A 288,358-nucleotide genomic window follows, 5' to 3' on the forward strand; every position below is an offset into this window, starting at 1 on the left:
AGCCACAAGTGGCTGGACAGTCTCTCTTAAGCTTGATCGTCCCTGATATGCAGATGCTGCTTGTGTTCACAGCTGGTCAAGTGAAAATTATGGGAACTGCTTTACCTCTGGGTCACTGAAACTAGTGATGACTAAGTTCAAAAAGACATGCGCAATAACTCATGGATCTTTGTGGAAACATCCCAGCCCCTTGACACGACACTGCTGGCAGATGAATAAACAGAATTCCTTCTTCTTCTTCCCTACACCGTGAAATTCAATTTTCTTTTTAAATCAGTGTTTCTATGCTAACAGGATTTTAAAGTCTGTAAAGCAGTAATAAATATGTTTTCTGAATTAGTCACACCACAGAAAAATGTAGCATCAACCACCTATCCAAAGATAAGTGATTTAAATATATATATATGTCAAATGTATAAAATTAGAGTCAGCAGTGTTTTCTGCTCTTATGCCAGGGTCTGATTGCTGACTGACAACCCTCACACCACATGAAATAACTGGACAAACAGAGTTGAGTTTGTTTTAACTGAACCAAACAGCATGAAAGTGAAATCCCAAACACACAACCGCAGACACAAACTTTATTTGTCACTTTACAGCTGTGGAGTAAGTGACCTACAATGTTAAGCTAAGCACACATGGCGGCTTACACTCATAGCCAGGCATGTGCTGCCAATGATGCAGTGCCAGATGTCTGCGGGACAGGAAGATGAAGGCTGGTTTAGCCAGCATTTCCCAGTCCTAGTCAATGCCCTACCCCTGCCCTGCCTGTTTTAAGTGTTTTCCTGCTCCAACACACAGGATGCAAATAAATGGGCCAGCTCATTAAGTCTTTATCAATCTCTGAGGAAGTCTGATTATGACCCATTCATTTAAATCTGGTGTGTTTGGGTAGGGATAACATGCAGGGCAGGAGAGCTGAGGAGCAGGATGTGGAGATGTTGGGTTAAGCCAGCTATCTCCACAGTAAGGGAAGCCACCAGCTGTGAAATGTTCACTGCAGAGGAAGGTGTTTATGCTGACCCTTGGCTCCTCATCAGCAAAGTTTTTTTTTTCACAAAAGCAACTCACTGAGCATAGCTCTGGTTTCCTGAGCTTGTGTATTAATTCTTGCAGTGCAGCTCTTTAACTTGGCTCCTCTTCCCTCACTTCTAGATTTATATTGATGTATTTTTGTAAGCTAGCTAAATGTCAGATGCATGGCTAATATACTGAATGGTTTGCTAGTTATATCTATCTATTTATTCATTCATTTGTTTGTTTGTTAATTGTTCGTTTCTAATATATCAAAATGTGTTTCAAAGGAAAACTGCGAGTTTGTGTTACACAGATTTCTGAGCCATAAATTTGAACAAGAATACAACTTGGAAACTAATTATAATACATTCAAATACACTCAGCAGTGTGTTTATCTTACAGAGTCACGTGACGCAGGCTTTATGAGTTCCTCTATTGATCATAAGGATGTATTTTTATCTTAAAACTCAACAATAAAAATGTTCTTCCTAACTTGCGATGAACAGATATATGTTTATTTATCTGGAGTACAAATGAACTGAGATATGATTTTAGTGGCTGTTTAGAGGCTTTGAGCATAGAAACACTATCCTGGATTCAGAATTTAGGGTCTGTGCATACAAACGACACCTTCAGAGTAAGCAAGATTGCAATATAGAGTCCAAACAAACCGAAGCATGATGTCAACTTTGCATACTCTACATCTGTTGTTAAGATAATTGCATTGTAATGTAGTAATTACCAACTAATCCCCTGCCCAGTGACTGACTGCTCAACAGTGAATGTGCCCGAGTCAGCAGGATGGCATCTTTGACCATGGAGAGGAGCCAGATGACTTAAGCCTGCAGCAACTCTTCATATTGTTCCGTCTGTCACACAACAAAAGAATCAGTGCCTCTGCTGCAAAACACAGCCACGAGCAGCACTGAGCTACAGACATTCGGGGCAGGTCACAGGGCTGCTGCCGTGCATGTTGGTCGGTCACGCAAATGTGTTTTGGTCATATTCTGCTCGGATTTGTTTGCGTTGAGTTCCATCTTGAATAATGACAAGCAACAAGGAGGCCAGTCTGTGTGATACCACGAAGGCAGCTGCCTCAGAGGTGAGGTGTGTGATACCAGCTCTTATCTCATTTTTTGGTTGTACTGAGGCTTGTGTTAATTGGATTTGGTGAAGAGACTTACTGTATTGTCACAGCTAGAGGACTCTCAAAGTGGGGAAACAGGGTCCAGACAGGAAGAGGAGAAGAAACTGATGCTGAATGCCTGGCAAAGCATGGTGAGGCCACTAGAAAAAAAAACAACAGTTTCCATAAAACCGTTTATCAATGTTGATAAAATACTGTTTCTCAGAGGCATATGAGAAGTTAAAAGATTGCACCTGGCTTGGTTCGTTTGAAAATGAGGAATTTAATAGTCCCAGTTCCAACTTTATAACCATTAAATTTTGTGGTGACTTTTTATACATCCCCTTTTGCTCCCCAGTAAAGTTCCTCACTTGCAGCTGCAATGATTGGGTCCTGGTCTCAATTTGCAATTATTCTATATTTACAAGTTTACAGTTATTATGTAGGTTCTTTACCCATAAGGCTGATATAGCTTTAAGGCAGGTGTTAAACATGATTGAAATGTTGATTTACTCTGGTAGGAAATTGTAGCACCAGGAAGACTTTTCACCATTTGTGTTATATACATTGGTAGAAGCTACTGGAATAGGCCATTGTGGTTAACATGACTATGCTTAAGTGTTACAGAATTTCACAAACTGATGAAAGTTGTTTTTGCCTCTTGCAGCAACACAGTCTGTGTGAGGGCTCCACAGCTCCTGGACCGCCACAGTCTTTCCTGGCTAAGCAGAGGCAGTCCACCAAGGCCAGGAGAACACTCTCCACCCGGACGGAGCCCAGGTATGAGCCTTAATGTGCGGGAACAGCTCGACCCTGTCATAAGCAGAATGAACATCAAGACTGCAGAGGACGATGTGGATTCACAAGTCAGTGAACTTGGTTTTCACTGTTCCGTTTTTGGCTGGCTGCTATCTCCCCCTGCTGGTGAATGTTGATAATCATTGAACATGTGGGGCTTTAATACACAAAAGGCAGAGCGTCAGGAATTACTGTTGTATCTGCGCTGTAACGGCATGCCTGTTTATAATCTACGGATTATATTTGCATTCTTTTGTGTAAGTGAGTATATATGCAGGAAACATTCCATTTTAATCAGAAAAGCTGCTCTTTTACAACTGATCATTCATTTTATTCAATGTATATTTAAATGACACAGTTATAAATACACAAGATAATAGATTCGAAATCACTCCTATTACGGGATTTTTTTTTTTTTTGATAATCATGACCAATAAAGCGAACAAGGACAACTGTTTCCCGTACATTTTGTTGTTTTTTTCTATGCAACATTTTTGTGCAAACTTTGGTTAATATCAAAAGAAAATACTGGCCTTAGTAATACATTTTTACAACTAAAATTTAAACTCAGATTGATAGACTGGTGAGTAATTTGTGAGCTACCCAGATACAGCATGCAAATTAGTAGACTTAACTTTTGTACATCTTGTTTTAAAACCACAGCCAGTGTCCATTTGCTTCAAGTGTCCATGCTAAGCTACACTAAACAGCAAGGGGTGTAATCACTGTGGGGAATGTACAGAGATCAAATTAAAATTTTCTGTCACACACAATAAAGAAATGAAAAAAAACACATGGATTTTCCAAAATGTCAGAATATTCCTTTAAACTTACTAGTGGCGACCACAGACACAAAAGTTCCTCCCCCTTCCCCTCTTTCAGCCTCCAACAGATGTTTGCATGACAAAATCAGGGACTGACAAACATTTTAAATCAATTTATAAAAACTGTGTGGTGTATTGGTCTGCTGAGTTTAGAAAAGAAGTCCAGTTTCAGTGACTCATTTCACTCGTGAAATCATCCCTTGAATCGAAACATATAGTTTCACACAGTTAAAAGGTCACGAGAACATCCCAAGCTGCTCTCCACCTAAGACCCTGTGAACTCTGACCCCATGCTCACACTGCGAAAACGCTGCTGCTCGTTGTAAGATGGCACACCGAGGAGGGGTACTTTGCCTACACCACAGGGCGGTTTGGGGATGGAGGGTAAAGCCCTTTGGTGACTGATAGCTGGCTGGGAGCTGCAGTGCTCCAGACTGGAGTGGGCAGCAGGGTGAAACAGGAAAGCAGAGAGGTGACGGGAGGTGATGGGGATCGCAGAGGCTGGTCGAGTCGATGACTCTCTGGAGGACTGAGGTGGGGGACGGAGCAGTGAAACTGGAGCTCTGGAGGTCTCCCCCCTCTCTGCTTTCACCCCTTCCTCTTTCATCTGCCCTTCTTCACTTCTCCTCCGTTCCTCTTCATTCACCTCCCTCTTCTCAATGGCAGGAGGGTTTCCTCCTCGCCTGTCCTGCTCCTCTCCAAACTGAATCTCCAGCAGAGGTGTTTTAGCGCTCTTCTCCTCCCTGAAGCTGCACACGGTGCTCTGGGTATCCTGGCCTAACCCTGAAGGCAAAGACCCCCCTTTACCTATTTTACAACTGTCCTCCTCCTCATCATCGCTGGTGCATCGGTCAATACTGGGGGAGTGGTATAGTCTCTGCAGATGTGCTGAAGTGCGACGAAGAGCCCCTCCCATGAGACCAGATGGGGATGGGGCTGCATTGAGGAGGCGGTTGAAGAGGGCCATGTTGGGATGGCGAGTGCCTGACTCCTCCATATTCTCAGCAATGTCCTCTAGAGGTTGGAAGTGCATCTCCTCCTTTGGGATCCTGTCAAGTGATTTTAGAGTAATTTATATCTTATGCGCATAAAAATACCTCACTTTACTTTTGTTGTGTTTTGACATTTTTCTCCTCAAAATTTGTACTTCTTCTCAGACTTAGATCAAGAATACTTTCATTTTCACCACCATATGAGGGGATTCCTGTTAAAGGTGTCATAGTCATAAGTGGAGTGCAAGGTGAAATAGAGGGTAAAACAGAGAAACTCACGCCATGTCAAAAGTGGACCCCTGAAAAGAGGGTTTACGGAGAACAAAGAGAGTGGCTGCTGTGTAGGGGGGCCGAGGATTAGAATCATTCCAATAACGGTCCCTCTCTATCATTGGCAGATCTCCGTACATCTCATCCACCGCCATCATAGACACCTGCAGAATGACATGCAAACAGATAAAGTATCCACAGGCATGAAAAGGCAATTTAACCTGCTTGCTTCAAGTTCTAACAGAGTACAAAGTCTCATTTTGGAATGTGACATGGAGGTAAGGTTAAAATGGGAGAACCCAGTTAAACAGTGTTATTCCGTGCCTAAGACACTCAGGAGTGACAAAACTGGAAAAAAAAGCATGAAGAAACCTGGAAGTTTCTGTCAATCAGCCAGTTGGTCTCAAAATCGTCATCATCCTCTCCAAACGGGTTGATCAGCTGCTCTGCAACCTTCAGGACGAACAGCAGAAAATAAAACAATCTAGATGTTCTTTTCACGTATCAAAACAGGATTTGTAGAACCCTCATGCTGACCTTCAGCCAGCCAGCGTAAAAGAAGAACTGCAGCAAGGTGAAGATTGGCACGTAGAGGTCCAGGTCGTGACCAGGATAACCCTGACTGGGGTCCAAGAACTGACGACCAATCAGACACACCAGGAAAAAACTGTACACCGCCAAAGTCACCACCTGAGGGACGGTTATATTCAACTGGTCACATGTCACGGTTAACTTTTGAACATAACAACTAGAATTTTCTCATTTTGCACAGCCATTTACTGTAGGTCATTAACAATGTCATTTAAATCATGTGTTTTAACTGGAAGCTTATGTTGAAATGTGGTTTTATTTATTCAGAAAGTCACAAAAAAAAAAGACAAAAGACTCCAGTGAAGCACAGGAAACATCAGCAGCACTCCACTTGTCCCCTAAAGTCTTCATAAGCAGTTAATAAACATGGTAAAAAATTGGTAAAAAAAAAAGTTGTGCAACTTTGACCAATGAGAGTGCAAACTGCAAATGAGTCTTTTCAGGGACTTATAAGTGTGTTTGATGTGGACTTTGGGTTTTGTAGCTGTGCACACGTTTTTCACAGGCACAAAAAGTTGCATGAAACACTGAAGGAAGTAGGGAAACCCTGTACAGTATCATGTACAGTATCATGTTCCATGCATCATTTTTAATATAAAGGTTGGACAGTTGTATTTTGAGAGACACAGCTCTGTAAATAAAACCTCCGTCAAGTTTTGTGATTTTAGCTGCAACAGTCAGAAATAAAATCCCCAAAAGAAAGCAGTAGCAGTGTAAAAGTCAGCACTTACCTGAGTGTACACCAGGGGCACACTGATCATGTCGTAATGAAAGAGCATGCTGCACTTCCCTCTGAATGAGTTCAGCTCCTGTTCACACACAAACACTTGTTGACTTGTTGTCTCTCTCAATCTGAATCTTTGTTAAAACAAGAACTTAAGTTCCACATATTCAGCTGGCCTGTGTGAGACTCTGTGTGTGTGTGTGTGTGTGTGTGTGTATGCAATGCCGAACCTCCAGCAGTAGCTTGAGAGTGTGATCATCTTTGATTCTGCCCTCACAGCGAGCCACAGCAGCCAGATTAGTGAACCACACACAAGGGATCCAGTATTTGTTATAAGGAGAGTGGAGACCCTCGAACTTCTTTCGTTCCTCTCTGGTCATGAATCCTGCACAAATGGAATCCCAAAAGGGGAAGAATTCAGGATAAATGTCAATGTGCTCTTCATTTTAAAACAGCTGCGACATGTTTGCTTCAGAAAACTGTGAGGAGAGGATTGAAACAACAGTATCTTATGATCGTGATAAGGGCTCAAAATAGCTTCTTCTTTTCTTTTTTTTTTTTTTTTTTAAATTGCCGGTGAATTTCAAGAAGTGCCTGTCCTTGTCATTTATTTTGTGCTCACTGGCCAAAGGAGACTGATGTGTGTGTCTCCATCTCCAGCGCTCCAGATCAGTTTGAGAATTACATTCTGTGAAAGGTGCAATGGATGCTGTGTGTTTTGGCTAATCAAACCCTGCCATTCCCATCCCCACCCCAGTCCCTCTCACCAGCCTCTACCACGTGGTCCATGGTGGGGAAACGTTTGAATACGGCAGTGCTGACGGAGCGGAGGATGAGCAGGGCTGACAGACTGGCGTAGCGCATCATGGTGCGTCTCAGCAGGCGGCCTCGTTCATCGTTCCCCTGGAGGCCCCCTGATAGGACACACATGAGCCTGTCAGGGAGTGGGATGCTGGTGTACTGGTTCCACCAGCGGTTCACCACCAGGGTCACATAGAAACCTGCAAACAGCAGCAGAGACACAGGTTACACCTGCTAAATGGTAGGTTTCTGAAAACTCACTGTGCATTAGGGTGAGGGGTGTCCATCATATTGACTGTCAGAGATTAGATCACCTTAACTTATCACCTACTCTATGTGAGCATAAGAAGTAAAGAAAGAAAAAAAAAATACTAAATTAACTCACAGTACAGGTGTGGTTCAATGCACTGTAAAGAACAGGTTGGCATCTATTTTTCAGGGATCCTACGTTAAATTATATATTAATAAGATTTCAAGCAGTTTATTGCAAATTCATATTTAGTTCAACACCGTCTATCTTCACTTAATAAATTTACAAAAGTCAGATAATCTGTATAAACTAAACGTTGATGCGATGACACGTGAATCGCTTCATTACTGACTTTATTGCTCTTTTTTACAACTCATGATGATAAGAAGTAAGAATTGTGATCTTTTAAGGTGTCCTTGAGCAATAGCTCTCCAGGCTTTCTGAAGGTCTTTCAAAGTTTTTTGGGACTTTAGCTGCTTCTTCATCAATTTAAAGTCTAGTTTTTGTACCTGACCAATTTCAGAGGAATGTGTTTATTTGTTTGTTAAGCCACTTAACACTGACTTTTTAATAAACCTAACTCGAGGGATTAACCAGTGTTGTGTCTACACACAACAGACAACTTAACAGAGAACTCATTTCAAATTGTATCTTTAGGCACTTTGTTACTAGCAGCCTGTCACAGACACACAATTTGTTCCCATATCTTTAGTTGCATCTCTGAGAAATTATAACACAGATAGAAAATATTGTTTTTGCAGCAACAAGGTGATTCCCAAAAAGCGTTTAGTTGAAAACTTCTCAGCATGGTGTGCAGTGTCATTAAAAAAAATTGAGGAAACTGGACGAGTGGAGGACAAAAGAAGAAGTGTCAGGCCTAAATAACAATCTGCAGCAGATGAACAGTATCTGAAGGCGATGTCCTTAAGAAAGAGGAAAATATCAAAGACCTGACACAGATCTGAGGGATGCATCTGGACCTTCAGCTGATCCATCTACTGTTGGCCCAAGCCTCATCAGAAATGGGCTCCATGGAAGGGTGGCTGTCAAGAAGCCATTCTTCAGGAAGGGAAACAGGGAGAAAAGGCTGAGCTATGCCAAATGACACCAGAAGTGGACTGAAAATCAGTGGCAGCAGGTCTGATGGAGGGATGAATCCTCCCCAGAGCCCGGACCTCAACATTACTGAAGCAGTGTGGGATTATCTTGACAGAGAACGGAACAAAAGGCAGCCGACATCCAAAGAGGAGCTTTGGGATGTCCTTCAAGAAGCCTGGAGAACTATTCCTGAAGACTACTTAAAGGGATAGTTCGCCTCTTTTGACATGAAGCTGTATGACATCCCATATTAGCAATATCATTTATGAACATTTTCTTACCCCCCGCTGCGTCCTGTGAGCCGAGTTCCAGCTGAGTTTTGGCGTTGACAAAGGTAGTCCGGCTAGTTTGCTAGGGTCCCGAAAATAAAACGTCTTGGCGCTATTTCTCTCTTCCTTCGTATCACTACGGGCTGTGTTAACTGTGCAGACCGAAGTGCAGACCGAGCAGTCCCCTGCTTCCGAGCAGTAAACACCGTAATAGGTGCGGCTATCGCTTGGTGGCTGTACGCATTGATATCAAGGAAGGCAAAAATAGCGCCAAGCGAAGTGAGGTCTGACTTATTCTGGAGGGAGGATTTTGTGATGCAAATGTATTACTCTTTTGAACGCATATTGTTTTGAGAAGCAAGACGCCTTATTTTCGGGACCCTAGCAAACTAGCCGAACTACCTTCGTCAACGCCAAAACTCTACAGCTTCATGTCAAAAGAGGCGAACTATCCCTTTAAATAAATGACAGAAAGCTTGTCTAAGACAGTTCAGGCTGTTGAGGAAAAACAGGAGCCCAAACCAAATATGACCTTATTTGATGAATTTCCAATTCTGTTTGCAGTTTCAACAAATTGCAGCACCTTTCACTGTTTTCCTTCTAATGTCTAAAAAAATGAGAGGTGGCTGGAGACTTTTGCAAAGTATTGTACGTGTGATGGTTTTAGGTTTGTAGAAGCTAATTGGATTGCACATAAATCAAGGTATGAAGTGACAGAAAAATTATATTTCATAAGTGACAGAGTTATAGTGACTTTATCAGGACTTTATGATACACTACATTAATTCATGCACTCAAGCATTACTTCAGAATATCATCTATCACCCTAATTAACTGTCATTTCCATAATCAGCTGCTTTATAAACATATCAAAGTCTGATTTACTGGAAACATACAGAACTTTGCTCAAAGTCGTGCTATGTTGAGAACTACACCCATCTTCACATCAGGAAATGCTAAAATAAAAAGAGCCAAACATGAGAATGGACCCGGTGTGGCAGCTCTCTGCTGGACAGGCTCCTGAAAGTTAATCAGTAAGCTTACCCAGCACAAAGGACATGGGGATGAGACTGGCGTAGTGGTTGCAATAAATTGCCAGCTTTTCAAAATATCTCTTCTGGTCATCATACAGGACAAATCTAAAGAGTTCAAACAATCAAGAATATTGAATTAAGCTACTGATTGCACCAAAGGAGCGATAAACGTCTAAAGCAGCCATATCCGTCTCACCTGTAAGTGATGCTGATGGCGGTATACATGGCAAAGAAAGCCAGAAACTCTTTGTATAGCACCTTGTAGATGCTGCCTTTCCAGGCTAAAAGCAGCTTGGAGAAGCCGCAGAATCGGGCATTTGCAACTCTGGCTGTGTAGGTGACAGTCATGAGTGACCGGGGCTTTACAGGTCTTCTCTATAAAAGAGCTCTGTAGGAGGAAATATGGATTGCTTTATCAAGCCACTTTTAACCGTTTTAAGTGTTTAAGAAGTCATGAGCAGACGTCATTATGTTGTAAAATGTCAAACTTTTCAAGCTGAACAACTCCCAGGTCACCTTAAAGTCTTACCTACACGTTCTAGTTGAAGTATTTCCGATTCCGTTATGGCAAGGAGCTTCATGCTAAATCCATGCTCTTACCTTTTGAGGTGGTTTGTCCAACTGAGCTGCTCAGCGCATCTCCGTGCGTAATTGGCACCACTGGAGAAGTGAGCTCATGTTTTCTCTTCGAGGTGTCGTCGTCACTATCCCTCGCTCTGTACTCACCAGTGTTTTTCCCTCAACCAGTCCGTAACCCTGATATCCTCTGGCGTCAGCTCCGTTAACTCGCGTTGGCTGCATGGCAGTAATCATCCATGCCTCCTCGGTGCGTCCAGTGGTCAGTGCGCCCCCGGGGTAAATCCCCAAAACGAGGGGGAGGAGAAGCTCGTTAGCGCGGCCCCCGACCGGGAGAGCCGGCCTCGGTGATGGACCACAAGCGACAGGCCGCAGCGCCGGGGCACAAGGAGCGCACAGGCCCGCACAGTACAGCAGGGAATTATGAAACAGGAGCAAGTGGACCATGGCAAACTTTCGTGTTGAGGGAAATGAAAACAGCAAGCAATTTCTCACTTACAGCTCCAAAAACACAACTTGTTGCAACTTAAATTGGAAACAAAACATCTAACAATGTTCCAGCCCAACGGAACAAAGTGTATCTTACATCAGATCACATGCTTTTTTCCCCTCAACATGTGATCAGCACTGGCGATACTTAATATTTAATGTAAAGTATATTTTGTGTCTATTTCTTCATGCTAATTTCAGCAGGAAGCTTGTTTGTGCTCCTGAAATGGCTCAACTGAGGCATCTTACTGTCGGATGCAATCTGCGGGCAGGTCAGATTGGTGTTTCTCTGCCTGCATGAAAAGTTGATTCAATCCACTCCAATTAACAGAATGATTAACCTTAAAAAACACAGTAGGTAGAGCAAAACAAAGACCACGTGGGCTGTTAGCTGAGGCAAGTTTGTTTTAATTAACACTCGCAATATAATTTAAAGAAAATCTATAGAAAACAGATTTGTGTTGACTCAAAAGCATTCAGTGACAAAGAAGGGACATTATGCTTTCTCATGAGGATGTATTGGCCTGTCATCTACCTGCATGTTTCTGTTGGGGAAGCTTCAACCAAACCAGACTCCTGTACTCAATCAGAGTAGGGATAATCACCATTCATTTGCTTTACATTTCATTTAAGTATACAATGAACTAAATAAGGCTACCACTTCTCTTAATAGTGTTCCATAACGGATGCCAGTAAACAAAGTAGACAGAGGATGTTTGACAGAAAGGAGGGATGGATGAGTTTTTGCTCTGATTGAGAGCTTGTACTGTGAGCTCAGCGTTGTCGGGCAGCGCTTTCCCTTCCATTCTTTCAAACATTTCACATATGCCTCATAAAACGGATACTGCCTCCAACCACATAACCCCCTGAAGCAACAACAGTGGTCTAAAATGTTTAACGGAGGCTATGAAACCCAAACATAGCCACATGTGCATATAAAGCTCCCAATTTAACTGAATTTAAAATCTCAGCGACACTGTTATTTAACTGCATTTACACGACCACAGTGAGGTCTAATCATCTGACAAATGGTAGAAGATGCAGTTAAAACTGCTTCAGTTTTATTTGCTGTAATAACAAGGATGGTTTTGGTAAAAACTGCTGACGACCACATTTCTCTTCATAGGTTTTTGTACGTTCTCTTTGTGAAACTGTTTTGTAAATTTTACAGATAGAGCCACCAAAAAAAAAGAAGAAATCACACAGAATAAACAAAGGAGTTAACAACAACCATCTGAACGCGGTTTTATCCTGTAAATGTACAGCACCGTCACTGGAAACACGTGTTTCACAACTGAGGCGGGACACTCCTCGGGATAGAGGAGTTTTTTTTTTTTTTTCTTTTCTGTTAAACGCATTAAGACTAGAACAACTGCCACTGAGGATATGAAGACGAGAGAAGGAGAAGTGAGAGTAAGGCTACACACATAAACACTGTCTTATCTCACAACACAGCGGGTTTTGTTGGTGTGTCTGGGTTCCCCTTCAGCGTGGGTGTGTGTGTCTTGGTGTAATGGTGCTCTGCTTCAGAGGACTGAGTGGATCATCTTGTGGCCGTTGCCGGAGGGTTTGAGGCTTGTTGGAGGAGGAGCTCAGAGGAGGCGAGTTCAGACTGCTGAGGGGTCGTCTGTGTAGGGGTGGGAGATCAGGGAGAGGTCCTGCAGGGGAGGGGATCACTTGTTTGGGGGTTTGTAGGGTTCCAGAAGTTGCTTAGAGAACGTGTTGACCTTGTCGGAGCCTCGAACTTCATGGGGCAGCAGCGGTAACTTGACTATGTGGAAATCTTCATAAAGGTCCTCCATCTGTTGAAAAAAAAAGAAAAAGAAAAAAAACAATTAATGAATATATTTGACACTTAACTGCAAATATTTCAAATATTTGGTAAAAAGGAGGTCCCTGAGACGTACCTGATCTAAATATTTGGACTGAATTTTATGGCGGGCTTCACACATTTTACACGGCCTCTCTCCGTCGGGGAAAACAAGCTGGTTGACAATGATGTTGTGCGTGTCGATGCGGCACTTGGCCAGTTCCTGGATCAGTCGCTCGGTCTCATAGAGCGACAGGAACTCAGCGATACACACACAGATGAAGGTGGTCTGTTCCTAATGCCCGAATGAAAAGCAGAAAAAGGATGAACAGTTACACAACAAACACAGAAGCCCTCAGTATGTCGGACTAAACACCCATTTTATTCATCTTAAATATTCTTAAGTGTACAGTTGGTGAATTTCAACAGTCCAAGAAAACACCAGATTAATCCAAAACAACCTGCCACGACACTTAAAGCAGTCTTATAAAACAGGCCAGCTGTTTAAGTTTGGTAGGTGGGATATTATTGACTAAAAAATGAACAGTGTACAAAAATTTCAAACTTACGTTTAGACTTTGCTTGTAAAAATACTGCAAGTCTCACCCTGCTGTGCAAACTGAGTTGTCTCTTTCCCCCTTGTGTTGATTCATAAACGCAAAATTCAACCCATCCTATTTTCTGTTATGCAAGGAAGAGTCAGATAACTTTAACTATCATTCAATGCAGCTCGGGTGTCGCTTCGCAACAAGAAGGCGTCAGCTTTGAACCTCAGATAGGGCATTTCTGAGCAGAGTCTGCATGTTTTCCAAATACCCGTGTGGGTTTTAGTACTCCAGCTTCCTCGCTGTCCTAAAATCATGCATTTGTCAATGGGTAATGCTAAATTGGCTGTAATTGCGAATGTGCATTGTTGTTCGTCTCTGCATTAGTCTGCCCAGTCCAGGAGGAACGCCACCCATCGCCCTATGACAGCCGGGATAGGTTTTCATCATCCACTGTGCTCTCTGTCACCAGGCTTTCCATCACCTTTATCTAATCTAAGTTTTGATCCCTTCATTTCAGAGTTTGTTGGTTAAAAAACTGTCACCATCCAACGATCACCTCGATGAGCAAACTCATAGTAATCTGAGTGATGAGTAGAAACAGGCATATATTCACACCAGACATTATGCTCTGCGAACATGTCTTTCTGTTAACAAAAGGGGAGCTTTGCTCTCCGTTGTAGATCATGAAGCCCCCACCCAGGGGAAAATTAATGCGTACACCCTGGTGGTGTGATCCACATCAGATCGATAGCAGTGACTACTGCAGAGTCATTAGAAGCAGTACAGTGGGCTAACCACAACTGTGATGTGTGCGTTACTTACAGGGTCTTTAAACTGCTCGCTGACTGAGCGAATGACTGGCAGGGTTTCCTCAAGCTTGGAGGCCAGTTGGTCTGCGTTCATGTCGCCCAGACCAAGCATGTTACACATCTAGACACAGCAAAAGGAGAAATAAAAAACACAAAACTTTAGTTAATAATCTATGTAGAATCTAATCAGAATGGAGGGGAAAAAAAACAAAAGATCCCTCCTCACCTGAGAGATGAAGGGGCTGATCTGATTCTTGATCTGCATGAGGCGGCCCAGACCTCGCTCCACGATGGTGGGGAAGTTGAGCAGACGCAGCGTGTGGCCAGTGGGAGCAGTATCAAAGACCACCACCGAGAAGTTCATTCCTTTAACTAACCTGAGATGCAGATAGACGACATCGGTAAGTACAACACTCACCACCCTTTCTTGATAAGCCGATTATCAACATTAGAAAAAAAACGTGTCTGCTTTCCAGCAGCCATACTTTCATTAATTTATTTGTTTGTTTGTTTTTTACCTCATGACCTCTGCGTAGCTCATGGCCTCATCAATACCAGGGAAAGCGCTCATGGCCTCCTGCATCATCTTCTTGCCCATGCTGAGCATGTTGTCCTCCTCGAAAAACTCATCAGGCAGCTCCGCCACGCCCAGGCTCGGGTCAATCTCCTGTATTCACACATACAGGAGAGTCACACATTAAAAAAAATTTAAAAATTTAAAAAAAAAAAAAAAAAAAAAAAAAAAAAAAAAAAAAAAAAATCACTTACAAATGTTCTGCTCATGTTTTTCTGCCCCCAAGTGATTGACTTTTGCAACAGAGCGAGGCTTGTGATGAAACATAAAACCACCTATCCTCATGATTCTGATGAGATGAGGATATAATGCTCCTAATCTTCTAAAAAACAGGATGAATAAACTTCTTTATCTGTTTTAATAGCTGTATTTATGAAACTCTGCAAAAAGGAAAACACGAATAAGATAAGGACAATCAAGAACAACTAATAAAGGTTGATTTCCATACAGATGTTTGATCTTGCGACTATCTGCATAATTTTAAATCGCATGACTGAGATGACCTCTGAGTTGCTTCATGGGAATTCTGCCCTATTTCAGACCCTCATTCAACTCTACTTACTTACTTACTCCCTTCCTTCCTTCCTTCCTTCCTTCCTTCGCATGTCTCATAAGTGCTCCCAGTGTGCAAAGGGATTACTTGATGTGGCCTGACTTACCATTGCAAAGAGATTGTCATAACCCTTGACCTTAGTAGGCACCTTTGAGAACTTCTGGTCAAAAGCATCAGAGATGTTATGAGCAGGGTCTGTGGAGATGATTAGGACACTCTCCCTGACAGCAGCCAGCTGGACGGCCAAACTACAGCTGAATAGGAAAACACAGGGAGCAGATGGGTTCATACAGCCACCAAACAGGACAGGGTTTTTAAGTGCTGGACTGGAGCACTTTATTTCAGCAACTTCAAGTCTACAATTTTTTATTCAGATTTTGAGAGGATCACCTTGCTCCAGGTGCTTTGATGGGACTTTACTAAATTTACATTCAAATTACAGCCATCAAAGTTATTAAAGAAAAAGTGGTGCCCACAATGAGAGTTGTGAAAGTGACTTTTAAGATATCAACATATCAAGTTGTTCAATCATAAACCATCCTTATTAACCCCACGAGTGTAAAAAACAAACAGGTTGAGACACAAACTATCCAAAAATAAGGAAGAACGCTTCTCTATGTTCTGATATATTAGCATGAACATATTTTCTCTAACTGTGTCATGCTATTTTCATACTTTAAAAAAGGTGTGTCCTCTTACATGCAAGTTTGTCGGCTAACACCAGCTAGTAAAGTGTTTACCTCTACATCATAGAGTTGTCTATTAGCTAAACTAACAATATTCGCCCAGCACAATGAAGAAAGTTTTCCCGTTGAATTGCAGAAGAGATGCGAGGACAAACAAGTTTATCAAAGCGGTACAGAGACTCGTGAATCCATGTGTCAGATGGCTAATGTTAGCTGCTGACTGTGCTAGACAGCGTTCAACGACCCGGCAAACTGACACAGACGCTACTTTATTGGACATACAATACAGTAAGGATCATTTGAGATGGACATCTTAAGCAGAAAATTAACATCCGTTAAATTCTCGTTGTGTCAAAGTGAAATACGTTATTTATTTACCGACAATATCCGCGTCAACTTGTGTGAACAGTTAGCCTAACATAGCCATCTTAGCTAGCGACCTAGTCCCGAGTACATATCAACGTTTCCTTCTACTCACCTACACGTCGTTTTACCGACACCTCCTTTTCCACCAACAAAAATCCATTTCAGAGATTTTTGCTCGATAATATTCTTCAGAGTTGGTTCTAACGGCTCCACGTCAGGCGCATCTTCAAATTCGTCTTCCAATGAAGCGGCCATCTTGTCTGTGTACAGTCAACGTACAGCGCGTGGGATGTACCCAGACCGCTGCATTCACCGCTCCTCGGAGATTTGGCTTACAAAGTGTACATCATGTTTGTGCGATGCGATGCTTTTTTTCTGCGAAAACCGATTTAAAAAAAATAAAAAAAATAATTTTATATGCCGGATTTGATTCTGCTGGAATACTGTGTAATAGTTATTCTCACACTATTATTTGTACCTGTTATGATGCATTATCACGGCAACGGGAACGTTTTTTGTACGTGGGAGCAGCTAATAGAAAGCAAAGTGCCTGGAATAAAATCCCAAAATCCAGACGAGATGAAGAGGAGATCAAGGATGTGAAGCAGGGACAAAAAAAGAGAGAGGAGGAAGAAGATAGACGATCTTTGGTGCATAAAATGGATGTGGATAATGAAGATGCATCAGGACTGTCAGAAAGGCAGTGTTATACTTTTCAGTAGGCAATTTTATTTATAGAGCACAATTCGTACACAAGGCAATTCAAAGTGCTTCACAGCTACATAAAATCACAAGAAGGCGATAAAATCATTAAAAAAAAATAATAATAATAATACTAAAAATTTAAAAAAAATTAAAAACCCATTAAAAATAATCATTAATTAATTAATTTAAAAGTGAAGAGTGCAGATAATATACTTCCAGGTGTCATATGCACAGCTAAATAGAACTGTTTTCAGCCTGGATTTAAACATTGTCAGAGTTGAGGCCTGTCTCACATCTTCTGGAAGACTGTTCCAGATTTTAGGAGCATAAAACTGAAACGCAGCCTCACCTTGTTTAGTCCTGACTCTGGGCATCAGCAGGAGACCCCTCCCTGAGGTTCTCAGAGCCCGAGTTGGTTCATATGGCTCTAACATGTCAGGGATGTAGTTTGGCGCTTGACCATGAAGAGACTTGTACACAAGCAGAGCTGTTTTAAAGTCTATTCTCTGAGCGACAGGAAGCCAGTGCAGAGACCTGAGCACTGGACTAAGTAGTAGCAGGAACAACACTTTTCTAATATGTGCAGACGGAGAAGAAACAGTGAATGAGGAAGGAGGTGCCTCTGTTAATGACAGATGGTTTCATCTTAATTATGTCACTCAGAAGGAGAGTCTCTTTACCCCCAGATGTTGAACTGTTGGCTATGAGTTTCTGTCCATATTGTCAACTGAAAAAAAACCTGTTACCTGCCACTGCAGTGTGTGACATGATTGGTTAAATTGTTGCCAAGCTACAAAAACAACACCTAAATCTGTGCATGGCAATCTCTGAAGATTTGTATCACACCTCTCTCTGCTATACTTTAACTTTCTAAAGGTTTTGCCAACTGAGTGGACGCATATTTTCGAAGGTACAGCACAAATAAGTCCTATCATATGATTAATCAAATACAAGAAAAACAAATACAGCATGAAATTTCATAGTTTTTTACTGAAAAAAAACAAAACATTTATTAAAAAGATAATAACAATTGCCAATAACTTTATTTATTCATTTATTAAAAAGAAAATGACAATTGACAATAACCTTATTTATTCATTTATTAAAAAGATAATAATAATTGCCAATAACTTTATTTATCAATTGATTAAAAAGATAATTACAATTGCCAATAACTAACAAACAAAAGTTAAACAACTACAATTCACTGTCTTTTCTAAAATTGTACAAGCGAGAAAGCACTGGAAAATAAGGAGACACACATTTCAGAATGGAACCAGTCTGTTATGTAGGCTATATTTAATCTAAGAGTGTAATTTGCAAAAGATTTATATTTACTGAAAGAAAGAATTATATATTTGCTGGACTTACACATGAGTCATTACTCTTAAAGATATATTTTTATCTTCTCTTTGCTGCTACACAGAAAGCTGTAAGTCACACTTTAATTACACCTGTGCTAAAAGCAAAAAAAACAGCAAAGCAAACAAACAAAACACTCTCTGAAACACAACAGCTTTACAAGATTAAAAAAAATGTCCCATTTTTATGAATGCAGCACAAGACACGTGATGGGGCCTGACGGTAACGACGGTTACCTGATGAAATTAAATACGTGGCCAATGCGCTATTATAACACTGTATGAGTCATCAAACTGAAGGCTTGTTGTTGGACCCAAAGGTTTCCATTAAGAGTGATTCGTCACAAATAAGAGAACTTAGAAGTGCTTTAAAGCCAGCAACATCAGGGATCCTGCTCTACTTTTATGGGAGAATACCTTTCTAAACTAAAACAACTGAACTGAAATAAAAAAAAAAACAACAACAAATCAGTTATTACACAGTTATCAGTCAGAAATACATATGCAGTATGCATGTAGAAGAAAATAGCTGCAGATACAGAGTGAAAATGGGCTCTAATGAGAAAACATTCATATACATGAGCACATACATGATGTGATCACAGGATAAGGCACTCGTCTCCATGAGCACCTGTTCTTCGCTTTTCTTGTCTTCACCTCAGTACTACCATCAGACCTTTCACGTTTAATCCACCTGGATCCATCCCTTCTATCTCTGATTTCCACACAGTACCAAGCCAGAATCTTTATCAGTGTTGTCTGAGATCTCACACACTCCATCCCACTGGGAAAGGAGCAGCTTTTCTCTCCATCTGGTCTCTTACAATCAGTCTGTCGCAGCCAACGTGGCCAGAAAGTTGGGCCCAGATCAACCCACCAGTGGTGTAATTCACATGTTGTTGAGCGCACCAACCAGCCTCTGATTGAACTGGCTACATCTGAGGGAAGAGAGTCGAGGTCCAGCTGAGCAGCCTCCTTCTCCAGTTTCTGACGATGGACCGCTGCAGCCTCTCTCAGCTCTGGAGAAGCACTCAGGTTAAGCTTTCCTCCCTTGGAGGCTTTGGTTGGCTGATCTATGGACATCCAAAATGGATCGAAGGAGGATCCCAGACGACGCAGAAGGCGAGAAAGCCTGCAATGTTTGGGCTTGGGCATGTAGTGATAGTCTTCAGCGTTTGTCAGAATGGCGTAAGGACGGATCGGCTGCGAGAAAGATGGCAGACTAGCTCTCAGCTGAAGAAATGGTGAATCCCAGTCCATGTCCTCTTGTTCTTTAACAACAGTCATATTTGTAAGCTGATTTTGATTGGAAAGGTTAGAAGTAAAGGCAGATCCATGCAGCAGGACAGATACAGATGTCCAAAAAAGACAGATGCCAAAATGAAGGAGTATCCACATGGTCTTCAGGTCCTGAGGGTGGCATATAGGAATGGAAGTTTGTCTCTTTGTCTCTGTTTTTCCCTGTTAAGATTATGGCATCTCCTGGGACTCTGTGTACCAGACACCAGACATCCTTGAGTTGTTAAGCAATAACACTCTCAAGTTTTGAATCTTATCACAGAGAAAACACTGAACTGGAGTTCCCACCTCTCAATTAAGCCGCCAATGTTTAGACTAACTCACCAAAGCAAAAATAAATGACTTATCTGCCTTGATTTGGTTAAACTCAATAAGTTATCTCAATCTATTCAACAAGGTTTTTGTGTATTCATTTCCAGCAAATTTTGTTGTTTAACTGTAGCTCTTGTACTGCGCTGGAAGCCAATTAAAATGATCCTGGTCTATCTCTATTTATCAAGTGTTGTCGATAATGTCAATGCAGGAAAACATTTTCAAAAAGAACACAAGGACCCTGTTTGGGGCGCAGTGCCCCATTTATTCTCATTAACACACAATCAGCTTTCTGGGTCAAAGGCACATGATGGTGTTATATCAAATATATTTTCCACAACATTATTTGCTACCACTGTCTGTAAACACAAAGTTCTTTGTTCACATTAATATCATAATAATACATCTTAAATAAAGTTACATGAAGTTGTTTATATGTACATAAAGACAAAAAACAGCAGAAGTAAGAGTTAAAACAGCATCTACTTTATGATGTGAGTTGATTTGGCAGCAGTTCTGTGGAGTCTGGTGTTGATTTGTGTGTGTGCTCAGAGAACCCGACTTGGCACAGTGTACATCTGGTGTTTATTTCTATTTCATATCGCCCTGCACCCATTCCTGTCGTCCGCTCCTGCACTCAAAGAGAAAAAAGCTGGTCACGCGATGTGTCCTGCTGCCGGGTAGACTGTGGCGGAGGTCTGGGAGTGGAGGATGGCACTTTATGAACAGACTGGCTGCTGTTGTCTGCAGCCTTCGCCCGATCCTCCAGGAACTTATCAAACTCTGAAAAGGACATGTGCAGTTATAAATACACCTTCATGCACAACAAGGGAAATATTCTGAAATGTTATCTTTACAGGTCATTTTGTAAGAGAAAATATACCTTCACTAGAGACTCCCTCGCAAACTGAAGACTGCTCTTCCTGCTTTAAAAAAAAAAACAAAACCCACAAACAGTAAAGGTTTTTTTTTTTTCTACTGTCATCATATCTGGTGTTCATGCTCTCTCTTACCAGGTCACAAGATAACCATCTATCGACGTCATTCTGCACAGAGTTTTTTTCCAGTGTCATCTACAAAGGAACATAATCAAAAGAGAAACAGGATGACTCTGAGTTTCATTCATTTACATCACAATCACACAAATATTCATCTGAACTTAACTCGTGTGTGTGTGTGTGTGTGTGTGTGTGTGTGTTACTGTGATATACACACCCCTCCTGTGACCTGCAGCCTTGAGTCCAGAGCTCCCGCGAGGCCTTCCACCGCTCCAGGGTCCTCATATCTGACGCTGGATGCACATATGCACGCATAACATCAGTTTCACAAGCAAACTGAAATCAGTATTAGTCTTAAAAAAGTGAAAAGCTGTATATCTCATGTCTGAGCTTATTTTACCACATTCAAAAGCATTATCCATCCATTGTTGTGTCAAAATGTAAATAAATTATGTAAACTATTTGAATTTTAAAGCTCATGAAAAAGGCTTGTTTTTGTTTTTACAGCAGTCGAGTCGACAAAGTGGGAAAGGGCATCGTTAAAAGCTCTGCATTAATTATGATGTCTCTTTTAGACCCCAGAGAAAAACTCTCTTTCTAAAATTCAAAACTTAACCTCATGGCAAAAGTAAGCCCTGTTTTACAAAACAGAATGAAGTTAGATATGTTTTTACTACTAAAAACAGGATATTTCTGAGATAAAAATGTAGGCGGCCATGATCTGTCAAGTAAATCCCATCGCCTTATTTCAAATAAAAGAAGGATAACAGTATGATGAAGGTATGTGTGCCACCAGTCGGCTCTGCTCACTTTTTCCTCTGCTCAGCCAAGGAGCTGCCTCTGGTTTGGGCAAACATGTCAAACTCCTCCTCCTCTTCTGCCAAACAAAATTTCATATTTCACTGACAGTGGTTAGCTGGATGCTGTTGGAATTTTGGGCAAAAGCAGGTCAACAGAGCATTTACTTCAACCAGCGTTTTTTCCCCCCTGGATCACATAAGTCAACATGACATTTCTTATGATATAGCCCCTGCATTTCAAAACATTCCCTGCACATGTGATGTTCAGCCACAGCATCCACCAGAAATAAGTCAAACTGTAAAAATAACAAGATGGAATTTACAAGAGATTATACAAATGGATTTTGTAAGAGCAGCAGAGAGTTGTACCAAGTTTACTCACTGTGATTGGCTGGTTGCTGGTGATTGGTCCAGGTGCTCACTGTTGGTTGGCTGGAAGTCGTAATGACAGCTGGCTGTTTGTTGGTCGAAGGTTCGGGTCTCAGGTCGATGAGGCTTGGACTTGTGGCAGAGCTCTGCAGTGCAGAAGGTGTGACATTCAACTACCGAGTGAGCACTCACTTACTGTATATGTCATAAATGATGAAGAAAAATCTTCAAAACCACTTTTTTACCTGTCGTGCATTTGTAACCTGAGCCTTGTTCAGCCTGTCAAACCTAAAAGATAATTGTACGCCGTTAAGCACAATATGTTTGCGCCGACTTTCAAGAGTATAAACAGCAAAGCATGGTTGCAACCCACCTCTCATAGCGGATGAAGGCGTTGTTGAGGTCATCATTTACAATGAGCAGCTCTTCGATAAATCCTTCATCCTGCAGCTGTGGGATGAGCTCCACCACACGGGTTTGCATGTTTTTACACACAGCAAACAGCTGCTGCTTGGGCAGACCAGCAGAGAGATTAATTCATTCTCACTACAAATCAAATAAAATAATTAATCTTTGATACTAAATACGGTTCAATTATTTCATGCTTTTTTTTTTTTTTTTTTTTTTTTTTTAAATCAAACTGTTCCTACATTTCTCAGAATTTCCACAGACAACATGAGAATAAACGTAAGCCTCTTTCCCACTGCCTGGTACAGATTGACATTGCTCACTGTTTTGTGGTTTTCCTTAAAGTTTAGCTCCACATCATTGAGGTTGAAATGAAAAAAAAACTGCACGATTGATCTGATAGGATCAAGTGAGGGCGTACCAACAAGGCTTCTGCAGCAGCACTAAGCTCCTACACACACTGACACCATGCAGAGGAAAAAGGGCATTACATAAGACCAAAGGCAACGGTTATGTAGCAATGATGACGGCGATAAAGTGAATAGAAACAAGTGCCTCTGGATTTTTTACTACACATAAGATTTGTTAACAATGAAAGATGCACATCTTTGATTTTTCCAAGTATGACAGTAAAAGAATGCAGCATCAGAATAATATGCAAACTAACAACAAAATAGGAGGAACTGTCGATATGTTGAATATTTTGTAGCCATGGATAAGACAGGACCGTGTCCAAAAATCAGCCTTTGGTTTTGTTCTTATTTCCTAAAACCTATGAGATGGACTCTAGTGAGCCTTAAATTGAGACATTTTGCTTCATCTCTGTCAGCTGCTGAGTTGTGTAACTGTAATTTTGCAGAACTGTCAGGAAGTAGTGTTCAAGCCGTGGATACCATCCCATTTCCAAAAAAAGTTGAGAAGTTTTCTAAAATACAACAAAAACATAAACCTGTAATTTATCAACTCATTGTAACCCTAATCTAACAGACACAAATACAATGAACATGATGTTTTTGGTAGCGGGCAGATCATCCTTCTACAGCAGGTTTTGGCTTGGAATAATGTTTGGGTGTGTACGTGTCACAGGAGCATCCACTTGAATGCCAAGATTCAAGCTTTCTCAGCAGAACATTGCATTTTACCAAAAGCAAAGTAATTCACTTCACTTGGAAGTAGTTTTTCATGTTGTGGCTGATCGTTGAATAAAAGATGAATATACACACAGACTTTGGACAATATCAGCGATAATTGTGACATGAACACAAACACGCACCTGTAGCAGCTCTATATCATCAGTCTGGCTCTGTCCAGGTTTTAGTTCATTTAGCATTTCAGACATTACTGTGACATTTCCCTTCACCAGCCCCAGCTCACTTCGCAGCTTCTGTTCCTGGAATAAAATAAAAAAATAATTATTCTAAGAGTGGCTCTGACTATTTCCCAGGGGTCGTCTTTGCTGCGGAGACCAAGCATGTAGTTGATGTGAGCTTTCATAAAAGTCTGTGGCTTCTTTTGACAATTTATTCTAAGCTTCTTGCAGTACAGAGGAAAACAATTAAAAATATTCTACTTTTCAGATAACAAAGTATAGTAAACACGGTCAAAGACTAGTGCGCTCCTTAGGCTCTGAAGCACCAATCAAAACAAAACTGAAGCCAGTAACTGTACACCAATCTGTAACCAATCAGATACCAGAGCAGTTCTAACTGTCTCCAATTTAACCAATCAAAGTCAAATTGTGCCTTATCATTATCAAGGAACCTTAATACATTGTCCAAATGGCTCTTGTAATAATTAGAATGATAAAAAGATTTTTCAGATATTTTGGAGTATTAAGCATCCAACCCATTGTCATTGGATTTAACTGTCAAATCCAGGAATGGTTAAACACTACCCTTTGTTTTGGGCGAGCCTTAAAGGCCTGCTAACAGAGTAGCTACTCTCCAACTTGACTACTTATGGCAGTCTACAAACTCCTAAGTGGTTTTGTAGATGCATGTCCGCTGTAGCTGTCTCCTGCAACTCGAGCTCTGAACATGGTTCTGCGACTCACCCGTGATGGAACTCCATGAACGCATGTCTATATGTTTCAGTTTTTTGTTGCCACTTGGGAGCAGAATCAGAAATATGTGGAGCAATCTGAGGAATGGGCTACTCTTGCCTGTGTTTTTTGGAAAAGACAAAAGTCGAAGTGGTGAAAGGGTGGTGCTGCTAGGTTTTTGGAGGACAACACTTCTGTTCATTTGCTTTGAGCAAAAAAAAAAAAATACCACAAATGTGAGAAAAGATGGGGAGCAACCATAACTATGTAGGCAACTCATGACTGTGCTGTGGTTGGGCCTTTTGCCCCAGTTCCATAGAACAGAGTCAGGGAGACAAAGAATTTCTTTGTAGTGGAGTGAAACTGAGGGCTAAAATATTAATCTTATGCTGAAGTACCTTGTTACTGGCTGAGCTGTTGCAAAAGTAGACTGAAATAGGGCGTTTAATGTTAGTGATGTGCAAAAAAAAAAAACATTTTCTTTTTCACGACAGTCGTGTCATCTGCCGTTTTAGTTCTTTAAGAAAAAAAAAGAAAAAGAGACGGGGACTAATGACTATAAAATAAATATAGTGTTTTAATGTGAAGAGAATATTTGTGATATTTTAATATAGGTTTCACTCTGCAATTATCCCTACATGCATCACCTGTGAGGAGTCTTTATCAGTTCATCAAGTTATTGACTAACAGGTGTTTTTCAGGCATTTTTATGTAGAGATACCTGCTCTGCAGACATTGAGACTGGTCCATCACTGGGCTGGACTGGGGGTGAGGTAATCTGGCTGGAGACACTGGCAGGAGCTTGTGGTTGTGACTGATCTGTGGGAGCAGTGGCAGGGGTCACCCCAGGAGTCTCATCTTCTGGGATACTCTGAAAGATTTGTCAGAAAGATTCAAATATAGATAGATGTTGATACAATGCGTTTGTTTGTGTGTCATACTTCCAATTAACAGCCAGTCTCACCCTATTTGGAGTGTGGATCGGGGACAGTGCATCTAGGTCTGTCATGGGGAATTCCAGACCTCGCCTCCTCAGGTCATCATACACGTATACCACCCCCGCCAGGGAGGGAGAGCTACGAAATGCATCAGCCCATGACTGGAAATGAATGGGAGAACATGTGACTAATTATAAAGAGATGACTAGCTTCTGAATCTGCATTCAGTGACAGATTTCACAAGACAAAAGAAAGAGTTAATCAAAAAACGACTATTCTCACCCTATTTTGACTCTATCTAATGTCATCATTCCTTCTAACAAACAGTAACAGACAAGTTGCTTTGACTATGTGACATAAGAATGCACATTACAAAGTACATTCAAGATAACACTGTTGTACATGTCCATAGACATAACAGAGTGGAAGTTAAGTAGACCCTATGAGCCATGGGACTTCAAAACACCCTCAGACTGTCTCATAACAATGTTCACGACCCTGTCAAACTGCTAAATAAGGTCATCAATAAGAAAGATATCATACTAGAACTGAAACTATCAATTGTAGTTTCACCATAAAGAGATTCAGAATAATTGTGAATGTGCCAGTATGTCACATTTTAAAATATCTTAGCTCTTGCAGTTGGCGCACACATACCTGAATGAGGCTGAGAACACGGTCATGGAGGACATTGGGAGGGTTGTATTTGGGCAGAATAGAACGGACCAAAACTCCTTCTACAAACTCCTGCGTGGCCACCAAAACCTGGAAGCGATGGCCGCAATTCTTCACGCAGGCCTCAAGAACCTATGTGAGCGAAATGCAATACTATAAATACAAAAACTGTGATTCCAAACACAAAAATGATAAAGATTTTAACATTTTTCTCTCAGGTCCAGTGAAAATTTGAACATTTACTCAAGTAAACACACAAGCCATCTCTTCTTGGTAGGCAGGCAACCATGATAAGGCTAATTCTGGCCTTTAAACAACTCTCTTACACCTGATATAACATGACAACATATCAACTAAAAAAAACAAAAAAAACATACAATCATCACTCACAGTGAGAGCCAACATAATCTCTCTGAAGTTATTGTTTCCTACTATCCTCTTCTTGATAGCTTTGACTCCATCTTTTGGCCTGAAAGAAAACAACTCTGCATCAGATGATGTTTGCTTAGTCATCCCTTTAAATATTCTAAAACAAAAAATACTATAAAGATGACAAAAAATAAAGAAGAAGCCATTATAGTTCACAAATCAAGTCAGTGATCAGTTTTTACATCTCACTTCCACAACCACATTCAGACCTATAATAAAATGACTCATTACGTCACTGCGCCTCATTATAAAATTCTCAAAGTAGGTCATTTGGATGCAGTCAGCGGCACAGCTGTGTAGAGAGAAACAATTTAACAATAAAAGAGGCAACACAGTAAAAAAAACAACACGAAATAAAACATGTAGACTTTTACAAGAATTATTAAATTATTAAGCAGGATGATCTTCGTCTCTGTGGATCTGTGTCTCCACTGATGAGAAACTCAGGCTAACTAAACTCAACACATGACATCGTCCCTACCCGTCGTCCGTCTCGTTGATGATGTCACAGATCTCCATGTTTAGACCCCAGTCCTCTGACGGTAGGGAGCCGCTGGTTGCTCGCTCTGCAAACAGAGGGGCAATCCAGAGGGGGAATTAATGCTGTATTAAAGGAGTAACAATAATATGGGAATGCATGAATGTCACATCAATTATACTCTCCTTCAATATCATAACAGAATCCAGCAAGACAACTGGAGACAACACAAGAACTTTGTACCTGTGATTATAAATATTTTAGGTTTAGTTTCTCCTTCAACTCCCTTCCTCACGACACTTAGGCCTCAATCCTATGAAGAAATTGAGGGCCTATCTAGAACATCTAGGTTCTAGGAAACTCTATCTAGGTTTTACAGTGAGGCAAGACAGGCAAAATGATAATTTTGTAATATTTTATACATTTAAAAATGGTGGATAAAGAAGTGAATTTGGGGAAATTCTCTTTGTGAACTATGTGCACTGAAGTTTCACTGTCAATTTGGACTTAGAGCTCTGTTAAATGAACCCAGGGGAATACAATTTGCATAACAGCCATGCATTCAGTGCATCGCAGCATTGCAGTGAAAATAAAGGGTCCCACCCAGTTTCAACCTGTCAGAGCAGCACATACATATTATCAAATATAAAAGTGACTAGTAACCACTAAATATATTTAGAAATAATAATGTTGTGAATTGGCCCTGTATTAATAAAACTGATTTGAATTTAATTGAAAATAGGCTTCCACCTTTTCCTTGAAACTATTAAGCAATCAAGGCCAGCTTTTTGCACTCCAACCTTCACAGGCTCCTCATAAGTCTCTAATCTCCTTCATTCCTTTGCACAAGCCACACTTCACCGAGCCCTCACCCTTGCCTTTCTCAACTCCTTTCCCCTCCCCTCCACTCCCCTCCCCTTCCCCAGCTCCCTCCTTCATGTGACTGTCAGCTGCTCTGCTCTCTGTTCTCATTTGCCTCATAAGTAGCTGACATCTATGTGTGAGAAAGTGAACGGACGAGATAAGAAGAAGCGAGGGGCTCAGATGGGTGAGAAGTCACCACGCATGCCTGCACAGATGCGTAGTCTGCCCAGGCATCAGCAGCTGGCCTGCAGCTTTTAGAGAATAGGAAGGATTCACAGTTTTTTAGCAACTTGGTAAAAGAAAAAGGGGAAGTCGGCAGCCATTTAGAAGAAACTCTGCTGCTTTACAAACCTGTGCGCCATGAAAAGATTTGCTGAGACACCAGCCACACTTCTGTGAAACTGTCATTTGATGAAAACACACCAGTACCTGAGGAAGTGAGAGGAAACACCAAGCGGCTCCCTAATTCGCCAAATGCTTTGTCGTTTAACTTAATCGACCAATCACATGCTAGTATTACGACTGAGTCCCACCTCCGCATGCGTCATCGCCTTTTAACACATTTGTATATTTTTGACAATTTCGGAGTTTTTCTTGCAATACTTGACTATGAGAACCGTCAACAACTTGTTTTACCCCGTCTCCTTGGCAGTGTGGTTTTAAAAATAATATCACACATGTTGGTGAGGGAGTAAATTGTCCAAATGACAACAAGCAAAGCTGTTAACATTTCAAAACCCAATTTGACTTACCGATTCTCTGGCCGACGGGCGTTGAAAATGGGTTTCCGATGAGGAACTCCATTTTCTCCCCTAAAGAAAACATTCTCGAAAGTGATAGCTGTTTACACTCAGACTGAAACAGCTCCGGGACCGTGGGGCTCCGGACCACTGTATTTCCTTTTGCTTTCAGTGTCAAGCCGCTGTTTTCAGAGGCACACCAGCTCCGTGAGGGGTCACGTGAAAACGCACAGAGCCAGGAAGCAGCAGACATCAACACACAGACACACAACCGCTGCTTTAATCACATTTTCAGCTGTTTTATCTATCCACAAACTCTTTCCTGTATTGATTTTATATCATTTAAAAAGCTCTTTTCACCTTCCAATGATCAAAATAAAACAACATGTTGACTCAGATTGCAGAGTGATTTTTACAGGCCTACAGTTGGCATTAGCCCCTGGGAGAGGTATTAAAGACTTCTGGTAGTTTGGATAAGTGAAAGCCCCACTGCCAGAACAGAAAAGGAAAAATAGTCTTGCATTCGATGTACACGAGTATAAGCATATATTCTGCATTTAACAGGGGCTACAAAGTCATTTTTAACTGTACAGTGTTTGACAGTTAACTGAGGGGGAACCACCGTGTGGTGTTCATCAGAGGTTTTATTTATCTAATTTTATGATTATTCTCATTTTCTGATCCTGAAAACCTCAGAATTGATTGAGGGTGTACTTTCTTTTCCACACTTTTCACATTTTTTTCACACGACTGCAATCTGAGAGAACTTCTATTCTGTTCTGTAATACCTAAAAGCAATGTGTTTATAGCTCTGTTCAGCTTTATTGACCCTCAGTGTTTTCCTCCTGAACATTGTTGTGTAAGGAAACTGAGAGACACTTTTCATATTCTTTGCATGTGTAGTATCTTCTTTAGCCAGCAGGGGTTGCAAGGAAAGCCATTTCAGAACATATCAGTGTCATGATGTTCAGTATTTCTGTTGATATCATGATCAAACTTTAATACTTACAGTGGCTAGATTTAGGCTATATCGACTAATAATAGTAGATCCAAGATTAATATTGCATCTACAATAATTGGCAACCCGAATAAAACCACATCAGTCAAAACAATCTAATCTAGCTGTACTTTCTGTATACACATACCTGTAGTGTTATGGCACACAGGTCATGTGGGTCACAGATGGGAACTGGACCGACCAGTTTTACAAAGCTGAAATCAAACACGTGGGATATGGGTATCCACATATTATGTTTCTTTGACTAATGTGACATCTAATGCCTTGCCACAGAATACAAACGCAAGACGGCTAACTTGCATTCTTCTTTTGCAAGACTGAAGTAGAGAAAGGTAAAACCTGTCCTCTTAGTTCTTGTACACAAAGCTATCCCTGATAGCAGACCTAATACGGGCTACTTTTGGAACTTTTGGCTCAGTTCTGGCACTTGCGTTTTGTGGACCAGATGTGACTAAATGTTCGTTAGCTGGGCCTGACTTGGGTTATATTATGTTGTGGATGCGCCAGATGTGGCCCAAATGTCATAAACATGCTTTGACGTGTGTAATGGAAAGTATTGCAAGGGCCAGGTGTGACCCAAAGAAAATGCAGACGTAGGCCATGTTTGGTGGATACTCATCCTGAGTCTACGGTCTCATTTAAGGACAAAGAAAGCTGCAGATGTGGGCCATGTTTGGGCCAAACATTTTTTGCAATCTTGGATCAGGATTTATTGACTTGTCGGAATAAAACAAATAGAAACCTATGAACAAGATATTTCGTTTTACTGCATTCAGTGTCACGCTACCGTCTACGGTATGTAGAAACTGATTATATTTGTATTGTCTTACCTAATAGGAGCTAGAATATGGTTTCTAGAAAAGAAGAAATTTCATGATATGTGCAGTCTCATGATGGATCATTGGCATGAACAGTATCTGTTTTAAAGGAAACTGTATTCCAAAGATTCTAGTAAATATTTAACAGTCGTTTATCTATGACTCATTCAGACATTTGGCTTTCAAAACCTCCTGTGGTATGGAAGTATTTGGAAACTCCCACATGAAATTACATGCATTTTTTTCATGTAACCGTTACTTTGTTTTCTTCTATTTTAACAGAATTTCTCTACGGTATGAAATAAAATTCGCATTTCGATTGGATTTTTTCCCTCTGACCACATTCGGTAAGGTTTTCTCTTTGTTTCTGTTTCCTAAATTTACTCTGTAGTCATACATCAGAGTTTGATGATGTAGATAAGATTATATGGAAAAGAGGATATCTATTGTTTAAATATGACAACCAACTCTGGAGCCACAGATAGATGGGTGACACTGGTATATTTTTCAAAGATTTAAATTGTATTTACAAAATGGTGAGACTTTCACATCAACAGCACCCCCTAGTGTCCAAAATGCAGCCTACGTTACAACAGAAATGAAATGTAAATAAGCATAAATAAAGGCTTTTAAAGGCGGGGTAGGGGATCTTTTTCTGGAACATTTATTTACATATTGCTTGAAATACTCTTCACACCCCCATTGCAACCAATTAATTAAAAGTTTTGACACAAATATGAAAAATTTTAGTAGCCTCTAGAACGTACAATCTAGGAAAAACACTATCCAATCATTGTGAACGGACCGTTCACAATGATTGGATTCTGATGCCGTCTATCAAACTGCAATCTGCTCCCCCTCCCCCTCCCCCTCCTTCTCCCTGTGCGCGTACCCTGCTCCGTGAATGTCCAGAAGCTTGGCAGGAAGCTAAACTAGAGCCAGCTTGGCTAGCACCTAGCATTATTAAACGTATAGTTAGCATAAACTAAATACTAAATACGGCAACGATCGATGCTTGCTGTCAGAACAGCGCTCGTGCACCTTCGTGCTCGTGCGCGTTCATGTACTCTAGAGGCGTGCCTTCGGGGGAAAAGTGAAGAAAAGGGTTGGGACTTTTTACCGGTGTATTTTCAAAATGCAGCTTCGCTGGACTCAAAATCCAGGATCTCCTACCCTACCTTTAAGTAAATGTGTTGTTAGGTAATATTTTAAACATTTTAAAAGCCACTGAATTAGATCAATCTTGTCATTTCATATTTGAATCATGGTCTTTTCACTTTTTTTTTCTTAGAATAAACCCACTTATGCAACTAATGATAATAGCGCCTGCATTGCTTCCATATTTACTCAGTAGTTTGTTGTGTGAAAATTCAGAAAATACTGTCAAATGATTACCCGAAGCTCTAAGAGACAAGTCGGGAAAGATATTCATAAAAAACACATCTGGAAATATCAAATGTTACTTTAAAAAAATATATATTTGAACAGTTATCAAACAAGTAGACATCCAGTTTTGCACTAACTGTTTCAGCTTCGAAGTATGTCCTGCTGGTTAATGTAGTTTGGTTTTTATCTACATGACAAACAGAACTGGAGTAAAAAAAATACAGCTGTTTAATTTCCATTAAGTTGGTGTAGTGTGGTGTTTCAAGTATGATAAGAAAACACGTCTTAAAAACGTACTTTAAATGTGTATTTCCATCGCTGCACCCTAAATAACCATTTATTGCTCCTGACACGTGATACAGACATGACAGGCATGCACATTGGGTGTTTTACGGTTTCACTGTGCTGATAAAAGTCATTCATCAGAAAAGTACCTTTGCTATCCAGACATGCGACTAATTGTTGTCAAATTCTCTCAATCCTTTCAAAAACGTTCATAACATCAAGGCAGCCTTTATGGCCGCTGTGCTTGATGTATTCTTGTGTTTGTGCTTTGTCACCACAAGGTGGAGGCATTGAATCTATACAGTATCTGGGATATTATCTGTTGAGGACTCATTTCTGTTGTTCAGGAACCCTACATAGAAAAGAACTGATTTTGTTTCTGACCACACACATCTGTAGATAAAAAGCTTTGCCGTTTTCTCTTAAACATGTATGATATTGTGTGTTTCTGCTTTATCATTGGTTCAGACAGACAACATCTGACAGGTGCAGCAACTCGAGACAGTGTGTGCTAACAAACAAGAGGGAGTGAAGATGAAAGTCAGCTTTGTCATCTGAGCGCCTTGATTTTCAGGTCCACAGATGCCTTTAGGCAGTCCCTCTTCACAACCCTTTTAGCAAAAGAAAAACCAAAAGCATTCCCAATCTCTTACGTGAAACTCTACACCCTTAAAGAGGCTCATTTCTGCACAAATTATTACATCTTCCTTACCATCTAAGGAGATCTGAGTCTGCAGACGCACAAACCAATCAGAGATATACCACCGTCAGAGAAACAGAAAGCCAGTGTCTCATCCTCCTTCTCCATATTGAACAACATGGGATAATGTAACTTAAACCCTTACACTTAACTACTAATAATGAAATATGAGGTATGAATGGGCTTTGCGTCCTGCTGCAGGAATACACGAAGGGGTGTATTATAAGCATGTCCATTCATATATTGGACAAAAAGCCATTTGAGCTGATTAAATAGGGGAAATATTTCAATTTTCTAGATGTTTCCAGCGGGTTATAACTCACTACTACATCTGAGGGGGAACTTGAGGGTAAAAAATAAAATCACACACGAACTGTCACGCAATAAACGGCTTCAACCATCCATGATTTCATGCGATCGAGCTTCGGAAAGGTTTGAATATATATGTATGAATGCACTTGCAAGTGAATGTGTGTGGCTGCAATGGTTGTAAACTGATCCCTCCTACTCTCCCTGGTCCACTGTGCAGGGGAGGGGCGAGGAGGAGGAGGACGAGGAAGAGGAGGAGGAGGAGGAGGAGGAGGGAACCGAAGCAGGAAGGAAGGCAGGCAGAGAGGGAAGGGAGGGAGGCTGTGAATGCTAACGAGCTCCGTCGTAATCATATAGCTCCGTTTGTAGGATTTGACGAAACATCTTGCAATGGAGAGGAACGACGACCACTATTAAAACCCTACTATGCGCCAGTGCCGCGTTCGCCCTGTGAGCGTGCAGCAGCCTCACCGTCTTTGGCACGTTTGATCAGCAAAAACCGTCTTTTTCCGCTGAGTGAAATGTATCGCGCCTGCCCGGGATTCACATTCTGACAATGGAGATTGAAAATATCGTGGCCAACACGGTTCTCCTGAAGGCGAGGGAAGGTAAGTTGATCTGATTTAACGAAAGAAAAAATAATTAAACCGCATCTCTCCCCCCCCCCCCCCCCACACACACACACCACCACCACACCTCACCGACATGGCTACAGACGAGGCAGAGCTTTCGGCTGTCCTCCTTGGGATTTCTGCTCCCTCTGCCCCCCCCCCCATCACTGCGCAGTGCTCTTGTCTCCAGGCGAACGCCAAAACAACCTTTTAGATGAAATCTCCTGCTCGGGCAATAAGGATACACCTATTCGCCAGACAGGTTAACAAAAGGCCCAGAAGGCTGGAGATGAACAACGCAGGGAGTGTTTGCAGCATCGCTCTCAGATGGCAGCGTTGCATTGGAGGCTGTCGAGCAAATTTTTTCACACAAGCGCCACTGGTTTAGAGGATATTTACGATGACATAACGGATATTAAACGGTGCTCACATTAAACTGCCTAGAAATACAGCTGCACAGGGGCGTGGGGTGATGCGCCTCAGTGCCTCCTCACCTGTCATTGTAGTTGAAAGCCTAATTATGAGGGGGAAAGTGCACGTGAATTGTTTGACGCAGAAGTATTCCGCGCTGCATTGTTGTTTTGGATGTTGATTAGGAGGGAGGAATACTGTTAAAGTAAGGGGCTTCCGTGCGTCGGATGGGTACCCCGGCGCCCTTGGTGGTACAGCCCCGACTGTGTACGCTGCTCAGGGGGCCGGTGATCCCGCAGCAGCTCACCTGGAGGCGAGGAGCCATCCGTTTACCAGGAGGCGGCAGAGCAGAGAGGCTACCGTTGTAGTCTCTAAGTGGGCGCAGGGTGGGTGTTCTGTGCCGTCAGCTAAGAAAGGGGGAGAAATATGCATTTAATCCCACAATGATTCTTCATCTGTCCCAAATGGCTCTGTGATCGAGAATATTTTGCAAGTTGATTCATTTTACCCGCCTGCAAAGTGTCTCACGGCCTGGGTCGCGGCGCAGTGTGCAGAGGCCTTCCCCTGCTTATGCTTCACATTATAATAAAGTGCGCTTCATTTCAAGACCAAAACAAATGCTGTGAAATGGGTTACTCGCGGCAGCATGGAAGTAATTTCATGGGGACATCAGGTTTTCTTTACATCCAGCTTGGCGTTGTCATCAGGTTATTGTGCAAAGGCTCAAAACCTGCCACATCAAAAGATCTTTGATGCTCCAAAAGGCCCCTGGTGATAGATGTGAGTGTATACAGGGATTGGAAGAATCCACCACCTCTGACAAGACAGATATGTACTTAACAATTTTTTTGTGGTGCACAATCATATTCTCAACCCTCTTAGACAAGCTTTCTGTCATTTATTTATTTAAGTAGTCTTCAGGAATAGTTCTCCAGGCTTCTTGAAGGACATCTCAAAGCTTTTCTTTGGATGCCGGCTGCTTTTTGTTTAATTCTCTGTCAAGATGATCCCACACTGCTTCAATAATGTTGAGGTCCGGGCTCTGGGGAGGATTCATCCCTCCATCAGACCTGTTGCCACTGATTTTCACTCCACTTCTTGTGTCATTTGGCACTTTCAGCCTTTTCTCTCCATTTCCCTTCCTAAAGAATTGCTTCTTGACAGCCACCCTTCCATGGAGACCATTTCTGATGAGGCTTCAGTGAACAGTAGATGGATTAACTTCTTTTGTTCTCCACTTTTTAATTTTCCTCAAAATTTTTTTTTAAGGACACACAGCACACCATGCTGAGATATGCCAAATTGACAGCTAATAGCTCTTTGAGAATCACCATGTTGGTGCAAAAATGCCATTTTATGTCTGTCAGACTGTGTTTTCTTTGATATTTTTCATAGATTTGACCAATACGAAAATGAATTGTATCTCCTTGTAACAGGCTACTACTAGCAAAGCATAGATCCAATTTAAAATCCAATATATAGTATATATATATTTTTTAAAGTAGTCTGTTATGTGTAGTCAGGAAAGTGGTTCATCCCTTGTGTTAGGTTCCTTTTTTTTTTTGTATTATGATTCATGGGTGAGTGTTCAGTTCTCCACAAACCAAAAAAAAAAAGGAATTCCCCTGAAAATGGTCTGGTGCAAGGAGTGGACTGAAAATGAGTGAAGAAGCAGTCAATGCCCAACGAAAAATGACCTGGAAAGTATTGCTCAGGACACTTTAATAGATTACAATAAACTCCTTGAAAGTAAAATTAATGAGGGGTGGTTCAAGACTTTTGCACAGTACAGTTTATTCAGTGCAGTCAATGTTTTACAGCCCTCTCTGCTACATTTACTATTTACTGTGTCAATTATTACCTGGAGCACATAATGAGTCCCATTTTACACCTTTTAAGTTGCACAGGGTACTAATCTCATTTTAAATCTACTTACCGGAGGTGGATGTTCTCAGATGTCAAAAGGTTTGTTACATTGTTACTTGTTAACTGCTGCAGTGTTACCAGCTACAGAGCAAATTTGACACTTTAGTTCCACATTCAGACGTAAAACTGATATTGTGGATGCACAGTCTTTGTGACAGTCTCCTTGGTCTCCCTCATGCTTTGCAGCATATAGCAGAAATGGCTTTTTCAGCTGCAGATGCTGGATCCAAGCTACTGAATCAGCAGCAGTTTTCCCTGCTGATGTGTCCTTAAGCAAATCAGGTTTTCTGTAATTCCCAGAGCTCTTTGTTTAGGAGAGAGGAAATTGGACTGTTAGTCCTAAGATGTGCACACAAACACATGGGTTTTATTGATGGTTTCCACCTCAGAATCGACACGGTACGTCTGTTAGTGCCGAGAAAAGTGTTTGAGTCACCTGCTCGTGTGGAACTGGGTGGCCGGAGTCAGGAGCTGGGTGTGCCCAGTCTGCCACAGCTGAATTTACACGTCAAAGGAAGTGGTTAGAGATGACACTGCTCTCGGTGTTACCACTCTGTGCCTATGGGATCTTCACACTTGAGTTTGTTATAAATTAGGAATTGGGAAGAGAGCTACAGTTACAGTATTTAGATGAAGACTGCCAAGAATGCAGTACTTTGCAGTTGCGTGATATGACAATCTTCCAGTTTTGCAGGAAGTCGAATGTTTGGAAATTCTGTTTCTTAGGATCATGTTGACATGTATGCTCTCAGTTCTGTGGATCTTAAAACTCAGCATTCAGGAGTAATTTTCAGCCTTCCTGTGACTTCAGGAAGATGTTGTTCAGTATGATATCAGTGGGATCTCATCGCAAACTATATCACTCTGTGAACCACCTATAAGCAGTATTTACTCATAAACAATCGAATACGATATATATGACGGGTGAACTCTTTATTTAAAAGCACTTGATCTTTTGAACTGGCGTTGGTTTAATAAATCCTCCTGCAGACTCTGCTGTCGACAACACTGTGGCACCTGAGTTGGCAGAGTATCTTTTGTTATGGTGGAGCAGATGGTCGTGTAAAGTCTGGTGAAGGAAAAACATATATATATATATATATATATATTATGTTTACTCTTAAGCAGTAAAATACTATACCCAAGGTACTTTGAACTGCCTTAAAGAACCACCTGGAGGGGCATTTTTTTAAACCAGTCTCATATTAATCAATCGTTTCTATGAAATGAGGAACCCATGTGTAGTTTTCTTTCGGTTTGGAACTTATAAAGCCAGCTTGAAATTTTTATGCAAAGTAAACAGATGCTAATCTCAATACCAACAAAGAAACAAACTTTGTATGTACTAATAGACATGAGAAATTGACTAAATAACATGTCTTACAATTTAGGCTTTCTCGAGAGTGTATATTTGATCTCGTCATAAACTACAGAAGCTTATTTTTTGGCTGTGTGCGTTACACCACTGTCTTTTGAATCAAGAATTAAAGCCAATGTAAAGCTTAGGATTGTATGTGGTGTAATTTGAGGAACCTGATCTGAGGCATCATGGCAAAGCTTTAAAAAAAAAAAAAAAAAGGGTGATATATACTGACAGCTGGGTGTCTTAGCCTTTTTCATAAACTAACTACTTTTCCTAGCATGCCTGTTGTCGAGCTGGTGTTTACATGTTACTCTTGGCTGTGAGTTTTAAATATAGTAGCTGTAAAAGTGCAGTTGTGATGGCATGGTTGGAGAAAGAACGAGCTGTCCCTTGTTGAGAAAAGTTAGTTGCACCCCTGGAGTTTAAAGACGAGAAGACACCCCTGTTGACTCAAATGCATTCTGCTCCACTATGGTTTCCATCATTTACCGTAATCATCTGGTTTTAGGCTACATTTTTGGGTTTTTGTGTGTGTTGGCACCCAGACCTGTTGACAGCTCATGATTTTAAGCTAAAGAAAATGGTCACCGTTTGTATCTGAATGTACAGTACTGTGCAGAAGTCTTGATAGACACCCGTCATTACCTTGTATTTTGCCACGGAAGTGGGAAATAGATGCAGTGATTAGCTGAAATGTGTAAACATAAATGGAAATGCAGTATATAAGGCACAAACAGGTTGTATAATTCTAACAGGCTCCAAAGTCAATATTCAGTCTGAGCACCTTTATTCTTCAACGCAGCCTGAACCGTCTTAAGAAAGCTTTCTTGTAATTTCTTTAAATAGTCTTCAGGAATAGTTCTCAAGGCTTCTTGAGGGACGTTTCAAAGCTCCTCTTTGGATGTTGGCTGCCTTTTGTTCTGTTCTGTCAAGATGATCCCACACTGCTTCAATAATGTTGAGGTCCGGGCTCTGGGGAGGATTCATCCCTCCATAAGACCTGTTGCCACTGATTTTCAGTCCACTTCTTGTTTCATTTGGCACAGCTCAGCCTTTTCTCCCTGTTTCCCTTCCTTGAGAAGGGCTTCTTGACAGCCACCCTTCCATGGAGCCCATTTCTGATGAGGCTTGGGCCAACAGTAGATGGATCAGCTGAAGGTCCAGATGCATCTCTCAGGTTCTGTGTCAGGTCTTTGCTGGATTTTTTTTCCTCTTCCTTAAGGACATTATTTTCAGATACTGTTCTTCTGCTGTAGCTATCCTCTTTTGTCCTCAGCTTTTGTCCTCAGCTGTTTTTCCAATATTTAACATTGACCTATTTCAGTTTTGACTCACGTTGGTAAGTATATATACTAATATACTTCTTTTTTTCTTTTTCTTTTTTTAATGGGTAAACATGTAGAAAAAGGTGCTTGGTAGTATAGAAACTGTGTCCGTGCATACAGTATTTGAGTAGAGATAGAGATGCAGAATCAACCAGTGTCTTAACTTAACGTTTCTACGTAGCCTGAAAAATACATTGGTGGAAAATGAATAAACGGTGACCCCACAATTTTCCTTTTAATATAACATAATGTTAGTTTATAAACGTATAAAAGATGTCGGCTTATTTTGAAATATACAATACTTTAATTCTGTAAATTAAAACACCAAAAATCAAGTTCTGGTTGGAATCTACTGGTCATTATACAATGTGAATTTTGTGCTTTTAGTAATTAGAAATTAGCTTCGCTGGTACACCATAGGCCTCAAAAGTGCTGCAGGGTGAAGGGAGAAAATTTGATTCAGACATGATTAAAATGGCCAACTGCTCAGCATGATAACTTAAACTGTCATTTGTCACTGACTTTGCTTTTAAAAGATTCAAGCTTTAGAAATGTGTAGGTGCTAAGAGGTAATGAAATTGTCCAAAGGGCAGGAAGAAATTGGATGTCATGAAGCAGAGATTTATGACTCTTTCATACAAACATGAATACTTTACTGACATGATTACGTGTTAACAATGCATCACAACCCAGCACTTTTAAAGTGTGTGTGTGTGTGTGTGTGTGTATGTGTATGTGTGTATATATATATATATATATATATATACATATATATATCTCCTATTGCGGAGTGTCTGAATGAGACGGGTTTAATTTTTGTACCTTCTGAAATGAAATGAAATGAAGGACTAGTTTCTCAGCCCAAATTCTTTCTTCCTCTCTGTTTAGCTCATAAGAAACGAGGGAATGTGGTCAAATTGCACACATTCCTCCTATAAACAAAGAAACTTTAATCCTCTAATCCTTCTACAAATTTCATCCTTACATAATCAAAGCTCTGATGTTTACGGAAGAACAGTTCAGGTTTAAGCGGACACACCTCTGCTGTTGGTGTCACTAACCTGTGTTCTCTCTTTCTACTCCACCAGCTGTAAAATTGTAGGCTGCCGGGTCTTTCAGAGCACTTGTGAGTGTTCCTCTGTGACGTTAGCCAGCGTAGCTTTATTGGTTTTGTGGTCGTAGCTGGGCAAACACTTGTTGTCATCACTCTGGGGTGTTTCCTCCAGCTGAGGCTCGTAAAACACATCGCTTTGTGACTGTCCCTTGATGTGGGACTCATTTTACGTTTATTACACCCACAAATGGGCTGTGCGGAGACCGAGATGCAGTGTGTCGTGTACTCGGCTCTGCTGCATGGCAATAGCAGCAACACATAGCTGGGCGGCTACCGGGATGTTCATTAGCACAGTTTCTTGGCAAGCTGATTAAGCATGAAGAGACACTTTTTTTTTATTTTTTATTATTATTTTTTTTTTTTTTTAAGCGCCTCAAGAATACTATAAGGATATTATACAAACTCTCATATTAAATGTTAAATAAGTGTTTTTCCCATGAGAAGCCAGCTGTCAATCTGCTTTTAACAATGTATATGTATAGAGTTCAAAGAAAAATTCAGTTTCTCTTATAAAGAGGTCTTGTGGGAAGTTTATTAAATGTCAAGTTTGCCTTTGAAAACATTCCCAGAGCGAGAATTTTGGCATCTACCCTTGATAAATTATGTCAGCTCTGCCCTCGATATGACCCAATGTCTTATCAAAGATAATTGTCAAGGTGTAATAAGTGCTGCGTGTTCCACACTCAAGGCTCAGTGCCGGAGAGGCTGCTTTCGTGTGTTTCTCCTCTTACAGCTTTGCCAGGAAGGTAACCGGTGTGCCCTTCATCTGCAAGGCGGTTGTAGATAACGTATAGTTGGTCAGCCGCTCGGTTTGCCCTCTTAGACACACAGCGTGTCACACAGGGAGTCACACAGCGTCTTGCTCAAGTTTAGTCTCGCCATGTTCCCGCTCCGGCCTTCCCTCCCCCATCTCCCCCAAGACACAGTGAAAACAAGGGTCAGTTTTCAAAGTATGTCTCGGCTCTATTTGATGGAATATCTTCAGCACAGAGAGATGGGGCAGAGAAAGGAAAGGTCTTGCAAAACACCACAGCACGCCGCTGGAATGAGCAAGAGCGCATGTTTGAGTCCAGTGTGTGTGTGTGTGTGTTTTGCTCATGCGAAAAACTGCATGTCCGACCTCATGTGAGACCCACTGCCTCATTCATTTGTTGTCATGTCCTGGTTTTCACTCAGATGTTGAAATGTTGTTCACAGTTTGGCACGTGACGCGCGCTCTCTCCCTCGGCCATATGGCGGGAGAGGAAAGTCTGGCTATAAAGAATTAATGAAGGCATAACGGGAGGAAAAACGTTTTTATACGGGGAAGGGCAGCAAGAGAGAGGTGAGGATTAGATGAGAGCAAAGCTGTTTCTCTTTTCCTCGCTCAGCAGATGTCTTTCAGTTCAAGTATACAAACGGATTACTTTATGCAAACGCAGTGCCTTTACTGCGAGGAGGTAATGCCGAAACTCACGACTGATGTTTTCCTTATCAGGAGCAACACCGGCCGTTCAGTTATCATGGCCGGGCTCCATTGTGCCTACGCGTGTCTCCATGCTCATATTATAATAGGCTTAATACTGTGAGTGAGCTTCTCTAATTTTCTGCCGTTTCAGTCATGTTTTTTTGGATAATAGTGCCACCATGTGATCCAAACCTAACTGTATTGATGCCACAAGGTGGGGGGCCACATCAGAGGAGGGATGGGATGGCACCAAATAGTCAAGGTATGATTATGTTGGAAAAAAACCATCTTGGTAAACGTTATTATCAGTGTTTTGAAAGTTAGAAAAATTGTTGTTAGTGTGTAAATGTAGAGTTACACAATGGCATGTTTGGAATATCCGTTGGTCTTGTTTTATTTTTCGAACTTTCATGCACAGAACTTTGAAACCGTCTTTTATGGCAGGATTGAAGGAATTAAACTCTTTATAGCCCGAAGCATATTGCGTGAAGATGTAAAAACTTGCCGCTTGCTGCCATGGTCGGTCTGTCGCTGAGACGAGTCGGATTTTCTGGCCTTGTGGCTGTTATTCACAGTGTCAGCGTGTGACGTGTTTCATCAGATGGATGAGCAGCTTCTCCCATATGGTGACTGGAAACAGAGACGAGTTGTGAAGACGGCAGCGCTGCACAGCTCTGTTCATAATAATGTCTTCTTACAGCTTTTTTCTTTCATTTTTTTTACCTAATGACAAGTTAAGTTATGCTTATAAAGGCAGTGTGTATTCTCATAACACCTTCTTTTCTCAGTGGCAGCATTATATTTCATTGTCTAATTTTGCTGAACAGCTAAAAAAGTAATTTGAAGCTTTGATGACGCCTTGAAATTGACGTCAACATTTGTTTTTCAGCACGCTTGACACCCGATATCATCTGTACACGAGTATCTGACTTAACAGTAACAGATTTTGTGGGTGCTGTGAATTGTTTCATGGAAAATACATTATTTCCTTTGTCGTTTAATCTAATTCTGTCTTCTGAATGAATCAGTCATTTACCAAACAACAAAGTGTGTTTGGTTGAGCTGGACATGCTGTTTTTTCGTGCATTTAAAACTTAAAAACACAATAAAATAATCTGTATTTTTATTTTTTTTCCTACACAAATGTAACACACTGAATTTGACAAGTAAATTTACTTTAGAGTAAATGCTGAAAATGTCTCTGCACAGGTGTGGTTTCACCTCTTTCCAGGCTTTGATTTAAAAGGTCTGAAAGAGGTTAGTCACGTTACTGCCGTCGGCCCACCTTGTATTTCAACTTTAACTTTAGGATGACAAATAAGCTGTGAACTCTGTTTAAACTCCTTTTGGTAAATTGTTTTTATTGAAACAAATCTGCTTCCAGTTAAGATGAAAGGGAGCGAGGGTGAAGAGATTTAAGCATGTTATGAATGGTGTTTGACTGTATTTTTCCTGCACGTACACCACGGGCATTTGAAAACAGCCACTGATCTTGGGGTAGGAGACAAAGCAGAGACGGAGGAGAGCATGGACGTACGTTTGCTAATGGAGTCATAACTCAGTTCAGACAGTGAGAGACAAACAAACAAGGGCTTCATGAAAATGCACTCTGTAAGCACTCTGGCTCTTTGTGTTTCTCGTGCTTTCATTTTTGAATCCACACAACCGGTCAGACTTGAATGTAAAGGAAATACAAAGGAAAGCACACTGATAATCCCTCTCTACCATAAATAGTACAGCAAATTAGATTGCAGTGATAGTTAAATTGTTGTCTTGTGACATTCAAGCATTTAAAAAAAAAAAAAAAAAAAAAAGTTTTCCATCAGATGCGCTTATGTCCTCTGAAAACACAACGCGCTGTTTGCTTTTGTCAACAAGGTGGCTTTAAATACGCCGAGGATTAAGTTGGTTCATCTATTCATCTGTTGCCTTCTTTGTGGCATTCTGCTTTTGTTGGATAGTCAACAGTGGTGAGTGACAGGAAACATGGGAAATGGCAAAGGAGGGGAGGTGGGATGAGAGGCAATTGTGGCCATTCTAATTGAAACCAGAGACTTGGTGACATGTTGCACATCTTATTTCTGTGTGACCGGCACGACCCTGCTGTCTGTAAATCTTTCAAGGAAAGGAATGTGCATCCTTGTTGTCGTCAGCGTGTCTCGTCGCAGCAGCTTTTGAATCTCATCAGACCTGCTCGTGTGGCTGCTTGTCCCAAGATCTTAAACGTGATGATCTCAGAGCTGGCTTCAGCTCGGCTATGAATGAGCGAAACTGCTCTGAAGTCAGTGTTTATGGAGGGCCCCGTTCTCTTGGAGGGGTGAACCAAAGTTAAATAAATACTTGCTCCGTCCTGTCTGCATTAAGGGGCCTGCACACATGGCTTTGACGTCAGAGTGACATTAAACAGGGTGGAGTGGCCCAGCTGGCTTTGACAGGCATATATGCACATGCATACCGACTCTTCAACAGCTTGCTATTAAAATCTCTGTCTTTTCTCATCTGTATCTTTGCTTATTTTGTCATTTTCTTCAGTTTGCTCCCGTCTTCTCTTTTCTTCTATCTGACCTTGTATGAAATAAAAGCAGCGTCACTTCCAGGCTTCACTCGCACGAAAAAAGGGTTTCATGATGTGTCACTTCTTGAAAAGCTGGTTTATGGCCAAGTGTATCCACTGATTGCTTCTCCAAAATAACCAGCCAGGTGTTGTCATGTGTCAGCACATACAATGGCACAACATTTTTGTGTGTGCTTGCATGTCTACATTTACACGTGTGCTTAACAACAGGTCTTTCAGCATACCTGTCCCTAACAACATGAGAGCAGCGGGATCTTAAAAGCTTGTTTAACACGACACCAACATGTACTTGTTCTTATCGTTTCTATCAAGTACTTTTAAAGTTGTTACACATTTAAGAATGTGTAAATTTTAACTTTTTTTTTTTTTTTTTTTTTTCCATGCACGAATGGATTCTTCCAGCCTATTGTTTGGTCGGTGCTGCATATCAGACAAACAGCCTCAGAGTTACTGGCCTCTCCTTAATTGTGTAGGTTAGAATAAGCCCACAACCTTACCGTGCCATTTGGTTTTTGCAAATGAATTCACGGCGTTAATGCCAACGGATGCTTGTCAAATCGCAGTTGGTTCAATATAAGTAGGCAATCGCCTGGAGATAAACAACTGGTGGCACCAATTCTCCACTCGGGTGTCATTAAACTATTGCAAAGGTATCAAGATGACGTCATTAAAAAAGCAGCAGCTAAAGCTCGAATGTTGGAAAATGAAGTGTAAATATTGATTTTAAAAAGTGACATTTCTGGTCTTTTGATCCAGCCGTTTTTCTACATGTGACTTTAGACGATTAAAGCGATGGAAGATGATCATGGTCAGCTGGAATAATCGGCCCATCAGGTAATTGTGGGATTGAGTGCCGACATGCAATGTTAGTGTTGACTTTGAGTGCATTGATGAAACGAAAAAGCATATTTGGTTTAAAAATTATGAATTGCGTGGCAGAAAATGGATGTTTTTGTCGAGGCGAGAATGTGCGTGCTGTACAAAAATATGCTTGTGTATGTCAGTAAGATGTTGCTTTGCAGGTGTTTGACCATCATGACCCCCTGTACATATCGTGTTGTAGCTGTCACATTTCACTGGCGGGACAGCTGTGGTCTCTTGAACCAGAGGGCAGAGGATTTCCCTCACTGTTGTCATCAAGCTGTCAGGCTACAAGGTTTACCTCAGCTCGGGCTTGTGTCAACTCAGTTTTTTCAAGTAATGAAAAAAAAAACGATACGTGTGCTCAAAAATGATTTCTATCCGCTGACTCTGAAGCCTGATATCTGTCTCTGCTTTTTGTTTTTCCATTCTATCGCTTTTTAAAATTCTTTAGTTTCTATAAATGCAGTTTGCCTTAAAAAAAAAAAAGAATAAAACCCAGGAGGGGAAGATATATGGCATTTATTTGTATTTTTTTATTTCTCTGAGAAAAAAACCCAAAATGCTTCATACTGATGAGCTTTTTTGAGATTTATATTGAAACTGAGTGCTTCATTTACATGGATATAGATATATTTCCGAAACTATGTTACATTTCATTAGATACAATGATTGTGCATTTTAAGGCGAGCTCACAATTGATGCTTCTAGCATTTTAAATAGAAAGTTATGTCTTTTTTGTGTTACACAGTGCTGGCGTTGAACTACATTTCTTTAACTAGTTTTAAAAAGGGACTTATATTCTTCAATATAAGGTAACATGGAGAATTTGTTTGGCGTTCGTATTTGATGCCAACCCAAGATCAAAAAGGAAGAAAATGACACTTTCTTCGGTGTTCCTATGCTGACTGTTAATATTTGTTGACATTATGCTTATATTTGGCACCATCTAGCTATGCTTTTTAAACCTTTAAGTTAAAAGCCACCAATTATTGTTCTTTTACACAAACAGCATTTAGTGAGTCTGAATTGGATTGCAGTGAGTTTAAGCACTTGGTTTGGTTTGTTTGTCCTTGTGTGAACAAAGTGAAGGCACCAGAACAACTGAACCAAGACTTTTCAGTGTAAGTGGTCTGAAGTGGTTTATTTTTGGTGTGACATGATCTGACCTCGATGGGACTTTGAGTTAAAAGGCTTATTCAGTTTGACATGTTGTTGTCAACGTTGGCACCTTTGACATCCGAAGACGACACACTTTGGATGTTCATACTGGCCAAACATATGAGGCTCACTGCTGTATCAATATGTGTAGTTGATTAGAGAGACAGTGGTATGCACACAGTCATAAGTTGGCTCTGGAACTACTTCATCTACCAGCTCAGAGGACATCAACGTAGTCTCCACTCCCATTCCACCTCCATACCTTACAAACAGGACGATACTGCATAAGGAAGGCCAACTGTCCCCACTTTGACTGGGCGGTGTGAAAACGGGCCCCTGTTCTTTTGGTGGCTTTAAAGAGAACAGTATAAAGTCTTTCTTACACTGGTAAAAGAAAAAACCTCACTGACATCTGGATTTCGAGTGCTTTGGAAAGTGTTTACTTGACTTTCAGTTCCATGTCAAATGACTTCTACAATAGTCACGGGTATTTATTTGCTCTGGCTCTGATCGGCATTGATAATTTTCATTGAGGGTGCTGCGGTGCGGGCTAAAAGAGCGGGCACAGCTCAGTCTTTCTTTGCTGAAACACACATTGACTGATCTTAATGTCTCACATGGAGGTCTGATACTGAGAGCAATGACTTTCTGGACAAAAAGATCAACCTTTACTTGACTGTTACACAGTTGGCAGCTCACTTTCAGTCATTGTGTGGGCTGATGTCTGCGGTCAATTCAAAAATAATAAACTAGTCTTATTATCTCAGAAACTCTTGCTTACAACATGCTTGTTTCCTGAGAGTTTGTGGTAGTTTCTGGATTTGTTCTGAGTACACTGTAGCCCCCAGAACACTGAGAGTAAACATGTTACTACTGGCAGTTGGAATTGATTTTTATCAACTTCTTTTTATGGTGGTAGCTGTGTTTGAAAAGCCCTTTTAAGCACTTTGCTCTTGTTGTAAAAACGGCATAATTGAAACCAGAAGTGCAGTTATGCCCTGTCAAAGTCGGAACAAACTTAAAGTAGACCATGTCGGTCTAATATTGATGAAAATTCAGCAACTGTATTGCTAATTTTTCACCTGAGTTTTGTTCAAAGATAGATTTTGATGTACTGTGGTGAGATAAGCTCATACTTCTCATACTAAAACATTTGCTCACAGAACAGTGGGCCCGAGGAAAGAAATCTGATGTTGGATCTGTCTCAGGGAAAAAAACACACCATGTTGATGATTATGTAAATAAACTGTTGGTGTGAAAACGCCCTGATGACTAATACATTTCAGTTCTAAGATGGTCTACTGGAAGAAGTTTAAGTTTTGATTGACTGCTGACAAAATGATGTATCTAATTGTGAGGAGGGAAAAAGATATACAGATGAGTGTAGGATTTTTCCAATCTTTTTATTTGCTCATTTTGATGTCACAGACAGTACAATTCAGATGGAAATTGAGGGGAGATGAAGGATTTAACAGGGGTGACAATGGCGATGAGGTGCGATCCTATTTACCCATCAGAATACCCCACAAATGATTGTGTTCAGATTTGGTGAAAGTATTAATTTTTCACGTCAAGAGAGACTTTTTGTCTGATCCAGAGTCAGATTGTCCAATCAATTAAATTAGACCACCATTGATTTTTGGGCATTATAGAAATGTTGAGCAAAGGTTTTGTGTGTGTGTGTTTTTGTTTTTTACAGGTTGAAATATTCATCATTGGATTCCAATCGATATCCCACAGATACAACAACAACAACAACAACAACAACAACCTCTCACATATTTAAGTCAGTCTTTCATAAAACTGACAGTTTTGAAAGTCATGATGAGAACCCTGTAAGAATACAAACGTTTTTCAGGTTCAGAATACCTCAACGCACCCCTGCTCAGGTTTAATCTTTCCACTCACATACACCTGTGGCTGCACACACACAAATGCTGCTGTTAGAATGAGCGATTCAGTAAAATACAGGGAGTGACCCAGGTCCTCTGGAAAGTTATTTATCTCTAACGCGAGGGTGACTGCCCAACACACCAATCTGTGTGTGAGAGATAATCTGTTAACGATAGGTTAAAGCAATGTTTGGCTAATGTTTGACTAAGCTTCACTTTGTGTGTGTGTGTGAGGCGAGATGTGTGCCCCATGATCTTTGAAGCTGTCAGCATTCTTCATCACATGCTCTGTCATAATGCATGGAGGCGACTGGTGAGATGAACCAGCTGTCCCTGCTTCTGGCCACACCAAGGTCAATGTGCTTGAAGACACACATTCAAAAGCGCTCACTCACACACACACTTGACTAAATGCCTTCTTACTCTTGCAGTGACAGTTGTTGGATGTTGCAGTGATTTGCTTCAAGCTCTGACAGAAAACTCTTCTCGTCTCTCAGGTGGAGGAGGAAAGAGGAACGGCCGCAGCAAGAAATGGAAGGAGATGCTAAAACTCCCGCACATCAGCCAGTGTGAGGAGCTTCGCCGCATTATTGGTACGAAAAAAGGAGTGCGTGTGTTTGTGTGGGCGTGAAGCAAAAAGATAGCTTGCCATGCTGTGTCGTTGGGGTGGATCCGACTGTGGGAGGAAGTTCAGATTGGACTTCCTTCCTGTTTCTACCCGTCTCCACCCGCAGTTACAGGCAGGGGACAGGAAACGGCATGCGTGTGTGTGCGTGTTTGTGACTTGGACAGGGAAACGGTTTGTGCTGTTGTTTTTTAAAATCAAAGTCTCTTTTAACATCACACGTGTGTATATATATGTTCACACATCAAATCCAAATGTGCCCCCCCCCACTGCTTCCTTCCTGTTCTCAACATCCAGGTTCAACTTGAAAGTGGAGGCAGGACTTTTTCTTTGTGGCCCAGACAAGCGCCCTGCTCCTGGGCTACATAAGCTTCTCACCCACCACGGTTCCCCGAATGCCACAGCACAAGTGTGTGTGTTTGTATGTGTCATAAGTGCGTCAGAGCTATCTCTGCCAGATATTGTAGTGCTGCCCTCCCCCACATACTCGCATACCCTCCCTCTTTATCTCCATGCATCCCCCATCCACTATCTGTATCTCCTTCTCCTTCCCTCCTTTAGCCACTTCAGAGAGTGGCAGAAGAGAGGAGAGTTATGGAAAACACCAAAACAGAGAGAGGCTTTTTTACGTCGAAAGGAGAGCTCTTTTAAGGACGAGAGGATAAGAGGGCGGCTAAGTTAAAGGGATCTAGATGCACTTACTCCCCTCAGTAATATCTCTTACTCAGCACTGATTGTTCCTTGTCATCATGTCTTCACATCCCAAATCATCACTGAGATCGAATTGTCCCAAACATGAATTTATCTGTCATCAGCAGTGATGAATTATCTGCTTACGTACATCACATGAATGTCACCCTAACGACTTACTGAGCATATTTATTTCCATTCGAACTCCAACTGTGGTAAGTATTCGAAAAATGGGTTATAGGTGCCCGTGTGTGCACACACCAGCTGTTGAGGTTTACATACGTGTGTATTACATAGATGTCATTGCATAATTTCCCTATCACATAGAGTGCAAGATCAAAATAATCCTCCCCGTGTAACTGAACGCACAACCGGGGAGCTGTGTGCATGTACGCACACACACACACACACACACACACACACACACACACACACACGTGCTCAGAAGGATACAATATAGCAAGTGATAGCAGGGACTTTGTTGTGTCTTGATAATGTCAGGCGTTTGACCTTAGCCTTGACAAGTGAGCAGTGGTTCTAGGAAGCCCAGATTACATTATGTGGGCTGCAGCCACTTTGTCTGCCAACCTCAGACCTCTCCATCTCTCTTTCTTCCACTCCTTTCCGTCCTTCCGTCCCTTTTCTCTCCTTTAGTACCCAGTCAGTACATATAACACATGTACTCATTACTTTTCATCACTGTAGGCACGTTAGCTCGTTTAACCTGCTACGATGGAGTCTGAAAGCCCTTGTTGCGTAGCAGCAGTGGGACCTGGCCGACGAACGGCTCGACACACGCACACAAACGCAGTCGTGCACTCGTGTTACCATCGCACGCTCACATTTGTTCACATTTAGCTGGCAACTCGCTGTCTAACTGATCAGTCTGTCTTGGTCTAAATTGGAGTTTTAATTAAGTTGTAATTGCAGCTTACTCCACTGGCACAGACACTCACCAGCCCGTGCTATTTCAGCTTCACAATGCTTCCTTCTCATTTTCCTGGCTCCATTTTTCCCGGACAGTTTGCCGTCTTGCGCTCTCTCTCTTTCTTTCCCCTTTTCTCTAACACAGTTGTTCTTATTCAGGACCCGGGAGAGGTTTCCCTTACGCTTGGAGGAAATGTCTCATTGGGGGGATGCTGGCCTGTGTTCTAATAGTCAGATAATTTAGTCTGGAATCGGTGCAGAAGCACACTAACCAACAGGCAGGCCCAAGAAACTGTGGTTTCTCTTTCGCTCTCTGTACACCTGGAAAGCTGTGTTGCGAGATGTAGGTGGTGCACAATGAGACCACTGTTTAGATACTTGGAAATCACAATGCTCAGATATATTTGAGGTTTAGCATTATTTCAGTTTTAACTAGAGAAGTTATTCACCTGCCATTAATAGGTTGAAAAAGCTGTCCTGTCCTCGTGCTGTTGGTCATCTTGAATCTATCCATCACTCTTTCAGGAAGTTGCCATGTTTTTTTATTTATTTTTTATTTATTTATTTTTTTTGTAATCACTTGATTCAATTGATTATAGAGAAAATTATAAAAACATAGATACTGAAATTATTTATGTGTCCTCGGGTGGGACTATTGCCAAGCCATACCTTTCCATTTACGATAAAAATGGGAACAAACAAGATGTATGACTTTACAATTTTAATATTCCCTAAAGGGAAATGGCTTATTAGAGTTGTTGAATACCAAAAAGCACATACAGCCTAGAGTAATGGCTGCAGGTATGTTTTGTCATGGCAGTGTGATCAGGTTGGTCAGCTTGTTGTGAATGAAACACAACAAATGAATATCCAAACAATCAAATATTCATGTCAAGAACTAGTAATTACCAAGTCGTGAGAGGTCAAGAAGTGCAAATTTTAGTTTTAGTTTGAAATAAATTGTTCCTTTCTAATTTAAAAAAAAAATGTTTAAGTCCCACTCCAGCAGTTTTTCATTGACAAAAAAACTAAGCTTTTTGTTCTCCAGAAATGGTCAGGCCAGGCGTGACTACAACTTGTTCCTCATTCAGTAGATATGGTTAAAGGAATATGAAAATAATATCAGCCTCACAACAGATGACAGTGGCTGCCTTGTCTCTGCTATGCTATGCAATGAACAGCTCTAATATCGGCATCATTTATCTATACATTTTCTAACCAGATTCTCAAGAAACAGAAGAGCTGATTCAATTCAATTCAATTCATTTTTATTTATATAGCGCCAAATACAACAAATGTCATCTCAAGGCACTTAGATAGTAAGTCCAATTCAAGCCAATTGGAATTCAATTAATTAATAATAATCATAATTCATAAAATAATCCAATTCGTTCATATAGAGCCAATTCAAAAACAATTTCCTAGCTAAGAAAACCAACAGATTGCACTGAAAACTTTTTGTTTTTCGGTCCAATCTCCCGGCCTGAGCGGCGTGCCTGAGGCGACTGTGGAGAGAAACGACTCCCTTTTAACAGGAAGAAACCTCTGGCAGAACCAGACTCAGGAAGGGTGGCCATCCGCCTCGACCAGCTGGGGTTTGAGAAGACAGAAAAAGGGGGGGGAGGGGGGCAGGGGGCCACCGCGACGGCGGCACTGTAACACCATTCAAAGGATATCTGTTGGAACATTATACAACCCTAAAAAGCTGGGACACTATGTAAAATGTAAATGAAAAGAGAAGGCAACAATCTCATAAACCAATATTTTATTCACAATAGAATATAGAAAATGCATCAGATATTGAAAAATAGAAATTTGGATAGAAGTTATTGTTCACTAGATGGTTTCTGCAGCACATCTGCTTTGTGAATGGTTCACATGCATTTACTGTGAGCAAGTATAAGAAGTGAACCGTCTGTCTAACACCACAAACCCATAAAACGAGTCACATGGTTTCACAGATTCTCTATTGTTCAGTGCTTTCATGAAATGTTTTTTTGAGGTTATATTTCTGTATATCATTTTATTTTGCTCTGACGTAGAGGGACTTTCTGGGGGAATGGTGACAAATTGATTTGGTTCTGCACATCTCGTACACCATTTTTCTTGCATTGCGGCATTGCAGTTGGAGAAAGCGCTGTTTGTTCAAATAAACTCCTCCAAAGGTTTTCGGTGTTTGGGCTTTCCCCACTTCTGCACGCCCATGAACACAGCTAATGGGGAAACACTAAATCGGGCCTCCAGAAACTTACAAAGATTAAGGCAAGTGCAATCGGTTAAAGGTCTTTGAAGGACTTTTTCTTTCCTTAGAGACAGGGTGAGAAGCTCGGTCATCTGGGAGGGGCTCGGAGTAGAACCGCTGCTCCTCCGCATCGAGAGGAGTCAGATGAGGTGGCTCGGGCATCTGGTTAGGATGCCTCCTGGACGCCTCCCCGGTGAGGTGTTCCGGGCTCGTCCCACTGGGAGGAGTCCCCGGGGAAGACCCAGGACACGTTGGAGAGACTATGTTTCTCGGCTGGCCTGGGAACGCCTCGGGGTCCCCCCAGAAGAGCTGGAGGAAGTGGCCGGGAACAGGGACGTCTGGGTCTCTCTGCTCAAGCTGCTGCCCCCGCGACCCGATCCCCGGACCAGCGGAAGATAATGGATGGATGGAAGGACTTTTTCTTTTCAGAGGACATACACAGCAGCCACTCTGCTGGAAGAGATGTTTCAAAAATCCCATGCAGTATGTCTGTCTGCGACCCTCAAAGTGAAAAGTTAGATTTTGTGAGGTTATAACTGATGAGTTTGAATGAGAAGCGCTGAGCACCAAAGCAGAGGGGAATGCTGGGTAATAAACAGTGCAGCTGGGAGGACTGTTGTGAGGATTTGATTTACTGCTAGAGGTTGTCCTGTCGCTGTCACCACTCAGAAATTTTCATCCCCAGCATCCTTCCTCCTCCTCCTCCTCTCTCCACAAGTGTGCATGTATGTGTGTGTGTGGCCTATTTTTGTTTATATGTTTGTCTTGTGTGTGTGTGTGTGTGTGTACGTCTGTCGTTGCTGTCGAGCCGTGATGGAAAGTGTCCTGGGTCTTCTTCCTCATTTGGTGAAAGAGGAAATATGAGTCAAATCGACACCATTAGCGCTAATAAGATGGGACCAGCTGCACAGGAAAAACATGCTGACACGCTTACAGAAAACATGGATACAGTCTGCTTCTTTCGTTATTAGCTTTTGGGATTCTTGACGTGATCTTTTATTTTCTAGGATTGTACAGCATCTCTTTAGATTGAAAATATGTTTAGTTTATTAATACTGTACTAGATGGTTAATGCTGGTGTGGAAGTTCATCACTTTGAGATAAAAACAACAAACTAGAGCAGCCTTTCTCACTGGAGCGTGGCAGGCTCTACATCTGTCTCACAGAATTGAAAATGGTTAAAGCAAAACTTAAGCTGCCTTCCAAACTGAGTGTGCTAGTCAAGCAGCTAAAGCTTCTTCATCAGATCAAGCAGTCCTGCAGAATGGATCAATAATGCTGGTGTTCATGTGCAAAGTGGGCCATACTGCAGCTGCATTCTCAGTTTTACTTATGTCTAACAGCCTTGATTGATTTATTTAGTTGTTCATTAAAGTGAAGTTTAACCCACTAAATTTGAAGAATTAATGAATTTCCAATTAAAGCAATGTTTTAAAAAAGTTGGTCTAGTTGAGGGAGGCAAAAAAGGTCAGATTTTTAAAGTTGTGCTCTGAGAGAACTTTTTGTTATGATTTGGTTCTTTGTGAATAAACTGAATTAGATTCAATGGGGTTTAATTGAGCAAGGCCTTCCTTTTCCCCAACATTGTACATATTTGAACTTCTTTTTCTCGAACCAGCAGACATAAAAAGCCACGCTTAACTTGGCCAGAGCCCCTCAGCTCTGCTGGCTGCTGTGTTAAAGTACATTCTAAATGAATCTCACAAATAGTCCCAAATTAAATGGAATGAAATCATTCAAATTATTAAGGTTCTCCTGTTTAGCTCAAACTTCCTCACATCAGCCCTAGTGGGATTTTGATAAGCTACCTGATTCCTTTACAGTTTATTTTTAGTTTTGCACACTGCAAACTTTCAGAACATCTCTGATTGGTGAGCAGATCAGATGAATGTGTCTCATTCTTTCACACAGTTGGTTAGATGATGTCAGATTTAGTTGTTTGTTCACACTTAATGCAACCCTGAAGCCCATCCCTTGTGTGAATGGTTCCGTAATGTGACTGAAACAGTCTATCAAAGGGTTACATTTAGCTTTTATACTTGAGTATGTGCCGTCTCACGCTTACTTGATATTTCGGTCTTATCCCTCAGGTTAAGAACCAGCGGTTGTTGTAATGTCGAAGTATGTGGTGTTACATTTCTTCCTCTGTTCACTCTGTCTTTCTCACTTGTCTCTTCCTCTCAGAGAGGGACTACACCAGTCTATGTGAGAAGCAGCCCATTGGTCGGCTGTTATTCCGTCAGTACTGTGACACAAGGCCAGAGCTGAAGCGCTGCATCGAGTTCATGGATGTTGTGGTAGGAATTTGAAAATGAGCCTTTTGCCATTACATATTCTGTGATGTCTCCAGCTATCCTTCTTTCTCACAGACCCCTTTCACTTGCCTGGCTCTGCCTCTGTTTCCGTTTTTCTCATATTCTCCATCTGTCGGTGGCGTCTCATGAGACCAGCCTGGATCAGGCCCTGCAGAGCTTGAAATGGGAGAGGAAAGTCGGTGTGAAGTCTTTTTGCCTGCTCTTGGCAGCAGCTTGGGGTGGTGGGTGGGGTGGGCGTAGGGGGGGTGATTAGCGACTCAGACAGGCTGTCAGAGAGTGGACCCCTCCCCTTCCTCAATGCACTCCTCCATGAGGTCAAGCCCACGTCAGAGGCAGGTCCCCAGGGTTAGCAGGCAAACACAGGCCCAAGCTTGTGTCTAGGCCCCTGGTGGTATGCGAGAAAGGAAAACACTGAGGGGGGGGGGGGATCATGCCTGTTTAATGAGAACGTACATTACTGTTTTTCAAGGCAGGCAGAGGGCCACATACGTGCACTCTCTGGAAGCTACACACACACACACACACACACACACACACACACAAAAAAGCTCAAATTTTAAGAAGCAAATGTTAAGCAATCAACATGTGCTGCTACCCCACCCCCCACAAACACTTCATGTCTTGGCTGTGATGCATAGTAGTCCAGCTTGGTCCCATTCCTCACTGCAAAGCTTGTTTTCAAACAAAACACAACTTGAGGCAGTCAAACTCCAGCGCCCCCCCCCAACTAGAGCCATATTTGACCAAAAACACAATCTATGATGGGGTAAAACCTGAGTTGTCATGCTGGTTGGTGACAGAGTGTGAGAGGGAGCATAGTTCCCACTTAGCTCTCTTGATAAAGGTGAGATGTTTGGCATTGCTAACATCTCATATTGGTCCAGCGCTCGTATCTACTTTCAACTTTTTTGTGTCTTTTTTAGCCATCCTGCACCATCTTCCTCTCCACTTATGCCTTCCCCTCTGCCCCTCTTTCTCTCCTTATTTGGAGAGGTTTCAAAGATGGCTGAATGAGTGTGGACTGGGGGGGTTGCTCACACTTGTATTTTTCTCTGACAGGCCATGTACCAGCTAGCTCCCGATGAGAAGAGGAAGGACTGTGGACTGAATGTTTTAGATACATACTTTAATAATGGGGTAAGATGCACAAACACGTTTACTTCATTACTGAGCCGGCTCGTTTGGTAATGAATTGTTTTCATATCGGTTTTAAAAATGATATTCCAGTGTGTAACAGTTAGGACGATCTATTGGCAGAAATGAAAAATAATAGAACCGTTTTTATTCGGGTGGAAAATATTATCCTGAATATTTAATACATTACCAAGGAGCTGATGATGTGTAAGTGACATACAATAAACCTTGTTCCCATTTGCAACCATGACAGGCCCCATTCTGTAAGTTCATGGGATATGTTCCCTAGTTGGGTTACATATGAAACCATCTCAACTTGTGGTTTTAGACTGATGTTGATACGGCGGTGGGGATGCTCAGCTATTAATTTGATTGCTCACATCTCTTCTAACTTGGAGAATACACCATAGAAACTATGGTAAAGTGAATACATAGATATATCTTGGTCAGCCATAATGGCCTGATCAGGTTCTTCCCACATTTCATATCAGCTCTGCTGATATGAGTCAACTACATTTTAGATTATTTTCCAGGTAATTTCAGCCTGAAATGCCATCAATAATACCTACAAGTTGAGACAAACCACAATAAACTCTTGATTTTCACTGCATAGTGAAAGTTCATCAGAACTAACTGTGAAGTGATGTATTTTTAAGCTTTTTATAGTCTGTGTTTACTTTTGTTGTATCTTTGACAAATAGCACAGCCCATTTATAAATGTCAGAGATGTTTCATGTATGATTTAAGGACTGTTTGAACTTTGGACATCATCCCAGGCTCCATAATTGGAGAACTGGATTTATTTCAGTCCCTGATGTGAAACACTGAAGTTCCGTAGTAGAACCGCATCATTTTCTGCGTCCGAGCTTCATCGTCATTTTCAAGGCTTAAAAACATTCATGTTTTCTTTTTCATTTCAGTGAACCTGAAGGCACAATTAGTAATTTACAATTTAGCTGCAAGTGTTTTCATTAAAATAAAGGGAATTTTTTTTCCAGGAACCCTCATATTTATAAGGCTTTTAATACAGAGAAAAAATCATTATGACTTAAGGATTAATTTTTAAAAGTATATTCTAAAATCTGAGAGTTTTCTGGAAAAAAAAATCAAACTGTCCACTCAAGCCCTTTTAAAAAAAGGATTCCCCAGCCTCTGAAGAAGACGGAAACATTAATAAAATCGAATTAAGAGGATACATCTTCTGATTTCATTGTAAATTAGCTATGTTTTTTTCCCTTATGTTGATCTTTTTTTAATTATTATTTTTTTTAATATAGAAAAATACAATCTTTTGACCCACATGTCGCAGGTTAAAGGTTAAAGCATGCATGTGTTGCATCGGGTCTGAATGGGTTAAACGCAGCCTCAGGTCTGAATGGGCTAAGTAGTGTGTACATAATTAGGATTTATGACCATGACATCGTGCACGTTTGTAAAGATCAATGCGTCACACTGCTGGGTCAAACACCCTTTTTTCTTCTTCTTGTGTTTCAATCACGACCACACCAAGAACTAGCCAGACTGTAAATGTTGGCAAATACAAGGAGTTTAGTTTACTGTGTTTCTGTTTCTCTTTAACCCCTCAAGTCGGCAGCTCATCTGCCCAACATACCCCAGGATGTTGTCGCTGGGTGTCGGGAGAGGTTTGAGCGGAGTCCGTGTAAGGAGCTCTTTGATGACTGCACCAAGTAAGTCTTTAAATCTAACCTTCTTCCATTAGCTGTGATCAGCACTCCTACACTAATAAACTTGTTTGACTGAGTCCGGCCATCAGTGTTCAGTCGCACCGTTACTTTCAGAAAGTGTTTGCGTGTGCCCTGCCGCTGCTGACGAAGAGACAGCTGGCACATTGAGGGCTGTATTACACATACACGCACACACGTTGGAGTCGAATGAAAAAGAGCAGTGGGCAGAGAAAGCATCCGGATGGCTGGCATGAAAACAACAGCCACCTCAGTGTTCCTCACACACACATACAGGTTTACAAACACACACTCATGCAGGTGTTACTGCATCCTGCTCTGAGGGCCAGGAGAAGCAAACAGACTGGGGATTATTACCCCCAAATATACTCGTCATTCCACACACGCACGCACGCACGCACACACACACGCATGCACACACGCACGCACGCACACACGCACGCACACACGCACGCACTTGCACATCATCGTAACTGTGTTTTACCCTTACCCCAAGGCATATCGCAGTTTTTAAACGTGCATGTTGTTATGTTACATTTCTTCTTCTTTGTTTTTTTTTTTAGTAACAGTTTGAGCCTTAAATTTATTCTGTTTTGCCCTGTGAGTGGATTGGTTAGATGAAGTTCTGGTCAGATTTTGCCTTTGTCGTCACAACTCAGTGAATCGATAAAAGAGATTCATAATGTTTGTAACATGATACATTTTGTTCATTGCCAGGGCTCTAACATAGAAACCACTCTATACTACATATAGGTTCCCAGCTCACAAACACGGTCGGAAGTGACAAGATTCCGATAAACTTCTGTAATAAATGTAGATTTCTATTGTTTTTAATTCTTGTTTCCTCAATAACTAAAAAATACCATCATGAAAAACAGGTCTTTGACATTGGTGGTGTGCTAGTATTCGTTTTCTGAGGCTCAGTAAGAAAAAATGTCCATTACAAGGCCACTTTACAACCTGTCAAATTTAACAGAAACAAAACCATCTCTAAATGTACCGTGTTGATTTTTATTTATTTATTTATTTATTTATTTATTTTAATTGATTTATATTTTTGGTGTACTCTAGCTACCACTCGTTTCTTGCAAAGGCACATGTTTTATTTACGTCTTATTTACACATTTTATTTACTAAAAACAAGGCTGCATCGGGTTCAGATCTGTAAAGCGATTCATTCTCGTAGGTTGGAAGTAAATCAAACGCTTTGAAATAACTTATTGGATAAACATGAATTTTGACAAATTTCCTCACCGTTTTGTGTTTGTTTGTTTTTCCAGCGTTTGGTAATTCTGTCGTCAGATTAACATGTTTGGGTTGGTTCAACAAAATCTGTTGATTTAAACATATTTGCTAAGCCAGGATCTAAATTTAATTGGATGGGTCGAACAAATCCTTCATTAGTTGATGAATGAACCAGCGTAAGTTTCATGGGGCTTATTGATATTAGTCCTCTATTGGTTCATATAACAAAATTCAGCTTTGTTTGTTTCAAAGCTATATAATCTTGTGAGAATTTGTTCAGTATTTTTTTTTAAAGTTTGTTCAACAAGATTTTTATTTCCAGTTTAGGCTGGAACTAATTACGTTGTTGGCGCCGATTATATAAATAAATCTGTTATCCAATGTGTAAGAAATGGCTAGATCCTGACGTTATTTTTGACAGGAAATCATTAGACATTTCCATGTGATTGATTAAGTCTGATATATTGTTGAGAAACTCAGTGTTTAGACAAAAAATACCTCGCTGCCTTTGGGACTCGCTGGACCCCAGTCCGCCTTTTTCTCCTGGCCCGGATCCACAATATTCTTCTGCTCTTTGTAAAGGACCCCTCTGAATATCAGGCCGAGGTATTTAATAAGCAGGAATACATAGAAATGTTTTTTAAAAGATGTTCCTGTGTTGTGAAAACACACTGCCAGGAGTAACTGTTTTTTGGGGGGATGTTAACCCTCATTTGGGAAACAGAATTTCCGTATTTTTGGTTTGGGGGGATGTGAAAGGGGCATAACGTTGGATCAGTTAAGTCGTTTTACTCGTCCATGGCAACCCTGACATTTTCAGTACATGCTCTGGAGAGGCTGCATGTGAGAATGGAAATGTCCCCAACATCTGCTCTAGATGTTTTGGGGTAAGATTACCCAGCCAGCTACTTTAAATCATGCGAGACCGTGTGCGTATACAGAAGACGATCCTCTGGAGCATTTTTGGCGACCCCTGTTATGCTGATATGAGTCGCTGTTTCATGCTGACCTTTAGGTTGCTTCCTGCTCCCTTGTTTATATTGCGGATACGTCCAAATACATGTGATGTTGATATCTACACAAACAGCCATCACTATAGATAATGTACTGTAAATAAAACACTGCAGTTTCCACTGCATGCTTTTTGAATAATGCGCCCGCCCCCCCCCATGCACTGAACTCTGGAAGAGAGTATTTGTCTAGTTGCTATGTGAAGCACTCTGTAACATTTGTGTAGAAAAGTGCAATATGAGTAGTTTATTTTCAATATTGTTGTGACAACCAGAAACACTTAAAATACTGCGGAGTATTTATAGATGTAAGAACTCCTCTCCATTGAGGAATATCCTACTATGAGGAGCATGTGTGAAGAGCAACTGCAGAGAAACTGGGGACATTAAATCTTTGCACAGATTTTTTATTTATTTATTTATTTTTTTTTAAAGCTCGCTTGATGGTGTTTTTTTCCACCAAATGCTACTCGTGATGGGGAACATGAATGATCACCTGTTTCTGTATCGATAGAATAAACACTCGCTGACATGAACTGGAAAGAATTCCCCCAGACCTCCCATTCTTTTTTTTTCCCACATTAATGGCCAAAGTGACAATTTTTTTATTGTGCCCCCTTCCTTTCGTTCTTTCGTTCTTGTTTCCAGTTAGTGATTACTACGCTGTCACTGAGCTTAACATATCTTAACGTATCTTGGATTGATTTGATGCCAAATTGGCAGCTTTGAATACGTCAGTTCACAGCTGGCATTAGTGGTTCCACAGCCGTGGAATAAACTGGTACATACAAACCATTTGCAAAACCCCACTATGCTGTAGATTTTAACTGGCAGGCAGCAACTCGCCTCATATGCCTCGTCTACCGGAAATTACTACATACTTCCACTTCTTGTAGAGGACGTCAGCTGAGTAGGTGGTCCTCAAATGTGGCCATGGAAAAACTTTCTGTACACACCGTTAAAAGAATGCACCAGTCTGCTGCTCTGGCTGTTACGACCCAGCTTGTTGGGTTGAAGCATAAAACAGAAACCAAACATAATAACACAATTCAAGCCAAAGCAGGAATGGCGATCTCTCTTGGAAGCCACACCAGGCATTCCTAACATCCACATCTTCGCAGGTCCGGCCAGTGAAGACAGTTGGGACGATGAAACCACTCAAAGACTTACACTGTGACTCCAAGGGCAGTGAGGATCCAGGGTGTCGTCATACTTGATTCACAATCAAATCCCAAGTTAAAAATGTTATTTTGGTGTCGCAAAGTTGATTTGTCGTGTGGTGCTATCGGTTTTTGAGTTTGCTGGTGTACAGACTTTCTCTGTGTTGGATATCAAAGGTGAAATTTCAGTATGGTGTGGCAAGATTTTAGAAGGACGCGCAAAGCGAAGATTTAGGCCCGCTTTGGGTTCGACAGTGTTCCAGGAAAGAAAGAGTTATTTGATACAGAAAGATTGCAAAATGAATGTCGAGTACTTTACTGTACCCCATGTTGCCAAACTTTCTGAACTGGCAGGAAAAAATGTAGAACCCTCTCCTGTTTCATAAAGTCCTACACCTGTACCCAGAAGGTTAGGAAGCCTTTCTTTAAAGTATTTATAAAAACTGCTTAAAAGTTACAGACGGTAAGTATACTCGTGTATCTTTGGTAAAGATCCCAGATAAATTATCAATATCATTTTATGACACATTGTTTCTGTATACGATATGTGAAGGAAGGATCCGTTTATATTGAATGTTATAATGAATTAGTGCTCATTTTTTAGTGTGGCAGCAGCGATTTTGTTTTAAATGGATATTTAACACTTTACTTAGTTAATTGATATGGGATTTAACTTTCTTTTTTTTTTTTTTTTTAAATGGAAGGACTTTTATTTCTACAGAGGAATAGCCTAATTAGTTAAACTTTTTAAATATAATTTCAAGCTTCCCTCTGCTTTCTTGAATAAAGACTTTGTTCTGAATCAAGAATCAATTTTGAATTGAATCAAAACCTCAGGAACCAGACTGACACTGAATCCTGTTATTCCTAAATATTCACAGCCCTACTTAGAACTGTCCACTTGTGATTAGATTGTCTGAGCTGTACAGTAGTGCTTGGTATGAACATGGCCACCGACTCACTTTGGATTCCCTTATGAATAGTGGATTCCGAGATAGAAGTTGAGAGAAGTAGGATTCATAGTTGAGAAAACACTCAACTATGTTCTCTGCCTCCACTCTTGTTTTGGCAAAACAGGGAGCTGTTGAAAAGCTGCTGGATTTATAAAATCAATAACCCATATGGTTCGGAAGTGTTACTTAGTCATAGTGGCTGTGAGAAACGGTGCGGCTGCCAGAACTTTTGGCAACGGGTCTGACTTTTTCTCAGGAATGCCCTGGACTTGATGGTTTTAATTTAGGTTATGGTTATTTTGTTGGAGTTGGAAAGATTTGCTTGAGGTTTATGAGGCTGACAAATATTGAGCAATGCAGAGATACACCTGTGCCCTCTCCCTGGCATTTCAGCTCCAGGTCTGTTGGGTCAGTTTCTTTCCTCTCTGCATGCATCTCTAATGTAACACCTCAGAGTAGTGAAAAAGGCAGTGTGGAGGGCAAAGTTGGAAATCCCACACAGAGAAATTAAAGGTATAGAAAACGGGGATTTCTTTTTTTGGGGGGAGGAATGGAAAGAAAGTGTTAAGGAGAGCAAAACAAAACAGCAAAGTGTGCAAACATGGAGGGACACAGGCACGTGTTGCAGCCTCGCACAGCAGTCGAAATGTTTTTGAATAGGAGTCCTGTCCAAGTTTGGTCATCACTCCTTCCTTCCACAAATTTTTTTTCTTATTCCGTTATGTAGTTTAGATTTTCTGTATTATTTATTTTAAAATTCCTATGTGACCCAAACCTTACTCAGACTAAAAGCCTGTAGGAAAGCACAGTACTGCGTGTGGAAATGTGACTTTCGGCAGAGCCCGACTCCCACTAACAGAAAAGTATTAGCTCACTCATGGATATTTTTGTGCTGCAGTGGAACATACTGTTATGTCATACCAAGAGTAGAACGTGGCCCATCAATCCGTGTGTATCAGAGTGATTTGTCTATGGCCTGACTTTACAAAGGTGTCTCTGCTTGAATATTTCTACTGCCAGTTATGTGCAGCACTGACACCCTTCCATGGAGACCATTTCTGATGAGGCTTGGGCCAACAGTAGATGGATCAGCTGAATGTCCAGATGCATCTCTCAGGTCCTGTGTCAGGTCTTTGCTGGATTTTTTTCCTCTTTCTTAAGGACATCACTTTCAGACACTGTTCATCTGCTGTAGATAACTATGCGTCTTTGTTCACTGGTTCATCCCTTGAATTCGAGTAGATGACGCTTCCTGCTGCAACCTTCTTTTGTTTTAAAGCTTTCTTCTCGTCTGATCAATGTGTTCCTGACCTGGTTTATTGACGAATGATTTAGTTTGAGCTTTGACTATTCGAATTCACGAAACACATCGTCTGCATTGACGAAGTGACCAACGGAGGGAAAACCACCCTCACCAACAGACTGATCAAGACCCTGCCCAACTGCCGTGTGGTACATCACAATGACTTCTTCAAGCCCCAAGATCAGATTGAAGTTTGTGAAGATGGCTTTAATCAGTGCAATGTCATTACTGCTCTGGACATGAATGCCATGGCGAGCACAATCTACGCATCCCTGGAGAACCCGGAGAAGTTTCAGGAGTCTCAGAGCGTTAATAAAGCCTTGGATACTGAGATTGTCCCAAAGTCTGACCACAAAGAAGAGGAGACTCATATCTTTGCTGTGCAGGGCTTCCTGCTTTACACCCATTAACCTTTGAGTGACGTTATTAACCAACATTATTTTATTTCCATCCCTCATGAAGATTGCATAAAGAGGGGGTGCTTTAGCAACTCGCGGTATCTGATCCCCCAAGACCTGTTTGATGGCCATGTCTGGTCTTTGTATTAAAAAAACACGAGAACATCGTGCAGCAACTGGGCCCTATTATAACAGAACTTTTCTTTTACACAGCAGAGGGTGCTTCCCTTGTGGAAACTCTCTAACTTTTTGCCAAGAGCAGCCACTCCAGCACTGGTGGTAACCACAGGCAGCATTACTTGTCGTCCTTAGTGATGAAGTAAGAGTAAAATATGGTCAAGAAAAACCTCCTGGCCAGATATGAGCATCACTTTAACATTTGGGTGGCAGAAGAGAAATAACTGCCCTTGACTGTGGTTTCTAGTAATGTGTTGATGGCAGACTGTAGAGATTGTGATCACGCCAGTCAGCAGTAGTTAAAGCTGCATCAGTGGGGTATGTTATTTATTATTCTTTGCTGTGCCTAAGGAGTGAGGAGGCTTAACCCACAGGCGAGTTTTTCCTTTATCAAAAACCTTGAATTAACTGTAAACCTGTCTCTGTATGGTTCAGCTTATGACTGTTTGGTACAGAAGTGTGAAAAGAGGTCATGGTGCGCAAGACAAACATCTGTGGTGAGTGTAGTTGAAAAGGAAGCTAATGTATGAGGCTGACAGTCTCATGTCAGAGCCATGTTCTAACAAGTCTCAGTAGAGTGATAGTTGACATTTGGCCGGGAGACGACGATCCTGAGCCTTCGTGACCTCACAGAGAACTCTTTGAGTCTGTTATTTCAGTCTTTTTGTTTCAGGCAGGAGTGTCACAGACCTTTTTTTTCCTTTTTTTTTTTTTTTTAATGTTTGGGTATAGAATATACTCGGCTAACAACGGTCACGTAGCTGGTATATTGAGATAGGATGTCCTGCTCAATTGTGTTTTGCCCTGTTCAGAGGCATTTTTCATTGAGTTTTTTTTCCAACTTTCCACTCAGAGTGGCTTCGAAGATTAACTTTGACACAGCAAATAATGCACATACTCACACACAAAGTCACAGACGTACGCAAACATGGACACGTGCTTTCCAGGGGATGGTTGGTGAATCAATCTGTGTTAAAAGACTGAAGGAAATGCAGGCTAGTGATATGTGCATTGTTCTGTTCCTTTGACTAAAATGATCACCACCCCTCTTTCTCCTCTTTCTCTTCCCTGCCACCAGAATAGTTCGTGATTATCTGAGTGGAGCTCCATTTTCTTCCTACCAGGAGTCCATGTACTTCTCTCGCTTCCTACAGTGGAAATGGTTGGAAAGGTGGGTAGTCACTGCAGATGATACTCTTTCTACAGCAAGAAACCAGCATTTTTCCTTCAAATGTCCTTTTAGAAAAGAACATTATAAGAAATGAAAAAGCTAATGGGATATACAGCTGAATAGCAGAAGTAGTAATGTTTGCTCTAAAAAAAAAACCAAAGGTGGTGCTGCAAATCAGTGTGTCTGTGCGAGTGGTTAATAATTGATGATGCTTTGCATAATGGTTGGGAAACCAGAGCAGGGTGGAAATGGTAGTCATCAGGCTGGATTAATAATATATTACACCATTACTATGTCTGCAACATCACATGGCCTGTGAGAATGACATCAACTATCTTATATTAAGTCTCTTCTTTATTTTGTCTCCCTTTTTCCCCCCTCTCCATCTTTTTCTTATTCCTCTTTCCATCCCTGCAGGCAACCAGTAACCAAAAATACTTTCAGACATTATAGAGTACTAGGAAAAGGTGGATTTGGCGAGGTGAGTCTGCACGCTATCAAGGAATAAAATTTTGATTAAGCTGTTCAATGTGGCACTGAGTTATGTACCTTTGTGACTGAATTGTTCAAATGTGCTCCTTCAAAATAACTTAACATTCAGCTAATGCAGCAATGTTTCAGTTCCCACCCAAGCCATACTGGGTGGAGAAATCTTTGGTGTGATGCATTAACTTCCACTAGTTAAAGGGACTTTGTGTTTTGTTTTTTTAATATGCGTGTGTGTGTGTAATCACGTCTTCTCCCTGCTTGTTTTCCAGGTTTGTGCCTGCCAAGTACGTGCCACCGGTAAGATGTACGCCTGTAAAAAGCTGGAAAAGAAACGAGTGAAGAAGAGAAAAGGTGAAGCAATGGCACTAAACGAAAAAAGCATTTTAGAAAAAGTTAACAGTAGTTTTGTAGTAAGTACTACCTTTTTCTTATTCAACCTTTCAACAGAATTGTACCTGTTTTGTATGCATGCATGCACTGTGTGTGTGAACGTTGTTGGCTTTGGCTACAGGATCCTGCAAATGAAACCGAATGGTACGTCTCATGCGAGCCACGGTGGAAAGAGACATGCCAGATGAAAATGTAGATGACGAAAAAAGTCTCATATTGTTTGAAGTAAAAATAACTGCAAGTCAAGATGTGCTATAATTTTGACAAGTTTAGCCAGCCTATGTGAATAGACTGAATCAAAGTTGCAAACATTCCCAATTTGAATTAATTTGCAGTATGTTGTCAGCCTTCAGTCATTTGTCAATGTTTCCTCAAAGTTGACTGAAATCTGTTTTTCTGCCACATGATGGTTAATGTTTTTATGTGTTTGGGTTTTAGAGGTGTTTTATACTCAAATATAAAGATTAACAGTGACATATTTGTGTATTTTCAACAGGTTTGGGTCTCAGATTATCAGTAAACATGACACGCATATAAACAGGAACCTTTATACCTACTACTACCAATGAGGAGAGTGCGTGCGTCTGCAAAAAGGCGCTGCACCCAGCATCCTTTGTCAGAGCTCTTTGTCTTTTTTTTTCTGCGACCGCTCTGAGTGCCTAAATTTGAAAATCTCTGAACCTTTCAAAAAGATGCTGGTGTCGTTACGGCTGCTTTTTATCAGGGAACAAGTCATATGGGCAGAAATTGTCCCCCTGGTGATCAGTAGAAGGAATAACTGGTTTTCGCTGTATGACATGTCAGACATGATCAGTGCAGATCGACCAGAAACAAATTCTTACTGGTGATAATATTGATAATGTTATGTCGACATGGCTGAAACAGTCTGTTCAAAAGAAAATGACACAAGTCTGTCCTGTAAGTGATAGTAGAGCACAGAAACAAACAAACTCTGTGGGGCTCATTTTCTCATGCTCTCCACATTGCGCTGCAAATCCTCTGAAAGGACTCTTGGTCCTTTTTGCATTACTCTTATTGAATTTTGAATAGGCCGGGAAAATGCTTGTACTTTTTCACAAGATTATGTCATATGACCGCTCCCTGCGCTACTTAAAACAGTCAAATTGAGTTGTCACAAACTCATTCATTGAGACTTAAAACAAAAAGTACAATGACAAATATCGAAGATGATGCAAGTCGGTGATGCCGGTTTCTCATAAAACTGCAGTCTAAAGTGGAGATGTTGTCGTCACAGAAACTTAAAACAAAGCGCTGCCTCTCTGAGCACCTTTCAGCGTGAAATGCCAAAGCAAGCATGTTGGAGTGCCCTGTCGACGCTTTTCTGTTATGCTGACAGATTTTCAATTAAGAGGTGGTAGGAATGTGGGACAGAGATGTTGTAAAACATGGTCTGTTTATTTTTAGCAATTTCCTCAAATCAGTTATGCTTTACTTTAAGATTATCATTCTACATGCACCTGGTTTAAATAAACCAAAACTCTTAAAAGCATCTTAAGCCCTTTTCACATTCGACATCCGAAACATTAATGGCTTCAATCAATCGTTACTTTTCCATGAATAATTCTCACAGCTTCATTCAGACGTGCCTGCGAATGTCCACGATGTCTGCCACAAAATTGGACAGTGTGTGAAATGTGTTGGAATATAATTGTTATAAAGAGTCACAGTTTTATCACAGCATGTTGTATCATCATAACGATTCATGTCGGCACGCAGAACATGCAGTAGTTGTTTAAAACTGTCAGGGTTACTGTCGTCAGTGTTACAACACAACAGTAACAACATAGCCGTTATTAACTCATGGAGAAACGTAACTTTTTTCACCTGAGGCCTCCTCGCTACAGCTCTTTGTCAGATAAGAAGCTGCAGCACAGAACTCGGTTAATTCTCATAAGGAGGATAAAAACTCATATATAGACAACAAACACGCAGCATTGCATTAAACAAAATGGCGGCCAAACAGAGCTGTTGTGTATATTGATGTTCAGAGAGGGAGCAGAAGCTTCAGCTGCAGCTGAAACACATTTCTACTGTTCATTTGGCTCAGATACTGAGGAAAAACAAAACGATTCAGTGCAGCAGCTAATCAACGTAGATAAAAACCATGCAAGAGATCTCACAGATTCATGAAAGCAGCTGATCAGAAGTCGAATAAGCCTACCGCCACCGTCTTCCAGTTAATGTGTGACTAGCAGTTCACGCTTGTGCCATATTGAAGGTATAAGTTACGAGGTCCAAACTCGTTGGGTTGACAACGTAAAATGTTCTGGAAAAGCAGCAGGGATGTCATTCACACACCAACATGTTCAGGTGCCACCTCATTAAAGGAAAGCAGAGCATGTGAGAAAGGTGCTTTAAATGTTCTTAACATGTGGGTGAAACTGCCAACAAAATCTACATTACTCTAAAGCTGCTTTTGTCCTGGTTGTCTGCATGTGGATATATATATATATATATATATATATATATATATATATATATATATATATATATATTGTGTTTGGTTTGCAAAATAATGCCAAAAAAAATAACAAAAGGGCCGCTTGCTTTTGTGTTTATGTCACACATGTTTGTTTTCAAGAAAAGTATGTGGCATAAATTATACATCACTGGAGCCACTGCTTGCAGAATAAAGTAGCACAGTGTCCTTGCTCTGAGTATGTGTGCCAGCCTGAGGGAGAAAAATAAAAAAATAAAAAATCATTACCTTGCCTCTGCACCGCAGCTCTTAATGGTGGCGTTGCTCTTGGCTGATTTTCCTATGGTGGATTTCTATAAATTGAGATGTAGTCATGAGTAAGCGGAGGCTTTGGGCTGGCACCATGTTGCCAACCTTGAATGCTTTTTAGGGAGTCACCTAGCGTTTCATTTTTTCCATGCTACACCAAAGCAGTGGAGGAGAAATCTGCAACTGACAAGCCATTAACATGTACGCGTTGCACATTTGAACAGTTTCTGACCCTAAAATGAGAAATATTCAAAGTAAGGCTTCAGTAACGATTTGTAATTTGTGAAAGAAAGAAATCAAACGAACGAGTGCATCTGTCAGAGGGGCACATTTTTAAAATGTGAACCACGTTCCCGCTTACTTCTTCCCTGTGTGTACACCTGTACAAAAGCCCAAATGTTCCTGATGCCCGACTTCAGTCCCTCTTCTTTGATAAATTTGTGGGTGTACATTCTTCCTGTGCTTAACTGCTGTGTGTTAGAAAAATAGTGATACCTGTTTCACTTTCCATTTGGTCCAGCAGTACTCACAAACTTATTGCAGGTGTTCAGAGCCTTGCTTTGGCGCAGTATTTAATAAGATCAAATATTCGAAAGGCAAAGTTACGGGCTGCGCGCATTGATGCTCCCTGAAACATGCAGAGAAGCGTCTGGAGGGATGTAAAAGAAAATCTAATTCTCTCCATGTTCTCCACTTGAAGCTAATGGTTGTGTTTTGAGTTGTACTATGTGTTGGATGAGTCGATTTCTGATGCAGCGTGAGCTATGTTGCGTGTCCTTGATTTGAGTGAGTCACGACACAAGCATGTGTATGGGCATGCATGTGCACACAAACACACACAGGCTGGAGTGGGCTTGTTACAGAACCTCAGACTTGCAGCTCTTGTCACCTGGGATTGGCACATGATTCGGTGTGTGTGTGTGTGTGTGTGTGTATATCTGTGTGTTCGTTCTCTGCGCTGCAGGCAGAACTGATGACTCTTCATGTGCCTCTCTACCTACAAGAGCAGCTCTGTTGCCTGGCAACCCTGACCAAACAGCAGTAGCGAGGAGAAGAGTCAAGTGCTCTCTCAAACCGCTCATTTCTCTCTCACGCTATTCTTCTTTACCTTTTAGTGATCAGTGCATACTGTTAGTCCATGCATACCATTAGGTCCCTGTGTGTTTTAAACAGCGAACCATCCGCATACTTGGTGTGTGGGTGTGCGTATGAGACGAGGTGCAGGATGACCCTGCTCTGAAGCCTCCAGCGAGTGAAAATGAGGCAGAGCTAACTTACACTATTGCAGATTTTTCTCATTGTTGTTTTGGATTTTTTTGATACTTGCGCCATTTTTTAAGAATAAGTATTAATACAGCCCCATTTAAAAAAAAAAAAAAAAAAGGGCCCTGGAATGACTCCGTGTTGTGAATTTATTGAACTATAGCTTCAGTGTTTCAAAAGGAAACACTAAATGTTTCATTTTACCACTCGTATTCAATTTAATGCCAACAGCTTGGATTCTGAAAGACATGTAAAGCAGCTGTATATTTTATATGTAAGCTTAAGGTAGGATTTTAGCTGCTTTAACACTCTTGGACCAGCTCAGACTCCGGACTTTAACCTGCTGTAATACCTGCATGTCTTACTGAAAGACACAAGGCCTGTCTTGACAAAAACATTGTCTGGATACAAGCGTTTGTTGATCCAAAACATGCATAAATGATTTAGCGTTAATGGGCCCCTCACAGATGTGAAAATTACTCATGCAACAGACATCACGGATGCTGTTTTTTTTTTTTAAACTGTGCTGATAACAATTTCTCTTCTTTGGTTTAGAGCAGTGATCTCAAACTGATCCATGAAAGGGCCGGTGTGGCTGCAGGATTTTGTTCCAACCTGCAGCAGCACAGTTGACTTGTTTGATTCAATCAACTGAACTGTCTGCACTGAAGGTGTGCTGCTGCAGGGTTGGAACAAAAACCTGCAGCCACACCGGCCCTTTCATGGATCAGTTTGACACCCCTGGTTTAGACGATGTAGCATTTATGATTTTTTTTTTAAAGTTTAGTCTCTCCTAAATAAGCTCAGGCCCAAAGACCGTACTTTCAAATTGTTTTTGTTTTATTTGCATGGTAGAGCTTTATCTTGTATTAAGTGGATGCAGAAACAAACCCTCTACGACGCTGATGAGCTTCAGGTGTTCATAAACCCATGCAGACAGAAACTTGTCTGTTTTCAGTACAGTTCTGCCTGAAGGCCTGAAAATCACAACAACTTGGTGTTGGTTTCCAGCCCTCGTGTACAGATATTTCTGTCCATTCTCTGAATCTTTTAATCTTTCACAGAATGGCGAACCCCTCCCCATTTTTACTACTCCATTTTTTAGACTCCATTTTTCTGAGAATATCCATTCATACTTCTCATCTGTTGCACGTTGATCTGTTTGGTCGTCAGATTTATGAATATTATTTCTTCACAAAATGTTTCATCTTTCCAAGTTGAATTGAGCATATATTTGAATTAGATTAAACTTCTTAGCACATACTTTTTATCTCAACTTGTTTGAAACATGGTTGTTCAAAACGAGTCTGACTTATTGTTTATAATTGTCAAATTGTCTTTCCCTAAAACAATATATCTTTTATGTAAATTATAAAATTATTTATATAATATTAGTGTGTGTGTGTGTGTGTGTGTGTATGTATGTATGTATGTATGTATGTATGTATGTATGTATATATATATATATATATATATATATCCATGATTTTAATTACAATATAGTATTAATTGTCACAAATAATACATCTATTGGCATATTACCTTATTGGCTAGAGACTGTAATCTGATACAGTATTTGATAAATAACATATGAACAGAAATACATTAATACAAGTGCTCTTTTCGTGTGATTGCGAGAATGAAATGCTTTGAGCATCCTTCTGTAGCCAGTCATAATTTTTTATATGATTTAATGAAATCAGCGAGACAAAGAGCACCGCTTATTGGTGCCAACTGGAACTTTGGAAGCATGAATGAAAGTCATTTTGGCTGAGCTCGTGGTGCATCTTTGCGTGTTGAAGTGTAGTATGTATATCCTGTTTGTATGTGTGTGATGTTCACTTAGGCCATAAGAATATTTTCTCTCCGTGTTTGTGGTCTCTCCAACTCCATGCCTCAGGGCAGATGGGATTCCTCCTGATTGCAGCAACATCCTGCTTGCACACAAAAACTTATGCACACACTGTACACTGTGTGTCACTGACCCACGGGGGGTTTAGGAGAGGGGGGTGGGAGGGTGGAGGTTCATTGGCAAGAAGGGACAACCGAGAGATTGATGGTGGGATCAGACTTAGAAGATGGTTTTCCAGATCTGTGATATATTCCTTGGTTTTACTTTGTGTACTTTCTTGACATTCCCTCTGGGATAACTGATGATTTTTTTTTGGGGGGGGGGCATTAAACAAACCAAATGAAGGATTTATGCTCTTCCAGCCGTTGTGTGTCTTACCACTTCTCTTTCCATCTCTTCCTCATCCCTCTTTTTTTTCCTCTTCATGCCCTCTTCCATACAAACTCCGCTCCCCTTGCCTGGTCCCGCACCGATCTTGTTTCCACTTCCCCAAATTCGCCTTTTTCTCCAGGTTAGTCTAGCATATGCCTATGAGACCAAGGATGCGCTGTGCCTGGTGCTGACCATAATGAATGGGGGAGACTTAAAGTTCCACATCTACAACATGGGGAACTCAGGCTTTGACGAGCAAAGGGCCATCTTCTACGCTGCAGAACTCTGCTGTGGCCTCGAAGACCTGCACCGTGAGAGAATAGTCTATAGGTAAGCTCACTCGGGGACATAGGACCTATCAGTGTTATTTTGAGGATTTGTGTCTTTGTGGACTCACTTTTATGAGGGTTTGGAGTCCGAGAACCACGTTATGTAAATTGGTTGTAGGACATTAAGTGGTTAGCCAGAAAATCAAGAAAACGCCCTCTGGTATTTAAAGGAGTACTACAGTGATTTTACAGATGAAGGAGTTTACTTCTCTACTGCGTTATGCCTTTGGTTGTTCTTAAAGCAGCACTACTCTACACATGCAGCTCCTTTTCTCCATCATCCACACTTTCTCATCAAACGGCAAAATTCTTTTTGAGAAAACTAGATGCGTTAAAAGGCTTCAAATTGTTGGGCAACCACTCCTTTGATTTTTGATCACTGACTTCTGTATTTTCCTGAGCAGGGCAAAGATAAAGAAACAACAACAGCGCCATCACAACGCAGTGCAGCCCACAGCTCAAATTGTTCCATAGACTAAAGCCGGCAGTAAAACGCAGGCTATAACATGCAGATGCATGCTTTCAAAGCACCAACAGACAGCATACAGAGATCTACCTGTGGTCCTTTAGAGACTCTTCCTGGCTTCTACCGGTTGTTCTCTATCAGACATGGTGGACTCTGGCATAAACAGTAGAAGCAGAAGGAGGAGCCAAAAGAACCTGATCTTGACCTCGTTTGTCAGTCGTGACAAAAATACATTTGTGAGAATACTACATTGTGACCAAATTGACAAATCTCAATAATTAACTGGTAAAGAAACCATAAACTATGTGTCAAACTATTTGTCCCAGCTTTGATGTTTTAAAGAGATGTGTTCAGTAAGAAAAGAGCGGAAAGAATGTCCTTGATGTTGAAGTGTGACTGGATTCATAGGGTAGTGATTTCATTGGTGTATTGGTGTAGCGTACCTGTCAAAATCCGGGGGGGCTCAGAATAATGGTAACATAAACACTGATGATCTCCATGGCTCATGTGCATATAAACATATACTTTGTTCACTGAGTTCTGCATGTGTTACAGTAAACTTCAGAGCTGGCATTATTTTAAAATCATTTCAGCTGACAGTAGTTTAGTTGAGACCCAGCTCTCCGATTTCATAACTATTATACTAAAATATTAACTTTTTGTATCACACTGTTTAAAAAATAATGTATGACTTGTGAGAAGTTTTAAGTGAAATACCAACATGGTTTGTTGATTTGAGATGATGCCAGAAGCTTTCTGTAAAAGGCTGAAACTTCTGCTTTTAGGTTTAAGGTTGCCGTTTGTTTATATCAGTACAGGGCAACACAAATATAGAGCTGGGCAAAGATACTCCACCTAATGCTTCACATGAAAGTTGTAGTAAAACATCAGGGCTGTAAAAGACAACAGAATGACAAAATGTTAAACTTGACCAACATTTATCCATGGTCCTGTAAGTCTTGGCCTCCCTAATGTGAATTTTTTTCTTTGCAGGGATTTAAAACCTGAAAATATCCTTCTGGATGACCGCGGTATGCATTCTCCTTCTTTTTTTTTTTTTTAATAGTCTTATTAAGTGCAGCGGTAGCTAATATGTGGGCTCTTCTTGTTTCTTCATAATCTTATTGATAGAACTTTTAGCTCACAATGTCCTAAACAAACAAGCTGAACAGTGTGTCTCCACATCTTTCACAGACTGAAAGACAGCTTTCCCCTCTTCTGAGTCATACTCCCATGTCATTAATTCTCTCAGATTTGTTATCTTAAAGTAGCGAAATGTCTGCATCTCTCTTCAACCTTATTATTCTTATTCTCTCTTTTTTTTCCCCTTAATTCTTGTATAATTTTGTGCAGTAAGATCATAGTTGGGGCAGCATGTCTTTGAACTTTGTTCTTATGACTTATGGTTTCACTGTTAGTATTATTTCTGTGAAATAAACTTTCTATGGGTCGTTTTTAGGACACATCCGAATTTCAGACTTGGGCCTTGCTGTTCAAATCCCTGAAGGGGGGACGATACGAGGGAGAGTTGGCACTGTTGGATACATGGGTAAGAATCTTGTCCTGTTGGCCCATCAGTGCGGCCTTTCTTCTTCTTTTTTTTTTCTAAAACAACTGCACTTATTCTTTGAACGTCTCTGCACACACCTCTTTGATGACTCCCTCTCAGTTCTCCCCAATGAAGATTTCAGTTTTCTCTGACCTCTCGCTCTTCATTCCCGTCTCAGCTCCCGAGGTGATCCAGAGCGAGAGCTACACCTTCAGCCCGGACTGGTGGGGGCTGGGCTGTCTGATCTTTGAGATGATCCAGGGCCAGTCACCCTTCCGCAAACGCAAGGAGCGAGTCAAGCGGGAGGAGGTGGACCGACGAGTGCGTGAGGACCCGGAGGAGTACTCTGAGAAGTTCTCTGAAGAGGCGAAGGACATCTGCAGACAGGTGAGGATGAAGCAAGATCAGAAGAAAGATTGAAAGGAGCAAAAGAGGTTAATGATTATTGAAGGGAGACTAAAGCGGAATGTTTCAGAGGGGGTGGCTCAAGAAAAAACGTTGTGGATTTTATGTATTGAGCTGAATGTCTTCATGAATTACACAAACAGGTGTGTATTAGTGCAGAAATGGTCTTAAGATCTTAAGATATGAAGCAGGGTAGAACCTCGTGATGCCACCCAGTTGCACTGCGTTATCAGAGACTTTGTAGTTTCTCTCTGGTTTTACTGCGAGAAAACGTGATATAGTTTCCTTTTTTATAGTAATGATATATTCTCTAATCTGATATGTTCTCTGGGTTTAACAACCAAAACTCCTGCAGTGTGTCCCCAACACTTGATCACAATGATGTCAGCATTTATTATGCCTTGTCCATGTCATCTTAGCCGAAATTAAGATGCAAATGTTCAAAAACATTGTTGACACGGCATACTGATAGGTGCAACGATGATGCTTGTGAAACAAACATGCAATATGCATTAGGCTGTATTTGCACCTTGCTTGCTCATAATTCAGATGCAATAATCTACATTCTGCGTTTGCAACCATGTGCTGCTTTCTCGCGTTCATACTTCTGCTAATCCATTCATGGACTCCTTTGGTACTGTGGTGATACTCACCAACTTCTCCAAGGTCCCTTTTATTTCCGCCGTGCAGTAATTTCAGTAAAAGGGAAACTTTTATACGCTGAAAGTTCAAATTTCAGCTTTCATACAGTTGCTGTAAAGCCACTGCCTTCAGTAGTGTAAAGAATTTCAACGCAGCAGCGTAGAAAACGCACAGCCATGCGGGGCCTCAGCAGTGCAGTACCTTTCAGCTCAGTGTAGCTCACTTCTATAAGCTACAGGAAAGGCGTAAAACTCAGTGTGCACTGTGTGAAAAATCATGCAGCTCATTTCTGTTTCCGCTCATGGCGACGCCTGTTCCAATTACAACAGAATTGCCTAATTGCAATCGTTTAAGATGATCTCGATCATTTTTGTACAGTGATCATGATCGTTTTAATTTACCTTTGAATTAACTGCTGGATTAAACTAACAGAAGTGTCATTTTTCCACCACTGTTATTTACCAGAATTTAGGCTTTTTTTATATTTCTTATTGGGGTTTAATAGCACCTGAGTGGTGAATTACCATCCCAAGTTGTTTATGTATAGATGCTCAATATATACTCACTGAAACACTGAAAATAACATTATGGGTTTGGTGGCAAAGCCAAACATCGCAGTACCACTGTGTGCTTATTTTGTTTTTAACTAGAGGGAAAATGAGAGCCCATAAATGTGGAGGTGATTTATTGGTTGCAGCCCAAAAAAAAGTGCTAAATATTACATTATTATAGGATTTATTTTTGTTAATAGAGGTATCGAAATGAACAGTAAAAGAAAACTTGCAAAACACAATCTCTACGCTGTCTGTGTTTGGGTCAGTCCTGTTTACACTGAAAGATGAAACCATCTGATATGAACGTGTGTAGGTGTAATTTCTTTGGACACATGAGCTCTGATCCTAAACTATTTAAACATGTACAAAGATCATAGTTTTAACACTTCAGGGCATCAAAGCAAGCTGTAAACACAAAACTGACACTGATAATAGTTCCCTTTATTTACTCATGAAAAAAAAAAAACCCCAGCAGTCACTTAGAGTTCACTGGTTACCTAAGAACTTTGTTTTCTTTTTCTTATTGTGGTGGAGCAGTTGATGGGTTTATCAGAGCTGTGTTGTGCTAAAAGCAGCTGCCGCCTTCTGTTGCCAGAGTCGATGTTAATTAGAGCAAAGGAAGAGAAATAAAACAGAAAATCAAAAAAACATTTTTTTTAAACCAAAACAGTGAATTAAGAAAGGCTGAAATGCTCCATTTAGCAGATTCACATTAAACACAGCCATTTTAATCTGTTTAATATGGAAGTATTGATTAGTTTAGGAAGTAGCCTGTGCTTTTAAAACTTGCTCGGCTCTTTTACTTCCTCCGTGTGACACAATTTCCAAGAGGGAGCCACTGAGCTTCCCCGTATTGTGATCTGAGCAGGAGGCAGAGGGACAGATTTTTTTTTTTTTTTTTTTTTGTGTGTGGCGCAGTGGAACATTTTGACCCATGGTTCAGTGATTTAAAGACTCCCCAGGGAGAAGAGAAGTGAGGGAAGCAGGGGGAAGAAGGGTTTCGGCAAGAAACCGATGAAAGATAACAAAAGAAGAGGAGAGAATGCAGCAGCGGAGGGGTAGAATAGTCTCTTTTGTGCCAGTGAGATGGCTATTACCACAGCCAAAAATAGACGAGCGATATGAGTGGTTTAGAGCAAAAAAAAAAAAAAAAAAAAAGAAATTCTGCTTTGAAGCCTGGCGTAAAGTTTTGCAAGGAAAAGTGAGACGGCGTCAGTTTGTTGAATGTGAAACCATCAGGATCAGGGTGACAACACAGTTGGTGAGCGTTTGTTGGTAGTCCAATCACAAAACTGCCCACTTTACAATCCTGCCGGAGGTGTGGTGGTAATTCGGAATTCCTGAGAGAGCCATGATAGTGCTGCATCCACCCCTCAGTGTATGGATTTGTATAGTCTTTTAGAATATGTGAGGTTGGATACATGTTGACTTTGTCCATATGTGTGTTGTGTACACACTGAATTAAATGGATTAGTTGTAATATTCTCAGGGTTTATCAGACATTCTAGTTTTTGTTTGATTTATTTATGGAGAAGTCTTTAACAGAGGTTCTGCTCTCTCTCGTGTGAAAATAATCAAGCAATAATTTGTCTGCCTCACCCACTTGAGCTATTCTAACAGAGTTAGGATGTTTAAATCTCTTTTCCTTCCTCCTGCTGCATCTCAGCTCCTCACTAAGGACCCCAAGGAGAGGCTGGGATGTAAGGGTTGTGGGGCCATAGAGGTCAAACGGCACCGGATCTTCAGAAACATCAACTTCAAGCGGCTAGAGGCCAACATGCTGGACCCTCCCTTCACCCCTGATGTAAGTGCTACACCCACACGCATAATAACAGCACATGCACGTCATACAGGCCCGATTCACAGCTTAAAACCATGATGGCCGCAGATCAGTATACAGGAAATACCATTGTCACAAGTAAACAAACACAAGGTTGTTATCATGGTAGCCAGCGGGTCTGGTGTGAAGTGGGTGTGTAATTTCAGGGTCCAGAGTTTAACTTCTCTGTTTTCTGTTGATCATCAGTGCCTACAGTACAATCTTTTATTAGGGAAGAGTGGATTGATTTGGTCGTACATACATATGTTTAAGTGTGAGTTTGTGTTTTGTGTCGTATGCTCTCCTGGCCTGGGACAACGAGTCTGCTCGTGGAGAGAATTGTTGCATTTTCAGTGTCATATTTAGAGTGAGTGAGTGAGTGTGGCCTGAGAGGTTAAATCAATACTTGAAAGCTGATAGTGTTATCTGTGATTCTATTTTTATGCAGTTCAGTTGGACCACACTGAAGAAAAAACAGAGTAGCAATGTAGCAAGACAAAGAGTTCTTGGGTCATGTTATTCAAAATAGTCCAACTTCAAGTGTTAGGTTTAATGCCCCCCCCCAAGCACTTTTCACTGTTCTTCCAACAATTCCCCTCTCATTTACTTGTCTCTTTTTCTTTCTCCATCCTTTTTTCTTCCACCTCTCTTTCAGCCTCGAGCCGTGTACTGTAAAGACGTCCTAGACATTGAGCAGTTCTCCACTGTCAAAGGCGTGAACCTTGACCCCACGGATGATGACTTCTATCACAAGTTTGTCACAGGCAGTGTCCCCATCCCGTGGCAGAACGAGGTACTGCATGCAGAGGCCACTGAGATGATGTCATTGTTAAACCCCACAGTGGATAGATCAAGCACAACTTGTACGAATATCTGACCAAATAGCATGTAGCTGGCTTTAAGAGGAATATATATGGATAAACTTGGGATTTGTTTGAATTGTGGGATTTTCTGAGTGCATGTGTGTGTAGGAGTTTATTTGCATCATGAACGCCTACAAGCTACCTGTACAGAGGGTTGGGACTTATGACTAACAGCTATTCAGTTACTGGTCTTTTGTAAAGTAAATTCTCAAAGTGTTAAGTATCGGGTTTAATTTCTCGATCTTGCCCTCCTGTGCAGATGATTGAGATGGAGTGCTTCAAAGAAATCAACGTCTATGAGACGGATGGGATACTGTGCTCAGACCTGGACGTGAACCGACCCAACCCTCCACCAAAGAGAGGGTTCTTCTACCGCCTGTTCAGAAGAGAGGCAAGTGCTAGCGCTCCTCCAACTGTTCGAGGGGGTGGGGGCTAAGGTACTTCCTCTTTTCCTCCTTTCCTTGCTTCCTTTTGCCCAGGCCTTGTCCAAACTCAGCCTCTGAACTCCTGAAATTCAGAAGTTTAGTACTGCACTAGTCTGAGTTTGTGAGTATTAAGGCCTGTTTTTTCCTCCTTTTCTCTGGGGTTGAACGGTCCCTTTTCCAATACCTCTGCATATTCTTTCTTCAATCTGTGACTTTGTAACATGATGTTTTCCTGTGGGATACCGATTTGCAGATATGGTAAAAAACCGACTTTAAGCTTTGCATGATAACACAGCATGTTTTTCAGAGGTGATAAATGACTCTAAAAACCTGTTTTCTGTTGGAGTCTCTCTGCTATCTTGACTTTTATTCTCTGCTGTGCTTTTCACTGACATTACGGGGAGTATGTCCACCTTCCTTTTTCAAACTCCTGTCTTCTGTTCTTTTATAGCTTCAGTTTGATTTGTAAAGATGCAATTTTATCTATGAATATCAGGTCTCCTTCAAGGCAATTATACATTTTAAGTGATTTGTAAGTAGGTATGTGCATTAACAAAACAGACTGACTCAGAAGTTCTTATTTTATTTGTTATATCATCCGGCTTACGGGAAGGCTGACCAGTTTCATCATATTCGGTAGTTGTTATCGAACCTGTGTCCTTGCCTGAAGTACATGAATAGCAGTGGGGGAAATCTGCTTTGAAAGTACTGAAATACTACTTCTGATGTGATCGAGGTCGGAGATTTTGCAGAACGTGACGTCATCTCACAAATATGAGGTTGTTTGGTTATGAAAGTTTCCCATGTTGGTGACACACACTCATTTTCTGGCTCTTCCCAGGTCTGTTTTAAGAGCGGTTACAGTGACGATGAGATCGAAGGGCCCTCATGACTTTAAACCACTCCCTCCACCTGCACCCCTCCGCCGCAGAGCTTCACCACAAACTCCAACCGAGCGCAAATCTTAAGAACTCAGTGAATGTTGACCTGTATTTATGAGCTGTATTAAAAGTGTATTATAATTAAAGAAAAAAGTATGAGTTTAAAGATTTTGTACATTTGTACTTGAATTTATGTCTAGATGTATATTTTCACTAAAGGTTGTATTGTACAAAAAGCCATAAAAGTACCACTTGAATGCATACATTACATTTTAGTTTCCTTTTTATCTTTTCTTTTGGAACAAGTATGAACGATGTGTATTGGGGAGCACAGTACCAGTAGTCATTTTTAATTGTCTTCAATGTAGCGTAAGACCTTTTTGTTTTTAAACGTGCTGTATGTTAGTTATTCATTCAGCAAATGCGATGCGTTTTTAGCATGTCAGCTCCACCTGATCCCAAACTAACTCTAAGCCTCAAGGCTCAGGTGGATCTGAATGAAGTGTGTAGATTCAAATGATCAGGAGGAAATTAATCCAGTCTGTCCTTCCTGTTGATGCCATGCTTGCTTGAGCTTTTCCCATGTTTTCCAGACCTCCACCCCTCCCTCCCTTTTTAACATTTTTTTATTTTTCAGAAGCTACGCATGTTGGGCTGGATGTCATGTGAAGTAAACGGTCCTCTTGATGCCTGTACTGACTCACTTCAGGCAGACATTCAATGAATTTATTTATGACATTCTTTCAGTCAGCATGGGCAATAGTTAAGCATTCTTTAAATACGAAACCCAAACATTGGGCAGGCCATTTTTCTATTTGAAAAGACCCGATAACTATCATTGCTGAAACTCTCAAAATTCTTTTCTGATCTGCTAAAGGCCATGAGCTTAAATTTAATCAGCTTGACAGTGTGTCCACTGGGAGCTCAACTGTTGTCTGTCACATAGGTCACTCAGGCACAAGATTTTTTTGTGATTTATCTTCCCCCCCTTCTTCTCTTTCTCTGCTTTTGTTGTACTACATTTTACATCCTATTCTGTTGCGGAAATCCTTTCCCTTTTAAACTTCTTAGTAGTCTGCTCTGCCTCTTTTTTTTTTTTTTTTTTTAGTCTGCCAGAAAGCTTCTAGCTCCTTGACTAGAAAATGGACTGGAGCAGTAAAACGGTTTCTGTGCAGCCACAATGAGAAATGAACCCTGATGTGTCCAAGAACACTTAGCTTCTTGCAGAGCGTCAATTGTTACACACTTCTGTTCTATAATAGAAGTGTTTCCTTGCAAGTTGATGAATTATGAACAAATTCATTGTCTGTACATTTCCCATATAATAATCAGGACCCCTTATGTTTACTTTTGGCTTTTGATCTTGAGGCGGTTGCTGTTTACTCCCCCCCACCTTCCACCCCACCTGTTTTTAATGCTGTGAATAATCCATCTTGAGACGTTAGTTTTGTGTGTATGTTTCACTGTAAGCTAATGGAGCTTTGTTCAGTTTAGTGCATTAGAGAGCATTAGCTATACATTTTTTTAGTTTAGTGACATGAAAGATGAATTTATAAATTCAATTTGATCCCGTAACCTCACCTCCATAGAAAGCAGTTTTTGCATTTTGTCAGTGAAGTAGCTCAGAATGATTTTAGGTCTTGAATATTACTCACATTAACTTCCATGACTTCAATACTGCATACATGGTACGCGTATAGTCCCCAGTCTAATGAACCAATGTGGAGAGGTAGCTTGTTCTGAAAGTTTGTCTCATGTTGCACATTCCATTACCAGAATCAGATGTGTGCATCCAGCTGTTGCTGGCTTATTGTCACTTAAGTTTATATGTCTTTGTTTAAAAAAAGAAAAGGAAGTCTTTTTTTAAATTTTTTTTTTTTTTTTTTTGTCTTTTGCTCCCGGGCACATTTTGACGCTAATATCACTTACCTATGTAGATTTGATCCTTTTAGCTCTTTAGCCTCAAAAACCTTGTAAATGATGTATTTCTAACATGTAACTAAGCTCTAACACATATTCACTCATTCTCACAGGGAATCTATACTGTGTCTACCACCCATGCCTCTGTAATTGTTTAGAAGATCTCTTCTCTTATGCCACCCAAATAGCAGTGATTGATTATATTTGGTTTCAGTGCATTATGGTGTTTTGACAATGATTATGGGAAGTGTCTTTGACTTTTTTTTTTTTGCCAATGATACCAAAAGCAACATTCAGTAAATTAAACTTGTTTAGTTATCTGAAGAATTAACTGAAGAAAGACTGGTAGCCTTTATTGTATGTGCCAATAACCAAGGTATATCCTGACATCCCGCTTTTTTTTTTGACCTGTTAAACTTTCCGTCCTCTGAGAGAAATTCCTTCATATAATGGAACCTCAAACAGTTCAACTAATTTGAATGTCCGCACTAAGTGCATTGCAATGCCTGTTTAAAAAAAAAAAAAAAAAAAAAAAATGCATATGTTTTATTACTCAAGCATGTATCAGTTTGTAATACTTCAGGTTCCTTGTATATGTAAATGACCTTCTAGTGCCAATGTGTCTCACTGGTATCTGTGGACAACTCTATGAATGGCAAAGTGACCAGCTGACTTGGCCTGGTTTGGATAACAAGCTTCCTTCTCTCCTTCCTGTCCTTCAAGGAGTTGATGGTGAGTCAAGCCATCTCCCCAAAATTAGGTTAGCACTCACCAGCAGCATCTATAAGTGGGAGATCCTCCGTTCCTAGACGTTAATTCAAAATAGTTTTGGGGTAAAGTGCCAGTGTAAGTCAGGAGGTGCTTCAGAATTTGACTTTTGTTAAAAAGATGACGGTTATAAGTGACATTTTCAAGGAAGTGAGGAATGGCAAACAGATTATTTGAATTCAAACTGGGCCTGGAACTTCATATTTTTTCTTTAATTTGAATCTGTACAGTCATGATGTTCAACCACTGCAGTCATTGTTAATTCTTGTACAAGTTGTATCACTGGTTGTTGTATCATATCTGACATTTGTAATTATGAAATAATACACTGCCATTTGTATAAAAAAAAAAAAAAAAAAATTGTGTCTTGATTTATTTCTATCATGTTGTGGACAAATGGGCAAAATTGGAAGGTGTGAAAGTGGTGCCATGCTGTTATTTATAACTAGTGACATGTTGGATTTTCCTTCAGGCAGGACTAAAGCACCTCGTTGTTATCATAGCTAAATAAGAGATCGTTATAGATGAAAATAATAGATTCCATAATAGACTCCATTCTTCCATCTATCTAATACACTTACAAGCTAGTCAATACAATGTCAACTGAAGGCCAGGTTTTATCAACGTCATTTTCAAACTTAATCGCATTATTAGTTCCCAAACTCGTCGCTGGAGCAGAAATACAGCCACAGAATCAACTGGTCAAGCGATACTATTCTGCGGTCTGGATTTTAGCGGCCCCGTGACTAACAATAACAACAAAAGGGAAAAAAAACGTCATTAGTTATTGGCTCACTATCACGTCAATCAATGTAAACTTACACTCTGATTGGCAGCTGACTTTACACCCCGCCTCTCTCGTTTAGTCGTCACGTATGCCACTTCCTGGTGTGATTGATCGGAGGAACGCAACACTGCATCAAAAATGGCATTTTTCCACACAACATTTGGTCCATATAGGAATAACTCTGAGAAAGAATAAGTGATATCTTTCAAGAAGAGAAGGCGGAGAGCGGGTGGTAGCAGTCGCGAGCAGTGTTAGCACTCTCGTCACGCTACGCACCTCCTGCTCTGTGCGCTAACACTGTGTTAGCTAGTTAGCGCACATAGTAAATATTAGCGAGTCAAGCTAGCTCGTTTATTGTAGATTGATAAAATGGCCACCATGGAGAAACTGATGAAGGCCTTTGAGTCTCTGAAATCATTCCAGCAACAGCAGGGACCACCAACAGCAGAGGAGCTTGTCCAAAGACAGTAAGTTGATTTATTTTTATTTTTTTTTGTCCAGTGGGGATGGGTAGCTAACAGCCATTGGGGTAGACAATTAGCTTAGCTCAATAGTAACGTTTGTGCCTGTCAAGTAGCTAACCAAGGTTTGTTATTATGTAGTTTTAGCATATTTATGCTAATAAGTAACTTGTATAAAAAATTTAGAGAAAAGAACCTTCTAAGTAATTTTAGGTCTACTTGTTGCCAGGGACGGAATCTTTTCTGTTAACATGGCAATCAGACTAGCTGTTCATTGATGCCCACGCACCTGTGAAAGAGTCAACAGCACCAACATGTTTTAAATAATTGCATACGAAATAAAGTATTATAAACTGCATTTGGTAAGAGTCTGACCGCTTCTTCAAGGTGAAACGATGAAAAAGATGAAAGGAACGTTATAGAAGTTGGTGTAGATTGATGCATTGCAACGATGCAAAGACGCCATGGCAGCTCAGATTATCCACAGTCATCATGAAAAGTGGATTTACCCATACATCCCTCATGGTGTAACTGATGTTATGGTCTGCTGATCAATTATTTGGATATCTCTTTTATGAGTAAATGCAGATAAATGGGTCTGTGATAACGTGCTTATCATCTCCACCCATTTACTAAAGAAACCTGAATTAGCTTTAGGTTACAGTGTGGTTCCTTTCATTCATTCTTTTGATTTTTCTGTGATACTGTATGCACCGCATTGAGCTGTGCCATCATTTTCTTACAGGGAGGTGAACTGATTACTTATATTCACTGTTCTATCTATTTGGCTGTTTGTTAATAAGCAAAAGATATCATTTTTTTTCTGTCTTGATACTTCCACAGAAAAAAGGAGCAAGCTACGACAAAGAAGGACAGGGTGACCCACTGCCTGACAATATGTGAAAATATTGTTGCTCAGTCACTGAGGTAGGATTTTATTGTTAAACTTTTAATACCTTTGCTGGGTTTCCACATTTTAATAGGGCCTCTCATTTGAACATGAATATGTTTTGAAATCCAGTATTCACTACTAGTTGGCCAGTATTCACTCAAGATTGTGATGTTATTTACATGGCACTTACATACACATTAAAAATTTGCACTAAATCCTAACTATCTCTGCAACAGAGTATTGCTTTATGTTACTCCTGTTTTAGTTTTAGATACACAGATTAGGGGGACCTTTAAGGCACTCTGCTACATTTAGCCTGTATCTGTCTGGGAAGAGGATGAGTGTTCAAGATCTACCTGCAAGTCAGACTTGAGGACATAGGCTGTGCAGAGAAACTTTCTTTCTACTTGCAAAATTGAAGGGAAGTGTCAAAGAATTGGGATTGGGCCTTAGAGTAAACATCAGAGCTTGATCACCACTGCACAGCCTCTGGTTGCACATTATGACACCCACACAAGATGGTAGCACTCATTTCCAAGGTGTGTTTTTTTTGCAAATTTTTGTGCAATGAGATAAATATATACAAGTTTGTCCTTTCTCTATAAAGTCTGTTTGCACTGTACGTTTCCTACCGTGTTGACATGTTTGGTGGAATAGCCTTAAATACCCTTAATAACCATTTTGTTTTAGGGAGTTCAGGGTAGAAGTTGAGCAGTTCAATAAATACTGATGTAGATATCATGTTGGTGTATATGAGAAATGTCAACATGTTGGCAAGTTTTATATGTTGATGCTCGATATTTGTCTGAGTTTTCTGTTCTTTGGTTCTGAAAATAGAACGTCTCCAGAGTTTCAAAAACTCCTGGGCATTGCCATGGAGATGTTCCTTCTCTGCAGTGATGATAGCGAATCGGATGTCCGGATGGTAGCTGATGAGTGCCTAAACAAAATCATCAAAGTGAGTGTGACCCTGCAAAGCTCTTTTCGTTCTTTACTTTGACTTTTGGTTGGACCACTGACTTATTTTAACTGGTTTGTTTCTTGTAGGCATGTATGTTTAGTTTTATCAAGTTTCCAGTCAGTCACAGTCACTGCACACGCTTTCGTGGCTAACTGGTTCTCACATAAACGGTAAAGTTAGAATTTGCATCTTGTTTTATCATTGCAATTTACTTGGAGTTATTTAACATCTGTTTATGGGGAAACTGAGAAAGAAATCAACTTTTTTTTTTTTTTTTTTTTTTTTTTTTAACTGATAATGTCACGTCAGTTTTTTAATAAAGCCCATATACAAAAGTCCACACTTGAACATATCAGTGCAATGATGACACTGGATTTATGAAAAAGTGCAGTGAGCCCGCATGCTCTTGTGCTCTCATTTGTAGAATCGTCACACCTACACATGGTGATTTGATATTGTTTGTACACTATTCGAATATTGCAACCTTAAAATATCCTGAACACAAATGAAGAAGCAACAAAGACAACGCAGGCAGCTGTCTCTGCAGAGAAAAACTCATTAAGTCTCCTTTTGCTAAGTCTGCCTTAAGGAAAGAGGTACCATTTTTTATTTGTTCTTTAGTTAAATCTTTTAAGCTTACTCCAGAGTGCTCTGATCTGAGTTCAAATGTACTGGTTGAATTAGATTTTTCTGTTTTGTTAAATGTTCAGCTAAATGTTTACTTGTATACCTATATATTTAAAAAAAGAAACATTGGTAATTCTGTCCTTTATCTTTTCAGTGAATATGAATTATAAAAATATGAAGTATAAAAATAATATGAAGAATCATAAAGAATCCCACGACTCTGAACCAAACAAGGCGTATTTAGATCGCACACCAGTGGAATAATAGCTAAAGCTATTAGAAAATGACCATATGTTTTCCAGCCTTGAACTAGGTTTTTACATCCATCCATCCATCCATCCATCCATTATCTTCCGCTGGTCCGGGGATCGGGTCGCGGGGGCAGCAGCTTGAGCAAAGAGACCCAGACGTCCCTGTCCCCGGCCACTTCCTCCAGCTCTTCTGGGGGGACCCCGAGGCGTTCCCAGGCCAGCCGAGAGACATAGTCTCTCCAACGTGTCCTGGGTCTTCCCCGGGGCCTCCTCCCAGTGGGACGGGCCCGGAACACCTCACCGGGGAGGCGTCCAGGAGGCATTCTCACCAGATGCCCGAGCCACCTCATCTGACTCCTCTCGATGCGGAGGAGCAGCGGTTCTACTCCGAGCCCCTCCCGGATGACCGAGCTTCTCACCCTATCTCTAAGGGAGAGCCCAGACACCCTGCGGGGGAAACTCATTTTGGCCGCTTGTATTCGCGATCTCGTTCTTTCGGTCACTACCCACAGCTCGTGACCATAGGTGAGGGTAGGAACATAGATTGACCGGTAAATTGAGAGCTTCGCCTTCTGGCTCAGCTCCTTCTTCACCACGACGGGCCGGTGCAGAGCCCGCATCACTGCAGACGCCGCACCGATCCGTCTGTCAATCTCCTGCTCCATTCGTCCCTCACTCGTGAACAAGACCCCGAGATACTTGAACTCCTCCACTTGGGGAAGGATCTCATTCCCGACCCGAAGAGAGCATTCCACCCTTTTCCGGCCAAAGACCATGGTCTCAGATTTGGAGGTGCTGATGGTCATCCCAGCCGCTTCACACTCGGCTGCGAACCGCTCCAGTGAGAGCTGAAGGTCACGGCCTGACGACGCCAACAGAACCAAATCGTCCGCAAAAAGCAGAGACCCGATTCTGAGGTCGCCAAACCGGACCCCCTCAACGCCCTGGCTGCGCCTAGAAATTCTGTCCATAAAAATTATGAACAGAATCGGTGACAAAGGGCAGCCCTGACGGAGTCCAACCCTCACAGGAAACATGTCCGACTTACTGCCGGCAATGCAGACCAAACTCTGACACCGGTCATACAGAGACCGAACAGCCCATATCAAGGAGTCCGGCACTCCATACTCCCGGAGCACCCCCCACAAGAGTCCCCGAGGGACACGGTTGAACGCCTTCTCCAAGTCCACAAAACACATGTAGACCGGTTGGGCGAACTCCCATGCACCCTCCAGGATCCTGCTGAGGGTATAGAGCTGGTCCACTGTTCCACGGCCAGGACGAAAACCACACTGCACCTCCTGAATCCGAGATTCGACTATCCGGCGGATCCTCCTCTCCAGTACCCCCGAAAAGACCTTACCAGGGAGGCTGAGGAGTGTGATCCCCCAATAGTTGGAACACACCCTCCGGTCCCCCTTTTTTAAAGAGGGGGACCACCACCCCGATCTGCCAGTCCAGAGGCACTGCCCCCGATGTCCACGCGATGCTGCAGAGGCGTGTCAACCAAGACAGCCCTACAACATCCAGAGCCTTGAGGAACTCAGGACGGACCTCATCCACCCCCGGGGCCTTGCCACCGAGGATCGTGGCAATCATTCTCCATGGCCTCCCCGAACTCCTCCCAAGCCCGAGTTTTTGCCTCAGCAACCGCCGAGGCTGCGTTCCGCTTGGCCTGTCGGTACCCATCAGCTGCTTCCAGAGTCCCACTGGCCAAAAAGGCCCGATAGGACTCCTTCTTCAGCTTGACGGCCTCCCTCACCACTGGCGTTCACCAGCGGGTTCGGGGATTGCCGCCACGACAGGCACCGACCACCTTGCGGCCACAGCTCCGGTCGGCCGCCTCAACAACGGAGGCACGGAACATGGCCCATTCGGGCTCAATGTCCCCCACCTCCCCCGGGACATGGTTGAAGCTCTGCCGGAGGTGGGAGTTGAAACTCCTCCTTACAGGGGATTTTACATATTTTATTTATTTATTTTTCAGAAAATAGTTAAATTAATAGACAATCAGTTGGTATATTATCATCAGATGGTAGTAGTTTTTGTTTTTGATGTTTAATCATTCATGCTGCTCCCTGGGATCTTTTGTTTTGAATCTTTAGGCGCTGATGGACTCAAACTTGCCTAGACTGCAGCTGGAGCTGTACAAAGAAATTAAAAAGGTAACAAATTACACATGGGTCTGTAGGAAGAGCTTTTTTTTTTCTTTTTTTTTCCTGTTGTTGTTTTTGCAACAGGACAATTCTCAAAAAGTGCTGACATATTTGAAAATGAATCCCTTAACAGAATGGTGCCTCTAGGAGTCTGAGGGCAGCTTTGTGGAGGTTTGCTGAGCTTGCCCACCTCATCCGACCGCAGAAATGCAGGTAAGAATGCACTGTGAATGTACTGTTGATACCTCATTATGGCCCCCCTTTGCTTAAGCTCATGCAGATGAATTCCCACTGGATACTGCATCTCCTTTGGTTCTTTGCAATATACCCACCATAGTTGATTATTTTCAGTATTGCAGGGTTCATGTCCTCGTGTCCTAGGGGTAACAGCATCACAGTATCACTGTACTACAGCATCTCTTTTCCTTCTTATTTTTGTTTTCGTACTTGACCCTTTATCTGTCTCTTTGTGGTGAAGACCTTATCTGGTCAACCTGCTGCCGTGCCTCACCAGAATCACCAAGCGTCAGGAGGAAACGGTGCAGGAGACACTGGCTGCAGCAATACCCAAGATAATGGCAGCCTTGGGACACTTTGCTAACGATGGCGAAGTCAAGGTATCTACCCCCTTGTATGGAGGAACAGAGTTTTTATTTTTTAATTTTTTTTAATTTTATTTGTTATGTTATAGGAGACATGTTGACGTATATCTGTGAACCCTAGAAGCTTGTTTCATTCTCGTCTCGCCCTCATTTGTTTCTTCCTAGGTGCTGCTGAAGTCATTTGTTGCCAACCTGAAGTCCAGCTCACCAACCATTAGACGTACGGCTGCCAGCTCTGCCGTCAGTGTGTGCCAACACTCCAGACGCACCAGCTACTTCTACACCTGGCTCCTTAATGTGCTGCTGGGTAGGTCACACAATTAACCAAACTCACATATGCAAGTTCATTTCTTTCTGCTCGAAACTTTATAGTGAACCTTATTTCAACTAAGATATGAATGAATTTGGTATTGAACTGGGTACAACTGCAGTCCAATAAGACAAGGAAACCTACAAACCTGCCTTTTTTTTTTTTTCCCCCTAGGTCTGTTGGTTCCAGTAGATGAGGAACACCCCAGCCACCTAATTCTGGGGGTGCTGTTAACTCTTCGTTACCTGATGCCTCTTCTGCAGCAGCAAGTCAACACCACCAGCCTCAAAGGAAGCTTTGGGGTCATGAGAAAGGAGGCTGATGTACAGCCAACCCCTGAACAGCTACTACAGGTGCGAGTGAAAGTGTTTGTATTAGGTGTACTTGATTTTGAGCTTGCAAATGTTTGTACAGTTATTTGCCGGCTAACTCTGTGTCTGTTTAAGGTGTACGAGCTGACCCTACACTACACACAGCACTGGGATCACAATGTGGTTACAGCTGCTCTGGAACTGCTGCAGCAGATATTCAGGACTCCTCCACCAGCGCTTCTGCACATGCTCATCACGGCTGGCAGCATTCCTCATGCCACTGTGTTTCGTCAGGACACTGAGAGCCGTGCACGTTCGGGCAGCATTCTTGAGCTCATTGGTAATTTCATCAATCAATTGGGACAGTGTTTAAAGCTGGTCTTCCCTGTGGTGCTGAGTGATCAGGGCCTTAAAATATTTACATAAGCTGCTTTCGGACTGCAGGAACCTTTGGCAGTTCTTATAACCTTTTTAATCCACGGCGCCGTTTTCTCCCGCATTCGGACATACAGGAACTCGGGACCATCGCCCTCAGTTCCTATAACCCTTTTAGCTCCTTCTCCGAGGTCGGGTCTGTTCTGGGTTCTATAGAACGCATCTGACGGAGGTGTTTGGTGGTCGGTAGCTACGCCCCTTGTCATGGCTGAAATGTTTACTCATACGACACAGACACAACCTGAGCGTGTTTAATAAGTTAAACTTACCCTTCGTCTCCTTTGTCTGTAGCGCTCTGCTCTCCTTCCTTCATGAAACCAAGAAGTATCGCCTGCGCTCGATCCTTCGTCTCCTGACTCTCTCTGTGAGCTCTTCCAGCCTCGATATTAGACACCTGATGTGATCGTCCATGATTAATATCACCATCATGCAGACCATGAACACAGTGGCCTCCCCGCTCTCCATATTAGCTTCTTTGTTGTGGTTTTTGTTCTCTCCTTACTTTTACCAGGTTTTGTTTTGTTGTTGAATGTGGCGCTAAACGGCTAAAGTAACACGTCACTGACACAGACGGCGCATCAGTCCCGACCTGGTCCCGACTCATGTGCGAATGCAGACTGAAACAGCTCCGCTGGGGAAGGACAGTTATCAGAACGGAATTCGACTAGGACAGTTCTGATAACTGCGTTCTTATAACTACTCTGTCCGAAAGCAGCTAATGTCCCAACCACTTGGCACACCAATGTATCAGCCTCAAGTCGTTGCATACTGCATGCATAATGCATACTGATCTTTCCTGGAAATCAAACTGTTTTGGTTCTTCTCTCTAATTTCTGCCGTGGTCAATGTTTGTGGCCTTGCCTTTGCTCTATAACTCACTCCTTATATCACTAATATAGTCTCTCAATAATTGTCTTTGTTTCCTTTAAGTCTTTGTGAGCTTTTGCTGCTTTTCTCCCTCTCACCTCCTGTTTCTGCTTCCTCTTTTCCTGCCATTTGCAGCAGGGGGAGGGTCCTCCTGCAGTCCACTGCTTCTCAGGAAACAGAGAGGTGACTAGTCTATTTATCTCCTGCTAACCTGACCCTCTTTCTGTTGTTTCAGTCATGGTATGGGCAATACCTTCACCCCCACAACAAGGCTTTGGATTTAAAATAGTTTTTGATATGTTTGAAAAATAGATACAGTACATTCTTGCACTTTTTGGAAGAAAATAGCTTCTTTCCAGGTGTTGGTATCCTTTTTTCCCTTGTCTAAGCCTGGTGTTATTGCAGATGTCTCTCGTTGACAATAAATTTGTAATTTCCAGGTAAAATACTTTCTGGGGAGGAGGATGGGTTAGAGGATGACCCTGAGAGGACTGAGGTCACGACTGGAGCCTTCACAGGTGAGACTGACCCAGCAGAATATATAGCAGAACTATAAAGTAGTTGACCGTTTAGTGACAGTGTTGCCATTTTCATATTGTAAGACAAGGTGACAAAGCTAAACTTTGCCTGGCTTGACATTGAATGGACTCTATATAAGGAACTCCCAATTCAACACATTGCTTTCATTGACAGATCAGTTACAGGTCTTCACTGCTTCAAATCAAATACAATGGGTGCTGCTCTCTTGAAATTTGTCCCTCCACGTTTACCCCCGTCTGGGAGAATGCACTATTAAAAACTGAAAAGTAACACACTAACTTCCCTGCATGGGCATGGAGAGGTATAGCCTACCTGGGGCACCTATTCAGTGGCAGTTCCAGTAGATACAGTTGAAAGAAACTTTAAACGATTAAATTGACATCCATAGTCTCAACAACTCTCCACATGATAGCACAAATTAAAAATCTCACAAACTAATGGGCATCAGACTTAACTGTCAGAAGTTTTAGTAACACCAATACGGGTTCATTCTGTACCCTTTGAAGTAGATAATTGTGTCCATGCACTCTGGCTTTGTCCGACAGTGGAACTACTCTGGTTGTGGGAGAGCTGTTCACAGCATCCCACAATCCCACTCTGTTACCTCTAAACAATTTATCCTCATTAACCATACCCAAGCACCTTCAAACTTTTATCTTAATAGCTTTAACCATCGCCAAAGAAACTATTTTACTGAACTCGAAAGACGGAACATAAATCAGTCGCTCAGATTGTTAGCACATCGTGCAGATTTAAAGAAATTTACTTCAAATTTTAAAGTACAAAGTTTCCCACTTTGAAAAAAAACCTGATCTCCATTCTTTTGTTATATCCAGAGCTGATTCCTCTTATCATACAAAGCATATACTTGGAACAAAAATGTGACAAAATAATGTAATTCATATGCCAAGACTGCCCTCCATGATTCGTACATACCACCCGCCCTGTCCCCTTCACTGTACTATTTCTGTTTTTGTCATCCTTTATTTATTTGCAAACAATAAATAACAGTTTAAAAATGTGTAAACATATTTCTTAACAATATTCATTGTTTGTGCAGACGGAGCTTCCACAGCCCAGGTGGACATTATCACCGAGCAGCCACGCTCTTCCCAGCATACTCTGCAGCCCGGAGACTCTGTGGACCTCAGTGCATCCTCTGATCAGGGCGGTGGAGGCGGGACATCTGCATCGGGCACCCCTGAATCACCCAATGACAATGAGGAGGAAATGCTGAGTCGCAGCTCCAGTGGTGGGGCTAACGTTACCCCAGAGACGGCTGACTACACCACACCAGAGAATGCAACTCCTGAGGGAGGTCCACTTGCAGAAGGCGGGACACTCCTGGGCACCAATGATCGCTCACTTCCACCCAGCGACTCCTCCCAGACGACTACAGAGGGACCCGACTCAGCCGTGACCCCCTCAGATGTAGCAGAATTGGTAAGAGTGACTCTGTTTTAAACAAGCTGATTATATGCTAATTTTCCTCTGCGCATACAGTATGTGTGTTTCTGTGTTAAATGTAGAGGACAAGGAGCTTCCCCAGATGATATCAAATTTAATCACCCTTCAATGCTCAAATTAACTCTGAACCCTTAGGTCCCTAATGGCGTTGTTCTCAGTTTATGAATGATGCTACACTTCACAGAGCCAGCAGTTGTAGAATGGACCGAATGTTTTTGTTCTTGCTCTAATTCCCCTTTCCCCTTTTTTATGTTTAAGCCATTTGTTTTAAAGTTGTTGGACCTAAATTTGTTTATATTTGCGAAATCAAACATTATCCCCATGTGATGCTGTACAGCAATAGTTCCGAACCTGGTGTCTCATCTTTGAAGAGGAATAAAATAAATAAAAAGGTAAATAAAATATGATTGAAAGAACACATCTGCAGCAGTACAAACAACTAATTTATCAGTTTCCAATTAAAACGCATGCCTTGAGAACACATCAATTCTTTACAGCAGGGCCATGAATCAAAAACCACTGCAAAGATGCTCTTTATACCCAAACTTAAATAAAAAATTAGCAATCACAATGATTTCCACTTTACTTTTCCTAAATTTGTACACTACATAATCTCACATTTCAACATCCTTCCGGAAGTAATTGAGTTTCGTGTTACTGATGTCGATGCATATTAAAGCTGCAGTCGGCAGGTTTTCAAAATTGCGAGTCTAAAGTCGGAAAATTCGAACTGATACAACTTTCAGGTCCCTCCCCCAACCTCTAACAAGCTCCGAATCGCCCCCCAAACCCCTCCCCCTCTGTGGAAGAGGTTGTGCACGTGAGTTCACACCAGTGTGCGCGCACACAAGCTGGGGCAGACTCACGCTCAGCAGCGTGTGCACAAGCTGTGATTGACAGGTAGGATTCCTCCACCCTAACTTGATTGGTTAAAAACAGCCGGGAGCGCTCGGTTTTTGCAAGCATGATTACAGGCTTTAGAGGGAGCTACAGATTTCGTTATTTTTCCTAAACAGCCTATTTAATATTCTACTTTCAGAATCCCATGACAGTTCAAGCTAATATGACTAAAAAAAAGTTGCCGACCGCAGCTTTAATCAAAGGAACGATGAGCATTTGACCTCTACATTTCCAGCCTGAAAGACATGGAATACCTCAGCTGTGAGCTTTCTCCTTCAAGCTGATTTGGCATCAAGCATTTCCATGAAAAACGCAAACAAAAGGTTTTGGACGGCCTAAGGACACACTGTGTTGCACCCAGACTGGCTTAACATGCAGTTTCAGATTGCTGCTTCCAGGAAAGAAGGTTGGGAATTACTGCTATACAGTATTAAAATCGGATCCAAATTCAGTGCCAATAGAGCGCTTTAGAAAATGTTCTTCATAACTTTAAATAGGAGATGACACAAATCTCTTAAAGTAGTAAGATTCTATTTCTGCTGATTGGCCAGAAAATAAGATTGCATTTTACCTCTCAGCAGGTGTTTAACTTATAGTCTGGCCTATCAGAAAACTTGGGATGGGGAATGATCTTTTTCAGGGATATTACAAGTCGCATTGTAATGTTTTCTGTCATGAGAGTGAAGGATGATTGACTTAATCAACCCGTTTCAGGCATGTTTTTGTGCTCCTCCTTTCAAGCCAGATGGGATCTGTTCATGTGCAAGGCCAATTATCCAGATAGCGTTTTTCACGAGCGTTCCCCCAATGAGGAGAGAGTGTATGCAGCTGCATGTGGTGGCCCACAAAATAAAATGCTGCCCCCAGTGTCTCTGCATCTTTTTTTGTGCAACCACTTCCAACCTCTGGAATTTTCAGGAATATGCTGATTTGTCTGCTTTTACTTTTTCTCAGTGAAGCAACCTTGTGGGCGGTGGTTGGCGCCCTGTTAATTAAGAAGAATTATCCTGAAATAATTCCCATCCATTTTGAAATGGGTGAGATGCAATTCTGATACCTCATCCCAAGTTTTAGTCGTGCGATATGTCTGACAGAGAATATCATAACAAAGACACAAAAGTCAATTTGTAGGAGCAGATTGCCTGAAAGGTGAATGTTGAAGGTGAGTTTTCTTCTTTTATTTTAGAACAAGTCGCAGGCTTCTTTTAAACTATATTAAACACTGAAAGGTGCATTCAGACTACAGAACCAGGGTCTTTTAACAAAGTCCTTTTCTGCCAAAACAGAGTCCCAAGGGAGACATTTCAGCCCTAAAAGGGGCAATAGGAAAGGGGGGTAGTGTTTTTGAGATTATCTCGATCTTTTGAGTTGAGTCCAGCAACACTGAATATTTCTGATTGATCGAGTGTGTTTCCAGAGTTTTATTTCAACCTTTCTGTCTTTATTACCACCAAATTAATATCCACAAGAAGTTGTTGGCTAAAAGCAGACATTTATGTTGGGAGCTCCAGAATGAATGAGGAGACGGAGCTCAGATTGTGGCAAGATGTTGGTTGAATCAGATGAAACTTGAATTTCTGATTGCTTCACAAAAATTATGTTCTGAGGAACAAGTTAAATGCATCCAAAACCTTTAAAAAAAAAATTGGGACCACGACCACTGGTGTGGTAAGCACCTGCACCTCAAAGCAAGAGGGTTCCTGGTTTGAATCTCAGCTGGGGCCTTCCTGCGTGGAGTTAACATGTTCTTCCCGTGTATGCGTGGGTTCTCTCTGGGTACTCCGTCTTCCTCCCACCGTTCAAAAACATGCATGTTGGGTTAATTGGTGACTCTAAATCATCCCTAGGAGTGAGTGTGAGCGTGGATGGTTGTATGTCTCGATTGCGTCTACGTGGCCCTGTGATGGATGGCGATCTGTCCAGGGTACACCCTACTTCTCGCCCAATGACAGCTGGGATAAGCTCCAGCCCGCCCCGTGACCCCGAGTTGAAAACTTTTCTTGTAAGGCTGAAAGTTTAAGTTGCAGATTAACTTTATTTTACGCTTCTCTGGCTGAGAAATAAAACTTTTAGTGAACATGAATAAGTCTGAAACATCTTTAGGATTTGGGAGGTTGTTTTAATTGCACAAGTTTTAGAATTATTTTATTTTTTTAAATAAAGTTAATCTCAAGTCTTAATTGATTAAAGCTCAAGGGCAACCAGCCAACTCTGCTGCACATGTTTACTCTAAGAAATTTGAATGGATTTTAAAGTCTTACACACCGAAGTTAGTCGTCATTGAAGGTACTGTACCTGGGACCATAATTTGCCTCCCACCGATAGTACTGACTTCTACCTCTATGGTTTTGCCCCCCACTCCCCCTCCTTTATCCTTGTCCTCGCTTCGTCACAGTCACATACTCCATTGCCGCGGGTGAATGAGCCGTCCCCACCCTCGCCAACCTCCACTGAGGGTCCAGATGCTACAGAGAGCGACTGCTCTGTCTACACTGCTTCCTCTTCGTCGTCTTCTTTCTCTTTCTCCTCTTCTTCTTCCTCCTTCTTTGCCACTTCCTCCTCTAACACTAGTGACAAGGTCAGCCAACTGGAAGCTTTGAATTGATTGGGAGGTGCTTGCTTGTTGATGTTTGGTTTTCTTCATTCTTTCTTCTTCCCTTGGCTTGTTCGTCTCAGCCCGTGCACACAATTTTCCCGGCTTGTTCTCTCTTTTCCCCTCTTGTTGTCATGGACAATACATTTATGCCTCTTTTTCTTTCTCTCATTCTGAATGACTTGCTGTCAAAAATCAGATGATTTTGAAAGACCTCACATCCCATATGATTGGCTTAAAAGAAGAAGCATAAGGGCTGGGTGTTCCTTATTCTTTTCTTTTAGATTACCTTTTCTCTGCCCTTTGGTGAGGCTGTGACTTGCTTTTGTTTCAACAAACCTGCGAAATGAAGCAATATGTTTTTGAATTTTCTCGAGTGTCCTTAATATGTTTCTGTAATTTAGTAAGACCTTATCACTGCATTAGTTCACTGCAAAAGGGCATCGATATGACCTGAAAGTCACAGTCAGAGTAGCTTAATTTAGTTGAATTAGAAGCTGGCTCTTCCTTTTGGAGTATGGTATCCACAATTGTGTAATTTCTCTAGCCTGTGCTTCCTCCTGTGTGCAGTTGATTTGCTGTAATTTGTGTTGACCCGAGCATGACTCAGTAGGTCTTTTAGTACCAGAATGTGTTTGATTTTCACTGTCATTTTTTTTTTGTGTGTGTTTTTTCCTCCTCAATTCAGTAAATCAAACTCGAGTAGTTGATACTTTTTAGGTATAGCTTGCATGCAGTTGATTTTAAAACCGAGACAAATTCCCACATTTGGTGTGTTTGAAAAATGAAGTTTTATCCCTTTACTGAGAATTTTGTATTTGTGTGTGTTACCAAGGTCCTCGATGGCAGCGAAAGTCAGTACTCTGGGATGCAGATTGGCACACTACAGGATGAAGAAGATGAAGGAGCGGCATCTTCCTCTCAAGAAGAACCCACAGAACCATTCCTGCAGTCGGCACTTGGTACGTTTGTGTACACACAGAGACGGGCTCTGCTAAAAGTTACGACCTTTTTGATAACCGTTTTGTGCTCTGTGCAGCTTTGAGCAAGCCTCATCTCTTCGAGGGCCGCGGCCACAACCGACAGGGTTCAGACAGCAGCGTTGACCGCTTCGTACCAAAGGATGAACCCGCTGAACCCGAACCTGATAATAAGGTAATAAGCCACACCCACACAGAAACATCTTTTCCCATGGAAATGAGGTTTTTTGAAAATCAGAAAAGGATTTCTGAATAAATGAAAATTGTGTGTCTGATTACACCTCCACATGTCTGTTAGCCATCACGGATCAAGGGTCCAATTGGACATTATACAGACCAGAGTTTGGAGCCACTCGTGCACTGTGTACGACTTCTTGCTGCTTCTTTCCTGCTGACGGGACATAAAAATGGTGAGTAGTAACTGCATGAAGAAGATTTGAAGACTATTGGAACCTTTACCTTGTTATGACAAATCTCAAAAAGATAAAATACGAGTTATGTCTTTTTTTTGAGGGGGGGGTTTATCAAGGATACTCTCCTGAAGACATAGCATCTTATTTCAGAGTGGCTTGTGTATGTTTCTGATATTTCTTTGTCATTATTTGCTTTTGTTTCTTTAGGCCTGATCCCCGATAAAGAGGTGCGAGTCAGCGTAAAGGCCTTGGCAGTCAGTTGCGTTGGAGCAGCTGCAGCGCTGCATCCTGAAGCCTTCTTTAATTCTCTCTACCTGGAGCCGCTGGACGGCATTCCAGTTGAAGGTAGGAGGGGGAAAAAAGCTGTTCTTTTTAGATTATGCCTGACACCTGGTAGATAAGTAAATGATTTATAGACCAAATTAAGACTACAGCAGTCCTCACAGTATTGCATCGGTTTAGATAAGTTTAGACCATTAAGACTGTTTAGGCTGCAATAAAGGTGCTTTCATTTTTACCGATGAGATCTCTGCCTGAGTTTAAATGTTTGGGACTTTCTGCGATATCAGACATGAGAAGCCACCAGACTCTTGAATGACTTCATAGACTTGATCATGTTTCAGTGTATAGTCTCTGTGCTATTTGTAGAGGAAATATTTGTACCAACAGAACAGTATTCATGAAGAGACTAGCATCCTCCCTCCATGTCAGCAAATTCATGACTGCGACAACAATGTTAAATTGTATAATTTGGTCATTCACTTATGTGGTCACTACTGCTGTTTAATATTGTGCTTCATCTACTATGATATGTCAAAAAATCTTGCCTGAAGGACTGTACAGGGTTTATTCCAGTGGAACAAAATGCACAACATTTACAACTTGTCTTTGACCATGCTATATTTTTCCCTGCCCTTGCAGAGCAGCAATATATCAGTGATGTTCTGGGTCTCATTGAGCACGGGGACCCCCAGATCAGAGGGGCCACGGCCATCCTCTGTGGAGCCATTATACAGGCTGCCCTTACCAAAACCCGTTACAACATACACACTTGGCTGGCCAGTGTACAGAGTGCAACAGGTTAGTGTTGATGTGTTAACCTTGTTGTTGCTATGCTAAAAGACTGAATGGTGCTCATGACACCCGTCTGCTCTCCAGGTAACCCGGTTTCCCTGGTGGACTTGGTGCCTTTACTCCAGCAAACTCTAAAAGACGAATCCTCGGTCACTTGCAAGATGGCTTGCTCTGCAGTGAGGGTGAGATGGATCTGTGTAAGAGTGCTGCCTTTCTGTGTCACATGCGTGTGTGTTTGTGAATCTGGCTTCTGTTTGTGCATGTTTCAGCACTGCATCATGACGTTGTGCAGCAGTACCCTAAGTGAGCTCGGCCTGCGGGTGGTTATAGACCTCTTTGCTCTGAAGGATTCTTCTTACTGGCTTGTTCGCACTGAGCTCTTGGAAACTCTGTCTGAATTAGACTTTAGGTAAGATTTTTCTTTACCTCTCTGTTTTGTAAATCCTGTATCCTGTGCCTCAACGACAAATGTTTGATATGCACACTCATCACTCAACCTCAAAGAATTGTCATTACATGTGTCATAGCTATAATTACCCATTCAAGATTTCTGCTCTTTTCTGTGTTTTAGATTAGTTAACTTCTTGGAAAGGAGAACTGAGACTTCACACAAGGGAGATCATCACTACACTGGGGTTAGACTAACTTCCTTGTATTCTTTGCTGTGAAAAGTGTCAGTCTTGAGACATGTTTAGACATATACACACATTCAGGTTGTCACATTGCTTCACTATTTATCACCTGACTGTGGTCCTGAATTTTTGCATTCTTCTGTTAAGCGACTGCGGCTGCAAGACAGGGTCCTGAATGATGTGGTCATACGTCTGTTGGGAGACGATGATCCAAGAGTACGCCACGTAGCTGCTTCTGCTGTTAGCAGGTACACCAGTTTGTTTACATGCGTTGGCTATGTCGTGCATCCTTTAAGTATCAGACTGTGCCGTAGACCAGTGGTTCCCAATCTTAGTACCCAAATTAGATTTGCACATGTATAAAATCATAACACGTGTATGAGGATGAAGCGCATCAAACTATGCCGTTAGACACCCATGTATGTTGGTTCTGTGTTTTGTGGAGTTGCAGGAAATAAAATGGTAAAATAGAATAAATTCTTTAACCAACTGATGTCTTTGAAGCATACTTCAAAGACACATTTATCATCTATAGTGAGACTAACAAGTATATGCAAAGTCCTGATCAAACGTGCAGTGTAAAGGCGCCCTCGATGAGCAAACTGGAGGACAGAGTTGGAGTTCTAAACAAGGAGTTTAACATTGTCAACTGCAGATTTAAGTAGTCAGATTGCACTCTGAAGATATTTATGGAGCAGTTTACTCAGCATATGAACACGATTTGAGAGTGAAGTCTTGGTTTGCTGATGTTGACCGATATTATCAGAGTGCTGGACCTCTACATTTCCAGCCTTGAAGACACGAGATGCACTCGTTAACCTTCAAGCTGATTCAGTATCAAAGAAATGTTTCCAGAAGAATGAAAACAAAACAATTTAGAACATTAAGGGGACAAACTGTTGTAGCCAGACTGGTGGACTATACAGTTTGAGGCTATTCTCCCATTCAGCACAATGAAAGAGAAAGACTGGTTTTCAGAAACCTCACAACTGGCATCTCATCGTTAATCTTTGGCTTGGCCGCAAGGAGTGGGGCTCAGAGTTTTTGTTGATACAAGGGGAAAAATGTTGGGAACTTGGGAAAGTTTTGATTTTGGTACCACTTATTAAAACAGATCATTTTCTCTGTTTCACTTTATTACATTTTCTTTTATTGTGCACTAATCCTTTCCCTGTTTCTGTTCCTGCTTTTATTTTAGACTTGTTCCAAAAATGTTCTACGACTGTGACCAAGGCCAGGTGGACCCAGTGGTGGCGATTGCCCGGGACCAGAGTTCAGTCTACCTACAGCTGCTTATGCATGAGACACAACCCCCTTCCATGTTCACAGTCAGCACAATCACAAGGTACGCACACACATATGGTCACATGGCCCTGGTGTCCCATCTAAGATGGTCAAAATTTGATTTTTATGATTAGAACTTCTTAATCATTGGCCTTTTTTAAGCTCCAGATGTCTGTGACCATGTGATTAGAGGAGTTTAGTTACACACAAAGCCCTGCAAGGAATCTTTGTGCATCTCAACACTTTGTCTCTTTGTCAGGACTTACAGAGGCTACAACTTTTCTAACACCGTGTCCGATGTCACACTGGAGAACAACTTGTCCAGAGTTGTTACTGCAGTGTCCCACGCTTTCACATCTTCTACCTCCAGAGCACTAACTGTAAGTTTTTATTGTAACACTTATATTATTTGCCAGCTCTACTCTACAAAATTCTGGTAATTGCGTTTGCGTGACACATTTAAATACTATTCCGTCGTTCTCTTTAGTTTGGCTGTTGTGAGGCCTTGTGCCTCTTGGCTTCAAATTTTCCAGTTGGCACTTGGAGCACAGGCTGGCATTGTGGCTATGTCAGCTCTTGTAGCAACTTTTCATCCCGTTCTAGTCTTAACCGCAGCAGAGGCAGGACCCTCAGGTTTGTAAACCCTTTCTCACCTATAATTTAGTTTTACCAGCTCATTTAATACCACCCGAGTAGTATTCTGATTCAAAATGACATTTACCATGACATTTTTACTCAGTTTGTCACAGTCCAGCAATGCCCCAACCTCTTCAACCACCTCCTCAACTGCACCAGATTCTGAGCGGAGGACTCTGACAGTAGGAATGGCCAACATGGTGCTCTCCTTACTGTCCTCTGCCTGGTTTCCACTAGATCTCTCTGCACATCAAGATGCACTTTTGCTTTCTGGCAACCTGCTTGCTGGTGGGTCATTTTCCCACAGATTTGCCCCCATTTTCTTCTGTGACTTGAACAAACCGAACTTAGCTTTGCATTGAATCAAAATTCAGTGAAAAGAAGTTACTTGTTGTTGAACTTGTATCATAATTGTGTTCCCAGCTGTGGCTCCTAAATGTTTGCGCAACCCTTGGGCTGGAGAGGAGGAAGGTAGCGCTGGGAACACCGGTGGAGGCCCAAATAAAATGGAGGAACCTTGGGCAGCGCTTTCAGAGCGCTCCCTGGTGGCCATGGTGGATCAGTTGTTCTCCCATCTCCTGAAGATCCTCAACATCTGTGCCCATGTGCTGGATGATACACCACCAGGACCAGCAGCCAAGGCTAGTACAGAGTCATTTGTAATAATGAAAGCAGATATTTAAGCCACATTTTACTGGCAATTGGTTTTGCTTTAGACCACATTTAGCATCTACATGAAATTTGTGCTATTAAGTTCAGCTTTTCTACTCTATTCCCTAATTTTTAGGCTGCTCTTCCCTCTCTGAGCAACACCCCCTCTCTCAGTCCTATTCGCAGGAAAGGCAAGGAGAAGGAGGCTTCTGAGCCCAATGCTGCCCCCATGAGCCCAAAGAAAAGCAATGAGGCAAACACAGGTATATTCCAACTTCACTGTCCTCCCACACATACAAAGATCATCTCTGCAAATATTTGCTAACCTTTTTCTTTCCGGGGGGTTTGTGAGCAGGCAGGCCAGCAGACAGCACAGGCTTAACAGCAGTGAACAAATCCTCCACCCTGGGAAGCTTCTATCACCTGCCTCCTTACCTCAAGCTCTATGATGTTCTCAAGGCTACACATGCTAACTACAAGGTCGGAGCACTCGCTGTATCATAGTAAAGCAGTGCTTTACACGTTTGTCTTGCTTGAATAGGCGTGCACAGATGATGTTGGAAGTTATTTTTGTTATCTCGTAGGTGACATTGGATCTACACAGTAGCCAGGAGAAGTTTGGGAGTTTCCTGCGTTCCTCGTTAGATGTCCTGTCTCAGTTGCTGGAGCTGGCCACACTACATGACATTGGGAAGGTGAAGATGATCCTTTCTTTTTCATTTTCCCCGTTTTGATATTTATTGGCTCAGGTGCAGGAGGTTGGTAATGGATGAAGTTATTTTGTTTATTTAATACAAGCTATTGAACAAGATTTTCATTGTAAATAATTTCCTGAAATCAATAGACTGTAAAAATGTTGTATATTTTCTCTTCATCAGTCTGTGGAGGAAATTCTGGGCTACCTGAAGTCCTGCTTTTCCAGAGAACCAACAATGGCTACTGTTTGTGTACAGCAGGTCCGTAATCTGTGCGGTTTCTACCTCTGAATTGTAGCTTTAGATTTTGACACGATCACCATAATTGTGTGTGGCAGTCATTATGGTTGTAGCACTGAGCAGTGTGATACAGCCAGTCAGACTCCACACAGAGTGAGGCTGGTTCCTGCCGACAGGGCCTGTAAAGGCGTTGGTTTCCCTGTGCGATGGTGCCATACATTTATGTTATGAGAAAAAGAGTCGTGTGGTCCTTTCAGGTGACGATCCACTTGCTTTTAATATAAAACTTTCGCTGATTGAGTTATCGAGCAATACAAAGAATTATTTCACTGTTCTCGGTCCAGAGCCAGTTTCAATTTATACATTTCTAGTTGTCAGTTTATATATGTAGTAGATTATGAATATATTCCTGCTCTAAAAGTTGAACAATTAATCCTTAGTTGCTGAAGACCTTGTTTGGGACCAACCTGGCCTCTCAGTATGAAGGCGTTCTGAGTGGACCCAGCCGCTCCCAGGGCAAAGCTCTCCGTCTCGGCTCTTCCAGCCTGCGACCAGGCCTATACCATTACTGCTTTATGGCTCCGTACACACACTTCACCCAGGCTCTTGCGGATGCTAGTCTCCGTAATATGGTGCAGGCTGAACAGGAACAGGACACCTCTGGGTAAGTAACAACCCAGGCCTCACGTAGACATTGAGTAAAATCTGTCACCTTTAAGTTTCCATAGATGTGCACCTGTAGGGTATAACAAACTTTACCCCCCTCCCACTTTTAGATGGTTTGATGTGATGCAGAAAGCGTCCAATCAGCTGAGGTCCAACATTGCAAATGCTACACGGAACAGAGGAGACAAGGTCCACTTAAATTGCACTGCAGCTTCTCTTGTCCTGATGATTTTGTGCCTTGTACATTTCAGAATATATTTTAGATAAAGACTTATGTTGCAAATCTAAGCTGCTGCTGTTCTAAAAATGGTATTTTCCCCTGGCTTGTGTCAGAACGCCATTCACAACCACATTCGCCTGTTTGAGCCACTGGTGATCAAAGCTTTGAAGCAGTACACCACCAGCACCTCTGTGGCCCTGCAGAGACAAGTGCTGGACTTGCTTGCACAGCTGGTGCAGCTCAGAGTCAACTACTGTCTGCTGGACTCCGATCAGGTAAAACGCACATGCAGATGTTTGGATGCATGCATTCAAATTCTATAATTCTGCTTCCTCAGACATTTTGGTATGTTTCAGGTGTTCATTGGATTTGTTCTGAAGCAGTTTGAATTCATTGAAGTGGGACAGTTTAGGTAAGTTTTCTCGTCAGTAAATCCTACAAAACACTTTATGTAGTCTTATAATCCATGTGGTGACATAGATGATTAAAGTTTGCTTTTTACAAATCTGTCCTCTGAACCTAAATGACTGTTGGATTTCCCACACAGAGATTCTGAGGCCATCATTCCAAACATCTTTTTCTTCCTGGTGCTGCTGTCTTATGAACGCTACCACTCCAAGCAGATTATCAGTATCCCCAAAATCATCCAGCTGTGTGATGGCATCATGGCGAGCGGCAGGAAGGCTGTCACACACGGTGAGAGGAGCACTTGGGAAGTAACGCCCCACAACTAAATCATCAACGTTTCTTCCACATCTTAGAGGCTTTTTTTGATCCTTTCGGAACAGTGAAGTAACTTAAAGGCCAACTTTCACTAAAAAACGGTTTTACTCGCTCCTTCTGAAAAAGGGAGGGTCACCCCTAGTTACATACACATACTAGGCTTCCAAGTGTTGCGTCACCTCCACAGGCTGTTTTCCCGAATTTACAGAAACAATGCAGAGCCACGAGCGAATCAGAAAAGCCTGTACATTCTACGTCAAACTGAAAAAAGCCGTTGCCCACTTGGGATTATGCCCGCCCATGGGAAACCCGCCCCCCTCGGACGGGCCCTATAACTAAGCAGAAACCTGTAGTCTGTGGGGCTCCTCATTCCTCCGCATCGAGCCTGTCACTACCACCTTTCCATCGACTACATTTGACACTGAGCATATACAGAATGTTATTTTCAGGAGTTGCTAAAAAAAAAACAAGCAAATAACTAGCTTAACCTTTTCTGGGCTAACCTAATAATAAAATGCTAACGCTGCACACGGAGGCTTCATAGCCACCATGGCAAATTACATAGACCGCGGAACGTGTTTGAACAAGGGGGGGCCACAATCGCAAGAGGGGGTCACCAAAATTTTAGGTCGGACATGATGCATAGCCGAGGCTCTGCACAGTATACACGGACACGCACGTAATGCCATCAGTCATGTCAGCCAGCACAGAACAGCGCACAATAAAATGCACAAGAAAGGTAACTCGGTGGTCGGTGGTAATGCAACTGAAGCTGCTTGCTTGTACCAGTACTAAAGCACTATGAGAAACACTGAACCCAGAGAAGTGTACGTTCTGTGCAAGGTTATTATCGTTAACGAAAACGAACGAAATAACGAAAACTAAAATTAAAAAAACAATTTCGTTAACTGAAATAAATAAAAACGAAAATTAAAAGACAAAAATGATAACTAACTGAAACTATATTGCGTGTTTCGAAAACTAACTAAAACGAACTTAAATTATAGATATAATTTCCTTCGTTTTCGTCTCTGTCATATAAGCCTCTTGGTATGATAAATTTTTTTCTGGCAGTTTAACTCCAGCTGGCAGCAGCAGCACCTTAATGCGCCTCACGGTCCATGACGTCACCCTATTACACAGCGCAACTCATCATGGCTGCAGCTAAAGTAGGGAGAAAACGTCAAAGTCCCATATGCCATATGGGATTTTTTTTTATGACGAGGAGAGAGATAAAAGCAAGTGCTTTGTACTGGAAACAGACAAAATATGTGGCTTACTTCTCAAGGGGGAAAATCCCACAAATCTAAAAGTCCATTTAAGAAGCTTGCATAAAGCGGCTAATCTGGAGTACCTTGACAAGCTAGCATCTGTGAGTAGCCCACCGCCACCCACCCGGAAGAGAAGCAACATTCCGGCCAGGTAGCACGGGGAAGGAGACCACTTTAATGGACTGTTTTCACCGACGACCAAATAGCTGCTGGTTAGTAAATACACCAGATCGTTCACACCTTGTTTGGCTGTTCAGACTGAACATCTTTGTTGGTTTGACTGTGTGGTAACAATATGTGTCTCACAGCGACACACAATGTCCATCTGTAATGCGCTTTATATGTATTCATTAAGGGAGTAGTTCACCTTAAAATAAAAAGTCAGTCATTGTTAACTTACAGTACCCTCATTTTTTAAACTTCTTAAATCTTTTGTTGAATTTTATTATACAATACTCACTTTGACCTTTTTAAATCCTGCACCTGACAAATAACCCAAAGTATGAAAAAACTTAAACTAAAACTAAGCATTTTTGAAAATATAAAAACTAGCAAAACCACACTAAAAACTAATTAAAACTAACTGAATTGGAGGGAAAAAAGTCAAAACTAAATAAAACTAAACTAAAATGAAAAATCCAAAACTATTATAACCTTGGTTCTGTGGTACTTGGTCAGAGGAATGTATGGGAATATGCTTGCTGTTTTATCAGAGCTGGGCGCGCGCGCGCGCGTGTGTGTGAGAGAGAGAGAGAGAGAGAGAATGCGGATGCACATCACGTTGCCAGGATGATTTTATTTTTAAATGTCCAAACAGCCAACAACACTAATAACCCAAGTCCAAAATATGCCAGCACAGAAGTGCGCAAATTGCCAAAACAGTCAACACAGCACAGAAGGCTATAATAGCCTACATAGATGAATCAATGGTCATGACTTTAGCCCACAACATGCCAGCACATAACTGTGCAGAATAAAATGCTCAATCAGCCAACAATACACAACAAAAGCACCTCAGTAAGATGTTAACTCAACTTAAACTCGCTTGTATCAGTACAATGCAGAATAAAAACATTGAACAAAGAAGAGGGACAGGGATGTCTGGGTTTCTCTGCTCAAGCTGCTGCCCCCGCAACCCGATCCCCGGACAAGCGGGGGATGATGGACGGAAGAGTGCACACGGTGGTGCTAATAAAACCATTGACTTACCCTTAAAACTTCCCAAAGGCCTGCCTGCGTCTCTCATCGGGATTGCTTGGTTGATGAGGCGTTGTAAGATCCCTGCAGCACACTCACTTGAACAGTGCCCATGGCTAGCCTCAGCGAGGTTTGGTTCGGTTAGCGTAGTAGTTGAAGAACATTCGTCACTAGCCCCTTTCACACTGAGACCCGCTACCATCGCGGGTCCAAATTGCCACTTCGACCCGCGTCGAGCAATGTGAAAGCTTGGCGTGTTAGGTGACCCGCGTAACTTGATGTAAAACAGAGTGAAACTTGTCCTCACCTGTCGCTGTTGTTCTGAATCAGTTGTTCATCCTGTCTTTTAAACTCCTCACGTCACGCCACGCCCACGTCCGACCCGCGTCAATTGCTTTCACATCAAACTCGGCTCGGCAAAAAGACTAGGGTCCGACGCGGGTCGAAAGGCGAGTTGACACGCCAGCCCGGGTCGTCAGTGTGAAAGGAACAGCGGACACGCTAAAATCGCGAATTAAACGCGGGTTATTCGGCAGTGTGAAAGGGGCTTCTGTTGCTTGGTTGGTCCACAGTTGAAGGCTCAGCTGTCCCATCAGATGATGCTGTGCTTTTTACTTGTTTTGCTTTGAAATATTCAAAAATGGGTTTGTGCCTTTTCATTTTGGTTGTATATTCCACGCCATGAACAATCACTGCAGTCTACCACAATCACTACTTCTGCCGCGCGATTTTCAGTGCTGAGCTGTATAGGCCTACATTTTGCAACATTGACGTGTGAGGTGAAAAATATTGGTTAAGGAAAACACTTGATTAAATTATTACCGCATGGGTTGTGTTTAAGTTTGATCTTCGACAGGAAAAAAAACTTGCAGGCTCTCAGATACACACAGAGCGGGGAGGGGGGGGGGGGTTCATTCATTCATTCATTCATTCATTCATTCATGGGAGGGAGCCAATCAGAGACGCCTCATTATCGCGTCACGGATATGCATGAGAAGGACCGGAAAACCCTGTCGTATCTCATCAAGCCTTTCTTCCTGCCCACAAAAACAGCTTGAAACAAAGCAACCATAACGTTTTTTTAAACAGAACCGACGCCTAATGCATTCAATAACAATGGTGAACACAGCAGTATTAATGAAATGACGATGGAAGTTGGCCTTTAAAAAGTGTTTTTTTAAATTTTTTTATTAAGTTGTCAGGAGGGTTGCCGGCTCTCATTTTTAACATTAAAAAAATCACCTATAAGGCTACATTTTTTCTCCTATTTTTTTTTATAGCCATCCCAGCCTTGCAGCCAATAGTTCATGACCTGTTCGTCTTAAGGGGCTCAAACAAAGCAGATGCAGGCAAAGAGCTGGACACACAGAAAGAAGTGGTGGTCTCCATGCTGCTGAGGCTTGTGCAGTACCATCAGGTTAGACTTCAAATGGTTGCAAAAGACAGCAGGCTAATGTCATCAGTTATTGTAGACACTTACATGTGGTTTTGCATTTTTGCTGTAGGTGTTGGAGATGTTCATCCTTGTGCTGCAGCAGTGTCACAAAGAGAATGAGGACAAGTGGAAAAGACTGTCCAGGCAGATCGCTGATGTCATACTGCCTATGATTGCCAAGCAGCAGGTTGGCAAACACTTGCATATTTATTTGTTTACGATTAGTGATTGCGGGTATCATACATGTAGTAATGTTTTTTTTTTCCTTTTCGTAGATGCATCTGGACTCTCCAGAGGCATTGGGAGTGTTGAACACACTCTTTGAGACTGTGGCGCCTTCCTCCCTCAGACCTGTAGACATGCTGCTCAAGAGTATGTTCACCATCCCAGCCACCATGGTGAGACATCTCCTCTATTATCTGCATACATTTGATGTGCTTATGGTATGTACCTGATCTAACCATCTGTTTTTTTTCAGGAAGTAGTTATATTTTCTTTGATATTTAACATTGGATGAAATGTCCACTCCTCCAGGCATCTGTTGCCACAGTCCAGCTGTGGGTGTCTGGTATCCTGGCAGTGCTCAGGGTATTGGTCTCCCAGTCCACTGAGGATATTGTCCTGTCTCGAGTCCACGAGCTGTCACTCTCCCCACACCTTCTCTCCTGCCACACAATCTGCCGTCTGCATCAGCACAGCCCCTCCCCCAACGATCCTTCTGCTGCCAGCACGACTTCTAACCTGGAAGCTAATGGTGAGGCACAAAAGGCTCCACCGGAGGAAACCTTTGCAAGGTTAGTGAGTGTCTGAGTTTTAGAGTATAAGATATAAAGCATGTTGTGTCTCTTCCCTGTCGTTTTTGCCTCTGCTATTTTGCCCCCACATGTTTTGCTCTGCTTTTCGCATTCATTGGAAATTTTTCTTTCCCAACTTGCCTCTAGATTCGTCCTCCAACTGGTGGGCGTGTTGCTTGATGACATTTCCAGCAGGCGGGTTAAAGTGGACATTACCGAGCAACAGCACACTTTTTACTGCCAGCAGTTGGGCACGCTGCTCATGTGTCTCATACATGTCTTCAAAAGTGGTGAGATTTGGTCGTTCAGTATTCTTGTTGTTGGCACAAATGTGGCTTCTTAAAAGAGGTGGATGTTAGAATTTACCACGAAATTTACAAAATGCACAAAATCCTCTGCGTGTTATCATTTTTCTTCCAGGAATGTTTCGCAGAATCACAGCTGCAGCCAGTCGGCTTTTAAAGGCTGAGAGTGGTGGTGGCCAGACTGGTACTGAGGCCGGTGTCTTCTACCCCCTGGAGAGACTGAACAGCATGGTGCAGTGCCTCGTTACCACGCACCCGTCCCTGGTGCTTCTCTGGTGTCAAGTTCTTCTCATCATCAACTACACCAACTACTCCTGGTGGGCCGAGGTTCACCAGACACCCAGGTAAGAACGGAGGGTCCATTAATTAACTTGTAAATGCACTAAAGGCGTTCAGAGAGCCAGAGGTCAGGCAGTTCTCTATAGTGGAGTGACTGCTTCCCATGTTACCTCCACCCCGTTTTGTAAATGAAATGTTTCTATAGATTTTCAACAAAACAAGTTGTTCTTAATCCCAACTCTTCCATCATGCCATTTCTGTCCTTTCTTTTCCTTTGTGTCAGAGGACACAGCCTCTCATCCACTAAGCTGCTGAGCCCTCACTCGTCAGGGGAAGGCGAAGAAGACAAGCCTGAGTCTCGGTTAGCGATGGTCAACAGAGAGATTGTACGCAGGGGAGCCCTGATCCTCTTTTGTGACTACGTGGTGAGACTACTAAGAATGTTGGACTACGCAGTGCACTGATCCGGCTGCAGTGAATCTTGAATACGCTGAGATGACATTGTTCCAAGCTAGAAAAATAAAACGCCACATTTTTATTTCATACATCTTATTTTTGGTTGTTTTGGGGTAAAAAAAAAAAAAAGTTGAATTAATAAATGTTGACAATCAAGAATTGAATAAGATGGGAAGAACACAAATTAAGGCTTTTACGCCTACAACTTTTTTTTTTTTTAACATACAACAGATTCTAAATGGCAATAAACATTGAACTAGGACATAAACAAATGTTTCAGAAACAATGGTTTTATATTTGTTTACCCCCATAATTTTTTAAAGATTCTTAATTCCTCATCACAGTTGCTCTAACAGATGTTTGTCTTTTTAAATCTCCGTCCTGACCCTTGCTTTTTTAAACATACATTTTCCTAAGTTCATGTCTTTTCTCTAATTTCAAACATCCAGTTACAGTTTGGAAGGAGATAATTTTGTACTGAGCTCAACTAAATCGTAAAGTTTTATAATTTTAGTTCCAGAATCATAGTAACATCTAATGTGTTCTATAACAATGAGGATAAGGGTTTCCAAACTGCGGCACTCTGTAGCGCAGCGCTGAATTCTGCAGTCAGTTTCATAAATTGCTTTACTTGTATATTTTTTTCCTTGCCTTTAGTGTCAGAACCTCCATGATTCAGAGCATCTGACGTGGCTGATTGTCAACCATGTGCGTGACCTTATCAACCTTTCCCATGAGCCTCCAGTGCAGGATTTCATCAGTGCTGTCCACCGCAACTCAGCTGCCAGCGGCCTCTTCATTCAGGCCATACAGTCCCGCTGTGACAACCTCACTACCGTAAGATAACTACCTTAATATCTTTTATCTATAACCCATTCAAATTTGTCCAAAAATGTATATGTTTCTTATCCTCATCCCCATTTCCTCCCATCTTCATGTCTTAATCTTTTCCTAACCCCCTTCCCTCTTTCACTGACAACCTCTCATTTCTCGTTCATGGTTGTATTTTCTACTCTTGTAGCCCACCATGTTAAAGAAGACTTTGCAGTGTTTGGAAGGGATTCACCTGAGTCAGTCTGGATCTCTGCTGATGCTTTATGTGGACAAGCTGCTGAATACACCTTTCAGGGTTCTGGCTCGCATGGTGGACACGCTGGCGTGCCGCAGGGTAGAGATGTTGCTGGCTGAGACACTGCAGGTACAGTTTGATATGCTATCTGAACTTTATTGTGACATGGATGTTTACTTGAAAGATGAACATGTGATAAATGCTGTTTAAGCTCCATGGACACATCCCTGCAATTAGTAGATCTACTCGTATGCAAGCTTTCTGTGAAGCTTGATGAAAAAAACATTGTTATTTAAAAATGCAAATAATGTGCAGTACTGTCATATTGAGTGTTTGTTATATTCTTCTTTTGCCTTTCATCCTTCAGAACAGTATAGCCCAGCTGCCTGTGGAGGAATTGGAGAGAATCCAAGAATACCTACAGACCAGCGGCCTGGCTCAAAGGTAACTTTCTGCGCTGCAGCCATTTTAAGAATGAAAGTAGAATAGGTCGTTTTTGAGTTTCCCATATAATGCAGAGAGACACACTTTTCTTCATGGCCTTATTAGCCCTTCGGAAGGGAATTTGTCATCACATGGTTGCTTGGCATTATTTAATTTATTCCTTTATTCCTCTCTGACAGGCATCAGAGGTTCTACTCCCTGCTGGACAGGTTCAGAGCCACTGTTGCTGACACCAGTAGCCCCACCCCTCCGGTCACATCTCACCCCTTAGATGGGGAGCCACCACCCACACCTGAACTGGTCATTGCAGATAAGGTGAGGCACTGTGCACAGTACGACAAACTTGCACAAAACCTAACAAAGACAACTTTTTGCTCGGCCTTCAATTTTTGGAAAAAGAAATTAAACTTTCTATGATATTTAGGAATGGTATGTGGCTCTGGTCAAGTCTCAGTGCTGTCTTCGTGGAGACGTTTCACTGTTGGAGACAACAGAACTTCTCACCAAACTACCTCATGCTGATCTTTTCAACGTCATGAGCTGCAAGGTAACTCGGATACGAACAGACTGCTTCAGTATCAGCACAAACTTGCCAAATAGATTTTTTTTTACATGCAGCATCTGCAGGGTACGCCTTGGAAGTTAGTTGCTATAGTGCTACATACTATTAGATGTACCAATTATTTGAAAACTTGAATATGTTCCAACATTTGTAACATGCGATCTGTGTTGGTTCTTTCTCAGGATTTTAACCTCAGCCTGTTGTGTCCGTGCCTCAGTATGGGAGTTCAGAGGTTATCACGGGGTCAGGGGTCCCTTTTGTTGGAAACAGCCTTGCAGGTGACCCTTGAGCAACTAGTGGGGGTCACTGAGTCACTTCCTGTCCCACACAAGTCCTTCCTGCCCCCCCCTCAACCTCAGCCCTACTGGAACCAGCTGGGTGATGTGTATGGTGAGAGCAGGGGAGGGGCAACATGGGTCATATTGATAGAGTGCACGATTTCTTGTGTATTGTAATCTGTTTGATATGAACACATAAGCTGTCTTTTTTTCCCTGTTAAACTTTTGTATGTTTCTCTGTTTTCCAGATGAGCCAAGTTTCTACCCCAAGGTTTTGTCACTCTGCAGAGCACTTTCTCAGTATTTGCTGAGTGTGAGCCAGCTGCCTTCATCACTACATATTCCTCCTGACAAAGAGCACCTCATCACCACCTTTACCTGCACTGCCACTGAGGTAAAAGACCAAATTCTAAACATATTGTAGCCTGCTTAAACCATAAGTGATGATCTTACTTACAGATGGATTAAATCAAATTAATCTTTTAAATTGTATTGTAATTTAACTAATTTCAAAATGGCAATCACTGACGCCTCGCCAAACAAGTCAACTGGAAAATTGGAAGTATATGACTGCTTTGCATTTGCAGTTTTTTTTTTTGTTTTTTATGCTTTACCAAATGTTTGACCCATGTGTGTGAAACTCTTTTACCAGGTTGTAGTGTGGCGCCTGCTTCATGACCAGCTGCCGCTGAGTGTGGACCTGCAGTGGGCTCTGTCATGTCTGTGTCTGGCCCTGCAGCAGCCCTGCGTCTGGAACAAGCTCTCCACCCCCGAGTACACCACACACACCTGCTCCCTCATCTACGGCCTACGCCTCATTATTGTTGCAGGTAATGAGGATGACATTTGTGCTATTACTATGGAGCGTGATCATATTCCACAGCTGCTTATAGGCCTAATTTCTTTGCCGATCAAGTTTTTTGCGTTTGCCTTTCAGTGGCTGTGAGTCCTGGTGACCAACTGCTGCATCCAGAGAAGAAAAAGACAAAAGGAGAAAGAGATGCAGAAAGAGACCAAGTGGACTCAGAAAACACCAACAGTGAGAATTTATTTAGAAATGTCATAAAATAGCGGTTATTTTATTGTAATTGTGGAATTGCAATGTTTCTTCACACATGCTTACTGCTTAGCTTTTTGCTATTTATTTTTCTGGTCTTAACTCACAGCTTCGGACAATATAATCTTTTTTTTTTTTTTTTTTTTTTTTTTGTTACAGATATGTGCGAATGGCAAGCGTGTGAAATCTTGGCAGAGATGGTGGAAGGTCTGCAGAGCGTCCTCTCCTTGGGTCACCCAAGAAACAATGCATTTCCTGCTTTTTTCACACCAACCTTGCGCAACATTATCATCAGTCTGTCCCGACTGCCTCTGGTCAACAGCTACACCCGAGTACCTCCCCTGGTCAGTGAAACGGATGGAGCTAACAGTTCCGATACATAAATGTTTTGGCATGTTTATTAAAAGGCTGTGATTACACTTAGGTATGGAAACTGGGCTGGTCCCCTCAGCCAGGAGGAGAGTTCGGCACAACGCTGCCTGAGATCCCTGTGGACTTCCTGCAGGAAAAGGATGTTTTCAGGGAGTTTCTATACCGAATAAACACACTAGGTACAGAGATGCCCGTTTATAAGAATATACTTTGCTGTGTCCATTTGACATGTACATTGTATTCATCACACTGATGCCACATTTGTTAATTTATTAATTGAAATTTAAGCTGATAGTTTATCTTGATTTATTGATTGAAACATTTTCTCACCTGCTTGGACTGCTTGCTCTGTATTTAGGCTGGAGCAGCAGGACACAGTTTGAAGAGACATGGGCCACTCTGCTTGGGGTGCTGGTCACCCAACCCATAACCATAGATCAGGAGGAGGAGACACAACAGGAGGTGTGTACACAGGGAGAACTTCTTGACTAGGGCTGTGAAATTGACTGCCAACAATTGAAACATTCAATTGTACAAATTTGCTCTTTACTCGTGTTTTACGTCCTTGCGTGTCTTTACTATCTCTCTTTTTTTTTGTCTCAAGGAGGACTTGGAGCGTACTCAGTTAAATGTGTTGGCAGTGCAGGCCATCACCAGCCTGGTGCTGAGTGCTATGACCCTGCCCACTGCTGGGAACCCAGCAGTCAGCTGTCTGGAACAGCAGCCTCGGAACAAGAGCCTCAAAGCTTTAGAAACACGGTAGCTATACAGCTTTTATCCATCTACTTTGTGGCAGCCTAAAATAAACACACAATGCATAGAAATTGTGTTTATTTGTGTGTCCAGGTTTGGAAGGAAACTTGCAGTGATAAGGGGTGAGGTTGAGAGAGAAATTCAGGCTCTTGTATCAAAGAGAGACAATGTCCATACTCACCACCCATACCATGCCTGGGACCCTGTGCCCTCGCTGTCAGCAGCTTCTGCAGGTTACAGAAAGACCACTTTCTCTTCTACTCTTGCTCTCATACCTCCTGCTTGTTTGCACTGGTTGAGTTTATACATTTTATCCTTATTTGTTTTAGCAGGCACACTGATCAGCCATGAGAAACTTCTACTTCAGATCAACACAGAGAGGGAGTTGGGCAACATGGATTACAAACTGGGCCAGGTAAGAGAAGCATAAGAAGATGACATGAGGGATGACATGTTGGATGAGATTGTTAATATAAAAAAACCCTGTGGATTTTCTTGGGTTTTATTCATCTCCAGGTTTCCATCCATTCTGTGTGGTTGGGTAACAATATCACTCCTCTGAGGGAGGAAGAATGGGGTGACGATGAAGAAGATGAGACGGACACTCCGGCGCCCACCTCTCCACCTATGTCCCCAATAAACTCCAGGTCAGACAACATACAATTACTCGTATACCAATCAGCCGAAACATTAAAACCACTTTCCTAATATTGTGTCTGCTGGACCAGTTTTGATCCATTGTGACATAAACGCAGGTTGTTTGTTCATTAGCAGTGTTGAGGTCCTCTGTAGCTGTCAGTAACACCCACATTCGTGTTAAAACTCAAAGTTACTTAGCAAAGCTTTGACTTGTAATGAGATGATCGTTAATGTTCACCCCACCTGTTGGTTTTAATGGTGATCTTCATGTCGCCTGCACTAAGATGAGCATGCACACCCTAATCTGTCTGTCTGCTTTCAGGAAGCACCGTGCAGGTGTGGATATCCATTCATGCTCTCAGTTTCTCCTGGAGCTCTACAGCCAATGGTTGATCCCTGGCTCCCCAAGTAACAGGAGAACACCGACCATCCTCATCAGTGAAGTGGTCCGATCGGTGAGCTGTGATCCACACGATCAGCTGTTCAGCCAGACTTCTGTTCATCTGTGTTCTCTGCCATACTTTTAAACTAAACTCTGCCTAGCTTATATACATCTTACAGTATTCTCCATCCATTCTTTGATAAATGTACATTAAGATTTACTCTGGCTTTTCTTTTTTATGAAAAAAAAAGAAAAGATGCTTTAGCAGGTTTAGTCCCAGGTGAAGAGACCTATAACCAATAACTCACTTTCCCTCCTCCCTCTTTTTTTTTTTTTTTTTTTTTTTCTTTGGTCATTCTCTTTAGCTGCTGGCAGTGTCGGACCTGTTCACGGAGAGAAACCAGTTTGACATGATGTTCTCCACCCTAATGGAATTGCAGAAGCTTCACCCGCCAGAGGATGAGATCCTAAATCAGTACCTTGTTCCTGCCATCTGTAAGGCTGCTGCTGTGTTGGGGATGGTGAGTGAAGCTCTGTGTGATGAAACACTGGAGACAACGTTTTAATGTACTATTAAACTGATACTTTTAAATATATATTTCTAGGACAAAGTAATAGCGGAGCCTGTGTGTCGACTGTTGGAGATGACCTTGCGGAGCACCCACCTGCCCAGCCGCATGGGGGCCCTGCATGGGGTGCTATATGTGTTGGAGTGTGACCTGCTGGATGACACGGCCAAACAGCTCATCCCAACTGTCTCGGAGTACCTTCTATCAAACCTTCGGGCTATTGCACAGTGAGAATCACCCTCCTTGCAGTCACTGACCTCAGTTTATCTGCTAATGAGTTGAACTGATTATTAAAGGAGAACTGCGGTATTTTCAACATTAAGCCTCTTTTATGAGTCGTCTGCAATGTTTTAGAACCCCCTCACCACTTTTTTGATGTTTACTGCTGTCTCCGGTATTTGCCTAATTTTGATTCATCTCAACCTGCTTCAGAATGGCAAGTCATATGCATGTCCAAAAAGGTCCGTAAAAGCACCATAAACGCCCATTTTCAAAATCATCAACTCACCGGAGTGGTTACTGGTGTGCACTGGTAATCCATATCAAATTTCGTTGCGAAAAGTTGCTTCTGTCGTGTTTTATTTGGCAGCTCATTCATGCTCGAACTATTTTCTTAGCGGTGGCGGAGTAATATCAACGAACATCCAGTACAAAATGTCAAATAAAACACAACAGAAGCAACTTTTTGCAACGAAATTTGATATGGATTACCAGTGCACACCAGTAACCACTCTGGTGAGTTGATGATTTTGAAAACGGACGTTTATGGTGCTTTTACGGACCTTTTAAGACATGCACATGACTTGCCATTCTGAAGCAGGTTGAGATGAATCAAAATTAGGCAAATACCGGAGACAGCAGTTAACATCAAAAAAGCGGTGAGGGGGGTTCTAAAACATTGCAGACGACTCATAAAAGAGGCTTAATGTTGAAAATACCGCAGTTCTCCTTTAAAGAACCATCGGTTCAATGTGCAATTATTTTTTCCTCTACCTTTGTAAGGGAAGTAGGCATGCATTGCACCTGTTGGCCTCTAGGTGTTGCCCTTGACTTTTTAGACACAATACCACCAGCATTTCTATTTCTTTAACCAAAATCTTTCTATCGTGTTTCTGTTCTGCAGCTGTGTGAACCTGCATAACCAGCAGCATGTGTTAGTAATGTGCGCAGTGGCCTTCTACATGATGGAGAACTACCCTCTGGATGTAGGACCTGAGTTTATGGCTGGAGTTATACAGGTAACCCATATTACATTATTTTTTTTAAATGAGACCAGTCTTCATCAAATATTAATAAAAAAAACCAACGCATAAATAAGAGATGTTAATAGCCTAAAGATGTCTCCTCCTTAATTCTCTCCCTCATGCCTCTGTCCTTCTCCAGTTATGTGGTGTGATGGTTTCAGCCAGTGAGGACTCCACCCCCTCCATCATCTATCACTGCGTGCTGCGTGGACTGGAGCGCCTCCTGCTGTCAGAGCAGTTGTCACGTGTAGATGGAGAAGCGCTGGTCAAACTCAGTGTGGACCGAGTCAACATGCCGTCACCCCACAGAGCCATGGCTGCCCTGGGCCTCATGCTCACCTGCATGTACACTGGTAAGGATGACTTTAACATGATTGCTACCTTTAAATCCACCAGAATGCATTGTGTTAGTGAATGCTGGCTTCATCACTGGTGTGTATAGCATCATGACTTGATCTGAAAAATAACTGCAAAGCTGCTAACGCATCAAGCTAACTGCTTTGCCACAGTAAGGTTGCAACCCATTTCTTCCCAGTTTCAGTCATCCTTTACTGAAAGAGAAAGGGCAACAACGTCACAGCGCGTTGCATTCTGAGTTGTGGTCGTCATCTAGGGAGCTACAGTGATGAGCACCGGTAGTGAATGTTTAAGTAGTGTGAGGAAAAAGTTGTTTAATCTGAAATCAATGTAATGAGGAAATAATGTGAGAGAGTTGAATATTTATTGTGTCAAATTGTCAAGAGAAGCCAGGGAACAATGTTTGGAGAGGATCCATAACAGACTCATGACAAAGAGGAGCGCAGATCCAACCGGCTATATCCGCTAAACACACCCCATGTGTTTTCTTCTCTTGTGTGTGGTGGTAGTGCCTTTAGTTCAGATTGATCTGTTTACTCGCAGTGCAGTTTACAAATGAACGGGTACAGGAGTTACAGATCAGGTCATACTCACAAATGTATGCGGAGTGTAACCTGGTGGGCAAGCTTTCTATGCAATCTTACAGTGTATCATCTGTTTTCAAAATCCAACTGGTTATTCATTTAATTTAGATAGAGAAAAAGATTGGTAGCTCTCAGATCAGCAACTTTGTACAACCAAATTAAAGACCAAAGCAATTCAAGAGAAATACCACTCTCTTTTCTCATGTAATCAGAGAATAAAATTCTGCGTGTCCTCCACATGACAGGAAAAGTGCTGAAAAATGTTTCTGTGGTCCCCACCCCCTGCCATTTGGATCATGTGAAGCACTGTCATGCAACAACAACTTAACATACCTGCGTTTCAGAAGTAAACAAAATACAAATGACAGAATGCAGGGCGAATCAGCTTTGTGCACCTCATCTACCACGGATGAAGCGAGGGCTGAACCCTCCAACATGCGGCATTTAACAGAATACGATTTGGTGTGACATCTCATGCCCTTTATACTGCATGTAAAACCTCACATCTCATCACAAATTATTTGCCACTGATGTATATAAGAATCTAATAAAGATGAGAATTTAAAGGCTTGTAATGCAGCATAGAAACATAATGCTCCAGTCCACGTTTGGCTTTAAATGCAACCTGCAGATTCGTAACACAGATTACTTAAATGATAGGAATGTGTACCAAGAACTAAGTTTTGCAGGGAAAAAAATGATGTATTCATCACAGTAACATATTATAGTGATTTCAGTGTCAGAGCTTTGTACTTTAAAGTAGCACAAGGGAGGGTTAAGCTGAAGAAAGTTTAGCAAAAGGAAATATGGATCCACACAGCGGTGTTGACCCTGAAGAGGTCAAAATGTACATTTACAAGCACATGACAGACCACCACCTTATTATTTAGTATTGTTGACATTTGTTTAATCAGGAAATAAAAACGCTTAAGATTTCAAATATTTTTTTCCAAGAGCATCCATCAAAGAAACCAAGAAAGTACAAGGATCAGGAGAAATGATACTTTCCATCAGAGAGAAGTTCATTTGTAGCATGAGGAAGAACCCAGGAGGGCTTTAGAAGCACTGCTCAGCATGGCCACGTTTCCTGCACGTACACTGCATAAAATACATTGAGTTGATTAGTACGTTTTTTTTAGTTTTTTTTTTTTTAAGCTTTGTAAATACGACAGCATGAAATTTGCACTTTAAGTCCTATGTGAATCCCAAAATCCCTGCAAAACTAGATGACCATTGAGAGGCAATGAAAACACAATAATTAGTATTTTCCCAGCAATTCTACCGTAATGAAACCATAATAAATATTAGTGCATCACCCACGCGTTCCTGAGCTTGTGCATGATAGCATGACACTATAACACGTGCTGCTGACCATATAAGTCACATATTGAACAAATGTCAATTTTGGTTGACATTTGCATGATAACTAACTTTAATACTTGTTTTACTCATGTCTTCTGGTATATTAAAGAAAAGCATAAAAGTCTTTCAAAACTTAATCCTCAAGGTTACGATCAAGACTTCATCATGAATATACTTTTAGCTGCACCTGCTTGCTTCCTGCATGTAATTGAAATGGCATACCTCTGATATACCTTACCTCTAACCCTTACTGGCCCCTACTAACTGTAGCAATTCTTAGTATGTTGCTGTCCATATGTTATGACATAATATTTTGTTTTTGTTCAGAGCTAGTCAGCCAATTCTGAGATTAAACCCAGGCTCTTGTATATGCAAACTGACCTATAACACTCTTTAGCTGTATGTGCAAGCCGAGGCACATTACGCGAGGCTAACCTTAAAATGTATCGCAGCTAAGAAACTTGGAACGTGTTTAATATTTTCAGCACCAGTCACTTATAATGAGCATCAATAATGTCATTTGACTGATGGGAACTCCCAGAAATTCACCAAATATTTGTTTGTGGTCAACAAAATTCTAATCTAAATCATGTGAAAAGTTCCCGACTCCCACTCTAACCTTTACCCCACTGGTTCAACCGGTGCCACCCCCCCCTTTTCGTCTTCTCAGCGGTGCTTGCGTCGGGTTCAGACGTGACAGGGGTTAGAGGTCAGGTTGACTCTGGCTCTGCTGTAGCGGAGGGCGTCACGGCCGGTCATGTTGGTTTCTCCTCAGGCAAGGAGAAAGCCAGCCCTGCCAGCCGTCCAGCCCACTCTGACCCTCAGGCCCCTGACAGCGAGTCGATCATTGTTGCCATGGAGAGGGTCTCTGTGCTCTTCGACAGGTACAGACATCACACATTTCTCCTGACAATCATTTTTCCTCAGCTGTAAGTGAAGGTTTATGTGTGTGTTCTTATCTCTACACTTTCTTCTTTCATCCCTCTCCTTCTCACTACTTTTAGGTTTGTAGTCAAACTGACAAGAGAAACACTTTGACAACTTGTTTTTATTTTGCTTTATCTTGATTTGCCGTTCCTTGGTTTCCGGTTCCCTCAGGATCAGGAAGGGTTTACCCAGCGAGGCTCGGGTCGTATCGAGGATTCTGCCCCAGTTTCTGGATGACTTCTTCCCACCACAGGATGTCATGAACAAAGTCATTGGAGAGTTCCTGTCCAATCAGCAGCCTTACCCACAATTCATGGCCACTGTCGTCTACAAGGTCAGTAGCAGGACACGAGGGCACACTAATCACAAAATAAGATGGAAAAACCTATTACGGTCCTCTGTCCATCAGGCTGTTTTGTTGACAAATTTAATTATTTGAACAAGTACAGCAGTGTAGTCGAAGGTTCACTGGGAGCATTGGGCAGTATTTCAGTTAAATCCACTCCCTCCAAACTTCTTACATTGCATCTATGATTTAACCACCACAGTTTATACCTGTGTTAGCATCAAGCTGGAGCAAAGACACAAGGTTGTGGTTGTTCAATGCATCAGCTTATGCACACTAAAAAAAGATTTGGATTGATAAGTAATGTGTTCCTTCTACTTCCCAGGTTTTCCAGACGCTCCACGCGACAGGCCAGTCGTCAATGGTCCGAGACTGGGTGCTCCTGTCTTTGTCCAACTTCACTCAGAGGACGCCGGTGGCCATGGCGATGTGGAGCCTCTCTTGCTTCTTCGTCTCTGCTTCCACCTCCCAGTGGATTTCAGCACTGTATCCTTACATGATAGAGAGTAGATCTCATGAGTGGGAAAATGATTGAGGTTTTCGTATTTAATAGCGTTGAGGCATGAATTCACAATCAATATTTCGCTGCCGATCAGATTGTTAGGTTTGTTGTCCTCAACTCGCTGTTAACCAGATTGCCGCATGTGATCAGCCGAATGGGCTCAAGTGAAGTTGTGGATGTCAACCTGTTCTGTCTGGTGGCCATGGATTTCTATCGGCACCAGATTGACGAGGAGCTGGACCGTCGGGCTTTCCAGTCAGTCTTTGAAACTGTGGCGTCGCCAGGTAGCCCTTATTACCAGCTACTGGGCTGTCTGCAGTCGATCCACCAGGATAAATCTCTCTAAAGGCAACGCACTGAGGCGGGCACAGAGAGGGGCCGAGGGAGATGAAGTATGGGGAGAAATGTGAATTAATGAGATTTAGTAGGGTATACACCTCCCTGATGAGTTGTGCTGGAGGGAAAAAGAATGTTTATTCATAAAACTACTGTAGCCTCAACCCTCACCCCCCTTTCACCAATATGAAAAAAGTACAACAACCGAACCCAACATGATGAAGTCAGCGTAAAACTAAAGAGACATCCGAGTCCAGGTTCAGAGTGTCTGTTAAATGTCGACAGATGGGAAAAGTGAGCTCCTGCATCTATGTGAAGGACACTGGCTGTAAAACGGGTTCTGCCTGCAACCCTTGTGGACTCTTCTTTAACACACCATGGCACCCTTTCATTAGAAGAACAAGACATAAAGATAATCTAAGACAAATTCACAATATTTGGATTCGTTTATTTTCCTGTGAGGGCTTTTCTCCAGTATTGTGACGTCGGTAAAGTACAATAGACAAAGTATTTACTATATTTAATGGTTTAATGCATCTATTTTTAAGTGAGTTTTGTTAAAGAGTGCTTAATGTCTCATTAGGACGCTGACAATGGGCTGACACAAAAGGGTCAGAAATGCCTGCTTAATGTTGTCAATAACTGGTATACATTTAAGTTCTGTGGTCATTCGGACACGCAATAGTTAGAAAGAAAGTAAATATTTTATGTGTAAGAATGACCACTTATAGCCATAATATTGTCCTTTCTTTTCAAGAGAAGCAGGTGGTTTGTGTTGTTACTGCAGAAGAGTAAACTTAGTTCAACAAACTGACACCACTATTCTGAATATGACATCAAGAGGGCAAAAAAAACACAGGTATATGCTGGGCAGCATGAAAAACAATTACTCTGCAACGTTTCCAAATGTATACCTTATTTTAGCCGTTTAAGAGCCCATACACCCCAACAGTAACCGTGGAAACTGTTGAGCAAGAAAAATACCAAAATTGCAGTTATGTCTCTTTTTCTTTTTAATTCAGTAGCAGAGGGGAAAACACTTCCTCTTATGATTTTATTAAATTGCTTATATTGGTCTAGCCGCTTTTTTTTTTTTTTTTAAATTGCAGTCTTGTACGCTCCTTAATGCACCGGAATGATTCCACCTGTCCGTTTCTTGTACTTTTTACTCTCAGGACGTAAGATGTGACTATATATTAATGTTGTTGTAATAAGACTGAAACTAATTTACGGTCTCACAGTTAGATGGAGCTACCTTTTGAATCTTGTAAAAATAAATAAAAGATGTACAGTTATATGAAAGCCATGCTGCATGATAAAATACGACTTGTGTAAAGGAGCGAGGGCCTGGACAGCGAGATAATGTGATGCCGTTTTCTTTTGTCTTTACACGAATACAAACGGAAGAAAATGAAAAGTTGCAAGCTTTTAGTGTTCGATTAAAGACTTGGAGTAACGAAGCCCAGCACACTTCCAGGCGACTCGGTGTGTACACCTGCCTTAGATGAGACTGAATATGTATGTCCTGTACACTGAAAGCTTGAAAGCATGCTTAGCATTACTGCTATTTTCCTGCATTGTGTTTAATACTGTATTTCCATGGGTATTGTTGCCATGACTGTTGTGTGGAAGAGGTGAAACGCAATCCAAAGGGAGCCTTGTGACCTTAGCGACCAACAGCAGCTTTGACAAATCAACTGAGGAGGAGGAAGTGTAGCGATGCCACGTCACAGCAGGAGTTTTCTGGTTTCTGTTGAGCTTTAAATATTGTTTTGTCTCTGTTTGATATTGGTAAATATATTACATCATTGTCTTTGTGCAGACTATTAAGTACACACACAGCACTTAAAAACTTGAAGTTCTCTCCATGTTGATGTTTAGGCGCTTTGTTGATCCGCAGCGAGTCCTGCATTTCGTAAAAAATTAAACATCACGGTGATTTGTATGCTTAATGTTACCACTTTCCAACCTGATCAGCAGTGACCGGTTTCATGTTAGAATAATGTATTCACACAATAAAGGAGTCCTCAGCAGCTGTTGTATAAATTCCAATGTGAGGCCTCACTGAAGCAGATTAAAGGAGCCTAACCAAGTCCTGTTTCCAGAGTCATTTTCCGTGTGTGGAGCAGTGGAGAAGAAATGCAGAATGACAAAAGTCTATTTTTTTTCTCTCTACTACTTTAAGGATTCAAGAACGTGATGGAGGATGAATCCTTTAACTTATCTGGCAGAGAGCAAGAGGTCCCCTGCAGGGGGTAATACGATTATCCAGAAGTCTTTTTGTGCTTTTGTTAGATGGGCTTGAAGGTTTTGGACAAAAGGTCTTGTTCAACTGATTTAACACACGTCCCTTTAAGGCTTTATTTGATATTTTTTGGTCGAATGAAAAAGCTGAGAGTTGATGTGTCCCATAATTTAAAGGATCTTTGTGATCAGCATGTTAGCTCTTTGCTTTAATGGATTAACTCTTTTCCCCTTTCTGGAATATACAGTTTAGCTACAAGTCAACATTTTTAATTCTCTTTTCAGCAGGAAGTAGAAACAAAGACTGAACGGTGTTATTCCTTTTGCTTGTTCTTCAGACTGGATCAACACTACCCCAGATGAAGCTTTTACTTAGTTATTTTTAAAGTTGCCTGTTAAACTATAAGATTGTGCATTTCTGTTAATTTGATTATTTCAAAGAGATTCATCACTGCATATGGTCTGTAGAAATAAATCATTCCAAGATGTGACACTGTTGTAAATCAATCTTGACAGCTATGATGGCAAACCAGATGAAGGTGTTATATGTTTGCCATTAACAATATTACTGTCATGACTGCTTGCCATCATCAGGATCCGCTGAATGTCTCTAATTCAATCAACCTTTGGGGTTTCAGACTACCAGAGAGCACAAGCTGTTTGTTGCCAGCTGACTCCAGTTAACCAGAGAGGCCACAAACAGTCAAAGGGAGCTGAGCTGAATCTCCATGTGCTCATTTAAAGGTGCAGACTCTAACCGGCCTCCTACACTAGCGACGAGCCACACAGTGTAACCTTTCCTTTTGTCAACCGAGCCGCAATTCCCTTTTATAGAAGACGAGCTATGAAAGTATACTCTTGTTTTACAGCACCCATTAGGATGGCTTGTTTGATTAAAAGGTATTAAGAGGATTACCAGACAGCTGCCATATGGTCAATGAAGCACTGAAATCACGATAGCACTTTAAATTAAGCAACTGTGCATGTTGTAATGGTTAAACTTTACAGCTTTACATTGTGTTATCGGTAAGATTTGCACTGAAACTTTATCCTGTCCCAGAAATGTTTAAGTTTTTTTTTTTTCATTATCACTTCATTATAGCTCAGTTAGGCCAAGCTTTTCATAGCCTTTCAGCTTAAATCAACACCTTTTGATTTAAAGCAAGGCTTTAAATGCTGACACAAATTCACATATTTCCACAGCTCCGTAAACACTATCCAAAACACATGAATATTTTTTGCTTAAGTGCTACAACTTTGATTTTCACATTTTACAATAGTGCTGTTAAATTAATACTACTATATTACTATATATGACACACGAAGCGGGTGAACCTGAAGCACTTTTTTTTACTTTAATATCTTGCTTTATTTAAAGTTATGAGTCCCCCTTTTGCACGCCCTCCTCAGTTGCCCACTCTAAACACACCTCCTCTCCCCCAGTCCTCCTCCTCTTAGGCCACTTCGCCAGATGGTGCAGTCTTTTCTTTTGTTTACCCATCGCCCCTGAGTTTACCTAACTAACCCTAGCGACAAAACTATGGACTCTTCCCGAGCAGCATCACCGCTGGACACCGAGAAGTAAGTCATTTTTTAAATATCCGGCTTAATAAACCCACTGGCCCGAACATCTTTATCGAAACATGAAAAGACCTGCATCTTACTTAGCCATCCCAACTTTTTTTTTTTCTTCACAATTCAGAGGTATTTTAGCCAGCTGTTGCCGTTTCTTGCTGGCTGGTTTCTCACTGTGTGCTGGTTAAAACTCGAGGGCTCTCTGCTTCCAAAAAAACATCCTGCAGTTATAACAACCGGCTGCTCTGACGACTGTTGGCTCGCGTTTTGACACCTGTGTAACGGGCTACCGTTGGTACTTTTATTTGTGATTTCTCAAGCTAACTTTTGTCAATCTATCAGCATAACCGTTGGCTATCTGATTGACAACCAGAAAAGCCAATGACAGGGTATAAAAATCTGTGTACACTGCTGTTGCCACGGTTACAGACCGACATTCCAAAGATGTGGAACTCGAGGGGCGGGACTAAAGCTCAAGCAAGGGTGGGTGCACGGTTGGACGGCAACAAATGGCAAGAAAAACTTTTTGAAACCACAACAAACAATAAATAAAATACTTAAGCTCCTCTGTGTGAAGCTACAGTCACGTCACTGTTAATTTCTCCCACCTGCGACCACTATTCAGCCAGTGCTAACCTCCTTAAGGCGTTCAGCTAAATGAGCTAACGCTACAACGTCAGCTAACATGTTATTAGTTGAAACTACAAATTCTGATTAAATAGTTAAGTCATACAAGTGAAAGTTGTAGGTTATAGCAATAAAAAATAGACAGTTTTGAGGTTAGAGACGCTTTTAAGCCATCACAAAGCTCAGGTGTCACAGGTGCGCTCACCTGCACGCCTCGCTGCACTGTTCTGACTGCAATCTGCACAGGTGTGGCTGAGTCGGCCACCTCCCCTCATCTCCCTGCCTGATAACTGTACACAGCAGAGGCGTTTCTCCACCACATGAAAAGAAAGGCAGCAAATTGAATGTGTGGAATAAGTCATTGATTAGAGCTCAAGGAGAGCAGTTGACGGCAAATAAAAGTAGAAATAAACTCCTGACTGACTGGTCTTTGTTCTTGTGTTCCTCAGGTAATATGCCTGGAAGAGAGAGTGACACCAGGATGGGACCGCTAACAAGCTTGTGTGAAAACTGAGGCCTGGTTCTCACCCATCTGCTGGATTTTGAACTGCTGCTCATCTTTTCGAAGCAGCCTGACAGCAGCGCTGTTAGACGGACATCCAGCATGCCTTTTGTTCTTGCTTAAGCAGAAATCAGGCATTTAACATGAGAAATTAAAAGTTACCCATTTATCAATGGACAAAAGAAGGCTTCCTGGCACAATGTCCAGGCAAATGGATTCATCATCCAAGAGACGCCACTGTGGTGGAAGTGGAATGAACTTCCCTCAACCTCCCCCACCTTCGTCCGCGTCCTCATCCCTCCAGCAAGGTCGTATTCAGGCTGTGGAGGTGGCAAGAGGAAGAACAGGGTATGGTTTTACACTGTCAGGCCAAAGCCCTTGTGTCCTAAGCTGCATCCTGAAAGGAAGCCCCGCAGACTATGTGGGGTTGCGTTCAGGAGACTACATCCTCTCTGTCAATGACATAAATGTCTCCAAGGCATCACACGAAGATGTGGTCAAACTGATTGGGCGTTGCTCTGGCGTTTTGAAACTTGTCATCGCTGAGGGAGAACGTCACAGGCGCCACCACCAACGCTCTGCTGGCAGCCGTCACCACAGCAGCAACACGCTGGCAGCATCTTACCTGGACTCTTGCTCCAGTGATGATGAGCTTGATGGTTTCTACGACAACGGTGTCAACAACAACAATAACGGCAGGTCAAGTTGTGGAGCCCGTGGCGGATGGTACAAACCCAAACTGGACTCAAAGCAGCTGGGCATCAACAGAGCAGAGAAGGTGGTTGCAGAGCTGCAGTCTGGAGGAATCTTCAACATGATCTTTGAGAACTCCAGCCAATCTTCCAGCAGCTCAGACAAAGAAAGGCCCGGGGTTAGCTCCACGTCAAAGCCACGTCCGCTGTCTGATCCAGACTTCCCCCCATATCGTAACTCATCTCGTTCCCAGAGCAACCCCAACCTCCTCTCCGAGGAGGAGATGGCCCAGGTTCTGAATGATGATTCAGTCTTCCTGGAGTCAGACTTTCGCCATCTCAACCTTCACCACCACGAAGAACAAGATGTGGACGTTGGAGAAGGGGGCGATTTTGGCCTAGAGCCCAGCGAGGGCATCCTGAACGTGGGGATGATAGTTGGCTATCTTGGCTCTATCGAGCTGGCCTCCACTGGGAACAACCTTGAGAGCGACAGCCTGCAAGCCATCAGAGGGAGCATGAGGCGTCTGAGGGCGGAGCAAAAGATCCATTCATTGGTCCTCATGAAGGTTCACCTGATTGTTTTATTATTTCACTGCGGATTATAACTTTTTGATATCGTGTTAACTGTTCTTATCATCCAATAAAACAAACGATTTATCTAGACAGTATAGGCGTTACAAAATTTTAAAATGTGATCTTATTTGGCTTGAGACAGACCTATGTTTAAGTATAACCACTTAAACATGGAGCAAGTTGACAGTAACTACTCTGTATCTGCTGTCATGCTGCTGTGATGGCCTCATTAGTTTGTCTTTGAGTAGGTGGTAACATGCGTTAACTATATCCTACCAGGTCATGCATGACAGTGTGCACCTGTGCAGTGACAGAGGTCAGGTCCTGGCCACCTACCCTGCAGAAAAACTAGCTTTCAGCGCCTGTTGTCCTGATGATCGGCGATTCTTCGGACTGGTCACGATGCAAGCCACGGACGACCACGATGATCGTCACTTTGGCAGCGGACGAGATGAAGATGCGGGTTTGAGGACTTCATGTCACGTGTTCATTGTGGATCCAGAACTGTGTCACCACCAGGTAAAAAAAAAAAATGGAGGTGGTCACAAAATACGGTAGTATGGGTTTACTAAAGCCAGTTAAAATTTGATAAGCATCAACAGAATTATAAACACGTATTGTTCTGGTCGTACATGTGTACAAGAGATAGAGATAGCTAGATAGAACTTTAATGATCCCTCGAGAGGTTCCCGCTGGGAAATGAAGGCTCAAGCAGCAGTGCAGCATGAAAAAAAACAATTTCAACAATATCAGCACCATAAAAAAACAAAGACAGTGGAAGCGAACAGTAAATATACATCAGTAATGTATTCGCTATTGCATACATTTTCTTATTTAACAAATTGTCTGGTTGGTCAGCTAACTGTGACACTATTTTACTTTTGTTTTATTATTTGTAAGCATTAGGAATTTCAGACTGAACAAATGTTGAATTAGTTCCCACAAAATAAATCCAGACAACCTTAAACTAGTTTTAAGGTAAAAACTGAAAAAGTTGGACCCTTTGGCCACTAAAAGCTATAACAAAAAACTTTCACTTTAACAAAGTGTCTTTGTAAAAAACAAAATGTATAAATAAATATAACCATATTATTGTAAAACTCACCAGATTTACTTAAAAAGGCAATAATAAAAAGTTGGAAATATTAAGTTCTGTTTATAGAGGAATAACTCTACCTTAAGTGAAGTTGAAGTATTATACCCTACCCTGGCTATGACTTCTGCATCAGTATTGGTATTATCTATGTTATTTATTATTATTGTGTCTTCATAGTACTATTTATTATGGCTGTTGCTGTTGTAAACTTGTATTATTTATCTTTCAGTTTTTACTCTTATTTCCTTTCTTGGATGCTTTGCACCAGATAGATCATACTTTTGTCATATTTCTATATATCTCATGACAGTGAAGTCTAATTCTGATTCTCTGAATCATTTCAGAGATGTAATGTTAGATGTCTGACTGTGACTGTTGTATCCGCAGGTCCATCTGGGGGTGGCCATGAGGTTTGGCTTTGAGTGTACCCCCGACCCAGACACGGGAGGCTGCCTGGAATTCCCCCTAAGTTCTCAGCCTCTCCTTCAGTTTGTTTCTGTCCTCTACCGGGACATGGGGGACAACATTGATGGGGTTCGGGCCCGCGCTTTCCACGACCCAGACAATGACGCACAACAAAACCACAGCACCAGCAGCAACAGCGACAGTGGGATAGGCAACTTTTTACCAGAGGAGAAGAGCAACAGAGTGCTTTTAGTTGACCTTGGAGGTCCTCCCAATCACAACCACATCTCTGGGCCACGCCACTGGGACAGCCCACCTTCGTCCCAGCAGGCCTGGAGCCCCACCTTTGGAGCCGCAGCCTCCCATCCACCTCCTCCTCCTCCTCCTCCTCCTCCTCCAATGCTGAGAAATGGCCACTACCGTCAGGATCCACACCTTGCTGACCTCCCTCACCCTCTCCCCTTGGCTCACCCTGATGTCTCTGGCAGGCATTCACGAGGGGTCCACCCACACCACTACTCATCAGGAAAGCTGGGAGGAGCTGTCGGGGGAGGAGAAAGGAGAGGGGCAGGAGGAGCAGTAGGGCTGGAACCACAGCGGTGGCTGCCAGTCCATGTGCTGAGAGACTGGCGACAGCAGCACCATCACAGCCACCTCCAGGGCCTGAGCAGCGACCAGGAGTCCTACGCCGAATCCACTGACGGATGGTCATCAGCCAATTGCAGCACCCTGCCCCCACCCATGAATAAGATCCCTGCCGACCGCTATCGGGCCCCGCTGGCCCCTGGAGACCACATGCAGCCACCTGGTGGGAGCCAACCTCCTCCTACACATGCCCACACCCACCGGCTGGCTCTGCAGAAAGACGAGTGGGCAAAAAAGCTGTTCGGTTCAGGAGACAGGGAGAAGACTGGAGCACGGAGAGGTGAAAGAGAGAAGAAGCCCGGAGGGAACTCAAAGGAGGGAGAGAAAAAGGTGTGTATTTAATGAAGTTGTCGTTAAAGTATTAGTACAACGCAGGTTTGAGCAGTTTTCATGCCAACTTATTCATTTTTATTCACATTTTCGAACAAACGGTATAATCAACTTCTCTATTAATAGCAGATTCACTGATGTGCTATACTGTGCTGGTTTGTGGACTGAGAAAGTTGTGTTAAAACTGACTGTGAGATGAGAAGCCTCAGCAGCAGGTAGCACCCCCCATCACACATCCCCGTTGTGGAAATTTACTACGACTAGAGTCAGTCCAGGTCTACAGTTTATTGAGACTATAAATCCATGTGTGCTCATCTTGCATTCTCAACCCTCTCTTTCTCAAGGCCTCGCATTTAGCTGACTCGCTCCTTAAATTAAGTGTCTTCTCACTCACATATAAAACTTTTCACTTGTTATTGCCCGTTACCATTCACCCCATCAAGCGGCCCAGCATTACGCTGAATAACGTGAGCAGCCCAGCTGGCTCACACCTCAGGCTTGGTAAAAGAAGATTGATACGTTATTTATCCTCACTGCTCCAGTATCAGATTCATGTATTATGCACTAGCCAGACATCTGCCTTCATCAGAAAACCACCTGTTTCCCACCTTAGTGACACAGTGTTGCAGCGTCCCAGGTTTAGATAAGTTATTGTCATTCGAGTGAAACTATTTAAAGTCTATCTGGCTGCATTATTTTCTGAGAATAAATTTTCATTGAGTCACGGTATAGTAATCACTGGCTGTTTATTGTTGTATGCAGACAAAGAAGGAGATAAATGTGGAGTCTGACTGAATTCTATTTCCATCAACTTGCCTTAACTTTGGGTCAGGGTCCACTGAGATCTTCAGTATGAGTGTTTACATGTTTGTGGGAGACGGCTGCATTATCTCTGTCTGCTGAGGATAGTTTCCTTGATTCCGAGGGAAGCTTCTTCTTGTAAAGCTCTTGGTGGACAGGGTCCCAGGACCCTGTATGGGACAATCAGAGGAAGTGTTTACAATGTCATGGCAAGGCAGAGACTGACGGTGACAGGAAGGTGGAAGTTAACCTTTCTGAACAATGTTTTCTGACTGGACGCACAATTTTGGATGCCGTTGATATCATGGTAAGTCATGATTTCTTGATTCTGCTGCCACAGACTTGCATTAGTTATGATATTTAGCTACTTAATACTTTAGAATTATGTAGATTTATTTGCTGACTTGTTACTTGTTGTATTCGGTGTGTCAAGCCATTGTCCTTAATTGCTTGTATTGTTTGACACATGGTGGCACTGTTTCACTTTTTTCTGTAAACGTCCTGCACCTTCATGACTGTCCATTTGAAACATTATCAGGTTTTTAATTAAGAAAATAAATTAAAATTTGAAAGTTACATATAGATTTTAAGTAAATAAGTCTGGATGGAAGAAATGATGAGGAATCCTCAGTTTATTTGAATTATACTTGTCACAGAGACACGCTGCTGAATCTTGAATAATGTGATCGTTTTGATGGACGAGTGTGGCTCGGGAGGTAAAACAGGTTCACCACTGGTTGGTGGTTTAACCTTTACTTCTCCTACCCACATGATGAAGTGTTAATGGGCATAAGACTTGCAGATTTTCTACCATTGGCCTGTGGGTGTGTGTAAATAGATGAATAAGAGGCCAAGGCCTATCACAATGTGGTCTATTCTCCATTTAACACATTTATTCTTTATCAAACCTGTGCCTGTCCCAAATAGTACTGTGTTTGTGCACGAAACAAGTGTTTTCTGTGTGTTTATGTCTGGTTTTTGACAGCTGTGCTGTCCTAAACAGGAAGGATGCTTTTTTTTTTTTAATGTGACATTGATAGTGTGTGTGTTTGTGTGCGTGAAGGAAAGAGAAACAAGATCAGCTGCAGATGAGAGCTGTGCGTTTTCTACTTAAATTTAGCCTTTTCAAAAATTTTCTCTGACAAAGCTCCTGTGCAGTTACACCCAAAACAACCCCAGCGCCAACACTTTGTCATTTCCTTTTTAACCCAAATCGTAGTTTCTCTGTTTTGTCCTTTTGGCATTACAAGCAAGGCTAGTTTTAAAGACGAGTGTTTGTGTCCACTCATTTAATCGAGTGCTCAAATCTTCGTTATATGATGTGCACACAATAGTCCACACTAACACAGATGCAGGGTTGACTCTGTATCCAGGCAACACCTCTGCCATCGCCTGATGAAATGCAGAGACTGGCTCTTAATCAAGCAGTCAGATTCAACTCGTTTAAGCCTGTCAGCATCATTTAATTGCTTATCACTACCCATCACCTGGGGTGCACTGATGTAAGCCTTCTCCGACAGTATAAGTAGATTAGCCAGATGCTGTTTGTCGGAGGTGAAAGAGACGACAGAATATTTCTGTGTTCTGAAACAGCAATAGTTGTTAGATGGCTTATTTTGGACTTGTGAGCACAACACCACCCTAATTGTCCTCTCGTTGGTTTACAGCACTACTCAATGTGGTTACATCATTCTCAAATGGCTTTGGATAATAAATCCTGATGTTCCCCTGACCAATTTCCCCATGTGCTTATTGTAGCCCGCAGTTTATGGCATCATGTCATGACTGTGTTGTCTGAACTTAATTCCTATTTGTTTGTTTCCACTGCACTGGTTCTACAAACATGAACCAGTGTTGAATAGTCTTAGCGTCATTAAGAAACCTGTTGGATGAAGCACAGGAATGAAACTCCCTAAACAACAGGACATAAACTACTGTATAATCTCAGCATGCTGCTCATTCTTGTACAGCCTTATCATTCCAGGTTTTTGTGTGTCAGAGCGTGCCTCTGTGTTATGTTTGTGGGGCTGACTGAATTACTTAGCTAGCACCGCAGGCAAAAACACAGGACTGTACATGCTTCCATGTATCGTGTGGAATTTAACATTTAAGTGGGGAAAAAAAGGACGCTGTCTAAAAGCACACGCATGTGTTAAAAAAGGAAATCTCACGTCAGAGCTGCACAAATCACACTCCTTTCATGTTGTTCTGAGCATGTTGTGGTTTTATTTATTTCACATTTCGATATAACATTTTCTACCACAAAAGTCAGATTAAACCCGCACTCACACAGGTGCGTAGCATTATTATAAATAGATGCATGTAATATAGGAGTATGCACCTTTAATAGGAATATGCTTGGTTTAGATACATTGGATTTGTACTGTGCAAATAAACAGTAACCTTTTTAATCTTTGAGAAGTTTTTATGCAGACTCATGACTCCATTTCTTGTACAGCTACTTATAAAGATGTGAATTCAGCTCAACTAACAGCTGCGTAAACACTGTCATTTCTTTACACCAGTAATAAAATTAATTACCTGATTAAAAACATGAACTGCTGCTATAATTAGCAGTCTACTAGGTAAATATTTCTCTTTGCAGTTTTTATTTTTTACTGTTTATGCTTTAGATTGTTGTGATTGCTGGACTTAGGGGAATGATGCATCCTGATATCTGACAATGATATATGACCACATTTGTTTCTCTGTAAATTAACATGAACGAACAAGACCTGTGGTGTGGGTCCACACAACTGAACGCTTTGTCGTCTACTGATTGAACTCAGTTTCTGATCGTTTGGGTCAAAAGCCTTGTTTTCTGTTTACTGAGACTGAGTAGATAAGCATTTATTTAGCTTCACGTGAAAAAAACATAAAATGATGGACGAAGTATTCATATCATCGCGCTTTCCCACGCGCACTGATTGGTAACATAGCATTTGAACTGTACACATTGTCTTTGTTTGGCCTCAGGGCGGTCGGTTCCGCGGTTTGACGATGGGATTCCCTCCTCTCCCCCAGCGCTCCTCAGCGAGACGTTCTTTTGGACGCTCCAAGCGCCTCAGCATGGCCCGCTCCCTGGACGACTTGGAGGTGAGGAACATACTGTGTGTTGAGTGTCCTTGTTATTCTCAGGCTCTCTCTGACCACTGTGTTATTGTCACATTTGAGCCACAAGCACGGCATCTGTCTCTAATAATAGCAGCTCATGCACAGCATACATCCTCACGACACGTCAAGCTCACCACTCACATCACCGTGGCAACATACACAAAGTCCTGGACAGTGGCATCCTCCAGATGGGTTTGGATTCATTTGAATGACTCCATACCTTTAAGAGTAGGGAATTACTTGACCTTGATGTTGGCACTAGATTATAAATTAGACACACCTGGATAGTTTCCACTTACCAGGTGCAGTATGGGTACATATTTATAGGAATGATCATTTAGCTCCTTTAGCTGCAAGAGCTAAAAAGTCATTTGAGAGCCATGAGTTTTGCCTATTTAGTTGTACTTTGGTTGTACTCTGGGGTGACTATTCTAGTACTCAGATGGGAATATACAGTATGTTTGCTCGTAGGAGTATTGATTCCAACTATGGGAATTATACACACTACTTTTGGTTTCCAGTATTGACTTTTTGTGAGCTGCTTTTCACTCTCAATGTGTGTGATTAACAAATAGAAAAATAGTTCCGTACGTATGTAATACTGCGTGCTGTTGTCTGTATGTGTGTTTCATGTTTTGTGGGCTGGCTTAGACCAAAGGAGAGTCCTTCTGTCTCAAGCACAATCCATAGCAGTAGTTTTGGTTCTGAGATAGAAATCAGAGGAAAGCTAAATGTTTCCGCTGTTTAACTGTGACTGAGGCACCCTGGGAGCAGATAAGCAGGTCCCACTCTGTTACTTCTGTAGTGATAATTTTGCCTATACATTTTTAGCATTCTTTCTGTATTTGACAGCAAGAGGAGCAACAGGAAGCATTGGGTTTACAGATAAAGGGCTTAAAACGGTTTATAAGTAAAGTTAAAATGGGTGTGTTTCATTTTAATGGGAGGAATCTTAAATGTGAATTAATTACATTTCTTAAAGTGAAAATCATTCTGAACATTAATAGCTGCCCCAGATTAGTTTTCCTATCCATGCATTCAGTTGCTGTTTGGCTTTAATCAAAACTATACTTATTTTCTTTTTGTTACTGTTATCGGTAAGACGATACCCTGAAGCCCTTTCAGTCTTGGGACACTGAGCATTAGTGGTTCTGTCATTCTGTTAAAGTCTGTGAAGCATAAAACTGTAAACTCATTAGTGAAAGGTGTCCTGGGGTTATGCTTCATCAGGATAAAATTGTCAATAATAAGCCCTTGATGAAAATTTCTGGTGAGTTCTTTACAAACAAACTGACAGACTTGTTAGTATAAATAACAAAGTAACTTACTTAGAATTACGTACAACATTAAACTACAAAACTGAGATGCTTGAGCTTTAATGTACCTTCTTCTAATCTACTGTTTTTCAAAAAAAAGTATTGCACTCCTTTATCTGACAGCTTTAGTTAGTTTTTACTTTTAAAAATTAGATTTTGACTGAATTTATTGAGCTTGTTTAAGATTTAATTTAATTGGATTTTTAAGTCCTAGGATCTGAAACTACAGACACACACTGCAGGTGTTAGATATTTCGGTCGCATTTCAGCTATGGGCTGATTTCCCAACCTTTTTAAACTGTGCAACTCACACACACACATTTAGTGCATGTACTGCCCACGACACAGCCGTGGTCTTAGGATGAAGTGAGGATGCAAGGAGTCCCAGTTGTCTCTGTTAAAATGATGTAAAACTATCTCTAAAAAGGAGACAGGTATCGGGGGTGGTCCTCACCTCCATCACCGTGGTTCTGCATAAAATCAGCCTGCTGATAGGTGCGTAGCCCTCAATGCTGCAGTGTTGGCTCTTTGCAAAATTAATCCACAGTGGGTAACTCTGGTACAATCCTGTAAACACTGTTTTGTGAAATGTTTAGCTTCAAAATCCATCAAGTTTAAATCTTATTCTCTGAGCTGGTTGCATTCCCTCCAACACCTGCTTTTTCACATATGAGCTTCGCTCTTTACAACATTAGTTTAGTTCTTTGTCATATTACTATTCATCTGCAGTTTAAATTAGCAGCTTAGATTGTTTTGCAAATTCTGGCGTCCAGAGAAGATATAGCCTATTTCCACGATGAAGGCAGGTCATTTTCCGATGTAAGGCTGAATGGCATGCTTGGCTAGCTCGAGGCTAATGCACTTTAGAAAACCAATTTATAAAATTAGATGTAGAGGTGACTCTTGCTTGCCTTAAATACTTGCTCATTGCATCAAGGAGTTGGGGTTTTAAAATCCTGAACAGAAAAAGGATAAAAAGCTGTTTAAAAGCTCTAACTCAGAAATGTGATACAGTGCAGTTTTTAATGTGCATTTCATGTTTTTCATTTAAACTCCCTGAATCTGCTTTACTTTGAGTTTAAATAAAAATGAGTCACAGTCTGAGTGTAAGCAGCGTGGAATTTCTGCACAGTTGAGTTCTCCACCATTGTGTGAGTTTCACAGGGGTTGGTGTCCCATTGCCAGAGCATCCCATGGCAGGGTTTCTGTCTTCTTTTTTTTCTCCTCCCACCGCCTCTATTCTACCATTTTCTTCCGGTCGTTAGGCCTTTTTCTCTTGCTGCACATGCAGTAATGTGCACAAACAGAGGATGCTTTGTGTTGTGACACGGGGGGAGGAGAGAGGGGTGGGTGTGTGTGTGTGTGTGTGTGTGTGTGTGTGTGTGTGTGTGTGTGTGTGTGTGTTTGTGTGGTGATGGTGGTGGGGGGTAATTGGGTTCTAAGTGTTAGCCTGCACTTCTAATGAGCTCTGATGAGCAACAAGCTGACATTCACCTCATTAGTGAGGCTTTGACACAAAAGCACATACAGCAAATAGACACACATACACGTACACGCGGGACAGATACACACGTGCAATGAACATGCACGCTCCTACACATTTTGCAGCCTTCAGCTCTCAGCCATCTTGTTAGCTGTGCTATTTAAGCTTCTACTGCAGCTTTTCAGATGTCATGCTGTAGTTGAAATTTGGGCTTGAGCACATGTGTGTACATAGAGCTGTATGTATACGTCAGCCAGAGCTTTAGGGTCGCTGCTTATCTCGTGATGGTCGCGATTGTAAAGTTTAGCCATTAGACACTCGCAAAACACAACTCAGCACTCACAACCAACCAGACAATATCTTATGACAGCAGTAAGGGGAAGGAAGCTGGGCTGTACACATCTGCGCCTCCTCCAGTTGTGTGTCTGGATCACGGGCTGTATTCCACCGTTTGATCAACTTTCTTTCCAGTATCATAGCCCAGTGCTGCACATGCATTCACAGAATGGGACACAGATGAATGATACACAGAACTTTGTTTGTAAGTATATTCTTTTTAAAACCAAAGAGCTGTTTAAGAGACCCTCAGCAGGAAAATATGTGCCTTTGCATGCAGCTAACTAAATTAACATCACTGATGCACATACAAACTGCTCTCATGTGGTGCTTTAAGGTTGCTATCAGACTTGTGTTGAATTGGTCCCTCGTGTGTGGGTTATCTACAAAAGTACGACTGGAAAATAGTCACAAGTAATCATGCAGAGGTCAAATGCTCAGATATATAACCAAACAATTCACACAGTAGTCTGATTGTAAGGCTGCTTGCTGCTTTTTCCACAACAAGCTGCAATGTAATGATGGGTTGAAGATGATGAAATTTCTCTCCAGTGGAGCTCAAGTGTTGGCAATATACAGACCAACCCGACAACATGTCTGTGGCACAAAACAAAGTTTTAGGACTATTTAATGTGAAAGGTAATCAGCTTTGGAAGTGTGAAGTTTTTTTCCAGTGGAGGTGTTTTAACTCAGGCATCCAGGAGGCCCTTTTATTCTCTGTGAAATTGCAACAGGTTTGAAGGCATATTGTCAGGAAAGTTAATCTCTTGTGCTGATAAGAATACACTGTTTGAATTTCTGTGAATATTGACTTACGTTTGATTTAATCTTCAACTTCTACTTGTTTTTTTTTAGCCGCCATCTGTTACCCACACTGCTGGACGGGGTTGTAAAGTCTTTAGTAGTATGTAGTTTATCATTGAAAAGATGGTGGACAACAGGAGAACAATCAGCAGTTTGTTAGATTGTACGATGATTATATTGAGTATTTTTTTGTGTTTGGGAGTAGCTCTGCTCTGTGAACAAAACAAGGAAATAGAGTACGGTCTCGGGGGCTTTATGACATTGTGTTGTAGATTTTCGACCACTTTATTACCATTTAATGTTTTTATGAGCAGCAGTTCATAGTTTTATTTAAAGAAATACTTGACAGAGTAATCGCTAAATATTGAAAGATGCAGTTTTAATATGATCTCTATGTACTATAACATTCAGTTATCCTGAAAAAAAAGATTCACATATGCTGAAATACACTTCTTACCTCCAGCAAAGAGAAGTAAATACTGAGCGTCTCATGGTAGTAGCGGCAGAAAGCGATCGTCTTTTGAGTTAAATTGTGTTTTTTGCTTACACAACATCAGCCCCCCTTGTGGTCACTGAATTATTTTAGACATCCAAGCCACACAGGTACTTACGACCTCATCTATAAACATAATAAAAGAAATGTGACCCGTGTGTGTGTGTGCATGCTTGTTTTTGCACATCTGTGTCTGTCTGACATTTCCAGAAGCTAATTGACTTAGAGCCCAAATGTTGGCCTCTCAGTGAAAAAAGCTGCCTGTTTCTAGGGAATGGCTGCAAAGTTTAACTAGACAGGACAACGGACATCATGGCTCTAAACCTAAAACATGTGCCTGAGACTTTCCTTGGTGTGCTGAAGTCACATCACCTTAAAGCAATGTTTTTAACTTTTTCAGTGGACACGTACAGTATGTCTCTGTTGCTCTTACAAAACTGATCTTTTTATGTCTAACATCGGTGACGCAGGGTCGGAGGTTTCCCTCGCAGCAAATTACGTTTAAAACACTGAAGGAGAATTAGTTGTTGTCCAGAGCTCCCACTTATAGTGTCATTGTTGTGGGAAAATAAAACCTAGAATGCCCTTTTTTTGACACAATTCCATTGTGTTCCTGTCGGTTGCCACCGAATGCCTGTTGTCTGAAGGCTATTTATCAGTGCTCTGTGTCATGAGTGGTGCTATCTTCACCCCTGGGCCAAGTTGAGGACAGGCAGGAGGCGGTGTGCATGTAGGAGAGGGTGTCGGGGTGAGTACCTCCACAATGTGTCAAGGCATGTTGAGGAATGCAGCTGCTTCTCTAAAACTAAACCATTGCTACAGAAAGTCCTAACTGTCAGCTTGATGAGTCCTTCACCGTCTTTCAGAAGAAATCAATCTTTCTCCCTGGTTTGCTTATTTAGCTGCCCCTGTGATAATGAATGTCAGTTTATTCTTCAGACATGCATTGGGGCATACTAATCAGATGACAGAAGGGCACTGAGGGTAACACATTCAACTCCGTGCTAATTCTATGTTTGGCTGTGTTCCTTAATGGCAAGGGGTCTCCCCCCGCAACCATGCCTACGCGTTCGTCTCGAGAGTGGGTACGTGTGCGTCTCTCAGCCCACGGCAGTGTGGGAGGAATAGAAATTACACCAGTGTGGGTGCAACGGCATAGACAAGGGAGGGGGAGAGCTGGGAGGCAGGGCAAGGGAGACGATAGAGAGGGAAGAGGAGGAAGAGGAGGAGGAGGGGGATGAGAGAGAGAAACAGAGGGACGGGGAATCGAGCGACAACGACATTCTGTAGCGGTTTGGACGTATGAAAGCCAGCAAGCTTTGCCAGTTGGTCTCTCCACACTCACACATACACACAAACACACACGTTCAACAGCTGATGACAATGTGCGCTGAGGGGAGCTCTCTCATGCAGTGCTGAGGATTACTTGTCTTCATGGAGCAGCAAACTTTGAGTGTGAATTCTGAAAAGACCGCTGATCCAGTGAGTAAACCAGCTGCCTGCGTTTGTCGGGGTAATTTTTTTTTTTTGCATGTGTTGTATGCATCCGTGCGTGTTTGATGCAGCCTACATTTTATCTCTATGATGACTCTTGCCTCTGTAGATAGAGCGTCCAGGCTGTTACACAATCTTAAGCACTTCAGACCAGAGCACTTCCTGCGGGTTAATTTTGAAAACACAAACAGATGCAGTTTGGATTTGAAACCTTATGTATTTCTGGTGGTGATGCTGGTGGTGATTGACCAAAACTCCTGTAAACTCCTCTCTTTTATCTACTGTTGAGGTGCTATTTAAGGTGCTCTTTGTTCGTGCCACTCATTCAGTACATGTTAATTTTGGTTTGGTAATTGAATGAATGCACTGAAACTTTGGTTGTGAGGCCTGCCAGTGGAATGACAGATCAGGTGACCCGTTCAAGCCAATCATTATGCTTTTTGGGCTCTTTATATTCAAACGGACACCTGTTGATTCATTGTTTCAGTCCATTTGATGAGTTCATCTGTAAAGCTAATTTGTTTTGGAACAAATATGATGTTTCAATGTAGAACACTAAGGAATCATCTATTATACTAAATCCATGCTACTGTATGTATTTATTCAGTAGGTCCATGTTTGTATGTGAATGTTTAGTGCGTGTCTGGTCATGTGAAGTTTTGAGCAAGGAGTGTTGACATTGTGGTGTAAAGTAGCCCAGGACATTATTTCACTAAACACACTTGTGAGAAAAGGGCCGCCTGTCAGCCCTTTCAACACACACACACACACACACACACACACACACACACACACACACACACACACACACACACACACACACACACACAGGCACACAGGCATAAAAAAATCATTCATATCCTAAAAATGTGAATAAGAACTAATTCAGATGCCTAAAGATAAGAACCAGCACACACATTTCTTCCCCTGTATGTGTGCGTCTGTTTGTGTATTCTCACACTGAGAAGATGCGTTGTGCGTTGTTCCTCGTGATTTCCCCCAGGAGCAGAGTGTGTTAGGGAAGGAAAATCAGATGATGAGACAGGATCAACACTGCTCCTGTACATGAAACACCTCATGAGGCTAGAAGTCACATTAGACATAGCTGCATTTTCAAATAAACACAAGTGCTTCTTTTTTTATGAATGCCAGATAGTACAATTTACCACATTAGGACAATCCGAATGTGTCATGTGATAAGTCAGTTGTTGAACTGTTTTCCTTGACTTGGATTGTCTTAAAATGTGGCCAAAGTGACAGAAAACACTACAGTTTTGAGGCAAATATTCTAAATGTCTCTGTCTTTTGATGAAGCTCTACTTGTGGCCTCTGTTTTTTTCTTAGTGCTGTTTTCCTGTATGGCATGAGTCATCAGGACTTTAAAGATTTGCCATCTTTGATCATTTTGATGTATTTGTGACGATGCATCTGCCACTTAGCCAGCAACCACTGTGCCTTACAATTTAGAGAGGCAGCATCATGTGAGTCACGTTTATTTGAATACCAAATATAAAAACACATGCCACAGAACAGAGTTTTCAGGGAAATGCAAGACAAATCACTAATAGTATAGATTGCAGCTATAATAGTTCAACATTCACTGATATCACCCAGCCCTGCACAGCATTTCCTTTATTTTTGCCAAGCCAAGAATTTAGGTTTTCTTTTTTTCTAATTTAATTAGATGCTGTCATGTTGTCATTTTAGCTGCGATTTCTAGAAGCGACAATCGTTGACCAAAAAACCCACTTCTCATTATACATTTTGTATTTGTTTTTATATTTGCATTTGCTTTTTCTTGAGATGAGTCATTTGTAGTTCACTACGCAGATACTGTACTTTTTAAGTTAAACTAATTTATGCCAAAACACTTCCAAGTGGTGCTCTGACAGGGGACATCCTCATTAGATGGGTTACTTCAGAAACTTAAAGGGGAACTCCGGGGCATTTGAAGCGCGTTTCCATTGCTAGAGGTTGTCAAATACTGATAGTAGGACACAGAGAGGTGCAAATCTGCGCTCCCTGTGTGGAGATCGCGCTGTTCGCACAGCGTGTCATGCAAGGCTAATACGTGGTGGCTAAGGGGCAACTGCTAACCCTTCCACGTAAAACAACAACTTGCACACAGCAGAAACGTCACACCACTTTATAAACCATCCGACAATAAAGTCACAAGCCTTACCATCAAAACCATATGCATGGTTCTCACATTACTGGCATGGGGACATTACAAAACAACTTTATAAACAGCATGTAACTCACCGGATAGTTGTACGCTCGCGCATGTGAAAGCCCAAAAGAGTCGATGGACGATAATCCCATATACAAAACAATTATTTTCTCTAGAAAAACTGTGTTCAAGTATTTAAAACATTACAACAATATTACTGGGCATGTATTGTTGTAATGTTTTAAATACTTGAACGCAGTTTTTCTAGAGAAAATAATTGTTTTGTATATGGGAGTATCGTCCATCGACTCTTTTGGGCTTTCACATGCGCGAGCCTACAACCAGCCGGTGAGTTACATGCTGTTTATAAAGTTGTTTTGTAACGTCCCCATGCCAGTAATGTGAGAACCATGCATTTGGTTTTGATGGTAAGGCTTGTGACTTTATTGTCGGATGGGTTATAAAGTAGTGACACGTTTCTGCTGTGTGCAAATTGTTATTTTACGTGGAAGGGTTAGCAGTTGCCCCTTAGCCACCACGTATTAGCCTCGCATGACACGCTGTGCGAACGGCGCGATCTCCACACAGGGAGCGCAGATTTGCACCTCTCTGTGTCCTACTATCAGTATTTGCCAACCTCTAGCAATGGAAACGTGCTTCAAATGCCCCGGAGTTCCCCTTTAAGTGGAAACAGCTGTGAGAGCAGTAAGCATCGAAAAGCTCACAGAAGGTGCTGCATCCTCGTTCCATATACACCACACAGATGTTTATGGGTTTAATGAATAATTGATCCTAATTTACATCAGTCTTTTTTTCAGCAGAGCCGTATGTAATGCGATGTTTCGATCGCCAGCCCAAATGTGTTTCTGGTTTAATCTTATATATCTACCGTATCTGGATTGTTTTTAGGAGACGCACAGCCTCTATTTAAACCACATTTAGATGTGATTCAGATCGGATTCCTGCTGATGTGCTCCCGATGATGAATGAAGAAAGCATAGATGGAGGAGTTCCCTTTTTTAAAAATTTGTCTAACAGTCATTAGAGCTTGAGTAAGGCCAACTGGACTTCTTCTTGGATCTTGAAGACGTTTCACCTCTCATCTGAAAAGCATCTTCAGTTCCGAGAGCCTTTCGGATGAGAGGCGAAACGTCTTCAAGTTCCAAGAAGAAGTCCAGTTGGGCTTATTCAAGTTCTTATGATTACCCTGACCTGGATGTCTGAGAATCTTCATCAACACGTTGCCTAACAGTGTAACACCAAACTGAGCTGTTCATTGTTCTTTCTATGTTTATACTGGCAGCAGTTTCCAAACACAGTATTTGCAGTGGGTCTCAAACATGTTTGGGATTTGTTGAAGTGGCTTGTTGGATTCTGAAGCACACGCAGTAAAGTTACAGTTATTATAAACACCTAGATTTTGAGAGCCCATAAGTATTTGCCTCACTTGTTTTTTTCCAACATGTTGGTTGGGTTTTTGATGTTCCCAAATGCCGATATAGTATGTATGTAAGAGTCAGTGGCCTGAACGGAGAACCACAGTTTGCTGACTCTTTGTGGATTCTTAAGAATACGACTTAAGATGATTCAGTTTATTCACACGATTTTTTAAAAATGCATTTTTTTTGGGTGATGGATCGATCTGATGCAGATTGAAGACAATATTGGTTTTAAAATATGCTCTCCTGCTTTTGTTTTTGGATATAAGGTTGTATTTTTGCTTTTAGTAAAACAATTATTCATTCATTTGTCCATTTTCTAATCTCGCTTAATCCAATTCAGGGTCACAGAGGGGCCTCACCCCATCCATGCACACTTACACTCACTCCTACGGTCAATTTAGAATCACCAATTATCCTAACATTCGTGTTTTTGATCGGTTGGACCCGGAGGAAAACAAAGGTCAGGAAGTGAGGCGCTGATGCTAACCACCACACCACTGTGCAGCCCGTAAAGCAATTAATTACTAATAATTGTGTTTTGTTGTGACACACCTTAAAGTGCAGGTGACAAAAGATGAATGAAAAATGATAAAGAACGTTTATTATTTATCACAACCAATGAGATCTGTCAGAAAGAGGATATTGGTTGTGTTTTTTAGTAGATATTATGTGAGCTAAAATGCACAAAAAGTCCAATTCTTCTTTAGAAAACTCAAAGTCATTATTATAGATCTTTGATCAGAGTGAAAAACTAAATAATCACTGACTGATCAGCGGTGCCGAATAGCAGCTCTCCTGAAACATTAAAACTCCATCAGCTGTTCTCCTGCTTTACTCCATCCAGTGTCTAAATGACAACAGCAGAGGGCAATGTTCAGTTTCACTGTGTGGCGGGCAGATAAATGAGAGACAGAGGAGACCGGCTACCCCCCCATAAATGCTGCATTTTCATATGGTTGTCACTTAACTGCTTAAAGGAAAACCACCTGCTGATTTCTCTCCTGTTGCTGTAAATGCTGCCATGTTCTCTCATTTAAGACATTTGCCCTGCATGAATAATAGGTTTGAAATTTTCTCAATATTCTGTTCATCACGATCACGTTTTGAGGTTTTTGTTTCGGTGTAATGAAGGACATTCACTCTTTCAATACAGCACTGTACTTTTTGTTTAAAAAAAAAAAAAAAGACATTATTGACAACAAATAACTACAATTTTAGCATGTTGACATATTCCAAACTGGGACAAAAAGCTGTTGTATGTTCAAAGATTTTTGTCTGGCTCGGATGTGGATGTATATTTAATTTAAAGCAGTGTTGCAGTTATTTACATCAAATACCCAAAAATGTACATTACGCCATTATTAACTTTTCACCTCAATACACTGTGTAAGAGTATGCGCTGATTATGTGTTGATTTGACTTAGAAAAGGCTATGATTTGATACATAGACACGTGCAACAGGAAGACCAGCTTGGCTACATGACCTGATTCAAGCAGAGGAATTCCTCTACGTTCTCTGCTCATCAGGATGTGGTATTAGCCAACTTAAACTTAGTCATATCCCTGTTATCCCGTGCGGCGCCGTGCCTCACCTCTTCTCCTGTGTTGACAGACGTCTTGTGTCACGCATATTTTTTTCATGGCCTGTCAGAGATGACCTGAAATTGCATACTCAGGAGCTAAACAATGTTTTTTTTTTTTTTTATTGCTTTTGATTGTATAAGTTTAAGTGATCAGGTTCCACTGGGCGGCCTCTCTAACACGAGGAGCTGCGCTAATTAGTGCATTGGCAGCGCCAATCAGCCTCAGTGGGGTCACATGGCACTGAAAGGATCGGATAATTGGCTAAATTACAATAAGAATGAGTTGAGCAAGGGTAATTATCCTTGGATATATGGCGGTGAATGAATCGAATCCAACTCAGGCATTCGAGAAAATGGCGAATGAAGAGCAAGATGAAGCTACTTCCCTCTCCATTTCGTTTGTGACGAGCTGCTTATTGCACAAACGCGATGCGCAACGGCACATTCTCCATCGCGTTGTTTGTTTGTTTCTGATGGCGACAACAATTGTAATATCGTCTCTTCCGACTTCCGGTTTATGAGTGCGGGAAAAAATCTCGAGCATGCGCAGAACGCAAAGTCTAATTCACCACGTGCTTCACCCATCTGCAAACACGTTTAATTTTACTTTCAACCGAGTTATCTCGGGGTCTTAATCCCATCGCGAGTAATCCGATCCGGTCCAATTTCTTGTCAGATTAATGCACTTAATAACTCAATCTTATTATAATTTAGCCAAAATTACGAAATTTAGCCGATTCTTTTCAGTGCCATGTAACCCCACTGAGTGTGTGTATAAGTGTGTGTATGGTGATAATGGGGAGCTGAGTGTTGGAGCCATCCCTGATGTTGCTATGATACTGGGACGTGGAGGTTAACATTAACTTTAGCAACAATATGCCGCAGCATTTGGAGTGCTCCAGTCTCATACGGAGCTGAAAAGAAGGCAGAGAAAGTGCCTCATTTCGTGCCAATGGTCTTTAAAAGAACTTATTTTATTTATTCATTTATTTACCTCTTTAGCTGTTTGGTGATGTGGTTCCACATCATACTGGGTCCATCTTCCCTTATCCCTATCCGTTTGATCCTGTAAACGGTGGCAGAAGAGCTGGAGTCTATCCCTGTTGTTATTGTGCTAAAGGCGGGTTACATCCTTGACAGGTTGCCAGGCTAACTCAGAGACAAGCAGCCATCATTCTCACTCTCCCACCTACAGTCAATTTGGAATAACCACAAGATCATGCAAAACTGCACACAGAAAGGCCCCAGCAGACACTTCACACACTTCACACCAGAAACCTTCATTTCGGGAGGCACCACGCAGCCCCATACTCCATCAGAGCCCCTATTTTATGTGCTGCTTATTTACAAAGTCCAGTTCAGACAGTAAAGATGAGTGGAAGCACTCATAATCAGGTGGTTAGAGGTATAAAATAAGGCTACATACATTTTCTTGCACTTTTACAGTGTATAGTTCCAGTCTCATGCTGACACTCCAAATGACTGATGTTTCAGTTAGTTTATGATGTATTATATTTGTAACTGATGCTACACAAACACACACATGCTTCTAGCACAGAGGATTGCTTTAAGCCAGCTACAATCCGCTGGACTCAAACCAGGTTCAACAGCCACTGTCGTTTAGTGGAAGCGTAGCGTGAGTGTATGGTTGAGTCATCGCAGCCTTTCGAGACATGGTGAGGAAGTAAAAGAGAAGGTGTTTTTATTACTATTATATATATATATATTTTTTTTTGTTGCCAAAACAGGAAATTAGGGGGAGGTAGGTGTAGACTTGAAGCCATAAGTGTAAATTCAATCGTGGCCTTTGTGTGTGTGTTGAAGTGTGCTGCTGTGTCCTGTGAAGTGCCTTTGTTTGCTCCTGTTGACCTTTTTAACAAACCTGAATTCATTTCCATTTATCTCCCCTCTTGTCGCTTCATCTCGATGCTTTTCACAGACAGCACAAGGAAGACGTTTCATTTCCTCATTACATGACCAAAAAAAGCGTGCAACACATAGCTGAACATGACCATACCTCAACCCATCCAACTGTGATTTGAACAGGGAGGAATAGGAGAAGGGTAGAGAGGTAAGGCTGTGCTGCAGCATGATTGGCAGACTGACCTTTGTTCCCTCCCCTTCGTGGTAACTGCTGCCCGATGGGGGCGTGTCACTATGGAAACGGAGCTGTGTGTGAGTGTGTCGGTGTGTGTGCCTGCGTGAGAATGGAACTTCCTTGTCAGTCTGTCGGCTCAGTGTGTGGAAGAGAGTGTGCAACAACGAGAGCTATAGAGTGTAGTAAGAGAGAAATGGTAAATCACCGGTAAGATAAACTTTATCTCATAGGTCAAGCTAATCCTGAGGTGGGACGGGGGGGGGGGGGGGGTGTTTAGGCATGGCTCCATCCATGTCAACTGCCTGCATGAATTTCCTGCTTTAGATAGCTCCTGAAGAAGGACTGCGTCAGCGCACATGTGAGTGTTTGTGTGGTTCAGATATGTAGATTCAGCAGTCAGTGGGTTTCCTCCTCTTTGAGAGGAGAGCAGGATGAGCTTGAGGAAGAGGCTCTCCTTCAAGCGGGTCTGGAACTTCAATACAGTGAGTAACACACATACACGTAAACGCTTAACATGTGATATTCATGGAGAAAATAGTCAACTTGTCATCCTTTTTTTCCTGAGTCTTTGAAAGGAGAGAAACTTACTTGCTGTTGGATGCAAATGTTTAAAAAATCTGTGAGGAAAAGTTTTTAATAGAAAAGAAATAAAGGAAATCTAACTTTATTGTTACATATATTGTTTATAATAAGAACTCTGCCGCTCAACTTCTGGGTCTACCCCAGCTTTGGTGTGTCTTATTTACAGAAGGCAAACTCTAAAATAAAGGATGAAACTGAGAGAAAAAAAGAGAAGTGAGACTCTAACTCGCTGCATGCTGGTGTTGTTCCGCTCACTATCAGTGACAAAAGGCAGGGAGAGATGGACAGAAGTTGGGACTATTACCTGCAGCAAAGTGCACGGAGAGAAAAGGGGGATTCCATCGCCTCAGACCTTAGGAGAGGGAAAACAAAGGGATGGGAGATGAATGGAGACAAAATAGTAAGTGTGGGGCTCCCGGTAGACATACGCGCAGCAGGTAGTGGAAGGCTGTGTAAAGGTAAGGTGAGACAGAAGGAGGGAAAGACTAGCAAGGTTTTTAGTGGGCTCCGGGCTGTTTTCTCTTCCTCTCAAAGCCAGATGTGTTTTCAACCAGAGCGGGAGATGTAGAGAAAGAGAAGTCCAAAGAGTCAGAAGTGCAGAAACTGAGACTAATGGAAGCAAAGACAGAAAGAGCTTCTTTTTCTTGGCTCTGTGACTCAGATGATGTGTACAGTTCACCTTAAATGCTCTTCTTGTGTGTGTGTGTGTGTGTGTGTGTGTGTGTGTTAAAGAAAGTGAGAAAGACCATTTTAAGACGACGGAGAGGTGAGCTGAGTCAGTCCTCTTTATTCTTTAGACCAGGGGTCCCCAACCGGGCCGTGAGATTGGGGGGGATGAAAAAAAATAAATAAAATTACATGGAAATCAGGAATTCTTTCATTTCACTCGCTAGATTCTATACTTGGAAACTGCATAGATTGCATTATAGGAGGCCGATTGTGCACGTTTATTTTTTTCAATGATGACTGTCTGTCTGTCATCATATCCTAATTATCCTAATTTGTAAAAGCGTCTGCTAAATGTAATGTAAAAGAAGTGAATGCATAATGCATATAGAAATACCCCCCACCCTCAGTGTCTGTTGAACGTAAAGTACAAAAAAGTAACCCCCCCCCCCCCCCCCCCCCCCCCCGACTGACCGACCGGGCCGCAGGAACAAATTGCAGAACCAAACCGGTCCTTGGTGCTGAAAAGGTTGGGGACCCCTGCTTTAGACATTCGCTTAATTTAGCATATCATCCAGCAGCTGTGAGATTACAGGTGTTTAGACCGAGGTAGTCGATCAGATGCGTTTGTGTCTCGGTCTTGTTTGGAAACTCTGTTTCCGTCACAGTGCTGTGTTTCTGGCAACAAGCCAAGTAAAACAGTCATTTATCACTGGCTGAACCTCTGTGTCACATCTCCTGTGTGGATCTATTGTGGGCAACAAAACATTATCTGAATTCCTCCCTGTCAATGAGGGTGAATATTGATTCCTGAGTGCCATGCAGGGATTTTCAGAATCCATCCCAACTTCCACAGAAAGTCAGAGTCTGCCAATCGAGCTGTGTTTGTTTTAGAATTCATGTGCTCTTTTATATTTAGGAAAAGCTTTTGTTCCCCAGAAAGACATTAAATCTTTCATATGTGCAGCCACATCTTATGTAAAGCAACCTCACTCATGCTCACACATGATCGTTAGGGTGTAACCGGGCATCGGAGTAAAGCTATGCTAAAGCTAAGCAGTTTCACAGTTGCCAGGCCTGGCAGGACGATTCTGGTCGTCTCAATGGCAGCTACTATTCGCCTCATATTCAAAAGTAAACACACAGACACGCTCACATTGAGGCTGTTGGTCCAACAGCTTCCTCCTGCTGGAAGCGTGCGTGTTTGAACGTGTGCAGACGGAAATCTGTGTTGTGATTTCTAAGTCACCTTTTAAGGACAGTGTGCGTGCCATTTGTTCTGTTAAAGGTGTGGTCTTCCCCTAGCGATGCCAGTGTTTACAGGAGCAAGAGCAGACTTACGAGACATGTTAATGTTCCTCCATATTTCAGTCATCTCTCACTCGTATGCCTCAAATGAGGAGAATCTCATTCCTTACCAAAGGTGGCAGTTAAGTAAAGTGATGGAGCCAGGAATAGGTTCCTGTGGTACAAACAGTGTTGTCTTTGTGAGTGCGAGTGCATAAGTTATTCCTCAGAGTTTCTCCAACTGATAGACATTTTTGTTCTCCTTCTAACTGTAAGTGCCCGCTCTGTGTCTCATCCCGTGAAACAGACCGTCTTTTTCCATCGTCCACCTAAACGCACGTACATAAAACCGTGCATGTTCCGGAAACCTGAGATTGTTTGGGGAGACTTTTATGACGTTTAAGTATTAATATTAAGATAACTGTCAGATTAACGGTTGTAAATTGTACTCTGTGTTTAGTCATATTTTACCTCGACGTACAGGCTTTAAAACTGATGACGCAAACTGCCCCTTCACTCACTAGTCACAGCTAATAAAGTATTGGGACCTGTATGCACAGTGACCAACCACTCCCCATATATACACACACGCGCGCACACACGCGCACACACACACACACACACACACACACAAATCCAACATATAAAAACTAAGCGTGTGGCTACAAGGTGCCACTTTATGCTCGTGGAGCTGAAAACAACGGCATACAACTAATAACGAGTTCTAACCTGCAGATAGAAAATTTGTGTTTTTAAGCTGCTAGTCCAACTGGTAACTGTTACTGATCAACAAAGTCAAACGGCAGCACGACACACGTTTCTACGTAGCCGACCTGCATCTTGTGTGTGTGGCGTTCAGCAGATGCTCATGAACCACAAGTTGGAACAATATCAGAAGACTGGAAATAAAAAAATAAAAATGACTGGATGTTTGATTGTGACCCGGCTGTGTTGCCAGTGAGTGTTATGCTGCCATGGGATTCAGCCATCTTATCTTGTGTTGAAGTGTCACAGTGATGCATGTTCATGTTGTGACTCTGGAGCACGCACTGTGTACCAGTATTCAGGGCACATGATGTCTTAGGAGGAAACCCGAACAGATGTACTGTTTTTGTGACTTCCAGGATCTACATCACAGTATATTAATAATTATATAAAAAGCCAGGTACTGAAATTGTTCTACAAAAGCCCTTAGATAAGATTTTACTTAAAAGCCAAACATTTCTTTGTTTTATTTAGTTGACGTCAGTTTTAGGGTTGTTTTATACAGTAATATAATAGTGGTGTGAAAAAGGAAGCACAGCCTCCTTCAGTTCTATGGTTTTATGTAGGACATAATGAAAAAAGATAATTTGGTTAGTAGCAGGTAAATACAACACATGACATATTACACTATGTCATTATTTATTCAACAGAAATGAAAACAAAATGCAGAGAAAGTGTTTGAAAAACAAAGCACACCCATTAGATAGCTTGTAGAATCAATTTTACCAGCAATAATTTGAAATAATAATTCTCTTTATGACGTTATCAGTCTCTCACATGGTTGTGGAGGAAGTTTGGTCGACTCTTCTTTACAACGTTGCTTCAGTTCAACCACGTTCACGTCGCTTGTTTATGTACAGCTCTCAAAGGTTCCCGCCACAGCATTTCAGTCAAGTCGAGGACTTTCTGGACTTTGACTGGACCATTGCAATGTTTTATCCATTCCGATGTAGATTTGCTGCAGTGTTTGAGATCATTGTCTTCATCAACGTGTATGGCCATGTAATGAGTCTTTAATATGCTATAGAAGTGTGAGTAATAACAGCTCTGCTGCAATGTTTCTCCTCAAAACAAGTGTCCTCCTTGCTCCTCTGCTTCTCACCCTCTGAGTCTGCCATGTTGTTTTTCTAGATGGAGGTTGAACCAGGTGCATGTGTAGCTGTATGCTCTGTGTGTGTGGGGCTACAGATGTTTGGGTTTCACACAGTTGGCTGCAGACGGACCCCCGCAAACTGGTGACAATGACAAAAATTTCCATCACACAGGCCTCGCGTCCCTGATGATGTTGAAAACATTTAATTACCTTCAAAGATATACTAAGTTTATCACTTACTGCTTCTGAATTTTTGGCTTTGTTTTAGTTGAATAAACAATGATCAAACATAAGGGTGTAATAGGTTTATCTCAGGTTTTTATTTACCTTATTTTAAGACCTGGTAAGGTAAGATATTATTTCCTGATATGTTGAACTTAAGGGTCCAAAGAGGATGCACTCATTATTTTCACCTGACTGTACCTAAAATTGGTATTTGGTAACATTAATATTTATTTCTTGGCACTAGTTTTCTCTGTATTTCTCTCTATAACTCTGTAAAAAGAAATAAATAGTGCGTTCCTCTCGTTAACTCCATTTAACAGCAGACAACTGCGGTGCTGGCTGTATTTCAAGCGATAACACCTTGTGAATCTTTCATTTAGTGGTTCATACAGTCTGGGTTTGTTTGTCCTTTTTTAGTGTTGCTCTTTTTTAACACTTTTGTAATGTTACAAACTCTCTCCATCTGTCTCCCCTCGTATTTTCAGTGTAATTCTTTTATAGAAGAGAAGAGCTACACACACAAACTTTTAAGAACAAAATCGACTGATGGATTTTTCCTAAGTAATGATATCATTAATGATTATTCTGTTAGTCCTATTGTAAAACTAGTGTCTACAATCAAAATCAGCTCCAGTTTGACAAGCTTAACCACCAAAATGGATTCAAATATTAACACCACCATTGTGTCACAAGGCACTCGCAGACGGTTTGAATAGCCAAAAAAACAATCCATAAACTTACTTGTTTCTTTTTTTTTTTTAATAGATCGATGAAACCCATCGCTGCAGCTCTGTTTGAGTTCAGAAAGTTCAGCACCACACTGTGAGGTTTTGCTTGGAAACTTTTATTCTTTTAACAAAAACCATTTCCTCTACAAATGTGAAACCTAATCGTGATCATCAGTCGGTGGCCTTTCTACTCATCACATCAGTGCATTTACTGTGTGATGGGCACATAAAAGCCCACTTATACCAGTGAAAAATCACCTTGAATGGACAACAGCTTGACTCGAAGGTTATTGCAGATCTGTACTGTCAGCGATGCTGGGGTAATTTGGAGTTTAAGTGAGTTTGCAACCAGTTGATTTAAAAGCACTGCACATGGGTAGTGGAAGACATTTGATTTTCAGTTTCTTTGTTATCGAAACCCTTTCCCAGCTCTTTGTATCACCGTGGATACGGGTCTTGGGGAGTGGAATTTGAGCAGGGAATGTCTGGAAAACCCCAGTTATTCTCTCTTGGCTCTCAGGAATGACCAGGACCTGCCAATGGAGGAGGGGAAACACCACTGGAATGATTAGGGAAAGGCTGAGGGAGGAAGAGAAAAAGAGAGTGATTTTAGGGAAGAGTGGAAGCAGAGACGTCGTAATGAGAGACAGACAGAGGAAGTAAAACTGGGATGATTGAATTGCGGGAAAAAGAACAAACAAAAGAAAGGAGAGCTGAAAATAGGTCATTAAGTGAAGAAAATAAAGCAGTGGGGACTTGGGGCCTCAAGCAGGGGCCAAACCTTTCTACTGCCATGCACGTCTGGAAGTGATCAGAGTAGAGATGAATGTGGATAGAAGCTTCACACAGACCCGCATATAAATGCATAAGAATGCACCCTACACAGAAAACACACATCTCTAACAGATGTTGTCCACATGGATTCATTCTTTAGGCTATCCCAGAAAAAGAAAGACGAGTCTTCCTCACTGACATATGACACACAGATACGTGGGAGCCTGAGATTTGTGTTGTTAAATCTGTGTCAGAAACAGGTAAACAGTTTATCCCCCTGTCATTTTCACTCATCCTTTGTTGTCGTCTGGCTTCAGTAGTCTGCTCCTTCGCACATCAACATCCCTTTCACCCGCTGGTGCCAACCTCTGCTCCTTCAGGGACACTTTGAAATGCCTAATCCCAGTCATCACACTTGGCACGACTGTTTGGATCATGAGAGGAAATGACCAAGATGCACATGAATCAAACCGGCACACGTGTTGCACCAAGGGGTCAAACTTTGATGACTTACTGATTTCCTCCACTTTAAGTCTTCCATGTCATAGAGCCTGTCCAATACTGGACTTTTATGGGTGGATGCCAGTTTTTAGAGAGTAAGAAATTCAAATATCAGTATATGCATTGATATTTTTTCCAGTATATATTCATTGGTATGAATACGTAAAATGCAAACTCCTGTCACTGGTATACTTTACGTGTTGCAAGTCTTCATCTGCACCTGTGTTGTCAGATTTAAGGTCATTATGCTTGTTGCTCAGCATACGGAACAAGGGGAAAACCCACATGATTTCTCAGAAAGCAAGTTGATGCATTTGTAATGAAGCAGCTCTATAGAAACATCCCATCTTCCACAGGACTCCCGTCTGTCTGTGAGTAATGTTGAAATCATTAAAAACCAATTCTAGTTGAATGGAAAATACATTTGCAGCCAGTATGTGTAGCTCCTACACATCCTGCTCTCTGTTATGTGAATGACTATAATGCTGATCATTAGTAGTGTTTGTGGTAAGATTAATGGCATCAAAAGCTCCAGACTGACCGTGTGGTTCAGTGTGGATTTTCACCCACAGAGCTGGTGTTAGTTTGGTATTTTCTGCTGTTTACCTTTGCGTTTTCATCGAATTCTCATTTTCTCATTGGCAAGCAGCCCCGTCTTTGCTGCTGCTCACTCCTCATTTCTCCTTCTGCTCCTGTCTCTTATCTTTTTCTTTCTTTCTTACCCTTGCCTACTCAGCTTTTGCTTTTTTGTCCGAGTCACACAGAGTTGCATTGTTCCAGAGTTAGCTACATTACTGATGTCTGTGGCCAATGATCTCATCCCAGCTCAGCATGTCTGGCGTTAAAAAAAAAAAGGAGTCACTGCTGTGTGTGTTTCTGTTTCTTGTGTTCTGTTTTGAGTTTGTGCAAAGGGAACTATGGATCTGGTGTAAAGTAACTTTGGCCTGAAAATGTGTTTGTAAAACCAGGCTTCAAGTCAGATTTGGTGGTGGTTAATATGTTTCTTTATCGGAACTCTCTATAATTAGTCTTTGCTCTCTGCAAAGTGTTCTGTAAAAAATAAAGTTGTTGGGTTTCAGTGACGAGACGTTTGTCGTGAATTTGCACTACAGAAATAGACTAACTTTAAATTTGAGATAAACAAGCAAACGTCACACTTTCCTGTGAATTGGAGCAGGACTCCTTCCTCACCTTTTCACACACAGATACACACTAAGCCCCACCCCAATGAGGAAGCTTCCTTGCAGAGCAAGCACAGCCAGTTCACAGACGAGTCCACCCACACAGAAGACAATGAGTGTGGGCGCTAACCTTAAGATGTGGAAGTGTGCCTGATAATGGGATCACCTGAAAAAAGTCTGTCTGTGGCTGTCTCCATGTGGCTAAAAGTGCATGCCCAGGCAGCTGCCTCTAGGCACTCACAGACTGTGGGAATCTGTATGAATGTGTTTCATTACAGTGAGAAGGAAGATCCTAATCCATGTCTCTCTGTCTTTTTTCACAGTCTGCTGCAGTCTCTGATGGAGGTGAGTAGAAATGTCTTTACAGCTTTTGTCAATGTGAATACCTGTTCAGTATTTATCTCCTTATCTAACCTCACTGCAGTTACGATCAACTTAGATTGGATTTAAAATGAATGAAATGCTCTCTTTTGAGCATTGTGTTGAGTCAGTCCTTATTAATCTATATCTTAGTGCTTTCTGTAACTTCTCAAACAAACAATATACAGTCAGTCTGGTTTGACCTGCTCAGCTTCAGCCCCACCTCTGCCTGATTAGTTTGAAGTCCCAGATTTGTATTCATATTAATTGTGCACAAGGACATGCAGTGGCAAGTCATGGAAAAGACACACAGTGAAAGGTGTTTTCTTTATGGTGAAAGAAACTGAAAATGCCTTTACTTTCTTTCCCTTTGCTCTACATCTGTAAAGTGTTTTGTGATACAAAGATGGCGTTTCAGTCTAGCTGACGAAGCTGTCTCGGTTTAAAGTTGGAAAGGTACTGGAAAGCGCTTGGCACCTTTGTTTCAGTGGGGATGATTTTGTCTTGCTGTGTCGTTTCAAGATGAACTATTGTGTGTTGCGTAGAATTAGCATGTGCCAACAATGACGTGAAGTGTTCTGATGGTGTTTTAACACCTCAGAAATTTACATGCAACATGAAAAGAGGAAGAGGAGGTGAGAAACGAGGCAAAAAGGAATACAGTTTACCGTGTACGTGTGCAATCAGTGCAAATGTAGAAGTGTTTATGGCCGCTTATTCACACCACGTGTCTCCTGAAGAGGGAATGTGTTGTTTGTGAGTGAAAGATTTCTTTCCCTGAACATGTGACACAAGGAACACGGTGATTAGGGGATTCATTTAGGTTTGGTGCTCCTCCTCTGCAGCAGCTTGTTTGATAAGTCTTACATGCACTGTTCTGGTTTCAGCTGAAAACGCAGCGTGATTCTACATTACAGTACTTCCTTAGTAGTTACATCAATGTGAAGAAAGCATGAGAAATCATTAAGAACAAGGGGGTGATAGTTTGTCTGTTGACTCTCCGTGTTGTTGGTGAGTCATGACACTCATTATTGACTCGGTGAAGGCCAAATCATGAATGTTGTCAGAGTCACTAAAGAAATCCTGCATTACTTTGCAAACATCAACTGAGCACACACATCTGTGAGAAAGTTCCCATACAAGGCTCAATTGTAGAGAGGTTTCAGGTTGTTCTGATATTATAAGAAGAAATTACTGAATTAGTTTGAGTAACAGTTTTAAAGGTTTGAGGCAGCTGCCTGGATGTTTCCACAGAGCTTCAAAACCAATAAATAGCTGATACATTTTTTAAATTAGCAAGACCTTTGGATGGATTTGGCCAATTTTGATTTGATAATTATGATTATAAAATCTCAAAAAGATTTAATATCAAGTGGAGTACAGCTGGTGTAAGACATAGCAAGAGATCCCATGGCTGTTTGATATGAAATGTCTGAAATCTCTTTTTTTAATTGCTTCCTTGCAACATAGGATGGGAAAAAAATAATTCTTTACACAAGTTTCACAAGCTCAGAGGTTTAAGGACATTATTTGTTTTTGTTTCTTTATTTGTGATGTACTTGTTAATCGTTATTACCTTACCTGCATTAAGGCAGCAGTCAGAGCACCGTCTGTTTGAGAAGCAGGGAAGAATTATCATGGGGGAGCCCAGCTAACAGCTACTGAGAGCTGGGACAAAATAAGAGCCATCTAAAGCAACTCAAACCTCAAAAATATCACAGGAGGTCAGTAAACTGAACCTCAAAAATCTGTCGGCCTGATCCTAATGCAACAATGAGACGGTAAAAATGTAAATCTTTGCCAGGAGGGAGAAATCCAACAAGTCTGATTCAGCCTGGACTCAGTTGCTTAATGGTGGGATACATGAGGCAGCTGCAGTGCTACAGCACTGCTAGATTAACCACTGAAACAATAACAACTGGCCAACTAGCTTTTCTTTACCCTTCTCAATCTCTTTCTGTATTCCTAGACAAACATTTGCCCGCTTTTAGAATTAAACTCTATCCACAATTGCCTCAATTTGAGGATTGTTTGTGTCTCTTAAATGGTCTCGCAAATATGATATTTTCCGTTGTTAATCATACAGACGCGCTAAAAGGTTCGTCGTGCACATGCACAAGGTTTCAGTGAGCAGTCGGGTTCAGATGCAACTCGCTTGTAGTTATGATAACGAACCGTCAAATCTAACCTCTGTTGAATTGGAGTTGAACAATGTGGCTGGGAATGTAAACATGGCCTAAGCCACGACAGTGAGCAAGACTGCATAATGCAGGCATCCTTCAGCTTTAGCTCACAGAAGTTAAGAATTACACCGGAGCTTTTCTTGTCATGGCAAGCCAAAATGCCTGCAGTGAAAATGGTTTACTGTGAACCCGTCTCAGATTTTCTTTCCTTTGCTTTGATGTGTCAGAAAAGTCAAAAAGCAGCAGGTTGATGAACTGCACAGTCGCTCTGTTTGTGTAGTTGTATGGGGGCAGCAGGCTTCATTAGTCCCTGTAGTAGCCTTCCTTTAATAAGCCCCTCATCAATACTGCAGTTTATGTGTGCGTTTACCTGATGTGTATGTGCGCTTTAGAGTTTTTAGTTCCCTCCTTCCTCACCTCTTAATTATTCATCATCTTGAGGCCCAGTGTGCTTGTATCATTTACCGAGTTGGAGGTTCAAAGAGGTGTGTGCATGTACGTGCGTGTGCATGTGCGCGTGGTGACCTGACTCTCTGTATGGTTTCTCAGGTTGTCATCCAGGTTGCTAACCACCAGCAGCTTCTCTTCTCCTTATACTCTCCTCTTTTTTTTCCCCTCCACGTTTTCCCCTTCGTCCTCCTGTGAGGTCAGCTGTGCGTGCGCTTATGTGCCCTTTATCGTCTGTTTGTTCATCCGGGTGTGTTTGAGGGTGTGAGGGAGGCTGATAGGGTGATTATGGATGGAGGGGCTTGGTTACCCCTGAGGATTCGTTACCTGCCTCGCTGGCACCACACAGGCTCCTACCAGCTCTACCCAGGTGAGGAGATAGCTGGAGCATTGAATGTTTGCTTTCCAATTGAATAAACTTAGATTCCTGGCACGAAGGAGTAATACAGCTTGTCGACCTCAGGAGACTTTGACGTTGAAGTTTTAGGTTGCTTTACTTTACTGACTGAGGTTTGCTTTAGAGAAACCCCTTATCACAAGAAACTGAACCAACCGACGAGGAAGATTTTAGCGTTATGTGTCTGTGGGAGTATGGTTTGGCATTTGTTTTTGCTGGTCTGAACAGTGTGCCAAAAAAAGTTATGTGGTTTACATTTTCCAGTGCACTGCACAGTTCCTACGCTGTGCCTCATCATTATCTTCACTACAAGAAAAGAGTGATATGGAGTTTAAGCTTAAAAAAAGATTTCAGAGTTTACTTAAAGTAAATCAGTTTGTTTTTTTTGTTTAATTTCTTCATTTTGTCATTCTGTTAATAATTCCCACTTGTTATGCCTCTTGTGAAATGGCCGAGTTTTTAGTAGCTAAAAAGATACTATTTGAAATATAGATTTAGAAATATTATATTAATATATTGAATTATTCAAGTTTGACTAAATAAACATTCGTAGTTCACATTCATAAAGAATTGGATGCTCGAGGTCTCAGTGAATCTGCTTTGTGAGGATTGTACTGGTGTAATTTGATTAAATTTTGCTGGCTTCCAGCAAACAAAGTCATAACTGTCATCAGATTTTGATTCAAGCGTTTCTAAGCACAAGTATTTTGTGTCACTTTTTCAGAACGATGTGAAGAGCACAGACAGAAATGCAAACAAACACATTTAGCGTCATATTCATTTAATTTTGCGGACCACACTGCCTGTATGGGTTTTTTGTTGACTCTGAGCTATATTTGCTTTTGACTGGCATAAAAACACAATGAGCACATTTACATGACACTTGAAATAAACAAATTATCGTATCAGTACAACCAAAACCAAACCAATTCTATTAATGGGCTTAGATGCTGAGCACACGCTCAAGATTTCCATCTTTTTGCATCTTTCATTTGAAATAGAAAAGTATGAGTGTGTATTAATACAACGAAAGTCCCAATAAAGCTGCTCTCATTTCTTCTCAGGAACTGACTGAAAATCAGCCAATTAAGACCACATGTCAACTCTCCAGTTTGCCGCTCTGCTCTAATAAAATCCTGATTTTATACCCAGCACATTTTACAAAATCTCTATTCAAGTAACATAAAGACAGCATTTGTGCAGTGGATGTGGCCGCACTTACATGTAGGAAGGTAGAAGCAGCAGGATGTCTTGAGCGTTTTCTCACACAGTCCACAGCGTTATGGCATCGGACATAGTTCAGTCAATAACTGTATACTGGGGTAAGGACAGTGGTCCAGTTAAATGACCCATCAAGCTGTAACTGTAACTCAACTCAACTGAGTATGTAAACATGCTGAGTGACATAAAGTGGTGTCTGAGGCTACTTCCTTCTTGTTTACAGCCTTTATTACTGTTGTGATCATTGGCTTGTCTTTGATATGCTGGTTGTGTGTTATGAAAGACTCCAGATCGTGTGATTCTTAACAGGATATATGGTTTAGACAATACATGGATATGTTTTTTAACAGAATGCCACTAATGTTAAGTAGAAGCCTCAGGAGTTGCTTAAGTGCAAATGAGTCGAGTAGTTTGACACTGATAAAAACATGCTTGGTGTAAAAATTGGCATTGATATTATGATAATCCTAAGGGTGCCTCAGTTAGGTGATCCAGACTTTTAACTCTCATCTGAAAGGCATCTTCAGTTCTGACTGACAAAAAGGGAGTTTTCAGGCTTAGTAAATTCGTTAGGATGAAACATCCAAAAACAAGCTGAGTGGTATTTCATATGTGGAAGTTTTTCAAGTGCATGTAAACATTTCAGTGTGACCAAAATGACACAGAATCAATAAAGGTGGAAGGGGATATAATGCTTAACTAGACTCAAATGGGCCTTATTTTTGTAAAATCAGCAAAGCATAAGCCCAAATCCACAATAAAGTTCCTCTCATTCACACATTTTCAGATGGTCACACGTCAGATGGTTAAAGTTTTCAGAAATTGTGACTGAAAAATCCGTCCATTAAGACGATGAGTCAACTCTCGGTCGCTTAAAGCGTTTCCAGGCTGTCGCTCTGCTCTAATCTCTAATTTGATTTGATCCCCAAGCTGATTATCTCCGTGTGTTAGCCCAGATTGTGAAGCTCGATTTCATAGGTTTTGGTCAAACTGACATGGTTACATGAATTTCAAAGGTCCAGTTCTGATCTCATTAACACAACAATTTGTTTTTTCTACTCTTCTGTAAATTTTCTAGGACGGCGGTGCTATTAAATGGCCAGGCCGACCTGTGGCCGCAGTTCAGCTCAAATGTGCATGTAACCATACTATGCAGTGAGTAATGCTGAGACCTTTGTATAGGGGAGGCTAAACTACTTCAAAAGCAGTTGGAACAACAGAGGAGAGCCAGCTCCTCGGATTAAGACCCAGTATTCCCTCTTCATGTCAACGATAAGGGACACTCTTTTGTGGATCGTAATTTCCACGTTCTGGACTGCGAAGACAGATGATATCAAGTAAAGGTGTATTTCAACCAAAAGCCCCCAGAACTTAAAGTGAACAAACATCTTTCAAGAAGCTGAAATGTTTTTCAGTGCTGAGACTTCTGCATTACCACCTAAGCCTAAATAACAGGGTAGAGAAGGCAAATAATGTGAGTTGTGGAGTGAAACGTCACTGTACGCTGGAGTAGCAGGTCAGAGCGAAACGAGGGAGTGTGTTTCAGTTGTATTAACTCAAAATCTACACACTTCTGTATGTGCTTTTACTTTTACCTAAGTGGATAACGATTTGAAAGAAAACCGATATTAATGTTTTCTGAGTGCAGCTAGCTCCAGCTCTCTGTCCTCTGTTGGAGTGAGTTTCAGCTGCGTTCACTTTAAATCTGTTAATGATGAAATTCCCACTGTTGTGAGTGCTTTCTTTTGTATCTTAAAACATAACTGGTGAGGAAACGATAAGAGATTCCCTACTGTCATGGTCTGAGCTCTCCTCATTTACTGCAGCATGATTGTCTGGGTTTGAATGTTGTGTTTATCAGCAGCAACAGTTATTCCTGTCGTTTAGCTTTAAGTTAACATATTTCAGAGCTAAAAACAGTCGGGTGGAATTAAAATGCTATGATATACGACCAGTCAGACCCTCTTATCGAAAGTTAGGGGTAATCTCTGAAGTACTACCTCCATTCAGGCCCTTGGTTCCTGCAGTGGAAATGGAGGAGGAGGAGGAAATGACCCATTAATACCCCTGTCTGCGAAAGCATTTCAGGGCTGTTTCAGGTCGGGTACTAGAACCAGATCTAAGTTGGTTCTAGTTAAGAACTGGTTTGGTTCTCCACAACCAGAGCGTCCCCAAATACACAAAAAGTGCTAAAGATAGAAGTGTTGGCCTTGTTTTCTGACCGGTGTTTTTCCAAATGCTAACTTGTATATATGAGGCGATATGAACGGGATTGATACAGTGTTTCAGAGGCATCTATAAACACCAGCTGAAGATATTATAACGCTAATAAATGTTAATAACTGTTAAGTGGTGATTGTGAATGCTGCTCTACATATCGCATTAGGTAACGTTCACAGATGCCTTATATTAAACAACAGAAAAATGAAAGGAACACTGAGCTCAAGTTCTTCCACTGCTGCTTTGACTTTTTCATACATGTTGCAGCTCATTTGAATTGGTCTGCTTGGTGCTCTGCTCTCGGCGTAGCTCTGTTTTGTCTGTGCTTGTTGTTTTAGCAGTCGTGCTGGTTGTAAGTTGGGCTCTGGCTCAAAAACCTCTAATAAAAGACCTTAGTTCCTGAAAAAGGTTCATGTGATCAAAATGCAGGTCATCACTTGTAATGCAACCTTGACTCTCTTCTGCAAACTGTTTCACAACCTTAAGCACCTTGAACTGTCTGACCCAAACATCCTACACATTGGCCAGGTTGGTAAACAACTCACTCATGACTAAAGCCCAAACCACCCACAGGAGGCATAAGGTAGATTAGTGACACACGTGGGACCTCATCAAGTGTGGGTGTCCTAGTAACAGCTTGAAACTCCCCAACAGTAAATTAGAGCTTAAAAGCCTTTCTGATCAGAGTTGAACCAAGAAAACATGTCCAGCTGTGCGTAGGAATGTTATTGATAACATTAAATAGAAGTTTGATTAAAAATAAATTAAATTCATGCAAAGAAGTCACAATGAAATTATCCGTTGATAATCCAGTCTCTAAATTCTGAATCCCACAGGACTTTAGCTGTGGGCAGGATGCTGATCTTTCATTTTATACGCAGCATTTGCGTAGTCCCGGGCACCTGATTAGTGAGGTCCTCCCTCGGGCTGTTCTTGTATTTAGTTTTATCTCAACTTAGCAGCACTTCTTCAGTTCATCAGGCCTGTGGCTTTGTTCAAGTTATTCTCAGCTTTCTCTCCATGCCTCTATCTCGGTCTCCTGATCACAACTAAACATTGGGAAAGGTGATGCACTGCGGTCTAGTGGTGGGAAAAATGAGCAATTCCTAGATACACCAAGACTCTCCTTAGAAAAAAAAAAGATAGATTGATTCATAAAACTCCTAAACTGGATTGTTAAAGCAGTCATTTTCAGTTGAGTTCTCGCAAATGGAATATTTACTTTTAAAGATTCTAAGCTAATATTTTCAATACAGCCAAAAGTTGCACAAAAGTTTTCATTTACATCCAGTAACTTCAGGGATACAGAACATAAGTTTGTTTGAATAATAAATGTTGGTAGAAGTAAATGTTTTCTAATGGTTTTCAGTGGGAGCCAAGTTAGATGATTGATATGATCATATCTCTTTATAACTTGTTTCTTTTCAAGTAAATTGCTCTGATATGGTGCATAACAGTGGAAAACAGTTCTTTGTTTTGGACTTTGGTCGAGTTATTTTGTGCCTGTGAAGGTATTTTACTAAATTGTACATTATTTAGTATGTAATGCTTTTAAAAAAAAAATGTAAAAACATCAGGAGAAAGTGAACAAGAAAGATGCTTTTCATTTACAAAAACCTGTGCTTGTGACAAAAAGCAATAAGCAGGGTTTGTGGGAGGAGGGGGTCTCACTGGAATGGCTTCTTCTCTTGCTTTATTTCTGGCAGGAGACACACTTGTGTCTGGCGAGTCCCAAACCACTTGAGGTGTCGTCAGGTGTTGTCAATGCCCAACAGACAGAGCGCAAAACACGCCAGAATGCAAAGAGATTGTCAGGATCAATTATTATCCACCAGTTTTAACCCTAATAATGCTGCTGTGAATGCACACATGCAGCTTCATATACATTTTAATATGCCGACTATACTTCAATGTGCAATTTATAAAAGAAATGGGACCAAAAACGGCATCGATAATTGTAAAAATCTAAGATGCACGTGGACATCCCAGCCCTTACTAACGCAACAATTTCATTACTTTGTGCATCTTTGTGAACAGAGCTGAACAGCGTGGAGCTGCAGGGCTGCAGCAGTGACAACAGCCTCAACAGTAATGCCAGCCTGCCCAGCGTCCAGAGTCACCGGCGCCACACAGAGAGGAGAGTGGCCAGCTGGGCCGTCAGCTTCGAGAGACTGCTGCAGGACCCCGTGGGGGTTCGCTACTTCTCGGTAGTGTAATAGCACCTGACTGCTATTAGTCACCACATGCTCATGAATCCCTCCTTTTGTTAGAAAACTGTTGATTAACATTTTCTAATGTTGTACACTTCTACTTTATCATTATCATTTGACAGAAATGTAGCTCGGAGCATTGAAATTATCTATTTTAAAGCCTTTTATACCAAGAAATCAAAGAAAGAAACTTCTGCCAAAAGTCAAGTGACATTAAAATTTTTCTCTCTGCAGTCCTTACTTTGTAATTTCTGTAGCAGTTGAGTAAATCTGCCCTGCAGCGTTTTTTTTTCTTTCTTCCAAAATGTATAAGAAGATAAAACAAGTGTCAAACCTCAACGCTGTTGGACTAAAGTGATGACCGAGGTGTTTGACCTTTCCCCATTTTTCCCACATCCCGTTCTTTTCCTGCAGGAGTTCCTAAAGAAAGAGTTCAGCGAGGAGAATATTCTCTTCTGGCAGGCATGTGAATTCTTCAGCCATGTCCCTGAGAATGACAACAAGCAGGTAACGCACAGGGCTCAGCAAGATTTTTTCTGATCAAGCACATGCGTAGATTCAACACCCTCCAGAAATAGAAAGGTAAACGTTCACATGGCAGCCATTCCCTTTTTGATTCCTCCTCTTCTCTTTCTTCAGCTCTCACAGCGTGCCAGGGAAATCTACAACAGCTTCCTGTCCAGCAAAGCTACAACACCAGTCAACATAGACAGTCAAGCTCAGCTTGCTGACGACATCCTCAATGCGCCAAAACCTGACATGTTCAAGGAGCAGCAACTGCAGGTAGCGAATACACCAAGCACCAATGGGCTGTCAGAGGGAAGTGAAAGGACGGTTCCCTAAAAGGACAAACTTATTATGACTCATTAAAACAAACCCCTTTTAAAATTTTACTCCCACACAGTGCTGATACGACATAAGGTCTAAAAGTATGGATGTGAATGGTTTCTTAGAGGGCAAAGTTGCTGAAAAGCTTTATTGATTTCAGCCTCTCAGCTCGGATGTAAAAACTCTGATAATTGTCACAAGGCCAGAAGGATATCCTCATCATCACCCTTTGTATTTTTACACATCCAACACACACACACATAAGGAAAGATACACTCATAACAAACCTATGAGTAACTTTTCCATTACCCTGGGCTCAATAAGATCTTGTGGCACTGGTGACGTAAGAATTATAAGTAGTATCAGACATACAAATGCACATCCATGCACACACAAATCCATAAACATGTCATAGTTTTAATAATTTGACCCTTCTTCGCATTATTAATGTAAAGTCAGAGTAAAGCAGTGATAAATATGTGTTTGCCACATCACAGAAGAATGTGTTATGAACCATTCAGCCAGACAAAAATGATTAAAACAGTCACCAAATAGAAACAAAATACTATTTTAAAAACATGATCAAATGAGCTCCGAGCTCTCTGCTCTGAGATGCGGGAAGTGTATCCACTGAAAAGACCCCGATCAACAGATCTCTGACCAGATAAAATTAAGCTAATCTGGCAAAGACGTAAAGCAGGCAAATAGCTTTAACCAAAACAAACTGCTTTGATGTGGAACGTCAAACACATGCTGTTGATTCAAAGAATACTGTGGTAACTTTCCGGCTGTAGACTGTGTTGACTTCACACTTAAACTGCACAACCTACAGTCACTGACGGGCCGATGCAGCAACATTTGCAGAGTCAAACGTCAGACCAGTATTTTAGTGGCCTAAGCAACTATGTTGCTTGCTTCTAGATTCAAATCTTTTTAGAAATTGATGTTAGTGGACCGTTAAGGTGAAAGAAGTGGAAGTTTAGCGGAAGATGTTATCTTGTGCTCAAATCCGATTGGCTCGGAGAGCAGGGACCTGAAGAGTGAGGCCACACGAGGGGTCTTAGAATTGAGGTTGGACCATCTTGGAACAGTTAGCCCACTAGGATAGTGTAATATAGTCAACCTGTTTATAACATTGCAGTGTTAGGGGTGGAGTTGGCTTGAATTCCTACTCCACTGCGTCATGGAGTCAAGATTTCTGACACCCCCCCCAAAAAAAAAGAAATCCTGAACAGAAAATGTAGTAAAAACTGTTGAACACAGAATCTCCACAAATCAGTGCAACATAGTTATTTTCTAACTCATATAACATGTTCACAAGCAAACCTCTGAATTAGATGTACTTCAGATATGTGATATCTGGAACCCTTATGCATCAGCAAACTGCAGTTTCCTATCTAAGGGAAGATGAAGGGAAGATTTCTGTGTCTTTTCTGTATTCTGCAGCTGCAGCTAAGCATTAGGCCTTGCTAAGCAGTCTGAAGCAGCCAATCATATATACTTTTCTCATAAAGTCAGAGAGTAGACCTGAGCTAGCTTTGCAGTGTTTTTCTTTTCTGAGAAAAAGAAATGTACTTGCAGCTCCAAGGACTTTGGCTTTGCTGGCTTCTTTTGTGTTAATATCCTGCTGCTCTTGTGCGACACCCAGAGGTTATCCAAAGTTATACATCTTCTTTCCAGTATTCCCTGTCTCTCTATAAACCTTTACACACAAGGGAGGTTGTCATGCAGTTTGTCCCTCGAGTCCATTTCTCATGTTAACTCACGTGTCCCCCTTGTGCATCTGTAAACACCAGATTGTCATACAGTTTCTCTGTATTTCCATTTAATTTGATCTAATTTTATTGTTTATATTTGATCTTTTTGACCTTGTTTCCCCTTTCTTTTTTTCAATCATCCATTCCTGCTTACATTTTCTCTTACTGCCTGAGTACTTTTTCTTTCTCTTCGTCCGTTTAGATCTTCAACCTGATGAAGTTCGACAGCTACACGCGGTTCCTCAAGTCTCTGCTGTACCAGGAGTGTATGCTGGCAGAGGTGGAGGGCAGGCCTTTGCCTGATCCTTATCACATCCCCAGCAGCCCCACTTCCAAACACAGCACCACAGGCTCCGACCGCTCCAACCTCTCCACACCTAAAAAGGTAATACAGCACAACATCATGTGCCACAAACGCAGTAGAATAAGGAGATACAGTGAATAAAAAAGAGTCTGATTTGTGTGTGCGCTGGGATTGTTTTCTGTATATGTTTTTTTTTGTATGTTTTTTGTTTCCCTAATCTCCTCTTTATTTATTATATATTTGTTTGTGTCTTGGAGGAGGACAAAAAGAGCAAATCGGGTCGATCTTTAAATGAGGACAGTCGAGATGATTCAGGAGACAGAAGGAAAGGCATGTTCTTCTCGTGGTCTCGCAACAGGAGTTTCGGCAAAGGCCCAAAGAAACGCGAGCTGATCGACTTCAGCATCAGTTAGTAGTTGTTTTGGTTTTTTTTGTTTTTTTTAATTTGGTTTGGTCTGGTAAATAGATCAACTATAACACTGATGTTGTTTGATAACACAGACATTCGATAAAAGTTCATGTGGCTTTGGTGTTCTCAGGCTAATAAATCTTATGATAAAGCAGTTAGGATTTATTGTAAGATGTTGCTGTACTCTTCTTTTAAAAAAAGGGAACATTGAGATTGAAGGGATATATTTATGTTTGGTACAGGCCAGAAATTAGGTCACTCGCATTTTAAAATGCACTTTATTTGTTTCTTTATAGATTCCTCTGGCAGCAATGGTCGTCGGGAGTCCCAGGGTTCACTGTCTTCGGGAGCCAGTCTTGAACTTGGGACGTCAGGATCTGGAAAGAACGAGGTCAGTCTGGGTAGAGACATCATGATTTTATCAGTTTTACTATAACAAACATTTGGTTCATGCTTCAACGTCATTCTCTTCCTCACACTTGATTAACTTTTTCTCCTTTAAAAGCAAAATAAAGACAGGCCCGATGCAACATGCGCAGGCTTCATGTTTTTTCTTTTCACATAATTCTCCAGCAACACCGAAAGTTTTAAAGTCTCCAATGATTTTAATTTCATGTCGATATCTGCTTCAAAGATTTCTAGATTTTAGAATGCTTTTTTATTAAAGGAGCTTTAATTCTGTATGAATGGATTGAATAAACAATTTTACAGTGGCTACTGAAAAGACTTCCATCAAGGGTACATCTGTGCATCCTCGTCTGTACAGTTGTTGCTCTGTAAGCCTTCTTTTTCTTTGTCCCTGCGGATGCATTTAGGGGTCATCCATCTAAATGTTTTGCTGAAATCCATTTCTGGGTCAAAGACAGAAAGACGGATACGAGAGATGAGGAGGAGGCACTAATGATGGAAAATCGGTCCAGTCACATAGTCTTTTTTTGCTTAGGAAGCTTCTTAACTGTGTGAAATGACCTGGAAATGTTTAGGTGGCAGCCATGACATCTGGCTGTATTCTGTAATTGCTAAGGAAAGGAACACCAGTTATTTCTATAGTATCTCATTTATCATTAGAGTATCTGGACCATCCTTGAAGGGAAAACCTTCCTTTTTTTAATAACTAACCCCTTGACGATTAAGTCATAGTGTATATCCTATTATACTGATATGATTTATATGATGAAACCTCAGTGAAAAGTGTGATAAGATTACATTAAACAAAATATCTGAAGAAAATGTTTTTTTTTTTTTTGGTGAAATATTTTTTTAAATGACTCATTGACAACATTTTCCACTGAGGTCGAGGAAAAGTGATTTGACCTGACTATACCTAATGTCTCCGTCTCCGTTTTCTTCTTGTAGGGTGATTCCCGTGGTGCAGTATCAGAGCGAAGAGGAGGCAGCGCCCCCTTGAGGCAGTGTAACATCAACTTGCCGGACGGCTCGTGTAGCTCTGTGCCACTGAGAGCCGGAGTTTCCATCAGAGACCTGCTGCAGGACCTCTGTGAAAAGCTCTGCATCAACCTGGCAGCTATAGACCTATTCCTAGTGGGAGGGGAGAAGGTGTGGCACAATATGTTGTCCTGTGCTTCAAAGCCTTCATACAAATCAAAAATAACGACAACAAATCACACAAGAAAACTAAATGAAGTCTGGATCAGTATTCTTGTCATGTAATTTGTTCCTTTCTTTTTCAGCCACTTGTCTTGGACCAAGACTGTTTGACACTATGTTCTCGGGACCTCAGACTAGAAAAACGCACTCTTTTCAGGTACAATGATATACAAATATGAATTTATTTGTAATTTTGCAATTATGTAATACAAAAAATAGGTGTTCAAATGTAAAGGAGTCATATTATGCCCCTTTTTGCACGAGCTGATGGTTTCCTGAGGTCTTAATGCAGTGTTTGTGACATGCTTTGGTCAAATTAACACAGAGAGATGGTACAGCAGCTCCATTTTCAACCAATAATTTACAACTTGCAGATATTCTCAGGTTGTGCAGTGACCCACTCGACTCAACTCCTCCCCTCTCTGCCTCTTTTTGAGATCTGCTGTTCTTAAGAACCCTTTGAGCAGTTATTACCTCCTATTACTCAGACCATACACCAAACAGATTTTATTCGAAAATACTTACATGTCTCTGGTCTGCAGTTCAGCGATGAACAACTGGTAGGTTAGCCATTTTCATTCAATGACAAATGGGAAATCGTAATTTCCAGTTTTTGAATGGTAGAACAATTAAAGGATGCCAATTAGAAGACAAATAAAACATGAAAGAAAACACTCTCAGATCAGTATTAGCATATTCTGCTCAGTGAACTATGTAGCTAATAATTAGATTTTATGTTCATTTAAAAGCAAAAGTCGGTGTAGAGTCTCAGTCATCCAGGTCACAGTAATTCTAAGAGCTTGAAGAGGGGCAACTGGACTTCTTTGTCCTATTTCTTGAAGAGGTTTCAACTCAGTTTTTACGTCTAGTTTGGAACTGACAAAGCCCTTCAGATGGGAAGTGAAACATCTTCAGAAACCAAGAAAAAGGAGTCCACTTCCCCTTTTTCAAGCTTTTAGGGTTCAAAGCAAAGAGCAAGAGGTTGACCAAATGCAGCATCATCTGAAGTTGGAGTTACTGTAGGTGGAGATAATGGTCTGGATAACTGTTTTTGAGTTGGTAGTAACTTCAGACACCCAGATATATGCTCTCAAGCACAAACCCCTTTAAAAATCAGAACAAAAAGATAAAGCTGAGTGCTGTAGGTCATGGAACTTGGCTCACATAGAGATTGTTGATTCTGCTCTTCTACTTCAGACTTGACCTGGTCCCTATCAACCGTTCAGTGGGCTTGAAAGCTAAACCCACAAAGCCAGTGACTGAAGTCCTCAGACCTGTGGTGGCCAAATATGGCCTGCACCTCTCTGACTTGGTGGCACGCATTGTAAGTCTCTCCTCAGACTGTAAACAGACATGCAGTGCAGGCGATGTCATCAGCCTCTTTTAAAAAGTGTATGTGTGTGTCTGTGTGGTGCAGAGTGGGGAGTCGGAGCCTTTAGATCTAGGTCTGCCTATTTCCAACCTGGACGGGTTGCGGGTGGTATTAGATATAGCAGATAACGCTCCTGGAAAAGGTAAGGAACACACATGCACACAACAATCACTGTGAGCTGTTGTGCTGTTACTGACAGAACCCTCTCCTGTTGTTCATTTTGTGTCTGTATCTCTGCACTGCCCTCAGCTCCCTCTAAGAGTCACCTTGCTGCCTCTACGAGCAGAAACCAATCAACAACAGTAAGATCTCCCCCAGCTTCTTTTGTCCAATTTTCCTCTTGCTCTGGAATGTTTTATAACCCAAGAATGTCTCCACTGCCCGTTTGATGATGTCACGCTACTAAGTGTCTCTCTTGCTGACTTCAATCACCCATGTCTGTTTGCTGTGGATTAAACATGCGCACAGGTGTTTTATGTGTATGTTGTTGGGCCCAGAGCCATGTCACACTGTTAAGGTTTTAATGTTCCATTATTGTGGCCTGCCTGTTGCTGAATGCATCATCAACTTTTCTATCTGGTTTGCTGGTTCCCTTTTCCTCCTTAACAACACCCTCTTGTCAGGCGACGGGATCCCAGACGCACTCGGTTTGCTGGGTTTCAGAGCCCTCTGGGATGTAGCTGGTGGTGGTCGTAGCGTTTTAGCTTGCTGTCCGGGTTTTCTGTCAGCTGTCGGGGTTTAATCTGAGGTTGGTCATGTTCTTGACTGACTCCAGAACCTGTTTGTGAAACAGGTTTTCTTCTTACCTCCCGGGTAGTAGTGCAGCTTTAAGTAGTGGATAGTTCCCCCCCTCTGCTCTTGTGGTGTGAGTGAGCCTACACGTTGATGATGCTTCGCACACAAAATGGACAATGTGACTGTCTGAATGGAACATCCCACCTGTCATTGATCAACTATACATGTTTTACTCAAATTATTTACAAGATATGCCATTGATTCTTTATCATAATTATCAGCCCCAGTCACCAAACCTGTGTCATCCACTCCCTATCAAATGGTTCTTATTTACAATTTGTCACCCTGTTCACCCCCAGTAGTACCGGTTCCCATTTATTGTCATTACCTTTCCCCATACGTGCATCACAAAGATTCATCAGGGCTCTAATGGCCCACTCCGCTCTCCTTGTGGCACCCAGGGGGAGGACAGGCCATCAAGGAAAGCCGGTTCAGCCCACCCCAAAGGGGAAAACGGCAAGGCTGGGCCCAGCCCTGACACAAGCAACCAACCCTTACCCAACCACTCTGTCTCTCTCCATAAGGCTCCGGAGAAAAGAAAGCAGAAAAAGATTAATATAGATGAAGCTGAAGGTAAAGACTGAACAACCTCCCTCTCTCTTGTTTCTGTAGCTGTGTTGCTGTGATCGCACTAACCCTTCTGCCTGTCTGCAAGAGTGCAGAAGCACCGAATGCTTTCAAAGCCAGCTACATGTAGCAAAGTCACCTCTGCTTATACTGAATGTGAATGACTTGTCTAATTGATTAATACACATTGCTGCATGTTTTCTGCATTATCTATGAAACAAACGTGTTTTTGAGATGTTATTCTGGTGGTAGTTAATTTGTATGTGTGTGCATATGCATGTACTTGTTCATTTATTTGTATTTTTTGTGTGCACGCGGTGCTGTGTGTGCCTGCAGAGTTCTTCGACCTCATATCCAAAGCTCAGAGCAACCGAGCCAACGACCAGCGAGGCCTGCTAAACAAAAGCGACCTACAGCTCCCAGACTTTCTACGCCTGTCGCCAGTGGCAGCCAACCAGACGGCGGCTCCTCCCTACGACCCCGAGCCCACTTGCTCCACCCCCAATTCCCGTAACCCCAACAACGGCAGCGTCCCTAGCAGCAATCGTCGGGGCAACAAGGCTAATAGCAACAACCGGGGAAGTGTAGGCAGCACACACTTGCTCAGCGCGAGCCATCAGTCCCAGAGCTTGGACTCTGCATTAGGCACACAGAGTGGAGCAGGAAGGAAAGTCAGACCACCACCTCCATTTCCCGGCACCATCTCCCCCATCCATCCCACCCAATCCACACGACATGCTGTTCTCCAGGACTCAGGCAGGGCAGAATCGGTCCAAATGCTGGAGGAGGACACTTTGTCTGATCTTACTCTTGTGGGAGAGGGCGACATTAACAGCCCCAGCCTCAGCTACGTCACTCCCTCAGCTTTACTGTGCAGAACCCCTCCCCGGCCCCAACAACAAGCACAGGACGGTCGGCCTAGCTCAGGTACTTCCCCCGTGTGAACTCTTGAAACTGAACCTTCACTCCTCCTTCACCTGACTGCAAGCGGGGACTGGAGACCCACTTAAGTCAGTTTGAAGTTACCTTTTGGCCACTCTCCATCTGTGGCACAAAATGCATCTAGATCTCCTCCAATCTTTCCATTGAACAGAGTTATAAAACATCTTTCAGTTTATTGGATATTAATCCCAGATTTGTTTAAAAACACCCAAATCCAATGTAAAGATTAGGGCAAAGACCTCAAACTGTCAGAAATAGAGTTTGTTTCGGCAAACAGCGAGTATGGTAAGTTTGATGGAGTGATGTATGCACTACTTTGCGGCCAGCAATCTACTGTAAGTCAACAACAAACTTTGAGTGAAAAAAGTGAATCACAGACACAAAGAGAGGAAAGATGGATGCATTAGGTTTGGACAGAACTTATTCCTGGAATTTCCCTGTGTGGTGTGTATCTGTGTGAACTTTGGAGCGGACATGCTGTGGATTTTTTTTCTAGAGACATAAACATGATGACGAGCTTGGGATGAATTGGTGACAACCAGTTCCAAATTCCGTCCTTTAGGCCCCTCCATTGTATAGACTCTAACAATGCACTTTAGCCAATTGCAAACAAGACTTTATTCATTTTTAAATATTTTTTATCTTTTCCACTTTAACTCTTCAGAATATCTTTCATGCTACAGGTGGTTGAACTGCCATAGAAGTTACACACCAGGAGGATTAACCAGACCTTGTGGTATTTTCAGTTTATTACATAGTTTTGAGCACAATGCATGTTGACACGGCAGGCCTGACCTCATAAATACAAAGAGAGGCTACACTACCTTGATCATACATTTTTCCTCAGCTGTTCTTTATTGTTTCGAGCTCAGTGCATTCTCTGTTTCCATTATTGTTCTCTTACCTCGGGCGTTTCTCATGTCACTCATAAAAACAAGCTATAGCTCCTGCTCCTGCGAGCAATCTCTCTCTCTCCGACCAAAGGATCCAGAAACACCTGCGCTTACTATGAACAGAGAGTTTACTTTTTCGTCGACATTTCAATTTCAATCAAGAATGCTTTTAGCTGTCTTTCCTGCAGGGTTTCATCTGGAAAAATTGGACAGAATCAAAATGGTCTCGTCTCTAAAGGTTTTACTTTTACTTCATGCTGTACTAAATTACCAACAAGACATTAATTTAACAATCGTTCTGTTCCTTTTTACTCTCAGTTAAAAGTATTAATTTGTATATAGTCTACTATCTGAAACCGCCACGTTGCTCTTGTCATTGTTGAATTGCAATGCAGCGATGTTCTTTCTTAAGTTGTGTCTCAATAGGAACAAGTTCTGCTCTGTTCTGCTGAGTTGACTTTACCATCTGTAAATAGGCCAAATAAATGTTTTAGAGGTTGAACTCTCTCTGTAGCCTCATGTGAGTAGCCTGCTTTCTTTTCTTAGATTTTCAATAGTATCAGATCTGTTCTGTTATGCCCTCAACACTTCTGTCAGGGGGGGCGGCGTTCACTTGAACTCAGACAGCAAAGTTTAAACGACAAAGTATTTATAGGTGTCTTCCAATCCTGATCTGATCATTCTTGTCTCACGGAAAACTGCCTTTGGCATAACCAAGTGGTGGATAGTTATTTCATTTACACAAATATTGTATTGACACCGCTTTGTGCCTCTTATATCGGGACGCTGTAGCCACACAGAACTGGACCACGATTACAGCAGAATTCTTGGTGTCCTTCTTTCACAAGTCAGGACTCTTTGTGGTTGCAGAAATACCACGTAGCATGTCCCTGCTAACGTGTAAAACTAGAACAAAAAAGATGAAAGATTATCATCAGCTTTCCTATATGTGTCGTATCATTTTTGTTTTGTTTTGTAAGAGTATAAAAAAAGACAAACTGAGCTATAATGTCATTTCCTAAAGTTTGCATTTACAAAAAAAACTAAGAATTTGTAAACGTGTAACATACGTCATTCGGATGCTTTTAAATCTTTTAGGCTTTGGGAATCTCTTTAGAGCAGCAGTAAGTGCTGTTAAACAAGCTCGTTGGGTTTTCAGAGCGGGAGGTGGATTCTTTAAATCCAATGCATCCAGCAGTACAGTAAGATGAATATTAATTATAATAATCTATAAATATTTAACATACTGTGGACATTAATGGTTGAATTGGCTCCATCAGCTCCTACACTAAAATGCAGCTTACATGTGAATGTTTAGTGATGATAATTTAATAATAACAGTTCCATTCACAATGCTGAACTGTTACTTTTGATTATGTATTTCATATTGATCGTTTAATACCTCTGTAGAGAATACTGTAGTGCTTAGGTGTAGGATATAAGTACGTCCTGTTCCCTAAAATAGCTAATACTGACTTTATTTTTCAGTTTGAATAATATTTCAGTACCAGCTAAAGAAAGTGCAACAAATTCTTCAGTTTGTGTTTTCTCTGTTTGCGTCTGCTCCACTTTTAACGTCTCCTCCTTTTAATGCAATTGATATTCCTCTCTTCTCTCTGTTGCCTCTTTTCTTTGTGTGTGTGTGTGTGTGTGTGTGTGTGTGTGTTTCTGCAGGACAGATCTTTTGTTTTTGGGCTACAAAGGCCTTTGGGGGGACTGGGCTATTAGCTATGCATGGTTTCCTCTCTGCTCGGTGTCTTGTTAGGGGAGCTTTGTCATGCCTGGCTTTTTGGTCACCCACAAACAAAACAGGGTTCTGTTTCTTCCTCAACTTCGTACACACTCACTTTCACACATGCACGCACAAATTCCCATTTCATACTTACATGCTTGCAGGCTCGTAGAAACACAGACCGTCCATATCTGCGTGTATCATTTGCATCACATGAGGATCTTGTTTTGTTGCAGTTTTCATTGGAATAATACCTCATTGTTGGTTTTGTTTGCGTTTCCTTGGGGACGAACATGTGACAACAGCAACTGATTTTATTTAACCAGTCCATATAATTAAGAAAAACATGCCCACACAGAAACAGACGTTTGTCTGTTGTGATACAAGGGAGAGAAAATAGCGCCAAAACGAGGCTGGAACTCGGCTCACAGGACGCAGCAGGGGGTAAGAGAATGTTCATAAATGATATTGCTAGTATGGGATGTCATGCAGCTTCATGTCAAAAGAGGCGAACTATCCCAAACTAATAAAGCGAGAAGTGGAAGTGATTACCAGACCACTCTGTCATGAAGACCACCAGTAAAATTCAAAGGAAAGGACTAAAATAATTTAAAAAAAAGGATAAATGAGAACAGTAGATGACCAAGATGCTTCCTTTGAAGTAAAAACGTGTATTTCTGAGCCCCTAAAATGAGTTTTATTAAAGTTGTATTTATATAGCAGAAAGTGATTCTAGTTTCTGTGCTATAGGACCCTCCATTTACCTTATTGTTACTTGAATTGTGAAGGAAAATCTTCACAGAAGCTGATACACACTCACCGACCACTTTATTAGGTACAATTGTTCAATTGCTTGCTAACACAAATAGCTTATCAGCCAACCGCATGGCCGCAGCTCAATGCATTTAGGCATGTAGAGGTGGTCAAGACCACTTCCTGAAGTTCAAACCGAGCATCAGAATGGGGAAGAAAGGGGATTTAAGTGACTTTGAACGTGGCATGGTTGTTGGTGCCAGACGGGCTGGTCTGAGTGTTTCAGAAACTGCTGATCTGCTGGCATTTTCACGCACAGCCATCTCTGGGGTTTACAGAGAATGGTCCGAAAACGAGAAAATATCCAGTCAGCGGCAGTTGTGTGAACGAAAATGCCTTGTTGATGTGAGAGGTCAGAGGAGAATGGGCCGACTGGTTCGAGATGATAGAAAGGAAACAGTAACTCAAATAAGCACTTGTTACAACTAAGGAACGCAGAATACCATCTCTGAACACGCAACACGTGGAACCTGGAAGGAGATGGAAGCAGCAGCAGAAGACCACAGCGGCTGCCACTGCTGTCGGCTAACAACAGGAAACTGAACAGGCTCACCAAAGTTAGACGATAGAAGATTGGAAAAAACGTTGCCTGGTCTGATGAGTCTCGATTTCAGTGGCAGTTGAATTAGTGACGTTCGTAAATTAAACTTCCGCTAGTTCTGCTACTGGGCTCCCTAAAGTGAAAGCAAGTTAACTGAAATTGACCTTTTAACGCAAAGTAAAATTTTTAGGCAAGATTAACGTGCGCACGTTACGCACATTCTGTAAATGTGTCGAATTTAATGCGTTAACGTTAAAATATATATGTGTGGATATATTATTAATTAATTAATTTTGACAGCCCTTGTGTGTTTGTATGTATATGTATGTGTATATATATCTCCTTTTATGGCCACTGGTTTCTTGAACATGACAATGAGTTCACTGTAGGCTACTAAAATGGCCTCCACAGTCTCCAGATCTCAATCCAATAGAGCACCTTTGGGATGTGGTGGAACGGGAGATTGGCATCATAGATGTGCAGCTGACAAATCTGCAGCAACTGCGTGATGCTATCATGTCAATATGGACCAGAAATCTCTGAGGAATGGTTTTCTCCAACACCTTGTTGAAAGTATGCCACGAAGAATTAAGGGAATTCGGGAGGCAAAAGGGGGTCCAACCTTTCACGAGCAAGGTGTACCTAATAAAGTGACCGGTGAGTGTATATAAATACATTTTGGCTCTGTGTTTCAATTTACTGCTTCTTGCTGTGCCCGTATCCACTGGCCAACAAAACTAATTGCCTCCCAGTGCATCTGTGCAGTTCAGTTTCTCACCTCAAACGACCTGTGGACAGAGTTTGAGAGACAGTACAGACATTCTTATCATACTGGACTGAAATGTATTTGTCTAGGAGTTGATACTGATGAACTAAAAGTGCTGTAAATACTGAATTGAGACTTGAGACTTGAGACTGAAGTTCTATATGTTTTTGTGTATAGTCCACAGTCATTAAAGGCCCTGCACGTCCACATGGGTGCTTTCAATTATTCTGGCTGATTCGACGTCTGCTCAGGCTTAATTACATGATATCCCTTAATAAGATGTGTGAGTAAATTGGTGAAAGTGTCGTTTGTTTTTAACAGATAAAGAATGAGTGAGGTGTCTGTCAATTATAGTTTGTAAATGCTCACACGGTGCTGAGAAGACATCTAATTAGGAGGGAAGGGAAAATGGTGTCGGATGAGCTAAAGAGACGAGAGTTTTCCACCTCCATCTCTCCTCACGGGCTTCTTTTTGCAAATATATTTATGTTTTTTAAGGTTTTTGAGTCTTTCTGATGTCAATTTGACTTGTTGTACCAGCAAAGCAGCTTTTCCTTCCTTTGAATTTTGTGGAAAAGGCGTATGGTTTATTTCACTGACATCTGGTAAGACATGAACCGAATCAGCTTGTGTCAACAAATGAGGGAATATCTGCCGCCCTTTTTAAGCCAGTAGATGGCAGCAGTCTGCATTAAGATCTGAACATGGTCTCTTTTCAGTCACAGAGAATCTGTGAGAACCATCTAACCTTCTTTCCCATGATGTCATAGCAAACACTGGCATGGGAATATTTGTCACATCCATTTAGTTTCCCCACTGCCCCCCACCTTTTCTGTGCGGATGTGTGTGTGTGTGTGTGTGTCACTGGTACCACTGGTCATGGCTGTCAGTGGGATATTTAACTAAATTTGTCACCATGTGAGTAATTGTAATAGCTTCTCATAATCTTCTTCACATACCCGTAAACATGTTGAGGGATAAAGATATCACCCTGCTTTGGTTTCTAGTTGTTTTCTTATGCATGTGGAGTGGTTGCAGTGCCAGGGAATTCTTTTGCATTTCTCTTGTCTCCTCCGTCTCCCTTTTGTTGGCATCTCTCCTGAAAACAGCCTCTTCTTCTTCAGGTAAAGTCAGAGTTGGGTGGAGAGGGAGGGAAAAAGATGAACGTGGTTTAAAAATGCCAAGCAGACGGACAACATCTTCCAACCCCATCATCCCTCCCTCTCCTCCTCCACCCCCACCACACCCCCCTCTGCGCTCTCGTCGCAAATCCAAGTCTCCTCCGTCCCGCTCCAGCCACAAAACCCCAAAACGGGCCTTGGATTTGGACAGAATCGGAGGCGCCTCGGAGCCTGCACACACCAGGCAAACTCGCAGAGGCTCCAGAGACCTGCGGGGCTCCCAGTTTTCAGAGCTCGATAGGAAGTGGGAGGATGTTGCCTTGGAGCTGCAGTGCCATGGCAGTAGGATGAGGTCAGCCGTGTATCAGACATCAGACCTGCCCTCCATGGTCAAAGCCAAGAGACAGTTGGAGCAGAGTGGCGGCAAAGGACAAATAGATAGGAGTAAATTGAAAGCAACTTTTGTTTAAGGAGCACAGACTGTGACTCTGACCACACCGATGGTCTCTGTTGCAGCTGAAATATGGTCTTGATTTAAAGTCGGGGCAAAGAACCTTGTGTCAACAACTGTGCAGCTACTTTCAGACTCCCCGCCGAGGGTTGCTATTATGAGATGGCAGGATGAGATTAATCAAAAGCTGTGTCCCAATTCTACAACACATCCTCGGCTCTATATTTAAGTTCTGTACACTGAAGTGATAAAGCTCTGCATTTATCTGGCAGCTGTGGTTTTTCCTCACATAATGTGCAATAATCTTATCAAATCTGATGCAGAGTCTCAACCGAAACAGTAGATAGGGAGGGAAGGTTTGCCCCAGCTCTACTTTACATCGTATTAAAGATGTTACAACTGGGTGCGAGAGGTAAACCAAATTTGCAGGTGCAGGTGGTCCCTCTAAAAATAATTGAATAAATAATGTAGATTTTAGTTATGTTTGGGGGCAGTGCTGATGAGGTAGTGACTGATGAGCCCTGTGTGGCGTAAACGGCACAGGAAGTCCATTCACCGACGAACTGAGGGGTGTAAACAAAGCAAATTCAACACAGCCAGGCTTTCTTTCCGTTTCTGGATCGACAATTGATACCTAAACCTCTATTCAGAGATGACAGCTACTATGATGCTGGTTATAATCCTCGTTTGCAAACTCAGGCCTTTCTACACAAAAATACACCAATCATCCGAAAGAAAAGCAGGTTGTGTAAATGGGAGGGTGTGATAAAATGATCAACATCATTACGGGAATTAAAACGCGGGCTATCTACTGTCAGAAACTGCAAACTGTGTAAATACATGCCAACGGTTAAGTCTAAACCACGACAGCTTCACAAACTGAAAGCATCGTTCCCATGGTAATGAGGCGCAAATACAACAGTTTTGCACATTTATCGTAGTCCCTAAAATGATAATCTGCACCACACTGAGTTCTGGTCAAAAGGGATGAGTTTCAGTTCAGATTAAAGTCGATGGTGGACCAACTATTTTATAGATTTCACACTGAAAAAAATGCCCCATATTCAACTTTCTATTGTGGTCAAATTAATGCCAACAACCTTTAAAATGACGGTCCCCTGACGTTTGTTAACCGTTAATTCTGTGCTTTAAATGTTGTTACAGTGTCAGGGGTCAGCGTTCAAAATCCTACCAGACGACTCTGTACATAAACTGCTCCTTAGTGGGTTGAGTTCAGCCTGAATTATGATGAAAATCTTGTCGGGTTAAAAGAGCAACATTCGTGACCCTGAAAACTCTGTGACCCTGATTTTCAGTTCAACACAGCGAGATAATCTTATTTCACTGTACAGCCCTTGGGAGTCATGTCTGTCATTTTACTCTGGGCTGCAGCTACATTTGGTGAAGTAAGAAATAGTTTAGTTGTTTGTTAACTCATCAGTGTTATCAGGTCAACATAAACACACCTTGTTCCTCAGTCGGACTACCAAACCTTGAAGAATTGTTAATATCCTGTTTGGCGGTAAGTGGGCTAAAAGGTTGATTTTGTGATTATTTACAGTTAATTCTTAGTAAAAAATAGTTAATTTACATCTGAATTTTTTACCACAGAATGTCAGAATTACATTTATTACCACTTTATTATAACCAAGCTACCCAGGGAATATTAAAGTTAACTCACTGTTAGCACGCGTTCATTTTTTCCATATATGGTCACTTTCCTCTTAGACAATTTGCATATATGGATGTAGAAAAGGGTGGAATGCTCTCTTCGGGTCGGGAATGAGATCCTTCCCCAAGTGGAGGAGTTCAAGTATCTCGGGGTCTTGTTCACGAGTGAGGGACGAATGGAGCAGGAGATTGACAGACGGATTGGTGCGGCGTCTGCCGTGATGCGGGCTCTGCACCGGCCCGTCGTGGTGAAGAAGGAGCTGAGCCAGAAGGCGAAGCTCTCGATTTACCGGTCAATCTATGTTCCTACCCTCACCTATGGTCACGAGCTGTGGGTAGTGACCGAAAGAACGAGATCGCGAATACAAGCGGCCGAAATGAGTTTCCTCCGCAGGGTGTCTGGGCTCTCCCTTAGAGATAGGGTGAGAAGCTCGGTCATCCGGGAGGGGCTCGGAGTAGAACCGTTGCTCCTCCGCATCGAGAGGAGTCAGATGAGGTGGCTCGGGCATCTGGTGAGAATGCCTCCTGGACGCCTCCCCGGTGAGGTGTTCCGGGCCGTCCCACTGGGAGGAGGCCCCGGGGAAGACCCAGGACACGTTGGAGAGACTATGTCTCTCGGCTGGCCTGGGAACGCCTCGGGGTCCCCCCAGAAGAGCTAGAGGAAGTGGCCGGGGACAGGGACGTCTGGGTCTCTTTGCTCAAGCTGCTGCCCCCGCGACCCGATCCCCGGACCAGCGGAAGATAATGGATGGATGGATGGATGGATGGATGTAAAACTTTCCATATGAAATTACAACATTTAAAGTAACACATGAAAATGTGTCTTTTTGTTTCCCTCTGGCTCCCCTACATTCAGGGGATGTGACATTACAGTCATAAAAAAAAGCCCTGCACATGTACAGCCATACACATGAATTTGTTGACATGTTGAAGAGGCCATAAAGATGCCATCTGTTGTATCTCTGTTGTAGTACAGTTTCACGCCCCGGAAATGTGTTCATAACAAAAATCAATGCAAGTCAGAAGCACAAACTTCTCTAGTGCTTTGCATGAGTTTGAAATAAAAATATTTGCCTAACTTGGGATCAATAAAGTATATCTTATCTTACTGCTGTCTGATCAGTTGACGGTTTGGTGTTAATACTAATTTGGAGGCTACAAAAAAGATTCATAATCAATCATTGAGATCATTGTGACAAAATGCTAACCGTGGGAGCTGGTGAAACAATAACTCCAAAATGAAAATAATGAAAAGGAATATTTCAGTAAAAACTAAAGTCAGTGATTTATGTTTTTCCTCTCATGATTTGTATGAAAGTGGACTTATTTCAATTTCTGCAAAACTGCACCAATTAGCAGGTACAAACATGATTTGCATTGCATGCTCCCTTCTCTTTCACTGTTTGCTGTGCACGCACAGAACAACATTTATACGAGCACTTTGCTCCTATATTTAACATACAGTTGACAATAGAACAATTTATCCAGGGAGATAAAGATTTGATCTAGAAAGTAAGGGAGATTCATAGTTGTACAGTCTGAAGTTCATTCTTATTTCTAATTATGGATCACGGTTTTAAAATGCTGTATTTCCTTTCATACAACTTAGAATTTTTCACTCAGGCTTGAAAAAAGCTCCCCAAAGTAAGACGATCATGATTTTGAAATTTTCGTTGATTAATTTCAATGTAAATAATCGCGATAAATGTTTATTTTCTACATATCACTTTCATAGTATAAGCTTTCTATTTCAACCCACAGACTCTTAACCCCCCATTCAGTCAGCTTAATTAGAGAATTAAAAAATAATGTGAAGAAAACACAATTCTCTTTTTAATGCAGGTAAATGAAGATAATTTAGGCAGACATGATCACAGTTTTCTCAAATTATTTCAGTAAAGTTATTTGTTAAATGTGGCAGTCCTACTCAAGAGCTATAGAAACACATATTACATCTGTTATCATAAACTAAGAGTACTGCACATGGCAAGTCAATTCTGACTCAAGTGTAAAATCTGATTGACCATTTTTCAAATTGGAACCCAAATAAAATGTAAAGACACCCAATGAGAAAGACATTTTAGTTGATCTTCAGTGTACTTTATAAAAGTTTGGTCAAGATCAATGATCCCTGTACGCAGTAAATCTAGATGGATTGTTTTTGTCCTCTTACCTTCTTATTTAATGCACAAATCAATGGTCATGTTTATGTAAATAGGTCATTTCCTGTATAGTAAATCTAGTATAATTGCTAATCCATTGTTGGATTTAAAGTAAATGCACTCCTTTTACATGTCTTAATTGGCCTTTTTTTCCTCTCAGCCTTTACAGATTAAACCTAATGTCCACAGACAGAGTCGAGGCTCCACAGATCAGCATTAAAGCCGCAAGAATCCCTGTCTAACACCCGGCTAAAATAAAGTTGTGAAGTTATGTGCTTTTAATCTAATTAGCTACATTGTAAGCAATAAGCACTTGAAGCTGATTGACAACTGTACTAACTTGGCAGGAGGCTGGTGTCTCTCCTCGCCTCGGTGGTCTGACAGAGAGGGAGAGAAAGTGTCGGCCGGCAGGGCCTGGGCTGTAAATGCTATTTTGAAAAGTGACCCCCCCTCACCCCTTTTTCTTTCACACACACATGCACACACACAGCTGCTCGGAACCATGACAGAAGATGACGGATACAGTTGTCGCAGAGGGGCAAGTCAAGTTTAGAGATGGAAAAAAGGTTAATTCCACACGTTTCCTTCTTATTTTACGCTTCGAAACAAGCTCCCATTCTTCCATGCCAACCAGAGGAACATATTTTGTGATTTATTCTGTCTTAACAAACTTCTTCACAGTGGAAGACTCGATGGGTTGCACTCCAGAAGCCCTCTCCTGTTGCAGGTACGTGTTAATAGTTTTTATTTGTACAGTCACTTCGTGTTATTCCCAAGTCTTGCACATTTTCACACCAACACAGATTCATCTGCACCCCCCAGCACTAATCTCCTTGAATTTTCTGCTGTTTAAATAATCACAAGTCGCCAATTGGTGTCTTGGCTGTGCGCCACAGAGTGCAACATATCCTCATCAACACGTGTGGATGTTGCGCAATACGTCAGCTGAATTGATGGAGTGACCACACGAACTCATGGAATATAACATTTAAAATGGTGCTGGCAAAACAAGATCAAAGAGTCTAGACATTCAAATCTGATGGTTTTTCAGTGTCATTTGGATGTTAAGGTTGATTACTTGAGATCCTTGCAGGCAAAACATAAACAATTGCCACTGCCATTGCCTGACTGTGGGAAAGCCTGGCAGAAAAGTAAGATGTATGTTTTAGAATCTAGTAGAGATTTATTCGAGCTGCTGTATACAAAGAAATGTGCTGCACAAGACTTCTGCTGTGTCCTTGAAGGAGCTGGCAAGAGTCGTGGGAATGGTGAAAGCTATTCTGCACCACCATGAGTGTGTGGCCAAATGTGAGTGTATGTGTGGCGTGACTTTTATTCTCAGCTGTGCCAGTGCATCATTTCATTGTTTCGGGGATTGTTATGACAGCTGTGCCATAGCAGACAGACAGGCACGCAGCAGAAATAATAAAAAGCAACACTTAATTGCCCCAAAAACAGCTAAGTTTGTCATCCTGTAAAGATTTTCTGTCTGCGTTTGCCTCAGATTGCTTGACGTTGCTTGTGTATAAAGAGAAGAAGAAAGGGAAAAGCAGCAATCACAAGGAGAGGCTCAATGTAACACTGGAGGTACGTTCAGATGTAGACCAAACACTCGCTGTTTCTGATCTCTGGTTGTAGATTTATAACAACTCTTCTGTCATTTTTTCTAATTTACATGAACCTTTTAACTGCTGTTCAGTATGCGAATGTAACATGGGTGGATGAGGACAAGATGGGTCAGACTAGATTGTAAAAAATGTATGAGCAAAGTTTTAATGAAAACACAACAAATAGATCAAAGACTTAACTCATATGAAACCATATAGGGGGTGGGCCACAAGTGTGATCCAGTATTCACATCATCAATATCTGTATGCTCTTATTCCTGGAAGCTGTGTCTCTTAATGTCTGTAAACTGAGACCAAAGGAAGCACGGTTCACAAGAGCTTCTGTAACACACATGAGCTGTTTTCTGCAGACAGAAGTCTCACTCTGATATTTGAGATCACTTTGTGCTTTCGTGTCATGTTTCGCTTCGTCCCTTTGTGGCTAGAGAAGTATCCAAATGTGATATCAGAATGTCATCTGGTCAAGTATTCCTGATCTCAGTTTGTATAAACCGTATGTTTGTGTAATGTTGTTTTTCTAGGACATTGTCCCCACAAAAACAATAATAGTATATAATCTGAGGTCTAAGTGTAATTAACTCCCTCCCTCAGGGGATTTGTGGCGTGGAGCCAGGACCCGGGTATGATGGTGTTTCATACACTCTCTCCATCCTCTGTTCGGCACACACGTTGGTCCTCGGCTTCAACAACCGAGACGCACTGCAGGCCTGGGACGCCCGCATCCGCTACAGCCTGGGTGAAGGTCAGTGGTTTGGCCTTGAAAGGATGTGGCAGTCCTGTGTAGTTGCTCCAAGACATGAAGGATTAGTATGTGGGGGATGTGCTTCACACTCAGGTTAATCTTTGTGATATATATCAAAGGAAGAATTGATATGAGAAAGTCAAACAAAGCTGTAATTGTACTTTATTTATACAGCCCTTTACAGACAATCCTTACGGTGTACCAAAGTGCTAAAAACAATAAAAGAATAGTGAAAGCAACAGAATATAACGAAATTGATTAAGATAAAAGTGCCTTCATAGTAGGCCTACTGGGTATTAAAAGTAATCCTAAATAAGTAGGTTTTTAGCCTAGATTTGAAGAGGCCCTGTAAATGTAATATTTGTTAGTTCCAGTGGGAGTTAGTTCCATCACTTCATGTGGTAAGGACATGTTATTAGAGCAGAGTGACAGATTAAGCTAAACAACAACAAAAAAAAATGGGATTGAGACCAACTTTATTGGTAATTAGGTTTTATTAATACACACTTTGTTATTTTTACAAAAAGATGCATAAAGATGGAACTTTGGAGCATGAGTGCAGCGCATGTGATTGGATTCCCAACCACATGTTAACCTGCTTTTGTTTTTTGTCTTGTGTCAAATAAATGGGATCAATGATATCTGCAAGTGGGCTGCACGGTGGTGTGGTGGTCTGGGGCCTTTCTGTGTGAAGTTTGCATGTTCTCCCCGTGTATGCGTGGGTTCTCTCCGGGTACTCCAGCTTCCTCCCACCGTCCAAAAACATGCATGTTAGGTTAATTGATGTCTCTAAAATTGTCCTTAGAAGTGCGTGTGTGTGGTTGTTTGTCTCGTTTGTCTCTGTGTGGCCCTGTGATGGACTGGCAACCTGTCCAGGGTGTACCCTGCCTCTCACCCATTGACCGCTGGGATAGGCTCCAGCGACCCGACCGACGGATTCAGCGGGTATAGAAAATGGATGGATGGATATCTGCGAGTGACAGCTGTTTTATTAATGCAAGGAAAATACGTGCTGTGGGTTTATTATCAATGGCTTAGTTAACCGCAGTTGGCGGTTTTTGGTCTGTGTTAATTTGCAAATTAGCATGCTAATTACGTACATTCAAAGTTTACATTCAGGTTGACATAAAACAACAGATTTCAAGTATTCTAATTGAGGGCAAAGCAGGGGATGAGTTTGAAGGGCCAGAGATCTCAGAACCTCCTGCAGATTTAATTGACTCCCTGTTTATTGCCATTGTTCACTGACTGTGAGGTCTGACACTGTGAGGCAGGGTGTTTTTCAGCCTACTCTGACTTAAGAGAATTTTAAGAGAAAGACAATGAGATGGATTTTCTGTCATCTTTCTGTCAGCACTCTGGCCACTCTCCGTCTACAGACCGCTTCTCTCAGTTCCACAAAATTCTTTCTGTGTTGCGTATACATTTGGAGAGTACATGCAACACATTCCAGTCATAAGTGGATGTTTTATGGAGAGTAGACTTGAGTTAGTGGAAAGTGCAGAGCTGAGGGGAGAATACAAACTATGTGTCATATACAGCTATTTCCAAGCTCAGTTCACACTAAAATCATCTACAATAAAAGAGCTTTTAGAAGAGAGCTGCCAGAGCTGAAGTGTCACTGTGGTTTTATGTTCTTGAAATTAAGAAAATACGATTGTACGATGGTTTTGGGTCATTTTGGAGGGACATCATGCAACATTTGCTGTGGAATACTCCACAAGTTGAAGAACAACCGAACAGACTGAGAATTTGAAATTTGAAATTTTGAACCTTCCAAAATAACGTTGCCCATCTTTTTTTCTTCAACCTGCATTATTCAGAATTTTACTTATTCATGAATAACTCCAGTCTGATTTTGAACTGCTGGCTGCTGGGTGGTATGGTGGTTTGCACTCTCCCCTCACAGCAGGAAGACTTCTGGTTTGAATCTTGGCTGAGGCTTTTAGGTGTGCAGTTTGCATGTTCCCACAGCCCAAAAAGATGCATGTTAGGCTAATTGACGGTTGTGAATGGACCCTGGGTGTGTGAGAGTGAACTTACATGGTTGTCTGTGTCTGTGTTAGCCCTTTGATGGACCGGAGACCTGTCCAGGATGTGCCTTGCCTCTCGCCCATTGGCAGCTGGGTTAGGCTCCAGGCACTCCGTAACCCTGAACAGGATCGAGTGTGTATAGAAAATGAATGAATGGATGGATGCTCTTTACAGCCAAACTGTCAGTTACTCTTAACATTTTGGGGCAGTGCAATCAAATTGGCAGTATTTGTATTTCTAGATATTTTCTGAACAAGCAATTCTTAAATCTCCTCCGAAATGAGACCTGCAAGATTATGTCAGTGGTCCATCCTATTATTTATTCATACTGTGTTTTCCACAGACATTCTGTTTCCTTATTATTATGTGAATCTTGCATAATTATATTCTCCTTGAAATCCACAAATATTTCCTGAAGATTTGTTTGTGCCTCTCATGTAATTATTCCAACACCTACAGTTCCAAATTCCTATTTTTCCAGCTTCTCTGACTAATGAAATCTATTGCTCCACATTCTAACCTCTAAAGCTGCCTGACTGAGAGATTGAGGTATTTAAGTTGTCCTTTAAACAGCTACATGATGGGGGAAAAAAAGTTCCTAAGGAAGCTAAATGTCTGATTTTGAGACATCAAAGAGCTCAGTGCTCAGCACAGAGGTTATCCTTAAGATCTGAGTTTTTGTTACAGCTTAAGCAGCTCAACCCCTTTATGGACACCATACCTGTAAAAAATAATATCACCTTTCTGTTCAAAACTGCAAGATTGGATTTAATGAAAGAGTCTGCCAAGAAAATGTTTTAGAAAATCAAAAGATTTTAATCTTGGTTATGAAAGGTGCACTGAGTTGTGGTGACAGTGAATAACAAAGGATAACAGAAGATCTAAATGTTTAGGTGTAATATTTTCAGTAAAAATCCTACCGAACAACTTTAAGTGTTATTCGAAAGGGGTGTTCTCACTTTCGCAGTTTACCTAAATAGTTTTCTTATATTGGGTTTAATAATTCCAAACGTTAACTCAGAGGTTTTGGTGGCACCCTGAGCTACCTCTATTCATTTTTTTGAACAAAGCAAAATCTAATCAAAGTGCTTTTTATTCACATGGTGTTTTTAGCACTGTTTTACTTGAGCAGTAATTTAACTATTGTTTCATGTTGTTGAAAAACTGCAGGGTTGTTCTGAAAAGGTCTCATTTGCACAAAGTGAGCAGAAAAAATTAAGGCCAGCAAAGCCTGAAGGACTGTTCAATCATCATCACCACAGCCAGTTAGTACATGTGTGGCTAGTCATGCACTTGTTCACTGTGTGCAATATATTCTGTTGATCTGTATTTATGCTCCACCTCATTTGTTATGCTGCTAATTTTCTGTATGATTAATGACTCTTCAGTTGTCTGTAAGTAATTATAACTTGATGAATACACAGTGCTTGCTCTTTTCTAAAGTTTTCATTCCTCTCCTTCAGTCCACAGGTTCAGTGTCGGGGTCGAACCCGGCTCCAAACTAGAGAGCGGCCCCTCCTTCCTCCACCTGTGCAACAACCTGTTGGTCCTAACCAGAGGCCTCCCTCCTGTCGTCATTGGCCACTGGAAGTTGGCGTCTTTGCGTCGATATGGCGCCGTGCCAAATGGCTTTGTGTTTGAGGGGGGAAGTCGCTGTGGACTCTGTAAGTAACTCAGAGAAACTGTTGTAATTAGACTGGACAGCTAGTACAGGGATCGCTTCAAAAATACCATATGAAAAGTGATCGTTTGCTGTTTACTTCATCTCACATCTTTTATTCTGTTTCATTGTTGTTTTGAGTAAATTGTTTCCTATATATACACAATGACTTATTTTCCAAAGGGCTAAAGGTTAAAGATGATCCTACTCCAAACAAAGGTCTTGCAATTATAGCGTCAGCACGTATTGAAAATTTGGATTCCCAAAACTAAATCTTATTTAGGGTCTTTTTCTTCATTCTTCCTGCAAATGGGTTGAAATTCTGTGACAAACTTCATCTTGGACAAACTCCTCTTTGGTGGTCTGTCCATAGAGTTTTAATGACGTGAACATTGGGAGGGGGAGGAGGAGGGGGAGGGGGAGGGGGAGGGGGGGGGGGTGGTGATTGCCATGGCGAAACCTTCCACTTATGCTTCTTGAGGTAGTCATTGGAGACTTTAGTGGCATGTTTAGGCTCATTGACCTGTCGTAGAAACCAACAATCATCTCTTCATTTTATCAGATTTTTATTTAGTTTATATATTTCTTAAATAAACTTTATTTCTTTTTTTATTTTGAGATACAAGATGCACGGGTGCAGAATTAGCTGCTTTTTGATTTAAACTTCTGCTGGTTGAATATTTCTCTATGAAATACTTTATAAAACCCAGAGTATGATTGATCCACCCCCCCGCTTAACTGTCAGAGAGATGTCTTTTTTCCAAAATTCTGCATACAATTCAACTTGATTTTTTGTCATTTATAGACAGAAAGCTGTATTTTAACATCAGTCCACATTCATTAACTTATGATGCTGAATTATGTGATGAGGATGCAGGAAAAGTTTGTCTTTGGATGATGCTTCCATGAAAGTTGTGTTTGTAAGAGTGTTGCTGCACATTTAAACAGCGGTTCTCCACCTGCTTCATCTTCCTGTGAGTGGTTTTCAGGCCAAAATGTGTTTTGATTTATAACAATGAAATGAGCAGTTTTCTTGGTCTTCCAAACCTCGACTTTGTCCTCCGCAAGTCTTTCTTTCTTTCTGCCCTTTATTAGTTAAACTATACACTGATTGAAATGCTAGAAAATGATGTGCTATCTCCTCACAGCTTTTTCCTGCTTTCTGGCCATCATTTGTTTTAATTTCCAGAGTGTGAAGTAGATGCTCATATATGCCCAGTGTTCGACAACGTTTCAGAAGTTTTTATGAAACCTTGAAATCTGCATAAGCTGGCCTTCCTTCGAGATGACTGTGAATAAATTATAAGTGATAGGGAGTCTTAATCTGATTACAGTGAGAGATTGTGATAATTATCTGAGTGCTCAAATATCTTTCATTGTTCAGACCATTGCATATTGCCCCTTTCCCTTTCTCCCACTAAAACTGTAAAACAACAAATTCATATATGCTCACTTTATTATTCACAGGTAATACGACTGCTTTTGCACTCCACTCCCAGAACTTCACTTTGATGCTAGTTTCTCAGAATCAGCTTAGCGTTGTTGTATATGATCAAAAATCAGGAGAAAATCTCTCATTTGAGACATCGAAACGTGTTGCATTATGTATAAGCGGAGCACAGTCAAAAGAAAAAAACTACTGATCTGTATCGTTTCAATCTTTAAAAAAAACATATTCATACTAAAAGAACATTCAGGTTAAGTATATGGCTTTCAAGATTAGGGCACTTAAGTTGATGAATAACTATCATACAAATAATTGCATTTTCTTTCTGTGCTCATTTTTATCCCACTATAAAAGCATAAGCCTCCTAATGATTTAATGATTCACATAACCTTTATCTCCATTTATCGGAAACAAATGCACGATATATCTCTTTGCCTCTTAGGCTCTCTAAACGAAAACTGCACATGACATATTTTCATGTCTACAGCAGAAGACGCGCACAATGAGATGATGTCATTAAAGGAGTGTAAACTCTGTAGGTCAGTCTGTCAAATGGAGGCCAACAATGTGGAAATATGATGTTTCTGTTAGTTTCATCAAGCTGCATTCACACAGGTGATCACAAACACTTATAGAATAGATTAATGGTGACACTGAAAGTAAGTTTACCGAACATGTCAGAGGTATCCTGGAGCTTTTTGATTTTAGAATAATATATCATTTTCCTGGACACATAGCAAGTTATAAAATTGCAGCGGATCAACATTCGTTTGAACTTGAAGATAACTTTTACTTCTACTTTGCTTTGGTTAAAAGCTCAAAATTCACTTTGAAAACTGTAGCTGACACAATTTCTTTGCTTGGTCCCCAGCGGTGACACTATTTCCTTACCTAGAAATTGTAAATGCTGAATATGCTGAGGTTGGAGTTTTTAAAGTCATAAAAGATGGGATGAGTTTAACCCCTGATCACAAGTGACCACTCCCTGTGGTTTGCACCAAAACTCTGTTTTTGGCATTTACAATCCCAACAAGATAATTGTTTAAATTACGCTTCTTTAAAGGGTGTCTCTCGTGTAAATAACTCCTCTTTTTGACATGTCTTTAGCGTTCATAGAGCTGTCACTTCAACACTAACAGAGTCCTTTAAAAATGTGATTTATTGCATGTGTTTATAAAGTAACCTAATCCATGACAGAAATGCATTTCATGTCCACCAAATAATGCAGAGGGTTTGTGCGGTTGGCAGGGTTTAGGTATCCCCTGAGTGTCCAGTTGATGGTGGGCATGGATGTTGAATGTAAAGAATGAGAGGCAGCTTTATGTTTTTGGGTGGGGATGGGACCACGTTTCAAGTACTGAATCATAGAGTTACAAACAGCTGCTGTGTTCTTATTTAGGAACCTAAAAAACACTTTGTTCAACTGCACAATGAAAGCTATCTGCTCATTATCATATTGTTTTATAGATTTAGTTAAGTATCTGAGTTCCTTCATGAACTTTTGCAATGTCTATGTTTTCCTGTGTGTGTGTGCGTGTGTGTGTGTTTCTTTGTGAATACAAGAATAACCATGAGGTTTTCAGGCTCTGGTTTCAATGTTCTCATGAGTGACATCTATAAATATCAGTATGGGACTTTAAGCCTACCACGAAGAGCCTGTTGACTACATATCCAACCACAGAGTTCTCCTTCACCTCGTCTACACATTACCCAGCAGACATAGGGGCAGCAGAGAGAGGCCCTCATGGTGTGGCAGCGAAAACAGAGAGTTTACAGAGGCAGAAAGATGTGGGGGGTCAAATCGGCAAGTGACATTCCTTGCATGAGTGCACGGTAAAGCACGGTGTTAGTTATTTGTATTTGGAGGGTACATGCAACACATTCCAGTCGTAAGTGGATGTTTTATGGAGAGTAGACTTTGAACAAAAATTCTTGTGAATACCTGAATCTATCTAGAATCTGCCAGGGCGCGCTCAGCAGAGGAACAGGGAGTACCGCTACGAGTGTCTCAGCTTTGTTTTGCATCCTTTGCTGAACAAAAGTGGCGACTGAACTCTTCTTTGCGGGCTTTGGAAATCATAAAAAATTTACCTGGTTGAGCTCTGCTGAAAGAAAACCTATTAATCTTACTCTACATGTTCAGTAAGCACAAGCTCCGGAAATAATTTTTGCTCGCTCTTCTTTTAGTCATTTCAAAATGCATTTACCTCTCACCATATATCGCTTGAGAAGGCACACAGTTGTCTGCCACATTACCTTGCTCTTATATTTTCACATAGCTTATCACTCCATCAATGCAATAGATGTTCAAATAATGAGTAACAAAGCAACAAATAATTGGTCATTGTTGTGAATTTTTTTAAATGGTCTCCGAAATATCTCTTTTTACCATCTCTACCGCTTAATTTCCCTTGGGGCATTTTATTCGCTCCAGCAAACCAGTGAACAAGTCTCTCTGTCACCTAACGCTGCGGTATGCAGGACTTTGTGCTGCGGCTGCATTTTGAAAATCCGCTGCCCCCCAGTATGATGCAGTTTCTTGCTGCAGAGTGAAAGTCATTCACCAAAGTGACATGACAAGCTATCTCATTGCTGTGGTGACACGAAAACATAGACATACTCTCCTTGACAGCCAGCCAACCAGTGCTTTGGGATCGTGGGCAGTTTCCCTTTCCTACCGCACACCGTTATCACTAGAGCTGGGGGTCTTCAAGGATACAGTCTGTGCCTTTGTGTGCAGTCACCTGCAAACACTGAGGAAGTGAACTGAGTTAAATCAGCTTCTGTTACATGTTTTAATGAGGCCCCTTTGTTCTGTATTCGACAATATTAACATGACGGATATTTTCTGGTTTATCAGCACCACATGGGTTCATTTCAGCCCTGTAACACACACACTCACACACGGCAGCAAATGATCCTCCGCAGAGTTTGCACAGCCACCAAGCCTTGTGTCCCAGATAAAAGCAATTTGAAGCTCGCATGCTAAGTCAGCAGTGTTTCCATGTCCCTCAGCGGGACATGCCAACACAGACGCCTCCTGTTGTAGTACGTTGCTGCACGTGTGAGTGTGTTTGTCCTGTGTCTTGTATATTTAGTGTTACCAGATCAGAGGGTATCTAAAAGTTAAATACAACTGAGCAGCTCTCCTGCCAGGTGACATTAAAGTGTGAATGACCCACAGAGGTCACACTGCCTGCCTCTCCACCTGTCACTGGATGTGATGAATTAACTCGAGTGGTGAAATATGTTGAACACAAAACAGGCTTTACGAGACACTAACTGTTAATTAGTTTATATTTCAACACATAGAGGCCAGAAGTTGAAGTATATGTGTGCCAGTGGAGGAAAATAATTATGCACATTCATTAGTTAAAGGATTGTACTCAAAAGATTTGAAATACTTTAGTTTGTATTTCGATCTTGTGCTTCTATGTGCTTCCATTTTACAACATTTCAACTGTATGAACATTTTGAAGGTTTTTTTGTGTATACAGAGTGGATCATTTAATATGAAATTAAAATACAAGGTCTTTCAAAGGTTGAACCACTGGTTTCAAACCATTTTGGCCTCTGACATTTTGCAAAAAGCAGTGTGACGCTTATGTCACACATCAGATGTCTATGAATTTCTCAACACTAACGGCAACTTTTCCCTCTTAACTTCTCAGATGGTTTCATTTGAACAAAATTCAAAAGTAGGTAAAACTACTAAGCAGCAGCCACAGCAGTAGCTGATATACTGACGTTTAAGGACTAATAACCCAGTGATGCCCCGTTCAACAAATATTTGCTCCTAACGCTCGTGTACATTTATACAAAGTAGAAAATGTCTAACGGAACTTTTCAATAAAGTATTTTTATTTTTGGTACCTTTTTACTGAAGTAAAAGATCTGAAAGCTTCTTCTACCACTGGCATGGATTCAATATAAAAGTGAAATTGCACAATAGTTTTTCATTGATTTCTTTTTACCCTTTTAAAAAGAGCTTCCATGCAACAAAAGCAGCATATTACTGAGAATAATGAGGCCTTTGTTGGACAGAATAGCAGAACACACAGTTTATTTCATTGCAAAAGATGCCAATCAATTTAATTTTGATGCTAGAGTTTTTTTCTCCCTTTGCTTAAAATGTCATAACATTCATTCTCACATTATATCTGAAAAATGCTCTGAAATGGTACGTTAGGGGAAAAGAACAGAGCACTCTGTGTGCTGAGCTGAGTCACACAAGCTAATCTAAGTTCATTTACAGCTTTGATCATTTATTACATCTTCGAGTGATACTCCAAACTTTTAAAAGCATATTTAGTCAATATTTTTTCACATGTTCAGTGGCTCTGTTACTCTGTGTAATGAGAGAGGTCTCCTGTGTTGATAAATCCGCAGGAATTAACACCTGATTGTCCAGTTCACCTCAGCTGTACTGAACTTATCACTTATCACTCATCGGACCGGCCTTTTGTTTATATTGAGCTATTCAACTGCTTACAACTACCCGATCAATTTCCTCTATATTTAATGATCAGTGATGAATTAAGTAAGAAACTCATTTCAATTATTGAGCTTGAAAAGCTACACAATGTTTTGAAAGCCTTCTCCAATAGCACCGGATGCTTAATTAAAAGTTTAGGAAGTAAAGTGTAAAGTTGTCTGAAGCGGTTGCTTGAAAATACATCTAAAACAAAGACTCACACAACTCAAGACTGACTCAGATGTGTCATGATTCTTAGCTTAATTGATTTTTTTTGTTTGTGTTTTCACTGATGCTTACAACTGTGTGAGCTCCAGTGGATGGGAGAATGGGAGCTTGTAGAAATGTTGTGTAACCTTCACTAGAAAGGCTTGTTATTGACTTAAAGAACAGCCTTGCCTTTTCAAGAGCCCTACTAATAAAAAAAAGAAAAGAAACATTTGTACTAAAACACTAATAACATTAACCATGCTTTTAATGTCACTACTTCTTATACTGCTGCTCCATATAGTTTATCTCTAAACCATTCTCAGCTCAGGCTCGTCCTTTAAGTAATCCATCATGTTGTTTACTCCGTTCATCTCTTTCATTCTGTCTCCTAGGGGCTGGTGTTTTCTATCTGTCCTGCTCAGACGGAGAGCAGATCAGTTTTTTAATTGACTGCATCGTCAGAGGCATCGCGCCCAGCAGGGCCCTGCATGGCCTGCGACCTAACCAGCCAGGTGAGCACGCATATGCTTGTATAAAGACCCAAACTACAAACAGCATCGACTGAAAGTTACCATGAAAATGTACAGAAACATGTGTGCAAACATTTAGGACTTAATATATACATATATTTCTACAGACCATAATGACAGCATTGGAAAAGACAGTCAGTCCCTTTGGTATGTGACTTTGTAACTTCCATCATGGAGGGTTTACTGCCTGTTTAGTGCACATGTTTAGCATTTGTGTCAGGCGCCATGCTAACGGAAACACCACCTGCTTTAAATCCCAAGGGTCAGCCTATAGATTAAAGGTCATGCTTTTGTGTGTGACTCATGTGCTATTGTAATGTGCTGCTTATTTCACAGGCACTTTCCCCTGGAGCTATTTGACAGTTGGAAAGAGAAAGCTTGTCAATGACACATAATAAAGATCTGACAGCTCTGTAACAGCATTTACATAGATTTAGAAATGTGTTGAGGACAAAAGGAACGCTGTTCAGATTGTCAACCCATTCTGATGGCAGAACATCAAATAGTCACAAACATTAAACTATTGTGTTTGTGTCCACAGACATAATTTTTTTTTTTCTTCTACTAGACATATGAATAACAACGTAGAGGAGCACAGTGTCGCCACTTTGCATGCTCAGAGGCAACTGTTGTATCACATTAACGGCTGACAGTCTGTATTTGAGCAGCTGTAACATAGGAAGAGTGGTTGTCTGCTAATTAGAAGGTGGGTATGTTTAGGCATTACAAACTAACTGGTTACATGTAGGCATTTAAATGTAGATCTTTAGACATTAAGGCTAGTGTCCACATAACGCCTTTTACTGAGCGCCAGCACAGCCAATCTTCACAGCCAGTCCTTTTCAGGCCACCAATCACATGGGCAGAAACTCACTTTGTCTGCCTGTCCTGATGACATGTCAGACATAGGTGGTTAAAGTCAATATGTGGAAACTTAATGTTGGTGGTGATAATATCAATAATGTGACGGCGATGAAGCTCAAACGGCTGCAGGCTGTCCCGCAGATGATAACAGATTACACGCTGTGGGGCTGATTGTCTCCCTGAACCCTCTGATAGGAGCCATACTTACACCTAAAGACGCCTGGAACTGGGCTCCCTCTAATGGCATCCCTTGTAAAAGACTGTGGTATTCGATGTACTGTTGTCTCAGACGGATCGTGTCATAAACTACTCCTGCTGTCAGTGTGAGTTGTGATTGATGCTCAGTTGTTGTTATGAGGGCAGGCTTCTGCTGATTGGTGTTCATGGTGGAAAAATGTGTTAAAATAATAGTTGACTGACAAATAGTACAGAAGCCAGAGGTAAGGCTGGTTTATCAATAATAGCAGTTAAAGTGGAGCTGTAGGCTAGGTACTGTTGAGATTTTCTGATGAAATGCCAGCAAGCAGCACCTGGCCAGCACTTATCTGCAAGAGAAAGGCACTATGTTCACACTGGCCCTTAAAATCTACTTAAAATTTAATTTAATTTGATTGTTTAGTGCAGGCAATGATGGTTTACCTATATAGCACCACTGTACAAGAAAAATTATCTCAAATCCATTTAAAGATACAATCCAATTCAGTCAAATTATAATCCAGTTTATTATAATCAAATTGTATGTTAAAATTGATTAAAATTAAACTCCAATTCAATAAAGGTTGGTTAGGTACGGAAACCAAAAGCATTGAATCTTCTCTTGGATTTAATTTCCGGTCCTGAGCATGCACAAGGAGACAGTGGAGAGGAAAACTTCCTTTCAACAGGAAGAGACCTCGAGCAGAACCAGATTTACAAGCATCAGCCATCTGCCTCAAATGGTTAGGGGTAAAACACAATTAGAAACATTGTAATAACTTTTCACTCTTAAATATCCTTTTTATTTTGGATTACTGGAAGTTCCACACAACGTTTCTCTGCTGAATCTGTTTTCAGCGTCTGCAGTGATGGAGAAATACACCCACAGTTTCTTTCGTGCATTATATTTCTAGATTTCTACACAAAGTAGGAAAACTGATAATGTATCAATAACGGTTAAAAAATATAAGTGATTAAGTGAATAAGTGAAGAAAATAAGTGATTTAAGTCTTTCAATATAAAGACCTGCGCTTCAATCAGTTCCGTTCTTTAAAAGTTATGAGACATAGAAAAGCCGGTTTCTGTTTGTGCACACACATATAAGAGTTTCAAACATGTACCTAATTTAAAATCAAGATGGAATTAAAATCTATTACAATTTCCTCAAACCTATAATTATCTCACATTGAACTTTCAGTGGAGACCATTACCCCTGCATTCCAAATGCTAGCCGCCGCTACGATAAAACAACATTTTGCACTTTTTGCAGTGTAATTTATTATTTAGCAGTAAAAAAGTATCAGGCCAGGTTTCTTTAGAATTATTTATATCTTACTTGTCAGGAAGTAAAGCTCCGACTGAAGTTTTATACGGCTGAGACCAAATATCAGCCTGTCTCAAACCCATTAATGGCTAACTTCACTGTCAGATTTTATTAAAAAAATTCTTAGATTTATGCTGAAAAGTAGTCTTAAGATAATTTCCTTCTGTGTGCTCAGGTTAGCCCCCCGAGTTCTCACATAGTTGATGATTATAAATCCCAAATTTAACTACAATGGACAAAAAGAGAGAATTTAACAGTTTCGATGACAAGATCTCAGTGATGGAAAGTTGCATTAAACCACAGGAACACATTTTCAGACTAAACCCTGTGTTGACGATCATTGTTTGACACAGCTTTTGTGTCTATGATGCATTCAATGATGATGGGTAGAGAGACATCGTGTGAGTGTAAACTTTTTGGTAAAGATAAGCCATATAATATGCTTAGAATTCATAACTCTAGTAATTGATTAATCATTCATTTAACTGATGGTTTATTATTATAAGGCTCAAGCAAAGTTCACTATAGGTTTGGATGCAATTTGCAATTGAAACTGCCACATAACATTTTACTCCATTTCCTGTTATTTTACATAGTGATGTTGCAATTTGATAATAAGAAAAGGCAGTCTTTGACAGGATAAAAGAAATCACCTAAAACATTTTATAGAAAAAGATATGAAGGTGGTGAAAGCGACTCACTTTAATGGATAAAAGTTCAACCTCAGCTTCCCTGCTACATTTATTCTAGTGTTAGCCCACCTGGATCAGCCTGCTCGGGGCCCCATGACATTCAGTGCTGTGAAGAAGCTATAATTAGCTTAGACTAGCCAAGTTAGCAAAGGGTAGCTGACACCTCACATAGCGTAGTGAAGAAACTTGGCATCTGCCCATTACCGTTAGCTTCAGTCCAGGGGCAAAGATCCAGGAGTTGGGTTGTTGACACCTATACACACAAACAACCTGACCCACTGCAATGTGAGCTCACCAGCACACACACCAACTCAGCTGCAGCTCCTGCCCCTGTATACTCGCCCGCCTCCACAGCATGTGTATGTCGCAGGCATTAGGAGTGTAATTGGCAGGGTTTTACACTAAACCGATCTTCCAACAGATTGACAAGGCAATTATAACATCCCCGGGGAAATCTTAAATTTACACGCTGGTGTAACATTAGAAGACACACTCATAAGGCTGATTGACTCAGTAAAACCTTTTCTACTTAGCTTTAATGTTTCTGTTGGTTTTAGCAGAAATAAACATTCTAGCAGATTGAAACACAGCGTGTTTTTGTTATTTTCCTTGGTAAATCAAATGAGAATTACCTCATATTGTTTACTATTGTGTCACTTATACAAACTGCACCAAAATACAAGCATTTTATTTAAGTTGAAGCATCATAAAGTCAAGTCAAACCACAAGGCAGCAGGACAGGTCAGCATCCTGAGATGGACTGATGTGGTCTTCAGTTTTTAACCTGATAGAGACGGGAGAGATGACGGTTTGGCTCACTGTCAGTTACATCTTCTTTGCACAACTGAACACTTTTAAATCGCTATTTTTCAAAGGCACACATAAATGTGTCATATGTATTTGTTACTTCTACATTTCAATACAACAAACCATGTTATAATCTTAACTGGACTTCATTTTGTTGCTTAATTATCCTTCGGCTGTTATACAGTAGCCACATCTTAAAATCATCATAAATTGCTGAATTTCTGACTGATTTTCAGATATTTATTTTTGTTGTCAATGTCAGACTTGTACTGATGATACAGCTAACACGTGTTCATGTCAAAATACTTCATTTTTGGATTACTTCTTTTTTTTGTTAATATATCAGGTGAGTTTAAGAGTACGGTTGCTGTAAATGTGTCTCAAATCATTACAAGTCTTACACGATGTTGTCTTTTTGTTGGCTTTTTAAACAGCAGACCTCAACGCTGACCCCGCTTCAGCAGAGGAACGGATCAGCCAGGAAACCTCAGAGCTGGAGAAAAGACTCAGCATGTTGTCTCAATGCAGCCTGGCGAGCAGCACAGGTATCAAACCTCACTTCAGGTTATCATCAACCAACACATCCCTCACGAGCGCTCTGCAGTGCAGTGTAGCGTAGTGCTTCGTCTGGGGGTATTTTCTGATGTCACTATGAATAATGAAACAATTTGTCATCACCGCAGCCCTTTGTCCTCAGAAAAGTTTGATCACTTCCCTGTATTTATGCTGACTCTGGGAACTCTGGGTGTGTGTATTAGAAATTTGAAGCTCACTCTAGTCAAAGTTCCCATGATTAATTTTTGCTGACCGCCTTCTTGGCTCAGTGAGAGTTTAGGAGGAAAAAAAAAATTGAATTCTGCTTTAATGGTGCTGAAAGTGTTGGACTGGAGCAAACGAGAGCAGTTAAATGTCCCCGCAAAAGGACTGATCATAAAAATTGATTGATTGATGTACTATCAAGTAAATGTTCTGTAAACCGTGGTTTCACTGTATGTGACAAATGATCCACTTAATCAAGATGTGTTCCTTTCCCTCTTCAGCCTCCACTTATAGCTGGAGCACATCTGTTGCCGGGGACGACCACAGCATGTCAAGCTCCTCCTCCAGTCAGTCAGATGCAAGCTACGGAAGCAGACGTCCATTTTGGGTGGAATCATCAGCTCGACAGCACCTCTCCAATGAGACAGCATCAAGTTCGTCCACACTGAAGGTTTTGACAAAATCAGACGACCTGCTTTATGCTGCTGTCATGGGAGGCTCCGGGAGCCATATGTCCTCCGCCCAACCCCATCCTCGAGGCCTCCATGACAGCGGACGACAGAGCTCATTAGACAGTGGGATTGGGATAGCGACAGGAAGTCAGTCGTCTTACTCTGGGAGCTATTCCTCGTGTACGGGAAGTCTGGACATGGCCGGTCAAGTAGGAGGAGAGGAATTTGGCTCTATGATCAACCTTCCTGCTCCTGCTCCTCCTCCTTGTTCACCCCCTTCTGCCCCACCCCCAACCCCTCCTTCATCACCTTTTCAACCTAATGTAACCCCAGACCCCAGCTCTGCGAGCACCTCCTCCTGCTCATCCCGATGTGACTCTCAAGCATCTCGTAGGCACAGTGAGGAGTACCAGATTCCCAGCCTGCTCAGACTGTGGTATGACACCCCCAGGAGTCTGATCCATGCCCTGTCACTCAGGGAAGCTTCGGCCCAGGGAGCCCCACCTGAGCTGGCCAAGGACGGCAAGAGCAGCGGAAATGGAGGTGGGGGTCAGGTGAAAATGTTAAGCAAAACTCCTGAAGGACTGATGGCTCAGCATCAGGCAGTGATGCAGCGCTCGCACTCCTGGGGCAGTGTGAGGGCGCCCTCTGTGGACAGTGAGGGGAGGTCCACACCTGGACCCCCATCGACCTCTGGAGACTTTGTTTATGGAGAAGCAGAGGTACTGGCAGTGTCATACTCATTCATTCCTTCATTCTCCAGCTTCAGATTCTCTTTAGGAGCTTTGTTTCTGCTCTAACAGTTCTATTAAGTTATGAAATGAAACAGAGTGTTTAGAAACCATTATGCTAATCACTCCTGGGTTTGCTCCCACTGATGCTAATCTACATAATGTGTCCGCTCGCCTTTTATGCCTACGGCAGTGGTTTTACACTCATGCTAATAATTGGGATCTTACATAAGAGATGTGTTACTGAGCAAGAAACCGCTCTTCAGTAAAACTCTGGTTTGGATGTTGAGGAATAAAAAAAGGAGGAATTATGACAATAAGCCCTTCTGAGACTTTGGCAACTGAGGTCACAGAAATGTTCTAAAGTTAAATTTGAGGTACGTCAGAAAGAAACTGTAGCAAATCTAGAAAAACAAAGAAAGCAAAGATTCTGCTCGTACACTTCTAAAATAATGCGTGAGAGGAACAGAGATGGAAAAGGTGCTTCTTACCAACACTTCTCATTACAATGTAAAACATATTTAGTTATGAGCAAACATCCTACCTTCAAAACCTTACTTAAGTACAGAGGAATTCTAAACAAAATGTTCTTGAGGTATCAAATATAAAATAGATAAATTTCTGTTTTCCTTCTCCCACTAAGGTCACACAATTTGCTCCGATATCTGAAACATGAGCCAAATCAACGCCAACCAAAAAATGCTGAGGAAACACAGCTTTAACCTTTAATTAGTAAAATAAACCATTTTACATGATTTTCTTGATCTAACAACGTATGAAGTAACTATTGCTCTCGTGTGATATTTGAGTACAAGCAGCACATACACACTGAAGAAAAGTCAGCTTATGTCTATCTTCTACCTAAAGCCTCCATTTGGACCACACATCAGGCCTGAATATTTTGAGTGTCCTCCTCTCTTGGCACTTGTTCAATATAAAAAAAATTGGTAAAAGATTATTTCTTTGTTTATATCGTGCATGGTGCAAGGGAAAAAAAACCAAGAGCTACCTGCATCAGTCAGTTTGACACGGGTTGGAACGTTTGTAGTTGTTGCTGATAAAGATGTAGGAATGACACCTAATCAAAATGAATATATAGAATATTATTTTCAAAATGAGGATATTTCAGCATCATAGACCCTGTCCAATGCCCATCAGGATTTTGAGAACAAAAAGATTTTCCTTTGATTCTTTTGAACTTTGATACTACTGGCAAAATGTACGGATTCACGACATTCAAATGATGTTCATTTAGCTTTTTTTTATTTTATAAAAGAATAAACAAAACACAAATGTAACACATTAATATTTTATTCAAAAGCTGAAAATTCTGGCTTTGTTTAAAAAAGAAAAACTAAGGACATATAGAAAGCCATTTTGTGCTGTTTTTTTTTCAGATGAAGTAGAGGGAAATCACAATCACTCGATTGTGAGGGGAAAAGAAATGATGGAAAACTTGTAATTTGCAGTTCTAAACGAATGCCTGCACAAATCTAAATATGCACAGGAGTCTGCAGTTAAAAGAGAGAGCTTGCAAAGCTGAACGAGAGGTTGCACCTGGATGATTTGGGAAATGGAAAATTAAATTACTAGAAACAGGAGTCAATGTTTGTGACCAAACTGTAACAAATTGGCTGAAAGAAACAGCATTTGGAAACAGAAGAAAACAAGGTTGCGGTGGGCTAAAGAGGAGCAGTCATGGGTGATTGGATGAAAGTGATATTCAGGGAAGAATCATCTGCATTTGACAAGGAGAAGATGCTGCACTTCTGTTTGGTAAAAAAATAACCTATAAAGATGACTATCTGAGGAAAACAAATTCCACAATCATTGAAGATATGGGGTTGATGTCTGGTAAAGGACCAGGGGAGATGGCTGCCATTACCTCTACAGTAAATGTACTGGTGGAGTCTGACATTTTGGACACTTTTCTCATTCCATCAATCAAATGGAGGCTTGGAGATGCCGAGGCCATTTCAGGATGATAACACATCTTGCCACATATAGAGTGTTCTTTTCCTTTTCCTCAGGAAAGGCATGTCGACTCAATGACATGGCAAACAGTTCAGATCTCAATAAAAAGGTCCATAGCAAGATTCCATCCTGCACCGGATCTGTCAACTGCTGTACAAGGAGAAAATTCAAACAGAAAAGACAAAGGGGATGCAACAAAATACCCAAGTCCTAACTGTGATCATGTTTCTGTAAAATAGAAAGGCTGAACGAACTTTTTCCAAGTCTGGTGATAAGATCCTTTTTGGTAAGGGGTTGTAGTTGAGAATGAGCTGCATCTATACGTTTTTGTGGTTTCCTGCGCCCACAATATGCTTTCAGTCTGCCATGGGGGCAGGTTAGTCTGGTCCAAATGACTTTGGATGTCATTGATCTGAAAACCACAGGGTGGGGGAAGCATATTGAGGAGACTTAAACACCAGGCGGAGGTGACTGTGAAACAAAGTCAGGTCCTTCTTACTGTGAGGGGAAAATACCGTTCCCTAAAACGCAGAAATGAAAAAAACGTGATCATTGTGGCCGTCCATCACCAGCCTGCCTTAAGCTGGTGGTGTTTTCTCTTTGATATGTTTGTTTGAAACCTGAAAAGCTCTCAGAAGACTTCTCCACACTGTGTCTAATTAATTTTCTGCTGTGTTGTGAAAAGCACTTCCCTCTTGTAGCGGAGAAATTATCATCAGAGCGGAGAGAAAACGGCACGTCTTCTGATTTCTGACAGCTTGTGTGGGAGTGTGTGTGTGTGTTCTGGACGAGTGTGTATGGGGAGAGTGAGAGGGAGCAAAAGGTGCCTGAGAAAGTAAATGAGTACTGATGAAACTCCTCAGAGAGGAGAGCGGCGCTGCGTGAAACACAAATGAGGTTTTTTTAAATTCATTATTCCTCAAGCGTCAGTGGTTCAGTGTGTGGGGGGGAAGCTACACATCCTGACTCCACAAGTAGTGGCCTATTATGTCTGTATGGCAGCTAATGTTACTGAAGCCTCAGCCAGTTGTGTTATGAGCTGCTGTGGGATGGAGAAAACAGCTAAATTGAGTCTCACTGTTGACATTTTTCATGTCTGAGCCAGCCACCCTTTTGTCTCATGTCTGCCACCTCGAAAGATGTCAGCGCTGCCTCTATGCTTGGTCGCACCCTCTTTTCTTCACCTCCTACTCCCACTCTGGTCCTCCTCATCATTACTCCTCATTAATTCATTTTGAAACTTCTCTGTCGACGGGTGTTCTGTCTCCCCTCCTATATCTCATTTTCCACTACCTTATTATGCAGTCGCTTTTCTTTTAGCCAGTAACGGTGTTGAATGTTGCAGTGAAAAACAATTATCCCTGCCTTTACCAGAACTCCTCTTGTCTCCCTACCCAGTGCCATCATGGTTTGCACAACTACATTACACCAGAGCAGCTGTGGTCAGCGAGGAGCAGATGTTTGACTCAAGTAAGATTGTACTTGCAGGAGCTATGAAAATAGTCTCCACATGAATTCATAATTTAGATCCCACGAGAGGTGTGTGTTGGTCTATTCCTTGGCAGAAACATGCATTTCTTTTCTTTCTCCTTATTTTGCTGGAATGTTTTTTTTAAGACTGTAAACTTTAGGCTAAAGGTTTGCGAATGCCAGATATTAATCTTTCAAGCAGGGCTGATTGCTTCGTCGGCCTTTAAACACCACACAAAATTTGAAAACATTGCCTTCCTCATTACAACTTAAAAGTTATTTTCATAAGCAGCAAAACAAACCCATCGGTCATTTCACTTCCATTCTCCCTTTCCATATGTAAGCTTTACACTACGTGCTAATCTAATCTTATAGATAAATTACACTGACTGCAGCAGTTTTTTTTTTTTTTAAACTAAGCTTTAAAGCAACACTATAGATGTTTGTGAACCTTAAAACTATGTTTTTATGACTAGTTTTAAAGTACATTATCTTTTGTTTTGCATATTCCTGGGACTAAAACTGCCGTAGAGCGCCTAGGGGCTGAAATAGCGTAATTCACAACCTTATTTTGCCTGACAGCTACTTCATAGTTTTGGTGCCTTTTGATGACGTCTTTGGGTCCACTTCAACACGACAACAAATGAATGTGTATCAATGTATGTTTGCAGGGCTTCGATGACGATTTGCTTTTATGACAGAGGTGTTACTTCCCACAACTGTAGGGAAAGCCGAAAAGCAAATAAATTTGCCAAATTCTCTCATGTTGTTTTTAATTTTAACCAAATTTCAAATAAATTACATTTTTTTTTATTTTTATTTTTTTTATCTTTCTAGGCTGGCAGCTTTCCAGCAGCAGAGCTGTCGTCCGCCTGTACTGCAGCTTCACCAAGTACGTTACTGAACTGTGTCGTAGAACATAAATCATAATCTGTTCCTGATTTATGATCTACATTTATTTGTTTTCTTCTTCATTACATTTAAAGACAGACGTAGTAAAAAGTTACCACTTCTTAAATGAAGATCCACTTCATTTTCACACCATCAAAAGGCTGTTAACGTGCTCATGCATCGATTTAAAAGAAAGCCACGTGACTTGTGACTGCGTTTGACTGTTGACAGAAATATTCTGAATTAAGAAGTTTCTATTTTCACATTGCTCGAGTAGATTAACTGAATACTTCTACAGGTTTTTACTGAGTCAGTGTCCTCGTGTCATAAAAACAAACATCTGTGAAACAGAGAAACACGAGGACACTGGTGTTGGTGGTAAGCTAAAAGCACTTAGGAGGATGTTGCCTTTTTCTCCACCCTCCACCCCTCCTCCACCTCCTGTCACAGTTAGTATGCACAGGCCAACATCATCATGTGGTAAGAAAATTCATTTTTGGTAAACTGAAATTGTGATTTATTTTAATTTTTTTTAAGTTTTTGTGATAAATGTGGGAAAGAAAATGCTTGTCTCAAGGATTTTTTTATTTTTTATTTTTTTACCCCTTCAGCTATGTTCCAGTCTCCCCGTGAAGCTCGTCCATTTGACTCTGGACCTCATAGGGACCGCACTTCTAATTATGTAAACATCCCCTTTAACCCCCTACCAGCTGCAGAGCTTCTCTACACGCAGCGGCACCTGCAGGAGCACAGCTCAGCTCCCGTGTGCAGTCCACACAGTGCTGTGAGAGGCAGACCCGGTAAGACCACCGCGACATCTCATCTCAGATCACTGTTTGTCTTTTCCTGCGGCTAAACTGAATCTGGCTTCACCTTTAACATCCCGTTTCCCAACCTCAGCCCTGCACTGTGACCACAATAACATGAGGCAGTGTTTCTTAATTGATTGAACAGGGGAAGTAAACAAATGTCAGGCTTAGGAGAAAGAAGCAGAAATATCAAACAGCACTGATCAATTTGGCTAAAATAGCTGTTTTTCTTATGCAGTTGCCAGTATATTTGTTCTTAGTATTCTGCATATTGATGCTTAGAAATGTACCACCTCAAAGTAACCTGCCCGCGTACTTCTATCACAAAGTGCATGAAAATGTTTTTGAATCAACTCAATTCATAAAGGAGGATGATTGAATGTAATAAACAGAGAGAAATGCATTAATGAAAAACAGACAGGAATTGTATCCATTTCTGGCCTAATTCAAGTTGCATAAAAGCAAACATTTTCACAATTAAAATCATGCAATTTAAAGGGATAGTTCGCCTCTTTTGACATGAAGCTGTATGACATCCCATATTAGCAATATCATTTATGAACATTTTCTTTCCCCCCGCTGCGTCCTGTGAGCCGAGTTCCAGCCTCGTTTTGGCGTTGACGAAGGTAGTCCAGCTAGTTTGCTAGGGTCCCGAAAATAAGGCGTCTTGCTTCTCAAAACAATATGCGTTCAAAAGAGTAATACATTTGCATCACAAAATCGTCCCTCTAGAAAAAGTCAGACCTCACAATCGCTTGGCTGTGCAGACCGAAGTGCAGACCGAGCAGTCCCCTGCTTCCGAGCAGTAAACACCGTAACAGGTGCGGCTATCGGCAGGTGGCTGTAAGCATTGATATTTAACTCTGCTCACAGGACGCAGCGGGGGGGTAAGTCAATGTTCATAAATGATATTGCCAATATGGGATGTCATACAGCTTCATATCAAAAGAGGTGAACTATCCCTTTAATACAGTAAACAATCAAAAATGTTAAAGCAATGAAAGTCAAAATGCTTTTTTTGATTTAAAGATTAAAAAAATCTTTACTTACAAGTAATTCAATGTATTTCTAAATCCGAGAACGGTACCAGTGAAAATCTATTAATGTTCAGTTAAACAGGACTACAGTGGCTGAGTGATGCACATCAGGGACTGATGGGTGGCTGCATGTTTTTACTATGTGGACTTTATACAGTATGTGCCAACAGTAAGTTAAAGATGATATGAACAGAAACTTTCTTTTTTGTTTTTAATCACCCCATTTTTCCCCCTAACCAGAAGAAGGCCCCAGCTGCTACGCCCACCTCAACATCGCTGCCATGGAAACGGCTCTGAGAGTGGGGGCGGAGCATGTTCAGGGCAGGGAGGACATTCTGACTCAGCCGGAGAGCAGGCGGCAAGGGCCACCAATCTGACTCTGCGCCACATAACTCCATGACACTTCAGAGCAGTTTCCACTGCAGGTTCTTTCCATCCCTCTGGATAAGCTCAAATGCACTCGGTGGTTGTAAATGCATTGCTGTACTTTAACGCACCCACACTTGTGCCAGGGTGCAGAAATTCCCACGAGCAATCCATTCCACTAAGATAAAGAAAAACATAAATGTGTGGGAGCTCCTTATCCTGCTGCTATCTTGTATTGTTTGTTAACTTTTCACAGATTTGTCCTTAACGGAGTGTTCCAGCATTTCTCTCGATTTTAAACCAGAAGTTTAACTTATTGGCCGCATAAAACTTACAACTGCTGAGGTTTGAAGACAATCTGCCTTTCTTTTGATTCTCTCAAGAGGACTGTGGAGCACTGGAATATAGAGGCCTGGCACCAAATTAATTAATGATATCATAGAACGACGAAAAAAGAAAGAAAGTTTTACTCAGCATCCTGCTATAGTTTGTCAAACTGGAATGGCATTTACCAACTGTCACTATTTGGGGTTGCAGCAGTACACAATCCCACAATGATATGAAGCTCTTTTCATTGCATTCGATGCCGTACAGTCAACTGTTATGAGACCCAATTTGCCAAACTATCATTCCACATCAGAGCAGCAAAGCAGTAAGCAGCTCAGAGTGAGATCCCAGGTGTAAATTACACTAATCCAGCCCCATGTGGCCAAAGCAGGACATACCTGAGTAATCGTTCCGCCAGTAACATTATTCATCACAGCAATCAATGCTTGTGCTGCTGGTCTGTGAGAGGGCAGGAACTGATGAATAGGAAAGCACAGTTTGTGCTTACTATCTGACGCTAAATTAATTCAAGGCTTTCAGCTCCCCACCTAGTGTCTCTGAGGAGGAGGAAACAGCACGATGAAGAGTCAAGAATGGCCCGTTAATGTCACTGTAATTGTAAATATCAACTGCTTTCCTTTAGTCCAAAAATATAAAGATTTATTATTTAACTATATTTTTAAAACACAAATGTATGTATGTTGTTGGCACGTGTCTCCTTTATAAAATTAAAGATTGCCGTCTCATTTTCAGGTCTGGATTTCAATGTTTCCTCTCCTAACCTACATTGTTGCAGCAGACCAAGCCACGTCTGACAAAAGCTCACAAACAGCCTACTTGATTTTCTGATTTATTATTTGCACCAGTAACGACAGGAAGGCGTGGACAAACTGCTGCTCAGCAGCTAATATACATCATTTTGTTAAGAGTGATTGAATCTTCAATCTCAACAATCACATTTTATGCTACAACTTGACATTTCCTCCACATTAGTTGTGCAAATAAAAGCTGCTCTGAACTGACACACTGGTATTTAAACTGTTAGGTCATTACTTTATCTGTACCTTGACTGATTTATTCTGATCAGTTGTTTATGGTGAGGTATACATCCAGCTGATTCATAAAAATGTCATGAATACTTTGTACAAACAACTTCATTAATTCATTGGGTGATTCATACAGTAGAAAAAAGTAAAAAAAAAAAAAAAAAAAAAGACTGTTTATGTTTTCATGTAGTTTCGTGTAACCGTTTGTTCACTCTGCCCTCAGTGATGTGGTGATCACGACCCGAGCCACTCAGAGCTCATTGTGCTGGAGACCCTGACGAGAGATCTTGTTGGACAAGTCCTGCATGTGTTTCTTCATCTGAAATGGAATAATGAAAAGAACACACATGACCATTTAACTCCAAAACTGCTGCTTGTTAATATGAAGCTTGTTTTCTGTCAAACCAAACAGCTCATCCTGACATAAACTATTATAATTGTGAAGTTTACCGATGAAGATATTAGTCGTTTTATCTTGAGTTCCGATTAAACTTTTGTTTTGTTTATGTTTAACAAAGGGATGCTGTAAACTGAAGGAGGCTTGGTTTGATCCTCCTTCTCACTTGATTTGTTATCTCAGTAAACATTTTCCTGACCGGTTTAGCTCTCTTTGGCAAATTCAAATTTTAACAACTAAAAACTGTAGTCCCAAAAGCAGTGGGCGACGTTATGACGACAACGTCCATCTTCTTTATACAGTCCTGTAACACCTTTACTACATCAAGATAGCTGAGTTTATAACTGTATTGTAGCATAGTCCCGTTCCCAAAAAATCTGACACGTGGATTAGAATTTACTTCAAATTCATTGGAAAAACATGAGCATTAATCACGTTGTATCCCACTGCCGATACTGACTGTTTGAAATTAAGTTTTTAAAAATGTATACACGGACTTCCTGTCTGTGAAATTGTGTCGTTAAAGACTTAACATGAATGCCTGAGTCCCCTTTAGTAAATTTTTTAATCACCAGAAAAATGCTATAATTTGTGGAATTATACTGCTGTTGGTACTGCAGAAACATGGGCTTCATCCTTCTTTTAGCAGAAATTCCAGCACAAACTGAGCCATTTATCCCTTCTCACCTTGTAGCCCATCTCCCTGGTCTTCTCAGCGAGTGTGTTGTACTTCTCCTGGTTCTTCTTGATGTGCTCTTTGTCTCCTAAAGACGCCACATGCTGCAGCTTCTGGTGAGACAGCTCCAGCTGCTCTTGGTAGTGGCTGTGCTTCTCCACCTTGGTCTCAAAGTGATGCAGCTCCTCCTAACAAAGAAGAATTAACAAAGAAGGGATGGAAGCAAACAGGGTGGTACAAGTTCAATTTATCTTTAATTGCATGCAAAGCCGCACAGGAGAGCCTCCCTGTCATCCATCTCATCTTGCATCCAGAAAATCTATAAAAGCTGGATTCATTTGCTAATGGGGATCAGGGTGAGAGGAGCAAAATGAGACATGAGACTGCAGAAAATGTTAGAATGAGTTGTACTCCGTCTCTGGGCTCACATACACCAGTAGTATTAGCTACTAAAGTACAAGTACATTGCTGTAGTTAGAGAAAAAGAAAGCAGAATAATCTTTTTAAAAAATGGTCTCAAGGGATGTAAACACTACCTTCAGAGAGTCCAGCTCATCCTTGCTGAGGTTAGTTCTCTTGGCAGCCTCCCACAGCTCAATTACGCGAGGCTCCCGAAACTCTGGAGAGCAGAAAAGAGACAGAAGGATGAGGAAATAACCCAAAGGGACAGTTTGGATCCGCAACAAAAGTGTAGAGGGATAGAGCTTCGAGGACAATCGGTCCGAGCAGATGACATGACAAGCGCAATACGACAGAAGAAAAATGTTTGTATTCAAACTTCAGCCTTTCTGTACCAAGTACCAAACATTTAACAGATTCAGAAGGAGAGAATAAAAAAAAAGGAGACCAAGACTGTTTTGTAGAAAAGAAGGTGGGATGGGAAAAGAGGAGGAAAACGATGGTCGAGTGAAAACAACCTGGAGGGGAAACGACAAAAAGAAAGTAAAAGTCATCCCGAATCAACAGACGCGTCATTGCTTCACCTAAATTCTCCAGCAGACCTCTGAATCCTGCATAAATCACACACGACCAGTGGAGTAAGACCAGAAGTAGTTTTAGTGTTTTAGGACATATTCATGTGTGTTTTTTTGTGCTAAACAGCTGAAGGACAAACTGATTTGTATCAATGGAGCTGCTTTGAATAACCTGCATTACAACTCATTTCCAATTTAGAAACGTATTCAGTTTTAGGCTACGGCTACACGAAAACGAAACGAGGGTTTTTTTGAAAACGGGTACGAAAACGATTTCGACCACACAGGGGAGCTTCTCTGTCCAGATGGAAACGCCACGCTTGCTGAAAACGATGCAGTACACACGAAACACCTCTAGGTGCGCTGTAAGCCACCCCCACCGGTTACACCAGAACAATAGAAGAAGCAATGCGCATGCGTGTACGCCCCTACTTCTACCAGCCCGAAGCTCACTGTTCCTTCAACAACGCCGCTGTAGTTAGCAGTGTCTGCAGCAGTGCTGCTATCAATGTTGTGGTGTCCATGATGATCGCTGTCTGTCCTTGTTGTGTTGTCTTCTTCTTCCGGATTTTGAATGGAAGCCGCTTTTTGTTCTGGTCACTGACGTATGTGTATACGTCACTGCGTTAGCCATGTGGCTGTGACGCAGAAACGTTTTAGCTGTAACAATGGAAACGAAACGACACCGTTTCCAAATCTTCCCACTCTGGAACCCGTTCTCAAAAACTATCGTTTTGGGGTAGTGGGAACGCCGGCTCCGTGTGGCCGCGACAGCCAAACGATAAGAAAAAGTATCGTTTACAGTGAAAAACGTTTTCGTGTAGCCGTAGCCTTAAACTGAAAGCACAAAACACTTGAGTAAAGCTGTTGGCATATCAACACTTACCAACCATCACACTGCAGTGTTACTATGATTACAGATCCCTGTGATTAGGCTGATGGGATAAAGGAGAAGTGACACAGATGTGAAAAGTGACAAGCTGAGCGGCTGTTTCTGTCTCCTCACCGCTGTCTTCAGTGAAGCCCTCGTGGCTGATTTTGCGGAGGCGCTCAAAGCCGTGGTTGAGGTCTCTCATTTTCTCCTTCAGCTCTGTGTGCTTCTGCTGCAGCACGTGCTCTTTGGTGTCACCCTCCAGGGGAGAGATCACGTTCTTATGTATTTCTGTTTAGAGATTAAAATGAGGGGAGGAGGGGACAGGTAGGGGTGGAGGGTTAAATGGGAGTACGGGGATAAATGACAGAGGGAAAAAGGAAACATAAAAGAGATTTAATATTGCCAAGAAATCATTTTGGTCACACATCAAATTTAATCCTCCCGTAGAACTATGAGTTGCTGGTTACTACCACGAGGTTATAAGATTCATGTTTAATTGACTCAACTCACAGACTCCTGACATTTGGGTAAGAAGCAAAAAGGCAAACAAAATGAAAACCGGGGAAATCGGACAGGCCGGGAGTGGTGGTGTTGGTGCTGGTGAGGTGAACAGAGACTCCCCTCAAGGCAACATGTGACTGGCTCAATATTTAAACGCATCTGAAGAGCAGAAAAATACCCCTGGCTTGTTTGGTGGCGATGTGGCGCTCTGAAGTGCTGATGGAAAATGTCTGGCATGAAACAGCAGCCAAGTGTCAGTCCCATCCGAAGGAGACGAGCCCGTCCTCCCCACGTCTGTCTGAAACACTGTGGGGCCTGTCTGCTCCGCTTAAAGCTCACAGCTTGATGTGATGTGGTGAGTACTGACGGAGCGGGGAGCAGTGGGTGGTGGCGTGTGCGGTGCGTGCCTGATGTAAAAGTCTGAACAAATGCACTGAGAACACCTCAGACAGCCAGCCCATAAAAACTAAAAACAACGCATAAGAGTCAGAGTGGGTGAGAAGGTGGAATCTATTTATGTTTTGTCTTTGAAAACTTCGATAATAGCTCAAATATAAAAAAGAAAAAAAACTGACCTTATTTATATGCCTGCATTCTGTAGCAGTGGCTAATAAAAATGTAGCAATAAACAGTAATGAAAGAGCTGGGACGATAGAGAGGGAGTATAAGACACTGCTTAAGACTTATAACACTTATCGAACAAAACCAAGACAAACCACAGACAGCAGAGCAGAGTTTAAAGGCCTGGAAACTATAGAACAATAAAACTAAGCAGAAGTGGTGAGACAAAGGGAGGGAATCGGCTCACCCTCAGTCCTGCTGACGGTATCCATGAGGATGTTATATTCGTGGACCTTGTCCTTGTGGTGCTGGAACTCCCTCTTTAGGTTCAGCAGCTCCTCGTTGGAGAACTTTCCGGAGCTCTCCGCCTGGTGGTGGAAGAGACAGATAAGTTAGCCTAAAAGGCATCAGATTAACACGAATATTTTGCATGGATGACTGGTAATAGCAGTCCAAATATGCTATGTCCAGGGCAACTGCTCGATTAGATGCTTCAAAGGAAGATAGAAAGATTTGTTTTATCCAATTTATCTTCTTGTTTGTGACGATGCCCTCATTTTATCTTGTGTTATAAATAGAGAAGAGTCTCTTTAAAAGCTTAAACTCAGTCCATGTCAGGCTGTGGCATGTTTTGATTTACTCCACAAAGCAGCTCAAATCTCCGAAAAAGATCACCAAACTGAAAAGTGTGGATGAATAAGCACCGATACTGGCAGCTACCAGTGGGATTTATGAGTGATGACAGTCAACAATCTGGCTTCTATTCACTGACTGTCTTCATTAATATCACTTTCTTGATCTGACTGGTTGAAGTTTTCTCTTGACAGTGATAGAGAGACGCTTCATTTGATCATTTGCTGTTTCAAATGAATCTGTTGTGGACAGATTTCTTCCCAGAATATTCAGAGCAACAAACTATTTAATGCTTCATGGTTAGATCAAAACAGATCAAAATAACGGAGTGGTTCAGCTGGTTGGAAAGGGGCATCAAATGTCAACGAGCTACTTTAAAAGTTCAAGCAACTCTCAAACACAACTCAAAGATGGAAGTGTTTCCTTTGCTGCTGTAGAGATGTACAGAAACTGTTTGTAGTTAAATAGTGTGGAGCATTTACCTTAAGACATATCTCATAATACTCAAGCTTCTCTCCTTCTTTTCCCCACCTCCTACTGCCACTAAGTTGCAACCATTATGCAACGATGCTGCAGTGGATGGATCTGTAGATGAATTATGTATCGCACTTTTTTTTTTTCTCTTTAGCAACACAACATTGCAGTAAGTGTGTCCAAAGTAAAAGCTGCATTCAAAGACATTTGGTGAAAATATTGTAGCTGTAACCTTGTGCGCAATCGATCTTTCAGCTGATTTGAGGCTCAGGTCTTCGTTTCATGCGACCACTGTGGCTTTAAAGAGCAAACCAGGAGAATAAGAGCACTAGCACCGAAATCACACTCGCATTTGCTTTCCTCCCTCCTTTGCACACAGAGCCCAAACCTTGTTCCAGAGTTTGTCCAGTCTGGGATCATCAAATATGTCTCCCTCTTTGACGTCGTGGTCTTTCAGCGAGTTGCTCTCCAGCGACCGCGCGTCCCTTTTCCCATCCATCCCGAACTTGGCCAGAATCACTGCAGACAACGATCAGACTCTAAACGAACGCTGTGGTGAATAATCATGACACAAGCCTCTAAGGAGCAGCAACAGAGGAATGTAATTATAATGAGAGAAAGCAAGACGATATAAAGAGTCTACGACACGTATATTCCTTATTTAAACGAGACCCTTAGCCCGTGACAGTAACTCATTAATTCCAAAGAAAGTCACAGCACAGTTTGATGCCACAAGTATCAGAAGTGAGTAGCATCCTTAATGAAGGCCAACAAACTATTGAAACAGACCAACAGTGGGTTATAAAGAAAAATGTGCTTTTTGTCATAAAACATGCATTCATGAATATGAACATAATAATATAGACAATTTGAAGATAATTTGCCCTACCACTCAAGAAACAGAACAATGATTTAAAAAGATATAATACATCCACAACCTGTCAGGGCACAACCATCTGTTTTACAGGACAGTTAACAATAAATGGAGCATACATAGTTGGACTTGGCTCTGAGGAAGGTCTGCTCGTGTTATTCTGCTCTATTAAACTGTTACTGCAGCAGCTGACTCAGCACAGACTCAGCGCTGTTATAACCCATCAGTGGCACATATTAACTCCTGATACTTCAATGGGAGGGTGTCCATTGACATAGAGATGTTTTAACCACCTAATTAAAAGAAAAGAAATGCAAAAAGTTGTTGATAACTCTCTCATGATGATGGGCTTCTACGTTTAATGTTCGATTCTGTTTTTTTTTTCCTTTTGAGCCATAATCTTTGTTCTCTGATTAAACCATTTACAATAAGCAAGACCTCAGAGTGTCTCTTGGTGCAACAAACTGAAAGTTGAAGAAGAAGTTAAATGAAAAGGAAACTGAGGAGAGAGCTATAAATAGTTTTGACATTAGAATGACCCCAGGAGGAGAACAGGATTCAGAGGGGAAAGGTTTACGTGAAGTCCCCCTGAAAAATTAATATCGGCAACAAAAGAGCAGAGAGTGAATCTGCTGCTCTGCCTGGGGCTGCAAGGTCACTCCACCACTGGGGAGTGAGTGCATACAAAGATCCTCCGCGCTAACAAGATGATGCTGTTTGAAGCCTTTCGAAGGCGAGGAAAATTCAAAAGAAATATGTATATATGAATATATGAAGATGTTTTTTCTCTCTGTCAACTTCTCTTCATTTGCTTTTTTTGCTTTCTTTTGTCGATCATACATTCAACCCATTTTCCAAAAAGTTGGGGCGCTGCGTAAAATGTAAAACAGACAATTCATGAAACAATGCGCACATCTCATAACCCACCAGTTTAGTCAAAATAGATCATATAAAACATATCAAATGTTGAAAGGGAGCAATTCTGCCATTTCATGGAAAATAATAGCTCATCTTGAGCAAAGAAATTGGGATCCTTTACCAAATATGTTTTAGAAAACTTTCTCTCAGAAATACATCCATAGCTGTGCTCTCTGACTCTGATAATAATTTACATTCTGTACACTTTAACTAAGTTACAGCCTCTTTAACCTGCTGTCCCACCTGATCTCTTTAAAACAATGGCCTTGAATGGCAATACAAGTGAATTATTACACTTTGCATAATCTACTCTTTCTTAACCATTAATCCGTCAGAGAGGTCCCACAGTACAGCACCAACACGGCAACACAGGGTTAATAAGAAAACCCCACATTTTAAAAGAGAGACATCAGCATCAGTCTCTCATTATCGATACAGATTCAAATCCCTAAAAAGAAAAGAGGAGGGCTTATCGATTTTAACTCATGTGCCTGAGAAGTTCTCCAACACATGTTTAGCTTGGGAACTGCTTGATGTTTTCCGTCATTGTTGCCCCAAGTACTTGTTATGTGAGCTTAACTTTTCTTAAAACTTTCTTAGGTCAGACAGACTCAGGACAAAGCGCAGACAGCCATTCTTGGATGCTCGGACACTTTCTCACCGTTGAAGTTGCGTCTGAGTTGTGCCTCTTTCTCCCCGTTTTCGTCCAGCCCCTCCACCTTCATTTTTTTCCACTGCAGCTCATCTTTCTCCTGGATCTTCAGGTCGCTGTGCAGCTCAGCCTGTCGGACCGGGGACAGCTCCATCTATCAAACCAACAGAAGCAGAATATAATGGGTTAGTTGGACACAACAGTGGAGAAATTTGCAGTGAGTGCTGTTTGCTACTCTTAGTGCCCTATAAAGTCGAGTCTCACTTTAATCTATGTTTTACCTAAATCAATTTCATAACCAGAGACTGTTCTGACCTGCACATCCCATCCTCCATCATACTAAACGATGAGTATCAGCACAGGTGATATAATTTATGTTACCACTCTTTAACAGCTGGATTTGTGAATTGACCACAGATGCAGGTGTCAACGTTTTCTTTTTCGGCCGCTACATTTTTCCCTTTGCTCTATGCTGTAACCTCAATAAAGATGATGACAACGTGCTGCTCCACCTGTTGTAGACTTCAACCAAATTTCTCTCATGTACGTACCCGTCTGGATTTCTCCCACACCTGGTTCAGCTTAGCTATCCTGAACTCCACTATCTGCCCATCACCTCCACTCGGCTTGGCCTCATTTACTTCTCGAGAGTACTTTCCTGCCATAGCACCCATTCCGAGACACAGAGCCGCGACTAAACAATGCAGTCTCATTTTGGAAAATAGCTACAAACCAACACAACAAACGCCTAACATAAAATTAGCTGGCTAAAGTAGTTCAGCCGTACAAAACAACAAACGGTCTGTTGTTGTAGCTCACTGAAGTACCACAAGTCAGGTGCCCAAGTGTGGGCAGACTCTTCCGCTAGACGTGCATTCTGGGATTTGCAGTTTTCTGTCTCAGGCTTCCTTATTGTAAGCGCGCGGAATACGACATTCTTTAAACTACAATTCCTGAGACGCCATTCTTAGCGGTTACCTAGCAACAAAGCGAGCGAATAGAAAGTCTCCACGCGTTTTCCGATGCGGCTCACATCCTCACTTCGCTGATATGGATGTGGTAAATAAGCCTTTAAGTCACCTAATAAACTTTTTAAAAAATGAGTGCGCAAATGTGACATACGCAAGTCAAGATTCTGTACGTCCCTCCTAAACATTGTTGTCTTTTTTAGCTGATTTTAATGCGTTTTATACGGCTTTAAAACTCACAACAAACTTAAGTAAACGTGCACGGTCCTATCTAAAGATGTTTTCTTTTAAGAATATTATTCATTTGTTTGAATAAGCAGATGTTATCATAGATATACATACTACAGCATGTGATTGATTAGATTTCATCTTCTCACTTTTTACTCTATTTATCTATATATTTATTTTTACATAAGTTTGAAATCGGAAACATCTAGAAATCATTTTTGGAATATACTGACTGTCTGAATTTTACACTGACAACCATACACTGGCACGTGATGGGCTTTGCTTCATAAAGTTCTGTTAGTAAAAAATGCCAATGTTTTATTTATCAATCACATTAAAAACAATTTGAGCTAAATCAAAGTGCTGTACATTGACTGTGAAACAAACTTAGAGCGATAAAATAACATGCCACAAAAGCAAAGGAAAGCAAAACAGGTGAAATCTATCTATCTATCTATCTATCTATCTATCTATCTATCTATCTATCTATCTCTCTCTATATATTTAGATGCGCGTTAGGTTGCATCTATATTATGGATGCAAGTTGCAACCTAATATGGATGTTATGGAATGACTGTGCTTTTCCTTGCTTTTCCATTGTAGGTAGTAGCAAATAACGTATACTAACTGATACTTTTTTTTTGTACAACTCAACCGAGTTTCATGCAGAACTGATATTACACAGTGACATAATCAACATCTCTACAGCAGCATACACACTTCCTTGTTCTACAAACTTGTTTTAACATCTGATTTCTCCTTGGATCGCAAATTGTGCTCATGGCTAATTAATGTTTTTTAACTACAAGTATAGATTTACAAATCAATCTTTGTTTTTCTGCTGAACAGAGCTGAGTTATGTAGCTCTCTGCTGCTAATCACGACCAAAAGGTATTCAAACTCTTCTGAACTAAAAGCCTGTCGCACACTCATTCAGTGCAATACCTTCTCGATACTCGCTTGTAAGTCGCTTTGGATAAAAGCTTCTGCTTAATCAATGTAATGTAATAAACATATAATGAGAAGTTGTCTGTCTCATCTGTACTGCCACAGCTTCACACATGCTGTGATGATAAACAGCTGATCCCGTCCACCTCAAAGGGTTACTGTCTGCACTGGAAAACAAAACATTGGCAGAGTCGTTCTGAGTCCAATATCCTGTACTGCACCATATCTTACTTTATAATGGAAAAAACACCATAATTCATCATTATCTTTCCAATTTTCTATCTCTTTCTTTGGGAATTGATTAATACTACAAATAGGAGGTAAGAGACCTACAAAAATTGTACAAAAAACTGAGTATTCTATAATATTTTTAATTATCAGCTTAGATTGCGTCACAGTATGTCATATGTGTCATATGTGTACTATCAATCAAAAGGCTGTCGGAGTGAAGAAACGCAAACACAACATAATCCTCGGCAGGATGTGTTTGAAGAAAATAATGCTGTACACACACCAGTGATTGAAACCACTCATTCAAGACAACCAATGTTATCAAATTTAGTAAAGACAAAATGACAGAAAGATTTTTATTATTGATTTAGTAAACTGGTAATCTTCACAAACCTTTCATACAGCATCCATGCCAATGCATCACAATAACTGAACTAAATTCGGTTAAACTTTATTAAACTGGAAGAAAGAAGGGAGGTAATAAGTATGACAGACAGGCAGATTGAAAGATGTTATATTGTTCTTCTCAACCCTGATGAAATTTTTTGTGAACTTCAATATCAATAGATTTGATATAGCTGAAAATAGTTTGAACTGAAGTGATGGAATGGAGGGAAAAAAACGAATGAATAATGGGCTGTTCGTGAGTAGCATGCAGCAATTCACTCCAATCACTCAACAGAAGACCAAAACAAATCACATAATCTTTCTGAGTGGTTTTAAATTATCAATCTACCATTTATCACACAACTCCTTCAATACATACTTGACAACAGAAATCTCGTTAGAACTGCGATTATGACGAATTTGACCATAACATACATCTTTTAAAGACAAAATTCATTGTCATGCAGCAGTCCATTCAATCATGTGAAGAAAGTTTTGGTTTGGATTTGATGAAATCTGAAGACAAAATGCTGAAACATGATCAGGTTGATAGCTGATGTGAAGACAGCACACTGATAACAGGATTTAGTCAATGTTAAAACTTATGAAATCAGAAGCAGAAGTGTAATGAATATGTTACATCTTATCTTTAGTCTTTGTTAGCCCTCACTTAATATATATGGCCTAATAACCTTTTTACAGACTGCCTACCTTATTTGATGAACAAATTCAATCAAATTTACAATCATCCAGCTGTTATAACTCTTCTTTTAATCCGTTATCACAACAGTTGTTCATTTGTACGAGTATAGTATCTCAAACAGGACCACTTACAATATAAACTGCCCTGATCTTTGTCAGCTCCTATAACTCTCCAATTTCTATCTCAGCCTGTGCTTTTGTTACATCTCTATTTATTGCTTCTTTGTGAAAGAGGTTTGAGCTTTAATGAGCAACCGTGTCCGCCAGAGATCCGCCATCGATGGAGCCGTGCTTAATGAATGTGTCTGTCTGCTTATGAGGACAGCCAGCGAGCATGAAAGGTCAACATTACCTTGTACAAGGCCCTGAGATATTGTCAGGAGACAATGAAGTTTTTTTTTATCTTGGCCCATTACAGCTGTTTCAGCATCCACACATATACAGGTTACTCATATTCATGCAAACGTGCTACAGCATATGTAGGATTTTTTTTTAAATTCTTTAAGATATCTAATCTTATTCATAAATGAACTCATCAACTATTTTCTTTTGTCAGTTAGAATTTAATTAGAATATAATAGATTTTTCAGTTAGCTTCTTAAATTAAATATCTTGTTTAGATTAATCTAATTCAGCTATTATTTGATCTATTCATGAATTTTAAAATACACACACACACACACACACACACACACACACATATATATGTATAGAGAGAGATATTTGAATGTGTAGGATTATAGAGGTTTTTCAAGCTTTTTTTTTTCCTGTGAAAAGGCTTTTTAAAGATTTTTACATGCTGGCTTACATGCAGTGCTACTAAAAAAAACCTTCTAACGTGTTTTGATGAGAAACCATACAAACAGGAGAATTGTTTAAATGTTTGGGCTTTCAGAGGCCCAGTTAATACCTAAAATTAAACAGGAAGGTATACAATTGAAAGAAAGGGGGAAGGAAGTTTAAGCCATTAATCATCATGGGGATTACGAGATCACTTACAAATAAAATGGACAAGCTTGGAGCACTGAAGAGGAAGCAGCAGGAATATTGAGAAGGCAATATTATTTGTTTCACCAAGATGTAGCTGCAGGGACAACTCTACCCGAATTTCAGACTATATGAGAAGACAAAAAGTGCAGACAGAGAGGATTGCAGTGCTTTATCATAACAGATGGATTAATCCTGGACATGTTGCTCTGAACGACCATCTTCGCACCACAGATATAGAACTGTTGGCTGGGAGTTTACATCCATTACATCCATTATCCACTAAAAGAGTTCATGTGTTATACTGGTAACAGGGTATATCTCACCTTTAGCTTCTGCTGATGCTACATGTGACATCATCAGCTCAATTGTAGTCAGATTACACACAACCCATAAATACATTCATTTTGATTTCAGCAGCGTGTCTCCGTCTGCTACTCTTCCAGGTTTCCAAGTGTTTGTCTTCTGATTTTATTTTCATTCAATAATTTTATACTGCAGCAATATAATATCCATCCATCCATTTTCTATACCCGCTGAATCTGTCGGTCGGGTCGCGGGGGGGCTGGAGCCTATCCCAGCGGTCATCGGGCGAGAGGCCGGGTACACCCTGGACAGGCCGCCAGTCCATCACAGGGCCACACAGAGACAAACAACCACACACACACACTCACACTCACTCCTAGGGACAATTTTGGAGACACCAATTAACCTAACATGCATGTTTTTGGACAGTGGGAGGAAGCCGGAGTACCCAGAGAGAACTCACGCTTACACAGGGAGAACATGCAATATAATATAATTTTAACAATTATTATTCATGTAAATGGCTGTCTTTATGACACTAACAAACACTTGTCTCAATACCAAGTCCACTGTTGCAAAACTCCTAACACATTCATCATGTCATATGCATCAATAAGTCTGTGGTGGAGAGTGCAGCAGCCGCATCAGAGCTGGAGACTCAAAGAAACAAACTGATGAAGAAGGCTGGCTCAGTGCTGGGGACTGCTCTGGAGCACATGGACTTGATTGTATATATAAGAATGCTGCACAAATTTTAAGAACATAAAGACCAACACTGATCACCTTCTACACAAAATCATGTTAAAACAACGGAGTCTGAGCTATCATGTAACAGAGAGATACAGGAGGTCCTTCCTGTCAGCAGCATAACAAAACATTACAAAAGCTTATAATGATTGGTAAGAAATATAATTACGATAAATTTCCTTCTATGTACACTTTTGCAGTGGTTATACAGTAAATGCATTCAATCACAATTTCCTCCAAAGTCATGAATACCTTCCTCGGTCAATGTCACCAGCAAAATCCCCCCAACAACAACTAATAATACTGACATACTGACTAATAATACTCTTACTTTTCACCTAATGCCATTACGTAAGTGCATTACAAATTAAAATCGGCTGTATTTTGACAAACAAATAAACATTACACTTGCACTAACACAAATAGTTTTGACTAGTAGAAACTTTAGTAAACTATTTTTTAATTTTTGCTTTGACATGTATATAAAGGCAAAAATACAACAAGGGTAGATTTGCACTTAGTAGTGTAGTAAGTATGTTTATTCTGGAGTATGAAACAGTATGTAACACATCTTAGGGATTTGACATGGAATGACCTTTTCCTTTTAATAACGCAGCATAAAAGAAAAGCGTACTCAGTGCCCCAGTAATATTGCTGGGTGACAGCATTTATCATCTTTACTGGCAGCATGAGTCCCTTTTAGGTGAATTATGTATGAAATGTTTTGGTGTTCACTGAGGTTCACGGATGTGGTCAGCTGTGTACTTTGCAGCAGTAGACATGGTATTAAGACAAGAGTTAAAAACGAAACTGAAATGTGTTTCTCTGTGGTTTTCTACTAGTTGGATTATTTGATAAACAGTATTGAAATCTATGCAGTTCTTTTGTAATGTCAAACATCCAAAGGAAAAGAATATACCAGATGTTGGTTTGATTGCAATAAAGTGTGCACGCCTGATGTGTCTGTTGACCAGAGTCTGCGGTTACAAGTCACAAAGGCGAGAAAGATATTGAGTCGGAGCGAGGATGCACCTCAGCAAGCAGCCAACAGTGACACGGTGACTTTTACATAAACCAAGTTTGATGACGGCATTATTTTGTGTCCCTTTGGCTTTCATTAGGTGGACAGAGGCTGCGGGGAGCTTTAAGAACTACCCCTGCACAAAAGAAAGAAAGAAAGAAAGGAATAAAGAAAGACATGGTAGGTGTTTAATCAGGAGAACTTGTTGTCCTGTGGCTGTTAGGAAAGTCATAATGAAATGAAGGACATATTCAATCACTGACCACGAACAAACACAATCATTAAGACCAAGTGACTGCAATACACCAGCTTAAATTATCTTATTATTTCTGCTAATATACCCACAGGGAACTAAAGGAGCAGACATCCCATTAACGTCTAGCTTGCCTCAAATTAGCTCCTTGATTAAAGAAAAAATTCCCCAAATCTTCCAAAAACTATTTCATTTTACTTTTAACAAAGCAGATTCAGCTTGTTATAGAAATGACAGTTTGTCAGAACTTTTCTGCTTTTAAGTGGTAAAACTGTTTTCAAAGCAATTCATTATTAATAACTGCAGTAAAAGAGCCCCCCAGACAAACCATTTTCAAGTGTAACCTTGAACAAATCAGAAGAGCAATATGGCTTCAAATTTCTTTGTACATGAATGAATTCAAAGGTTGGTTTTTCAAATTGAATGCTCGAACAGTACGTGTATTTGATTTTATGAGTTTCAGCTAAATCTGGACCTTTGAAAATGATAAGGTTTCTATTTTTTCTTATGTGCAGTAAGGAGATTTTCCTTATTTTGCAACATATTTCAGCCTATCAGCGATGGGTTTTGACCTCTGACATTTCTGATGGCATTTTCAGCCTGAAATGACAGCGTGAAATTGAGTTATTTTTTGCCAATTATTCTGTCAATTTCAGAGGAGCTAAAAATGGACATATTCAGTGAAGGATGGTCATACATAACCCGCATGGCTAATTTCAAGAAATGAAATACACCACGCAAGAGATGATAACGCTTGGTTAAACAACAGAAATGTATTATAAAACATAATCTGCATGTATTTACGGATTCTGTTCATCTGACATCACAGTTAAACGTGAATTACAAGCCAGATACAGAGTTTAAAAAAAAGAAAGAAACTGCTTTCAGGCATGGTTAAGTGTGAGGGCACAGTAACTATGATGAGAGCAAAGCAGAAGTAATGCCATGACAGAGTTTGGATAAATCAAAATAGTTGACATGATGCTGCCACTTAGCCTTGCTGCTGCCAATGGGTTTTAGTGGTTGGACTACACACTGCATCTCTATTTTTAATTTTTTTTTTATTTTCAACGTAAAACTTCTCATGTCAGTGGAAGCGTATGCATTCAATAAACACAAAAATAGTTTGCAACCATTCTGTCCATTTAGGAACTCTCAACTCCTCCATCAACAGGCACTCCTCCATTGTGGAAGTGCTTTTTCTTTTTTAGTGCAATGCCGTAATGTCATGTGCACTTTGATCTACTGACAGTTGAAGTGTCACAATCATCACTGGCCACATAAACCTGGGTTGGCCCCTCTTGCTGAAATGGTTCCAGAGAGCACATTGTGTCGAAATCCTATTATTTTTACTCTCCTTTTCTGCTGTAGATGCAAGCCTTTTTTTCCACTGTCAGTTTTCTTTCTTTGATGTAATGGTCACAAACTATTTCTTTCTTGTTCTGTCACCTGAAAAAAAAAAAAAGCCCCATCGAACTTAAAAACCTGACAGCTGCAACTACAAAGACCCTAACCCTCAAATGTACTCATGGCACTTGAAGAGTCAACCTATATGCTCTGAGTAATTCAAAGTCACTGCTCCCTCCTAAAAGGTAGATAATGACCCATTTCCAGGACAACATCTGTCCACAGCTTTGATATCCATCTCTCTGGTTCTCACTGTGTTTTGGGAAATGGTCTGTAGGTCTTTGGTTATGATTTTGTTACTTAGTCATTGAGATATCGAGTTTTCAGTGTTAGTTAGGTTTAATTTGTTGCTGTATTTGGTCTGTTTCATGTCCTGAACTGTTTTATTTCTTTTGGTTTTCTGGTTATCAGTTAGGCTCTGCTCACCTTTTACACCTGGATTCATTGAATAAATTACCGTTATCTGCCTTTTGTAAGTCATCAGCTCTCTCAGAGTAAGTACTCATTGGTTTCCTTTGTTCAGGGACTGATCCTTATTAACCCCATTAGTTTGCTGTCACTCCTTCCCTACATCTACAGTCTTGTGGTTTTTCTTGTTTCGTCATCCCGTTACAGCACCTTTTGTTCATTTCAGAATCAAGTATTGGTTCTGATGTTGCTTGCCTCCTGCTTGCTCAGTATTGCTTTTGGGCCCAACTTTTTTCAGCATCGATTATGAAATGTAGTATATCTGCCTCACAGTGGTGGCTACATTACCATATTACCACAAATTGAGCATACTTCTCTGATGACTAGTAAAAAGTGCAAGTAGTTTTCAAATGAGTCCAGAGTAAGTTACTGCCCTCAGAATTCACGGTGAAGAAGAGCGTGCACTGATGAAATTTGCTCCTTTTCTGATCACACGTAGTATTGAGTCCACCGCAAACACAGAGATTATTACAGAAATGTCTGAAGCTTCATCCAATGTTCTCAATGTGCTGTGAACATTAAATCTCTACATGTAAGTTTAGCTGAATGCACTGCACATACATTATTTTTAAATTACTTAAGTAGTGACTATGTCAGATGAAATCCACACGTCTAAAAATGGGATTTTATTGGAGGACAGCGACAGTCTAGAAATGCTTGAAGCGAATACAAGTTAACAAAATGGGCGAATTTTCAGTCACTATTTCAGATGTGTTTTGTTGTCTGACAAAAGAAATGTGTGACTAAACAGTTTATTGGAAATTGGGCCGTATTAATATACACATACACTTTACTGTTTTTACAAAAATATGCAAAAAGATGGAACTTTGGAGCAAGTATGGAGCATCTTGACACGTTTGAGTGTATTTGAGCATGTGCATGAAAAAGTGATTTGATTCCTGATCGTATCATCAGGTTTTGAGAAGCTTGATTTTGTACAATTTCAGTTAGAATAATATGTTCACATGCATTTTAAAAATGTGTTTTTTGTCAGACTAACACAATAATTCATTATTTTCTAGTGTCATGTAAAAATGCTCACAGGCAGACATACTTTGGTTAATAACTTGATTCTGCGCCTGTAGACTGGAACAAGGGTTGTGGTCCAATCAAATAGCCAAATCAAGCTGTAACTGTTGCTAAACTCTACTGTGTCGGCCACTATTAATATATTATGCAGTTATTCAACTAGAAATGCAGAGAATACAGAGCAATACAATTACACTACTCAATTGTATTTGAGTTTCTGTCCATAAGGTGGATATACATCCAATATTCAATCCTTTTAACTCTGTCATTGCTTTGATAAGTTCCTGAGGGAAATGTCTCACTAATTAGCTGCTGTTCGGTCCCCAAGCAGTTGTTTTGTCCCTTACAAGTGACAGGTAATAGCTTCAACACTTTAAAAATAACAGTTTTCCTGTTCTTCTAAAATGATTTGTGGTTGTATTTGACTGGAACAGATTGTAATCTGTATAGGGGAAGAAAAAAATCAATAGCTATAATAACCAATTCCAACTTCTTTTTACTGAAAGTTCAGCCATTCGGTCCAATTGCAAAAATTTTGCATGTACATAGTTTCAAAGGTGTCAGTGGTGCTTTTCTGTATTGTCTTATTACGCTTATGGTATATAGGGGAATTTTTTTTCTGATTAAAACATCTGTTGCCCTGTGTGTGCATGTTTGTGTGTTTGTATAAAGGGAGAAGGACTGGTAGATTCGATATTCATTAAATGTTCTCAGTCTGCTGACCTTTTCCTTCCTCCCTCCCTGAGTCCATGCTTCATTTGATTCAATAAGAGACGTTAATTTTCAAAGCAAACCCCTCGCTTAGAGATTTATTTCCTGCGGGTACTGCTTTGTATACCGAGAGGAGAGGAGTAACAATACAGATCAGCTGGAAGGAGATGGATAATGGTGATATGGGGAGAGAAAATGAGACAAAAGAGGCAACTAAATGACCTGTTATTTGCAGCAACATATCTTTAAAATGTCATTTTTGAGGGTGGGAAAGAGAAAAATACCAATATTTGTGCACTGACATGCTCCTGGACTGTGTGCAGGTGTAGAGGGTTTTCAATTCCACTGTCTTTAAACAATAAAATGGAAGAGAGTTATAATAAATAAAATTGACTGACAAATGAGGAAGTATGAGAGTACAATATGTATCATCATATTTATGTTCACCTCAGTGGCAAAATGACAAGAACCAGCAGCTGCCAGATTGCTGATTTCTGACATGATGACTTCTGCCCACTTTTCTATTATTTTTTATTTTTTGTTTGGAGATTTCTGTCTAAGTAATAATGAGTAGCTCATACATGCCTTCATCAATTTTTCACGAGAGAAAATCTAATAGAGACCATATAATGTTTTTGTAATTTTGGTGATTGTGAATCTTTTGTAAGTTTTCTGCAAAGGAACTGAGGCTTTGTTCTGTGTATGTTTTAGACATTAACAAAAGGCAGAGATTCCCCTAGGAGGCTGTATTCAGAGCTGACACCACAAAGCAGTAACAGCAGCAGGACTATTGCTCACAAAGAGAATCTTTGTCCACAGAAATCTATTTTGTAAAGCCCCAGGGGATGTTTCCATTGACCAAGGGGTGATTGTCCATTTTCTCTTGTTACCTTGCAGGTTCTACTGCTCGAGTTGAACTGAAAGTATCATTCATTTCTGGTGATCAGTGAGTTATAGTTTGGACAATCTTTTTGGGGTTAAAAAGACTACAGACACAATATTGCATCATAAAGCCTTTGGATACTGTACATTCTGTATATTTTCATGAATTCAACTGAATCCCATGAGTGTAGTTTAATAGTTGAGGTCCCAGAATCCTGGGTGCTTCTTGACAACCTAATACATATACACAACAAAATGAAAAAACAGTGCTTTTAAAGTGTAGCCAAACAAACAATGATAAAGACTTTGAAATTGAAACTTCACCAGGCACAGATTCTCCAGTAATAAATCTAAGTATGCAATTATACGACTGCCTTACAGCTGTTGCTGAGATCGAAATAATATCTATGAGATGTGGTCTCTCGTGATTCTCAACTCCTCTCTTTCTTTTCCCTAACAGTTCATCCAGCCTTCTGCTTCTCTATCATCATTTCGAAAACTAAATCTGCTAAACTATGGCCCTTAATTGATATTGTTTGCAACATTACTGAAAATACAATACATTGCTTAGGGAATCATTGGGGAATTCATTGCAGTTAATGTGGGTGAAGCTGAAGCTGCCCTTGTGTTTTAACTGTCTTTCTGTCCACCTTCTCAACTAGCTCCTCATGCGCAAAAGTTGCCCTAATACTCATATCTCCCGGTTTCTAACGCTTCAAATCACCCCAAACTGACATGTTTTTAAAACTTCTATGTGAGATATTATTGGGGCACAGCAGACAAAAACTGGGGAAAAATTCAGTAAGAAATATATACTTTTTACATGTTGACTGAGTTCAGTGACACATAAGCCTTTTTAGACATGTACTGCTCTCAGAACTCAGATGGCAACTGAATGCATCCGTGTAATGTTTGAATATTCACCTCGGTGGTTTCCGATATTTTTTGCAACAGTATTGAAACTAGGTCTTGTATACAATATACGGACAGCACAATGTGTTGATCTTTTTTTGAAAACATGCAACTGGCATCTATCTGTACATTGACAGCAGCTGTAATTGAATTTATCATTATCATTGTTATTGTAACCTTAATTAGTTAGCTAGCGTTAGCATGCTTGGTTAGTTCCTGGCTTCAGGATGCAATTTGATGGTCTATTTTGACCCTTGTAATGTACGTCTTCTGTGCTCTACTCTGTGTACCATGTGATGGAAATGTAGCGCACTATACTGAGCACAACAAAATTCACTATATAGTGAATTAGAGGAGGATTCAATCACAGCAAGAGTGTTCCATGATGAAACCAAAATATGATTTTTTTTTTCTGCTAACAGATCCTTTCAATGCTAATTACTGGAACATTAAATGGAACATTTCACTCTAATCATCTTTTTAATCTAATTGCTGCATGTGTTTGGGGCTCATATCCACACATGAACTCTTTTATCATTTTCTGTCTTTTGCTCTACTTATCTTGAAGGCATCCACCCAAACTGCACCCTCAAGTACCTCACAAGTGGAGGCTCAGATGTCCCCTACAAGTTGTCCTGTCAGGGTGAGTGCACCAACCTCAGGAACAACGTCAGTGGTGCCAGATTCTGCAATAATATATTAATTCAATAATACTGCACATATCATTTTATATGAATAATATATTCTATATAAAATGAACAATAAATGAATATATTCTATATGAATTCTATTCATCATATTTGCCGCTGCACAATATAAATTGTTACATGAAATGATTGTGACAGATATGTGGATATTCACAGTAATAAGATTTCTGTGACTCCTAAAGGCATGAACATATTTTATTAAAAATGTTTGAGGTGATTGTAGCACTGAATTCAGGGATAATAGTTTTAGCCAAACAGAACTCTAAGGGATGAAACACCAGAGTGATATGAAGCTTCATCACAGCGTTATTTTAAATGATAAACTGGGCCTCTTATGACTCACCTGGAACATTTTTGCACATTTGAATAATTCACGGTGGCTACCTTTAGTGACCAAAATTGGTCTGCAATAACTTTTGCTACAAATTGTAGCTGGCTAAATATTTACTTTTATAAACTACTCAAACGGTGCTTTTGGAATGTAATGTAAACCAGGAAAAATGGCCAAGCAAACTATGAATAATTATAACAATGAATGAATAATTTAACAAGCTCCTCTAAAGCCTGTGCCAAGTGCTTGAGGCACCTGAGATGTATTTTTATTGATACATTCAGCAAACTGGGGTGCTGCGGAAATTCAAAATATTGATTCAGCGTGATGTGCAGTCATAAAGGTTTCAATGAGCCCTTTTTGTGGTATTTGGATTTTTTTTTCCATCTCCAGATAAATGACTAGGCCCCTCGGGGGAAAAAAAAAATATATACGTGGCACCCTCTCTTATTCATTGTTGAGATTTGATCACTGCATATTTCTGCTGCGCACACAGGACCTTTTACGTTTTCCTGTCAGTAAAATCCTCAGGTATCCTCAGATAAACCACAGATCTCATGTGCAGTGGCATATAACTCTATTCATCCAAGTAAAGCATGTGAATGAATGCAGACCATGCACCTAACCTTGGAATTCAAAAGGATGGGAATATGAAACGAAAGCCCCAGGGCCCCAGTCAGCTGCCAGGTTCACGATAAACAAAGGAATAGAGGTGTGAAGTGTTTCTCTGGGCGTTCTGTCACTGGGGAACAAAGACAGTGACATGCAAGGGGAGCATGGAATTTGGAAAATTCAAGAGAACAAAATAGTCATAGATAGCATATCTGTGTATACTATGTTTTACTAACTCTTTGAAGATGTATTCAATAGGGATGATGTTTCATCTGAAACCAATTTCTGGGGAGATTAAGAGGGGGAAGGCGATTTTCTTCTCTTTCTCTGCATTAAACACACATTGCTATTGAGCTGTAATCTAAAAAAAATAAAATAAATGTCCCGGAATAATATAAGGAAGAAGAGAGCAGGAGAAAAGTTGAAAGAAAAGGGAAGGGTAAGACTGGAAGAGAGTTTTGTCTTTTCAGAATTAATCTTGTTTATGCAACATTAATCATATTTAAATAAACAATCAATTTTGAAGTTGAGCTTAGGGCATTCATCTATTGATTCATAAGGTGATGGTAGATCTGCCCCTGGTGAAATTAACTGCTGGATACACCCTTAAGTAACATAAACTACATATTCTTTTTTAAAGAGGTTGAAGATTTTTTTTTTTATAGGTCTCAGACGCCACGTCTGATCACAGACTAGATTTGCAGTGACAAAAACAAGCTAATGTTCCTTGTGAATTGTGTGCCTACATATCATACTACAGTAATGGGAGCCAACAAGCCAATATTCCACCCACGCCTGGCTAAATTAGCATGTTTTCTTGTGAAATGTGCCTGCTGAGTGCAACTTACAGAAATCTGTAGTTTTCTATAATGTGTAGACTTCTGCTAACCCCAGAGCTTTGTACAGCAGACTGTGAATTATGTAAATGCAGAATTGGGTCGTATGTTATCTGAAAAGAATACTGATATTCTGGACTTATCACATGAGATTTTCCTGTCCTCTGTAAATTTTATGAATAAAAAAAAAAAACAGTTAATCCCCTCAACCCTTACAAAACATGTCACTCTAGATACATGCAAATACAGAAATGCAGCACTGTGTGCTGCCGAGAGATGAGTCAGTCAGTCTGGACCTTCTATGCTCTCGTTTTAATAGGTTAATATGATAACTTCTCCTCCAGTCATCTGCTTGGAAACAAAGCATTAATGGGACATCAAATCACAAAATGACATTTATGTTTATGATAGTGGGCAGGCACTCGACTCTCACATCTGCTCTGTATTTATGAACAGGGCAACATTGTGAAATCAACCAAGGACAGACGTCCGGCCCTAATCTAATCATTACAGAATGTGGCACTAAGCCCAAGAGGTATAGTGCACTCAAACAACAAAACAAAATAATAAATAGGATTTTTTTTCCTTTTTTCCCCCCACAAATAGCGCTCTCAAAAAATTCAAGATTTGACATGTACATGTTCATTAGTAATACTGCTAACCTTTAGTTTGAGAAGTTCAATAAGACCCTATGTGCCTTTCAACTTTATAGCACATTGTGATACACAGTGGCCCTCATTTATCAAACTTGCGTAAGACGAAAAATATGCGTGGGTCGTGCGTATGTTCTTTTCTGCGCAAAGGTTGGCATTTATCAAATCCATCGTGAGCGCAGGAAAGATGAAGAGGAAAGATCGCCACGACAGGTCTGAGGCCGTGTACGCACTTTTCCATTTTGACTTGCGGTGATTGCAATAGCATACATAAACAGCAGCGTCACTAGTGCGTGCCTCATGAGTCGCAACAAATCCCTAGGTTAAAATTACAGACTTATCACTTCAAAGAAGGCCCATGTTTTATTTGACTTCAACATAAATATAAATATAAACGCAAATTAAATAAATAAAAAAATTAAACAAGTACAACTCCGTAATTGGAAGAGTGATGGCTCATTATTCAACCTCCTATTTAAAAGGTGTTTCTAGCGGCGCGGTAATGGCGAAACGATGGCAGATCTGGCTTTGTTAGAGGACCTTAACGCGCGTATCAGGCGCGAGAGAGTGTTCCGGGACCGGCAGGATTTCTTTCGGGAAAATGATGAGTGGCTTATGAGCCGTTTTCGTCTCCCTAGGCATCTCCTTATTGAGCTCTGTGGTATCCTAGAGCCACAGTTAAGGCGAGACACCCGGCGGTCCAATGCCATACCTGTGCCTGTACAGGTGCTGTCCACCCTGGTATTCCTGGCCACCAGGTCGTTTCAGAGGGACATAGGGGACAGATCTGGCATTTCTCAGCCATCCATCAGCCGAACCATGCCAGGCGTGTTAAAGGCTATAAATTCCCTGTCTGGCAGGTACATCCAGTTCCCCTACAATGATGCTCAGCAAACAGTGATTAAAATGGCATTTTATGAGATTGCTGAGTTTCCAAACGTGATTGGAGTGATTGATTGTACCCATGTGCGTCTGAAGCCACCATCCGTTGATGATTACGCATACATCAATTGCAAACACTTTCACTCCATCAATGTGCAGATAATTTGCGACGCGAAACTGTCGATTCTAAACCTTGTAGCCCGGTGGCACACATGATTCCTTCATCTTTCAAAACAGCATCGTCGGCACTCGGTTGGAGGGAGGCGCACTGCGCGGTCGGAGCCATCTCATCGGTGAGTTGGGCACAATTACAATTTATTTTCAGACGTTGCACAACCAGCCAGAGGTGGCCAAAGTCGTTGTAGTAAATGCATGGTGTAAGTACAACACATATTACATAGTGGTTACACCAGTTATTCCATTGTAGCCTACCTAATGGGGTGGCTAGACGTTACTGAAAAGATAAAACCTAAAAGGACACCCCCCAAATCCTACATCAGGAGAATCAGGTGCATCGCTCTAACTGTAGCTCACTTACTCAGTGAAGTTACTTATGTTGGAAGGAAACTGAGGTTTTGTTATTTTTACCTTTACGTTGCCCATCTCTGCAAACTAAAACTTCCATGTAATTTCCCTAGGCGATAAAGGTTATCCATTGACCGAGTACCTGATTACCCCTCTGGCGCACCCTCACACCGAACAGGAGAGGCGCTTTAACACTGCGCATACGCGCACTCGTGCCACTGTGGAGAGGTGTATAGGGCTCCTAAAGGGCAGGTGGATCTGTCTCTCGGCTGCGGGGGGAACCCTTCTATATACGCCCGAAAAGGTATGCAATATATTATTGCATGCGGGCTTCTCCATAACATTGCCCAAAAAAATGGAGTGCCATTTCCAGATGTACATCCAGAGGACCCCGTACCCAGAGATCCCTACCACCAGCCTGCACAGCCAAGAGCGCTCAGGAGGAGAGAGGAACTTATTCAGCGATTCTGACTTTTTGTAAGCATTCTGTTATTCAAGGAAAAAAGAAAGAACAACGATTTCTTTCAGCATTTATTCTGTGACTTCAGTGTTTCATTTATGTCTTTCAATGTACTGTCGATAGATTGCATGGTGTGTGTTAAAGCCATCATCCACTTCACGATCTCTGTTTGTCTTTCTAGGACCTCTGTGGTTAACACGGTTGGCCGGTGTGACGCTGCAGACCGGGGGGCAGAGGCAGAGGCTTCGGATGTTGACGGGGCCGCGTATTCGTCGCTCGGGTCAGGTTGCCCGGATGCCACTTCGGATTCATCTGTGAATGAAAAATATTAGTTGGATTAGGAACCTCATTTGTGTTGAAAATTAAAGCAACTGTTTTATTTAAACGTTTTGGGTGTGCAGTCACTCTTACCATTATCGAGCTCTGACATGGGCGCATCAGTGAATAAAAAATAATAGTTTGATTAGGAACCTCATTTGTGTTGAATATTAAAGCAACTGTGTTATTTAAACGTCTTGGGTGTGCAGTCATTCTTACCATTCTTGAGCTCTGACATGGGCGCATCAGTGTCAAGTCCCCCTGGCACGCCCGATGAGGACGTAACTCCGATCAGGCCAGCCACCCTCTCCTCCAAGGCACTCAAATCCAAACCTGGATCGGAGCTCCCCGCCCTGTTTGTGACATGCTGCGTCGGAGAGCTGCGACCTTCTTTATTGTGGCCAATTTCATATCGGACCACTTCTTCCTGATCTTATTGGAGAAAAAGTAAAACATCGTTCAATTTTAGATTTCATTTAATCTGGAGTTTATCACATTTTATTGACCATCACAGTAGGGGAAAATACATACCTCGTCCGGTGTGCGATTTACATCGCCAACGCTGTTGACAGCCGCGGCGATCTCCTTCCAAGTGCGCGTTTTTTGGGTGCTCTTTATGCCAGCTTTCATACTTCCAAACAGCACCAGGCGGTGTTTCTCCACCTGGGCTGTGAGAGTGTCAAGTTCGGCCTCGTTGTAGTTGCGTTTCTTTGCTGCCTTTCGTCTATCCATGTCGCAAATTCTGGAGGTGCGGCCTCTCAGCCCCCTTCTGTAGAAGGCATGATTAGGATAATTACGATGGATTTCAGCCGCCGGATTTATCAACAGCCACTCGGTCTTACGATGGGATTGGTGTGGTACGCATGTTCTGTGAATCTCACTTGAGCCTCTGCGTACGACGAGTTCTCCGCTCATATCTACGATGCTTTCTACGACGGCTTGATAAATGAGGGCCAATGAGTTGAAGAAGAGATGTCGCGGATGCAGGCAAGAACAAAAGAGATATAAAAGGAGGCTTTCCTCCCCTTGATTGCAATGGAATATGTGAGATGATTTTAGAGCCCGATGAAAATGCGGTGGGATTATTGGGAAAGCGATTACTTCATTGAGATGTGGCTGCAGGCAGGGCTGGACTGGCTATCTGGCCGTTCGGGCATATCCCGAACGGCCCTCCCGCGATTTGGGCCCTCCGGGCCCTCCGAGGGCCTTAAATAAAATATACATATATATATATATTATATTTTTTATTGACTGCGACGGCAAAAAAATGACACGTCGGGGCCCATTGGATGTTTCTCCTGACACACAGAGCGCTAGTCCAATGAGAATGCCTAACGTTGTCAAAGACCCGCTCCTCCCTACAGGCCCATTTGACCCAAGTCATCATCATCATCATTATAACCCCAAGTTTAGCTGACTTGGCTATATTCGGCTAAAGCACTGGTGGATAAAGAGGACGCGAAATGGAGAAACAAAAGAGTGGCCATGACAAGCGTAAGGAAAAGAGAAAACAAAAACTAAAAGACGACGCAGTAAAATGCCATGTTTAAAAGCACAAGCTCGAGCTCAGGTTCGGTTAGTGGGGCCGCCGGTACATCAACGAGCGCACAGGTGGTGGAGAATGAACAGGAGGAGGAGGCGGAGGAGATGGTTGTTCCAGCTGGGGAACCAGAGGAGGAGGAGACGGAGATAGGAGACGTGACCCAGCAGGGAGAGATTGAGGTTAGAATTCATCTCAACACACCCGCTAGCTAGCCAATGCAGTGTAGCTATTGGGCGCTTCGGCGTTTCGTTTCCCATTGCCTGAAAGTTTGAAACCGAGACCAAGTTGTCATCCTGACTTCAGCAAATCAGTCACAAACATACCCATTTGGTATATTTTCATGCATTCTCTTGTAATGTTGCGCAAGCATATATAAATCTTCCATTTTGTCTTGAGCTTTCACAAGGTCAATGTGTGTTTAAATTCTGCTAGTGCCCTCTAGAACTACCCTAGCTAGCTAGGAAGATTAGCTATTCACCGCTTCGGCGTTTTTCCCATGTGTTGCCTGAAACTAAAACTGAAGTTGTCGTCCCCACTCTCTCAAATCAGTCAAAAATACCCATTTGATTTATTTTCATACACTTTTCTTGTATTGTTGCGCCCACATAGAAATCTTCCATTTCTCTTGACCAGGCTGTCAGCTGTCACAAGGACGACCTGTGCTGTAATTGCTAGTGCGTGTTAGTTATGGCATCCCCCCTTTCACTTTCTCAAATCCAACACATTTCTTATTTCTACTCTACTGCTTGTCGTGTCTTGTTGTGCAACTATGATTTTAGACAGAATGTATTTTGTATTCTTATCCTTCTGTAATGGCATGCCACGTCATTATCAAGACATCTCGTACTATCTTAAGTCTTTGTATGGTAGAGGGATAGGCAAGAAGCCGACTAGCCGTGGTGTGCTACTGTTTGGGAATCGCTGATAGCTACGCCACAGACCTAGATTGTGAGCTACGCACTCACTCCAATTTATTGCATGACCTGCTGTAAAAACATGGTAGATTAACTTTGTTGTTGGCAATGTGTATCTGATATTTTAATAGTGTCTTTATGAGTTGAATTTTCCTGTGGTGGTCACGGCGGATAGGCTATCCTACCATGCAAACACGTTTTGTTCTGGTGGAAAGCATTAAAGCAATGGATGTTTCAATTTCTTCATGGTTGAGGCAACGCAGTTTGATTTCAAGGCATACAAACATACAATCTTCTTTAGTATATACTTCCAGACATCGTATATGTGTGTGTGTGTGTGTGTATATATATATATATATATATATATATATGCGCTGGGCCCTCAGTGATCAAAAAGTGCCCGGGCCCTTTTCAGATGCCAGTCCAGCCCTGGCTGCAGGAACAACAAACAGCACTTCTCTAACTGCAGAGGTAACAGAAAAGGAGGAAGTAGGAAGCGCTTGTCAACAGATGGTGTCATCCTGGACATGTCACAGCAACATAATTTTGTAGAAATCATAAATATTACAAAAAATAAAGACAGTAAACTTGATTTAAATGGAAAAAAAAGGCTCCTTGGACATTATTTCTAGAATTAACGGTTTGAAATGAATTAACATAAATGATAGAATTATTGCTGTTGCTATCAGCACTTTATTCATAAGAAGGTTGAAAATATTCTTGGAAAACCTTCAGACCCGAGGAATCAAGAGGATTAGCCAAACAGATTGAACTAAACTTAATATATATAAGAAATATCCCCACATACCTTTATCTAATCATCCAGAAAAAATGCTATGTCAACAAAGTTTCTATTGACCTCTGTGCTTAAGGTCAACAGTTGATCTTTTCTGTAAGTAGTAATTAGACCTATGGGATGCACTACAAAGAAAATAGAGAGATATATGCACGTCTTTGAGTATATAGGGGATTTTTAGCCTTAAGCAGTAGATGCAGTAGTGTGTGTAGTGCAGCTTGGGGGCTTGTTGGGGAAAAAAAAGTCAGCTACATAGAAGAATCATGTGGTCTCTTTGACTGCGAGATAGTTCACAGGAGATTTATTGCTTGGTTACTTGACCAAACTAGTGTTTGTGTTTGGCCAAACCTGGATTAAAATGACTGAAATACGAATCCACTCTAATGACAGCATGGGTTACAGCTGTGTTGACCGACAAGACTAAACTAATGTGTATGTGTCTGTGTTTGGATTGTTGTTTGAGGACATCCTCATAAACTAACACTTTACATATACCAGAGGCAATAAGGAGGTGACTTGTAAAAGTCTCATGATTTAGGGGCCTAAAACATCATCACCTTCTACACCTTTAACTGCTGTCACTTTTTCTGTTGTGAGTGTCAACTAAATAGTAAGTTCTTTTAATGTCTCCATGTTTCTCTTTTGATTATATATGCTGGTAACGCAAAATGTAAAAAAAAGTAACAGAAAAAACAATAACAGAAGTCTTCCTGACTTTGATCATTGCTAATGGTCAAGTTATAATACCATTTAATTATGATTGAGCTATAATACTCTGAATTCTTGACCAAAATGTGTTGTGCAATACTCAAATCTTTCCTTCCTTTAAATTCCTTTAAAGACCTGAGTTATTTTTGGTTTTCTTTGATAGAAAATAAAGTATGAGTTGAAAGTCCTTCACTGAAGGTTTATTCACTATATGACATAAAAAGGTTTGCAACTCACACATCAGTTTCTGACTGATAAAGAGTTTTATTTCATCCTGCACCAACACATTGCAAAGCGACAGTATAATACACAGGCAGAGTGACTGGAAAGGGGAGAGGAAAGTCAAGGATGGAATAAAAGAGATATGACATCTGAACACAGGGTGCAAAGTCATTTCATATGTAGAAAAATTGCCTTCTTTACAGAGGATTGGAAACCTTTAAATCTACCTTTTGGTGTTCTGCTCATAAATAATAGATGCTGCGACTCTGTAAAGATGAGAGGATACAAAGAGGATGAACATGTCAACACAAAGAAGATAGAGTAAATAACTAACTGAACTCTCAAGTGACAAAACATTGTCAACAAATTACACGTACAGTATGTATGTGGCTCTTTAACTTTTAGTCTTCCTCTTCTATCCTTTTACTGTTCCTATATAAATGCAATGTAGACTTTTATTATGAATATGCAAGAATTCAATCGGATGTTTTCCTGCCTTTCAGTTTGCACAGTGCTGTACTGTACCATGAGCATATGCTGCCTTGCTGCTTGAGGTAATTCAAATTCCCAATGGGTGATCAAGCAAAAACACAAATCTCAGCAGCCTAATTTTAAAATTAAACAATGGGAGACCTCATTACCATCTTATTAACAAATATGAGCTCCCAATGAACCCATTCTCAATTATTATACCTCGTGTTGCCTCTGAGAAATATTTTTAATGAATTTATTGAGCCATGGTTTGATTAAATGGTTTAATGGTCACATTTGTAATTTACTAATTGCAATAATTAAAATTAGAAGTGTGAGGCTCCAGAAAGTGTCTTCTACTGGCATGCTAAGATTAATTGTACTAAATTCATTACCAAAGGTGCAGGTTTGGTTTCAGATATCTGAATTGTGTGTCATACTGGAGGAGTTTAACTAATAAGATATATATAAATGAGCAGGGTCAACACAATCACCTGCATTTATACACATTTAAATCTATTCAATGATTAATATAATTAGCTTTGCTCCATTAAAAAAAAAGAAGCAATATATGCTATGAAATGCTATGTATACCGCAACAATGTCCTTTAGGGTTAGGAGGGCTTAGATTTATTCCAAGAGGAAAAATCCATGGAGACCGGCAATATTTTCATTTCTTGTCACAATCTGGCACATTACTCACAATGCCTGTTCTTTCGCAGTTTGTCAGTGCTGGTATTAGCTGATGTAGACTTGAGCCACTGGCCTTAAATAAAGATGAGTTTTCAGCTACAAAGTTTCAGTCTGATAAGCTCACTTATTTCTAACTTCATACATTACATCCATCCATCCATCTTTTTCAAACTTGTATTATCCGACCAAACCACAGCTGACTTATCTGACTTGACTAACGGCTATTTAACAGATTTGGCGCCTACTCCCCTTGATCGAAATTAAAGTTAATCAAAAACTCTATGATGACTATGATCTATCTGTCTGACTATGACTATCTGTCTATGATGATGTTTTGGAAGCTCAAAAGACGAAGACATTGCTGCATGTTCTCAAAACAGTTTTAACACCTCGCCTCTCCTCATTAGCTTTCACACAGGTTAGAAAACTGGATGCAATGCAGTTGTCCCTTTTAACATGACATCAACAGTTGGTCTGACTTGAAAGTGCCCCTCCCCCCTTTAATGATCCTTAAAAATTCACTCGCCTTGTGTGAGATGAAAAAGATGACTTGAGGCTCAGCCTGTGGGATAAAACTAAGGGCTCACTAGGACTCACATTATTACATCTCCATTAACATCCATGTGATGTTAATTACATATTTTTTTTATGACTAAGCAGTTTACATTAATTGGGTGCCTCTGCCATGGATTAAATTACATATTTATTGTTTTTACACTGGGAAAATGATAGTGCTCTGCGTTTTGTGGGATTTAGGGGGCATAAAGAAATACGCCTCTACTTCTATGTATTCCCATGATTAAAGTCATAATGAAGCTGGAATTTGAGGATTAATCGGGAAAAATGTCTGAGTGGTGCTTAATTTCTGAATTTGGCCCATGTTTTATGTGAGTACATGTATGTGTCTACAGTATGGTGCCATGTACTCCCATACTGTGGTGGCCAGAAGTCATGAACATGTCATGACATCCTTCTCCCACATAGTCCCCCCTGAAATCACTTATCAGTGATTTAATAAAGAAATAATCTAAAATAAAAGAAAATCATCCCACATAGTTAATTAAGAATTAATTAACGTAATCAACACTAAATTATTCTAATAATTCTACAATATCAATCAACGGGACCCTTTAGAATTCATGAGAAGGAATATATATATGTGTCTACTCGAATCATATTCAATGATTAACTTAAATTACACGATATTGATTTCAACAACACTACAAGTTTTACATTGCCATCACACTTGTCCACTGTTCGCAGTGCATAGGTGCGAAAAACCCACCGGCTGCTACTTTCGTAACTCATGTTCTTATCTTGGGAAAATTCACCTACGGCCCCCCCCACTGGCGACCGACCATTTTACCAAGGTCGCACTCCGAACAGTTGACTGACACAATTGGCAATGCACATATCAGTGATCAGTTCTGATTGATTATACACATAGACTGAATACACCACCTTCAAATCAGTTAATCACCGTTTTGTATCAAGTACAATACATAAAATTATGGATTATCACACAACAATAGTAATAAAATGCAATGTAATGCAGCTCCTCCAGTCCCGTCCCATCTCCTGTACTCTGGGGTCGTCTGCTTCTGGCCGAACATCCGTCCGGCTGGGTCTGGAACTGCTAAGCTAACTCTGGGAGGAGAGGTCGCCAGTACGTCACTCCCAATCAAAGAGATCTTCAGCATCTCTTCTCCCTGTCAGACTAAACTTGGTTCCACCCTCGAGGAAAGAAACTTGTGAACCGTCCGTTGATAACCTTCATTCGTTGACCCGCTCTCCCATGCGTTGGTCCTCAGACCTGGTCTCGCATGGTCATCCGCCTCCTGATTCCTTCCACTGTTTGTTTGAACATCACTTGCAGCAAACACCTTCTCAGAATGGGTATAATGCAACACACCAATAGGGAAACCATCCTCACTATCAACAATATTGCTATTCCCGCCTTAACTGTCATCGCTCCCCCTTCTCCCAAAATCCCAAACAGACCAGTCCACCACCGTTCACCTCCACCAGCATCACACGTCAGCTCCTCTCTCCGTCCTCTGAACTCCTTCACGGCCGTTGTAAACGTTCCATCAGCTGCAGTGTTCCCGGGTGTAAATGTACAACATTTTCCCCAACCATCTGGCCAACACCATTTTCCCTTCTAATATACCTTCTAAAACTTGTCTGTTCTACCAAGCCATCATACTCGTCTCATGTCGTTGTTCTCCAAAGCCTGCAAACCCTTCACTCGTGTAGCTAAGAATTCCCTGTTGGTTGTATTATATGTAATTAGTCCACTCCCCATTTTGTTAAATATGATTCCCTGCAAACCAGCCTCAAATCCAGCTGCAATCTCCCTGCGTGCTTTGAGCTCAAAGGAATCCCTCTCGGCTGTCGTATTGCATCCAAGTAAACGTGCTTATCCCTGATGTAGCCATCACTAGATCTTTTAACTCTCCCTTCTTCCACATCCAATCCTAGCATCTCGTTTACCTTGTCATACACTAACACAACCGATGTATTCATCCTCACCAGTGCCCAAAAACCTATCTCCCTGTTGGGTAGCACATTTAACAAAACATGATCTCCACACATCCAGTAACTCTCAGCCACTGGGTGTGTCTGATCCCCAAAAAGATATAGAGTTAAAATGATCATTTCTATATTTTCACATTTTGATCCAAATAAATAAATCCCAATAAATCTTGTTTTCATTTAACATTAGTACTACCTACGCGAGTTCCAAAAGCATCCAAACTCACCATCGTAATCTACTCTATAATCAGTGGGAGGCCCCTCCTGTGATGTACTCAGATTAAATTCCGCACAACAAGACTCAAATTTGTGGCCCTCCCTTATTTTGAAAATAACTATGTAATTTATTTGGCCCGAACATCAATCTGGACTTAATACCACACATAGGAAACAATAACCGTTTATCCTCCTCCGATGTGAACCTACCTTCTCTGCATTCCCGTTGCTGGACCACCGCACAGTCCCTGAAGGTGTGTGGCTCTGGAACAACAACAGGCAATGCTCCTGGAGCGTCTGCGCATATGAGACACTCCGTCGCTGTCAGTTCCCTCGTAGTGTACCCTGCCCATCTATACCACATATCCTGTGCTGCCTTAACCCATTTTCCACAGTTACACTGTTTTCCCGACTCCACCTGTGCATGTACACTCCATCTGTTCTTGGATTAACATGATTATTCTGTCCTGTAGTGCTAATGGTATCAAGTCCCCCTAGATTTTCCCGTGAAATCTTTTTGTTCTTACCACCATAGTGAACAACTCCTTCTGACCCAATCTGACATGATCTTACCAGATTGCCCCTTTTTCGTGGCGTCCAGAGGCGGTGATTTGGTCGTCTCCTCCAACGGACCCATGATCCACACTTCCTCAAATCGTTTCTTCCATGAACTTAAACTCAAGCTTAGCAGATACCTCTTCACGACTAGCTCTAGTGTGTATTGCTGGCAAAGTTTGTGGCGTGGCATGGTCTGAGTGGGTGTGTATTGTTGCATTATACTCATCCGACCCAGGCTGGCTACTTCCCTGCGGGGTGGCTTCATCACGGGACCCTTCCAGCCTCTCCTGTCCGCGGGATCCCGTCCAACATCTCCAGGCTTCGTTCTCCTGAGCCCATGCTGTCGGCCAACACCCACACCTGGATGCTCACAGTGTCAGAAATCTTAACCTCTTCCTTTTGTTAATCCTTTCCCTCGGACTCAACTCCGTCTGTGTCTTTAGTCCGAACCTTAGTGCAGTGATTCAAATGGTACCATGTGTTGCTACCTTCCACTTGAACTGCTGTTGATGTTGCTCGCACCATTGTGTACGGTCCTTTCCGTCTTGGCACAAGCCACTTCCTCTGGAACACTTCGATGTGCATCTGGTCGCCTGGCACCACTGGCCTCTCAACCAGCTGTTCGAGACTCAAGTCTCTGAACTCCTCCTGTAGATAGATTGTTCTGTGGACTGCAGTTAGTTGCTTCCTGTAAGCTGTCCACTCTGTTTGCACCTGCTCAAGTGGGAACTGCGGTGGCGGCCTGGGTCGACCCGTTAGCATTTTATGCGGTGTTAGTGCGTGACTCTATGAGTCTGCATAGGACATCTCATTAGTGCAAGCGGCAAAGCATCTAGTTAGTTTGGTTGAAGCACAGATTCAATTCAATTTCACTTTCCAGGTTCCATTGATCCTCTCATGCATCCCTTGACTCTGTGAATGATACACGGCCCCACAGCGCTGCTTGATTCGCAGCTGCTGCAGAATGCCTCTTGCACCTTTATAAACAAACACTTAACCATTATTTGAGCTAATCTCTGATGGAAAGACAAACAGATGAATCCATTCCCTTACCAAAAAAATTTACTACTATTTATCCAATATGTATAACCAATATCCTTGTGATGGCGTGACCTCTGGCTCCAGTAACACCATTGGTGCCAAAACAGCAAGCTGGCACTTTGATGCTACTTTCGCTGCTTCATCAGCCGCGATATTACCTTTATCAACCATTTTGTGACCTCTATGATTATTTGACACTGTATCACTGCCAATTTACAATTTTCATGACCGCAATCCGCTCCTTCATTTGGACCTCCTGTCGCGCTGGACTTCCGTCTGACCTCCTGAACCCTCTCTGCTTCACAACTGCTCCAAATGAAGAGAAAATATCATGAGCATATGCAGAAACTGTGTACACATTCGTAACCTTACCTTTCACCAGTCAACATGCTTCCGTTAGTGCCTTCAGTTCAGCCAACTGTGCCGCACATGGCCGTTCACACTTCTCAGCTTTCACCGTCACAAAGTTCTCCACCTTCCTGTTTCACAACTGCAAACCCTGCATGATCACCCAAATGATCTCACAACATGAACCATGCACAACATAAGTGACATCAGCCTGCACAAGTGGAGTTGCTCCTATGTCAGGTCTCAGTTTAATGTATCTCACAGCTTCTGCCCCACGCTCATGTGGTTCTCCTTCAAACTCACGTGGAATGACATCTGCAGATCCCGATGTAGTACACTTCTGTATTCTCACATCTGGACGTGTCAAAAGATGCACAACCTGCAAACATCCTGTCCGAGTCACAACATACCTACTCTGATTTATTAGTTCTGAAATCTTATGGTTTTTATTGGAGACATATAAGAAAAATGGCTTCTCATAGACTAATGTTGCCCGTTTTGGATGACTTTTGCTAATTTCGTTTCAAATTTTCAAAGTTGTGCTTTCAACCTTTGATCTTTGGATTTTCCATGATTCCTTCCAGAGGAAGCGCATTTTATTGCATCATCCTCCCAAAAGAAGATCATACTTGTTGTATTTTAATCTTACTTATTTATTCATTAGATATTTATTTATTTATTTTGGACATGGCGCTTTTCTTACTCCCTCCAAGTGGGATGGAGAGATATCAGTAATTCCCTATGGGCTAACTAGATACTCTAATTCAGACTATCAATGCTAAAATTTAAATTAGAAACTTTGTTCCGTTCAAATTTTTAGAACTTCGTAATAGTGGCACATTTAAATTTTAAATTCAGAAACTTTGTTTTGTTGTGTCCTAGTAACAGTGACCTATTTAAATTCAAGTTTTAGAAACTTAGTAGTCGTGATACATTTAACTTAAAAACTTTGTTTTGTTTTGTAATAATGACACACCTGAGGGCGGTTTTTAAACCCTTTTGAGTACGTCTGATGTAAGTGTACTTCTTACCTCTATATGTCAATGTAAACCAATACTGGGATTCCTCTGCCAGAGGAACGCCTTGGACCTGCCGGGCCACTTGCTCCGCCCCCCAGGGACTGGTCACGGTCCTGCCGAACACTCGGGTTTCTCGGTGCTCTCGGACAGCTGTAAACAAAGTGTCCCCTCTCGCCACAGGCCCAACATGCCCCCGAGGACCTTCGTCCTCCTGGTGCGCCTCTTCTTGACCTTTGACAGGGTCGACGATGGACTTGCCCCTGTGATGGCTGTTCAGTGGCCCCCGCTGTCATGGCCTCATTTCGTACCTCTTGCTTCGCTTGCAGTTCTTCTAACTGCAACCGTGCCAGTTCCCTTTGCAGATCCTTCTCCTGATCCTTCCGTTTCAGTTCTTTTCTGTATTTGTTTACTGCATGCACCACGTGGTCTCGGAATTGTCCATGTGACATTGAATTCAGCCCCACCACATCCTCCAGCCTCCCCTGAACTGGGGCAGGCAGAGCCTCTTTGATGGAAACTCTGAACAATGTCACCCAAGCTGGGCTCTTCTCGATTTCTCCCTCAGACCCTTGTCTCCATTTCTTCAATTGTTGTGCAATGTACACAACCGGACTCTCTGTTCCTGACAGTGGCTCCCCCTTTAATGCTTCGAGGTCCACTCCCACAGGAAACTCAGCTCGTAACGCTCTCCAGAGTGCAGCTCGATATGCATTAAAGTCAGTTCCATCAGCTCGGTGGCTTAACATCCAGTCATCCTCACTGTGTCTCAAAATGCCCTCCATGGTAGAAGTTCCAAAACACAGTGCCCACACTGCCTTAATGTGTCCCACAGACAACAGTTTATGCACAGTCTCTTGTTCAAAAGCTCTTATCCATCTACTTGCACCTCTGTGAATGTCCGGCAATCGAGCAACCAGCCCCCCTAGATCGAGCGTCTGCCACGGCACATACTGTCCCTGCGTCATTTCTATCAAACTCGGTGCTGACGCTGTTGGACTCTTATGTTCTTCAGAAGATGCCTTTTGAACTGGAGATGCCAGTTCGGGTGATTTTTGGTATTGTGGGAGCTGTCCCCTTGCCTGATCTGAATTACAGACGGCGTCTGGCTCAGGAGCTCCATCACTGCTTGATGTAGCTATTTGTAGTTCTGGACGTTCATGAGATATTTTATGATCTTTTATTTCGGAATCTCCTTGTATGTTTGCTGCTCCCGGCAGTGTTGGAAATAGCTCTGCATTTTCAAAGAAATGTAAAACTTTTAATTCAAGCTCTCTTTTTCCCTGTCTCTTTTTGCTTTTGTCCTTTGGTTTGTAAGCTTTAATCCTTTGTTCCATACTCTTACAGGTAGTTACATTGAAAGTGCCACCTTTTGGCCAGGGTGAGACGTTATTTTTTGTTCGTTTTTCCCATTTTAGAGATATCTTTTTAATATCTTTGGAATGTTCAGGATGTTTGGCGCTGATGATTATTGTTGGTGTTATATCCATTGTTTCACCTAGTTAGTTCCCTTCTATCGTCTTTTGACTTTTTCTTTTTATTTACTTATCTATTTTCTAAATTTCCCTTATTTATTATTCGTATTCCCCCTTTTTTTTTTTTTTTTTTTTTTTTTTTTTGAAAGTCAATTTAAATGCACTAATTATTTAACTCTAATCAATGCTAATTTAATGCTCGGCTAAATTCAGCTTAGATGCAGCTAATTACTGGATTGGATGTTGTCAATGCTAATGTTAAGGTTAGCCTACGTTAGCTTTGAAAGCTTATGCTCTAGGTTGTTTTTTTTTTTTTAAATCAAACCAATGTTAATTCAATGTTAGGCTAATTTAGCTTTTTGACTTCCGGTTTGGAGTTCGGTTACTATTATTGCTAATGTTAATGTTTGCCAACCAATGCCAATTGATGTTAGCTTCCTAGCTGTTGCTAATAAATGCTAACCTATTGCTAATTAAGATTTAAACCAATATTTGCCTTATTGCTATTGCTAATCAATGCTAATTGTCTTTCTGATCAATGCTAATTATGGCTAATGAAATGCTAGCAAATGCTACTAATGCTAACCAATGCTAACTATTGCTAATCAATGCTAGCTTCCTTGTTGACCAATGCTAATTGAATGCTAATTATGCTATTCAACGCTAGTGATTGCTAATCAATACTAATTATTGCTAATCAATACTTGCTGTATTGCTAATACTACCCAATGTTAATTTATTACTAATCAAAAGCTCAGTTTGCTTACTCTGTATGAAGTGACTCAGGCTAAAGGCGTTGCCCCAACTTTTGCTCACCTCCGGATGCTTCCGATCCAATCCACACACAATGTTCTCCACCAATCCAGATGATCCAATGTACGTCACAGCTACGTCAATTCTGACCAATGAAATAAAAATATTTTTTGACCAATGAAATCTGAACACACCTCTAACTCTAACTCCAGTGAAACACGTCTGTGACAGTAACTTCTAACCAATGAAATATGAACACACCTCTAAGCCTGCCTCCAATGAACCACGTGAATTTCTAACAAATCAAATATGAACACACCATCACATCTGCTTCCTAGACTGTTATTAACTCCTCCCAAGCATAACAATTGAACCAGACATAACAATTGAACCACACCCCAACTCAAAATGGCGTTTGTCACACTTTGTAACAAGTTAAGAAAAAGGAGGAAATACAAACTTTCAGCTGGACAGAGAAGAAATACAATTTAACACAGAAATAACAGTTGCACTATTCTTCACCTCGAAATGGCATTAGTTAAGAAAGAGGAAGAAATACAATTTAACACGCTGTGGACAGGGAAACTACAAATCAAAAGATACAGAAACAATGCATAAGCGAGAAACTTTCTTTATCAGGAATGTCACATTCACGTCGAACGACGTGATGACTCAATGGCCTACGGACAGAACCTCTTCCTTAGGAATTGCAAAACCCTCATTACTCGACTGATAACAACTCTGCAATTAGCACATTACCTAAAGAAAACTAATAATTATTACAGTACAACCATAAATTGCCCCTGGAAGACACAAGGAAAGAAAATGTGATCACACACGAACATTTGCAGCAGCAGGAAACTCTCAAGGCCAGAGCACGCACCCACACACTAGCCGCGGGAGCGCGCAGCACCCTCTGTCCCCCTGAGAGCCAGAACACACTTCACTCGTCTGTTAAGAATAGAACTTTAGAAACTTAACACCAATCACAGCAGTATTCAATAATAACAAGATGCACTCAACGAAAATATAGAGTCTTAAAGAAAGAAACCCACAGTGTTTAAAAATAACAGCACATTTCGGCACAACACCTTATTTCCCCAAGTTATTAATGCGGCAACTATCACAATTAAGCAGATTATACCAATGAAGCAAATTATGACCATAAAGCCAGTTATAATAATGAAGCAAATCTGAGTGTAAATTAAAATACTACGAATACTCAAAAGTCAAGGGATGATATGAGTCAGAACCTTTTCTCTTTTCTTCTCTTTCTTGATTCACACAAACATCAGATTTCACACACACATTGACAGACAACAGAGACCGGTCCCACACACTCAAGTCAGTCGGTCAAAAGTTTTGTGTCAGTCACCGTTCAAATCTTCACATTTTTAAATTATCAATTTCTTTCATTTAGACTTTTAATTTTTCAGGAGATGTTGGTGTCGGCAATATATGGAATACAAAATGTGTTTTCCCTACAAGCCTTGTGATATGGTCTCTGACCAAAGCAACAGATGCTGACGTGTACTTTACCAGCTTCGCTGTGACCTCTTAATAAAAATCTCCTGTGGCCAATTTCATAAACGAATTTGAATTTTCTCTTAAATGTCTTTATACTGAGGTCTCGGATAACTCCAAAGAGTTCTAGGCAGATATATAAAATGATATGAACATATATACTTAAAATGTGCTCCTCATAGAACTGGATTTTTTCATTTCAGAGTTTTTTTTTGAAAGCCTGATTGATTCAATCGTTGAACTTTAATGTTCGCCAGTCAATCAATTATCAGTATTCGTTTTACTCCTTGACTAGTGAAAATAATTTTCACGTATATTTAATGAGTCTAGTGTACCCCGTACTCCCGTCAGTGTTCCTCCCCCCCATGCATAGAAGGATGGCTGATAGAATGCAAGAGGTACTATTGGCGATTACTCAATAACCTGCCCGCCACTTTACAGCTATTAATTAATCCAGTTTGAATTCATCCGATTCACAATTGGCCGGAGCGCAGCGACTAGTCCTTCTTAATTACCACAAAAATCCAACGACACCATAGCCCGACCAACTGCTCACAGCTGTCTGCTTTACAACTCACATAAGCTGCTGTTCACCCAATTTTATCCAAATTCACACATACGGCACCTCTTGGCCCACAGTTTCCCAAACAATTTCAGCAGCCCCTCTGCGCAGAAGTAAACAATGGAAGGGCTTACCGTGTGCAGGATCCGTCTCTCTCCTGTGTCCTTTTAAATTTGGGGAAGCCGGAAGAAGCCGTCAGCTGTGCTCCACTAACCGAGATCAGCTGCGTAATGGTAGGAACAAAATCCCACCTGCCGGCTTGTAACAGCCGATGTCGGCTGTCGGGGCACAGCGAACACGCTCCGCCGGGATCCAGATGCAAACTCTCACGAATTCGGGGTCACCATTATGTTGTGGAGAAATTAGAGTCGAATCCCGCGTTGGTCAGCCGTCCATTGGGGAGTTTATTGAACAAACCGTCACAGCAAATGTGCATACAGAATGTACAAAATGTCCGACGAGCTCATCTAGTGACACCCTTTTATACCGTTTTATCATAACAAGTGTACGTGGCCCTCTCTGGAGGCGCCTAGCTTTCGCAGTTTATCATAAACACGCTCCTTCTAACTATCAACAATATTCTGAACCAGTCAACAAGGCCCAGGATGTAACTAGGCCAGAAGTCATGAACATGTCATGACATCCTTCTCCCACAGTACCTGCTGTTCTCCTTCTCTAGTTTGCACAGGTAGAACATGGCAACCAGTGTTTTGCCCACCAGCAGGCTGCAGTTACCTGGCTGAGCTGCTTATGCACAAAAACACTCTCAGTCACAAATGTTTTGGCGAGCATGAGAAGTGTGTGTATCTCTATGTGCAGCAAACAATCTGCTTGCACATTAAATGACCAAAAACAGGATCATTTGGTGCTGTGCCTCTGGCTGCCTGAAATGTCCACACTCCTGCTAGTTGCTCGTTTTCTGTGTTTGCCATCTGGTGCTGGATGGGCAATACAACTTTAACTTAAAACAATTTGAAACCTTTGAAAACAGGTGGGAATCGGAAAACATAATCAATGAACTCAAACATGACTTTCAGCCCAGGAGAGCTGAACTGCAGAATCGGTCGATAATTTCCTGTGGGTTTGTTATTACAGGTTCCATTTTTCACATACAAGAATGTGAAATAATGTGGCCAATCTTAGAATATTGATTATACAAAGCTTTGAGAGGGTGTGTTCACACTCAAATTACTGATTGATCTGTCTTCCTTCTATTAGACTGAAATCATGGAGAGTCCTTTAAACAGGTTGATGCAGATCGATGAAACGGACTCACGCAAAGACTGCTTCGGAAAGGGAAGGTTAACCATTAAATACACAAGCTTTCCATAGTTGCATTGAGCCATCAAGGTTACATTGGAGAGATTTGCTAAGATCTGAAAATATTATGTAGCAGAGATGTCTGCTCTCACATGAATCTGATGTGAGTGGAAATGAGTTTTTACATCAAAAACAGCATGTTTTAAACAGAATTTACAAATGTGTGCTCATTCGCTAAAACAATACGATTAAAGTCTGAAAGTGCCATTGCGTGAAGTCGCTGGATTATCATTAGTGCTCTGAAAGCTTCCCTTTATGAGTTCAGTACTCCAATACCTCCCAGTGGCTCCGTGTGACACTATGAAAACATGAAGGGAAGGCATTAAACTGTATCCTACAGGCTGTGCTTCTGATAATCATGACTGAGACAATCATATGTCTATCCCCATCCTACCCTCTGATCTCCTTATGGATAACTGGCAACATGCAGCTGCACAGAAGTTCCCTATGAGTCTGGAAATTAAGATAAATAAGAAACCTGTGAGTTGAAAACTGATGCAAAGAGCCCTTGATCAAGTGGTAGTATGTGTAGTATGACAGCAGCTAACCAAGGGCCCCTGGTGATGGCAAAGAATTTTTTTTTAAAAACGTTATTTAAAAAAAAATGTATTTATCAATTTGGTCTGTAGATGTTGTCGTTACTCATTTTGAAAGAATACACCAAAACCCATAAATCCATCCATTTTCTGAATAATGCATCTCTTTAGACCTGTGCTGAATTTGTGACATGTCACAACCAGCTAACTCTGATGGCAAGATGGCGCCTTTGTTTGGCTTCGCCGCTGCTACCACTCTCATTTGTTTTGTCCATACCTGTTTTGGCCGTTTGTCGTTTGCATTGTTTCTCTTTTGTTTGGTTTTTGTCAGTAACTGTGTCGCGTCTGCTGCGCGGGTTTATGACCGGGATGCGATCAAAGATTCGCTAGCTGTTTATGGCAACACCTGGAGCAGTTCCAAGGGGAGTTGTCCACCTCCGCTTGTTTGCTGCGTACCGGACTATTTACTGCTTTGCCCCAAAAATAAAAAACGGAGAAGGGGTTCTAGAGCCGGAGTCTGGGTTCGGTTGAGACGACTGCGCAGATCTTTGGCTGGTAAATGGGGCCTGCCTCGATATCTGCGGATTGTACCTTACAATTGGGAGTCAGACGCGTCACGAGGAGCCGGACTGCTGGGATCCTTCACCTGCCTGTTTGGCTCGCCTTGCATGGATGGAGACCTCCATGCTCATCGAAGGAGAATTCATCGCTATAATCGCTCTTCGAACAAGAACAATCTTATCCGCGTCCCGCTGACTATGGATGTAGGAGCTGCAGATCCCTCATCTCTTCGGATGGCCCTCCTCAACGTGCGCTCCATCTCTAACAAGTCTTTCGCTGTGAACGAGCTTTTTACGAAGGAATCGCTTCATTTTATGTTTTTAACTGAAACTTGGCAACAAGGATTGGATTTTATTCATCTGCGGGAACTTTGCCCAGGTAACTGTTCTGTCCTCGCAACACCCCGGGAAGGGCGCCGAGGCGGCGGACTGGCGGCCATGTTTAAAGACAGTTTCTCCTGCAGACTGGTAAATCCTCCACCTTTCTCCACTTTTGAGCTACAAATAATTAAAGTGGGCTCTAGTCATTTATTTTACTGTATTTTAGTTTACAGACCTCCCGGTGCGACCGGAGAATTTTTAATCTGAGTTCACTGAGCTGCTGTCCTCCATCATCAAGCTGGAGAAAGTTTTAATTTTGGGTGATTTTAATTTACACGTTGACGATGTTTCCTGTAAGGCGGCGGCTGACTTCATCTCTATTACTGAGTCCTTCCACTTCACTGAACATGTACAAGCAGCCACTCATTGCAAAGGCCACACTCTGGACCTGGTTTTTTCTTTAGGCCTAAATGTGGAACATGTTTGTGTGGAGGACATATTCTTTAGTGATCACAATTGTATATTTTTCAATGTGTCCTTTAGCCCTGATCCTGCTCCTCCTAGCCGCTTGATCCAAAGAAGGATCATAACTGAGCAAACCGCTGAAGCTTTTATTTCTCTATTCGACCCTGCATCCTTAGATTTTAACTCTATGAATGTGGACTCAGCGGTTGCTTGTTTTAACATATATTGTAGAGACATTCTGGACTCAATTGCACCTTTTAAACAGAGCACTGTTCGTCGCACAAGTAGTCCTTGGATTAATAATGAAATCATGACTTTGAGGAGATTATATCGGAAAACTGAACGTCTATGGAAACGTACTGCTCTGGTGGTTCACAGGCTCCACCTTAAAGACCTGATCAGCTCCTTAAATGATATGATCAAGAATGCACGAGCCAATTACTTTGCGGATCTCATTAAATTAAAAGGTCGAAATCCAAAAATCTTATTTGACACAATTAAGAACATTGTTTCTCCTTTGTGTTTATCTCCGAGTGCTTTTACACTTGCTGATTGTAATCAGTTTTTACACTTTTTTATGGATAAAATTACCAACACAAGAGCCAGTATCTCTCCAATACTTTCTCACTGCCTGGACCCTCGACCTCTGACCTCTGATACGTGGTCTTCGTTTACCCTTGTTTCCATTAATGAGATTACTGATCTTTTAAAACATATGACTCTGTCATCAAGTCCAGTGGATTTCTTCCCAGCATCTCTATTTAAAGACATTTTTAACTACATTGGTCCAAGTGTAGTAAGCTTGATAAATATGTCTCTCGTTTCCGGATCTGTTCCTCAGTGTTTCAAAACTGCTGCGGTCTGTCCCCTCCTAAAAAAGCCTAATTTGGATACCTCTCTACCTGAAAACTACAGACCTATCTCAAAACTTCCTTTCATGTCAAAGATCCTTGAGAAGGTTGTAGCACAACAGCTGACCGCTTTTCTAGAAGAAAATAATCTTATGGATACTTTTCAATCTGGCTTTCGCAGACTCCATTCCACTGAAACAGCTTTACTAAAAGTTTCCACTGATGTGTTGATGGCAGCATATTCTGGAAACTACACTGTACTTGTTGTATTGGACCTGACTTCTGCTTTTGACACTGTGGATCACACTGTTCTTATCAACAGACTGAGAGATCATTTTGGTATTTCTGGTACTGTTTTAGACTGGTTTAACTCTTATTTATCTGATAGGTCTTTTACTGTTTTTATGAACAATGTTCACTCTGATGCTGCTCAGCTGTCCTGTGGAGTGCCCCAAGGTTCAGTTCTGGGCCCACTGCTTTTTGCATTGTATTTACGCCCTCTAGGTGTTATCATAAATCGTTACAGTAACGTTTCATATCATGTATATGCAGACGATATTCAAATTTATTGTTCCTTTAGACCCTCTGAATCCTATAAATTGACAGAATTAAGTAATTGCCTAGTTGATATTAAAACATGGCTTACTGATAACTATCTTCAGTTAAATGCCAGCAAGACTGAGACTCTTATTGTAGCTCCTGATGACAAAATTTCGGAAATCAGGAAGCATCTTGGGTTTTTAAACCCGTCGGGGAAAAATAGTCTCAGAAATTTGGGTGTTCTGTTTGACAGCTCCTTGTCTCTGGACAATCATTGCAAATCATTAGCTCGTAACTGTTTTTACCATTTAAGGAATATTTCGAAGCTTCGAGCTATTTTATCTCAAAAAGAATTAGAAATGATTGTCCATGCTTTTATCTCTTCTCGCTTAGATTACTGCAACAGCCTTTTAGTAGGTCTGAGCAAATCCTCCTTAGCTTCCCTTCAGTCTGTGCAAAATGCTGCGGCCAGACTTTTAACTAGAACTCATAGAACGGCTCACATTACTCCTGTTCTGGCCTCCCTGCACTGGCTCCCGGTGCATTTTAGGATTAATTTTAAAATCTTGGTTTTAACTTTTAAGGCACTTAATGGTGAGTCTCCAAAATATATACTGGACCTTCTGAAGCCTCTCTGTTCATTTAGGACTCTGAGGTCGTCTAATCAGATGCTGCTGTCGGTTCCCAGAACCCATTTTAAAACTCGTGGTGATAGAGCATTTCAGGTGGTGGCTCCAAGGCTCTGGAACGCCCTCCCTCTGGTGATGCGCTGTTCTGAGTCGACTGACTCTTTTAAAAAAAGTCTTAAGACTCATCTGTTTAGACAGGCATTTGGCTAAATTTTTATTCATTTCACATTCATTTATTGCTTCTGTTTTTACTGTTCTTACTGTAATTTGATGTGTGTTCTGTACAGCACTTTGTGATTTTATATCTGTGAAAGGTGCTATATAAATAAAGCTTACTTACTTACTTACTTACTATATCGCTGAATCCGCCGGTCGGGTCGCGGGGGGGCTGGAGCCTATCCCAGCGGCCAATGGGCAAGAGGCGGGGTACACCCTGGACAGGCCGCCAGTCCATCACAGGGCCACACAGAGACAAACGAGACAAACAACCATACACGCACACACTCACTCCTAAGGACAATTTTAGAGACACCAATTAACTTAACATGCATGTTTTTGGACAGTGGGAGGAAGCCGGAGTACCCGGAGAGAACCCACGCATACACGGGGAGAACATGCAAACTCCACACAGAAAGGCTCCAGCCGGAAGTTGAACCTGGAACCTTCTTGCTGTGAGGCGACGGTGCTTACACTAAAACCACCAAGTGGAATTTTATGAAAGTACAGAGTTGGTGCATAGGCAAAGAGAGAACCAATTTTGGAGTGGTTCACCTTAACGCACCTTAATGTTGATACATTACTCTCCAATTCACAGTAGAAGTCAAATTAGTTAACCAAGAATTTATTCCATCTCTTTTGACTGAACACCCAAAAAGACCACAGGTGCTTCTGGTGCACCCAAGGACAACCAAGACACAAATTAAAAACATGCCAGGAACACAATCACCAAGGTGAAAATTACTGACTAATTATTTGACAGCATGCACTGAAAAGTAAACAGTAAAATACTGGGAAAGTTGATCAGGAGAATGGAGGCTGGTGAGCAAATTAAGAATGAGAAGAAGGTGGGAAGAGTGGCAAGGAGAGAGGAAGGTGATTGAGGAACTTAGATAGTGGAAAACCAAGAAAAGGACCAAAACCAAAGCACTAAGTAGAAGAGAGAAACAAATAAGACTCAAAACCACAAACCACAAATCTTAAAGGGATAATCCGGAGTAAAATGCACTTTAGGTCAATTTACGGGATGTTGGGAGTACATACGTTGAGTTGACATCAAAATCATTTAATTCTGATGTGTTTTGAGAATTTTGATTTGACCGTTTTCAGCCAAAAGTCGTTAGCCTGGAGGAGAGTGGGGCATATGGTATCGCCGCTACAAAACGCTATTTTTACACCTCTTCTACAGCTCCAAACAACATAACACTTACGTGGTAGTGAGTAGAGGGTCCCTAAATCCAAACAGAAGTGTCCCGAGGTCTTCATGTGGTCGGATAGAGAGTCCAGAATGAATTTAAAACCAGCCAGTATCTTTCCGGAAATGCTCCTGCTGCAGCTGGCATCTTCAGCGTAAAGTCCGTATAGTAGAGCCGAGTGTGGAGTAACACGCTCTGGAAATTCACAATTTCGTTCCCGTTAATTTTACAAACATAGTCCAGTATTTCTTTAGCCCACAGCCATCTGCATGCGATATCCCTTTTTTAGCTCAGTCTTGGTGGCCTGAGAGATATGGCACCTGTAGCTGTCCCAAACCAGGAGACGCTCACCACCGATGAGCCGCTTGCCAACCACCTTTGTCAGCCAGTCAGTGGTCAGGTTGTCGTCCATCCAGCCATTTTTGGATGTTGCCATCACAATGTCATTGGAATCCGCTGCTATTGCCTTCACCTCCCGTATGCCTCCCTTGAAAACCACGTATGGCTTGAGCTTGGTCCCATCTCCTTTGGCTGCCAGCACAACGGTAACATGGCATTTCTCATGCCCGGTCGTCTTCAGCGTCACACTTTTAACACCCACGGTGTCCACTGTGGTTTGACCGGGCATGTCAAACCAGCAAGCGGTCTCGTCCATGGCGATGACATCCGAGTCCTTAAACTTTTTTTCGGCGATTTTGTGATTCACGTAGGTGATGAAGTTAACGATTTTAGAAATCGAATGTCTCACATCACTCTGGGCCAGCGTTGTACGCTTCCTGAGGGAGAAGTTGTTTCTCCTCAGGAAACGCTCAAGCCATCCCCGGCTGGTATTGAAGTTTTCATCACGGCAGTCTGACATCTCGTGGAAAAGTTCGGCTGCTTTAACCTGAATCATTCGTCGACTCACTCTCAGATATCTCTTCCTTCGTTCCTGTATCCAGCAAGTGAGAGTAGCTTCCATCTCCTCACTGACAGGGCGCCTCCCACCGCCTTGAATCCTAGCCCTCCTCGGAGAAATCAGTTTCGCCGCATCGACAAGTGCGTCTTTTTGTTTCTTCCAAGCCCTCACCTGCCTGGCATCTGTGCTGAAGTGACGGGCTGTTTGTTCGCCTGAGTTTTCTGCGGCATATTTAAGCACCTCAAGTTTGAATCCCACAGTGAACTTTCATTTCGGCGCCATTTTTAAAGTTCTGTGTTTGCCGTACTAAACGGGGCCGGTGTCTATTTCTCAGATTTTTCACAACACCCGGTTACAAAACGAGGCCGGCTACTATTAGGAGCCCGGCTATAACTCGAGGAAATACGGTATATATATATATAAATATAAAAGGAGGAGCAGCAGTTCTACTCTGAGCCCCTCCCGGATGACCGAGCTTCTCACCCTATCTCTAAGGGAGAGCCCAGACACCCTGCGGAGGAAACTCATTTCGGCCGCTTGTATTCGCGATCTCGTTCTTTCGGTCACTACCCACAGCTCGTGACCATAGGTGAGGATAGGAACATAGATTGACAGGTAAATCGAGAGCTTCGCCTTCTGGCTCAGCTCCTTTTACACCACGACGGGCCGGTGCAGAGCCTGTATCACTGCAGACGCCGCACCAATCCGCCTGTCAATCTCCTGCTCAATTTGTCCCTCACTCGTGAACAAGACCCCGAGATACTTGAACTCCTCCACTTGGGGAAGGATCTCATTCCCGACCTGGAGAGGGCATTCCACCCTTTTCCGGCCGAGGACCATGGTCTCAGATTTGGAGGTGCTGATTCTCATCCCAGCTGCTTCAGACTCGGCTGCGAACCGCTCCAGTGAGAGCTGAAGGTCACGGCCGATGACGCCAACAGAACCACATCGTCCGCAAAGAGCAGAGACCTGATTCTGAGGTCGCAAAAACGGACCCCCTCAACGCCCTGGCTGCGCCTAGAAATTCTATCCATAAAAATTATGAACAGAATTGGTGACAAAGGGCAGACCTGACAGAGTCCAACCCTCACAGGAAACATGTCCGACTTACTGCCGGCAAGACGGACCAAACTCTGACACCGGTCATACAGAGACCGAACAGCCCATATCAAGGGGTCCGGCACTCCATACTCCCGGAGCACCCCCCACAAGAGTCCCCGAGGGACACGGTCGAACGCCTTCTCCAAGTCCACAAAACACATGCAGACCGGTTGGGCGAACTCCCATGCACCCTCCAGGATCCTGCTGAGGGTATAGAGCTGGTCTACTGTTCCACGGCCAGGATGAAAATCACACTGCACCTACTGCGGATCCTCCTCTCCAGTACCCCCGAATACACCTTACCAGGGAGGCTGAGGAGTGTGATCCCCCTATAGTTGGAACACATCCTCCGGTCCCCTTTTTTAAAGAGCGGGACCACCACCCTAATCTGCCAGTCCAGAGGCACTGCCCCCGATGTCCACACGATGCTGTAGAGGTGTGTCAACCAAGACAGCCCTACAACAGCCTTGAGGAACTCAGGACGAACCTCATCCACCCCCGGGGCCTTGCCACCGAGGAGTTTTTTGACCACCTCGGCAACCTCAGCCCCAGAAATGGGAGGCCCCACGTCCGAGCTCCCCAACTCTGCTTCCTCATCGGAAGGCGTGTCGGTAGGATTGAGGAGGCCCTCGAAGTATTCCCCCCACCGACTCACGACGTCCCTAGTTGAGGTCAGCAGAGCCCCGCCCTCACCATACACGGTGTTGACGGTGCACCGCTTCCCCCCCCCCGAGCCGCCGGATGGTGGACCAGAAATTCTTCGAGGCCGTCCGGAAATCATTCTCCATGGCCTCCCCGAACTCCTCCCAAGCCCGAGTTTTTGCCTCAGCAACCGCAGAGGCCATGTTCTGCTTGGTCTGTCGGTACCCATCAGCTGCTTCCAGAGTCCCACTGGCCAAAAAGGCCTCATAGGACTTCTTCTTCAGCTTGACGGCTTCCCTCACCACTGGTGTCCACCAGCGGGTTCGGGGATTGCCGCCACGACAGGCACCGACCACCTTACGACCACAGCTCCGATCGGCCGCCTCAACAATGGAGGCACGGAACATGGCCCATTCGGGCTCAATGTCCCCCACCTCCCCCGGGACATGGTTAAAGCTCTGCCGGAGGTGGGAGTTGAAACTCCTCCTTACAGGGGATTCCGCCAGCCGTTCCCAGCAGACCCTCACAATACGTTTGGGCCTGCCAGGTCTGACCGGCTTCCTCCCCCACCAGCGGAGCCAACTCACCACCAGGTGGTGATCAGTTGACAGCTCCGCCCCTCTCTTCACCCTAGTGTCCAGGACATTCGGCCGCAAGTCCGACGATACAACCACAAAGTCGATCATCGAGCTGCGGCCTAGGGTGTCCTGGTGCCAAGTGCACATATGGACACCCTTATGCCTGAACATGGTGTTCGTTATGGACAGTCCGTGACGAGCACAGAAGTCCAATAACAAAACACCACTCTGATTCAGATCGGGGGGGGCATTCCTCCCAATCACGCCCTTCCAGGTCTCACTGTCATTGCCCACGTGAGCATTGAAGTCCCCCAGCAGGACGAGGGAGTCTCCCGGAGGAGCACTCTCCAGTGCCTCCTCCAGGGACTCCAAAAAGTGTGGGTACTCTGAACTGCTGTTCGGTGCATAAGCACAAACAACAGTCAGGACACGTCCCTCCACCCTAAGGCGGAGGGAGGCTACCATCTTGTCCACCGGGATAAACCCCAATGTACAGGGGTACATTACGCCTCTCATCACGGGCAACTCCAGAGTGGAAGAGAGTCCAACCCCTCTCGAGGAGGCTGGTTCCGGAGCCCAAGCCATGCATCGAGGTGAGTCCGACTATATCTAGCCGGAACCGCTCAGCCTCGCGCACCAGCTCAGGCTCCTTCCCCAGCAGAGAGGTGACGTTCCACGTCCCAAGAGCCAGCTTCAGTAGCCGAGGATCAGACCGCCAAGGTCTCCGCCTTCGGCTGCCACCCAGCTCACATTGCACCCGACCCCCTTGGCCCCTCCCACGGATGGTGAGCCTGTCGGAATGGGGACCCACGTCATTTCTTCGGGCTGTGCCCGACCGAGCCCCACAGGCACAGACCCGGCCACAAGGCGCTCGCCGGCGGGCCCCACCCCTGGGCCTGGCTCCAGGGGGAGGCCCTGGTGACCCACGTCCGGGCGAAGGAACGCGTTGTCCAACAATATTGTACATCATAGGGGGTTTTTGTGAGCTGTTCTTTGTCTGGTCCCTCATCTACGATCTGTTTGCCTTGGGTGACCCTACCAGGGGCTTAAAGCCCCGGGCAACATAGCTCCCAGACTCATTGGGGCACGCAAACCCCCCCACCACGGTAAGGTGACAGCTCATGGGGGAGTTACTCCTTGCATACTATCTTGACCTCTGACCCTGTTTACAGCACGGGGGAAGCAGAGCAGAAGCAGAAATTCCTTCACAACCCACTGAGCACCAACTGGGATTTAAAAGTACATTTCTTGCTTAAAACTGGATTGTATGCAGCCTGACCATCTTTTTATCACAGGCAGCTACAATGTGGTTATAATCTCAACACAAAAAAACTTTTAATTATATTGATTATATGTTCACAGTAATACAGCATTGGTAGGCAAGATGTGATCTCCAAATGCTACGTTATGGTTTTAGTGTTTCATATTAAAACGTCTTAATTACTGATCTCAAAGGCAGTAACAAAGTGAACATGTGGCCTGACATTATGTGAATGCTCTATGGCCTGTGAGCAAACATTATTCCGGTGTGGGTTGACAAAACTAGCAAAAATTGAGTATTTGAGGTGGGCTGTGATGGACAGCCAGAAGTCGTAAAACTATCAATCAGAGAGTCAACTCGTTTTGTTTTTGTCTGTTGTTAACAGAAGTAAAAACAGCTGATCACAGAAAATACAAAACCTGGGAAAGTAAAAGCATCCCTGTGCTCACACTGACTACATGACAGGGATACATTTGCGTCCCTTCCTCCATTTGTTACATGCCTATAGGACATGTGCTGTTAAAAAAAAGCCTCTAAGACGAAGTAAAGTACGCAATTGCAAACATAAGTGTAAATCTAAGAAATTATGCTTACTGCTATCATGCACAAGTACTTAGTGGTTACAGAGTCAGCAATAGAAAAGGGCCCCTGCCTGTCTAATATCAGCAGTATAGTTCTGCCATGTGCTTTAAATCTAAATGTTAGTGGGTTGGATCAAAGTTAAGGAAGCAGGTATGACACACAGAGATATGAGTTTGATCCCTGCTTAGATCTCCTAGAAAACCCAATAAAACACGGTTTAAGCTTGAATAGCCAATCAACATCTACAAATAGTCAGAGAGAAAACTCACTTTTGAGTGGAGTCTGAATGTCTTTTCACTGATTTCCAGAGGTCTTTTAGTTGGCTTTCAGTCAAATGTCATCAGGACTGATTTCAAGTTTGTTTTAAAGATTTGAAATAAATATTTTTAATACATGTAGGAACCAAGACATGGTGGATGGGAAATTCATTCTGCACATCTGTAATCTTTCTAATGTTAATCAAAGTGCACCTTAACGTGCCTGTGTAATTGCTCAGTTCAGCTCAGGTCTTTCCTTCAACTCTTTCTGATCTCTAAAGAACTTTCTGAGTGCAGAGTGAGTATAAGTTGATCCACTTCAGCTGTATGGTTTGTTCGCGTAATCATGAAAATGTGAGTGATGAATGAATTAATGAATTTATGACACTGAGGACAGGAGGCTTGAAAAACAGCTGCAAAACTGGATGGGTTTTGGATGGATTGAATTCAGAATGAAAAAGGAGAAAAGAAGCAACAGAAACAAAAAAGCCTTTGTGGCAATTTTGATTGGTGTTGCACTCCTCCTCTAACCAAAAGTCCTTGCTGATAGCTGCTTTTTTGTTAAATTCCCTCGGCAATGGATGATGCAAATTTAATTTAGCACTTTTCAAGCTCGGCTCATTTACAGCAATCGACCTTGTCTGGATTTTTCAACTCTCCGCTGAATTCAACAGTAATTCATTATGTATGCACATTTATATGTGTGCATTCCCCGTCAAGTCGCCTTCCATTCATATCACACTCCTTTATTTCTTTTGTCCTCTGACATCTCATGTATGTAATGCAATATCCTTTGTGGTATCTTCTGGAAATCAATTTGCTAGCATATCAAATAATTTCACTGTGTCATGTGACTATGTTTTTAGGTCATGTTTGGTTTTAGATCACGTTTTAGTCATGTCTTAGTTTAGTTCTTAGTTTTCCCATGTTTTAGTTTCCCTGTAATTAGTTTCATTCACGTCACCTGCACTCATTTCCATCAGCTGCACTCATCAGTACCCACAGTATTTAAGTTCCCTGTTTGCCTTCAGTCTTTGTGAGATCCTCGCACCATACATATGCACCATCACGCCACGTCAAGTCTTTCAAAGTTAAGTATTTATCCATGCCATGCTAAGTTGTTTTTGTTCCTAGTCTTGTTAATGTTTCATTTGATTCCACAGTTTAAGTTTCTTTGTTATCCGGCTCAGCTGCGCCTTTTGTTTGTTACTTTGTTTTTGTAAAATAAATCTCGTTTGCTTTTTGAATTTCCGCATCCGTGTCCTTCTCACCCACCCTTACTGACACACTGTGAGTTTTGCCCATCCCTGCTATTCCCTGATAATGTAATCTTATAAATGGGATAATCAAATTCAGCGCAGACTCTCAAAGAAAACAGCTCAACAGAATCACACGTCAAAGTTGAATACTGGGAATTGAATAAAGACATTAATAGAAAATTAATTTGAGCTTTAGAACTTGCATATTTAATCTTGAAAATGACTTTACTGTCAATCTTAAAACATAATTTATTTTTTCCTTTTTGTTAACATAATATTTGAGGAAATGATTGTCCAAGGAATAAGCTCTCATATATTCCCCTCTGTCACAGCCTCATTAAAAAACCTACAGTCTACCTGTAAAATACTTGCTTTATTTCCCTCATGACCCATTTTCTGGGCAGCTCCACATGACCTTCATATAGTGACTGAAAAATAAAGAAATGGTTCATAGGCTCTGGTTTTAAAAAACCTCATACCAGAAAATATTCATCTTCAAATGTATACTTATTCTGACAGTTTCTAAGCACCCGCAAAAGGAAGAAAAGCAGGAAGCTGTGGGGGGAAATGGAGAAGGGAATGCGTTTATTGAGTGAAAAGGTCAATATATGAGACTGTGCTCAGAAATAAAGGGTCACTGAGGGGTTAATGAGTGTCTGCCATGCACTTAGATTCACTGAAAACCTCAGAGGGTTACTGCCAGTGGGGATTCATCCATCTGTTGTCAATATGCTCAAGATGCAGCTTTGTAAAAATTATTTTTAAAGGTGTTTTTTATCTTCTGCTATGAGAAGCTCATTAATGTATGCTGGATAATGAGGAGGGTTTTCATGTTGAGAAGATTGAGCTGTCAGCCACTACCATTATACAGTGTGACTGGCGGCAGCAGTCATTGACTTTACAACTGCAAGCTACATTAATGGGTGGTTGTTACTTTAAAAGGAAAAAAAACCCTTTTGATGCCGCTGGGGCCTGTCTTAAGTGACAAGTTAATGTTACTCATAACAGCATTTTTACATCTCTGTAAAGCAGCTCTGTGGTGTTGAATCCAAAATATTTTCTACCTTTCACATTATTTGTTTGTATGATCACCTATTTGGCATTAAAGGCCTACAGAAAGCTGACACTACACCCAATACATAATGATAATACATACACAGAGGAACAATAATGATCATTGGACTCTACACCAAAACATTTCATAAACGCATGAAATTTGCGATTTTGAATTTGCCGCTTGGAAATCCTTCCTGGAATTCCAGACTGGGGGCGGAGCTTCCGTGTGACGTCACAGGTGCCATGGGTTTTCCTGGCTGCCGCTATTAGTATGCTTGTTGAGTGGTGAAGGCAATAAAACGTTGGGTTCAGTGCAGTTTTTATTGCGAGTAGATGTACGAAGTGCTGTGGGTGCGTGTGTTGCCCTCAGCAGCAGCAGCTCACACCACCGGGGACAGAGGAAGCAGAGAGACCCGCGGTCTTGTGTCTATGTGGAGAGTGTGTCCGCTCTCCGCCAGGTGGATTCCTGTCCGCACCACAGGGAGCTGAACACGGCGGGATGCGCTCCAGCTGATTTCACCAGAGAGGAGGCAGGCGGACAGGGAGACACAGACACAAGACCGCGGGTCTCTCTGCTCCCTCTGTCCCCGGTGGTGTGAGCTGCTGCTGCTGAGGGCAACACACGCAGTTCGTACATCTACTCGCAATAAAAATTGCACTGAACCCAACGTTTTATATTTCCAAGCGACGTCCCGCGGCACACATCGAAATTTGCCGTGAAGAAGCTGTCCAGGTCTGGCAAACTGCTGGCTTCGCTACTAGAACTACTGGGGGTTGTTCCAGCAGCTGGCACTCGCGACGTCACGCACCTGTCGTTCCAGTTTGCCAAATTCGAGTCAAATGTGGTGATAGTTTATTGGGCCTAATCAGGACTATCCAGGGGCCTAAAATTATTTTAAAATCATAAAAAAATTCCATGGTATATAAGGAATCGACCTGCTATTTCAGTTTTGTGCAAAAAATCACCTTTCTGTAGGCCTTTAAACTTAGTGTATTTATGATAATCATGAAGCTTTCAGCGCTGCTAGCAGTGTAGTAGCTCTGATCTGCCTGGAAACCAGTGGAGAATCAAAGAAGCTAGTGCTGAAATATTCATAACCCTCATCTTGGTGGTGTCAGGTTTTGTCAGTGACTACTTGAATTATTCACTCAGTCTGCTTATTATGTGGGCTGTTTCCTGTTTTGTTTTGAGAGCACTTCTTTCCTGAAGTGTTTTTCTTGTTTTGCTTCCAGTCTTTGTTTTGTCACACTTGTAATTACCTGCTATGCCCTGATTGCTTTCTTTTAGCCTCACTATTGCGTATAAGTATGCAATAATGATGCAATGCTTTGGACTGTGTAAAAAACCCTTTTCTCTGTTGGAGATCATTGTACATGCAAGTATAGTTAAATTCACCGAGCAGACAATGTTTTCAAGTTGCTTGAAAAACAGAATTTTATTAGAGCAGAGCGACAGTCTGGAAATGCAACCACAAATTGACGCGTAGTCTTTCAGTCTCAGTTTCAGACATGTTTAGCTGTCTGACAAAAGAAAAAGGTGATCATGAGAGGAGCTTAATTTGGGAATTTTTGCTGTCTTTTTATACACGTTCACTTTATTGTTTACAAAAAAAATAAAACTTTGGAACATGTGAGGAGCACCTCGGCCTATTTGAGTTTAGTTGAGTGGATACATACAGGAGTGATTTGAACGCCAAGCTATTCCGCTCTCTTGGTTGAGTCGGTTCAGCTTTGAGAAGCTAAATTTCATTTCGGGAACACTAACATGCTTACACTCATTTTAAATATCTGGTTTCCCATTCTATTAAATAATTAGTCCACAGTGGCATTTCTGAGAATGCATATCACGTGACCATTCTCATGTATGTCTGCTAAATGCATAAACATAAACATAAATATGTAGGCAAGGCAATTTTATTTATAGAGCACAATTCGTACACAAGACAATTCAAAGTGCTTTACAGCTACATAAAAAAACAAGAAGACAATAAAATCATTAAAAAAAAAATAAATAAAAAAAAATAAAAATAAAAAAAATAAAAAACCCATTTAGAAATAATCATTAATTAATTAATTTAAAAGTGAAGAGTGCAGATAAAATACTTTCAGGTGTCATATGCACAGCTAAATAGAACTGTTTTCAGCCTGGATTTAAACTTTGTCAGAGTTGAGGCCTGTCTCACATCTTCTGGAAGACTGTTCCAGATTTTAGGGGCATAAAACTGAAACGCACTCCTCACCTTTTTTAGTCCTGACTCTGGCAGGGGCGCAGATAGGTTTTTGGAACTGGGGGGACAAAGCTGCCAGCAGCACCCCCCCCTGCAACCAACCCTCAACCATGTGTTGTGCGTAACAATATACAGCCATGACATAACCCATCAAACTCAATTGCCCATCATTGCAAGAAATAATGCGTATTGATTGTGGTACTGCTTCCAATCACTCAACAAGCATGCCATATGCTGTATGCAAAAACTGTTTTATTTAAACATTAACTGACTTTAAGCACACTGATTCTTTAAGAAAACCAAAAGAGCAGAGTGTAAAAAAACCCACAAAATGTAATTAAAACTCACTTCTTATTGTTCCTTACAAACACAAACAGCATAGCCTACATATATACACAAATAAATTTGTAAATAAGTACTCGACATGAGTTTTCAATATATGGCCTCAAATGCAAACAGATTAAGTAAAGGATCCAAAAACCTCTCTCCTCCGATCCTTACCCTGAATACAGTGAACCCTCGTTTTTCGCGGGGGTTACGTTCCAAAAAGAACCCGTGATAGGCGAAATCCGTGAAGTAGTAACCTTTATTTTTTTTTTACAATTATTATACAATGAAATACTCCATAATACATTGAAACCAAAGAACAAAACCTTTTTACAGGCCCAAGCATTTGTTTAACAAATAAAAGTACTGTATAAACGTTTTTTTTTTTTTTTACAAATAACTACTGTACTGTAAAATAATCATTTTAATCATCAATACGAACTGAAGGCTTCAAATTGCGGTGATCAGCACCGCCCCACCGCGACCCGAGTCATTGGATTAGAACGGGAGAAAATGAAAAATGATTATGAAAAAAAATACAAAGTACAGTGGGACAAATAGTGACTCACGTGTATTTCACTGCTCTTCTGACTGAGCCGCTGCATCCTGACTCCGCTCTGTAGCGTTTTTTTCTTCTAAAGCCCGCAGTGTGTTTTTTCGAGAGAAGAACATAGTTATCGGTCGTTGTTGTCGCTCTTTTTTCTTCTGGGCAAAAAGATTTTTATGTACCGACATGCCACCATCGATTATGTTTGAGAACTGTAATGTACGTGTACATATTAAACTGCAACATTATTGACACACAGGTAGAGAAGAAGCGGAGAGACTGTTTAGCCAATCAGAATGCAGAACACAATGCACGATGCAAATCCGTGAAGCAGCGAGACCGTGAAAGGTGAACCGCGTTATAGCGAGGGTTCACTGTATACTGTTGGGCAATGTCTTTCCTGTTCAGATTGTCCAGCCTTTCTTGATGGATGTGGCACACTGCCATTCCATTCAGCCTTTTTTGGGTCATGATGGACCGCAACCACGTTTTAAGCCTCCGCAAGCCATGGAAACTTCGTTCTGCCTCAGCAGACGATGCGGGCACTACCATTAACAATCTAACAAGTGCCTCAACTTGCTCAAAAAGGGCATGAACTTCAACGGGCATTGCTTGTAAGATCTGTGCAGCATCTGCAGTGGTTTCGAAACTGTACCTGTTCTTGAACATGGCTAACTGAATTTTCAAATCTTCCCACTGCAGCTCAGAGTATTTCTCTGCTACATTGCTTGCAGTGGGGGTCAGCAGCAAGGCCTCCAATTCCTTCAGTGCTCGTATTCCTGGTTGCATCAGTCATGATATCTGACTGAGTGTTAGTAACTAAAATATCAGTTCACGGTTTAAAATGATGACGTTAGCAATCGCTGTTGAAACTGTAACAACTTACACCATTAGGCTTGGCACAGTGGTGTAGTCTACCTTTTTGAAGTGGGTATACTGTATAGTTGGCCAGTCATTGGCCCGTGGTACCAAACTAGGGGTCGGGACTCGGGACCCCTCGGAACCAATAGTAGCCCCTTAATGCACGCCGTACCTCCAGTGGCGCGCTGTAATAGTAATTGAAAAGTAATAAGTACCATAGTACTACAATACTATGACATAACACAGTTCAGATGAAAAGCCCTCTAAAAGCTATGACAAAAAATAGGCCAATGTAAAGTTTCATTTTTAAGCATTTTCATCTATGACAATCAAAAATGTTACTATCAAGTACAGCAAGTCAAGCCCAAACAAAATGAGATGAACTGATTTTTAAATGTAGGCCTATAGAAATATGCACTAAAGGTTTTTGCATCTGACATTATATCGCAGTAACAGTGTAGTAGATAATGTAATTACCATTGCCTAAGTATAGATACATCTCCCCATCCATGCATACCATGGAGATAGCATGGTTCTGGCTAGTAAATAAAGTTTAGTTTATGATAGATAAATTACTTAATCCAGACAGCCACTGTACATATCATCATGTAGACCATATACAGACAGGTATGGCGATTAGGAGTTATTCCCAAAGAAGAATCCCAGATAAACAAACGTCTAGAATTTTAAACTAAGTAGGCAAACGTGGATCAGAGTAGCTAGCTTGCTAGTATTGAGAGAAGAACGAAAGCTAGACTACAGCATGACTAGCCTGTGTTATTGCCGTGTTATGTCCACAAATTAAACAACCTAGAAGGGTAACTTGGTAGCAATACTAGTCTCATAAAAAGCGTGAATGATGTTTTTGACTCTTAACTTACTTTCGGAAACGTCAGGTCGGGCAACCTTATTGAAAAAGTTCCTAAGGTCTTGCTGTCCCTTGCGCCTGGCCATGATCCTCGTCGTCCCCAACTAAAAACCTGGAACGCTGCTGCTTTGTTTAACCTGGCAGCTCGCGGTCGGCTACCTAGCGAAATTCACTGGCATGTTTTCATCACGCATTGAGGCTTTTCAAATAATAATGATCATCATCATAATAATAATTGTAACGACCCAGAATGAGGGTAAAAGCACCCGGACTGGCTTGTTTCCTCCTCTCCCTGTCAATCACTGGACCGCAGGTCATGTCACTCAGGTGTGGGCTGGTGATTGGGGGAGAGGAGTGGGCGTGGGCCTGTCTGTGTGAAGGTCTGGTTTTCTCCTGGGGTTGGTTGCAGAGCAGGGTCTGAGAGTCACCCGTGTTCTGTGATTTTACTGCTTGTAATAACTTAATAAAGAGCCGTTCGGCAACCGCCGGTCTCAGAGCCTCCGTGAAGTCATTACAATATGTTCACGAAAGTTAAACAACGTGTTAATAAATCACTACCATACCTGTCAACAGCCATGGAAAAGTGTGCCCTGGAAATGCAAACTCTCGGGTTGAGATGATGAGATGATAATTCCATAATCCGATCAGAATGGTGAGAACATGGAGAACATATCGTATCAGCCCATTACAGATGTACAATGACTTTTCGTAGAAGCCTCGACTTTACAAAGTCCTTTCCTTAGCCAATAAGCACCTACGTACGCACCCCATGCTAGATTTTTGTTTTGGCTGACAGCGAGACATAAAAACCGCGTCTGATTGGTTGGAGACTGCTGCAGTTTCCGAATGAATGCAATTCTGAAGTGTTGTCGTTGTATTGTTAAATTATAACAAGGCTTCCATGAGAAGTGGTAGTTGATGAAACGTGGCTGTGCTATTCTAAATATTGAAAAACGAATTTTAGGTGGGTATACTGAGCATTTTAGGTGAGTATACGGAAATCCCCCAAAAAAAGAGGTGGGTATACGCCGTATACCTGCGTTCAACGTAGACTACACCACTGGCTTGGCATAATCACGGATTCAAGTAGCCTGATTAACATAGACTTTCAAATCTCTTCGAGATTCTGGTCTGACCATGACCATAACGAATACGATTCGAAATGGCCTGGTCAACCCGCCTCCCTTTTAACGAGAATCTCCCATCGAACACTTTCATTACAGCATCTACAGCAGTGTCAAAAGCTTGACGCTGCTCCATGTTGATATTGAATGAAGCGCTTCCGTGTACAATCCATGGGTTGAGTGGCAGTTCAACCACGTCACTACCTTGAACACGCCTCTACCCTGGGCCGTTGGCGCTGCTCAAAGTTGATTGCTTCCCGACAAAGTGGGTGGAGTTCCCATTTTTTCGGGAACTCGAATCCACCTGAATGAGCAGTTTGCCTGAGTAAGTGTAGCAGAGCCGAAGGGCGGAGCCTGGGTAGGATTCAAGTACACATTTCCAAAAGACCCCCAAAAAGCTCCAGAAAGCTGCAATGGTCGATTTAACGGATAATAAATAAATGCATAAAGGTTTATTCCCCCCTCCCCTCCCCCTTGTGAAATTGGCACCTCTCTTCCTCTATTCTCACTGTCTGTCTCTAGGCCTACTATACGATTTTACTTCCACGGCGACATTACTTTGAACAGACTACCAAAAAAAAAATGCATTACAGTTGATGCTTTTTGAAAAAAGGATACAATAGTTTTCTGCTTTTTCGGTTTGGCTGGCCTCATCATGCATGCCGTGTTGGTAGGTTATGGGGTCCTGAACTAGGAGCTGTCCCACTGATGCCTGTCATACGCGTTCTGGGTAACTATGGCAACCAGGCTCGAGACGACGACGTAGCCTGCCCAGCTCAACAACCGAATATTAATATCTGTCTTTGTTTGGTTTTATGTGAGTTGTTGCAAAGCATGCACTGACATGCAATAAAGCTAATGTTAATTTATCTTTTTATTTCCCCGTGAGGTTTGCCTTAAGCAAAGAAAGAAAGCAGAGTTGTTGTTTTTTTATAAAAGTGAGGGGGACGGATCGAAGGGGAAGCCAGTTCTGGCTGGATGCAATTGAATACAGGAGTGTAATACCGTTTCACGCCACATAGCCCATACACGTCCGGGGAGGCGCTATTTCGCACATTGCAAAATGCGAAGAAAGAAAGCAGAGATGTTTTTCTCCATAAAAGTGAGGGGGACGGATCCAAGTGAATCAAAATCTGGGTGTGTCGAGACACACCCTGTCCCACCCTCTGTCTGCGCGCATGGACTCTGGGCACCAGCAGGAGACCCCTCCCTGAGGTTCTCAGAGCCCGAGTTGGTTCATATGGCTCTAACATGTCAGAGATATACTTTGGCGCTTGACCATGAAGAGACTTGTACACAAGCAGAGCTGTTTTAAAGTCTATTCTCTGAGCGACAGGAAGCCAGTGCAGAGACCTGAGCACTGGACTAATATGGTCGTATTTCTTGGTTCTAGTCAGGACTCGAGCAGCAGCGTTCTGGATGTACTGCAGCTGTCTTATAGCCCGTTTAGAGAGCCCAGTGAGCAGGCCGTTACAGTAGTCTAACCTGCTGGAGACAAATGCATGGATTAGTCTTTCTAAGTCTGGTTTAGACACTATTCCTTTGATTCTGGCAATGTCTTTTAGATGGTAAAAAGCTGCTGATGTTACTGATTTAATGTGGCTGTTAAAGTTCAGGTCTGAGTCCAATATTACCCCGAGATTTCTAACTTGATAGTTAGGTTTTAGAGAGAGAGTCTCAAGGTGGCTGATAACACTTTCTCTTTGTTTCTGTGGGCCACAGACAATGATTTCAGTTTTGTCTGAGTTTAGCTGGAGAAAATTGTTTTGCATCCACACACTGATCTGTTCGATGCAGTGACATAATGTATCTACAGGCCCGTGTTCTCCTGCCGTCAGTGACACGTAGATCTGAGTGTCATCTGCATAGTTGTGGTAGGACACATTATAGCTGCGTATTACAGCTGCGTGTACAGTATTTGTCATATGTGTGCATGTGTAATCTGGAGGCAGAGGTTTGGCTTGCATGTGAACAAAAGGTACCCTTTGATAAACCTAAGTAGATGCTGATGAGGTCTAATTTTCACTGCCAAGTTTTTTCATATTCATTCATCGTCGTAAACATGGGAGTAAGTTCAAATGCATTTATAACCAATTATCACGGGAGCTGAGTGGAAGTACTTCGACTTGCTTTCTGGCACACCTACAGCAAAAACAAATAGACCCCTCTCACGCTCCCAGGTACATTTGATTAATCTTACCTTCTCGGTCGACATAGCTTGCACCTTCTGACTCCTCGCCGGTTCGTCAACAAACGTGAAATGTGAAAGCGAAAGGGTGTTTTATTTACAACAGTGTAACCGTACATTACCTCCAAGCCTGTAGGGGGAGCTCCATAATGGGCTTTTTGAGAAGTTACATTGTATCGCTTTAAAGACCTTGACGAGGACATGAAAATTCATGGTCACGTTATTGTTGTGAGCTTCCGCTGTTGGCAAGCTTCTCATTGATAAAGAACCATAGTGGCACTTTGAGAGTGCATTCTTTACTGATACAGTGCAATTTTAAAGAAAGTGATCTGGATCCTCACCAAATGTAAAGGGTTCTTCTGATGTCAATGCTCCACATCTCTCCCAAATTTAATGAAATTTATACTTTTTTGTGCAGTCTTGCTGACAAACAGAAATAGACTATCATGCATACAAACTGCAGTGATCACACAAGCCCGTTTCCCTGTCTTCTTATTTCATTGAGTTTCTCATGAAGCAAGCATAATTTAACCCTTGTCAGTTGTTTGGAAAGGGCTCAGACAAACAGCCAAATACTACAATAGTTCTTTTCATCCTTTTGAAAACTACCTTAGTAGCAACAATGTTGCCAAGGAATAAAATCAGATTAAGCGTCCTCAAACTCTGAATTTTAGAGAAAAATGATTCAGTGCCCTTTATTAAACATTTGCAGTTGTAGAAAGAACAATTGCTTGCCCTGGGTTTTTATCATTTAAATCCAACATGTAAGAGGATTATTAAATGAGCTTAGTAGAGATCAGCTTGTTAGATTCTTGACATGAACACCAAAGGAGATTTGAATAATTGTATTTCTGTTTCAACAGCACATAATTTTTCTAAAAATAATAATTAATAGTTTTAAACTGTCTTATATAAAATGTTTTACACTGTAATTAAATGCGCACTGTGTCCTCCCAAAGCCAGTTGTCTCCATTAGTGCGGTACATTTTATCCAAGAGAAAGAATGGTCCTCAAAAAAGCACAGTGTTCATTTAGCAGATGCTCCCTCAGGATGTCTCCTGTGGAGACAGTTTTATGTGTATAATTAGTCATGAAGTCATATTTCATAACACCCTACAATGATTCTTCATTCTAGCAAATTCTTTGTTTAATTTTTTTGTAAAACATCAGGCTTACAAAAAAGAGCAAAACTCTGTCCTGCACACAAACACATCCACAAAAGTGCATCAGTTCTATCACCTTGTTACAAAGCACCATTCTGCAGGGTAACTGGGTCTTTGACACCACCTTTGTAAAAATTGCTGCAGACCAGAAACACGCCAAGCGGCAGCAGCCTGCCTCCAGAGCAATGCTCCCTTGCCATAACACAAACAATGGTCAGGAACACTTTGAGAAACACAACAAATAAAGCCTGATCCACTGAGGCTGTACCCTGCAACCAACAAAGACCCAAAGGACCTGCTGCAAACATTTAAAAAGAAAAAAATCAATGTTCACTTTTGGCCTCTTCATTTATCTTGTTGACCACGCTTATTTGTGTAATTATGGATAAAACCATTTTGTGTTTTTCTGCGCATGGCCATCTTTGCGCGGCTTCCTCTGGTGACTGTGTGTGTAGTGTTTGCTTCAATGATGCATTACTCCTGTCTGAAATCTAGCCTCAGGACATACAGTACAGGGCAGCGTATCAGCTTTAAATAAACTGGCAGAGTTTGGGGAGGAAGTCACTTCAGGTGGAATTTTCATCTTCTTTGAATTCTCAAACCTGGCCACATTAATCATTTCAGTGCTGAACTGTTTTTGGGTTAGTTGTGCTAACAGTGTCTAGTTTGGATATGAGATTAACTGTAGTATTTAGAGTGCAGCTCTTCCAACTAATGCCTAATACAATTTTCACACCAGAAAAATAACAAACAAGTCTTTTTTAAAAGGAGATACACCTGATAAAACAAGGCCAGTTAAATAATTCCCCATTGCCAGTAGTAGTGTGTTTTCAGTCAATGCTCTGAGGGATATAGTGCACACTGAACTGATTTTATGTCCAGTAACTACTTCTACCTCCCAGGGGACAAGCCTGTAACTATGACAACATGAGCGCGTGGCATCACACTGTATCCTGCAGGCTGTGTGGACCACACTTTCTGACAAGCTTGAATTTTTGACATAATTAGGCTAGTTTATTATTTCTGATGGAGCAGCGGATGTCAGCCCTAGACAGCAGGACTGGCTGAGCTGCCAGGTGTCTTTCAAACAGGGGAAATCACTCAGTCACTTTCTTTTTATCCATCAGTTGTTCATCAATTTCAGAGCCTCCATGTGAAGCATTATGGTCGATTACTGGGGAAAAAAAATACTGCACAGTTATTTAATGAAGGACTGAATGCCAATTAAAGACTTTTCCATTGCACTAAAAAGTTAGTTTTTTTAGCAGGTGTTTGGTGGCTTTTTAAACCAGTGTAAAAAGGGGTTGATTTTAACTAAAGCAATTTTAAACAGATGACATCTTAATCACATTTTTAGTCTGTGTGTAACAGGAATTCAAAATGCTGCATGATGGATGAAGATGTTTACTAATTCAAGAACCTGATGAATAATTGCAAAAAAAAGGTAATTTTGTCATATATATCTTGAAAGAACTTTTGCAGCCACACTCGTGCCTCCTTCTTGTAATCATTCATTTTGAATGATTACAGTGAGAGGAGGAGGAGGAGATTGAGAGAAAATAAGCATAAAAAGAAAGGAGCCATGATGGCTTCATGGCACAGAGAAGAGCTGGAGGGTCTCGTCCTTGAGGTGCACTTTCCCTTTTCTCACTGGAGAGTTGAGTCAGTGTACAATGGGTTCAAATACTGAAGCACACTGGCTGTGACTGAAGACGCCATTGGTTCATTTCCCTGAAAGAATTAAACCCTAATGGTTGAGTAATAAATATTTAAGCCAGCTGGAAGCACAGTAACAGCTGTGCACGAAGGCTGAACAGTTCAGAATATATGAATAAAAACACTTATCATGTCGTTTTACCATACTGCATAAAATGTGAAGAAATGTGCCATCTGCTGAATACCTGAGCTGCAAGTAAACACATCGGAGGTTTGACATCGTTTTAATTTGCTTTTTAAGTTAGTGGATGCAAACAAAATGTCAATGCAAATTGAAATTTGAAATGATTGATTCTGCATTTCAGCATTAAAATATTTAGCATCTGCTAGCTGAATTCAAATAAAATCCCCAAAAAGAAAACAAACATTGAAAAATCTTGGAACATGTAAAATGCATCTCTGCAATTAATAAAAACTTTCAGCACATGATTTATTTTTTTTTTTTTACAGAATGGCGACATAAGAAAAAAGTCCAACAATTTGGTTCGACTCCAAAGGTATGCAAAAGCACAACAGGAAATGTTAATTATGTTTGCAAGGCTGCAGTTCATTTAAATGTGTATTATCACACTCGGACCCCATAAACATGCTTGCTTATATAGACAAATAAATAGAAAATACAGCCATTTCTAATTAGCTACCAGTGAGACTGCTAAAAAATTCTACCTTTTCTCACTCCAAGATGGATGCTTAGTCAGGACCACTCAATGTTCAGGATATTCCAATAAACTTCAATAGAAGTCCTTTAAGATCTGGAATAAATACCATGAGACCAAAACCATGTGAACTCTACCATTCATTTTACTGTTGCTTGATACATCGTTGCAGTAATCAAAAACGAGATTTATTCCGGCTAACACGTAGTTAGAATTATAGAAAGATATGTTTGAATCCAAACCATTTTGTTTTACTAAACTTAACTGAGCATTTTTGGTGCCTAAACCTGAACAAATCACAACTGAAAAACAATAAGAGTGAAAATCCAAGATAAAAAGGAAAAACATGTCAAGACAACTCCCGTGGCTTTCTACAACATATCAAAACTTTAAAACTTTGTTCACTTATGCAATAACTTGTGTATTTCCTGTGTAAACCAGTGTTAATTTTGTCACCCATTTTTTAATTTAGTCTTAGTCTTAGTCTTGTGTCAAAGTGCGTTCTTAGTCTTAGTCAGTTTTAGTCTTTTCACAAATCATTTTTGTTAGTCATGATTTAGTCGACTAAAAATCCTCAACATTTTAGTCTAGTTTTAGTCAGGCGTGGGAAAATGTATTTTAGTCTAGTTTTAGTCAAAACATTTTAGTCTTTAGTTTTAGTCTTTAGTCGCAATGCAAGTCCAAGTCAATCAAACTGATATCAACCTGTCTAGTTAGGACATTACTTTTTCCAACTTGAAGCCAGAACACCAACCCTGCTGTTACCAAACTTGCTGCACTTGTTTCACAAATCGCTATACAATAGCTCACAAGTATTAATAATGGTGACAAACATAAAATCAGGATACACATACAGTGCTAAATAAATCATGCTGTGTGGATGATTGTTCATATAGACAAGACACAACACCTTTCTTCATTCTCATAATTCGCCATCTCCCTGCCTGTAACTGAGTTTGCATCGCAGGGCAATCTACATCGGCAACACACACACACGCGCGCAGCAAGTGTCTGTGCAGCTCCGCTTTATATTAGAAAAGCCCAGCGATGTCACCGCAGAGTTGCGCACCCTCTGTGTCACGTTGCAGGCTAATTATTATGCTACAACGTTCTAGTTAGCGTTGTAGCTCTTTATTTTTTAAAACAACTTGTCTCGCAGGCAGCGTTCTTGCAGACAAATACGATGTAGCACATTGCTCGTCATGTTGGAAGAAGGCTCAGTCGTGTTACATGTTCGACGAGATTCAGAACTTGTTGAAGCAATCCTACTGTTTAAATAACATGTAAAACAAAGCGGGGTAAAGTCAATATGAGAGAAGGGAAATGTTTTGCCGAAGTTTTCCTTGACTCCTTCATTTACCACTATGTTCACTATATTTCCCAATTTAGAAAAAAAAAAACGCCAAACTAACGCAGCATGAGAATCCTATGCTACCTGCATGGGTGTTAGCCTACCATGCTAGCAAACTAACACGGCGATGTATTAACCTCAACCACCAAGTTATTACAAGTGATGCTTTACCGGACAGCGTAATGTGCTGTCGTCAAACCTGACACCATGTTAAAATGTAAGCGAGTCCATCACTGAAATAGCACATGACATACCCTAGTTGCTTCAACCGTCTGTTTCCATCACTTGGATGAGCATGTAAGCACTTTCACTCGGTTTACCACATTCTGATACGAACATATTTGAACGTGACGTGTCAACTGCTGGCTGAAACACATTTAATCATTTTCAAAAGTTCTGGGGGATCTTCTAAATTATATGGTCGACGAAAACAAGGGATTTTTTTTGTTTAGTTTTTATTACTAGCATGGCATGTTCGTCTCGTTATTGTTCGTCAACGAAATGCATCTCATGACACAGTTTTCGTTTGTGTTTTTTTAGAACACTGTAGTCTCGTCATCGTCACGTCTTTTGTCATAGGGAAAGGCTCGTCAACGAACATTTTTAGTCTCGTCTCGTTTAACGAAATTAACACTGGTGTAAACACATGTTTAGGTTTTCTAACTTATTATTTTCTTTTCTGTTTTAAATCCTGACTCATCTGAGTGACAGCAGCGCGATCGCTGAATCCAGGGCAGTCAGCTGAATATTTTAACCATCTTACTCAGGATGACAATTTTACACGTGTAAAATTTTCTAAAATCAAAGTACAGCTGTGGTCAAGTGTGATTCTATCAGATGACGTGCTTATAAAATCAGTGACAGGTCAACATGAAGTCCTCATTGGGTTTATACTACTCACTCTTTCAAACTTGTATCATCTGATCATTCAAAATGGAAGTATGTTGGCTTAGTCGCACCAGAAATTGTATAATACATTTGTCAAAGCCAAAACAAAAGTTCACCTTACATTACAGGTATTCTCTTGTGGCTTTCTGCTGTGCAATAATGTATGTTATATCCTTCATATTCAGCCAGTGGGCCTCTATTTTTCACTCCTTTGTAGCTGAAATCTGAAACGTTCTTTTGGTTTGGTATGCTAAGTTTTCTCAGTTTCTGTCATGCTGTCTGCTGTGGTAATACTTCTGCATATTTCAACCTATGTATATAACTACAAATGTCAAATTGTTGTAAAGCAGCTGCATTAGTTGTATATATGGTATTGATGCCTGTGACTGGTGCAGAAATAATTTCAAGCTCTGTGACTTCAGTTGGAGCGTACACCCACAGGCTGTGTGGAGGCACAATTCAGTATGATGCAGTCACTGTCAACAACAATGCTGTTTAATACCACGAGCAAGAGCTGTGCTCATTTCAAGTTTGTCTTTATTTAAAACAGCTGTGTTATTTGAAAATTCAGCCAATGGATTTACCACATCAGCAATTTGCGTTCCTTTAAACATTTGGCATGTTTTAATTTACTTAGTATGCAATCAAAAAAAAAAAAAGCTTGATGGAAATGGCAAAAATGAAACTTTTTGCGCTTGATTGAGGTGTTTTTTTTCCTCCTTTTTTGAAAGAGTTGATGTGCCTTAGAATGATTAGTGCATACAGCTGAGAAGAATTCCTTAGGTCTGACCTCCATTTTACTGTTGTACATGGCCAAAGTAAGTAGTTATGTTAGGCGCTTCTACCTGGAGATGTTGATCCCAGCTCGCAACCATGACTCACTATTTATGTCACAGCGTGGGTGGAAAAAGGTTATGGAGGACCCAATGTGGGACATAGCAGTCTGGAGCTGATAACCAAACAAGGGAAAAGACTTAAAGCAACTGAGAACATCTCGGGATTATGGCAGGATCTAAACTCTGAAGGGAAAGATGCAGGGATAGAGAAAAAGACAGAGAAAAGACTATGAAATTATGGATGAGGAAAAGACAAGGAACCTAAGCCATTCTATTGAGCTGCATCTCCCCTGCGCCAGGACAGGGAAGCAAGGATAGTTCTCCTATCCGTTAACATGAACGAGTATATGGGTGACCATTCTGATGGTCATTTAAAATCAAATTCCATTTCATGATCAAACAGGTGTACTGGGGCATGCTTTGTTTTTCTTATCGTGTGCCTTACAGAGACCATGCACTATGGAATATGAGGGCTGAAGAGATGATCTTGAGATAATGGAGACCAGAAGGTCACCTCTGTAGGCCTTTCTCTGAGTAAAGAAACTATTTATCAAAGGCTGCCCAGAAAAATCATCCATTTAAGGTCAAGTGAAGGAGCTATGTGTAGTGCTAATATTGCCACTGTTGGCAATCAGTGCATGGCCACCACATGTGATGTGTTATAAATAGTATCCAATAGAAATAATAGCTCCCACAATAAAATAAGAGAGGCAAGCTTTTGAACCGAATACTGACATTAAGCTGAACACTTCATTCCTCTTTTGTCCATAGGACGTTGGTGTCCGTGTTTTCCAAAAAGAATTTCACAATGTGATGTGTGTCTGACCACAGAACAGTTTTCCATTTTGTCTCTGTTAATTTTAAATGAGCTTTGGCCCTGCGAACATGGCAGTGTTTCTGGATCATGTTCACATATGGCTTTTTCTTTGCATGATAGAGCCTTAACCTGCATTTGTGGATGGCATGATGAACTGTGTTCACTGACAGTGATTTCTAGAGGTTTTCTTGAGCCCATGTAGGGACTTCCATCACAGAATCTGTTTTGAATGCAGAGCTGCCTGAAGTTCTGGAGATTATAGCCAGTGTTGATTTTTGGCCATGTCCCTTGCATATGGAGATGTTTGCAGATTCTTTGAATCTTGTGATGATATTATGTACTGTAGATTATGAGAGTCAAATTCTTTGTGATTCTACATTGAGGAACATTATCCTGAAAAAACAAAATTTTTTGCAGATTGCTGAACCTTTGCTTGTCATTATCTCTGAGAGACTCTACCTCCTTAAGGTGCTCTTTTTATGCCCAGTCATTTTAATTAATTGACCTAATTAGCTATAACATGTTTGTCCAATTTATTTCTCTACAGTATCTTTACCACTACCTCTTATTTTCAACATTTTATGTATTCTATGTTCTATTGTGTGTAAAATATTGGTTTATGAGATTTTAGCAGCATCCCAACTCCTTCGGAGTTAGGTTTAAAAAATCTGATCTGATCGAAGGTACAAACACACACACACACACACACACACACACACACACACACACACACACACACAAATGACCACTGACTTCCCAGGTTATCCCAGTGGTAGTTGTTTTGTCATCTCGTGTCCCTTTTGTTTGTTCAGTCATTACAATTCCCCTGCGGGAAACTTTTTGTCTCCATTACAGTTTTGTTTTTGATCACAGTGATGCTCATTATGACTCTTTATGTCAAACAGAAGGGGAAAGGTGCCAGATCTGCTTTGCTGATTTAGGCTGTATTTTCAGAGGTGTTACTCCATTTTGTTCAGCTGAGTGGAGACGCTTTCAGGGTAATATCCCAGTGAACTGTGACTAAGATATATTATATAGCCTTTGTTTTTTGGAATGCCTATTCCTGATACAATCTCCAAAAAATGTTCTAAATCTGGTTTTCTGTGTATGTATTCATGAAATTAATTAGCACCAGGGTTGCAATTGTCTTTTTAACCCTTTGATGCGCAACATATGCACAGTAATATAAAAACTACTTTTGTTTATAAAGTATGAATGTAAAAATGAAAATAATGATCAAAAAACAAGATATTTAAAGAATACTTGGAATATTCGATCAGAAAATAAATTGATTTAAAAAAAATAGAACAAAGAGAAACTCATGAAATGACCTGGGAAATGAATGCGGGTCATTAGAGGGGTAGTGATACAAAAAAGGGTTTTTATTCAAAAAGTAAGAAAGGAAAAAATAAAATAAGGATGCACGACGATTAAAAACAAGTTAATTGAGGAATACCTTCGAATATTAAACGATTAAGTTAATCTATTGCAAAGATATGGAAAATGAAAACTCAGCCGGGTCACTTTTGACCCATGTTGCGCATCAAAGGGTTAAAAAGCCATGTGTGTATGAATAGTCCGAATTTGATACTGGAAAGTTTCTGGTTTCCAACTGCTTTTTTTTCTAGTCTGAAATGTCTTGAAGAAAGCACATTTTCGCCATCTGTAGTCACACGTTTATTAACGACTGTGTGGAGTGAAAGTGGTGGAAATCACTTGATGAAATATAATCTAGAAATCTTTGATTTATTCTGATTATTAACCTTATTCTGATTGTTCCTGGAGAAATGCTCCAACCTTTAAGCAAGCCCATGTCAGAGACTAGTGAGCAGGTCTGCAAATTTCCAGTTAATGAAGCAATTTAAAGGAACAGTTCACTATTTAAGACCTTGAGTCCCAGTTCCAGCTTGTTTATCAAGAATAAGAAATGAGGAGACCATTTTCACAACAATAGCTCATTTCTATCCATTTTGGCTGTTTTCGCTGGTCCATCCTGCTGCTACAGACAGGGTTCCATTGGGCACTCTGTTCAATGTCCTTAAAACAATACTAATGTTAATTTGAAAGAAAAGGTCAACTCACCGGGTGGTTAGTGGTATTTAAAAAAAAAAACTGTCGGCGCATTTTATGGTTTTCCATCCGTGTAATCCGTGTTCTTTGCTGTTCAGGAACTATTTTTCATGCTAAATCACGACGCACGTAAACATCCGCTCTATATTTGAGTCTGAGGCTCTAGCCCTGGCGCAGTGATCTGACAGTGAAAGTGAAAGTGAAAAGTCTTCCAAACGGAATACAATTGGATTACAAAATGCTAAATAAAGCAAGAAATAACTTTTATTTCGCAACGCAATTTTTTTTGGGACACACAGGAACATCCACGAACCACCCGGTGAGCTGACCTTTTCTTTCAAATTAACATTAGTATTGTTTTAAGGACATTGAACAGAGTGCCCAATGGAACCCTGTCTGTAGCAGCAGGATGGACCAGCGAAAACAGCCAAAATGGATAGAAATGAGCTATTGTTGTGAAAATGGTCTCCTCATTTCTTATTCTTGATAAACAAGCTGGAACTGGGACTCAAGGTCTTAAATAGTGAACTGTTCCTTTAAGCTTTTGAGGTCGAGAAAATTAAATCTGTTAATATTTTTCTTGTATAGATAAACCCTTATCATCTGCAAGCACCGTTCAAAGAGGACTGAAGGCTCTCTTGTACAAATAAAAAAAGCTAAGAATGTGTGCTTACTTTTGGTGACAAAAAATAAACAAAATACAACCACTCACAGCATAAAATATTACCAAAATATAAAGTAGTCTTGAAATGAAAGTTTTTTGATTTATGTCCCCACAGTGTCACTGTGCTAACAGATTTATATTGCCACATCATGAGTGACACAAGTGTTAATACACATACACACCCCCACACACACATTAGACCAAATGTGATGTGACAAACTTTGAAAAGCTGTAAATGTTGAAGTTGCAGCACCTTTGATTCTTCCTTATTTGTGAGGTTTCATCATTAATTATTTACACTGTGTCTGTAAAGATTTGGATTAAATTTGAAAAAGACTATTAAAAACAAGTAATAAAGGAAAATTTGGGTGTTATGTGAGCAAGCCACACACAAAATGTAGGTATTCCACAGAAATTGTGGAATACCTACATTTGTCCAACTGTTTGAAATGTATTTCCACAATCCATGGTAAATTTTGTGATATCATATGCAAAAGGGCTGTGGTTTTCTACCAGGCAGTGTTTCTGTGACATGGTGGTAAGTGTGATGCATGAATATGAAAAGTGTAGGCCATAACCTTTTGGCTCGTCTTGTCTACCCATGTATTTGTAGCATGGAGACCTAAGCATATACATTATTTCTACTTATGATTTCTAACCCTAATTATTCAAAGGTGGAACAAAATTCAAAAGTAAGAAATTGCAAGTGAAAGGAAAATATCGAACCAGCTATGTCTTACATGTCACCAAAGTCGGTGGTTTAGCACACCTCCTGGTTCAGCATCCCCTTCTTTCGCCCTATAAGAATTTGTGGCTAATACAACACTATTAACACTTGGAAAGTGGATGCTGGCACATTTTTAGAGACTTAGGGGTCTTATACAGCAGCCCAACAATTGACTGTCAGGCACGTCTGGAGCATTAATGTATGTCGAGCTCTATTGTATTTTTGTGGTATGCACACTGTCGCCATCTTTTTTCAGCTGATTCAACTTGTAGAATTGCCATTACACCTATCAATAGCCCCTTTCACACTGAGACCCGCTACCTTAGTGGGTCCAAATTGCACCTTCGACCCGCGTCGAGCAATGTGAACGCTTGGCGTGTTAGGTGACCCGTGTCGCCTGAAGCCGAGTTCAGGGGGCGTTGCCTAGTGGCAGAGCGTCACACGAAACACATAAAATGCTGGGCGTGTACAATGACGTAGGCACAAGCCATGCGTCGGAGGTAGGGTTAAATACACCTTGAGGACTGGTTTTTGCAATTGTATATGCAGTTCATGGAGTTGTTATTTTACGGGGTGTGGATGGTTACAACGTGGGATGCCGCCGAAGAACATATGCGGAGAATACAAGAGCACTATAGTCCCCGAAATGTGGCGGTAAATAACGTACTCCGCTCGGAGGCTGAGGAGCTCGCGGACCTCCTTGTCTCCCCAGTTGGCCATCTTCAAAAATGTCTCGAAACTGATGTAAAACAGAGTGAAACTTGTCCTCACCTGTCGCTGTTGTTCTGAATCAGCTGTCCATTCTGTCTTTTAAACTCCTCACATCACGCCACGCCCACGTCCGACCCGCGTCTAGAATGTTCTAGAATGCGCCGCTGAGGGTGCCAGCACGTTGGAGTAGCTCTGTACCTCACATTGAGATTTTCTTTTTTTTCTAAATTTCATTCCTGTTTTTTCTTGGAAGAAATTTCATTTTTTGGACAACTGTTCCTTCCTGCCTTGGATGCTGTGCAGCTGGATTGATTTTTCCCAATACTTTTGTATATTTTGCTCTTTTGTTATGATGCATAACCATAGCAACAGGGTGGTTTACAACAGGGAGCAGCTGATTAACATTGGAAAAGCAGAAATAATTCGACAACTGAAGCCAGAAATCCCACTGGAATTGAAAAGGAGGCGTCGTGGATGCAGAGCAGGAGCAAAGAGGAGAGAAAGAAAGAAGAAGTTCAAACCATCTCTGCCATCCGTCATCATGGGCAATGTAAGATCGTTAGCTAACAAGTTGGATGAACTTCTAGCCTTGACAAGGACTCAGCAAGAATATCGGGAATGTAGCATTATGTGTTTTACTGAGACATGGCTGCAGGATCATATCCCCGACTCCAGCGTCTCTCTGCCGGGCTTCCTGACTGTACGAGCAGATCGAGATTTAAAGAGTAGCAGGAAAAGGAAAAGGGGTGGATTGGCAGTGCTTGTCAACAACAGATGGTGTCACCCAGGACATGTTACTGTGAAGAGTCGTCTCTGCAGTCCTGACATTGAACTATTGGCAGTAAGTTTTCGTCCATATTATTTGCCAAGAGAGTTCACCAGTGTTGTTTTGGTGGCTGTTTACATTCCACCCTCAGCTGTTGCCGACACTGCATGTGATATCATCAGTTCCGTTGTTGCTAAGATACAGACACAACACCCCAATTCTTTTGTGGCAATATCTGGTGATTTTAATCATGCCTCACTCTCTGCTACACTGCCAACTTTTCAACAGTTTGTCAGCTGCTCTACCAGAGAAAACAAGACATTGGATTTGTTTTACACAAATGTCAAGGATTCATACATTTCCAAATCAAGACCTCCCCTGGGTAAATCAGATCACAACCTTGTTTTTCTCTGTTCAGCATATAAACCCCTTGTCCAGAGACTACCTGTCACAAAAAGGACTGTTAGAAAGTGGTCACAGGAAGCTAAAGAAGCCTTACAGGGTTGTTTTGATGCAACCGATTGGATTTCTCTTTGTAAGCCACATGGAGAGGACATTAATGCCATGACTGAGTGTGTGACTGACTATATAAACTTCTGTGTGGACAACACCATCCCCACCAGAACAGTGAGATGCTTCCCTAATAACAAACCCTGGATCACCAGTGAGCTAAAGGAACTATTGAACAAGAAAAAAAGAGCCTTTAGGGAGCGAGACAGGGAGTTACTGAGGAGTATACAGAAGCAGCTCAAAGTCAAGATCAGAGAGAGCAAGGAGGTGTATAGAAAGAAGCTTGAGAGTAAACTGCAGAGGAACAATATCATTATAGTCTTGGCTCTCGGTGGAAGAGGTCGCATTTCTCTCTGATCCTCCCTCCCTTTTTCTTTGCCCTGCTCAGCGTGTCTGTGTCTGTGTCTTTTGAGCATCTTTTTACATATCAGACGAATTCAAGTAAGATGGATTTGGTCAGCTGGGGTCTCAATGCTATTGATCAAATTTTCTCAACCGCGAAGATGAGGAAAGGAGAAGCCTCATGCCCCGACGGGACATTCTTCGCTGGATACTCGGAGGACGCATGGGGGAAGTGGCGTACCGTGTGTTTAGCGATGCTGGCTGTCGAGGACGCGGAAGACGTCTACATATTCGGATTTATGATACTCGGGTTCCTGCTGTTTGGAGTTGGAGGATACCTGGTATTTTGTGAAATTAAGAGATCGTGGAAGGCATTGGATGGGGTCACAAGAGCAATCAACGCTCAGACTGAGATGCTACGTGAGCAGGGTCGGAAGCTGGAGGCGATCCTTGCGCAGGTTCGCAGGCTGGCTGAGATTCCTGGACTCAGAAGAGAAGTGGATTGACCTGGGAGAATGGTTGATTGATCACTTGGACCGGGCGGAAAGGGTCCACATCCCACAATTCGGCTGAATTCGGGACTTCGCCATGAGATACCAGCAATGGACAAAAAGACAGAAAGTGCAATCAGTTGTCTGTCTGACCTAAATTAATTGTTATTCCAATCCGGCGCCCCACACTGGCCTTGTGGCCAGCTGCATAATCATTCTCCACGCTTGTTATGATAACATTATGCTCTTTCCCATGTGCTCCCCCTCCCTTCCTGACACTCCTGTGAGATTTGTTGTTGAACTGGCTGACATATTCGAACTGTCAAGGACAATTGCCTGATCCAACATTCTGTGCAGACTTATTGAACAAACACACACGCACACACATACATGCTCATTTATAACACATGCAAATCCTCACCTCTTCACTGTCCCATTGCTTAAGGTGTTGTTATGTGTATGTGATGCTTTTTCTGTGCTGAGGTTTTTTGAGATCTCAAACCGTATCCTGATAAGGGTACAGTGTGAAGTATGATTTTTTTTTCCCTCCCCTCACCCAATGTTGTTCCCCGTCCTTCTTATCTGGCGGCGCCTGCGTGGCCGTGAGCCCGCGGGCTGCGATGCCTTGGTCACACTCTCTCTCCCTGTCTGTTTCTGTGTTGTCTGTCATGACCGAAACTGGAATTTCCCCTTGGGGATTAATAAAGCTTAATTGATTGATTGATTGATTGATCAGAGATGTGTGGTCAGGAATGAAGAAGATCACAGGCCTCAAGCAGAGGGAGGATCGGATGGATGGAAGTCTGGACAGAGCAAATGAGCTGAACACATTCTTCAACAGGTTCAGTTCACCATCCTCCCCTCCTGTTCCCAGCCAAAGAGACATCCCACCCTCCTCTGACCCACAGCTTTCCTGTAACATCTCCACCTCCACCTCAGTCATGGATTCTTCTGCTTCCACTAGTTTGTCTTCAACCAAATCAGGAGATGCTGCTGTCCCCTTTGCCTCCCCCTCCCACTTTTCTGTTTCTAGAAGTCAGGTGAAGAGGCAATTGGAGAGACTGAACCGGAACAAGGCTGCAGGTCCAGATGGTGTCAGCCCCCGAGTCCTGAAGGCCTGTGCAGAGCAGCTCTGTGGGATTCTGCAACACCTTTTCAACCTTAGCTTGACCCAAGAGAAGGTACCACTGTTGTGGAAGACATCCTGTCTGGTTCCGGTACCAAAGAAAACTCACCCTTCAGTCATCAATGACTACAGACCAGTTGCCCTGACGTCCCACATCATGAAGGTCCTTGAGAGACTCCTGTTGACCCACCTGTGTAAGCAAACCAGCACATATCAGGACCCCCTGCAGTTTGCTTATCGCCATGGAGTTGGAGTTGAAGACGCTATCATACACCTGCTTCAATAAACCCACTGTCATCTGGACAAAGCAGGCAGCACT

General features: G+C 41.4%; 9 protein-coding genes, 1 non-coding gene and 1 pseudogene across 22 annotated transcripts; 6 read left to right on the forward strand and 5 right to left on the reverse strand.

The window, feature by feature from the left end:
• Positions 1-3,562: 3,562 nt before the first annotated feature.
• Positions 3,563-10,142, reverse strand: LOC142379367 (bestrophin-2a-like). The gene is made up of 9 exons (XM_075464510.1): positions 9,991-10,142; positions 9,805-9,899; positions 7,110-7,343; positions 6,573-6,727; positions 6,350-6,427; positions 5,565-5,717; positions 5,400-5,480; positions 5,037-5,191; positions 3,563-4,814 (listed from the first exon to the last, which is right to left on the reverse strand). The coding sequence occupies exons 1-9, from the start codon at positions 10,140-10,142 to the stop codon at positions 4,031-4,033; spliced, it is 1,887 nt and encodes a 628-aa protein (XP_075320625.1). The 3' UTR covers positions 3,563-4,030.
• A 1,104-nt stretch (positions 10,143-11,246) lies between these two features.
• get3 (guided entry of tail-anchored proteins factor 3, ATPase) lies at positions 11,247-16,490 on the reverse strand. The gene is made up of 7 exons (XM_075463740.1): positions 16,318-16,490; positions 15,260-15,407; positions 14,545-14,693; positions 14,253-14,403; positions 14,040-14,147; positions 12,767-12,964; positions 11,247-12,661 (listed from the first exon to the last, which is right to left on the reverse strand). Exons 1-7 carry the CDS (start codon positions 16,458-16,460, stop codon positions 12,533-12,535), a joined length of 1,026 nt encoding a protein of 341 aa, XP_075319855.1. The 5' UTR covers positions 16,461-16,490; the 3' UTR covers positions 11,247-12,532.
• Positions 16,491-18,292: 1,802 nt separating this feature from the next.
• On the reverse strand, positions 18,293-19,669 carry LOC142379135 (noggin-2-like). The gene has a single exon (XM_075464272.1). The coding sequence runs from the start codon at positions 19,667-19,669 to the stop codon at positions 18,842-18,844; it is 828 nt and encodes a 275-aa protein (XP_075320387.1). The 3' UTR covers positions 18,293-18,841.
• A 453-nt stretch (positions 19,670-20,122) lies between these two features.
• LOC142378828 (target of Myb1 membrane trafficking protein) lies at positions 20,123-28,837 on the reverse strand. Of its 2 annotated transcripts, none has more exons than XM_075463742.1 (15): positions 28,635-28,837; positions 27,022-27,106; positions 26,502-26,580; positions 26,094-26,243; positions 25,463-25,597; positions 25,220-25,369; positions 23,731-23,847; positions 22,423-22,556; positions 22,295-22,337; positions 22,063-22,195; positions 21,691-21,757; positions 21,098-21,173; positions 20,896-20,955; positions 20,766-20,805; positions 20,123-20,665 (listed from the first exon to the last, which is right to left on the reverse strand). In XM_075463742.1, the coding sequence occupies exons 1-15, from the start codon at positions 28,705-28,707 to the stop codon at positions 20,520-20,522; spliced, it is 1,488 nt and encodes a 495-aa protein (XP_075319857.1). In that variant the 5' UTR covers positions 28,708-28,837; the 3' UTR covers positions 20,123-20,519. The 2 variants fall into 2 exon arrangements, with proteins under 2 accessions (XP_075319857.1, XP_075319856.1); XM_075463741.1 differs by having other exon boundaries at positions 20,766-20,808.
• A 4,580-nt stretch (positions 28,838-33,417) lies between these two features.
• Positions 33,418-82,397, forward strand: grk4 (G protein-coupled receptor kinase 4). 2 transcript variants are annotated; one of them, XM_075463744.1, is made up of 16 exons: positions 33,418-33,746; positions 48,322-48,417; positions 54,493-54,605; positions 55,683-55,760; positions 57,345-57,445; positions 64,785-64,877; positions 65,295-65,358; positions 65,636-65,776; positions 72,132-72,322; positions 73,781-73,818; positions 74,247-74,336; positions 74,515-74,723; positions 77,604-77,741; positions 78,412-78,549; positions 78,879-79,056; positions 79,886-82,397. In XM_075463744.1, the coding sequence occupies exons 1-15, from the start codon at positions 33,695-33,697 to the stop codon at positions 79,053-79,055; spliced, it is 1,719 nt and encodes a 572-aa protein (XP_075319859.1). In that variant the 5' UTR covers positions 33,418-33,694; the 3' UTR covers position 79,056; positions 79,886-82,397. The 2 variants fall into 2 exon arrangements, with proteins under 2 accessions (XP_075319859.1, XP_075319858.1); XM_075463743.1 differs by having other exon boundaries at positions 78,879-79,010.
• LOC142378102 (nicotinamide riboside kinase 2 pseudogene) lies at positions 63,185-63,774 on the forward strand (annotated as a pseudogene).
• A 1,069-nt stretch (positions 82,398-83,466) lies between the features above and the next one.
• htt (huntingtin) lies at positions 83,467-124,600 on the forward strand. Of its 6 annotated transcripts, none has more exons than XM_075463746.1 (67): positions 83,467-83,867; positions 84,705-84,788; positions 85,591-85,711; positions 88,698-88,757; positions 88,882-88,961; positions 89,227-89,365; positions 89,516-89,657; positions 89,835-90,013; positions 90,107-90,311; positions 91,409-91,456; positions 91,714-91,791; positions 92,874-93,256; positions 97,609-97,735; positions 97,813-97,928; positions 98,052-98,163; positions 98,374-98,511; positions 99,088-99,246; positions 99,325-99,422; positions 99,510-99,649; positions 99,812-99,875; positions 100,020-100,120; positions 101,071-101,217; positions 101,416-101,536; positions 101,644-101,789; positions 101,896-102,080; positions 102,216-102,433; positions 102,580-102,706; positions 102,799-102,923; positions 103,028-103,138; positions 103,322-103,399; positions 103,819-104,042; positions 104,155-104,233; positions 104,378-104,539; positions 104,621-104,676; positions 104,812-104,960; positions 108,736-108,872; positions 108,961-109,077; positions 109,166-109,288; positions 109,425-109,684; positions 109,832-109,974; positions 110,105-110,333; positions 110,552-110,693; positions 111,382-111,561; positions 111,746-111,922; positions 112,161-112,237; positions 112,417-112,552; positions 112,662-112,784; positions 112,982-113,189; positions 113,326-113,471; positions 113,730-113,907; positions 114,015-114,116; positions 114,294-114,478; positions 114,559-114,685; positions 114,865-114,968; positions 115,111-115,265; positions 115,353-115,492; positions 115,589-115,674; positions 115,776-115,906; positions 116,221-116,353; positions 116,646-116,801; positions 116,886-117,076; positions 117,973-118,087; positions 118,233-118,446; positions 121,067-121,280; positions 121,495-121,657; positions 121,995-122,155; positions 122,304-124,600. In XM_075463746.1, the coding sequence occupies exons 1-67, from the start codon at positions 83,770-83,772 to the stop codon at positions 122,515-122,517; spliced, it is 9,567 nt and encodes a 3,188-aa protein (XP_075319861.1). In that variant the 5' UTR covers positions 83,467-83,769; the 3' UTR covers positions 122,518-124,600. The 6 variants fall into 6 exon arrangements, with proteins under 6 accessions (XP_075319861.1, XP_075319864.1, XP_075319862.1 ...); XM_075463749.1 differs by having other exon boundaries at positions 121,172-121,280; XM_075463747.1 differs by having other exon boundaries at positions 115,592-115,674.
• LOC142379517 (small Cajal body-specific RNA 14) lies at positions 103,470-103,599 on the forward strand. Its single transcript, XR_012769738.1, has one exon.
• Positions 124,601-126,180: 1,580 nt separating the features above from the next.
• On the forward strand, positions 126,181-175,161 carry rgs12b (regulator of G protein signaling 12b). Of its 4 annotated transcripts, none has more exons than XM_075463752.1 (19): positions 126,186-126,332; positions 127,403-128,716; positions 129,003-129,242; positions 130,207-131,199; positions 134,977-135,096; positions 156,459-156,480; positions 165,001-165,170; positions 165,588-165,680; positions 165,813-165,956; positions 167,961-168,143; positions 168,320-168,470; positions 168,768-168,862; positions 169,828-170,028; positions 170,163-170,236; positions 171,277-171,403; positions 171,497-171,593; positions 171,701-171,753; positions 172,600-172,819; positions 173,150-175,161. In XM_075463752.1, exons 2-19 carry the CDS (start codon positions 127,628-127,630, stop codon positions 173,755-173,757), a joined length of 4,680 nt encoding a protein of 1,559 aa, XP_075319867.1. In that variant the 5' UTR covers positions 126,186-126,332; positions 127,403-127,627; the 3' UTR covers positions 173,758-175,161. The 4 variants fall into 4 exon arrangements, with proteins under 4 accessions (XP_075319870.1, XP_075319867.1, XP_075319869.1 ...); XM_075463754.1 differs by having other exon boundaries at positions 172,771-172,819; XM_075463753.1 differs by having other exon boundaries at positions 126,187-126,332; positions 172,648-172,819.
• Positions 175,162-184,388: 9,227 nt separating this feature from the next.
• On the forward strand, positions 184,389-210,076 carry LOC142378834 (uncharacterized). Of its 3 annotated transcripts, none has more exons than XM_075463756.1 (13): positions 184,389-184,471; positions 184,587-184,632; positions 185,410-185,492; positions 186,125-186,275; positions 189,773-189,973; positions 196,493-196,612; positions 200,947-201,057; positions 201,553-202,445; positions 205,827-205,898; positions 206,736-206,790; positions 207,141-207,269; positions 207,401-207,589; positions 208,876-210,076. In XM_075463756.1, the coding sequence occupies exons 1-13, from the start codon at positions 184,418-184,420 to the stop codon at positions 209,010-209,012; spliced, it is 2,241 nt and encodes a 746-aa protein (XP_075319871.1). In that variant the 5' UTR covers positions 184,389-184,417; the 3' UTR covers positions 209,013-210,076. The 3 variants fall into 3 exon arrangements, with proteins under 3 accessions (XP_075319871.1, XP_075319872.1, XP_075319873.1); XM_075463757.1 differs by having other exon boundaries at positions 200,950-201,057; XM_075463758.1 differs by lacking the exon at positions 207,141-207,269.
• An 89-nt stretch (positions 210,077-210,165) lies between these two features.
• lrpap1 (low density lipoprotein receptor-related protein associated protein 1) lies at positions 210,166-218,759 on the reverse strand. Its single transcript, XM_075463760.1, has 8 exons — positions 218,460-218,759; positions 217,918-218,062; positions 215,853-215,983; positions 214,605-214,725; positions 213,428-213,583; positions 211,984-212,066; positions 211,459-211,635; positions 210,166-210,693 (listed from the first exon to the last, which is right to left on the reverse strand). Exons 1-8 carry the CDS (start codon positions 218,619-218,621, stop codon positions 210,625-210,627), a joined length of 1,044 nt encoding a protein of 347 aa, XP_075319875.1. The 5' UTR covers positions 218,622-218,759; the 3' UTR covers positions 210,166-210,624.
• Positions 218,760-288,358: the final 69,599 nt, after the last annotated feature.

Source organism: Odontesthes bonariensis, chromosome 4, assembly GCF_027942865.1.
Source record: "Odontesthes bonariensis isolate fOdoBon6 chromosome 4, fOdoBon6.hap1, whole genome shotgun sequence".
Lineage (NCBI taxonomy): Eukaryota > Metazoa > Chordata > Actinopteri > Atheriniformes > Atherinopsidae > Odontesthes > Odontesthes bonariensis.

What these genes read in the sequence shown, in the direction of transcription:
- LOC142378828 (XM_075463741.1), bottom strand. Translation starts at nt 28,707, where the DNA reads ATGTTTTCTTTAGGGGAGAAAATGGAGTTCCTCATCGGAAACCCATTT. An exon ending in AGATTATGTTGGCTCTCACT is followed by an intron (nt 26,244 to 26,501) that starts GTGAGTGATGAT and finishes TCGCTCACATAG; the next exon opens with GTTCTTGAGGCCTGCGTGAA. An exon ending in GGCTGCAGGTCACAGGAGGG is followed by an intron (nt 20,956 to 21,097) that starts GTGTGTATATCA and finishes GTTCCTTTGTAG; the next exon opens with ATGACACTGGAAAAAAACTC.
- LOC142378834 (XM_075463756.1), top strand. Translation starts at nt 184,418, where the DNA reads ATGACGGATACAGTTGTCGCAGAGGGGCAAGTCAAGTTTAGAGATGGA. An exon ending in GGAGCAGATGTTTGACTCAA is followed by an intron (nt 205,899 to 206,735) that starts GTAAGATTGTAC and finishes TTATCTTTCTAG; the next exon opens with GCTGGCAGCTTTCCAGCAGC. An exon ending in CAGGCCAACATCATCATGTG is followed by an intron (nt 207,270 to 207,400) that starts GTAAGAAAATTC and finishes TTACCCCTTCAG; the next exon opens with CTATGTTCCAGTCTCCCCGT.
- rgs12b (XM_075463752.1), top strand. Translation starts at nt 127,628, where the DNA reads ATGGACAAAAGAAGGCTTCCTGGCACAATGTCCAGGCAAATGGATTCA. An exon ending in CAAAGGAGGGAGAGAAAAAG is followed by an intron (nt 131,200 to 134,976) that starts GTGTGTATTTAA and finishes GTTTGGCCTCAG; the next exon opens with GGCGGTCGGTTCCGCGGTTT. An exon ending in TCAAGGAGCAGCAACTGCAG is followed by an intron (nt 165,957 to 167,960) that starts GTAGCGAATACA and finishes TCGTCCGTTTAG; the next exon opens with ATCTTCAACCTGATGAAGTT.
- LOC142379135 (XM_075464272.1), bottom strand. Translation starts at nt 19,669, where the DNA reads ATGTGGATACTCCTTCATTTTGGCATCTGTCTTTTTTGGACATCTGTA.
- htt (XM_075463746.1), top strand. Translation starts at nt 83,770, where the DNA reads ATGGCCACCATGGAGAAACTGATGAAGGCCTTTGAGTCTCTGAAATCA. An exon ending in AAGCAATGAGGCAAACACAG is followed by an intron (nt 102,707 to 102,798) that starts GTATATTCCAAC and finishes GTTTGTGAGCAG; the next exon opens with GCAGGCCAGCAGACAGCACA. An exon ending in TGGCCACTGTCGTCTACAAG is followed by an intron (nt 121,658 to 121,994) that starts GTCAGTAGCAGG and finishes TCTACTTCCCAG; the next exon opens with GTTTTCCAGACGCTCCACGC.
- LOC142379367 (XM_075464510.1), bottom strand. Translation starts at nt 10,142, where the DNA reads ATGACTGTCACCTACACAGCCAGAGTTGCAAATGCCCGATTCTGCGGC. An exon ending in GGACCACGTGGTAGAGGCTG is followed by an intron (nt 6,728 to 7,109) that starts GTGAGAGGGACT and finishes CCATTTGTGCAG; the next exon opens with GATTCATGACCAGAGAGGAA. An exon ending in TTTACGCTGGCTGGCTGAAG is followed by an intron (nt 5,481 to 5,564) that starts GTCAGCATGAGG and finishes TTCGTCCTGAAG; the next exon opens with GTTGCAGAGCAGCTGATCAA.
- lrpap1 (XM_075463760.1), bottom strand. Translation starts at nt 218,621, where the DNA reads ATGAGACTGCATTGTTTAGTCGCGGCTCTGTGTCTCGGAATGGGTGCT. An exon ending in TACCGTCAGCAGGACTGAGG is followed by an intron (nt 213,584 to 214,604) that starts GTGAGCCGATTC and finishes ATCTCTAAACAG; the next exon opens with AAATACATAAGAACGTGATC. An exon ending in CCAGGGAGATGGGCTACAAG is followed by an intron (nt 210,694 to 211,458) that starts GTGAGAAGGGAT and finishes ATTCCATTTCAG; the next exon opens with ATGAAGAAACACATGCAGGA.
- get3 (XM_075463740.1), bottom strand. Translation starts at nt 16,460, where the DNA reads ATGGCCGCTTCATTGGAAGACGAATTTGAAGATGCGCCTGACGTGGAG. An exon ending in TCAGCCCCTTCATCTCTCAG is followed by an intron (nt 14,148 to 14,252) that starts GTGAGGAGGGAT and finishes TGCTGTGTCTAG; the next exon opens with ATGTGTAACATGCTTGGTCT. An exon ending in GCGAGCAGTTTAAAGACCCT is followed by an intron (nt 12,965 to 14,039) that starts GTAAGTAACGCA and finishes TTCGGGCATTAG; the next exon opens with GAACAGACCACCTTCATCTG.
- grk4 (XM_075463743.1), top strand. Translation starts at nt 33,695, where the DNA reads ATGGAGATTGAAAATATCGTGGCCAACACGGTTCTCCTGAAGGCGAGG. An exon ending in CCATCCCGTGGCAGAACGAG is followed by an intron (nt 78,550 to 78,878) that starts GTACTGCATGCA and finishes CCTCCTGTGCAG; the next exon opens with ATGATTGAGATGGAGTGCTT. An exon ending in ACCGCCTGTTCAGAAGAGAG is followed by an intron (nt 79,011 to 79,885) that starts GCAAGTGCTAGC and finishes GGCTCTTCCCAG; the next exon opens with GTCTGTTTTAAGAGCGGTTA.